Source organism: Brachyistius frenatus, unplaced genomic scaffold (assembly GCF_029030835.1).
Source record: "Brachyistius frenatus isolate BFR_SWC_R1_liver_20210118 unplaced genomic scaffold, ASM2903083v1 Contig_146, whole genome shotgun sequence".
Lineage (NCBI taxonomy): Eukaryota > Metazoa > Chordata > Actinopteri > Embiotocidae > Brachyistius > Brachyistius frenatus.
In genome coordinates, this window is record NW_027210745.1 from 345,553 (window position 1) to 579,984 (window position 234,432).

Genomic DNA, 234,432 nt, shown 5'->3' on the forward strand with positions numbered 1-234,432 from the left:
ACTTACTTTTATGGACCCCATTAAAGGATGGCTGTTTCTCAAGAGATTTGTCCATAAAATTCAAATTGAAAAATGCAGTTATCTTTACACAGTGAGCTTTGAACACTCTCAGAGCAGCATTAACAGATTTTTTTTTTTGACAGCTTGGTGGCAGCGGATGAAGCTGTAAACACAAAACTGACACATTCACATCACTTTTTCGGGTTCTCAGGAACCCCTCGAGGGAATTTCTTCTTCAAATTTGACACAAACGTTCACTTGCCCCCTCCAAAAAAAAGAAGGAACAACTGATTTAATGTTTGGGGTTAAAGGTTAAGGTCACGGTAACCTCACATCTGTCCCAATCTTGTGAACACAATATCTCAAGAATGCCTTGAGGGAATATAATCAAATTTGGCAAAAACTTATACTTAAGAATGAATTCATTTGAATTCGGTGGTCAAAGGTTAAAGGTTCAGGGACCTTGCAAAACATATTTGTGGCATGAACTCAAAGAATTTTACATCCAAAACGTCAAAGGTCAAATTTACTCTGACATCAAACTGTTCTGCAAAAACACTTTTCTGGCCGTTATTCAACCCCATAACTCAGGAACAGATGGTAGAATTGTGAAATATCGGGCTCTTTACTTGCAAAATGCTCCTCCATTTTAGCCTTAACTTTATTTGTCTGCCATTTGGTGCTGGGCAGGTCGTGTAAAATGGGTTTGTCAGAGATTTTTTTTTATCTGAAAACAGTTTCCTGTTACAGCTGGAAATTCAGTTGATTAAAGTGGTGAGAGTGAACCAAAACAATAAAGTTTGTGCTATGAAACCAAAAGAGTTAAACAAAGTTATAAGACTATGAAAAGCTTAATTCAAGTGGGAATAATTTACCGGTCCTGACCTCTACTGTATTGAATATTTCGAGTACCTTTCATGCTACAGAGTGCAAGGCAGACAACCATGATTTCAAGTGAAAATTAAAAAATAAAGCAGAAAACACTTTAATGTGAAAATAATGAGGCTCTTCCTTTGGTAAGATGTTTAGTTTTGGGGTCTCCTGTGAGGAATCGACCCATTCTTTAATCCTGCTTTTCGAATTAAAAATAAATCTTATGTCAACATGTCGTTAATGAGGGACATGCATAGACACAAGCAGATAAATTCTATATTAAAAGTGACATTAACATGGTTGAGCTGGAGATCAAATGAAGAGGTGATTTCACTTGCAGGAATCAATGACTGCCGGTGACACTTTGACCTCACAGCTACAAGGTCCCAGGTTTGATCTTCAGCCACTGGTGCCTTCTGTGTTTGATATCCCCCCCTTCATACGGACTTCTTCTAGATACCCTGGCTTCTTCCCACAGCCCACAGACATACAATCAGGTGGATTAGAGATTCTAAATTTCCCTCAGGAACGAATGGGAGAGCCTGCGTGTTTATCTGTCAATCTGTGTTAGCTCTGCGATACACTGGCAACATGTCCAGGACTTTCCCTGCCTTCTGCAGAGTATGTGCAGGTTTAGGATCTTCCTCATTATTAGCCTGGAGAGAAATATGTCGGGGAAGAAGAAAGTTGTTTTTCCCACAAGAGACAAAATTTACATCTAAGTAACTTAAAATGTTAAGATTGTCGGCGAGTGTTTTGCACGTGTGTGTGTGTGTGTGTGTGTGTGTGTGTGTGTGTGTGTGTGTGTGTGTGTGTGTGTGTGTGTGTGTGTGTGTGTGTGTGTGTGTGTGTGTGTGTTTGCGTTGTGTTTCTAAGTAGGACAGTTCTACATTAATAATGGCTTGTCACAATGTATTTTTTAGCAGAGAAGGCAATTAGGCCTGACTTTAACCGTGTCCCATTTTTACACAATATACTACTTCACTGTTTTGTACTAACGAAAAATACAAGACTTGCGCCAACAACATCAATCAAACACTGCTGCCAATTTCAGTTTTAGAAAGTAAACAAACTTAAAGCAAAAACATGTAATTCTTATTTATTACTGGTCTAAGCCTCATTCAGATGTTATGTTTCTCCACCTGTGACCTCCACCAACACAACACTCAATAATCCAGCGAGTACAATGTGTAAATTGATATATTTGAGGATAATTTTGCAACTTTTCCAATATAAACAGAGTACATACATGGAATTAGGACCACAGACTGGATATAAAAATGGACCCACAAACCAGTGGGTGACGTCACGGTTGGTTGTCATTTTATTGGAACACAGCTTTACTCTCAGTATATGACAGGCTGAGTTAGACATAAAAAAATGCTAATAAAAAGTTATATTGTAGCATCTCATGTATTTATAGATTAGCTCACCCACTAGGCAATCACATGTATACTGTACATATAAACTTAAACTGCTCGTCTATGATTTTCCATCCAAGACTTTATAAATGCTTTTTTAAAAAGTTTTCACTTTTCAGTGTATTTAATTAAAATATATAATCAATAGTTATAGATTTAATCATCTATGACCCTAACCACAAACTTCCTCATCTTACTGCGATCAAGTATCTCTTAGGCAGCTTTAGCCTCAGGCCGCACAATCCTAATTCAATTACTCACGGCCTTAATCACTGATCCTGTTAAATGGCCCTTGTGTGGATTGTAAGTTGGATGCTGCTGAGCCATGTTGCAGGACTTCTCAGTCCAGCATTACAGTAACCCCCTCACTCAGGAGCTGGCATGGACCGAAGTGTGACACCCACGGACCAGACTGTCTCCCTCCGCACCTAGTTCATAATAACTGCTCCTGTCAAAGCTGGGCTGAGCGAGTGTGAATAGACAGTGACGCATCCTGGCTGACTGCAATATCCACCGATAACACCTGCCGGTGCAACTGACCAGTATTATACATTGAAATAGTGCGATGACATGTGTGAAGAGGCAGTCATACGGAGGGCAGAATCATCTCAGTAGGTTTTAAAACACAAGGAATGGGTGCGTGATCAAATCTAAATGTTAGAAAAACAGCAAACCATAAACATGAGGTACGTCGAGGTCGATACTTAAAGAAGGATAAATACGAGTGATACCAGTCGAGATGTGTGCAGGAGAAAGGAAAGGTTGAAGCGATAGCCTCGAACACCCATTAAATGCCTCTGACCTGCTGAGAGAAATAATGGAAAGAATGAACATTGACATTTAGCCCTCGTAAGTGGGAAGTGGGAGGTGGAAAGGAAGCCAAGGCTGACTGCTAAAATGATAATCTAAAGAACTGTAATTGTTCTCTGTGTCACCACATCACAGAGCAGGTCTACACACTCCGGGGCTCCTCGTGCTTTTATACCCAGAGTCGCGAGCTTGACTCTGAGGCTGAGGGCGCCTGCAGACCCCGGGGACTCCGGCGGCTAATGGAGGTGCGAGATAGGGAGTGGTCAGGTCTCACTGTGCACCCCCGCGGCCAGGCTCATTTCATGCTCTTTGGCCCCCTTTACCCAAGCCTCCGAGTTAAATGTCAATCAGGAGCACTGGAAGGACTGGCGCGGGGGAGGTGTGGGGGGAGGGGGTGGACGGAGGGTCCCACCTCTAAGATAAGTCGACCCCACCATCTGAGAGTGCCATGAAAAATAGAGAAGAGAGGAAGGAGAGTTTACGGAGTGAGACCTTCACTGTCATGGTGATAGGACAGAGTGATCTTGAAAGGCAAGCAGCTGTGCTTTCCAAAAGCCGGGGCCACCGCCCTGTAGTGCTCCAAAGAGCAGCGCAACAATGCCTGTCTCAGCACATAAATAATTCCTATGTGTTAGAGTGTGTATGCATCCACGAACATGTGCACACAGTCACAATAGGTGTGTGCCCTTTCATATATAAGCTTACTGTATCTCTACCTCTGACACTGTGCGAGAAGATTTGTCTTAAAACACGCTTTTAATTATATGCGTAAACAGGAAAGAGCGTGCAGCGCTGTTGGTTTTTCCATCATTCCTGTCAGCGACCACCCCCATCCGATTTTCCCCAACCTTGTCAACGTGTGTCTCAGTGTGTTTGTTTGTGGCAGTGACAGAGTGGTCTATTCTCATGCAGTATTGACTAGGTTATGACCTAGACACCGTGTCCTCTTCATCCAACGCCTCTCCATCGTCAGTCTCCACCTACTCGCGTCCGGCCCCCGCACTCATACCTCCAGCCGTCCATCTTAATTCCACCATGAAAAGAAATCACTCTACTGTATGTTAACAAAGGGGGCTAAAGACAGAGGACCCCCAATTGTTGTGAAGGTATTTCTTCCCTCCTTCTCAGTTAAATATATTCAGTCGTTTAAGCCTCACTGATCCCCTCCCTCTTTCTTCAACTCTCAGATGTGAGACAGACAGAGGGGCCTGACCGCTGGCCAAGGTTAACAGAGCCTTAAACTGTGTTTGAGCTCTGCATCACACGCCCACCACCGCAGAGATCAAACGACGTTCTTCTCCTGGCTCCCACTGACAACTCTCGCCTAACAAAACTGCCTTGCTTCTCCTTTCTTTGCTGCTGTCTACCGTGAACCGTATCCAACCCACAGCAGACCCGATCAGACTCTAAGCCCACTGTGGAGCTTCCCAGTGTGAACCAGTTCCAACCTTCCCACAGTCATTATGCATTTCGATTCTGAATATCTGAGCGAGGTGATTGATTGATGCCTCTGTGCTATTTCTATTTAAATTCAGGAGAGTAGCTGTTGCTCGAGCAGCAGTAGGAAGATGGTAAAAAGTACATGACAACTAACCAGATACTCGTAACAACTTAGTTAACATGTTTGTATTGACTTTTTCTTATAGGTCTTGTCATAATCTAATCTTAACTCCTGCTACCAGTTTAACTTTAAATGCAAATCTCATTTAAAAAACAAACAAACAGCAGTTTTATCATCAAAAAATACCAGATTTTCTTACATTAGCCTGATCTCTCTCCAATTACATTTCACTGGCACTCCCTCCACCTGCCTGTACATTGCTACAAATATAACCCTACAGAGTGCAGAGCGTCAGCATCCAAAAGCGATCAGTAGTTCACGAGCACCACCCTGTGGCACAAAGTGGAACGACAGCGTTTGTTTTGTACTGTGCTCTGCAGCCAATAGATAGCAGCAAAGGGCCACGCTGCACGGCCATGACACCTCCTGCATGTCACTTCAGATGGGAAAATTTAAACTGACATGAAGAAATGATGGGCTTTGCTTGTGCAAATCTTCTAATCATCATTACTGCGAATATTTTCCATCCCACCTCGTTAGTTGAGCTCGCAATCAGTTTGTCAGTGACGACAGAAAGGTTCACGCCGCCTTGTGAAGCCAAACGTCCGATTGAATAAATGGCTTGTTAGTTTAGACTGTTAGCTCGACCGATTTAAGCAGTGAATGTAGCCTGTCAAGAGATACCAAGACGCTCCACAACAGGTCGACTTTCATTGTGCTGTGAGGCCTATCCTGCCCTGACAAGTCTACCGTTGCTTGGCAGCTCATAGTCTTCCTCCTGTGACTTTATCATAGCCTCAGGGATGGTTTTCCACTCCTTCCGCTCCTTCCTACCCTCCACCACACGCCCACACACCTCTCACGAGCACACGCACACACACACACACACACACACACACACACACACACACACAGACGCAACCCAGCCAGCACTTCGCACTTGTTATATGGGTGTGGTTTCTGCTGTGCAAGCAAGAGCACAAGGGAGCAGGCATAATGACAGCCAGTGTAAATATGAATGCTTGACTCTCAAGGCCTCGGCTTGATAACTGATTAAATACAGTTGCTGATGAGGTAAGCTGCACAATTGCTTAAAAGAACAATCCGGCGATATAAAATGAACTCCTTATCTCAGTGTTTTAATACTTTCATGAGTGCATTGCAAGCACACGAGCTGACCCAGATCACTCATGGAATGTAGATCACCCTGTCAGTCAGATCAATTATTCATAAAAAGTTGACATGGCTTTTCTAGCTCCAACTTGATATTCCAGAGAGATGATCTAGATGGTTGCTCTTTAATGGCCCGAGATAATGTGCAGCAGTAAGTTGGCAAAAGCCGTAGTCAGCAGTCTGCTGAAATCAGGGTTAAATGGGAAGTCATCCCTCCCTTTTTCTTCTTCTACACTCTTTTTTGTTCTTGTCACACAAGCAAGCAGTGGAAGGGCAATGTTATATAGGGGGTACGTGGGGGTTGGGGGTTGGGGAGGGCTTGGGACTAGTGCTATAATATGTGCATTGAATCAAGGCTTCAGTGTGCCCAACAGGGGGCTCTGTGCTTCCATTCAAGATGGAATCTTCAACTACTTTGCATTACATGTCAAAGTCAAACTAAACTTAACAATGAACAGCTATGTTCCCAGATAAGGTCATTTTTCTCATTAGAATATCAAAGTTTACAGCAAACTTTTCGATCACAATTTTTGCTTTTCGTCAATGAAATTATATATTGTCAGTGGATTTGAGATCAACTGAGAAAGAAGAATATGCTCTTACTTGTGCTTTTAAATAGAGCATATAGAGCGGATGCCACTAATATATCCAGTGATGATGCAGAACACCCACGTCAGGGTTTTCTCACTGTTATACAATAGAGGAAGACCACTTTTCTCAAATACAGAGACTACTTCTGTTCAAATCATTAAAATAAAAACCGGGATAAAATATGTATGAAAAAAGAGCAGACTGACTCATTTCACTGAGCAAATGGCTATAATTAATGACCGTAGCTGTGCCCCGACACTCATCGGTCTGTTTGAATGAATCCTTTATTTTGCTGGATATTCTCATTTAGATCTATTTGTGCTTTTCAACATAGAAAACGACAGGTTTACTTCAGTTACATGACCATCTAACCAATCATCTAATTACAAAAACAACACCGATATCAGTGAGCACATGAGCTCATGAGTGACTAAAGCGATATATAACCAGACTCAAAAAGATTTCTACAACAAGTGTAGAAATCTGACATGAGGTGAATCACTTGTATTGTTCAGACATGCTTTTTCTGTGGCTGCTGCTAAATTGTGGAGCACCGCTTTTAGCTCTGTTTTTGTGCTACACTTGTTTTCTTCAACAGCGTAGCAGGACACTTGTATTGTCTATTTGACCAGGGATGTTAGTGACAGTTAGGTTTTTGATCTACTGATCTGCTGTTTCAAGTGAGCAGTCTCCTTCATTTAATTAGCATTGTGCTGCTAAGATTGTTGAGGAGGTAAAAAAAAAAAAAAAAAAAAACCTATAACTACACAATTCAGGCTGTCCAACAACCTTTCATCTTAATATTTACCACAGACAGACATATAGAAAGACAGGTAGATGTAGACAGATGCATTTCTGCTGGTGACTTCTCCAACTCCATTGTAATGGACTGGTGAATTTCCACGGTGTCGTTGTGTGCATGCAAAAAGAAGCAGGATTTGATTTAGGACTTCGCGTGCAACAACGCAAAAAACACGTGTGAAATTTCCAGTGGATGTGTAAATACGCCGCACTTAATATATACGACCACGAAAAACAAACCTTTTATATGCAGTCTTATGGACCAGCAACTCTTTGAATCGGAATCGAAACACGCCCCATCCTCTTGTTGACAGATTTGATATGGCTAATTCCTGACGCCAGGGGGCGCTGTTTACACTTGGATGAGGGCGCTCTGACCGAGTGTCGGTTCAAGGCATGAGTGTGTGTGTGTTTATATATGTGTGTGTGTGTGTGTGTATCCAGTGAAAATCACCCAGAGACGGACCGAGACAGTTTTTTTGACCGTCCCAATGTGTGCGGCGGCGGCCTATGAATATACCACACTCACCCCCGGGCGGAATCATCTCGTGGACGCCGGGACGGTATTATCGAAAATGAGGGAATAATCGGGAAGGAGGGGAAGACGCGCGCGGCGAGGCTCGTCTGTAGCTACGGTGGTTGGTGGTGGTTGGTGGTGGTGGTGTGTTTTTTTTTTTTTTTTTTTTTCTTCGTGTGTGTTGGAAAACTGCGAGTGGGATCACAGCTGCTGGCTACGAAAATGTCGAGAAAAATAGAGAGCAAGCAAGGTAAGTCCCGGCCCGGCTCCCCGACACGCCGCTCCGCCTCGGGAGAGACTTTTGTATAACGGTATTCCTCATGGCGGGGCGCAGATGGATCAAATGTTGGGGTGGTGGTGGTGGTGGTGGAGGTGGAGGAGGAGGTGGAGGACGGAGGGGGGGGGGAGACGGGACACGAACCGGAGCTTCCACATAACGCTGGATGAGTGTTGTTGTTGGGTGTAAATGGAGGGTTTTTTTATTTATTTATTTTTTAAATCGGGCCTCGTGGATTGTTTTTTTGTTGTTTTTTCCCCCCCCCCCTCGGATATCCAGTTTAAAATAAACCGTCAAGACAACCAGCTGATCGGCGTTTTGAACGTCTTCGCCCGACTAGCTTCGTTAGCTTGACCGAATTATTAACGTTGCTGCTATTCAAACAGTTTAGCTCCCTTTTTTGGGGGGGGGGGGCGGAGCTGGTCTGGGTGGTGGTGGTGGGGGGGGGGGAACACAATTTAAGGACGCTATCACTACACCGGCATTTTTTTTATTTATTTTTTTTTTTCCCCAACGGTCGTAAATACACATTTAAAGCTTTTGATTGTTTGCAGTCGTCGCTGATGTTTTTTTTGTTGTTGTTTTTTTTAACAAACAAACAAAAAAAAAACCTCGGCTTTTCACTCGTGAGGAATTTTTTTTTTAATTTTTTTAAACACGATTAAATTAAGGTCTATATGCTTGTTGGAAAAAAAAAATCGTTCGTGGCCGTTTGCTGACATTTACAAAAAAATTAAAAAAAAATAAAAAATAAAAAAAAATGTTGTTTGCGTGGGTAGCATAGCAGCGGCTAAAGGTTAGCTTTTCGGTGGCTAACGCTCCTAGCTGCGTTGTTACCCCGCACACTGGAGCTGTAACGCGTTCACGCCCAAAGACTGCTGCTGTGTGTGTATTTGTGTTGATTTCACAGTTGTGCACGTGGCATTTTTTTTTTTTTTTGGTGTGTGTGTGTGTGTGTGTGTGTGTGTCGTCGCTTTGCCCCCCACCACCACCACCTCCATCCCCACCCCACCCCCCCTCCCTCCTCTTGTTGTGTCTCAATTTTTGTATGCAGCTTAAAGACAAAACAAAAAACGGGAGAGAGCATGAGAGGAAACGGTGGTCTCCTTTTGCGAGGAAACTTTATACCCGCCAGCTACACTTTGCATCCCTTTCCACCAGCTGTCTCCCCCTGCTTTTCGCTCCACATTCAAGTCCTGTCCGGTGTTGCCTGCAGTAAATGGACACACACACACACACACACACACACACATAACACATCTCATAACACACACACACTTCTCTCCCAGTAACAGGCGGGGAGGGAGGGAGTGTCATCCACCACTAGCTCAGTCATTCTTCACAGGCGTAAAAGTTTCCGATTCCTTTGGCGTCTTGCAGACAGATGACTACATATGGTCACAGCTAAATGAAAACTCCGGAGGCGCTTTGTAGATTCTGCTTCACTGATCGGTTTAAAAAAAAAAAACCCCGGTAGAGGCCACAGTGTCTTTGGACGGGAGCCCGATCCATCACTTGTCGCTTGCATCCATTCCCCCCCCCCCCCTCTCCTCCCCCATTCCTAGTAGTGTTTACTGGGTCACTTGTTGGCCGGTTGTCATGTACCCATCGATCCCAAATATGTGCCCGAAGGACACGCTATGTTGGCTGTCACTGTAATGGAAATAGGACGGGGACAAGGCTGGGGGATTCCTGGTAGTACTGAAGGACTGTCTGCTGTCTCCCCCCACCCCCACCCCCTCGCCCCCCTCTCTCCCGAAAGAGAGAAAGGACAGGAAGAGATAAATTATTTTAAAAGTTGTCAATGTGGGCAAAAGCTGCGGAGACTGTAATGTAGAAGATTGACACACTGGGTGCCATGAGGAGCAAATTAATGGCGGGCAGATTTGGAAAAAGTGAAATATAGCTCGAGTAGGAATTCCTGCACATGGGTTAAAGTTTAAATGACGCCGTCGAGACGTACCGTACGGACGGTTACCATGACACGCTGTCTAAGTAGGTCCACCAATGCGCACACGGACACCAAGATCCAGCAGGAGAGACTTACGGCCAGTGTTTCTACCAGATTCACTATAGCTGCATCAGCATACTGCCTAATCACCATGGATACGGTGTCCTGCTGCCACTGACTTATCCTCTCCTGGGAGGTAAACAGCGACATTGTCACCTGTTGAGAGTTGCCTCTGCAACCTGTTGTGTGGCGCTTAGCAGGGATGTCACCTCCGAGGGAATCAAGTGGGTGGTTCTCATGTCTGTTTCAACATTGAACCCCGTTCGCACCCGTATGACCTCATCACTCAGGCAGCCCAAACTGGAATCCATAAACACATTCAGTGTCTGGTAGCATTGCCCAAAAACTTTTAACAGCAGCAGATGGCCAAACTCGTATCAATGCTTTGCTTTAGAGAAAAAGGAACTGGGTGGAGAAGACTGAAAATATGAGAGTGTGTTTTATTTATTTGTCACTTCACACTTGGTATACTGTGTTGTCCTCGTTTCAATGGACTCAGAAAAGGAGGCTGTCCCGGTGGTTGGATTGTGTCATGGAAAGAATATAAGAGCTCAGATCAGAGGATGTTTTAAAACAGAGCCGCCTTTACATGTATTCATGATGCGTGTAAAATGACTATCGACTTTGCTATGTCTTATGACAACATTTGGGCGTTTCTTCCTCCGTTCATTAAACTGTTATTACATTTTGGGTGTGCTTATATTGCATAAATTATTAATACTTTGCGCTTATTATTGCTGATATACCTTATTTTTATGTTATTTTGGCCACTTTGTGCTGCTCTGGTGTTTTGAGACTCCTGAATAAAAACAGACGCGTCATCTGAGATTACTTTCTCTTTTTGCCGAGACACGTGTACGATTCACACAAACAGTTCTTTAAGTGTGTTGCTTGACTACAATCAATAATAGCTGCTCCTTGTTGGCAAAATATGTGGACTGTGTACATTTTACAGATAACAAAATTTGTGTTATTCTGCAGATAAGGAAAAGTTTTAAACCTCAAAGTTCCTTTGACCTTTTTATAGTGTGTTGACAAAGTATTTTTCTCTAACCTTACCACGCATTGCCGTACAGTTGTGAAAGTGGAAACATATGTCAGATAATTAAATAAAAAGATAGAACCCAATTAAAGATGATATTTGTTATAAAACCTCATGTATGCATTCAGAGTAGGAATCTTTGGCAACCTCACAATTCGATTGTGTTTCTTTGTGTCTTGATTTAATTCAGAATCGATTCCTGATTGAAAAACTATTCTCGACTGAGTAAAAGAAAAGGCCAAATGGCTGGAAAAGGATGGACCTTTATTTTGGCTCTCTCGCAGGTGCGCTGTGTACCAAACTATTGACTGTCCTTCGCCCGCTGAGCTGCACATCAAACATAACGGAGTATTCAGCTAACTGGATTTGAACAGGCTCAGTCTTACTATCAATGCAGGAAAAGCTTTGAGAGGTGTGAGTGTATGCTGGTTTTTATTTCTGTTATAATTATTTATATATTAATTTATATTTATATTATGAATACATGTTTTTTTCATCTACCCGTGTTATGCATGGATGTTGCGCACATGTTTACCACTGAACAAGATGTGTGTACTTTCATATTTCCATCTAAGAAACGTGTCTTGAGTTTTTTTTTTTTTTTTTTTGTTTTTTTTGTATCTCTGCCTGACAAACCTTACTGCATGAAACACACAAGAAAACTTAAATAGAAAAAAAGCCTAAATTGAGACATTGTAAGTGTATTATTTCGATTTCTGTCAAGTTTGCAGTTGCACAACTTGCGTGTGTTTATTTTCCCCATGGAGACAGTGGTTGTGACACAAGAGGTTTAGGCATGGGAGTATCACAGTGTTTTATAATTAGCTTGTGGACTCTTCTCTTACTGGACAGTCAATGGTAGTAACCAGCCACAGCGGAACTGATCTATCAGTCCCCCCCCCCAAACAGACACACCCACCCATGCATAGTGTGGGCGTGTGCACGTGTGTGTTTGCCTTTGAAAGGGTTTAGCTGTAATGCAGAGTTTGCTCTGGAGCATTCCTACAGTTAACACTGAAGTGTAAGTCATTTGGATGGCTTTGTGTTTGCTAAGTGGTTACTGCATTGCTTCAGACTGAGATATCTTTGTGTCTGAAGTGCAGAAATAGCAATCCCCGCATGCCTTAGTCACCAAAACTCTGAGCAAGAGCTAAAGTAGTCCCGATTACAAAAAAGGGTTCCCTGGACAATTAGGTCTACCCACACTGCTGATGAGTGATCCCACTCTAGCGCAGGGCAAGCTACGGGTCTTGGTTTGACATGCTGCAATTTTGAGGTTTGATGGCAGCAAGCATTTCACCCTCCCTCTACCACAGAATGAGAGGCTCGCTGTTCCCATATATGTTTAGCTGTGTTGTAATTAGATTTTTTTTTTTTTTTTTTTTTTTTTTTGCATGTGTGCCGTGCATGGGAAAGCAAAAAGAAGGAGGGAGTAGAGTTCAAGAAGAAAAAAGAACAGGGTGGAGATAGGTGGAGCACTGAGAGGAACCGAGTCTCTGCACAGAAAGAGAATCAGGTGGAGAAATGGATGGATTACATGGTGGATAATGACCGGACCGAAGCAATCGATGAGAAGTGGAAGATGTCTGTGAAAGCAATCGAGTCTTTTTGACATGAATATTTTCAAGGCTGATCCGCCTTCAGCATCTTCAACAACATCTTCCAAAGGAGCGAGAGACGGCAGTTAAGATTGTTTGCAGAGATCTCGTTTGTAATTCAATACGACTTCCATTTGCGGGTCATTTCTCTGCTTCCATCTGCGCTCTCGAGGCTTTTTTCTCAGAGGAGCTCTAAGATGATGCTTCACTGGAGCTCGCTGCTGTGTGCTGGCCTACATGCCAGAGAGCAGGTCATTTATTCCCGCAGGTGGCCGGCTCATACTCTTATGACTGTTGAATACATTCCCACTCCAGATAACTGTGGGTTGGACCCTCTCCAGGACCACTGATGACTGCTTAGCCTGCTTCACTCAGACGTCCCGTCCAGGATTATGTGATTCTTGTCCTTTTTCTTTTTTTTACAAGAATACCTATTGAATAAACAATTTATTTTGAAAGGGCACACTGCTTTTCAGTTCCTCTTGTCTTCTCTCTGTGCTATTTGTGGATCTTTGCTCTAATGTGGCTGAGTCAAGTGAGGATGGTCATGAGCACCAGTTAGTTTATGACTAACTCTCAGCAGTGCTGTTGAGTGATAGCTGTAAAAATGCAAGCCTGACCGACGAGCCTCGGCATACAAAAAGAGTAATCATCCGCATCACCCGGACTAGTCGCTGTCTGGACTCAGGCCTCTTGGATGGGCAATATAAGCTGGAGGAGCCAGGCCTCCTCAGAGGACACAGACTCCTCTCTGCAGGGGGATCTAGATGAGGACGCAGGTAAAGACACTTCAATATACTCAGTAAGATCAGTGCTTCTACTGCTGTTGAATAAACAGGGTCTGGACACTAAAGAAGTAGGATTGTTGATGGAATGACGATGACAATAAAGAAGCTGGATATAGATTTTTTTTGATATTTTGCATTTATTTATTTTTTAAAAACACCAAAAAACAGGCATAAATTAAAATGTAAATGACCTGAATGCAGTCTCTGAGCCCCCCCAAAATATTCTGAAAAGCATTGTTCTGTTTGACTTGCAGTACCTGGTTACAGAAGTTTCATCATATGCATTTATTCAACGGTTTCTTTTTCGTAAGTAAATGCCGAGTTGAATTGTTTGTTTTTTTGAGGGGGGACGGGGAAGGGGGGCGTGTTCTTCTTTGTTTAAAGCTGCTGTTTCCAGTTTCGGAGCTTTCATGTAAAATAGGCTCGCTGGCAGAACAAAATGTAGGGGGACATTCCTCACTGAGCTTTTTGTGTCGTGTGGCTTTATGGAAGGTGCTCATTTGCTCCCACTGAAGCTTTGGGTGGACCCAGCCCAGGGAGGCAGCGCCACAGGGCCGCAGCCTTCCATCGCTGGCTGCTTCTTCTTTGCCTCATCACCTCTAAAAATTTAGCACACAGAAGCCACAGCTGCTCTAAGCCTGGCGCATCAGGTGAGGATGTGCCACAGATGATGTGGCCTTAATCCTGTTTCACAACACAAAAGAAATCACAGTGGCACTCGCATCTTGAATCCAAGCCGCCTGCCTTGCTTCGCCTTGCTAGCTAGTTTGTTGACCCACGTGTTGGAGGAGGGGGGAGGGGGTGGTAACTGCTTGATTTATTAATGGTCATCGTGAGCTCAGGCTAAACTGCATGAGCAGATCCACCCTGTTGAGCTTGGTAGCACATGGAGGCTCCATAATTAAGGTAGTTGAGTTCATCATTGTGTAATTACACAGTGCCGAGTGCCATAATACCTTGTTTTGAAAACACAGTCTTTGGTGTGCTCGGACTAATAAATCTGTGCATTTCAGCCCAGCAGGCAGTGAGAGTCCGTGTTTCTATGGGTGTGTGTGTCTTGTCTGTGTGCCCTGACCTGTGTAGCGGTGGTGACCCTCAGCAGGGATGGACCGAGTGAGCAATGGGTTTCAAACAGATGTACCGAATGGTTGCAGAAAGGAGGAGGTCTCGGTTTGGCCACTGATGAGTTGGTTATAGTGCAAGGACGCTGTCGATACTTTGCACTAATTAGTCTATTTAAACGTTTGGTTTGCCTGCTGAGGCTGTACTGGATCATCTGGAAAATAAATGACACGCATACCTTGATGTCTGAGATTCCACTTTCCAATTGCAAGGAAGCAGCTGACGCCAATCTCTGCAGATTAATATTGTTTTAAATTGCAACAAATTTAAGACGCAGCTGTGTTTGCTGTCTACTTCCTCATGCATAATGCCTATGAGCCCAATTTGCTGCTTTAAATCACCTTCCTGGCCATGTGGTCGTTTTGATACTATATAAAGCGACCTCAGGCTAAAGCAAGAACCGCTACTGAAACTCCGAATGTGTCCTGTGACGTGTTTTCAGTTTTGAATGCAGTCATGTTTCAGATGAGATTTTTGTTTTTCTGATATTTCCATGAACTACTAGTTATTGTATATGGATATATGTAGTCATTTAAGACAATCTTGGCATTCCCCACTACACTTTAATACGGGTAGATTTGAATAAGGGAAATACGGCAGATTACATTTTATTTACGGCACTCCCTGACTTTATCGCAAATGTTAAAGATACACTATTGGCTACTGCTCAAAATGATGAAAAGAAAAACCTGTCTTCATGCAATTTTGTAAACAGCAGAAGTAAAGAGAGCCTCGGTTAGAGAGACAGAAATAGAGAGCTTTATCAGTGTGACTGAAACCAACAATCTCAACGGCGAAAAATGTGGAGATCCAGTAAAAATCGTTTTATGTCAAGTTGTGTGTGTGTGTGTGTGTGTGTGTGTGTGTGTGTGTGTGTGTGTGTGTGTGTGTGTGTGTGTGTGTGTGTGTGTGTGTGTGTGTGTCAAATCATTGAGACCCCAGGGTGGCATGGCTGGGTCATGGAGCTGGCACACAATGAAGGGGATGTCCCGCAGTTGCTGCCAGTTTCCGACGCCAGTCTAAATCAGGAATGGACAGACAGAGAAGTTGACATTGCTCGCAAGCAAGTCGCCCTTGTTGTCGTGGCAGATGTGGGTGTGTTGTCTGTGTGTGTGGTATATTGTGAATTCTTTGGTTTGATATATCTTTTTTTTTTTTTAATTTAATTTCCAGCATACCCAAACAGTAGAAGACACACTTCTACGCAGACACACACCATGTTTACTTTGTCGGTGACTGACCGAGCCTGTAGGCCCGTGGGCAGAGTGCACTCTGTGTGTGGTTGTGTCAGCCTTCACTGACCCACTTCCTCTTTGGATGTTTCTCCTCATACAACCTGAATGAGTGAATATGCTTTGAAAATAGCAATAAAACACGCAACACTGCGGCTTTATGAGGTTCCAAGGAAGCTGTAAACTACTTTGCCAGAGTGAATTAACTTGGTTCCTGTAATCAGTGAACTTTGGTATGAGCAGGCTTCATTTAGTACACATGTTGGCCTTTTCCTGTTTATGTAGTTTATATGCCAGAATAAATAAATGAATTAAATCCTTTTGTTTTTAATCCTGAACTGACAGTACCAAATGTGACTAAAATCAGATTGAACAAGCACATGCTCAGACCCCTTCACATTGAGGATTCACATAGTTTTGAGCCAAAGCACAAACCTTTCATTGTTCAGTCGGTTAACTCAAGCAGATTCCTGCGTGCTTCAGTTGTTTGAGGAGCTCTCTTTAGCTTTACCTTATGTTGTTTCACTTAGAGCCGGCAGCGGAGCAGAAGACGTGCAAAGCATATCGCAAAAACCTCATCATCCCAAATGCTTCTTTTTAATAGACTTTTCTGTCGTGATGCGTTTTTAGTTACATCATGCACAGTCTGACATTTTCTTTATTAAAGCACAGAAGCAAGGCAACGATTGGATCTCTTTATAGTGCCAGATGTGCTTTGAAGGTCCCAACATATTGTTTTTGGGATTGCTTTGAGTATAAATGTAAATGCATGTTGAAGTCTTTTAAAATAGACTTTGTACGGCAATTATATTATCAGCATCCATCTCTTTTGTTCTGTATGACTGCTGCATTGTTTCTGCATTCAGAGGAAACCCAGAAGACAAAACATCAGGTGATCAATAAATCTCTGGAAGATGATACGCATCGATGTAGACACAACACTCATTTTGGCTACTGCACAATGGAATATCGTCACCATGCGTATATTTGAAAGACTCTTTTTTTTCTTTTTGGAGTCCGTATCCTGAAAGATGCCCTAACACACAGTTTCATGTGGTAAGGTGTCGTATCACAAAAGAAAATTACAATCTCATAGCTGTTTTACGTGATACTTTTCAAAAAATGAATATATGACACCACAATATACTCGGTGATAGATCACTGTTTTGGACGACTACTATAAATATAGAGATTTTAAGTATACCTGTATTTGATTAAAAAAAAAAAAAAAAAAAATCTTTTAACACAAAGTTTTAACTACCAAAATGTTAATAATCAAACACTTTTGGGGACATTTTATATGAAATCAATTCAATTCATTGTTTTGTTTCTGCATGAAAATTGGTTAAGTAAATGTTATTGATCACATTTAAACTGACACAGTTTAAACAGCCACTGCCTGATTATAAACGGCTGTGTGGGGGTGAGTCTTTTCTTCGTGAGTGACTCTGGTCAGACGTGCCTGTAAACATTTTTTTTTTTAAATGACAGAATGCAAAGAGTTTGATTTGCGACAGTGCGTTTAAACTGGAGGATGAGATGTATTTATTGTGAAGCATCTGTCTGTCAGTCTTGTGCGACGCAGCGTTTGTGCACAGTGTCAAGAGGATGACAAGCAGCCCACAGAACAGACAAGATGAGCTTTGTACGGCACTCTAATACGGGGAGAGTGGTACCACTCCTCACTGCTTGAGGCCATTTACTGTTGCCTGCGCTGCTCTGTCTCTCTGTATCGGTCTCTGTCTCCCACTCGGCTGTGAAGCGATTGGTTCTCTTGTGGCTGTTTGTGTGTAGGATCAGTCTCCTATCTCAAGTGCTTTATAGTGCCTGTTTGCTTCGTGCTCTCTTTGCCAAACAGCTGCCGTTCTCCGAGAACTCTGCATTCATCTCAGCAGATCACAGGTTTTTTTTTTTAGCTGTCGCAGTGTCTCTGTTCTGCTGCTGGTTGATGTTAGAGATACTGACAAGCCGGGTATTTATAGCACTTTTGTGATTCTTTAGTCTATCGGTTTCACCCAAGGTGAACCTGCTGCCTGCCAGTCAGCCGGCTCTCGCTCTGCTCCAAGATTCGGTTCAGAAAGCGAGCTTTAAATGAAATGCTAAAAAATGCAGTAAACCGCCGTAGCCAGAAGGTCACCTGAAGGATCAGACTGCTTCGAGCGCGTTTATATTGGGTGCTTGTGTGGCGCAGTGAGCTTCTCTGTCTAGTGTGAGTGTGTCTGGCCTGTTTAAGTGAGGTAAGTTGTTATAAAGCGGAGCTGCAGAGGTACCTAGTCCAGCCCGCTCTTGACTGCGAAGTGGGAGCGGCTCTCCATGAGGGCGACCAGGGACAGGAAATCGTACCAGTGGCCTTGGCGTCAGTGGGGAAGGAACGGGAGTGGTGCCCAGGATGGTGTGTACGTGTGTGTTGTGTGATTTCCCGCATTCAACACTTGACATCATGTGAGCTTGGCCTGCCCTCCACTGAAACTCTGGAAATGTGTGCCATTCTCCGTAGTCTCATCCTTTCCCCAGGTCTCACATCATGAGCCGTCCCTGCTTCGGATTCTGATACCTTGATTTCGATACCGGTTTCTTGACCAAAAATTTTTTTTTTTAAAACCCTATTTTATAAAAGAGAAAAAGAAAACGACATTACACGTTTGAGTACAAATCTTTAGTGTACATGCAGTAATAGAAAGGAAGAGAATAACCCAGCTTGAATAAACGTCTCGCGTGTAAGCTATCGCGAAACATTATAATTTACCGATGTTCCCTAAACTGCTCGCATGCTGTTGGTCAACAGTTTGTCCGTGACTCAGCGATACGCAGTTTGATGTTGCGTAAGACACAGAAAAGCATCAGATCATCACTATTGAGAAGCTGGAATTTTCAGATGTTCGTCATTGTTGTCTGGAAAAAAATAACTCGTATACAGTACTTTAGCCTATTTTAACATGTAGGAGATGTGAGTATTATTTGATGAAATCAGGTGAAATCTGTTTTGTTTTTTCTTTCCTCCCTGCACAGATACACTGAGGGGCTCTCAAGTTCATATAATTTGTATTTCTGGCGGCGACTGGATTTTTTTGCATGTAACTATTGTGATACGGTCTCACCTTTGGCCCTTCCCTCCTTCACTTTGTTGTTTACTCAACCCCTTCTGTCACCGTGTCACTCTGTGGCTTTCTCGTTTCTCTTTTCATTTTACAATTGTGGCATCAAAAGCTTCCAGCTCACGTGCCGGAGACTATGTTCTGTTTGTCGTCGATGCCATTGTAAACCTGGCCCCGAGGCGTCCCCGCTGCAACCTTTAGCTTGTGGTTGAACAGCTTAGAGAGACTCTTTGTTTCTGTCTGTGGATGTGAATGCTGGTACATTGTGTGTTTGTGTGTCTGTTGTACTTTGGACAATTGAGTGAACTTGACCTCGGGGCTCGCTCCATAGCTTTCAATACAACCCCAGTGACCTGCTTCTCCGACTGCTCCCGTTAACTAGTCTCATTAGCTCGCACAGCGTCCACTATTAAACCTCGACTCATCCAACTACTATTACTCTTACTATTACTATTACTATTACTACTGCTGCTGCCAGAGAGTGAGGATTATTTGAATACTCATACTAACTTAGCTGTCAGTCACAGCCTACAGCCAGAACAGTGATGTGATCCAGTAGCATATATAATTGAATGATAAACACATCACTGTTAACTTGTTTGCAATTACATAGACATCCTCATGTGAAAGAGGAGAGGGAGTGGGGGGGGGGGGCATCAAAAGCAGGGGAGTGGATGAATTGATGTGTAATAAAACTAGCCTGGAGGTGGGGGGTTAACACGGTAGCTGAGCCACCACAGGTACTTTGAATAAACACTTTTTTCCCCCCTCTCAAATCTGCATAGTGATGTGAAAATGTGGAGAAACGCTGTGGTCTTCACCGTCAGCACACACTTAACAAGAAAAGAGGAAGCGTGTGGGTTAATAACTATACCAGCAGGAATGAACCACTATCCGCAGCAGCCTTGGTACAAAGACACAGAGGGGCATACGGGAGGATAGATGGTGTTAACTGTGGACAGAGAGAGCTTTGGAAGATGGAGTTTTGTTGGCTTCATAGTCAAACACAGGACGCATTGAGGCTAGAGACTTGTAAATGTTTATGCCACCATACAATACACAGGCCTAATGGTCCCCACCCTCCTCTGACACCACTTTCAGGGCCACTGGCCTACGGGAGCGCCGTGTCAGTCGTACAGCATATGGATTTAAAATGCAGCCTGTTTCTTAATAAGATGAGTTTTATTCCAGTGAAAAATTGCTTAACGCGGTGAGTTCCTGGAATAAGTCACTTTTGATTCATACGGTGAAAGTAAAGTCGCCCACTGAAAGGATAAACTTATTTGTAAGCTGTGAATGTGACTACAGGATGTCATATCGACTTCCTGTTTATAAATGTCAAAGTCTTGAAGAAAGTCCCGATCAGGAATTATTGTTTATTTCCGTAGCCCCACGCATCACTAGTTAACCACGTGTTTCTCAGTGTGATACATTTTTTTTTTTAAAACACGTGTTACAGTAAGAATTACAGCCTGACCGATTTAACAGCTAGTCGATTGTATTGGTCGATATTGACCTATAATGGATATGTCAGCGTCACTGTACATGTTGTCTCATACGCACTTATATAAACTATTTTTTAGAGAACACAATGCAGAAAAGAAATGCTTGAGAAATAGTCTTTATGAAAATTATTTTTTAATCTGTAGCTATTTAGAAATATTACATTGTCAGTGAAGTTTACTGTTGAAATGCACTAATTTAATTTTGGACGATAAAGTTCACCGTTAAGCTGCAAAATATCCTACCTCCATTACATGCCTTTGTCATAAGTGTTTAATAACCACATTTATGCAGATGTATTGATCACATTTTTTCAGTCCCCAATGTCAGTATCAGCACCAGAAATCCAGTATTGGTCGGGCTCTAATGCAAAAGCTATTTACGTATTGAAATGGATTATTCTGGAATTAAAGATCTCCTATCTGTAATATGAAAGTTATGTAAGCAGGTAAATATAGCCTCATATTACCTGGAACTGCTGTAATACTGAAGGAATTTGAGTTGTAATCTGAATTACTGTAATACTTAATATATTTTAAAGGCCTACTATTAACATCCATCCATTATCTATACCCGCTTTATCCTGAACAGGGTCACGGGGGGCTGGAGCCTATCCCGGCTCACATTGGGCGAAGGCAGGGTACACCCTGGACAGGTCGCCAGTCTATCTACTGTTAATATACGCTGCAATATATTTTATGAGAATCGTAAAATGCGAAAAATACCGAACGCCTCAGCAGAATTCCTTCTTATCATCCTGCGTCTGGTGATATTGCCTAACCACCCTTGTGTGGTACGAGGCCCGTGCAGACTATAAGTGACTGCCTTTAAACAAAAAGCACTGCGCTCGTGAACTCAATGACTCGTAGCATAGCAGCATTTTTCAGAGCTCCGTCCTGACCCACTACCCTGAATATCTGCACATCATCTGCCACATCTCATCTGTAAGCTGTGTAATTATGGAACCATGCATAGTCTGTTCTAACCTCAGCAGCCTTGAGTCGAGGCGGAGCAGTGTATTTTAAACTGTGTTATGACTGTAACACTTAATGTGTGTTTCCCTTCACTGTTCTGCCTCAAACCCTGTTTTCCTGCTGTGGAGCTGCAGCGGCGTAACGTTGTGACTTTGTGTGCGTGTAAAAATACTCTTGCAAAACATCACCTTAAGCTACCGACTTATGTGGTACACGATACAGATCGTCGTCAGATCGCTGTGCAATGTTTCAAAGTCAGTCAATTTTCCTAAGTCGTGTCAACACAACACACAAACAAACAGACGCAGGAATGTACGGTGTGTTGCCAGATGATTAGGCTGGATTTAGTTTTTATTTGCCTCTACATGCTGCCTGTTGCTTATTATGTATTAATGCTACGTATTTTCATCCCCCGCTGATATTTCTAGTTTCAGTACACTTTGTACACCCCCGTTGTACACCAAAGTTTCAAATGTTGAAACTGATAAATTGTATTGTTTTATGAAAATATGTGCTTGTTTTAAATTTGATGACAGCAACATGTTATAAAGAAGTTGGGACAGGGGCATGTTTACCACTTTGTTGCATCTCTTCTTTTAACAACGCTCGGTAAACGCTTGGGAACTGAGGAGACCAGTTGTTGGAGTTTTGAAAGGGAAATGTCCCATTTTTTTGCCCGGCAACTATTTTGGAAACAGAGTTGTAGATTCTTCACACATTATTGAACGACGGTGCTTTTGTGCGATTGTTTAATAAAGTGGAAATCGGATCACATTTACATTTTGAAACATTATTCTTCCCCTCTTTTTCTAAAATCACAACTCCAATGTGACAAAATGGCGAGAAAGTGTTGGGGCGGTACTTTGGAAAATGTTTTTTTCTTCTTTTTTTTTTTTTATCTCCAAGAGCGATCTAATGATTCATAAGGTTAATGACGTCTCTGTCACAGAGCAGTGGTTTCCGATTATAGATGTATTCTCAATCATCAGTCTGCTGTGTCTTCTTTGGTTAGAGCTGAGAAGCAGATGCTACACAAGCAGGGTGTTTTTTTTTGTGTTTTTTTTTTTTTTTACTGCCCTACTGTCATGTGTCACAGGCTGAACGCAGATTGCCAAACACAATCTCCCTACGCAGTTATGGATCTGGTTTTCTGTTTCGTCACATGGATCCGTGTGATAGATCGCCTGTATTGTGTGGCCACGCTTTGTTACCCATGGTTGACCGGGCCGTCTGTTTCCATGCAACCCAGCACACGGAGCACCTCCATCACCACATTGATATTTGCTCCTGGGCAGTGACCCGTGGCTGGTGGGGCTGGTGTACCAGCCATTGACGTACTGAAGGGCATGTGTGTGTAACTTGTTAATAGTATGAAATGTTGGCTGCGGGGCATTTTGCAGAAGCAAAACCAAAGACTCGGATCAGCTCAAACAAGAAGTGAAAAGATCATAAAATGCTTTGAAACAAATGATGCGATAAAAGCATGAATATATAAAACGTGTGCTTGACAAACCCATCGGGGCTTTTGTATCTCCAATTTTGAGAAGTAATTATTTAAATGAGCTGCACGTGTGTCACTTGAAGTTTTCATTTAAATATAAATTAACTTTGAAAGTGTCTTGTCTGTCTTTCAGTTAGAAATTGGTTATAGTTGGTGATAATCCTTTTTGTGATTGTTGACATGCCAAAGTAATATTATTTACCCATTGTGTTTATTTTGGACTTCAGACGTCAGTGGGATTTGAGTGACTGGAGAAATCCAGTATTTAGATGTGTCAGTTTGCTTTGATAATTGTATTGTCCATGTGGAGACCATCTCCCGTGTCTCATTTGCTCATTTGTTAAATGAAATACAATAGATCGTAAGTGGATTGAGCACTTAGCGTCTACCTTATCTCATTCACTCGCTCAGTAAGTGGACTGCATGTCCTCGGTCTCCATGTGGCTCGTTGTTGAACGGCAAGTTCAAACAGCTGGGAAAAAAACCCTATAAAACCCACCGTTGGACTTCTTCCCCCATTACTTCTCAAATCAGCTGTTAGCCAGGGCCAAGTTACCATACCGGACCTACCCCCCTCCCTCGCCTGCCACCCTTGGACAGCAGCTCAGCCTGCAACACACACACACACTCACACACAGCCCGGTGTATCCTATGTTGATAACCGAGGACTTAAAGAGGATTCCTATTGAACACAACCCACAGGAAGAAACCCACTACAATGGAGAGAATAAATAATTCCCTAAGCGCTTCAAAATTTTTCTGTTGAATTTTTCTCTTTCCTCTCCATGTTTTTTCTTGTCTGCTGATCATCTTGTGCGCCTCAGGCTGACGTTCGCTGCTCTTGCTCCACAGCAGGTCTTGCCGGTAGAGATGTGATACTTGTCGCATCTCCTCCTTGTTGTTTTGATCCACAGTGTAGCAGACAGTAACTCACTCGCAATGCTGTCATCTTTACTGGCAAGTGAGGCCGCACTGCATGTGGAGTCGCATTCAAACAATGCACGAGGTGCTTACATGTATCCCCCCGGCAGGGTTTCTCTCATTTAAGTGTGCCAAAAATAAAGGTACTTTTTTTTTTTTTTTTTTTTTTTAAAGTAGAGTAACTATAGCTTAAAAGAGAAGTAGAATGAAAGTAAGTCTGTATCAGGCATACTTATGTTAATACAATCGTTTTCACCGCATGTCTTTTCTTGTTTCTGTTCATGAATATATTTATGTTTTTCTATTAGTGTGAGAGAGAGGGAGAGACTTGTATTAGGTCTGCAGCCACATCTACTGTATCTGTGGGAAGAGGGTCAGTTTATTGTTTTAGTCCGCAGCATGGCTCCAGAAATGTCAATGTTAGTTCACTGACAATGGGATGCAGTGCCATGAAATTTGGTACAGAATAGATATCCATGAGGACCAATCCTCTTAACTTTGAGCCCTGACCCTCACCAGCGGGTCAAAGATTTCATTATTCAGTGAAATATCTCGGTATCTACTAAATGGGGCAAAATGTTGCATAAACATTCATGGCCCTCTCAGGATGCATTGAAATAACTCTGGTGATATTTGTTTTACCTGTCTTTGAGCACTATAAGTAGGTAAACTATTTGAATTGTCCAATTGTTTGTGCCCAAATGTGAACATGCTGACACTGAAATGCGTAGGTGAATCAACATTGTACTTTTAAAAGCCTGTTAGCATGATCTTAGTGAGCATATTAGCATGCCGACCTCAGCATCTAAGTCAAATACTATTCTATTTTTAAACCCAGTTTTTGTAATGTTTACATAAAACAATAACACAGAAACCCTCATTCCTTTCTTATCGCTCACGTCGTGTCCGTCCCTGATTCGTCAAGGCCCTATCTTGTGACCCACTTTCCAGAAGAAAACCAACTACATCAATTTTGACTGCCACGTGTTTATTTAGCATGGATTACAAATTCCAGGTGTTGATGAGCTTGTTGTCCATGCTGGCAGCTGTTCTGCAGTTATAACGCTGCTGCTGGCTACAAGCGCAGGAGGCAAGCTGGAGTGAGTTACAACAATATCATCACCCAGTGGCGTTAGCCTCACATGGAGCGTCGACGTGGCACCGATCAGTTCTGCAACGGTGCTGAAACCATCGCGTGAGATTGGTTTTGATCTAGAATAGTGTTTTAAAATGAAAACATATTCGTGAGGACAAAGCGCATAAGTACAGCCTCCAAGACCAAAACCATATGCTCCCATTTACCTTTACTTTTATTGCAATTTAGAGCAGAGAATGCTTCACTGAGATATCATAATGCACATTGAAAATGATGGTTTACAATGCAATTATGATAAATCCAATATGCAGAATCTTGTGTGCGCACACTTGCAGATTTTGTTTCCTGAGCAGTCGTCCATCAACACATTGTTCCTATATTTACTGTGGTGTCCTGCTTCGAGAGATGGACATAATTTTACCCATCTCTAGTTCTTCCCTCTTCAGCAGCTGGCACAATGACCCGTGTGACTCTTGTTGCAGGCTAAACAAGTCTGTAAACGCAACGCCAGCACACGCTTTCACTGAGAAGGCCTGACGGCAGGAGTTCAGCCGCAGGTTGACAGCTGTGAGTGTAACCTTAAGCACAGCCTCCTCCTCCGTATCCATCCACCCTGTTTCCATCTTGTTCGGAGGGTGGAGGCCCGGCGAGGGGCCGACCAGCTGTCCCGTATAGATCACACCTGCACTGAACAAGAGCCACATCAATCTGCCAGCCTGTCAGCTCTTCAGTCAGACCTGGACAAACACATATGTCACCAGCCATCAGCTGTATTTACTGCCAACAACTGAGACCCTGTTTGTTCGTTCAGTCGTTTAAGTGCATTCCAGCGCAAATCATTTAAAGCAACTCGCATCGAATGGAAGGATCAAACCTTTGTTTCATAACTCGCGTGTTTTCACATTAACTGGATATATGCTGCCTTTCATCCATTTAACTATACTAGCTATATTTACATCAGAGAAATCAACTGTGTACTGCTCACAGAAACAGTCCTATAAATAGAAAAAGCACACATCCTGTTTAATAAGATGGAGTTTATTAGGAGGCAGCGTTTCAAAGACTTTGTTTTGTCATTTTGTCTGACAGCATCTCAAGAGTGTAATAGCTTTACTTTAGTTTGAACATAATCATAATTGTCTTGTGATTTATGTTGCATTTTGCATTTTTAAGGTAGGATTTTGGCAGTAGCACGAAAAACTTTGACGCCCCACTTAAGTGAGCTGTTAAGGAAAATCCCTGTTCGTGTTTACGCGAGTTAAGAGTTGTTGTTTTTTCAGCGATGTTAAACATGCTGACATGCTGGATTGTGAGCCGGTGGGTAGACTGCTGTACGGTGAGTCTGTGCTGTGGTTTGGGAACCCTCCTTCCCCCCCGGTTGTATTTCCAGGGAGAATACCAGATGTACCTGGACAGAAGCATCGCAACAGGGCAACCTGATTAAATGCAATGGTGCTCGGGCTCACAGTTGACTTGTCAAAATGAGAGCTGAAATATACACAAAATCAATTTAAAGTGCATTGCATCCTCTTAACACTTGTGTCTTTGCCAGAAGCACCCATACATTTTCACCCTCTTGAGAGTTTGCGTGTGTTTTTGTTTTCTTATTGTGTAGCGAAGTCTTCAGACGATTCAGCAGCTGGAAAGCTCCTGGGGATTCTGCTGTACCTCAGAGTTGTGTGAGAACTCTCCCAGGCTTTGTTGGAAAGTCATTCCGACTGGAGTGTTTGTTTTAAACGTCCCTGAGGCCTGTCAGAGCAGCAAAGTGTCCGAGCGTTTTTTAAATGCCTCCTGAAGATGTTTACTTGCTGAATCCTTCACTGTCTACTCTCAACAATCTGATTTCAGTGATTTCCTGCATTTTGTTTTCATTTTCTTCCACGTATCTGCAGACTTGGAATTTTGCTATCAACACCAAATTTAGAAAGATTAACAAACATGAACCATTTATCATATCATGCTTTGCCATTGTTTTATTGACAGGAATTGAAATATCAGAACTGAAACATCATCACACTGCTTTACAAGGGATGGTGAGTTTGCAGTGTAGCGGGAGACTCTGGGGGGTTGTTTGGATTCAGTTCTCCATGGGACTTGGAAGAAAAACCGAACCCTTCATGGAAGTGGAAACACCCTTGGTTTGTTTTTTTGTCTGCCAGACTCTACTGCTGTATTTTACGGCACAGAAGTTAGTATTAGGAAACAAGACAAAAATGTCATGATTTGTCAATCCTTGTTTTCCATCCTCTCTGTTTTCCTCCAAAAGAAGTTTTAGATAGTACAAATCCAAAATATGAGCCATAAAGTATGAGTTAAAACGGTGTATAAAAACGATAAATGTCGTCACAGATATATTGAAGGGCAGGTTTTAGGACGTACACCAGTATAACTGCGTGTTGTGGCCGAGACAGCCGAAAAGAAAAATATTTTCAGTGTGAGGTTTCTTTCGCTCGCTCGCTCAGTCCATGACTAGTCAGATTCAAGTGTGAGAGACATTACAACCAATGACATCACCACCTCATAACTCTGGCCAGCAGCAGGCAGGAAGCAAGGGAGAGCAGGAGGGATGGCTGGAGGAGGAGAGGAGGGCGGACAGTGAGAGGCCTACATGACTATAACAGAGCACTTCACTGTATTCTCTCTCCCTCTCTGTTTCTCGTTGACTTTTTTTTCTTTCTTTCTTTCACGCTGTTCATTTATTTCTGTTGATGATGTCATTTTCATGCTGAGCCAAACTTCCAATTCTCTAGAAAGAGGGGTGTAGGGGGGGAGGGCGGGGGCTACTGTTCTCGGAACTGATGAGGAAGAGAGATGTTAGTGAAGGGAATAAGGGAGCAGAAGAGGATGCAGGGAATCAGCTCTGTGCATGCATGATAAACAGCTGAGCCGCAGGGACTCCGCTGGTGTCTGAGGGAACCAGCTGTATCGATCGTGGCGGTGACTTCATCGCGCTCATGTCACCGCTTCCCAACTCCGGGGCGCTGGCGCGCCGAGTTGCAGCTGTAAACTCGCACACACACTTAGTCCTTCTGGGCCTTGTTCAAGCTCGGGGATTGAGTGCGAGGGGGCCGGCGTGCTGTGATGTCAGCCACAGTCCTCGCGCTGGTGCCAAGAATAAGAGGGCAACAAGGTCAAACAGACATCTGAGATCATCTGAGGCCAAATTCATGCGGAGGCTGTCATGCATTGAGAAGCATATGGACCGCTCGACACATGAAAGTTAAATCTTGCCAGCATAGCATCCTGGCTCGAGGCAAAACTGTCAAACACAGGTGTGTATAGCCTCAGGGTACAAAAATAAAAATAAATAAATCCTTTCACACTGTTAGCCCGGGTGATGCTTTTTCACACTGCAGCGTAGCCACAGGGGATGCTGTGCTTCTTCAGTGCACCTGAATACAGAGTATTGATCGAGACAGCTGTTGAGATGAGACGGTTGTCCTTTTCCTCAGGGTCTCCACTGTGCCGAGTCACTCGTCTGTCTCTCTGATAAACTCGAGCTCTTCAATCCGGCCCGGCTGACTAGATGCTGTTTTATTTCTTCACTCCTCTGACACTGTGAAAAGAAAAGCCACAAAAACACCACGAAGGCTGCTACTCAGTGCAGTTTTCCTTCTGTGTTGACATTATTTGACTATTTTTATGACGACAGAGGGAAGATATCTGTCGGAGCATAACATTGCCTGTCGTGCATTGATGATTGATTTGACCGATTTGGATTTGAAGAAGTAGGTCGAACGCAGATTAAAGGTGATGAACGGTCATGAGATTCGATTCCAGGAACTGTAGTTTTCCAAATCTGCTATGCAACATGGATAATTTACACTCATGCGTACAGAACAGTCAGTGTTGGTTCATATGTTGCACAACATTGAGATAAGATGAAGTGTAAAACAAGAGCCTGAGGAGTCATGCATGCCTCGTCTCATGCTCTCGCATCGGGAGGAAACACCTCCGGAAGCGCTCTCATCAACATTTTTAATGAGACACACGGCCGTCCTTGGCTGCCTCAGCGATCTTTGGCTTTTGCTCAGGGTAAGGGATGATGAGGATTAGGGGTGGAGGGAGAGAACAGTAGGGTGGATATGTGTGCGGTACGTTGATCGATGGTGCAGATGAAAGCGCCGCCCGGCTGGGCGCCTGCTTTTTGTGGCGTTTTCCCCGCTGTTGATCGCTATTCAGCATCCAGTGTTTTTCTTTAACGCTGATGGCAGTGGAATGCCAGATCTGAGGGGAGATTACAGCAGATAGAGGTGTAATTTTGTCGCTGATAAAACCCCACGCTTCCTGCCGGCTCCGACTGCTGTTATTGGTATTTATCTCCTGATTCAGTTTGTGCAGATGTTGGGGGGGGGACAAAGAGGTGAGGGGACACCGTGAGCGAGCAGTCAATTATCCCGGGATTAACAGAGTGGGGAACTCTTCTCTCCAGAGACACAACCAGCTCTCTGCACAGTGAACAAGTTGAATTCTGCTAAATTACTGAGCTATTATGAAGCCGCTCTCCATAATGTACCATAAAGCAATTTTTATCTCGGCACTAACTAGAGTATTTTGTTATAACCGCACTCATCTGCTCGGTCCTTGTCTCTCACGCGCACTCACGCACACACACACACACACACACACACACACACACACACACACACACACACACACACACACACACACACACACACACACACACACACACACACACACACACACACATCTGTTCCAATAAAGGGCTGCTGGAAGAGCCTGTCCAGCAGATTTATGGTGAAAACAAACAGTTTTCCGGTCTTTTAAGATTCCAGTTTTCCGGTATTGCGAGTTTGTGCCATCTGTTTACATCTCATTTCTATTCCCCTCTGAGAATCTGTCCTCCTCGACTGACGACTCGGCTTCCTCCGTGTCCCTTCTGTCCACAGAATCGCAACGGTCCCACTTGTCCACTTTCACCATGATACTAAAGGACAAGTTCCATTCTCCCAAGATCAAGAGGACTCCATCCAAGAAGGGCAAGCAGCTGCAGCCCGAGCCGGCAGCGAAGAGTACCGAGAAACCCGCTAACAAGGTGTGTGTGTGTGTGTGTGTGTGTGTGTGTGTGTGTGTGTGTGTGTGTGTGTGTGTGTGTGTGTGTGTGTGTGTGTGTGTGCGTGTGTGTGTATTGTGGGAAATCCACCTCTTTCCCACCTATTCCGTGTATTTGTTTGCCTATTTGTGAGACCATTGTTTTCCTGTCTGATGTTTCGTGCTGCCATATTTCCATTGTGTCTGTGTGTGTGTGCACGAGTTTCCCCGCTGGTTCCCACAGCCTCCCAGTCGCTGCGGTGGCTGGCTGAGCTACAGCAGGTGTCTCAACCTATAAAGATATGAATGGAACTGGGCCGTTTCCTGAATGAGCTCCTGCGCTCCCTCTTAAGGCTTTTGGTGTAATGAGTATATTCCCCCAGCAACCCTGCTGTGAAAGACAAGGGAAGCTGAAAGAACTCTTTAAGCACCAAGATCGCTCCAAGCTACATCACTTGATAGATGGTGCTTTTAAAGTGGAATAGTAGGTCCATAGTAGAGAGCCCAGACTGGTTTGACTGTCCAAATACTAAATGTTGTCCCAATTCTTTTTAAGTCATAAGTAGTCCAATGCTAACGTACTGTTTTGTGTGGTTGTTTTTCTTTTTCTAGAAGGTTAGTCGGCTGGAGGAGCATGAGAAGGAGGTGGTCAGTGCTCTGCGCTACTTCAAGACAATCGTGGACAAAATGGTGGTGGAGAAGAAGGTGCTGGAGATGCTTCCAGGCTCGGCCAGCAAGGTGCTCGAAGCCATCCTGCCTCTGGTTCAGGGGGAGGCGCGGATACAACACAGGTGAGACACGTGTTGATGTTTTTTTTATAAAACTGCCATGCGTCACCTCGAGGTTTCCTGGACTTGATGGTTGAAGCCTTACAAATCACTTTAAACAATGTGTTACATTATCAGGATTGTTGCCTCTGAAAAACAGAAATTGATTTTACCTTTCAGATATATGATAGGAGGCGGTCTGTTTTACTTCCTCTCTGGTTTTAATGAACCTTTTCCTTGAAAGGAACTTTAGCTGTTGTTTTGCTGTCAGGACATGTTGGAACTTCTCTATTTGTGTCTTTGTGCCTTTCCCCATCCATCAGTACAGATGAAGGTAGGGAGGTCAGAGGTGACAGATTTTGTATCTTGCAATAGTGTGTTTAGAAGCAGTTGATGGATTGTTGCCGAAGCACTGAGAAGCAGCCTCGTCTGAGGACTTGCCCGCCGTCTCATGTAGTCAAATCCCACTAGATCGCAGTGGAGGTTTACTGTTTTGCTTTAACCTCCGGCTACATGCAGCAACTCTGTCCTCATTGCTACGAGCTACTTGTTTCACAACCTCAGCCCAGATGTTTTTTGGCAAATATGCAAAAGTAGATCAAGTAACTATTGTGTAAAAAAAAAAAAAAAACCCGTGTTACTTTTTTTTAGAGAACAAAATGCTCCGTCCGTTGGCTAAACAAACACGGTGTACAAAGTTGTTGGATTGTTTGCTGTGATTTAAATCAACATTGGTCAGATATGTAGATCGGCAGTGGGAGTAACTCCTATACTTTGCACTGTGTGCTAATTAAAGTGCTTATTTGCCAAAAGGTTAGTGTATCAGACTCTTAAAAAAAAACCTACAAACTAGTCATACTGACCGGGTACACAAAGCTGCCAGCTTTATTATAATCACGCTGCTTCTACCCAGCTCCAGTGTAACCCACAGCCCGTAGCTCTCCATCCCTCAGAGCCTTCTGCTAACCCCAATAGCTTCAGTTGTTACTTTGGGGCTAAGCCGTGCAGAGACAGTGGAAGGATATTCCAGCCCCGTGAATCGGCCGCGGCATGTTGGTACAGGCCTCTGCCACACCTTAGTGTTAGGTCTGAACGCTCCGTTCGCTACAGCGAGAAACAACACCCCGCTTCCCTGTGTGGTTATCTATTCTCCTGTCAGCACTAGCCAGCTTATTACAGTTTGTAGCCAGGCGTTCCTGCAGTTCCCTAACAAATGACTTTCAAATGTGTCATTTAATCGGAGGTAGATAGATAGGTGGAAATGTGTCATGTGTTCTTGTGATTTTTCTCACTTCCTGTCTAACATGTGCTTGTCCAATTTTTTTTTTTTTTTTTTTTCCTTCACACCCCTCTGTTTTGTTGTCTTGAATCATCCTCCTGTCTGCACTTCTGGTTTCCACACCTCCTGGATATCATGTCCTTTTTAAAAAAAAAAAAAAAAAATCTATACCATACAAAACATTTCTTTCTTTCCTTCCTGAATTCCTCTTTCCTTTTTATTCCATGGCTTTTGCCTCTGCTCTTCCCCTCACCCCAACCTCCATCTCACACCTTTTCAACAGTTCGGCCCTGTCTTCCTGCCATAGCCGCGTGTATCAGAGTCTGGCCAACCTGATCCGCTGGGCAGACCAGGTGATGCTGGATGGCATCGACTTGGAGGACAAAGAAAACGTGGCATCTGTCACCACCGTCATCAAAGCAGTGCTGGATGGAGTAAAGGTAGGCCCTTTGCTGATAGAGGAAATGTTGCGGTGTTGGCAGTGTCTTCCTGTGGTCTATTTATAGAAACTGGCTGTGTTGTCCGAACAGGAATTGGTGAAGCTGACCATAGAGAAACAGGAGCAGCCGTCACCCACCACCCCGAACAAACCAGCACCGCCTGCGACCACGGTAGACAGGTGAGTTCAGAGCGTTCCCGCAGGAATACAAACATTCGGACGCTCAAATTTCGCCAGTCGCTCAAACGGCTTTTTTTGTTTGGTGTGTGCGTAGCAGCGTGCCGTCGGAGGTGCCCTCGATAGATCGGGAGCAGGAGGTCTCCAATAAGACGGCTCCGGCAGCGACTCCTGCAGAATCTGCCCCTGAAGTACCCGATGAGGACGTAGCTCCTCCCAAACCTCCACTTCCTGAAGCCAAAATGGCAGAGCTCAGGTGAGAACGAAACACTGCAACTGCAGTTTTATACAGAGAGACTGCAGAATCTTTTCAAAGTTAATAATGAAATATTTATTATGTTCATCAGCCAGCAATTCAGGCTGAAGCCTCTGCTTCAGCAAAGAAGTGACTCAGAAGTAGTTTTACGACCTCCTCCTTGATGGTGACAGAAATGATTTTGTGACACTGCAGCTGTTTCACTTTGAGTTCATTTATCTTTAAAACATTTTCTGAAAAATGCAGATTAAAGAAGGAGCTTTTTAAGATATGGATATAGAAGGGGACATTTCCACCAATTTTTTTTTTTTACATTTTCACCGATATAGAAATTGTCGGTTTTCTGATAGATAGATAGATATTTCTCAGCCCGCGCACAGCTTTCACTCTTTGAGGTTTGTTTGTTGCTCTGCCTTTTCCTTCCTTCCTTCCTTCCTCTCTCTGCTGTCTCTCTCAATTTTTTATTTTTTTTTCCCATCTTTGGTTTCGCTTTGGATTCTGGAAACAGAGCACAGTTGAGTGCTGACGCTGGCCAAAGGAGACCCTCTCAGAAGGAGAAGTATGTCAGCCCCATAGGATCAGCCGTCTGCATAATAACATCCCACCCTTCCCCTCCACCTCTCCCCCCATAAAGCTTCTGGATTGGATGAAAGTGTTTTTTTTTTTGTTTTTTTTTATTTGCATGGTTGCATCGTCCTAAAGTTTGTGTCATTCCTTGGGTATTTCCCCCGAAGATCCTCATCATCCAATCAGAAGACGGCCCAGTGCATGAGAGTGTATGACTGACCTATGAAGTGTTTTTTTTCCCGCTGGCCTCCATGTTCATGGTCGCTTCTGTTCGCTCGTCGTCCCCCCCTATTTTTTGACCCGATATTAACTCACCGAGAGAATTTAGGTTTGACAAGCAGGACGCCTTCACGTCATAGCTGAGAGAGGCTAACATGAAACACCCCCACTTTCATCCCACTACTCCACAGGAGGGATGATAATGTGCGTGTTCATGTATCTGTACATGGATTTTTGTGTACATACATGTGTGTTCTGCGTGCTTGCCTGATTGTCCTTGTTGACCTCTGGGACTGTAGCATCCAACATTACTGTTTTTGAATTGTGCTGCTTCCGTTTATCCGTCAATAGTCCTCCACCAGCTCTCCCCCCGAAGAAGCGCCAGTCGGCTCCCTCGCCGACACCGGTGGCGGTCGTCGCCCCGATGAGCCGCGGCTCCAGCCTGCCGTGCAGCGACCACAGACAGGTGAAGGATTCTCTTCATTATGGTGTCCTGCAACTTTCGTTTGAGACCATATCAACATAATGTGCAGCATAATAACATACACGTTAAGAAAACAAAAAGGAGATGAACTGAGGATCTGTCTGTGTTTGCGACTGCAGGACTACGAGCAGGAGTTCCTTCAGAGGCGTTTCTCCGGGGGGAGCCAGTCCTACGGGGGCGACTCTCCTCGGCTCTCTCCGTGCAGCAGCATGGGGAAACTCAGCAAGTCGGATGAGCAGCTTTCCTCCATGGAGCAGGACAGTGGTCAGTGTTCCCGTAACACCAGCTGTGAGACGCTCGGTAAGAAGACGAAGACGAGTTCAGGGACCGGGTTGTAAACATCTGAATTCAGTGCCGTATGCACTAATCAGTCCCGATCCGTCTGAATTTATTTAAGTATTGCAAAACATTATTTGCACTAAACAACTTCAATTCAATGAAGGCTGAGAAGCAAAAAAAAAAAAAAAAAAAAATGGAGGTTTTTACTGGGAGTGTAGTTAATGTTTACAACTTGTAGCTTCAAACAGTGAGATGAGCAGCATACCTTGAGAAATGTTGATATTAAATGTGTCTGCAACATTGATTGCCTACTCAGTTTATGCCTTCTTTTTGCCACGCTACCCGTTTCAAATACTAAAGTTTTCCGTGTATTCTGTATCTCTCAAATTGAGAAGTATAAAATATTGATATGATATTCACAGAATCATAACTGGGAGACTTTCCTAGTTTTGACATCAGCTAATTATTTCTCTGAAGAAGAGTCGACACTCCGCTGGGCTCGCTGAACTACAAAAATCTTCACAGTCCATTTGTGATCACAGAGACTTCACAGTGTGATATTTCTGTTCTCTCAGACACCAGCTTTTAAAGAGCACATCGACGGGACAAAAAAATTGCTAAAAGTTAACATAAAACTGTGAAGGAATTATCGTTGCTCCACCTGACGTAATCTACTCCTGGTGACGGATAATGGTTTAACCCACACACAGTCCCATTCTGTGCTGGTTTAATTGGAAAGCAACCAAAATATTTTTCTATACTACTTGTTGATGGAAAGTAGAGAAGAGATCAAATTATAATTAATATATTTTTCCTATATCATGTCGGTGCTGAAGTTAAAATATATACTGCAGTAAAGTTTTGAGTATGAGTGTATGGTCATGAAATTTAAACAAATGTTACCTTTTTTTTTTTCTGCCCTTTTCAGACAACACAGAGAACTACGACCCAGATTACGACTTCCTCCACCAGGACTTGTCAGTTGGGGATAACCTGCCTCCAATACCGGTCGGAGGCTGCCTGAGCCCGCTGCCCGAGTCCCACAGCGAGTCCTCCTCCCCTGTTCCCGGACAGCATCCCACACAGCCCCGCTTCAGCGCCCCTCCTTCCCAGCCTCCAGAATACTGGACCCCTCAACCCAATCAGACTAACCCCTTACAGTCCTCCCGCATCAGCGCGCCCCCGGCCCTGCCTATGAAGAAGCGACGCAGCACCCAGACGTCGCCCTTCCCCGACGGAGGGTCCAGGGTGCTGTACGAGCGCTACCCCTCCCAGTACGACAACCTGTCGGAGGAGGAGCTTCACCCTACGCCGCCATTCCCCCTTTTCACGCCCATCTCGCCCATGCCCCAGACAAACGGGGGCGTGTTCGTCACCCAGTACATCGCCGGTGAGAACGCGGACGTCCCCGCCAGCCCACCGCCGCTGCCAGAGAAGAAGAGCAGACACAGTAAGTGAAGGGGAACAAAAGGGAGCAATGAAGAGAAGAGAGAAGAAAGACCTTTGAATGAGATGACTGAGTGGAGGGCACAGAGGCAGTAGGAGGGACAGTGAAGGGAGGAATAAATGAGCGGATAAGTTGATTTTAGGAAAAGGACAGCGGGACGCTGGCCGCACTTCATCATCAGCTCATTGCAGCATAGCTTATGTCAAGGAAATATTCCTGTGTGAATAGAGGCAGGAAGTGAATACCAGGATGTGCTACAATGGGTTTGGCTCCAGGGGCATGTAGGGCAACATTTGGTCATTTCCTCACCCACCTGCTACATCACTTCCTGTCCAGCTACTGTGTTATGTCATTCTATACCGTTAGCCCTTCCTGTTTCTTCAAACAGTTTTCACAGTATACGACTGCACGCGTGTATAATTTCAAACTATAGGCAAAAAGGTACATTTTAAACGGACTTTACCCATCAATTTTACCCATCAAGTTATTTTTACTGGTCATGTTACTACTCACCCAGTAGAAATAGCTTTGTCACCTCTTGGAAAATAACTGATGATGTGATGGTGATGTCTTTAGGGTTGTCCAATCAGCACTTTTGAACAGAATGCCTGCTTTTTGTGACTTTTGAATCACATGGGTGTTAAAACCACACAGACGCAGGTCTATTGAAATATTGCAGTGAGTTTCATTTTGGGAAATATTGGAACCGGGATTTCTGGGGCTTAACCCGTACCCGGAATAAAAGGTCAGGAGATCTGAGCCTTTGCTGCTCCAGTTCTACTGTTCAAAGTAAAAAAAATAATTCCCTGGAAAAGGAAAACTGAATTACTGAAGTATTTTTAGGGCAAAATGTACTTGTGAAAATAAGTCCCTTCTTGACTTGGTTTCATCTCCCTCCTCCAGTCCTTCAGTACATGCAGTTTGTGGAAGACTACTCGGAGCCGCAGCCCTCCGTTTTCTACCAGATGCCGCAGAGTGAAAGCATCTACGAGCAGCGCAACAAACGCTTCCAGGAGGTCTACGGCTTCAACGACTCCTTCAGCAGCACCGACTCGGTCCACGAGCCGCTGCTGCCTCCAGCACTACCGCCAAAACAAAGACAACTGGTGAGGAATCCCTCCTATGTGTGCGTGTGTGTTGACAGTCAGCCCCTAAAGGACCGCAAGCCGGTTAGTTTGATATGGCGCCACGTCTCATAAACTAGCGGTGGGTGAAGTAGATAAATAGCTGGGTTCACTCATTTGGACTGAAAGCTGTAATTTAAATTCCTTCAGTTAAGACCAGAACTTTGAGGCCGTGAAGGCTTCATTGATGAAACTATTAATTTATGAGATTACGTGTGTAGTGACAAAGAGTGGTGCGAACACATGTGAACAATACAAAACAAGCGTCTGCGGTAGAGCTCGGTGCTGATCCCGGTGTCTTCGTGCTTCGTGCTGGCTGGGAAGAAAACAGTGGGAAAAGAAGGCCTAGTGCATTCTGGGTCTGAAGTACATTCCAGCGGTAATCCTCATCACTTCTCTCTCTAGCCTCCTCCTATCTTGTTATCTGCCTCACCTCTTCAGCTCCCCCTCCCTGCTCTCTCTATCTCTCCTCTTTGTTTTTTTTGTTGTTTTTTTTGGTCTTTGTAGTCGCAGCAGACAGCCGTGCCCACGCGGAGGTGTTTGGTCGTTAGTGGGAGATAAAACCCGCCGTTATCAGATGCAGTCTACTTATCTTAATCTGAGGGTGGCGTCTGGGTTAATTGAGACAACCACGCGACAGTGAGTCAGTGGGGAAGGGAGTGGAAGAGACGCGATCGGATAGGTCAGAGCCGGGGAGGGCGCGCTGTGATTTTCAGATGAAACGTTTAGAGAACTTGTTTTCAAAAGCAGCTTCTTACTGTTTTACATTAGAACATTTCTGGTTACTTCCCATCAGATATTTTCTCTATGCTCTCACTGGCTTTCATGTGAGACAGAAGTACACACACACTTCTGTGCCCCAATTACAGTTTAGCTGCATTTGAATTATAATCTAATGGCAGTTATGGGTTGATGGGTTGTCTGGTGACTGTAAATCCCATCCGCTTAAACTGAACCCACAACAGTCCTGACGCAGCAGATAATCTCACTTTTTATGTGTTAAATATTACCTAAATATTTATGTAGTTGTGAATTTGCTAGCGGGCTTTAATATAACCTTTATGAAATGTTTAATGATGATGAAATAAAACAAGACATGTTCACCTTTTTCAAAGTTATAAGCAATCGCAACAAATTTGACTCACAAGTTAACATGATTATTTGATAAACTGAACACACACACACACACACACACACACACACACACACACACACACACACACACACACACACACACACACACACACACACCAACACCAACCACAGAATCAGATTAAACCTAACCAGGCAAGCCGATAAACCCCGAGTCATTTTCTCTGTTTTCCCATTTTTATCATTATAATGTAGACACTGACAACATTAAACTGACTTTTAAAGTTGCTGTGAAAATGTTTCTGACCTCTAAATTATCTGCAATTTCTGATGGCAGACGCATGTTTAACATGTCCTTGAAATTTTTTTTAATAAAATAAAAAAATGTACACTATAGCGTACAACATTGTTGAAACAACTTCAATTTACAGGGATGCCAGATTTCAAATGTGCCGTGTTCAATATAACTCGTGCAGACAGAAAACCTGCATGTTTCCTGGGAGAAAATTCTTTACATGCTCATTTCAATAAATATAATATATTTATATGCTATATTATATTATATATAAATATTTGTGGACAGTAAACAGATTCTTCTCCAGGGTTTAGATAGAAGCACAGTTTCATAGCCCAGGGAAGAAAATAGACTTTGTGGCTGAGTGGCAGTCTATCCCGGCCACCTTAACTCTCCTCGTCCATTGTCCTCTTTCTGCCACCACAACTGTTTATTTTGAGCCGTGTTGCCCAGCTTTTTATTTTTATCATTCTTTTGTCTGAGCGTGCAGTCGAACCGAAGTCATCTCTGCTCCTGCTGCGAGGCCTAATCTGGCCTCATGTTTTGGACTTGATGAGCTCGTGGCCCAGTGGAATAAGCCTGTTTGCCTCCCCCCCATAAACCCATGTTCCAGGCTTACACGCTTTGGCGACTTTACACGGCTTTGCAAAAAAAAAAAAAAAAAAGTCATTTCAGCTGCTTGGTGGATAAGGAAATGGGTGGAAAAAAAAAATCCAGAGCGGATCATATCGGCTCTGTTTAGACCGTGTTGTAGTTGGCCTGGTTTCTGTAAAGCCCTTAAAGCTAAGGACATTAAAAGGTTTATTGGACTGTCACTGTAGATATAAATGTGGGTAACCTGTAAACGTCACATGACCCTCCAGTAATTATGGTTTTCTAGGAAGAACTCTGACTTGAACTTTTGATTCATATTCAGTCGCACTCTTCTGCTCACTCCCTTCTCTGTTGTATTTAAATCTGCAGCCAGTGAGTTGATACTTCTCAACTGAACTACACGAATCCTCCTCAGCTTTCTCCACTTTAACTTCACTCCTCTGCTGCTGAACTTTGATTAATTCTGCTCTAATTCAGTCTTTGCTTACTAGTGTAATCAACTGTCCCCTCTTTTCTTCTTTCTCTCCCTTAACACTCCGTTTTCTCTCTTTGCCTCTTTCTTTAACCCCTCAATACTCTCACTCCCTCTCTGTTTAAAAAAACAACAACAACTTTTTCGTTCTATCTTTTTTTTTCTTTCTTTATTTGTCTTTGTTTCCTTCTCAGGCCTCCCACTCTTCTTCCCCTTCTTCCTCCTCCTCCTCTTCTCTCTCCTGCCACCTCCAGCCGTCTGTAGCGGCCATGGAGGAGGCGGGCTCGGGGCTGGGCCTCAGCATGTCCGTCTCTAACTCCTACCTGATTGGCCAGGCGTCCTTGACCACGCCCACGGTGAGTCGGCCCAACCTCCCTCTCCGCCGAACCCCTCCCATCCCTCCCATTCTCCACTGTTGGCGTGGGTGCTGTGTGGGTGCTGTGTGGTCCTGGACTGGTCCAGGGGTGACCTGACCTGTGTTGTGCTCCATATGTGATGCAGTCTGTTCCTCTGCCCCTGCACCCTTTGAGCTTTCTGACAGCGCCACACCTCAGGAGGCTGCTGGTTTTGGGTTGCCGTGTGGTCCTTGACTTTTGTTCATCCGCCCATCCTTGTGTGCATTTGTTCTGACTGTGTGACTTTGTTGTGGTTTTTTTTTTTTTGTGGTTTTTTTTATCTGAGGCATTAGTTACTGTGTGATTAATGTTTGCTTTGCATGGTCATGATTGTGTGCAGTTATTTGTTGTGGTTTGTGCTGCCTCTGGTTAGCCAAAGTGTGTTTGTGTGCTGCACTGAAGCATTCCTCCACGTGACAGGTAATATCAGACCCTTTCCCTCTTTTTAGAGACACAGTCATTGAGTTTTATGTCATTCTAATATCCCAAGAGACACTCAGGCCTTTGGTTGTGGACTATAAATTTTAAATGTAACTTTCTGCTGCTCAGACTGAAACGTTTCAACCATCAAAAGGTTCTTGTTAATGCATTAGCTTGTGCTATATTCCAGTTAGTTCAGGCCTGACCCCGGCCCCACAGCCCACATGCCGCTGTGTTAGTGTTCTGGTCAGTATTTTGACCCACGATGACCCCATCGTGTGTGAGTCACGCTAAGACATGATGCGGATCTCCCTCGGGATATCTGCACAGGAATGCATCACCATATGGACCTGATGGAAAACACATTCCCTCCGTTTCGACCGCTCGTCCTTTCGCTAGCTCCTCCTCCTCCTCCTCCTCGTCTTCATCATCCTCCATCGTCGGTCACTCTTCTGCTGTCTCGTATCCGTCCAGTCTGCCCCCCCCCCTCCCTCCCATCACCGCCCGTGCTGTTAGCTCCTTCCACACCTCCCGGTTGTCTGTTTCGTGGAATGTTTGCATTCCTCAACTCCTCGGGGCATGATGTTTTTTGTTGTTGTTGTGTGTGTGTGTGTGGGTGGGTGGGTGGGTGGGTGGGGGGGTCATGCCACGAAAGGAAAGCTGTTGAGAGGAAAGAGAAAAATATTCAGTAGTCCACAGGATTTCCAGATTTTCATCAGAGTTGTCAAGACTTGTGCTGCAAAAAAAAAAAAAAAAGGCTTTAATTTCTCATCGTGTCCGTCTGTGCATAAACTCCAGTGTGTGTGTGTGTGTGTGTGTGTGTGTGTGTGTGTGTGTGTGTGTGTGTGTGTGTGTGTGTGTGTGTGTGTGTGTGTGTGTGTGTGTGTGTGTGTGTGTGTGTGTGTGTGTGTGTGTGTGTGTGTGGGGTGTTCATCAATGATCTTTGTGTGCACTGCTGTGCTGGTATGCCGAAACAGGGCTGGTATGTGCAACGTGTTAAAACAGGTCACCGCTACCTCCCTGCTGCCAGGCATCTCTTCAGCTGGCCACGCGTATACACACACATATACACACACACACACACACACACACACACACACACACACACACACACACACACACACACACACACACACACACACACACACACACACACACACATTGTTACGACATCTCTTGTCGAAACACATACACATACCCCGAGTTAATGCTAACTGATCTATGTCCTCATTAAATATGTCTTATTATACGTTATCTCACTGGAGATGTTTATGTTTCACTTTGGCAGTGTGTGTGTGTGTGTGTGTGTGTGTGTGTGTGTGTGTGTGTGTGTGTGTGTGTGTGTGTGTGTGTGTGTGTGTGTGTGTGTGTGTGTGTGTGTGTGTGTGTGTGTGTGTGTGTGTGTGTGTGTGTGTGTGTGTGTGTCGTGCGTATTTCATGTCCTGGCACATCACTCCCGTAGTCCAGGTTTTAATGGAGGTGTTGGAGAATGAGGTGAACACCCCCCCTCTCCCACACACACACACACACACACACACACACACACACACACACACACACACACACACACACACACACACACACACACACACACACACACACACACACACACGCTGCCTCCTATTGTTCAGTTTCTTTTTCTATCTGCTCTGTCTTCTCCTCTCTGATCTCTTAGTCCTGGCCTTTATTTCTTTTATTTTTTATTTTTTTTTATCTTTCCTGCTTTCGTTCTTTCCACCAATCACAGAGCTTGGACCAGGTTGCCTTGACCAATGCCACCATTCTGGATGGCAGCGGGGGCGGGCCCAACGGTTCCCTGGCTGGCTCAATGGGCTCTGTGGCTGTCTGTCTTCCTTCCGAGTCTTCTCTCACTGACTCTCTCCACACCTCAGCGGTGAGCCGACAAAGGATAGACGCCGGAAGCACAAGCAGGGCACTGCTATGAGCCAGCTCCCTTAAGATGGATAATAAAATGTTCCCTCGGCCAATTGGCGTTAGATTACAGCTGTTTGGTGTTCAGTATTGTTGCTCAAATGATAATATAGTGACTCATTCACTCGGTGGCGTCTTGTTGTCATTATCACAAACTGTCTGCTGTCTGATTATTGGTCTCAAAAGAATCCCAGTGGAGCATGTTGCACTGCATGTTCTTCTTGCCAGTAAATACTATTATATATATATATATATATATATATATATATATATGATGCACTCCAGTGCCACCTGGTGGTCATGAGGATGCAGAGCTGAACAAACCCACCGCTCTCTGTAGAATACCAGACCATCGGCTAGCTGCTACCTCTCCTCCTTAGCCACACATTCACAGTCCACGTCTGCCACACCCTGCGCGCCCCTCTCCTCCTCCGCCGCCTCACGCCTCGGTTTGTGTCCCTCCTCTTTTCCCATAGAGCGAGAGCGCGAATGACGAGGGCGGGGAGGGGGAGTATGTCAACTTGTACTCATCCAGCCAGGCCAATGGGGAGCTGCCTCTCTCCCTCAGAGTAAGTAGCTGACCGCCACGGGTGAAAGGTCAATTCCATTTGCACGTCCCATCACTTCAGGGTATGAATCGGTTTCGAACCCGATTGTGGGGATTTGACGTGAGCAGGCAGATGTCACGCTCGCATCTGTTGCACCGAGCAGCTCGTATTGATTCATCCCCTGGACGGATGGCGCTGACATGGAATGTGACCGCGGCCAAACCTGACTGAGCGTTACTTAAGGTTCACAGGTTTGCCTGCAGAAGGGCCTTGCGTGCTCTGTTTGGTGTCTGTGGAAAAGATGTGCGTCTGTATGTTGTTTCAACTGCCTGGCTGGTGATTTCTGTCTCTTCTGGCTGCGCTTCATTTGTAACAAGCATTTAACCTCGTTCCGATCCCACACCTGACGTGTCGCTGCTCCAAAAAAAAAAAAAAAAAAAAAAAAAAGGGATTCTTGATGGTTCACTGGTTTTAAATTTTCCAATAACATTCCCCATAACAATTTGTGTGCACCTGTGCATGTGTGACAGCTTCTGTGTGTGTGGGGTTGTGTTTGTGTTCCCTTGGGCCAGCTTGTGCATTTGGGGTGTATATTAGGCATGTTGGGATGAGGTTTGTGTAAATGTGAGAGAGGGAGCGGAGGACGATGTGTGGTTGTATTCGTAGTTGTGCTTTTGGTGCGGTTTCAGTGACTTCTATGACCTGTGGTGTCGTTCTGTTTCGGGTCTCATCTGTCGGGTTTTCCTTGCTCATGCTGAAGGAAAAGCTGCATTTTACCCATCAGCCCATTAATCTGCGTCAACACTAATAGGGATAACATCCTTTAGTCAACATAGTGATAATCATCTGCATAAAGCATCCATCTTCCCCTCCACCGAACGTGTTGCATGAGATCCCGCTGGTTCATACGATCTCATCGACAGCCGGCTTCCTGTCACCGCATGGAACCATTCACCAACGATGTTCCACGTAAGCCACAGGGCAGAGGCTCATTGGTGGGTTTTTTTCATTTTGTTTTTTTCATTCATTGATTAGGAAACGATTGCAGCTGATGATGGACTTCAAGACCCCGCCCCTCAGATACCATCCACCAATAGCAAAGAGGCTTTGGATAAGGAAAGGTAAGAGTCACGGTGTATACATCCTATAAGTGATACACACAGCGTCTCAAATAAATGGGTTAAAATGTGTATTATAGACTTAGATTTAAAGTGAACTGTATTTGTAGTTAGTCTAAGAGAAATAGCCACACTTATAATGATGCATAAATGAGCTGTCAGTCATCTTTTTTTTTTCTGAGGTGCTCTTGAAGCCGTTTCACACACTTCCATAAAAAGAAAAACATCAAATCTTAGAAGCCGTCATCAATAAATGTTTATCCTTTTTTGCTTGTAAAATAACTGAAATGATGACTCGGTTATCGATGTAATAAATAACCAACAATCGTTGCAATTCTAGCATGCAGTATGGATTTGGAACATGTCTGTTGTCACCGCTGCCTCTGAAAGATGTGTTTCTGTGTTGGCGTCGTCTGGTTGTGTGTCCGCAGGAGGCAGAAGTCCACAGAATCGGCTGGCAGCGACGAGGAAGACGTGGACGAGCTCTCCCTCATAGACCACAAGGAGATTATGAGCAGGATAACACTAAAACAAGAAGTAAGACAACAACCGCTGCCGTGTCCTGTTTTTAGAAATGTGCTGTGACAGAACTGTGCAGCAGCACCAGCATACAAAGCACATTTTATCCTGATAGTCCACCTCAGGCTAAAGGTCACGGGGAGTCACTCGGATGTGAAATCAGATCCCGAGTTGTATCACTGATGGCCATTGCTGCCCTCTGGAGTTAAATCCCTGAAACTGCAAAGCTGAAACTGCCAAACCGCCTCCCTCCTCCTCCTCCTTCTCGTCCTCTTCCTCCTCCTCCTCCTCCTCCTCCTCCTCCTCCTCCTCCTCCCTCTCCAACGCATCCTCCTCCTTCTTTGTCCTGTGTGGTGCAGTCTGATATACAGATGTGTGAAAATGCTGGTCGCCACTCTGCAAGGTTAGGGACAATGTGACAGCAATGATTCACAGAAGGAGATCAGACATGCAAGCAGGGAAGATTTATATCTTGTGATGACATTTGGAGGGGTTACAGAGGAAGTAGTGCAGTGGTGGAGATTTTATCACACACAAGTCTTGACTTTTTCTCCGTCATCAGAGGAGCTGGTGCAGGACAGGGAGGGTTGAAGGGGGAGGAGGGAATGTGCATGCTACAGTTTGGGCTAGACTGCATCACCACACATCAACTCTGACCACTCTTTTCCTCTCCTGCTTTCAGTCATCGTCCACCTCTCCATATTTCTGTCCCGTTTATCATTTTGCGCCTCGCTCACTCTTCTTCATTTTTCCCAGAATGACGATGGCCCTGACGTTCGTGCTGGATCAGGAGACATCCTGTTAGTCCACGCTACAGAAACAGACCGCAAAGGTACAGTAAGACTCATGTTGAATACGTGCAGTATGTTACTGGGTCACTGGCACAGCTTTGTTTTGCCAGCTCAACAGATCTGCATTCATCTGACATTCAGAGACAGATTTATTTATATTTGTAAAGTGTGATTCTTTAATTTGACTGATGTCTTTTCTGAGCAGCATTTTAAATAGCCTCAGTCTGTCTGCGCTTCCGTTATTTGCAGTGTTGTCAGTCTGAGTATGTAGCCTTCACATTTGATGCCGTGTTGTCAGCTCTAATTAGTTAACTTAAAGCTCTGGCTGCACATCAACTGAAATATGCTGATTTTGCTTCTGTTTTTTCCTCGACAGATCTTGTTTTGTACTGTGAAGCCTTTCTGACTACATATAGGACTTTTATAACCCCAGAGGACCTCATTAAGAAGCTACACTACAGATATCCTTTTCAAATCACTCAACATGTCACTCTGAGCTTTAATCGCATTTTTTATTTTTTTCATTTTGTTGGCAGAAGGCTGTTTTTCTGGCTTTAATCCTTATTTACCAAGGAAAGACTTGTTTATCTTGTTTGCTCGTATTTGGATCTTTCAGTTGAAAGCGTTCATAGACGGAGACCTCCAGTTCAACTGTAATCCTCATCTGATGGATGCTGAAGGCTAAATTGCTACTGAGAATATCGGGGCTGTTTTCGATTGTGTGTCTTTCTCATTGGCACCTCAAAAGAGTGTGTCATGACCTTTGACCTTGAAGATTTACCCACCTATGATCTGAATGACAGACTCTCCTACTACAGGATTCGTCTCTGATATTTTGTCATTGCTCTGGAGAGCTGAATTAATTGTTCAATAAACAGAAAGTGAATCAGCAATTATTTTAACTTTCAATTTAATTGTAATGTTTCTAAATTTATGTGACTGTAAACTAACTGTTGGTTTGACCCATGAAGAAATCTGAAGATGCCAACTGCGCTTTTTTGCCTTTTTCTGCCATTTTAAAGATACAAAAAAATTAATCATTTGACTGAGAGTATAATCAGCAGAAGAACTGATCATAAGATAACGGTTAGTGGCAGGTCTGTTGTTTTTACTGCATGAATTAAGGAGCGGCACATTAGTGACAATGGTTGGTGTGTAATGATGGATAATATTTATACAAATCAATGAGCTTGAGAGAGAAACCTTCAGACTAGATGGAAGTAAGTAAATTTGTAGCACTACAACATATTTTAAGAGCAAAACTTCATCCATCTCATCCTTTAATTTAATATCATATGTGAATAAAAAGCTGCGGTCTTTCAACAAAGAATGATGTTGAATTTTGTATTCCACACACAGAATTGTTTTCATTGTCCTTGACCACAAAGCACATATACCACGTTCTGCCACAGTCCGGACACCTTCAAGAAACGAGTCAGCAAGAACACCTTCTTTGTGCTGGTTCGTGTGGTGGATGAGTTGTGGTGAGTAGGACTGTGTTGTTTTTCTATGAATCACTTGCACATGCCGACATCTTGGAAGGAAGATAACACGCTTTGTACGCACTGTTTAAATTAGATCTTAGATCAGTGGCACTCACCTGCTGGGTAAGTTTGAGTGAAAACAACAACAACAACAACAACAACAAAAATCAAACAGAATTTCTGATTCTGTGCTTTTATTTTGAAAGACTACACTTCTCTTGGCTGCTGCAGGCAAATCCCTAATTTGACCAATTTTTCTCTTCCTGTCCTCCTTCCTCTGACCTGCAGCCTGGTGGAGCTGACGGAGGACATCTTGAAACAGCTCATGGACCTGGTGTTCACGCTGGTGTGTAACGGCGAGCTCAGCCTCGCCCGCGTGCTCCGCAAGAACATCCTGGATAAGGTGGAGCAAAAGAAGCTGCTGCGCTACACTAACTCCCTCAAGCCCCTCGCTGCCCGAGGGGTCTCTGCAAGGTACTGTGGTGTTACTGTGGTGATACTCAAAGCCTCTCTTGAAGCCATTCTTATGCAGGTACCCTTGAAGATAGTATGCCGTGTTTAGTGTATTGTCAGAAATCACAGAATATGAATCGGTAAAATCCTTCCCAGATGATGCTCTTAAAATCTTAAACGTTTGATGTTTCCAAGGAATTCAATATCAACACATGCTGCAGTAAACCAGATTACATTCGGAAAACATTTTTGGCTTGCTCGCTTTCATCAGTGTCCGAGATGGGTTTCCTGTCAATTGATCAATCATCACGTGACTGAACTGTTTTTGTGGGCGGATATTCAAGGAAATATAATACACGGGTAGCCATCTTTTGATTTCTACCCAAAAGGTAGAACAAGTAAAACAATCAGTGCATCACATCCTCCATATCACGATCATCTGAAACATTCGTCTTGAAATATGATTGAAAATGTGGCATGTTCAAATTCTTATTTTTAATATGAATTTGCATACAGAGCACAGGCTGGAGACTCGAGTCACAGATAAGAACAGTTTGGTGACTTGAATGACACGAAGCTGATCAGGATTACAGCGTCCAGGCTAACTATTTCAAATGGGCAGAGCTGGTAGAACCTAACAACCAATCACAGGCAGAGCCTCCCTGCTGCTGATCCAATGTAGCACCAGCAGTGTGTGAAGGTGAGAGGGAACAGAGGGAAGTCTGAGGACATCTTGTGGACAGACGGAGAACAGGAACGACTTGAAGGCTTAATAGAAAATGCACAGGAAGAGGGAATTTGGCTGAAGAGATGGACATGGGGTGTATTTGGGGTTCATATTAGGCATGTTGGGATGAGATTTATGTAAATGTGAAAGAGAGGGAGAGCAGAGGAGATGATATACGGAAGTGTGGTTGTATTTTTAGTTCTGCTTTTGGTGCAGGTTTAGTGCGAGTGAGTTCTACCTGCTGTTCATCTGAGCAGAAACAGGACTGCAGCAGTAACCGTGATACTTTAGACCAAATCTCATATTCACCCTAGAAGTATACAAAAATGTACAAAGTACACGGGTACAAAATATAAAATATCACAACCAACTTTTCAAACATTTCTATTTCAAATCTTCCAACTTGAACCATCAGTGAGTAAAAAGGTTGAATCCTCAGCCTTGGTATTAATATTTAAAGATAAACCTCATTAAAATAAATGGCCTCGGCTGTGCATAAAAAATAAGACTCTCACAAATCACACCACGCAGAAGTATCGAGCTCTGTGGCTGCAGTAAATCTGCCGTGTTTTAACTGCAGTTGAAGACATCGGTTAACAATCAGTGTGTTTCAACAGGCCTGGAACTCTTCACGACTTCCGCAGCCACGAGATTGCTGATCAGCTCACTCTTCTTGATGCTGAACTTTTCTATAAAATTGAGGTACGGTGGTTTCTTCGTGTTCATCCTCCATCTGTCTGTTGACTGTGATTGTGGGTTGTTGTTTTTTTTACACTGAGTTGGCCCCTAACTTTTCCTCCGCTCTACTGTTTTTCCGTCAGATTCCCGAAGTTCTCCTTTGGGCCAAAGAGCAGAATGAGGAGAAGAGTCCGAACCTGACTCAGTTCACAGAGCACTTTAACAACATGAGCTATTGGTGAGAGAAAATCAACATCTTCCTCTCCTGGCTTTCCTCTCATCCCATCCCTCCTTCATGAATGCTGACAGTCTGTTTCTCTTCCTCCCACAGGGTCCGCTCTTTGATAATTCAGCAGGAGAAAGCCCAAGACAGAGAGAAACTGCTGCTCAAGTTCATTAAGATAATGAAGGTTAGTTACCTTTCTTTTAAAAACTCGTGCAGGTTTGTCGTTGTTACAGCATTTAACATTTGTGCTTTTTTTTATTTTTTTTATTATTATTACAGCACTTAAGAAAGTTGAATAATTTCAATTCCTACTTGGCAATACTGTCCGCCCTGGACTCGGCTCCTATCAGGAGATTAGAGTGGCAGAAACAGACCTCAGAGGTGAGAGCACCGTGATCAAAATCTACACTTCGCCTCTTTATTTATTTATGGCAAGTGTCATGGATATTCATATATTCGTGTTCTGTTATGTTATGTCTCACTTCACCCCCCCCCCCCCCGATTCCCTTCGTCAGGGATTGGAGGAGTATTGCACGCTGATCGATAGCTCCTCCTCCTTCAGAGCGTACCGAGCTGCTCTGGCTGAAGTGGAGCCCCCGTGCATCCCGTACCTGTGAGTAGATGTGCAGGTTTGAACGCACACAGGTCTGCTGTTTGACCGTTCGTTTATTTTGGCTCTCTTCCTCTTCCTCCTCCTCCTCTTCCTCACAGGGGTCTCATCCTCCAGGACCTGACCTTTGTCCACCTGGGTAACCCTGACCTCATCGACGGTAAGGTGAACTTCTCCAAACGCTGGCAGCAGTTCAACATTCTGGACAGCATGCGGCGCTTCCAGCAAGTGTAAGTCCACCGGGATACGTTTTTATAAATATGAATAGAAACCATCAATCGCAGCCATGAATGTCATCATTTATTTGCCACTGGTAGGATCGTCGATGTGTGCCCGCCCGCATTGTTTTTCATTAAGTTTTAATATCATAAAGCATCGCTGTCGTCTCCACACGGGCTGCTTGTTTTCTCAGTAATGAATTACTGCACTTCTCAAACCTTCCTCTGATCTCAGGCATTATGAGCTGAAGCGCAACGAAGACATCGTCTCGTTCTTCAACGACTTCAGCGACCACCTGGCCGAGGAGGCGCTGTGGGAGCTGTCGCTGAAGATAAAGCCCAGGAACATTGCCAGGCGCAAGACGGACCGCGAGGAGAAGACCTAGGGCCGGCCCGCGGGCCTCTGACACTGACCTCCAACTGTGCTTCATGACACTAACTCCACTTTACTACAGACTGAGAGAGAGAGAGAGAGACGAATGGAAGCTTTCCGCTGAAGCTGACGGGAGACTCATTGCGGGGAATCCAGAACAAACTACAGACAACCGAAGCGACGGCGAGGTTTACAAAGAGCTCTGCTGCTCTGGGAGATTATAATTGGGATTACTGCGGCGCCGGCATTTAGACGGGGGAGCGATTCAGTGACTACGGTGGAGCGAGAGGAAGCCCGGTGCCAAGGAGGAGAGAGAGGAATCACACAGAGCGGACAGGGAGACACTACAGAAACCACCAAAACTCTGCTCCCTGGGCTCTTATTTTAGCGTGGGGCTGTTGGCGTGTGCGTGAGATTGAGCTGAATGGTCCATTATACTCTCCAAGCCGCTCCTTCCTCTTCCTTATGTATGTGCCATTTGTCGGTCATCTTCTGCAGCCCTCTACCTGACTCGAGAGTTCCCCTCAAACCAGCAGAAGCTCGAGAAAGCAGCCTGCCGCGAACTGTGACGTCGGCACGCAGGCCGCCGAGAGCCTGCTGTGACTGTGAGGGGACGGGAACTTGAAGAGAGGATGGCCATTATAGACTGGAAACCTACGAGTTTGTTTTGAAACATTTTGTGTAAGAATCATGTATGGTTATGAAATGTATTATATACAGTGCTCCTTTTGTTCTTAAAAAGGATGTTTATGCTTATGAGAAGAGCTTAGCTTCTCCCAAGTGCCATACGTATGTGCACTAAAAAAAGCAAAGCAAAAAAAAACACGAAGATAAATTACTAAAGATGCTGTGATATATGTATGTCATACTGAATCATTCGAGTGCCGTATTCAAGTGTAGAGAACCATCAGGCAATCACAATCATGTCCCGGTCATGTCGGTGTGTGAACGCGTGTTTGTGTGTGACTGAAGTCCTCGGTGACTCGTGTGTTTGTCATTCCAAACATGTGCTGTAGTAAACTCATTTTTGATTCCTTTTTGGGATAATGGTCAAAAAGCAACACATCACACTGTGCTCTCAAACTCCAATAAAACAAACAGCTCTGTTTCTATACGCTTTGTGTTGGTTAGACGCTTCATTTTCTCTTCCTTCAAAATTCAACCGAAACAAAACAAAAATACATAAAAACTTCATAAAAGATTTTCCTTTTATTGTCGTACAGAAATGGTGAGTGGAAAATGAACCTTAAAAAAAATGAAGGCATACATTCAGCGTTAAATAATGAAAAGGAAGCACTCGATGTCAAACTGAAACACACATCTGACCCTAATTTGATTTTAAAAACCGTTAATAAAAACAGGGAAAGATAACTTTATATTAATATAATTTATATATATATATATATATGTATATATATATATATATATACATATATATATATATTAATCTCAACGCAACAACTAAGCATGACTCAGCTTAATTGTAAGGTCAAACTCTACGTGTAAAAGCGTGTCTGTGATAGAGCATGTAAATAACTATAAGACCTGCCAGTAACAGATGTTAACACCAAAAAAAAAACAACTAAAAACGGTTCCATGGAAGACTGTTACGGTCGAAATAGAGACTGATAACATTGATTATGCTCCAATAACTAGTGAAATGATTTAAGATGCTTGCAATGTGGGATTGTGGGTAATATTTTTCTTTTCTTTTTTTAAATGCTGCCGGGGGGGTGAGACAGTTTCTGACCCGATCTGCACAAATCAGTAGCAGCAAATCCAACTCAGAAGCTCCCATTCAGGACTCGTCCGCGCGTCCACACAGTCTCAGTGAGGCCGACTGCTGGGCTCCAGCAGCACCCTCTTTCCCGCAGGGTTGGCGGCTCCGTGCTGCAGCTCGCTCTGCTCGGAGATAGCCCGTTTGAAGCCGCGGCTGTTAATTGAGCCACGCTGCCATTTGCAAAGGTCGCCGTTCAGAATGTCTTGGATGTGCTGCACGATGAGGTTGATGGCAACTGGTGACGGACAGAGATGTTTTACAGGGATTCCTGATGCTGGAGGATTTAGCAGAAGAGCTTCGTATTAAGAAACAGCACTTACCCATATTGTCAACTCCCCTCGGAATGATGACGTCGGCATACTTCTTAGTCTGGAGAGAGGAAAAACAGCCTTAGGAATAAAGCGAGGTTCGACTCATCGACGGAATACGCACCATAATCGGTGCTGACCGTCGTACTTACAGGCAAACAAAACTCCTCAAAGGCAGGCTTGACAAACGTCGTGTACTGACTGAGGATCTGCTCCAGGTCCCTGCCTCGGTTCATGTCCCGCAGAACTACAGGAAGAAGCAGGTTAAACCGTCGATGCGCCGCGACAACATCTGGACTCAATGCGTGTGAGGGAGACATCGATACCTCTGCGAGACAGCCTGACGTCGGAATCCGTGTCCACGAAGAGCTTCATGTGAAACATGTCGCGCACTTTCTGGGGGTAGAAAACGAGGATCCCCTCGAAGAGGACCACGTCTGCTGGGTAAACGGTGATCCTGCCCTCCAACCTGTGAACACACGCGGGAGGTCTCAGACGGGAGAGAAAAAGGGAGGACGGAGGATTTGTAACTTAAATTGGGGCTTAAATCGGTGTCAAACGTCCCACCTGGAATGGGTGACGAAGTCGTACGTCGGCACTTCGACCACTCTCCCCTCCACAATGTCCTTCAGGGTTTTGTACATTAACTCGTTGTCGAATGCCTCTGCAAGACAAAACAGAAACATTCAAGAGTTTAATGAATAATTAACTGCATTTTGTTCGCTTAAAAATATTGACTCCGAAGGGATCAATAAGGAAAAGATCATTTCAATGTGTTGATTGCAAATTACTTGGATGACAACCATCAACTAAAACTAAAAGCCCCGGTTGTTTGTAGTGCGTTTACGTGTCCAGGAGTATTTGTTGCAGTTAATTTCACGGTCTCTTTCCAGGAAGGTGGTATTTAATCCAGATGTTAGAGGAGACAGAAACTTAACAAAGTGAACTTGTTTTTTTTTTTAATGGTTAGTAACAACCCGTGGACTCACCTGGGTGATCAAAGTTGTACTGGCCTTTCAGCGCTTTGGCCTTCTGATCCGGAGTCAGGACTCTGTAGAAACTGTCCTGGCTTATAATAGCCACCTTCCTCTGGCGGTGGTCCACCTTGTTCTGGCCCAGGAGCTCCATGATCTTGGCACAAACTGTCGACTGAGGCAGAAACCACCATCACCCACCACCCACCTCCACCTGTCACTCAAAACTGTTGTTGTTGTTGTTGTTGTTTATTTACGACCCGACAACAACGCTTCAAGTTCACGATAGCGAAATGCGACGCGAGTTAACAACACAAGGTAACGTTCATTGACTTCATTGTTTAGTGAAGTGATACACAAGCGGCAGGCGGAGCAGGCGGAGCAGGCGGAGGCGCCAACTGCTCCGACAGTTTGATGGGAGCTTAAAAGCGCTGCTCGCGAGCTATGCTAAGCTAGCCAGCATTTCCATCACAAGGCTTCAAAAATTAAATAAATAAATACATAAAATAAATGACTGACCTTTCCGCTGGCCGTTCCCCCACTGACCCCGATTAAGAAAGGACGGTGTCGCGCCCTTTCCGCCTCGTCCAGGGCCCCGTGAGAATCCATAGCGGTAAACCGGATGAGGAAGACCAGCTAGCTTCGGCTTAGCTGTTGCCCGAACTGTGTTAGCAGCAGCAGCAGCAACAACAACACGGCTGTTCTCGCGAGAACTCACGCGATTTCAACACAACGTTGGGTTACGTAAAAAAAAAAATAACATTGTCGTGATTTACAAATTCACCTGACAGGTTTCTGGGTTGGCAGAAAATATATATAATAAATATAAAAAAAATATATATGTAAGCATATATCGCTTTTTAAGCGAACAAAATGCAGTTAATTATTCATATATATATATATATATATTTTAGGAATAGTCTGAAATATGCACATTAATTTGTATTAATTTGCATTGAAAAATCTATTTTAATCGCTCAGAATGACAACAAAAGCAAGTACAACATTTTTCTTTTATTATTTAATTAAATATATAAAACATCTTAAACTGTACATACGTAGTATAAACACGGCATTATTGTTTTTCTGGGTCTTCACCACGCTGCGACTCCTGTTTGCTGGATTCGTCCACCACCATCTCGAAAGCAGCAGCTCCTTCAACCCTCCTCACGGTCTCTCCTCTGGCAGCGAGGATCTCCTCAATGTTTCTGAAACGTGACGCAACACGATTCAATTTTAATTACATTTTATTTTAATTACATTTCATTTTAAATATGTAATTAAACTTCAATTACGTATATTTTGATTACGTAAATGTAATCACATACATGTAATATATGTAATTACGAGAAACACACCGGAGCTGTAATTAAATTTTAATTACATTTAATTTTAAATATGTAATTAAACTTTAATTACATATTACCTATATTTTTATTACATATATGTAATGTATGTACTATATGTAATTACGAGAAACACACCGGAGCTGTAATTAAAGTTTAATTACATTACATTTTAATTACATTTAATTTTAAATATGTAATTAAACTTTAATTACATATTACATATATTTTATTACATATATGTAATTACGAGAAACACACCGGAGCTGTAATTAAATTTTAATTACATTTAATTTTAAATATGTAATTAAACTTTAATTACATATTACCTATATTTTTATTACATACATGTAATATATGTACTATATGTAATTACGAGAAACACACCGGAGCTGTAATTAAAGTTTAATTACATTAAATTGTAATTACATTTAATTTTAAATATGTAATTCAACTTCAATTACATATTACGTATATTTTATTACATATATGTAATTAAATTTTAATTACATTTCATTTTAATTACATTTCATTTTAAATATGTAATTAAACTTTAATTACATATTACGTATATTTTATTACATATATGTAATTACGAGAAACACACCGGAGCTGTAATTAAATTTTAATTACATTTAATTTTAATTACATTTAATTTTAAATATGTAATTCAACTTTAATTACATATTACGTATGTTTTATTACATTTATTTTAAATATGTAATTAATCTTTAATTACATATTACGTGTAATATGTGATTGTTTTTTCCTCTACTGTTATCAAAAGTTGTTGTTGTTGTTGTTTTTTAGGGGCATTCTGGAATTTCTTGGGGGTATTTTTTTTTTTTTTTTTTTTTTGGGGGGGGGGGACCTTTGACCCCCTTTGATTCGTTTTTTTTGTTTTTGTTTTTGTTTTGGACCACCGACCTCTTCCCCTCCAGGTCAGAGAACCAGCCGAGGTTGTCTGCGATGATGTGGTGACTCTCGCATCCCGGACACGTCACGATCACGACACCTTTGTGGTAAGCAGGTTTGGAGATCTTCTGCCTTGACCTGGTGGAGCAAACCTGGAAAAACAAATACATAATAAAAAAATATTTAAAAAAACAAGGTAAAGACAACAAACATTGTTTATTTATTTAGATTAAATAACTTGTGTAAAGCGAGGGGAGTAAATAGTGGTTCTTCTACCTTGCACGTGTAAACCAGCTGATAGTGTGTTGACTTGATCTGCCCGACGGCGTCGCTCCCGCCGGGTGGAGATGTGGAGAATCCTCTGGGACCACCGACGGGATGTTCAGCGGGCAACCGGCGATGAGAAGCCCGCAGCGGCTCCGACCTGCCGGTGACGGTCGGAGAGCACCGGAGCAACCGGACGCACGAGCGCACCGTCCTCGAGCAGCGTGTCATCGTAAAATACTTGTGTAAAGCTAACATGATAACAGATGTCTTTACGAATACATAATAATAATAATAATAATAATAATAATAATAATAATAATAATAAAAAGGACGGTTCTAAGGAAGTCACGAACGAATTCGTCAACGAGTGCTTTGGCGCGCTTTGATGACATCACCCGCACTTTGTACTTTCAAAATAAACTTTATTAACTCGTTTATTCACAACAAACTAAACGCGATTTTCCGTAAAGATGTTGTTATTCTTATTCTTACGTAAACTGATTTGCCTTTTTATTTATTTTTTTTTTTTTTTGGAGGCTTTTATCATATTCAAAAACTCATGAAAGTGGATACGCGTATGTCTCCCGGCGAAAAATGTCGTATTCTAGTGGAGTCGCGAGTGGGCGTGGCCAGCGCCCCCTGCTGGAGACAGGAAACGAGACACATCACTGCTCGCGGTTTTTATTTATATTACATTTAATTTCATAATGCTTAACTGAAAATTGTTTGCTGGAACATTAAATTAATAGATAGAAATAGATTAAATAAAGGGGGAAAAAATGGTATTACATGAATTATAAAATAGAAAATACATTTAATGACCTTTAGGTGAATAATGTTCATTTGATGTTCATTTTATTGGACTTTTTAATCAAGTTTATTTGATCTTTTGGACGTCTGTTTATGTTAACTTTTGAGTAATTACCTTCGTGTAATTTGAGTAACTACCTCAAATATTTTTATTTAACAATCGATTTAACATATTTAAATACATTTACTCAAGTAGGCTAATTTTGTTTGACTTTAACACTAATACTTACTTTTATGTTGGCAATTCTTGTATTATGCTCCACTACATTTCAGAGGGATATATTACATGTTTTATTCCATTGCAGTGATCTGATTGCTGCTTATTACTTTGCAGATTCTAATTTTAAATACAAATATATGATCAACAAAACAAAAAAAACATGATGCATTGCAATATAATAAACCACAATATTTTATTTTTCTTTTAATATTTGATGTATATTTTCCCTTGCAAGGCTGCTGCAGGCCTGTAGAGGTGACTTCAATGGAAATCAGCACAAATGGCAGATTAATTGAGCTGGGGGTGACAGAAAAGAGTGTCACTTGATCTGTCTCAGAAAGGTGGGGGGAGCTTTGGGGAAACTGCAGTTGATCTGAAACTGGGAAGACCTCTGACACACTGCGTCTGTGGTGAGTCCACGTGCATCTTTTTTGTGCACTGCATTAGGGCTTATATCTATCACTTGTGACCAAATCAATTTAATTTCCTTAATGTAAAAACTAAATAGGAGGAAATAAGAGATGGGGTTGTTTATCTTAAAACACAGGGTTTTAAAATGTGGCACGTTTAATATCACTAAATGCGCCATACTATATTCTGCGCAGTCAGTTTTTACAGGAAACCGTCGGTCTTTATTCATAAGACTTGAATTTAGGACATTTATTATTCAGTAGGGACAAGTTCTATCTCCAAGTTTGATAGGCTTTTTTTTACAAGGCATCTGTTCAGGAACAGATAAATGATGTATGTTCCAATACTTTGTCATGAGGAGCCATGATTTAAACACCATTAATGTCAATCTGGGATTACACAAAGAGACAAAAAGGTTATGTTAGGTTAGTTACTTTACTAACCCCCAAGAGGAATTTTTTTCCGCTACAGCAGCATACAGGAAGCAATAAGATAATAATAGAACAATAAAAAGCAATAAAATAGCAGTAAAAAAAATATAAACTATAAAATGCACAGTATATACAGTACAGTATGGTAGGTAGGTAGGTAGGTATTTACTTTATTAATCCCAGAGGGGAAATTTTTTTCGCTACAGCAGCGTACAGAAGCAATAAGATAATAATAGAAATAATAGAATAAAATAATAGAATAGAATAGAATAATAGAAAAGCAATAAAATAGCAGTAAAAAAATATAAAATATAAAATGCACAGTATATACAGTACATTATATATCTACTTGTGTTATATACAAACAAACCAAGAAACACAGTCAACATATATATATACAGTACAGTATATATCTATATATATTATATACAAACAACCAAGAAACACAAAGAAAAACAAGTGAAACAGCCTAATCCCAAGAAGAACTGTGACATATATCCCGCATATGTTGGGAGATTTTTCTGCGCTCCACTTTGCCATATAGCCGCCGTGCTTTTATTTTGACATCCGCAAATAATTCAAGTACTTCCGCCTGTCATGCGCACAGTCGTTGTTTTTTTTTTTTTGCGTACCGCCGACGGAACACATTCGGCTCGCGCCTTCGCCTCCTCCTCGTCAGTGGTCGCGCGAGGCTCCGGCCTGCTTGTCCCGACCAGAGCCTCACCTGCCGCGGATAAACCCCCGTTTGAGAAATGTGTCACCCGGGCGTGGAGGACGCGACAGACACGAACTTTGATAAAACAGGTGGGTCGTTTTTCCTTCAACGTTTCCGGCGGTGCGTAGTAACAAGCGAGCACGGGAGTGATTTCCCCGCCGCGGCGCGCTAACTGATTTTCGGGTTGCGAGACGCCCGTTTCCCGTCCACCTCCGCGGAAGGAAGGTCGCTCCCCGGGTTGGTTTACGTGTAATTTAATATGACCGCATTACAGTCACGCTCTTTAATCCCTCGTAAATATAAGACGCTGAAATGTTCTCGATCACATCAACAACGTTTTATTTATCTCCAGTTTGAAGGCCGAGCTGTTCTGGTATGTTGGCACAAATAATATTACTGATAAAAAAATAAAAAAATATTAAAAGAAAACCACTCAGACTGTAAATAACAGATTAAAAATGCAGTTTTATCTCCTGCTGTAGACCCTAAAAATAAAAATAAAAAACACTAGTATTTCTTTCCTTTTTTTTTATTTAATTTTTTTTTTTTAGCTGTGGTATTTTGGAGTTCATTGTGTTTTCACATTATTATTTTTTTTTATTATTACCCAAATATTGCAGTGATTATAGGGTATTGTGTCACTCTAATATACATGTACATAAAAGTACAAATATGACTTTTTGAGTGGCCCTTGACTTGGAATATGTACTGTGTGTGTTTGTGTTTGTGTGTAAACAGGAAAAGTTAATTTTTTTGAGTCAGCACCAGTCAGACCTGGTTAAACTATGCTGCCTGGTCTACTCCATCCGTCATTGTTGAGGCGGATGGGCTGCTGCCAGAAGCTGTGGCAACTGTTTTCTGCAGGCGGCCAGTCTGAAGAGGGATCTCTTGCATGTTTTCGAAAGATTTATCTGCAGAAGAGACCAAAATCTTATCATTAACAGTTTCCAGGAAATCTGCCTGTGTTAATTTTGGTGTTTTTTTAAAAAAAAAATAAGTCTTAAACCACTGGCTTCAGTTTCCTCAAAAAGGGATTGAGAAAGTAGTTAAAAGAAAAAGAAGAGCCAATTCTTTTACGGTCTTGAATATTTTCTCTTGCCAGCTGTAGGACATAATGTTAGTTATGAAATGCTTTTGTGTCCGGTTGCAGGCAGGTGAAAGACGTCATACATCTATAGGGGACAGTGGATTGTGCTGCCAGAGACCTTTAGCAGGCTTTATCACCGGAGCTAGTTACAGTAGGCTCATAAAACTTCTAATGGGAATGTGTTGATTTTGAAATTAAATTAAATGAAATAATCATAATCACAATTTTCTGTTGCTGAGCTGGTTCCAGCTCACATTAAATACATATATATATATATATTTAGGAATTATGTCTCAGATTTTATATGTTGAATTCCTTCGTCCCCTTTTCTTGTCTAAAGTGGGACTTAAATTAACAGTAACTTTCATTGTTGATCAATCTGCTTCTCTGTTAAACATTTAAGCTTTTGTACTATGAATAGGTGAAAAATGCTGATCTCATATTTCCTAAAACGCAGTATGATATCTTGAAATCAAAAATAACCCAGAACTAAAATATATTCAATCCGTACATTTGAGAAGCTGGAAGTCGAAAATGATTTAAGCGATGAAAAGATTTACAAACATAGTTGCTGATTAATCCTCCGTCAGTCGACTAATCAGCTAATCGACTAATAGTTCATGCAAGTCAACAAGTAAAAGTCAATAAGTCAAAGTCAAATGTTCTTAAACTGTTGTTATTCAGTGTTGAACTAATCCGGGTTGAAATTTCCTCTGAAGGTCCTTTGGGTGTTTTCTATCACTCGTGTGGAAATTCATTAAGTTGTTACAGGGAGAACATTGACAGATGTACAGAACCCAAAGAAGTATAAATCAATCTAATGATATATAATAAAAGCACACGCCTAGTATGAGTGTTTGCTGTGCTTGGCGTTCATCCGTCTTTCCATCTGTACATTTGATCTATATTCTGAACCACTTAACGCTGTTCGGGCTGAGTGGACCGGCGCGTGATGCCAGTCTAACACGCATTCATACCTAAAGAGAAACTGCTGTTCTTGAAATTAGAATTTTGTTTTTATTTGTTTTATTTTGGCTGTCATATTTCAGTAATTCAGTTAAAAAGGTCAGTGTAACTTTAAGTTATTTTCAGAGGGCGATACAGAATCGTATCGGTCTGTTTTTTTTTTTTTCCCGTCTGGCTTCGGTCGAGGGACGACGGTGCCCTTGAGGGACATTACAGTTGGCGCTGGAACATATTGGCTCTTTGCAGCCAGGTTCACCTGCGCCTCTCTCAGCCCGGCGTGTCCGAGTCCCGTCGACAAAGATCGCCTTGAACAAAGGCAGCTCTGTTTTAATTCAGGAGAAAATGGACCGAGGCGAGGCGGCCAACGGGAACCCGAGAGGAGAGTCTCTATATGATCCAGGCCTGGATTTCTTCTTCTTAAATACCAGTTTTAGGACACCGTTATTTCTCTGATCCTGTTCGGGATGGTGGGAGGGAGGGTTTCAATCAGAGAAGGAAATGAAGTGCAGGGGTGGTCCGGGAAGACAGAGGAAAGGGGGGGGGGGTGATTCTCAGACAAGATAAGCTGCTTCCAGGCATTTCCTGTGCCGAATAATGTGAAACAAACCAAAGAAGATATCAGAGACTACGATTACATCATGTTGTGAGTTTAGTGGATTATTTTCCTACATGCCTTGACGCACCTGTTTCTTCGTGTGTCTCTGCCATCTGTGTTTGGCAAAAGGAAACTGACCGTGAAGCGGTGTTTGGTAAAACGTGGTTCGGTTCGGGGTGCGTTTGCCCGACAGTGGGAGGGAAATTGCTGTGGTGTCAAGAGATTTGCTGTTGTTCTTTTGACACCATGTGAATTATCACACTTACGGGGTATTTTCGCAGCTGTCGGTGTCTCTTGTGTGCCGAAATGTCTGAGTTGCAGTAAAGCGGAGGCCTGACGGAGGAGCCCGACAGCGACTGCACTGCCTTTCTGGTTTGAACTGGATAAAACAATGCTTTTTTTGTGACCACTTGACAAGCTATCCTCTTTCGTCCTTTTCCTTTAGGTAAGCGCCGGGTTGAGCAAACAGGGAGATAGTTCTTTTTTTAAAATTATTATTAAATCCTCCCTCTCGAAATGATAAGACCGTGATCCACATGAAACCTTATTCCATGTAACAGCGGAGGCTTTGGTTAACACTAACCTTTGAAACTACTTGAACAGAATAAACTCTTGCCTTAGTTTAATGTTTATTCTGTGGGGAAGTAGCCCGGTTGTGGTTTCACAGAGAGGCACGCAAGCATAAATGGACGCCTGGGATAGTTTAATACTTTGGTTTTAGTTTATAAACTGTTCAGCAGCAGCCTCATCTCGCGGATCTGGTTTCACTTCACCATTTTTCTAAGGGAGTCACAGTTAAAGATTTTCTTTCGCTGCCCGGTCTGACTGTTTATGATCGGCGAGAACAATCACTTTCAACAAAGCTCACCAGTCGATTTTAATTCACGTCTCGTTTTTGAGGTGTCGAAGTGGGATTTTTACGGTGTTGAGGATTAAGTGTGTTAACGTTATCTTGGAAGAAGACACTATTTAAACATGCACGCTGAGAAATTGCTACACATAACAAGGGCTTATGTGTGAACACGCCTGCTGAGTCAACGTCTGTGGTCCTTTTGGTTCTGGCTCGCTCTGCAGTCTCTGAACCGCAGTCAGCTGTCGGCACACGCACCATGTCCTGGATGTCTCTGAGGCACAGAAGACTCGACAGGAAAATATTCGATTATGATTAGAGCTTCTAGCTGTGGTAAAATACAATCCGCATTTGGCCTACATGTGCGGATTGAGCTGCATGGATGACGAAGATAACCAAATTGAAGTTCAGTGCCTCCTTGTGTTTAGCCTTTATTGATATGCTTTTATTTATTTATTTACATATTCATACAGGATGTTCCGCAAACTGCTGTTTATGTTATTAACGATTAGTAACTTGGAATACTTACAAAGATTATAGCTTCCCCCTGCTCCGTCCGTGTGCGACAGGAACAATTTTTTTTAAATTATCCCTTAAATTTAACACATAAAATGCTAAATAGTTTGCTGGCAAGTGCAATGCAGCTTTCCTCTATTTTACCCTGGGGACAGTTGTGATGAGGATTTTTCACTTTTCTCTGACATCTTATGGAAAACACGACGAAGCAATAAAATAATTAGCGCAGCAATTGCATATGCAAATAAGCATAGTTTTTTTTTTTTATCTGAACTTGTGTGGTTATTTACATACATTTTAAAAACATCATGTTAGTGTAATTTTACAGAAGATCATATTTAACAACAAATATCCCAAACTATTTGGTTTACAAACATTTACTCTGTTTTAAAACTAGTTTCAATCGCATATTCAGTTAATTGACATTGTTTTAAGGTCTAGTTCAGCTGTGTTGAATAATATTTTGATGAGCTAAGATTTACTCTCAAACAGAGAGAGCTTTTAAACAAGACATTATATTACGTTGAATACTCGTCATGGTCCACACTAACTCCCTGTTGTCTTTGCCCTTCCAGATAAACCATCATGATTCCCATCACAGAGCTCCGGTACTTTGCTGACACGCAGCCAGCGTACCGCATCCTGAAGCCATGGTGGGACGTTTTCACCGACTACATCTCAGTCGTCATGCTGATGATCGCAGTGTTCGGCGGGACGCTGCAGGTCACGCAGGACAAGATGATCTGCCTGCCGTGCAAGTGGGTCGTCAACATGTCATGCGAGACCATGCCCGTCCCGAACGTGACCGCCCCCTTCCCACCGGAACCCAAAGGCATTCAGTACGACCTCGACCGCCATCAGTACAACTACGTGGACGCCGTGTGCTACGAGAACAAGCTACACTGGTTCGCCAAGTATTTCCCCTATCTGGTGCTACTCCACACTCTCATCTTCCTGGCCTGCAGCAACTTCTGGTTCAAGTTCCCCCGCACGAGCTCCAAACTGGAACACTTTGTCTCCATCCTCCTCAAGTGCTTTGACTCCCCGTGGACAACCAGGGCTTTGTCTGAGACCGTGGTGGAGGAGAGCGACCCCAAGCCTCTGGGAAAAATGAACGGCTCCATGGATAAGAAGGCCTCCAGCGTGAGCGAGGATGTCGAGGCCAGCGTGCCGATGCTCCAGCGCACCAAGTCCAGGATCGAACAAGGGATTGTGGATCGCTCTGAAACTGGGGTTTTAGACAAAAAGGAAGGGGAGCAGGCCAAGGCCCTTTTTGAGAAGGTGAAGAAGTTTAGGATCCACGTAGAGGAGGGAGACATAGTTTACCGACTTTACATACGTCAGACCATCATTAAGGTAATCAAGTTTATACTCATAATTAGCTACACGGCCTACTATGTAGGCAACATCCGGTTCAGTGTGGTGTGCCCGGTGAACATCCAGAAGCTAACAGGGTACAGCATGTTCCACTGCGCTCACCCGCTGGCAACGCTGTTCAAGATTCTGGCCTGTTTCTACATCAGCCTGGTGGTGGTGTACGGTCTCATCTGCATGTACACTCTCTGTTGGATGCTCAGCCGCTCCCTCAAACGATACTCCTTCGAATCCATCCGCGAGGAGAGCAGCTACAGTGACATCCCCGACTTAAAGAACGACTTTGCCTTCATGCTGCACATGATCGATCAGTACGACCCGCTCTACTCCAAGCGCTTCGCTGTGTTCCTGTCAGAGGTGAGCGAGAACAAGCTGAGGCAGCTGAACCTGAACAACGAGTGGACACTGGACAAGCTGAGGCAGCGGATCACCAAGAACTCGCAGGACAAGCTGGAGCTGCACCTCTTCATGCTCAGCGGGATCCCGGACACGGTGTTCGATCTGGTCGAGCTGGAGGTGCTCAAGCTGGAGCTCATCCCCGACGTGACCATCCCCCCGATCATCGCCCAGCTGTCCAACCTGAGGGAGATGTGGCTCTACCACACGCCAGCTAAAATCGAAGCTCCGGCTCTGGCGTTCCTGAGAGAGAACCTGAGGTCTCTCCACATCAAGTTCACCGACATCAAGGAGATCCCACTGTGGATCTACAGCCTGAAGAACCTCAGCGAGCTGCACCTCACGGGGAACCTGAGCGCCGAGAACAATCGGTACATTGTCATCGACGGGCTCAGGGAGCTCAAAAGTCTCAAAGTGCTGCGGCTGAAAAGCAACCTGACCAAGCTGCCGCAGGTGGTGACGGACGTGGGCGTGCACCTGCAGAAGCTCTCCATCAACAACGAGGGCACCAAGCTGATGGTGCTCAACAGCCTGAAGAAAATGGTCAACCTGACGGAGCTCGAGCTCGTTCGCTGCGATCTCGAACGCATCCCGCACTCCATCTTCAGCTTGCACAACCTGCAGGAGATCGACCTGAAGGACAACAATCTGAAGACGATCGAGGAGATCATCAGCTTCCAGCACCTGCACCGCCTCGTGTGCCTCAAGCTGTGGTACAACCAGATCGCCTACATCCCCATCCAGATCGGGACGCTCACCAACATGGAGAGGCTCTACCTGAACCGCAACAAGATCGAGAACATCCCCAGCCAGCTGTTCTTCTGCCGCAAGCTGCGCTTCTTAGACCTGAGCCACAACAACCTGACCAGCATCCCCGCCGACGTGGGCTTCCTCCAGAACCTGCAGTACTTCGCCGTGACGGCAAACAGGGTGAGAAGCAGAAGTTACATGTATCCGGTGCATGCTTTCATAGTTGTTTTTCTCCTTCTGTGTTCCCGTCTCCACCCGGCTGTCTTTTTTTCTCACGCGTGACTAAGATCATCCCGATGGCCCGATTAGGTATTTACAAAGGTCAGCACTTGTAAATGCTGAGGTGATCAAGGAAAGATTAAGAGTTATGGCTTTGAAAATAACTGCGTGACTGAGTTTTGGACTTGGACGGTTGAAAAACGTATTTGTTTATCTTGGAAATGTCCAATCACTGAAATAAAAGAAGATACTATCGAGTGGGGGGGTTATAAATTCAGTCCTGTTGTATAGACTGCAAGTGAAGTCTCGCATGTTAGATATACAGCCGGTCCTCCTGAATGAAGCACACATTTTACTGCAGGTCTTAGAATAGATCAATTGCAGATTTCAAAGCTTTATGGTATATTTTTGGTTACAGTTGTGGTATAATAATTTTTTTTTTTTTTTTTTTTTAATCTCTAGACCACATTGTGACTCTTTTAATATCATATATCATTTTCCCTTTTCACAGTGCAGCTTCACAAATCCTGGCTTTTCCCCTGTTTTTTTTAGAAGAGAAGGTTGCAGATAAAAATGTCCGGACTCCTGCAGATTTTTCTGAAAAGTAAATTATGACTTTTCAAAAAGAAAATGTTTGCCTTACTTGAATGGATCATAAACTTGAATATATTCATGTACATTCATGCCATTACAGTCCCAGTTGAATGAGTCCATGTGGTGTTTTGGTGAAAGAGATGATTTAACAACATGTTTTCGATGTTGGAAATTCATTCAGGAAGATGCAGTTTGTTCGCTGTGAGAAATTAAAACAACATTCAGAGTATTCTCCAGAAAAACACAGGTTTAAACTCCAAATAATGCTTACAGCATCATGTGTTTTTAGTAAAGACTACTATTTGTTTTACTGTGTTTGCTTGTGTGGTTGCACACTGAAAATAGCTTCCAGCAGGTTTGTGTGCAGCCACAAATAGCTCCATTAAATCGGATCCCTCTGGTGTCTCGTGCGTTTTTAGGGCCTCTCTTGCTTCAGTCCTCTTTTACACTGTCAACGCAGGATCAATTCTGAAACGTAGTTGTTAATATTGCGTCCGTGTAGGAGTTTTTAGTTGGATGGGGGACGGAAATGTTGTTTTTAGGCAAACAAGTTCATGGATTGTACAGAAAACACACAAGTGTTGATACGTTTTGGCGCCATTTTGATGCTTTCTCTCATTTACCTGTGTCCTAAATTTGTTTTGAGACTTCAAACCTGACGCTAAAGAGCAAATTTTGAGCAACTTTGATCTTGATCTGATTTGATTCCTGTGCTGTTATCCACTTCCTGTTCTGTGTTTTTGATTGGATAGCTTCTGAAACGATGATTTCGAACTGAGCCGCTCTTCACTCATTACCGAGGAAACGGCGGCCTCTTTTTCTTCCTCGTTGCCTCATCTGGTCAAGGCATATAGATTAATAATTGAAACAAATCCGCCTTCCTGCTCACTGGTAACTTCCACCCCTCATTATTCTGCCTCTCATCCTCTCCACTTCAGATCGAGACTTTGCCCCCGGAGCTGTTCCAGTGTAAGAAACTGCGCACTCTGAATCTGGGGAACAACTGCCTGCAGACGCTGCCGTCTCGCTTCGGAGAGCTCACCGGTTTGACCCAGCTGGAGCTGAGAGGGAACCGTCTGGAGTGTCTCCCGGTGGAGCTCGGCGAGTGCCGGCTGCTGAAGAGGAGCAGCCTGGTGGTGGAGGAGGACCTGTTCAACACGCTGCCGCCAGAAGTCAAAGAGCAGCTCTGGAGGGCCGATAAGGAACAAGCTTGAGCTGTGGGGAGCTGCAGAGGAGAGAGGTTTGATTAGAGATAACAAACAGGCAGACATTTTGTTAAAGCCAGGCTGACAGAGACAGAGAAGGGGGGAGAGAGAAATGGGGGGGGAGAGGCGAGAGAGGAGAGAGAGAGGAAGCGGTGTCGGCCATGCAGACATAGAAAAGTGACAGCTTCTTGTTTGTTTTGGTGCGCGAGGATGTCAAACTCTGAGACCTCAGAGGAAGTCTTTATGGAAATGACAGATCTGGTTCAGTCATGTGTTTCATCCTGACTGTAAAGCTGCAGGGATGCAGGTGGGTGATCTCGAGTGTGCATCCCACAGTAGGACCTTTTCTAAAGCAAACCTGTTTATTTGAGAGCCAAAAAAATATGAGAAAACTTTGCACAACTCGGTCTCGCCAATGAGCAGAATGTGCTCACGACGACTCCTTCGCCGACCGCAGGATACTTGCACAAATACGCTCGGAGCAGTGTTCGCCTGCCCGACCTTCCTCTGGCCAGAAACATATTACTTTAGAAATTTTTACAAAGACATTTGCGGTTGCGGTGCAGTGTGGCTCACAACACTGGCAGAGGTATATTAATAACATCACGGCCGGTTTGTGGAGGCGTAAAGGTTTCGCTCGCTTTTACGCTCGACCTGCTCGGAAGCATCTTTTTACGAGAACAAAACGACTGTAGATCAACAACTGGTCCCACAGGTGATCTCACAGCTTTGGCCTTAACTCAGACGACCGGTGGAAACGACTTCAAAAGACAAGCTGTCAAATGTTCAGCGGGAACAAACTCTACAGTGCAATGTCTAAACACCCTGCAGTCGTTAATTTATAACGCCGCCCTGTGTGGCCGGCCGGCTGTTAGCGGCACGGGGAGCGATGGTGGACAAATCCGCCGTCCCTCTTTGTTTATACTTCACCAGGCATCTTTATTTAAGCATGTGACACAGGCTCCAATTATTTTACATCACACACTACAAGACGTGTGTGAGATGGCCTTTATATCTGCGGGCCTGTTGGAAGAAGAAGAAGATTTCATTTGAAATACTATCATATATTGGTATCATGTTTGAGACAGGCGGGGATTCAACACTCGAATAACCCGTGATCAAAGTTCATATTGTACACAACCATGGATTTGTTAAAGCTTTTCATTTGCGCTTCTTCTGGAGCATTTATTTGTAGTCGGATTGAGTAAGTGACCTTTGTTCAGTTCAATATTAATATATTTTGCTTCGCTGACTGAAATGTAATTACGCAGCGAGTCCCCTGCTCACATGAAGCGAGCTGTCAGACACAAACAGTCAGAAAACACCCACGTTGATTTTTTTAAAATTTTTATTTAAAACTCATGCCAGCTTGCACAGTGCTAATCATGCAGCCAGGAGATGATACACACTAATAACATGAATGACAATGATGGTATTTTTTTGTTTTTATTGTCATTCTACTATATGATTTGGAATCATGACATCTGGATGAAACAGGTGAAAGAGGGAGAAACAGGAGAGTCTGAAAAAGTATTGACTCCGGTGGTCAGCTGTTCAAACGCTCGCCCTGACAGGATATTTATCATGCCGAGTTTTCTCCCGGGACAAAAAAGTGGACCGTGATGCCAGCGATGTTTTTATCCACACGAGATGCAGGAAATTGCAGCGTGAAAGAAACTGGTTTTGACCGACCTACATCATTTTATTTGCGGAGAGAGAGAAAGAATGCACAATATGTGATTTCAACCGTTCAAAATTAGTGCAACATGCTCTGTCTGCTTGAAACACTTTCCTTGTTAAGCCCTGAGATTTAATAGCATCGTTTGGAGTAAATCTGCTCCGTTTACTTCAGCCAGGCATCTCATACGGCCTCGGCTTTTACAGGCTGTATACCCCGTTAATGATCGCACACATCAGTCATGTTTCAGTTTTTTTCTCCCGCTGTAAAATGTATATCTGAAATGTTTAATGTCTTTGTTTCATGTGCTCTTATTCTTACCAGCTGTTTCTTTTTTTTCCTGCTTTTTAAGAGATTTAAAGGAGGTTTCAGTGTAATGATACAGCCGCACCTTTGTTCACAGTGGAGTTTGTTTCACTGAGGCCTTTGCTGAATCCAAATGCCCTTCGACGGGTCGCTATCAAAGTGCTCCCGCACAGTCTTAACGTACAGAGAAAGGAGGCTCAGTCTCCGATGTGCTGACTAGAAAGTAGTTTTAAAGTTGGAAGAGAGGCAGTAGATTAAAGGAAAGCTTCTCCAGCGTGAATAGAATTTGTAAACATAAAAGTTGTTTACATCCGTCACGATAAGTCGGCTCTGGTTTAATTTTTGTGGCGCCAAGTAGGATTACAAACATATTCTTGAGGACACACTGTCAACAGTGAGTGTTGATCTGTCGGATGTCAAATAATGAAGGCGAATAGGGAAGGAAGTTAGATTTCAGCACGTTAAACTGCAGAGATGCTGTAATGCCGGAGGTGGTTATAAATACAGGAATAAGGTGTAAGGCAAGTTTTAATTCACTCCAAAGTAAAAAATGGCTCAGCTGGTTTTTGTGCTTTAAACATGCGTGACGAAGCTACGTTGTCAAAGTGTTTCTTCTTTGTGTTAAATGTGCTTCTTCTAGTTATTTTCCTACTTTGTTGTGCCGTCGCCTTCAGACAAAGTTAGTTGTGTTTTATTTGTTTAAAAAAAACAACAACATTCATCCTCATGATTTTCTTTTTAGAGCCATATATTTCACGTACAGTCCTTGCGGATTTTAGTCGCGCGCGGGGTGTTTTATTTTGAAAATGACAGGATGCTCTCCGCCCCGGCTGACCAGCTCAGTGCAGCGTGATTGCAGCTTCTGTCAAAATCGGACCGGCGATGCTTCCGAGGCGAGCTGCGATGCGTCCGGTGGAAACGCAGGCGTCGTATCGAGCGGCCGTGACGAGCTCGGGTGGAGTCGGAGCCGGTTCCGGTGAAAGTGTCAAATTAGGACGTTCATACATTTTACACCAGTTATTGTGGTATTATGTGTGTTTTGGCCTTAACATGCTGGTCATGTCATCAGAGGTTGGATCGTCAAAACAAAATGTTTTAAAAAAAAAATTTCATCCTTATATTTTAAGGAGATGTTCTGGCCTTTATTGAATCCTAAATTCATTCTTGTTCGGGCTTTTATAGTCGACGATACTCTTGAAGATGGAGAGTGCCATAGAAATGTTTCTCAGGGTGTCCCTGGGAGCTCAAACCTTATCAGAACAGTTGCCAAAATTGCGATTATCCATATTACCATGTGAATTCATCTGGCGTGACACATCTGCAGTCGGGACTCATTTCGTCCCGCTGACGTGCATTTCACGTCATCCTGGGATGAAATGCACAAATATTTTAGCCTGGATGTTTGTCATTTTTCCTCCGAGCTGTGACTCAGCTGTTCAGCCCGTCGCTTCTCTCTGAGTCAGGCGTTAAACTTGCAGCCCACTTTCTTTCCTGCGTGTCAGCGTTGGTGAATCTGTGGAAGGTCCGAGACGAGGTCAGTCAGACATCTGCGGAAAACCAAAAGGAGGAAGTTGAAGTGACTAATAACTCCGTGTTTATCAGAAAACTCGAGCACTTTTATCCCTATCAGAAGTGGCCCAATTATTATTAAACGCTTTAAATAATGTCAGTCACTGACTTTGAAAGCAGATTTTTCACTCAAATATTGCTTTGCTTTTAATGTTTGCCTTCTTTTTAAGTGCAAAACATCAGAAACGGTGTTCTGCTTGTGCGCTGTTTATGCCTTAAGTCCTGTTGTTTGTGATTGATCAATTCACTCTTGCACAGATTTAACTCGTGTGGATCCACAGTGGAGGTTTTTTTTTCAGCAGACGCTGAGCTGCTGGTTTTTTTTTTTTTTTTGGACACGACTTCTGTTCCTGGAAACAAAAAAACAGGATTTCACAACTGAACAAAAACAAAACTCTCGACAATCTGATTTACTGTAAACGGAGGTGAGCTCGGCCTCCAGTGTGGGCATCGTGTACACGTCATCTGGTATACTGTAATATTCCTGAGGAGTGTACATCTTGGTGAGGTTTCATGTTAATCCCCAGACTTCGTAATATTCCTAAACTGCCATGATTGCATTGCATTGGCATCTACCGATGTATAATAGGTTTTTTTTTTTGTGTTTTTGTGTTTTTTTTAATACATGATTGTATTTACGATGTACAATGAACTCACCTCTGTATTGATGCCTGTAGATCAGGGATGTGCGAAAAACAGTCTCCCTTTGTTTCGGGTGTCACCTCCATTTAATTTTGAAGCATGAGTTTGTTGATGCTGAACTTTTGTGCATTATAGCCATACTGAGAAGCCACCTGCTTAAATAAGCCCGGGAGACAACCACGCTGAATACAAACTGTAAGCGGGGTGGCAAGACTCGTCTTAATCAGCACTGTCTGTATCACACGTGACAAAAGGCCTTTATGAATTCATCGTTGCCGAGTGGACTGAACACTGGCTTTTTAAGCGGGACGTCTGTAACGAAGGACAGCTGAACTTCCCGACGTTCAGACCCTACTTTTGTACCATTCCGACACATGATAATAAAATTAACACTTAACACTAAAATCCTCTTGCTGAGAGTTTTACTTCCTCATCTGGTGAACGGTTTCCTCTTTTCAGGGGGAAGTCCTCCCGAAGCTCTGCTGACAAATGTGTTTTAATAGACCTTTGTTCCTGCTGAACTGTTTGACTTGTACCAGCAGGGACAGCACAAGTCAAGTTAGCAGCATTAACAACAGCTCAGGTCTTTTTAAGTGTCCCAGTAAGTCAGAGCTGTCTCACCCACACTGAATCCACTTGTTTTTATTGTTATTGTTTACTCCTGTGATTTTCCCACTGCGACCTCAAATTAGCCGCTGTGAGAGTGTGAAGAATTATTTCTGTCTTACGGGGAGTGTTGGTTACACTGATGTGTGACGGTGAAAGTCTTCGGCAGCCCGGTGCGTCTCCTCCCCGACCGAAGCGATGACGGGTTGCGGCATGTTTTCCACAACCTACTTGAGTCTTCATGTTTAAAAAAACAACAACAAGCGAGATCCTCAGTGACCAGTTCAGACGCTGTTCAGTTGTCAAAGAGGAGCTACAATATTTTTCATATTTTGCAGAGTACCGGCATCATATTTGCTAAACTCATAGTAAATTTAGTTTGTTAAATCTTGATTTGTAAAGTAACTAAAGCTGAAAATATATTGACAGACAAAAGGTTTATTTCTCGTCTTCCTCCTGCATGTGGTCAGAGTGGCCACAAAGAGGGTGCTGTTGTTCTCTTCTTTATCTCCATGTTACATCCGTGACATGAGCGGCACGTAGTGGCCGCTCTGCGTTACTACAGCAGCACCGTGAGCAGACGACCAGCTGCTATATGTTGCAGCGAAAGAGTTAAAGTCCAAAATCCAATTACGGGCGACACTTCTAATTGATTTCGACGCATCACATGGTCGGAAATCGGCATCAGGCTGCAGGTTACCCGGATGAGACGCATAACGGATCGTATCTGTCACATGAACTGGATCTCTCCCTGCAGGCCAACATGGACTTTATGACGGATCAAGATGTACAAAAGGTGAGAATTACTCTCAATTTTTCACATAAGAGACACCGAGCTGCAGCTGTGGACATTCAGCAGCTTATGTTTTACTTAAAATGCAAATACTCATTTGCATTCTAGCCCATTACATAACATGCTGCAGCCACAAGTGGACAATTGACCGGAACAAACGCCCCCATTTCTGCTGCGTGAAGTAGCACATGTGCCTTTAAGAGTGAATTTTCTCTTTGGCATTCAGACTCTGAAGAGCTCTTATTTATTATTTGGGTGTTATATTTAGACAGGAACATAACCAGGACAAACATACTCTTCTCCTTTAAAAATGAGTTTTTTGTTGGGTTTTTTTTGCAAGAAAAAACGTCCCAAAGTACTTAACATGACTAAAAAAAAAAGTATATTCACTGCAGTTAATTGAACTGTGAATGCTTGTAGTGTGTACATTTCAAAGCTACAACAATACGATTCTCATTATTGATTATTCTGACAACTATGTCCAGCAAAAACAGAAAAGCTTTAAATCCTGAGTGTACAAACCAGAAGCAGAGATTTCTATTTAGTTCTTGTTAAAAAAAAAAAAAAGTGTAAAAAACAAGTAAATGATTCATCAATTTTCTCAATAGTTGCCCATTATTTTCTGTTGATTGAATAATCATTGCAGCGCTCCCAGTTTGTAGTCTGAATAGGACTTGAATAGAAGAAACCAAAGATCCATATACAACATGAATTACATCTTTGTGTGAAGTATTGTTAAAACAATTCATCAATAAAAAATTTTAGTCAGTCAACAGCATATATCAAAGACTGTCAGTCAATAACATCAAGACATTTATTATTATTACATAATTCAAATTATAATTTTTACTGTGTAAATGTTGTGGATTTGATCTTTGAATTTCCCCTCTTATGTGACTGGCATCTTTAAAATAGACATGAAAGAGAGCTACTAAAGACACCATGTCTTTGTGTCTCACGTATTTGCTTCCTCGACCTTGTGAGTTGTTTAAATTGACTCGGCGCCGCTTTTCCTCGCTCGATAGTACACGGAGGACGGGTACTTGGTTCTGGACGGGCTGCTGACCTCCCAGGAGTGCGACGAGCTGAGGCAGAGGATGACGGAGATCGTGGACCGCATGGACGTCCCCGAGCACTGCCGCACCACCTTCTCCACCTACCACGACGAGCAGCTCAAAACACAGGTGACTCAGCGAACAGGGAAGCACAGGACACGTCTTTAACTCTGGCAGCAGGTCATTTAACATCATTTCTCTCACATGCTTTCCGTCACATCACGACTTAAAGATGCAGGTAAGGCTGCAGGAAGTCGCCGTGTCTCCTCGTCGTGATCCTGTCCAGTAGTCTGTAGATTCAGCACCTCTGATCTGACTAGCAGTTATTTACCTCGACCCCGAATGTCCCTTCTCTCAGGCTAATAGAAAACTCTTCTGTCAACAGAGTCTTCGGTGTCAGTGGAGTTTGTCTCCCTGCAGGATGAGCTGACTGATGTTTATCTCTTTGGCCTGCAGGGAAACGCTGACTACTTCATCACAAGCGGAGATAAGATCCGCTTCTTCTTTGAGAAGGGAGTTTTTGACGACAAAGGTGAGCTCTCCTGAAACTATCTCCGGACTATTTCTTGTACATTAAAATGCCAGATGAGATTAAAGCACGTCCTGACCTGCAGGGGAGTTCATCGTACCCAAACAGCGGTCACTGAATAAAGTTGGACACGGTGAGATTTCTTGAACAACACTTGTGATAATCTCTCCCAAAGTCTCTTTAAACTGACACCTGCTTTCTTCTCGTAGCTCTGCACGCGTACGAGCCGCTGTACAAAAAGGTTACACATTCACCCAAAGTTCAGGTGAGTTCGCTGTTGAACAGTGTCGGAGGATGAAGAGCTGAGTCACTGAATAACCAACACTTACTTCACATGTTGTTCCTGCAGGACATCGCTAAGAAGATGAGTCTAGTCAGTCCTGTGATCATGCAAAGCATGTATATTTTCAAGGTAAAACATCTTATCTATTCAGTGCAATAATACCAATGTAACACTCTGGTGCATTTATTCATACTGAGTATCTCAACTAACATTTCTAATTCATAATCATGCATTTAAACACATTTATAAATTCCATTTCTCTGGAATATTATTCTTACACTGTTGTTTTTGTTGTAGTATAAGTCACACATTTTTACATATTTATTATTTCCTTTTTTTGTAATATTTTCTCTGTGCTTGTATATCTTTCTATCTTACAATATAAGCAACTGTAACATGACCCAGTTTCCCCTCAGGGATCAAAACACCATTTCTGATTTAGTTGTCTGTAAAATATATTGTAGTGTTAGATGATGCAACATGAGCAGATAAAAAAAAAAAAAAAAAATTCATGTTTCATTCTGCATCTTTTCCAGCAACCAGGAATTGGAGGTGAAGGTAAGAAATCATGATTTTGTTTTTATTTGTAGTTTTGTTTTATTTTTCAACAAATACATCCTTTTTAAAAAAAAATTTTTTTTTTTAACAGCTTTTGAAAAACAAAATGTGACAAAAGAGATCCCTCCTGCTTCTCTTACTTTTACTCTTGTCACATACAGTACACCCACATTTGGCATAACAATAAGTTATAGATAAATAGAAAATTATATTTTATTGGGTGTATCAATATATTTACATTCAAACAGGAGCCAACACTTAATTCATGAACAGATTCCAAAAACTGTATTTTAAACACAGTTGTGAATGGTTTCCAGATTTCATCATAAAAACTGCTTGTATCAGAGCAACAAGTATCTTTGCTCTTAAGAAAAATGTTTGCACAAAATATATGCTTAATTACTTTAAGAATAAAACAAACAAAAAAATCATAAATTCTCAGGAAATATTTATTGATATGATTTTTTTTTTTGATTGATGAGGGCAAACACCTTTCCAACGATACATTTTGTCAGCCTAACCTGATGTGGGGGAGGGGGGGTCTCATTGATATGAGGAGTTCGTACGATAATCTTTCTTTCTTTAAATGTATTCTGGATCTGTTGCTGATTCTTGCGTGTTTCTTAGTGACGCCGCACCAAGATGCCACATTCCTGCACACGGAGCCTCTGGGCCGAGTCATGGGGCTGTGGATTGCCCTGGAAGATGCTACTGTGAACAATGGCTGCCTGTGGTTTATCCCGGGGTCACACAATAGTAAGTACCAAACACTGTATGCATGTAATTTATTACATCGAGACACTTTATCCCTCCATTATACTCTTATCATTTGTTAGGACATAATGTATGTGACGGAGCGCTGATGAGAAGAAGCATCAGGAGTCTGTTTGATGATGCTGAAGAATTTAATGACACTCGATTTAGAAGAGCAGAATCGAGTAAATACAGTCAACACACGCGAACGGCACATTCAGCAGTCCAACTCCGACAGGCTTCTTCCGGGCACCCAGATAAAAATCTGTGCATGTCTCTCCACAAGGACGGCTGCTTCTCATGAGACTGCCGCCTCACCGCTATAACACAGAGTCTTTGTTTTACGGCTGTTTGTTCCACCTCCAGGAGACTTCTGTACATGTTATATAAAAATCCCGGGTTCCCATGGCAACGGCCAGCGGGTAGAGGTCAGCCAGTTGTGCCCACGCCGCCGTCTCTCCCCTCTCTAGTAATGACCGAGCTAGGGAAGCCTAAAGGAGGAAAAATTCCTACGCAGTATGATCTACATTATCCCCTCCTTCTTTTCCCAGGTGGTATTTCCCGGCGCATGGTTCGCACCCCGAAGGGCACCTTTCCCCTGACGGACTTCATCGGCAGAGAGCAGACGTATGATGAGGAGAAGTTTGTCGCTGCGCCGGTTAAAAAAGGTAAATCTGGCGTGTCTTTGAATATAAATAGTCTGGTGAATAAAGAATTTGTATTTTGAGGCACTTTGTGATGGAGGATGTATTTTAAAAATGTCCAGTGACAGAAGAACAGGTGTCTGTCATTCACCGTCTCATCTTTCTGCAAAAAATAAATATTAAGCGTATTTTCTTCAAATGGTTTCAGCTCCTGAAATGTGACAAAATCTGGCATAAATAAAGCTGTGAGGGTTTGTTATTTGTTATTTGTTCCTCGCCCGGGTCCTTCATGCGTCTCTCTTGTGTTCAGGTGGTGTCGTCCTGATCCACGGGCAGGTGGTGCATCGAAGTGCTGAAAACACCTCAGAGGACTCTCGCCATGTCTACACCTTCCACATCATGGAGACCCAGGACACCTGCTGGAGCCCCGACAACTGGTGAGAGCTTATTGGAGCTCGTAGGGGGACGAACGAAGTGTCCGTGGAGACGTTAAAGTGAGACTACTCTTGAAACAGGAGGCACGTGATCTCTGCGGCAAAAGAAAATCACTTCTACCTCATTAAGGTGCAAAATGACGCTCTCGTGCTTCAAAACACATCAAATCTAATCTTACAAGTCACTAGCACAGATTTGTTGATACCAACAAATGCGTGTTTGCATACGACATATCTGGTGTCGGTTTGAATTTGTCAGCTTCAAGTGTTTTCTGGGAAATAAGGGTTCCCTCATTCGTGCGCAACTTTAAGCAGCAAGGACATTTTGACCTGTAACAGCAGGAAAAGAACAGGTGTTCTGATATTAACGATGTGTCACAGTCATTCATTTTTTTATTTCTTACCGTGACATGTCAAAATGCCATCCCTGAATAAGTCCTGTGTAATCAGATCACCGACTCCACACTGAGTATAAGCATGCAGTGTGAGAAGCAAGTTTTTGCTTTGTACCGTTCCTGATTATTTTGTTCACAAGGAGAAAGCAGGACGACGGGGACATAAATAAGACAGTCTCAGTCTCACGGATCAAAATCTGAACAAACCATCTCGCCTGGTTTGCTATGAGCAGCTTCTTGAAGGCGAATGTTGGCTGATATTAGGAAACTAAATATTATTCCGCTCTATGCTTGGGTTCATTTTTCTGGTATATTACAGATTAATATCTCAGTGAATGAATGAGACGTGTTGGTTGATTTCTGCATTTGTATCTGCTCTCAGGGAGGTCACCTGATGACATAATCGCTCTAAATCATCTGACCCAGTGAAACTCTGGAAATGAGGGGAAATGTATTGTGCCTTTAATTTGTAACTACAACTACAGTGATGCAAAACTGCATTCCTCTTGCAGTTAACATAGCTTTAGCTCTAATAACAGTCATTAAACTGACTCAGTGATGTATTTTATAAAGCAATGCATGTCTATACGGTGAGCTAATGTCAGCTAAGATTAGCCACCATGAGCTACTGGTTACATCGGACCGAGTTTAACTGTCACAGCAGCTGTTTAGGATTTCATTTTATAACATAACATGTTATCTGTAGGAGTGGGATTATGTGACTCATTTTCTAACACATTCATCATATTTCCGTCTCTCCGGTCCTTAAAGGTTGCAGCCCACTGAAGAGCTCCCTTTCCCGCCTCTCTACCCTAAATGAAGGATGTCTTTGGCATCTGATGCTGCACAACATCCTTTGTTCCCCAAAGAGCCGACGGCACACGTCAACCGTTTAAACTGTCGGAAAATGTGCTTATATTTCTTCTGGCTTTTTAAAAAAAAAAAATAAAAAAAAAATCTTGTAATGACTCCATTTCTCTGAGCAACATGTAAATTAGTAAACAGCCTGATTAATGGTGGCAAACTTTATTTAAAAAAAAAATGTGTCAGTATTTTTAAACGAGACTAAAAACTTCATTTAAATAAACATTTGTAAACTCTTTGATCAACTTCCCATCAACTCTACAATGTTATTGATATTTAGATTCCTTTTATTCAGCATCTCCTTTTCAACATGATCACGTACCAGCATTTATTCTTGTTCTTGTCTTAACTGAGATGGCAGACTGATATTTTTTTTTATTTTTTACAAACAATAAGCATTTTTGTTTTCAAGTATGTTCATTTTAAGACACAACTTAAACAAACAAAAAATACAACAAGTGATTTCCAAGTATGAATGATCGTAAACCACTAAATCCAAACTTCTTCTGTTAGTGTCTAAATCAAAGGGTCAGTCAGTCACATGGGTCCCTCGCCTCCATCCTCAAATGAGTATTAAACAAACTGACTATAATAAGGAGGCATCTCAGTTTTATCTTTCTTATCCGATCTACTCGACATGCAGTGTTACATTATTTAAAAAAAAAATATCAAGATGATGGCAAAAACAACGTACCAGCGGGATCATGCTAACAAACTGTCATCACAACATATAAAAAAAACACCAAAAACCTTTTACAGATAAACATAAATCAATTAATTTATGCTGAATACAAGGTTCAGGTTAACTGTAGGAATCTCACATTGATGAGCTCAAACCTGACATTTGAGGATATTTTTATAAAGCATATTAAATAATCATTTTGGATTAAAGATCATTGAAAAAGTTGCCAAAAAATGGAGGGCCTATGTTCATCGGTTCGGCCCAAAGCTTGGACAAAGAGTCCAAAAATACGCATCGGTTTGAAGGCTCAGTATCACAAGGAAATGTTTATATTAAGTTTACCTCTAAGGGGTCCCAGCAAACCACGGAAATACTAAGTCGATTTTATCAAACAAAAATATACTGTAGGATACCTGCATACATGTTACAGTACTGGATTTCATATTAGTAGTCATGCGGGAGCATAGTGAGTGTCTTGCCATACTGAAGTACAAACCAGCCCTTGAAAAGAAGAGTCGAGAGGGCCTGCCATGCTTCCATCTACGGCGTCTACAATAGTACATGTTAGAAAATATACTTCTTAAGGCAAATATTTTCAGCAGTAAGTCCTTCGTATTGCCATCAGCGAGGCAAAGTAATAGAATGAGAGGGTCGATTAAGAAAGAGACGATTAAGTTAATAAGTTAACTTTAAATAATGTTCTTCAAAGGCAATGCAAAGGCAAGTCTCCTTTTGAAAACAAAGAAAAGGGCAGAATAAGAAGACAAAAAAAATAAATAAATAAATAAAAAAAAATCCTCACTGATGATTCAAATGTGGCGCCAACAGGTGCAGAAGTCCGGACGCGTTTACAGGAAATTTCTCCACTTTGCGAAACTGAATCTCCTGCTGCATAATTTAGGAGTTGTTGGTGTCAGGAGGGAAAACATATACCACCGCTGTCACCAAGCTCAAAGAATATTTAGCAACTCTTCCTCACGTTTTCTTGGCAACTTAAATGTCTCATTCCTCAGAGCAACCAAATAACTCATGATGTGAAGACAACAGACTCTCATGTCATGCTAACATCATGTCTGCTGCCAAGTTAAAGTAAGTAGCAGATTTAATGTTTTTTGTATCACATTGGTTTGTTGACATAATTACCTGGCTTGATTACATTATCGGCTTTGAACTAGTCCTTTCTTGTGCAAGTAAAAATGATCAAGTACACTGATTCCTAAAGGGACAATCATATTTATTTTTAGACATTTTCTTCCAGTATAATAATTATTGCTTCCCCACCAATAAGGACTGAGAACAGGGGGAAGGGGTGTGTGTGTGTGTGTGTGTTTGTGCCATCTGTCCGTTTAAAGCAGCAGCAGGATGAAGAGGTAGAGCGGGAGCAGGAGGTTGTCTATCTGGGAGGTGTAGGCCTCCAGCATGGCCACCAGGGTGATGGAGCCGACAATCCACGAGTAGGTGGAGTTCAGATTGATGCTCGCATCAAAGATGAGAAACATTGCCACGGCGATGATCTGAGCGAACACGGACGTCGCCGTCCCCTCCATGGTTTTCTTCGTGCCGGGCCAGCGGATCTCCCCCATGGTGCTGCCAAACACCGACGCCACAGTGTCTCCGACTCCCACAGCGAGCACGCCCGCGTAGGGCACCAGGCCTCCCGCCCCGGGAAGTATCCCCTTTGGTGCACAGGGCCCAGGAAACAGCCAAATGGGCAGTGACATGCCCACCAGCAGGTAAATGTGGGTGAGGATGAGAGGCCCGGAGTCCCGCTCATCCAGGAACAAGGTGAGCAGCTGCCGGAGCAGCTGACCCAGAGGCCTGATCCGAAAGTAACGCACGTACTCCAGAAACAAGAAAATCGCCAAGCAACCCACCGACGCCACGTGGAGCAGATGCCTGTCGTAGATCAGCCCCGGAACGTACGTGGCCACAACGATCAGATGGAAGTACTTCCTGACTATCGTCGACGCCTGGTGCTTCTTGGACCCCGCCTGGCGCTGATAGTTCTGATGCAACACGACGCAAGTGGCCACGACAGCCAGAAACACCCAGTACCCCAGCAGGCAGAGCCTCCTGTCGTTTAGCGTGACAAAGTCCAGCAGCCACATGATGGGGTGCCGGCCGATGAACAAGGAGAGCCACGGCATCAGGATCCCCAGACCCAGCACGGCCGTCATCATGTGAAAGAAGAGCGACGACACCCAAGTCTCAGACTCCATGAAGCAGAAGAGCAGGGCGAAGAAAACGCCCAGCAACAAGGAGCCCACCACGGCAACCGGCAGGAAGTAGTTCACCGGGTCCCCTTTGACCTCCGCCAGGTTCAGAGAGCGCTTGATGAGCTGGTTCACGATGAAACTGATTCCGCCGACGATGACGAGCGCCTCTCCGGGCGTGAAGCAGCGCGGCAGCAAGTATAGCACAATCAGGCAGAGATAGACGAAGATCAGCAGCACCTCCAAGACCTCGATGACCTCCGACACCGTCAGAGTCTGCTTGGTCGTGTAGAGAATCGCGCTGCCGGCCATTCCTGCGATCACGCAAGTGTTGGTGGGAACGGGCCTGGTGATGCCCAGCGCGATCAGGGAGAGGAACAGAGCCAGCATCATGCCCGTGATGGTGACCACCATGGAGAAGCGCTCAAAGTAGACGTTCCCCGAGGCGGAGCACTTTTCTTTCAGCGCCAGGCCCAGCAGAGGCATCACCATGGAGGCTGGAACGATGCCGCTGTTCGCCGAGGGACGAAACTGGAACACGGCGCCCCCCGACCTGAGCAGACGGTCCCATTTGTGCTGGACGTAGAAAGCCTGAATGACGAGAGCGATGCTGCACCAGGAGTGCTGGTTCCAGACCGCCATGTGGACACACAGCACCACCGCCAGAACGACAGCGGACTCCACGTACACCGGGTTGATATGCATGGCTGCTGGACGGGACCGACGCACCGGGGAGGGGGGGGAGCGGGGGAAAGGGGCGGGGGGGGGGGTGGTTGGGGAGGAGGGTCGACCTGAACAGATGGTCTGCAACAATGAAAGGCCTTCGTCTGTCACTTCCTCTCTCTGGCACACGTCGTCATTTTCACTCGCTTTGGATGTCTAGAAAAAAGGGAGAAATGGCAGGTTACCATAAAAACCGAAATAATTACAGGCGTTACTGAAATCAAGGATTTCTAACCTACAAACCTCTTACTCATCAATAACAATAATAATAATGAGACTGGTTCTGTCTGAGGTTTTCTTCCTGTTAAACGAGAGATTTTCCTTCCAGCTGTTGGAAGTTTTCTTCCTGTGAAAAAGGGAGTTTTTCCCTCATGTGGGAGTTGTTGAATTGTTTGCTCTCTCTCTGTATTAAATGCCCAGAGAGGATTTATAAATAAAACTGACCACAGTAGTTTCCAAGTCTCCGAGTCATCGTTTATCCAGACTTTGAACCTCTGGTCTCGTTTTATCTGCTGCCAGCCATGAACTATGGCCACACTGAACATTTCTCTCTCTCCCCCCCCTCCAGTCGGTGTGAAACTCACACAACTGTCTGAGCACATGTATTTTGAACCCCAGGAGAAAACGCATGATCTTTGGTGGTGGTGGTGGTGGTGGTGTAATAGAGTGACTTATGTAGTCCCCCTCCTCCCCTGAATCATCTGTGAAGGTTGTGGTTTTTTTTTTTGTTTGTTTGTTTTTTTAAACACATGACCATCACAATCCAACGGGTACAGTCAAAGAGTAAATACACAATAAATCCTCCAGTCGTTTCTCTTACGTACATCTGAAAAACACGCACAGCGGGGTCAGATCAGACAAACCGAGGATGCTGCAGCATCGAGCTAACGGCAAAATACAGCTGACTCCGCCGAGTTAGCATTAGCGACCCGGAGCGCAAAACAGCTGGCACGAAACGAGAAGCGGACGAAGACCGAAGCGGTACGTACCACATGTAAGACGAAGAAAAGCAAGCGGAGCGGTAATGAGGATCGCTGCGGTCCCTTTTTTTTAATTTTTTTATTTTTAAACAGATTTCTGTCCTTTGTCAGCTGTCGCTCCTCTCTCACGCCCAGTAGGAGGGGGCCATATTTGACAGCCGGGGTCACGTGGTACAAACGTAAAAAAAAAAAAAAAAAATAATTATTATTTTATTATTATTGTTTTTCGGTTATATAAAAAGAGCACATACTAAAGATTTAACGTGCTTTTAATTTAGCTGATATTACACCGTTATTATTTGCAATACAGCTAACGTTATGCGAGTTCATAAAATGCAAATCCCGTGTTTTACAAGAAAAAAAAATATACAGATTTTCAGGGGTAGAGGAAAAAAAAAGGCAGATTATTATTATTATTTTTTTTTTTTGTATTTTGCTTAAAAAAAACAAAAAAAAAAACATGCTGGCTGAATTTAAGGAAGGACATCGACTGAAATCATTAATGGCAGTCGAGGGCACCGGCTAACTAACATTTGAACCCACGAAGAAGAAGGTGATGACGACAGCAATGACGAAAATGTACAACAACCAATCACACGGCAGGAGCGAAGATGGCGGACTCGGAGATGAGCGTCAGGTAGACACATAGCAACAAACTTTTATCTAACATTTACCGTTGCTAAAAGAGATTTAAAAGTTTGTTACCGACGAGTAGGCATTTTCACGCAACGTCTCCGTTTATTAAGGCAGGTTAGCGGCGACATTACACTATTGCCAGTCGGTTTTTCTGAGCTGTTAGCGCCACGCTAGCGTAGCTTAGCAAGTGCTAGCAGCTAAACATTTGAATGGCTGTTGATTAGCGCGGTGTGTCCGCCGCATGTCAACAACAGCAGGACCGCCGCCGCCGGTGGTTTCTTTCGGGAGGGTCAAAGCCAAAGTGAAATAACTCTGCGGATTTGATTCAAGTCACTTACGTGTGCGGATAAAAGTGCTTCTCGATTTACCTGCAATAAGCGTTGAGACTCGTCTCCGGTTGGTTGGTTGGTTTGAACAAAGTCAGCTCAAATTATTTGAATGAAAAATATCACCAATGAGTGTTTGTGACCGTCATTTAATATTTATGTGCAAGAAAAATACATATATGTGGTTGTATAGTGCTTAGCAACACAATAGACAGTCATATTCAGGGATTTTTTAACACGTGTTAAGTGCAGTGACGTAATTATACCTGTGTTAACCCATTTCAGAGGAAAAACCCTGAGCTGTGACCATGGGAAAAAAAAAAAATGTTATATGTAATTTCATGTCACACTATTAAAATATAGTGGGATACAGCTGAGAAACTGTTTGTAGTTGTTTATCGGATTATAAAAGAATAGTTAACGCGGATTATATCGCGTAGACACCTCATATCTGCTTATTAGAACAAATTGTGATTCCACAATAGATGAATTGCTACCGTCTGATGTGTACTGCTGCGTATTAACGCAGTTATCGCTTTGCTAAGCTGTACCTCTTCTTCTTTTAGGAGTTGTCGAGAATTATGGACCATACTGCTGGGGAGGTCGGCATTGAGAGAGCCGGTATGTCTTCTTGCATGTCGTTGTGTGCTGTCGACGGAGGTGTATGATGGATTTAAATCACAGAACTCTAGTAGTTATTTTCTAAAACCTCAGATCCACCGTAATTACAAATGAGAAAGTGGTTGGAGCCCCAGTGACAGTGTGTTTTTTATCTTTTCTTTTTTTTTTATTTTTTTTTTATTAATGTCTGATGGCCACAGGCTCAGATAGAGGCAGAACTTGACAAACACTGGGACAGACTGCATCAAGGACTCCGTTACTACAAACCACCCAGGTAAAGTTCCACTTATTTTCACATTGAATACACTGTTGTTTACAAACAAACAGGTAATTGTCAGCATCACCTTTTATAGCTCATCGTCTGCTGGGAAAGTGAAGGAAAACAAAGATGTTGCACAACCACTGAAGGACTTTGGTCTGAGGATCAGTAAAATATTGGTAAGTGTCAAAAATGTATTACCTGTTTTCATTTGGTGGTGAATGTCAGGATGATTTTATAATGATTTCATGTTTTGATAATGTTACAGAGTCTTGATGAGCAGCAGAGTGTGCAGCTTTTACAGTGCTACCTACAGGAGGACTACAGAGGAACCCGTGAATCATTAAAGGTCACTGTTCCCACTTATATGTTTGCAGTTGTGGTGGAGTTTGTCTGAAATCTTCGACCGCATTTTAAACATCATGTGTACGGGTTTTAGTGTTATGATGCGATTTATTAAGTTTCCTGTTTCTTATGAGGAACAAATTGCAAAGATATTATTATGAAAGATTGACTAAAGGCATCCTCGATACAGGTCGTTCTCAAGGATGAGCGGCAAAGCCAGGCATTACTGCTGAAGGTCAGTACAGACATCTGCCTCCATTTATTTTTATCGATTCAGCATGATCGCTATAACTCTCATATGGAATTGAGTAAATACGTCTGCCTATATATCTGCTTTCACAGATAGCTGACTATTACTATGAGGAGCGCATGTGCCTGCTCAGATGTGTTCTCCTCCTGCTGACGTACTTTCAGGACGAGCGACATCCCTACAGGGTGAGAGGCATCGGCTTTTCTTTTACATCAGATATCTGAAGAACACAGCTTCGATATCAATTTTGCTGAAAATGATTTGATTTGTCGTTGTTTCTGTAAAGTAACCCCGAGGGTGTGTGTTTTTACTTTTTTTTTGTCCAGGCTGAGTACAGTCACTGTGTCAATAAGCTGGAGAAGGACCTGGTGAGCAACTACCAGTCACAGTTTGAGAATCTCTTCAAGGCAGAAGCACCGACATGGGAAACTCATGGAAACCTCATGGTTGGTTCTTTTTTGGTTAAAATACTGTATGTTGTGACCAAGCTCAAATATTACATTATTTCTGTTTGACTTAAAGGTTATAACTGCCAGTTAATTTTGCCCATCAAAGGATGTAAATAGTTTTTGTCTTTTTTGTCTCCCAGACGGAGAGGCAGGTGTCTCGATGGTTCCTGCAGTGTCTGAGAGAACAGTCGCTGCTGCTGGAGATCATCTTTCTCTACTACGCGTACTTTGAAATGAGCCCATCTGATCTGCTGAGCTTCACTAAAATGTTTAAAGAACAAGGCTTTGGTTTGCGGCAGACCAACAGACACCTCGTAGACAAGAGCATGGATGCTCTAGTCGACCGGATCGGGTCAGTGCTTCTCGGAGACTTTGTGTTCATGACATTTTAATTTCCTTGTTTGGTCTTTTAATGTCTTGTCTGGTTTTCTGGCCTGCAGGTACTTGAGCTCTCTCATCCTGGTTGAAGGAATGGACATAGACTTCCTGCACAAGTGTGCTCTGGAGGATTGTACAGAACAGCACCAGTTCTCTGGTGCTCCTGACGTCATAAAGGTTTGCAGCAGACTTAAACAATATTCATATTCATTCATACAATCTGTGCAGTGAGAAAAGAAAACAGTTAAATAAATTACGCAAAAATCTGTGCATCGCTGCTGAATTGAGTAAAACAACAACAGGAACTCCACAATTACCTCGTCTGGCATTTACTCACACAAATTGGACAACATTAAGAAAATTTGTTAAAGCTCTCATGATAAATCTTGAGACATCTGAGCCTGTGTATTTTTACTGTCTCTTCCAGGAGATGGATCAGCTGCTGCTGACTTTAGGTGACATCCCTCATCACGGGCCGGTGCTGTTGGCCTGGGTCCTGCTGAGACACACACTGAGACCAGACGAGTCCAACCCGGTTATCAGGAGGATAGGCAACACCGCCCTGCAGCTGGGGGTGTTCAAGTACTTCTCCACCATGCTGAAAGGCCTCGGAGTCTCAGGCAACAACGTAAGATGACATTAATTGCACACTTGGGTCAGATAAAGTAAAAAAAAAAAAAAAAAAAAGCAATAGGAAGCAAAGGTGCCAAAACATCACTTTCAGTCTAAGGAAAACAAGACAGTTTTACAGGTTACTTAAAACTATTTCATAGTTTTGGACTACCATTCGTTTGCTGCCTCCATTACCTAAAATATGCTGAAACTACATCCATCTGCTGCTGCACACCTCTGAATAGACCATCAAGTGAAGGAAGTCACATGTTCCTTTCATCTCATCTCAAACCTTCTGGCATGAGGAGAACATATCTAAAAAAAGTTGTCAGCTTTGCTTATTATTATGTTGAGTTTTAAGCATTTCCTGGTCAGAACACTGAAGCTGCTGAAATTATTTGGGTTTGAAAAGACCACTTTTCACCACCTATATTCACATATTCAACCAACATCTGCTCTTAGATTAATGTTGTTGTTTTACTGCATTACATTTTATGTCTTTTTTTTTTTTTTTCCCCAGTGTACAGCAAGCACAGCAAAAATGTGCATCTACGGCCTCCTCTCATTTGTGATCACGTCTTTTGAAGAAGAAAGCCTCCAGGTAAGCATCTTGATTTTTTTTTTTTTTTTTTTTTTTACATGTTTATATCCTCTCATTCATATTTTTGTTACCCGTGTTGGGAACTTGCCTTCTTGTGACGTACGTCACAGACTGACGGTGTGGCGACGCAGTGCTCCCACCTGATCGATGCTGCCTGCGAGGTCCTCTCTGCTCCCAGCCTGGCTGAAGTCTTCTGGGAAATGGTACAAAAAAAAAGAGAGAATCTGAATTTAAATAAAACAACAAATTAGAACTGTCTGTAATATTTGTTTTGTCACATGTTTTATCCAGAAGCCGAACATGGGGCTGGGAATGATCCTGGACAGTGCAGCCGGCATGTTCCCTCATAAGATCGGACCTCTGCTGCAGCTTCTGACTGCACTGCTGTCAAACAAGTCCACCGTTAAGAAGGTAGCACACACACACACACACACACACACACACACACACACACACACACACACACACACACACACACACACACACACACACACACACACACACACACTTTATGTAAATGGTGTAACAACATATTTTCCCTTCTGTGTGACAGGTGTACAACTTTTTGGATAAGATGTCTTTCTACACACAAGTTTACAAACACAAACCCAATGACATCGTCTCCAAGGATGACGAGACACTGTGGAGGAGGCAAACACCCAAACTCCTCTACCCTCTCGGTTAGATTTGTGTTGTTACTGTGAGATCTGAATACAAAAAGAAACTTTTAACAACATATTTTCTTTATGTATGAATATAGAAGATTGAAAGTTTTTTTTTTTTTTTCAACACGTTTCTTTTGTGTGATCTCTCTTCCTTCTCAACCGTCAGGCACCGGGCAGACGAACCTGTGGATGCCGCAGGGAGTTCTGGGCCAGGTGATGATCGGAGGTGAACAGGGCTACGTGGTGCGCTGGGATTACTCCTTCAGCTCCTGGACTCTCTTCACCTGTGAGGTGGAGATGCTGCTCCACGTCGTCTCAACCGCAGGTAAACCTGTGTTTTTTATTTTTATTTTTATTTTGTTGGCTCAACAGTTCATGTGAATAAAAAAAACAAAGCCAACAATCTGCATTTTAGCAATTTCACAAATAGAGTCAGGTCAAAGTTAAAGGGTTGAACATTTGTCTCGAACAGCTGGGCGCTGTAGGTTTTAGTTAAACATTAGTCGAGCTGTGGCACATTGTGCATTTGTTGAGGACTATTTTCAGCTGTGGGTTTTGTGTGCCTGTGAGTATTTATGGCAGCTGGAAGGTGTCGATGTGTCACCAACTCAAAATACAAACAGTTACTGTACTGTACTTGGCTGACAAGAAAGAAAAATATATAATATAACCAGACTGATCCTTTAATTCTCACACTTAAAGTACGGTGCTTTAGTATCTGATAAAAATCCTGCCCAGTGATCATCACAAGTTCTTTTGAGGAATGTCACCTTTTTCTCAGTCTGACAAACAGCCAAAGACACGAAGAAATATAAATTTTACTTTGGTAAAAAACTAGTGAATATTGTCCGAGCAAAAATTAGAAAGTCTTGGTAGATATGTTGTCTGACTTTTTTTTTTTTTTTCTTCATTGACTATATTTCAGATAAAGAATTATTGTGTAATTTAAAAATTGTTCTATTTGTTTTTTATTTTTTTTTATTAATAGTTTTTATAAGTATATTATAATTATTACACCCCCAGGGGAAGTTCACTGTTTCAGTGCGCTGGTGTCATTTTGGAAAGTAAAGTTGATCATTTAACTGTAAAATATCCAGCCTGCATTAAATATCTCCACTCAAGTGTTTGATGACTAGATTTCAGCTAATTTTACTTCCTGATATCTGTGTCGGCCTCAAAATCCAGTATCGGTCGGGCTCTTGTCATCGTAATTTTGTCAGCTGATTGTTGACGAATGTCTCTGCTCATGTGTCTTGTCTTGTTCAGATGTAATAGCTCACTGTGCACGCGTGAAGCCCCTCCTGGATCTGGTCCATAAGATCATAAGCACCGACTGGACCGTGTCAGATTGTCTGCTGCCGCTCACTTCACGCATTTACATGCTACTGCAGAGGTAAGTTAACGTTACTCGTCAAGCTGCAGTAGTTATTTTGCACTTCCTATTTAAAACAGTCTGGATTTGTCGCGTCCGTCAGGTTGACGTCGGTCATCAACCCCCCGGTGGACGTGATCGCCTCCTGCGTGAACTGCCTCTCTGTCCTGGCTGCCAGGATGCCAGCGAAGGTGGGTGGCTGCTTCCACTGGGAACAGGAAGTCGAGTTAGATGTTCTTGAATCTTCCTCACACACTTCTCACCCTATTTTGTTCTTCTTCTTTTCCCCCCTTCAGGTGTGGGCCAGTCTGCACCACACTGGTTTCCTCCCCTTCGCCTCCAACCCTTTGACCAGCATGTCTCAGTGTGTCAGGTGAACCAAAAAGTCCAAACTGTGCCGCCTCATATTTAATTTGCCTGGCAAACGAAATACTATTTTTTAGGGGAATTAAAAAGCTCTGAACAAATTTTGCTTTCTTTTTTATCTAGTGCTGAGGGGATGAAAGCAGGTAACTATGGCAACCTGCTGGTCCAGATTGAGCAGCCCAGGGGGGAGTATGCCGTGACCATCGCTTTCCTTCGTCTTGTTACAACTCTGGTCAAGGTAACAGCCGTTAATAGAAGAGATGTGATGTTTTGTTTTCATGTCCTGCTGCTGTAATGTGCATCATGTGTATCTATAATGATTTCAGGGTCAGCTGGGCAGCACTCAGAACAAAGGTCTGATCCCCTGTGTGCTGCTCGTTCTAAAGGAGATGCTACCCACGTACCACAAGTGGCGTTACAACACCTATGGAGTCAGAGAGAGGATCGGTCAGGCCACCCTTCTTCTTTTTTTTTTTTTTTTGTCTTTGCTGGTAAAAAAAATGAAAGTTAAAACTGAGTTAAAATGTGATTCTCTGTTTTGCTGCAGGTTGTCTTATTTTGGAGCTGATCCATGCTATTCTCAATCTGAGCCCAGAGGGAGAGGACCAGGGCAGGTGAGAAGTCCTAAGAGTTCAAACTCTCCTTTTTGATAAAGCTTAAAGTTAGAGCATGTTCAGGTGACCCTTAACAATCTCTTAGTTATGCTGTTGTAGGCCCGTGTTGCTGGGTGACCTCCCATGATGCATTGAGCACTTCTCCATTCTCTCTTTTGCTCTCCAATCATTTGTACTGTATGCCACTACTGCATGCTCTTTAATGTGGGGGTTTATTATTTAATTTGCTTGTATTCTTTGTAATTGTTAATAATATTGGGACAATGTTGCATGGATATTTTAAACTTTTCATAAAAATTCAATTGAATTAAATATCCAGGTTCCAAAAACTGGCTGGTATGTACAATGATTAAGACTATAACTTCAAAGTCCGCTCATTGTCCAGTTAATCAAAATTTTGAAATATTGTGTGAAATATAGTGTTAAAAATACATTGTTGAGATTAAATAATAAGTCCATTAATCAATTAGTTGATCGAAAATGAATGTGCATCAAACCTGACAATTTTTCCCCCAACATTTAAAAAAAATATTTACCCAAGGGAATTATTTACTAGTTCCAGTTTCTCAAATGTGAGGAATTGCTTTTTCGCTGTTGTTCATGCTAAAGAAGACGCGTCAACTTTCTCCACAATTATTGATCTTTTATTGACCACACAATCAAGAAAAGGAGCGTTAATTAATTAATAAAAGTTGCAGCTGACAGACATTTGGTTGTTTTACTTAAAAAGTTGTTTATTTACTCCTTTTTTTTTTTTTTTTCTCGCAGCACTCCCACCCTGCAGTCTCTGTGCATCTACAGCCTGGCAAACACTGAGGCTGGACAGGCTGTCGTCAATATCATGGGAGTTGGAGTGGACACCATAGACATGGTGCTGGCTGCGCAGCCCAGCAGGTGAACAGTCGCACGTGTTCATGATAGTTTTCCTCGTAATTAGTTGTGAAACCTTCCACGTTTTGGACTTAATTCTGTCACCATGTCCGGCATATAATTGTATTTTCTCGTATTTTCCTCCTGATGCGGTCCAGCTGTGGCGCCGAGGGTCCCGGTCAGATCCTGATCCAGACGGTCAAACTGGCCTTTTCCGTCACGAACAACGTGATCCGTCTGAAGCCGCCGTCCGACGCCGTGTCCCCTCTGGAGCAGGCGCTGACGCAGCACAGTGGCCACGGCAACAATCTCATCGTTGTCCTGGCCAAATATATTTACCACAAACACGATCCGGCGCTGCCTCGCCTCGCCATCCAGCTGCTCAAAAGGCTCGCCACGGTGAGACTTCCATCATCCATCTGCAGCGTACGACTTTGAACTTTCTGTGTCTGATACGGCGCTAAACGCGTCGAACTCTCTCCGTCTCCAGGTGGCTCCCATGTCGGTCTACGCTTGCCTCGGCAGCGACGCGGCAGCCATCCGGGACGCGTTCCTCACGCGGCTGCAGAGCAAGACCGAAGACATGAGGATCAAGGTCATGATCCTGGAGTTCCTCACCGTTGCTGTGGAAACGCAGCCCGGCCTCATCGAGCTCTTCCTCAACCTGGAAGTCAAAGATGGGAGCGAGGGGTCAAAGGTACAAAACACAAGGGCTGTGTTTGTTTTCTCTTTGAGCGGCGCTGCGTCCATATTCATGACATCTGTGTTGTTATTTGAACTCGCAGGAGTTTCTGCTGGGTGAGTGGAGCTGTCTTCACGTGGTGTTGGACCTGATAGACTCTAAACAGCAGGGGAAATACTGGTGTCCCCCGCTGCTGCACCGAGCCGCCCTGGCCTTCCTCCTCGCCCTCTGGCAGGATCGCAGGGATAGTGCCATCTCCGTGTTACGCACCAAGTAAGCACAACTGTCACTCTGACCCGGGAGAACATGGGCAGATAAATGCTTTGAAAAACGATATGAAGTATAATGTGTCTGCTAAAATTTTTTTTTTTTTAAATGCTGTTTTATTTACACAGAGCAAAATTTTGGGAGAATTTGACAACACCTCTTTTCGGGACCCTCACCCCCCCTTCAGACACCACGGAGGTAGTTTTGTTTTGCTATATTTAATACGAGTCACTGGATGTCAATGGATGTGTCAACTGAACAACTTCAATCCGTCCTCAGCCGTGTGTTCTGGAGACCTGCGCGTTTGTCATGAAGATCATCGGCCTGGAGATCTACTACGCCGTCAGGTAATTCCAGAATCCTCTTCAAAATAAAAGTCTTCCTTGAGTTATTGCTTTCATTGACAGGTGACAGCTGACATCTCGGCGAAGTCACGTGTGGAGTTTTGTTTGCGTTGCTGCAGCGGTTCCTTGGAGCAGTCTCTGAAGGACGGCCTTCAGAAGTTCTCCAACGCACGGCGCTACGAGTACTGGTCCCAGTATGTGAAGTCACTGGTGTGCCATGTGGCCGAGATGGAGGAGGAGGGCATCTGCTACTTCCCCGAGACCCAGATGTTGATCTCTGCCTGGCGGATGCTGCTGATTCTGTCCACGAGCCACGTATGTTACAATAAACATGTTGTCGATGTTGCCTGCTTTAAAGGCGGAGGGAAATATGCTTCTTTGCTTCCTTGCTGGACACCAGATGAGTGAAAAGCACCCTCATATCTGGACAATTAATATGCAGCCAGAAGCTGATTGGCTTATTAGCTCAGCATAAAGACCTGAAACAGGAAAAAAACAACCTGCCTAGCTCTGCTCAAAAACACAAAATCCACCTGTCAGCACCTCTAAAGTTCACTTAACTATTACAATATATAGAAAGAAAAGTATAAAGAAAGAACTCGTGGTTTTGTGGAGGTTGTGTGCGGCCTGATCTATCGGCCGGGATCAGTCACTTCCTGTTCATGTTTTTGTACAAATTAAAACAAAACGTGATGTGATTTATTGAGGTTAAGAGGTTCGAGTAGGAAGATTTCGCTGTTTTCCGAGTGGGCCAAGTTTTCAGTCTTTATGCTGAGCTGAGCTGAGCTAAGCTAACAGGCCTCATATCCAACTGCCAGATGTGAGAGTGGTATAAATCTTTAAAAAAAAAAAAAACTCTTGGCAAGAAACAAATAAGTGCATTTTCCTAAATATCAAACATTTCCTTTATTTGGCTCCTCGAAATTCATTAATAATTGTTTGATGAAACTCATCTGCAGATGAACCACAGAAATGATTTATTATTTTTGAATGTTTCCAGTCGGATGTGATGCAGCTAACAGAAGACTCGACCAAGCTGAAGCTTTTCATGGACGTCCTGGACGGGACGAAAGCTGCTGTAAGTCATCGTGGTGTAAAATAAAGTTCTGGGCTTTTAGGACTTTCGTCCCCTTTTATCGCTCGTTTCACCTCCCGTCTGTCTCTTCCAGCTGACCACGCCCATGTCTGTGCCTTGTCTTCGTCTCGGATCCATGATGGCCACTCTACTCCTCATCCTCCTCAAACAGTGGAAAAGGTGCGAGCTCACGGATTTGACCGAAGGGAAACGAACCGTCCCGAAATCGTGTAAATCTCTTCTCTGAACTGTTCCCGCTCTCCGTCTGTCCCCAGCGTGGTGGCAGCTGCTCCCGACATCCTGTCTCCCCTCTCGCTCATCCTGGAGAGCGTCCTGCAAGCCGACCAGCAGATGATGGAGAGGACCAAAGCCAAAATCTTCTCTGCGCTCATCTCCGTGCTGCAGATTCAGGGACTCAACGGTAAGAAGCGAGAAGGCGTTCCTTCTTTTGTCTTTGTTCGAATCAAACGTCGCGGCGGTCAGTTTTCATTTAAATTTTGTTTTGTATTTATTGCTTTTTCAAACTAGGCGGAGATATTTCCCAGCTGCCCCAGCTGTTGCTGTCTGTGTGCGAGACGGTGAAGGACGAGGTCCTGGCGCTAATCGATAACACTCGTCACATGAGTCAGACGGCAGACACGGTGGAGGACGAGGACAGCATGGAGACGGACTCTCCTCGCGGCCTGCAGAAGGACCAGAGAGACGGGGTGAGCGGGACCAAGATGACGGCCGGAGGATTCGGCTCTTTAAGATGAAGTGTTACGCTTTTAAAGCCGGTTTTGGTTTCAACCGTCTTCATCCAGATATGTCAAACAGTCAGCGTCAACAACCTCAGTTTATTTCCAGCTTTCCACACGTCAAAACGTTTTCGGGTCGTTTGATCTTGAATGAGGCACGGCGAGTTTATTTGTGCAGCACGTTTCAACAGGGCAGCTCAGAGCAACACAACACGAAGACAAAAAGGCATTTGGATAGAAATTAGGAGTTAAATAGGAAAACAAGGACATTCAAGAGTTAAAGTTATGGAAATAATTCAATAAAAGGCAGCTTTTGTTTTTCATTACTTTATCTTTTATTAAGATGTTTAGTTTGAAGTCAGATAAGTTAAACATGGATGTGTGTGTGTGTGTGTGTGTGTGTGTGTGTGTGTGTGTGTGTGTGTGTGTGTGTGTGTGTGTGTGTGTGTGTGTGTGTGTGTGTGTGTGTGTTTTTTTTTTAACATCCACTGCAAAAACTCTGGAAATGAGTGTTCAGTAAATCCAATGTGAATTTAATTCTGGACTCTGGTCCGTCCCTCTGTGTCCTGTATCAGGTGTGTGTTTTAGCCCTCCACTTAGCGAAGGAGCTGTGTCGCACCGATGAGGGCGGGGAGCACTGGGTGTCGGTGATGAGGAAGGTCCCCGTCCTGCCGTCGGTGCTCAGCGCCGTGGAGCTCAGCCTGCGCTCCAAACACAACCTGTACTTCACCGAGGCGTCTCTCCACCTGCTGCTCACACTCGCCCGCACTCCTCAGGTAAACGCGCCTCCCGGTCTAAACCCCATTTTACGTCACATAAGCCGAAGGTGTTGAGGGCGTCTTCGTCGTTCCCCGCAGGGCGCCGCGGCTGTCGCCGGAGCCGGAGTCATCCAGACCATCTGCCTCCCTCTTCTCAGCGTGTACGAGGTGTCGTCGAACGGAGCGTCGCAGGTACAAAGATTCTCTCGATTGATAATCAGATGAAGCTGAAGGTGCTTTAAATAAACCGATAATAACTCGGCGCATATTCACGTCCCGGAGCAGAGTTTCTCCCGCAAGTCCCAGGACTCTGCCTGCTGGCCGGGCGTGTACCGCCTCTGCATGTCTTTAATGGAGAGTCTGCTGAAGACTCTGCGCTACAACTTCATCAACGAAGCCCTGGACTTTGTCGGAGTGCATCAAGAACGCATCCTGCAGGTACGACTGCAGTAGCAGGAAGGCCGTTTTATTGCATTCACAGAAAAATGCTGGTTGTTTTTTTTTTTTTTTTTTTTTCAAAAAATATTTTTTAATTAAACTGAAAGTCACCAGTTTGATTAATTCATTGAAAAAAAAAAAAAAAACGCTCCTCAGAATTTCCTCAATCCAAAACTGACATGTTCAAACAACTTGTTTTGTCTCACCAACAATCCAATCTTATTCAGTTCAAAATCACTGTTACTCAAAACTACAGTTTAATATCGCAAAGAAAACCAGCCATTATTCATAATTAAAAAAAGTGGTTTCATTTTGAATTATTAAACCAGCTGATTGAGGTTCTGTAAATGGTGGAATTGCCTTCCCACTCTATATCCATCACCTGTTAATGTTTTGCTCCCACGTGTCTTTATATCAGTCCAGATTTTTTTTTTTAAATAAATGACCTTGCTTGTGTTTGTGGTGCATTTCATTTAGAAATATTTGAGCTAAAAAGGTGCTCACGAGAATGAAACCTCTGTAAAAAAAAACAACAACTGATCTACAACAATGCAAACACAGTTCCATCAGCTTTGTATTCGTGGTCTGTTGTATCCAGGTCATGCGGGCGCTGCTTTTTTTTTTTTGTGAACACGATTCAAACCTTGCCTGTCTCTCCCGCTCAGTGTCTGAACGCCGTGCGAACGGTCCAGAGCCTGGCCTGTCTGGACGAGGCGGATCACACCGTCGGCTTCCTGCTGCAGCTCTCCAGCTTCTGTAAGGAGTGGCAGTTTCACCTTCCCAAACTGCTCCGGGACGTTCAGGCAAGTCTGAAGGAAATCGCCACGTCCGCAAGAAACCGACACGGGATGCATTTCGTTGTTCAAACATTCAGGTGACTCAGTGTTTTTCTTGGCGGTTCCTCCGTGCAGGTAAATCTGTGCTATCTGTGCCAGACCTGCACGTACCTGCTGCACAGCAAGAAGATGCTGCACCACTACCTGCAGGTCAGAAACCGGGAACGAGAAGCCGAGGAAACAAAGTTTGCAAATGTTTGTGTCGCCAAACGGCTCAGTGTTTGTTCTGGGGATCTCCTCAGGCTAAAAACGGCGAGGCGTTGCCCCCCGGGCCCCTCCCCAGGACCCAGCGGCCCCCCCAGACCCCGACTAAAGAGGCAGCGGGCGGAGGCGGAGGGGAGAGAGAGGAGGCTGAGCAGAAGGCCCTGCTGGCCGTGCAGTGCAGCCTCCTGAAGATCCTCAGCAAGACGCTGGCGACGCTGCAGCACTTCACACCCGACTGCTGCCAGATCCTCCTGGACCAGGTCAGACCGCCCACCTCACAATGTCTCCGCCACACGCCACGTTGACATTCATGCGACGCTGCGGAGGCAGAATGCCATGCTGAGTGTTGCGTCTGCCCGTCTGCCAGTGCATGGACCTGGCCGAGTACCGGACCCTGTTCGCGCTCAGCTTCACGACTCCGGCGTTTGACCCCGACGTGGCTCCTTCGTTCGGGACGCTGCTGGCCACCATCAACGTGGCCCTGAGCATGCTGAGCGAGGTACACGTCGTGACTTTGGATCATTTCAGCTGCAGATGAGGCTGCGGTCCGTGTTCTGATCACTTCGAGCCGTTTCTTTTATAGATGGAGAAGAAGAAGGAGCCGGTTTCCCTGAGCATCGCTTCACTCGCTTCGTCGGAGGAGATCCAAGCACTGAAGTGAGTCGATCGCCCTCCTGATGCTGCTGCTCGAAGTATTATTCAAACAGGACTCGGATCACTTTAAGAAATCAAAATATCTTTCAACAATCTACCTTTCACCATCTTACATCTCCCATGTTTAATCCATACAACGTTTTTTTTTTACCAACAAACAGAGACACAAGCTGTTCTTAGTTTGCTTCCTGCTGCTGGCTGTGGCTTCATTTTCAGTGGACAGATATATATATATATATATATATGTTGAACATTTGCATTAAAGAGACGCCCTTGCTTGTGTCTTCTCTTCTCTGCAGGTCTCTGCTGATGTTCACCATGGAGAACTGTTTCTACGTGCTGATCTCTCAGGCCGTTCGCTGTCTCAAAGATCCCTCCATCCTCCCTCGAGACAAACAGAGGCTCAAACAAGAGCTCAGCTCCGAACTGGTGAGACTCCTCATCACGTCTTTCTCCTCCTGTCTGTGTTGGAAGCGTCGAAGCTTTTAAAGGATGAATGGCATCCATTTTTTGGGGGGGCGTCAAGAGGTCAAAGGTCAAAGTAACTGTGACTTCCAAGTCCACAGCTTTCGCTCAACGGAAAACCCCCAAAAAAAGCAAATAGAGCCGAGCCGGTGCTGGCAGTAGATAAGTGTTTATTTCTGTAAACTTTTGTCTATTTAATATCTATTTAATAGCTGTCTGTCTGTCTGGGTCCAAAACATCTTCATTTAATTAATTCATGACAAACTATTGTTCCATACTGCTGGGATTTATTGAAAAATGTGTCTTCGTTCCTTCTCTGGTTCGTAGAATCATGATACTCGTATTAAATTACATTTTGTGTGGTTACGTTTTAAAAGTCATCTTGGAGAAAGCTTCTTTTTTTTTTTCTTCTTCTTCTTTTCTGCTCATCAATGTAAATCCAAAATGAATCCTGACTCAGTATGACGTCATTAAAACTATTTTGCTTTTGTCCGGTTTCCCCCTGCAGAGCACTCTCCTCTCGAGCCTGTCCCGCCACTTCCGGAGAGGGTCTCCGTCGTCTCCGGCCGGCGGCATCCTCCCCTCCGCTCAGTCCAAACCGCCCACGCCGGGCTCCAAGGCGAGCCACGAAGGACAGGAGCCGTTCATCCAGCTCGTTCAGGCGTTCGTCAGGCTCGTGCAGAGATAGGCAAGGATTTGAAGTAAAAACACACAAATCTCAAACGGGGGCAGTTTTTTTTTTGTTGGTTTTTTTTTTTTCTTCAAACAAAAACTACAAAAACTGTTGTTCCACAAAGCCAACATGTTCATACCGGAGTGTTTGCCTTGTTTTTAAGCACACAGTCATTGTAGTGGTTCAAGTCGGCGTTTATTCTATAAACATTAGGTTATTTTTTAAGTGTTAAATATATCATTTGCCAAAACTATTACAACCGAACTTGACCACAACCAAAGTGTTTACTTCAGAAGGTCGACGAGAAGCTGCCTGATATTTAAAAACAACATGTGAACTATTGAGAGGAGATCTGAGACTGTAGATCTTGGTGCTACTAAACATCAGTCAGTGACTGTGGTCCATGTTTCCGAGGCCTAGTTTTATAGGTCACTTTGACGACACGTAACGACCAGACGCGTTTCAAGTGCTACTTAATAACATCTGACCTTTTAACATATAATCTTTTTTCTGTGAGACTAAATGTAGAAGCTTATCCTGTAAAGCTGTTGGATCTTTTTCTAATTCTCTTCATTTTCACTCAACTTGGAACTTTGCTATTTTCTTATTTGTGCTTCGTCGTGTACACGTTTGAAATTGGCTGCCAAGGTTTGTACTTTAAAAATAAGAAAACATGTATATGCTAATAAAGGGACTTTTGTACCACAGTTTCCAATCCGGTGTGTCGTAGTTCAATCAAGACCGCTGCACGCCAAAATCTTTCGACCATTATTCGTTTATCTTTACCGTATTTGCACATAATTCCTCCGATGCGCAGTAGCTCTAAACCATCCTTTACATCAACTGACAACAAAAATTAAAAACAATTTATCAGTAATAAAATACAACTTGTTCTTAAGAACATCATATAAAAAGAATAAAAGGAAAAATATTTCAATTGCAGGGATTACTATTAACAAAGGCATTCTCTTTTAAAACAAAAACATTTTTGTTTTACAGCTTCAGTACCTAAAATAAATCAAAGTACAGGCAGGGCATGTGCAATTAAAGTACGAAAGGCTTCCATTTTGGGATAAGGTGACAGTTTTACCAGCAGGACAGAAAGGCAGGGCGAAGATCAGGAAGCTGAATCGGCAGATTCAGTAGCTGCAGTTTAAAGAGGCGTCGCTGTTACGATCCTCTGAGGACTCCGAGTTTCTGGCTGCAGTCCGTCTAGAAACGGGGACGTTTATCTGCTGAGGGTCTGTAGTGTCGGCTACTGGCCATTCACTGGAACCTCCTGCAAAAAAAACAAACACAAGAAGACCGTTTACTGTAACAGCAGGCGGCCGCTAACCGTCACTTTACAGCCTCAGACATGCAGGACAAAACCAGGGGACAACAAAAAACGAATCAAATACTGACATTTTACAAACACGTGCATCTGACATCTTGTTTATTAAGGCGAGACACTGCAGGTGAAAAGAGTCAAATAAAATGTTTTAACACATTTACATAACTATGAAACTTGCGTTATGAATAATGTGTTAATTCCCCCCAAAATATGCAGTGATTTCAATGCATTTCCAGAACAGAAATCTGAACGTGGGTTAAAGCCCCGCTCCAAATTCTTGTTTAATTTTGTTGCCATATTGAAGTCATAAGTTTTTACAAAGGGGATTTTTGTTTGTCTGTTTTAATCAATCCATAATTCAGAAAATTATATAAGCCATAATTTTTTATTAAAACCTTTCCCCCATGTTTTTTGCATAAACATGTATTTTGGACTTTTTCTATCCACAAGTCTGACAGAAGACGTGTTATGGAAACGAAAACAAACCACGTTTTTAACCTGCGGTGTCTCGCCCTGAAAGAGTCATTTGACATTTTGATCAATACGCTCACGAAACGTCCTGCTGAGAGTCAGACGTGTTCGATATGAAAACAGCCAGGAGATGTTAGCCTCCTGGAAAAACTGAAAACAGGTCCGCAGCTCAAAACACCACGAAAACCCATTTATATGGTCTCTGTTTTATAACCTAAGCATCAAGCACATTAAATGGACTCCTGATATCGTCCCGAGGTTGCCAGGCAACCCAGCTGAGACTCCCCGTAAAACAACACTGTCATTTTTACAGTGAATTTTAAAGGTGTTTTTTTTTTTGTTGTTGTTTTTTTAACCCTTTAGGCGAGCTGTTGGGAGTCGTTATGCCGAGCTAACCAGCTCCTTGGCTGTTGCTTCATATTTAACAAACACCTGAGAGTGTGGCTCTTGGCAAGAAAACACATTTCCCAAAATGTCATAATGTACCTTTAAAGATGCCTCGGTCAACCCGAAAACGCTCTTCATGCATCACAAATCCACAAACACCGCATGATGAATCACCAGTTCATTCGGCACTGCTCGGAAAATCTCTATTCAGCTCATACCGTGTTCGAAACGGACAAAATCGTTTTCAAAGCCAATTCAAAACACTCATCCGGGAGAATCTCACGTTTAGGTATCGTCTTCATGCAGGAGATTAAAGCAGATCAACAGGCTCTCATGAAACTCACGCATCACTCTGAAATCCTGCAACCCAACCACACTGACCTTCGTCTGGTCCTCCAGACGGGCCTTTCGGGCCAAACAGGGTGCAGTAATTTGTCTACCGTCATTTCATAGAGAGGGAGAAGAAGAGCGATTCACTTGAAGGAGAATTCACCGCGGTAGTTTCAGTTTCACATCCCAGAACTGGGTCATTTGGTTTTTAGGTCAAACTCACCTCTAAATTCCCCCGAGCTTTCTTCAGCACTCCGTGAGTCACGAACACTACAGAGGGGAAAAAAAACAAAACATAACGCTTCAATTAAGTTACATACTTATACTCATAGCAAATCAATTATTATTTAGTCGATAAAATACACGCAAATATTTCATTTACAACTTTATGAAGAAAAACAAAAAGCAGTAAAATCTTCACATTTGAGAAACGAGAACCAAAGACCGTTTTTTCAGGGTTCCCACCGGTCGTGGAATTTCTGGAAAATAGTGGAAGTGTAAAAAGTCTATTCCAGAAATATAAAGTCAGACGACCTAAAACCTTTTTGGGCCCCAAGTCATGGAATGTTATGGAGTTTTGTTTGTTTACGTTTTAGTTGCAATTTATCAAACTCAAAAAGATCAGATAGTATGACTTTTTTTTTTTTTTAATCATATTTCGGAGGACATACGCATGTCGTCCCAAATATCCAGACCTCCGTGGGATGATTTTGATTTCCATTGATCATTCTTAGTGTTATTTTGTTCTCAACACATTTCACTATGTAATGAATAAAGATTTTCAACTGGAATATTTCATTCATTGAGATCTAGGATGTGTTGTTTAAGTGTTCCCTTTATTTTTTTTTAACAGTGTATATGAAGTCTGTGGAGGAGGCACTGGTGCAAATTCAGCTCCAAATGTACACAAACAGTTGCACTGGTGTTTTATTTTGAAAGGGATAAAAGCAGGAATTTTATTGTGATAGGGACTTTGCCCTTGCATAACAACAGTTACCAGGGCGCCCCCTGGTATCCAATCCATCTGTCTGTCAACAGTTACCAAGGGGCGGGGCTTATCTGGGCGTTTCTATCATTGCCTGGCAACAGTTCCAAAGGGGTGGAGCTTATCAAGGTGTTTCTGTCATTCCATAGCAGCAGTTACCAAGGGGCGGGGCTTATCAGTCACTTGTCCATTGTGACATCACATTGCAGAATTACTTCAATGCCACAATCTGCCTACTGATTTACACCAGACACATTCTTTTAGCTCATTCTCCTGTTTCTAGACGCGTTGAACTGATACAGCAGTACGAGAAAACAAAACCAGCTGGTTTACAAAACAAACTCAACATGAAGAAGATTGATTTTCATAAAGAAGCAGCCACAATGCAGACAAAGGGAAACTTAAAATCAGGGGAGACACCACAGGCTGCAATGGATGCTGTTCGCCCAGTGATCGATTCCTTTTTTAACAGGATGACATCTGATCAGTGGCGTCTGATGGAGAACGGTAGACCGGACTTCTTTACAGTAACGTTGTTGGCAGAGCTGCTTTTGGAATTAGTTGTAATTTTATCCAAACAACTCTTAACAGCGCTTAAAAATGAACTGTTTTCACAGGCTGACCGCGAACATATCTTATCTTCTCTGGGCAACACAGTTCCTCAGGCCTTCGCTGAGGCCCTGAACGTCTCAGAGAGGGTCAAGAGTGACAGCTCAAAACAGCTGACTGAGTTTATAGTGAAAGAGATTTCTGCGAGCGTCAACGCTGCCAATGTTTCTGTCGAGGGGCGTACCACTCCCCCTATTAGACTTAAAAAGATGATTAAAAATGCCTGTGACATGGTGAGAAACTTAATGAGACGGAGAAAACATGTGGAGGAAGAGCAGCCAATCAGACCGGAAATTAAGGAGAGCATTTCCAAAGAATCTACGGACAACATGTCATCGGTACACAAATCCATCAAGACCACAGTTGATGAAATTACAGAACCGTTTTGGGATGACCTGTCAGACCCGATCTATGACGAGGTGAGCTCTTACATTTTTTCTAAGAGCCGATCGTTTTCCGATGAGATTGTTCAGATTTGTGAATCAAGTCAGAATTTGGAGGACAAAAATACTGATGCTGGTACTTCGTATGAAAAAGTGGGCAAAAAGATTAATGCGTTTTTTACAAAGCAGTTTGCGAAGGTTTCAATATTTCGGATCGTGGCAAAACTTAAAGCCAAATATCACAGTGACACCAAAGTTGAGAGGAAACAGTCAGTGAAGTCGCTCATAAAAAAAGTTGACTCTCTGCTTAAAACCAAAGGACCAAATGAACTTACAAAAATTTATAACGGCAAAGATTCAGATTTTACAAAACAATGTAGTGAGATCATTTATGACAACGTTTCACTCGGGCTGGTTCCTGAAGCAGGAGCAGCACCTGCAGATCAGATAGAAGAAAACATAAATGCTGACATCGAGGACAAAGTGAAAGTTTTAATGGGAATGTTGAGATGGTTTTTCAACACTCAAACCAAACACAGCTGCAGGGTGGTCGTGGTTTTAAGAGACGCTGACTTCCAGACAAACCTACAGAAGAAAAACAAAAAAAAAAGCCGCCCGCCAAACAAGAAAATGTCCAAGAAAGCTGCGCTGATAGAAGAGTCGATGTGTTACGCCAGAGTAACGGTCGATAAGCTGGTTTCCAGAGTCTACAGGAAAGCAAAGATGTCCACGTGTAATGGACAACCGAAACGCATTAGGGAGTGGCTGTTGTCAATAATATTAGCCGTCGAGAAAGAACGCTTTATTATTCCAACAAAAGTGTTCAAAAACTTAGACAAACGGATTTTCAAAGACCTGTGTAAGAATTGGGGCTGTGTAGAAAACCTTCTGGTTTCACTAGAATTGCAGGAGCAGAGATTAGGAGACCAGATCGTTATCGGTTTTACAAACGTCTTAGCTCCGCCTCCAAAAAAGCTTAACGCCATGCAACGGTTCCTCCGCGCTTCGTTCAAACTCATCTCCAAGCCGTTCTGCCCGGGATTTGACGAAGACTCCGATTAGTTTATTTAAATTTAGTCATGTTTCAGTTTAGTTTAGGAATACAAACATTTACATTTAGATTTGTATTTGTTGTGAAAAAAAATAGATATAGATAAAATATAGATGTTAGGGCCTCCTCAGTAGTCAGCAGCTCAGTCAGAAGATGATGATGGATCCTTCCCGGTCCTGAACCTTTGTGAGTTTGCGTGTGATCTACTCAGGTTGTCGAGGTTTACTCCGGGTGCTTCGGTTTTTCCTCTTAAAAAACAAACTTTTTTCCGATTATATGTAACTTTTAATTTAAATTTCTGTTTATTTCTCTTATTGCTGAAGCCAATTCAGTTTCAGTCAGATCAAACTTCTTGTGCAGAAAATACAAACAGGAGCCTGACCTCTTTGGAAAGCAGGGAAAAGGTTTGTACATTTAGTTGATTATTTCACCACTTCAAATAATAAGTATAAAATGGTAAATGTTAAATGTTCAGAGGGAGAAGACATCAATCCTCAAGTTGTTTAAAATGTTAATATTATTGTGTAGTGTCCCAATTTTTGTATAAACTGTTGTTTTTATCCTTAAAGGTGTGTTTGATCTGAAGATAGAAGATGGCCACCAAACACGAAGACCAGAAACTGAGGAGAGCATTGACAAAGAAAAACACTGTTTTCTGATTATATGTAACAACTATTTCAATAAAATTGTAAGATTTAAATTTCTGTTTATTTCTCTTTTCTGAACCTCATCTGAAGTTTCTCATGTTGCGTCCATTTCTTGCAGTAATAAGAAAAGTACACCACAGAAGTTGGTGTCTGATTCTCACCATCCTAAAATAATGTTGCACTGTTCATTTCATTTCATAGTACCTGACACTTTCCATTCATCCCAAACTGTATTTATTTCTTGTTATTTTATTTGTTTTTTTGTGTATGTAGTGTTTGTGTGTATTTATTCAATGCTCTTATTTTTTTCTAAAATAATTATTTTTATCTATCTTATTTTATGTATACGTATTTGTAAATTCGTTCATATTGTGTGCACCTTTTATGTGTTTCTATGCTGCTGTGACGACTAAATTTCCCCACTGGGATTAATAAAGTCTAAAGTCTAGTGTAAGAAAACTTTACTGGTGCTAAAAAGCACTGCAGTTCATTTCAGTTGTAATTTTAGACTGTGAGTAAAGATGTGGATAACAGCATCAGTTTATATTTCCAGAATAAAATTACATTTCAATATTAAAATCCAATTGATGAGAATAAACCAAACGACATATGACACAAGATGTTAACTCGTGCAATTTTAGGCAACTTCAGGAACGGTTTTGGTAACAAGAAAACTCTCATTCAGAATATAAACACATAAATATAAAGTCTGTGGAGGAGGCACTGGTGCAAATTCAGTTCCAAATGTACACAAACAGTTGCACTAGTGTTTTATTTTGAAAGGGATAAAAGCAGGAATTTTATTGTGATAGGGACTCTGGCCTTGCATAACAACAGTTACCAAGGGGCGGGGCTTATCGGTGCGTTTCTATCATTGCCTGGCAACAGTTCCATAGCATAGCATGTGGTCCGAAATATGATAAAAAATGTCATACTATAGGAACTTGCAAATTCCACAGAAAGTACCAGGTGGGTATCGAACGCAGGACCTTTAGACTGCGACGACAACGCTGACAACTGCACCGTTCTGTTGCCTGCCACAACCCGAACGGAAGTCATACTTATAACATGTCGTCAGAAATAGCACAAAAAAGTCATGTCGTGCGAAACATGATAAAAAAAAAAAAAGTCATACTATAGCGTTTCTTCCGAAATGTGAAAAACAGTCCCTAACCCTGCAGATTTTGGTGGTAGTAGCAAATATTCAAACGAGAACTTTGAACGCCGAAGTGGAGAAGGGTTCCATGTGAACAGCAGTTGAACTTATCGTCCAAAATATGATAAAAAAAATTTTTTTAAAAAGTCATACTATACAACCCTGTGCAGTACCAATTTATCTTCTGTACATCCAACAACTGAGCAGCGTTTCCTCAACATTTCGTGCTTGTTGCCGCTTGCTGCTCGGCCATGGGTGGGAGGCAGAGTGGCCGGTGAGGAGGGTTAGGAGAGTTATACAGCCATAGTTTTGAACTTCCGCGACGATATGATCTCATAACGTTACGGAAGTACAAACAGCTTGCTGAGAGTTGCAGAGCTACTGGATTAGGGCTGTGTGCATTATCGAGTTTGTGGTGGAAAATTAAATTGTAAAAATATTGAAATAATTGTAACCATGTAATAACGTCAAACTAAGATCCATGTAATCCATTTTCAGCGTGTATTTCCAAGTGTCTGCAGTTTAACTATTTGTTGCAGTAATAAGAGAGCAGGCTGACCCCGACTCTTCCCATGACATGTTATGATCATTCTATGTAACCAGAACTAAAGCAAACAGAGACAATGAGCTATCAATTAATGTCTGGATGACTGCTGCAAGAAGCCACAATCCAAATTAGGTATGTTCATGATGAGCGGATGAAATTGGACGGATCGGGCGTGTTCTTTACTAAACTTTATAGAAAATGATGTATGATCAACAATTCTTCAGTTGCTCTGCATACTAACTCAGGTCTTTGTTGCAATAATACAGATCTTAGTTCCTCTGAAGTCTTCGCCTCCGTGAGTTTGTTGTTCTACCTCAAGTTTACTTATCGTTTTGACTCAGTGTATATTTTAAACCCACACCCCCTTTACTATGTAAAAAGCAAAGGAAAGTTGAATTTATACAACGTGGGGCCTTTTAATAAAACCAGATAATCTTACGCTGATCGATGATGACTCTCTCCATTCCCTCTTTGAGCTGGTTGGTGGTGCGGAGACGTTTCACAGCTCCACTCAGCATCCTCTCCTGCTGCGATAGCCTGCTCTTCAGCCGAGCTATCTCATTTTTCAGCAGCTCATCCTGATTTGGTGGGAAACACAAAAGAGGATTTAGTCCATGGATACTTAGTTACATGGGGGAGATACAGAGAGAGAACGTGTGTGTGTGTGTGTGTGTGTGTGTGTGTGTGTGTGTGTGTGTGTGTGTGTGTGTGTGTGTGTGTGTGTGTGTGTGTGTGTGTGTGTGTGTGTGTGTGTGTGTGTGTGTGTGTGTGTGTGTCTACCTGCTGGTTGATGCTGTCTCCTGCTGCGTTACCAGCTGGCAAATAGACTCTCCACAGCAGTTTGAGCAGTCGACCAGCCTCCTCTTGCACCTGCTGCATGGTGTTCATGCTGCTGGATAAACTCTTCAGATGCTGCTGCTCCACCACCTAACGAGATGTACACACAACAACTCTGATGACAACAGGACTTGTTACATATAAATGTGCAAATTCTGGAAAGGTAAGTCCATGTTTCGAATATCTAATAAACACAGTTTAAAGCCCATGATGACCTCACCTTGTTGTCAGAGCCCTGTTGTCCGAGTGTGTGCAGACACGCCTGCAGCTGTGAGTCCATGCTGCGCGACAGCTTGCGGCCGTCTGAGATCTGCTTGCGGAGGGCGTTGTAGTCTTCGATCAAGCCCAAAACGTGGCGGCCGCTGCGATTGGCCCACATCCGGTGGCCCGGCACGAGCCGAGAAGGAGCGCTGGAGGCGTTGTCCCCAGAGCTGCTGCTGACCGACCCACCGTCCACCTCTGTATGAACACGACGTTTCACATCTGGAAAGATTTAAATGGATGTTTTCAGTCACCTTCTGAAATGCACGGCGCTGAAAATCTGTATTTGTCGCTACTTATCGCTACAGTTCGGCATCATGTTAACTCTGAGAAGGTTTTTTTTACCATACAGAACACTGGTGTGTTCATTGTGAGTCTGAAATGAGCGATGGTGAGGATCGCAGCCTTCTCGACCCGGCGACCTGCCTCCTTCTTCTAAGAAAAATATTTAAAAAAAACAGCATTGACATGAGCTGGTAGACCCCTCCGTGTGCTTACGTGGCTTTCTGTATGTGTCAAAGGTCATCAGTGTGTGGGACTGAGCCTCGTCTTTACCTGGAGAGGACAGCAGATAGTTGATGTTGATGGTTTCAGAGCGACTGGGCCGTCGGAGCAGCTGCTCCTCCAGTTTCTGCCGCAGAGCCGTGTTGGTCTGGATGCTCCTCTCCAGCTGCAGCCTCAGGTGTCTGATCTCCGACAGCAGCTCCGCCAGGTCCACGGAGCCGGAGGAGGGGACGGGGACGGGCTCCTGGGTCGTCTCCCTGGATTCTGCACAATAAAAGAAAGAAAATATTATATTATATGTATTAATAAAGACAAATTAAACAACAAAAAACAACTAAAGCAGAGGTATTTAAGATGCTGCAACACCAGAGGAGCATTTTTACAAACTGTAACACTGCTTTGAGTAAAAGACGGTGGTGGTTGTGGTGGGGGTGGTCAAAGGTGAACAGTTATGTATAATTCTCTTGTTTCTTCTTATTTCCACCTCAGAATCACTGATGTGTCAGCCAATATTAGCTTATTGCACATCAGAGAATATGTTGAACGACACACGACAAGAAACTGTACAGAAAAGCCGAACTGTGTTTGACGTTATGTTAAAACAGACAGTGTCAGCATTGCAAAGTCTGTCCACCAGAGAGCACAAGTTCATTTTTCTCCTATAAAATGTTCTGCTCATTATGTGGCTCAAACACATACACCAAACAGTTAAATGCATCTGTATTAAGATTGTTAAGTTCACAAAAAAAATTGCTGTTGGTTTTAAAATCAACAATATCGATATCGACCTTAAATAAAAATCCAGCATCAGTTAGGATACAGAGTGCAGTGTTTCTTATTTAAAACCATAAGAGGATGCAAAATAAAGACCAAAAGTTTGTCCTCAGACTGATGTAGGATGTAGATGTGTCGTTGTTGCAGAGTCACACTTTAAAAAGCCCCTTTTTGACAAAAGTGAAAAAGGAGCAGTACTGTTGGGTTGGTTGGAGTTGGTCTTCATCTTTTCGTAAACCTGCAGCTCCACCCGCAGCGACTGGAGGAGATGCTGGGAGTCGGACAGATGCTGCCTCTGGAGCTTCACCTCACACTGCAACCTGGACAAACACAAATATTAAAGTCAGTGATTAGAAGACACTCACAGGGACATAACTTGTGTCTAAACATGTGTCTGCGCTGCTTTAAGAAATTATTTAAAAAAAAAAAAAAAATACATTGATGAATATAGTACAAAAATGCCACACACACACTCAGCTGTGACAGGTGAGCGAAAGGGAGAGGAGACGTGATCTGACAGTAAACTAGACTCCTGGTTTTGAGTTTCAGCCTCAGTCAACTGTGTCAGTAGGACCCGGGGCAGGAGGTCACGTACCATCTTCATGGCATGTGCGTTTCCTCGGACGAGCCTTCACATGATACACGCTCAAGTTTCAGAGTTGTACAAATAGCATGGAATAATGGAAATAGTAATGACTCTGTAGAATGGTAATTAGCAGCTGCAAGTAGTTTCAGGTTGCAGGGAGGAGAGCAGTAATGACATTAAGTGTGTGGTTCACAACAGCTTGTTGTGGTCCTGATGCACTGATGTTACCTGTGTGTGTGTGTGTGTGTGTGTGTGTTTACCTGTGTAGCTCCTCCTTGCTGTAGTGCAGTGAGTCCTGCAGCTGGGAGTTTTCCTGGCTGCTGTGCTCCAGTCTCTCCTGCAGTCGGTTGTTTTCCTGCCTCAGAGCTTCACACTCCTTCCTGCTCTGCTCCAGTTTGGCCGTCCGCCTGGCCAGAGTCTCCCGCAGCTTCTCGTTCTCCTTCTGCTTGTCTGAAGGAAATTAAGATGTTTGTGAGTTAGCGTTGAGCACCACATCAGTGAGGGATTTGCGCACGTGTTTGACCTGGGAAAACCTTTAGGACCCCAAGGACCAGCACCAGCACCAAAAATACCGTATCTCCAGTTCTACTGGCTCATTAACATATCATTTGAAACGTATACAGACCTTACGAGTCAAAGAGCTTGTAATAAAAGTGTGTTTTACCTCTAGATGCCATGTTGAGCTGCTCCTTCAGGGTTTGGTTTTGTCCCCAGAGGAATCGCACTTCATTGGACAGCTGACCCTGCTCATCATTGCCGTGGATGAAGATGTTGGTGGCTGCTGAACACAGGCATACACACATATACTGATGAGTCAACATACGAGGGCTTAACCAGTATTTTACGAGGTCAAATAATGTCCTAGCTGTAAGACTGACACACAGAGGACAGACAGAGTTAGATTGTAGGTGTGTACCTGGGTCTTTCTCCACCTCAGCTAGTCTCTTCTCCAGCTGCTCCCTGAGGCGGTCGTTGGTGCGAATGCTTTCCTCCAAACGTTGTCGCAAAGCTCTGATCTCCTGCAGATGTTCTGCCAGCAGGTCTAACAGACACATGCACAAAGATAAATTACAGGGGTCCATCAAGGCAACACTTTGCAGCATTTGTGAAAAAACATGGATGCGGCTACCACAGGATTTAGTATTGCACTTAGATTACATTACATTAAAGAAGGAATTATCTAAATTGAAGCTGCAGAGGCCAAGATATTATGACTTTTAGTCGCTAGTATGGATCAAACTACAACAATACAGTCTTCATTTCCCATAATGAAACCTGATACCATCTTTTGTTTAACTCTCTTTGCATAACAAATGACAACTTCTTTTAAACCACACTCTATTTATAACACAGGTTTTACATTAAAAAATTATATTCAAGCCAATATAACCCTGATTACATCATAATGACATCATCAGGGTTATTTTTTGTCTTTTAAAAGTTCCTCCAACACCACAGATGAAATAATTCCAAAATTTTTACAATATTATTGCAGCAAAACTTTATGTAAAATTGGAAAGTCTTATTGCGCCAACATGTTCATCAACCCTGTATTTACCTGAAGTCATCGTGCGAGGCTGTTCACCAGCATTCTTTGGTGAGCTGATGTCTCCGTCTTGTCTGTGCGCCTCTGTTTGAGGTCCCGAGCCCTCCTGATTGTGGCCTTGATCCTGTTCCTGATGGTGGGAGCTGGTCTGGGCCATGATTGAGCGATGCAGGTCCAGTTCGCTGCGCAGGGTGATGTTGAGCTCCTCGCTGCTCATCAGCTGCTCCTGCAGCCGCCCGTTCTCCCTCTGCAGGCCCTGCAGTCTGCTGCCAGAGTCCCTGTGACCGGACACACCTTCCTCCTGAGCTCCTCCTACATGAGGGACGGCTGCTCCTGTCCAATCCGCGGGGAGTCGCTGGTCTAAACATGTAGAGGGAGACATCAACAGATAAATCATTTATTGATAAAAATGTCCAAAAAAGAGATTCCTCATTACCTTATGTGGTCTAAAGGGCATTTTTACAAGATGATTATGTGAAAGACCTTTTTGTTTCCAATCACTATTAAATCCTCAAATTAATACTTGGTTATAATCCATCTTCTTTGGTTGGAATTTGTAAACCAGAATGTCATTCAGAGGTAAAGGCTCCACACTAACACATGTAGTAACAGAAGATGAACCACAGCAGCTCCACAGTATTGTAGCAGTGAGGGTCTCCGGGACCCTCTGCAGGACCTCTCATGTATCCACATGCTTCACTTGTCTCTGTAAAAGTCTTCACTGCGTCTTATCCCCAAGGGAAACACAATTTAAGGATTGAACCGGATAGGTGCCACTGAATAATGCAACTTTAAGTGGAGGTGGATTGAAACTGGACACCTGCTCTGTCCTTGGCCGGCATGCTTTGTCCTGAGGGACACCTCGCTGCAACATAATGGATGTGAGGGGAAAATAAGTGCCATTACAGGCACTGACTAGGCCAGCTGTACCCATGGACAAGGACTCACGTAATCCCAATGACATTCCACTGGGCAAAGAAATGGAGAAAATATGCATTTTTAATGCAGCAAACAGAGTTAATCCTGGTTTAGCACACACTATACCTGTCTGGGCCAATCATATGTGACACTTAGGACTGTAACTGGACTTGGTTTTCACACCCATTCACAAATTAACTCTATTATTAAGACTATGTTTAAGAATTGCCTCTGGGACTGCTTACTGTGTGCTCGACTGCCACTTCGTGTGGTTGGGCTGCTGTGGCAGGAGGAGGAGGTCCTGTCTGTGTAGTACAGATCAGAGTGAGAGCTGTGGTGGCTGCTGGGGCTCTGGCCTCTGATCTGGCTCTGCAGGCTCTGGATGAGTCGGTTCTTCTCCTGCAGCTCTTTGGCCAACCTGGGAGGAAGTGGAATGAATCACGTTAACGCCAGCTGGGAGAGATGAGTATTTAAGAACACCCAACAGCTGGATTTCATCTATTGCGTCATCCTGATGGGTGTAGGAGAGCGAAAGAACAGCACCCAAAAACAGAGACACACAGCAGAAGACCAAAGAAGTCAAAGAAAAATATGTTCCTAACCAGAGGGCTTTCAGACAACGATCATCGGAAACACACAGCTGGAAAGTTTAAAGGAGGAGTTCACAGCAACCGTCATGCTGTCCGTGTGGATCAAACCCACTCACAGGTCCAGCTGCTCCCTGGTGCACTCAGCCAGGGTGAGGTTTTGCTGAACGAGGAGGCTGACGTGCTGCTGCAGCAGCTCTCTCTCGCCCTCTAGCTCCAGACGCAGATAATCTATGTCCTCCTGGATTCTACACAGGCTGTTAGCAGGATCTCTCAGGCTCTGCTCATAGGACAGCGCTGACTGTGATGCCTGCTGAAGCTCCTCAAGACTGCCCACATCAGTGGTAACATGGATTAATGCGCATCACCATTGGCAACTTTAATATCTGGTCTAACAATGCACAAGTGTGGTTAAGAAAAAATCTTTAATTATTCAGATCATCGTGTGGGGGAGAAACTTAAGAGTAAAAAAAAAAAATCTAAAATAAATTTGATTTTTTTTTTTAACCTCTGATGCTTTGATTGTACAGTTAAAAAAAACAAACAAACAAACAAACAAAAAAACTGCTCTTTGGAGGCCATTGGTCTATTCTTGAAAATAAAAAGTGTGACAAAGGTGTTCCACATTATGTCCAGTGGGCTGAACTGTACGTTTATTTAACACTGATCTTGGTATCTTGTCAAACATGACTGACATGGGCTGTGTGTATTCTCCTCTGAGAGGAGACTCCGGTGACCCAGTTAGGAGTAGTATAACCTTAATGTTTTGGCTGAACCAGACAAAATCAGGTCAACAGCAGGACACTATTCAAAACTAACAACACACACACACACACACACACACACACACACACACACACACACACACACACACACACACACACAGCCCAGGGTCATAAGGCAAGTGGCTGGGTGGAGGAGGAGGTGGGGGGTTTAAAAGGGTCATGGGACAAACATCGAAATGGCTCAAATCACAAACAGTAACACATTGACCTAAAAAAAATACTGAATGAGAAAGATACAAAAATAGCAAAATAAATAAAAACAAATATACTGCTCATTCAGAACAGAAAGGTGAAAGCCCCGCCCCCTCCCCCAAAAAAAACCCACAAAAAAACAACAATTCTCCACTCAAAACACTATCAAATATATCTTCCTGGTTGCACAAATCATGACTGATTAAATAAATTCAATTTAATGGCGAGACATGAGACTGGTATACAGTTTTTCATCTAATCTCTTCCAGAAAGGGAATAGGAAACTTCCTAAAATGCCAAACTACTGTTTTTAAGCACAATATTTAAGTATCAAGACAATTCAATTCACCTGATCTTTTGGATTAACTGATTCTAAATATCACATACTTGTGGTCCCCTCACAAATAAACATACAACATAATAAATGCAGGGAAATGACTTAGAATAAGGGATAGAATAAGCCCAACCTGCGAGACAGTTCGAGAGCTGCCATGTCCTCATTATCCAGATGAGACTCTCCTATGAGACAAGAGGAAAAGATGCTGTCATAGACCCGTCGGTACAAATCAGTTACAAATGACTGCTCTTTTGTGTTCATCTCTCTCAGCTGGTGGCTTTCTCTTTATTATATCATGTTATTTCTGCACAATAGACTATCACTATTTTTATATAGACTAAAACACATGCTTTTTTACAACTCGGAACCTTCAATATCTTAGACTTCAAAAAATATTAAGATAAAGTCTAAAGTTAAAGAGCCCGATCTCACTATTTATTTCCATGTGTGTTTAGTTTTTTTGTGTTTTGGCACAATACTGTATCCTGAATCAAATAATATAAAATAATTTCCATTACTGGAAGGCAGCAGCTACCTTTGTCCAGCCGGCCCTCCAGCCTGTCCAGAATGCTGAGGCTCTTATCCAGCTGCTCTTTGACCACCTCCCCCATGTAGTAGTCGACCTCGCCGGCGTGCAGCAGCTCCTTGAAGGCCTTGCCCAGCTCCTCCAGCTGTCGACGCTGCAGGGCTCCCAGCCGGCGGCTCTCCTTGATCTGCTGCCTCAGTTGTGACAGCTCCCTGGCCTGCGACTGCACCAGGGAGTCCAGTCTGTGGAGAAGACACAATGAGGGCATGAGTGGATAAAGAATATGAAAGTCGATGGCATCAGTCAAGATTTGAGTTTGCAGGATCTACTCAGAGAGGAACGAAAATAATATATATATACACACACACACACACATATATATATAATTTAAAAATGAACAGTTTATTGACCTTGCAGGTGATGTAGAGCGGCTGCGGGCCTTCTGCATTTGTTCACTTGTGTCTCTGTTCAGTGTCCTCTCTCTTTCCAGCTCCACATTGAGATGGCGGGTTTTATCCTTCATCGCCTGGTTCTCCCCCTCCCGCTTCTCCATCAGCTGCCCACTTCTGTAGTTCCTTTTTTGGCTATGGTCATCTCTGTGTGTGGCCTCTGGGTCCCTGACGATAGACGGGTCAAAGGTGTTGGCAGCTAAGTCACTGGAGAGCGAGCTCCTCCGTAGAAGACTTTGCATTTGGAGAATGAGTTTGGTCTGGATCTCCAGCTGGATCTTCAGCTCTCTGACTTGTGACTGAAGCTGGAGCGGATCCTCGGAAACACCGTACTCATCATAGACCTGCAAACCTTTCAGACTGACCTAAAAAAATTGACAAAATAAGGTTAAAAAACACATTTTGGCTGCAAATGATGAAAATCTCTGTCAGCATCTTTGGATTCCACATCTAATATAAAAAAAGCGTCTTGAAGTAAGCGACACGTTCAAGTGTAGCTAGCATTAGCTTCAAACCTAACATTTTAGCTGCCTTGCTAAAAGGAAGCCAGTGTACACCAGCAAAAATTTCAAACTGATTCATGTTTGTTCAAACTCAACAAATGCACTTTTTGTATTCTTTGCATGAGTTTCCCTCGATGGAAACCTCTGTACAAGTGTTCAGAGAACAATAAACGTTTGTTAATGCACCTGGTTTACAGAAAAGCTTGGTAACGCCTATCAAAAGTAAATAAACAAATTATGATACCACACAGCTGTGTTACATGTTCATTTCAAAAAGTATTCTAAAATATCGTATCTTTTTATGCACTGTAACGGAATACATTACTTTTCAACATGTTTTCAGCCATCACTCATTTTGCCCAATCCTGCAAAAGATCGCAGTGTGCGTTCAAGCAGAAGACCACATCGTACCTTGGCTGAGCTGAGAGCTGGGGAACTCGGGTACGGGGTGCTGGAGGTGGAGTCCAGGTTTTCAGTAGAGGAGAAGGTGGCCTGTTCATGTTTCAACAGGGAAGGCAGGCTGGAGGCACTGCAACTAGGGTTCACACCCACCTCCAGATCTGGCAACACAAGGGATAAAGAAATATTAAACTAGGGAAGTAATCCATCACGAGAAGTGGAAAATTAATAGTGATAGTGCCATGTGAGGAAAAAAAATCATTTGAGATACAGCCAGACTGAAATAAGACAAGAAATATAAGTGAAAGGTTAATAAGTGTGCGATAAGACATTCCCAAACTTTAACATGCAAAAAAATCAGACAACCCATTCAAATTTGGAAATAGTGCAGAGAAATCCCACGTTAAAACCAGAAAAGAGACTTGTGTGGTTATGAGACCCAAACAAAAAACATTCCTCGAGGTCAGAGACAGTGTGCTACAAGTGGTCTGTGTTCCCTCCTCATGCAGACACACAGAGAGAGAATCTATCCACATTTAAGATTAGTGTCCACTCAGCAGACAGACATGCAGAGTCTGCCTAGAGGCTGTCTACCTGTGCTACTGCTCTCTTCCCTATCGTTCTCACTCTTGCCACTGGTTTCGTAACCCAGGTCCTGCAAATCCACCTGCACGCCTTTGTCATCCTGCTCAGGAGCTGGCATTGGAAGCAATATGTGATGGGTTAGGAAGAAATCATTTGAGGCATACAGAACCTTGTTTCTCTTCTTTATGGTGTTCCTGGTCAATGTGGATTAACAAAAGGGGTTTTCACTTTAACATGTGCTTTATTTTAGCATCACAAAATCATTATAAATATGAATTGTTGCACACAAGGTAGGAAGCACCTCAGCATGTGTTTTCTCACCTTTCCTTGCAGTTTCAGGGGACGGCGTCTGTGTCAGAGCAGTGGCCAGTTTCTCCTCCAGGCTTTTACATGCTTTCTTCTTCTCCCTCAGCGCCTTATGCAGAGTCTCCAGTTGGACCTGAACATTTGGTGGTAATCCGTTTGCATCCTGCACCCTCTCCCCTCTGTGGCCTTTCTCTTCTTGCAGAGAAACTTGAATTTTAGATACCCTCTGAGAGTAATCACTGAGGACCCTGTAGAGGAGACAGAGATGCTGGTGGAGCTCTTGTCCCTTTGTTCCAGTTGAAGTGGTGGACTGATAGCTGCTGGATTTGGTGCTTGGCTGGGTGGGTTCTTCCAGTTGCTCCCTCTCTTTCAGGGCTTTCTGAAGTTTGTCTAAATTCAGTTGCAGGTCAGGGTTCATCTGTGGTGATCTACTAAAAGTTAAGGAGCCACTATTTGTACAGTGGGCTGCGATGGAGGCGATGGCAGACTCTGCTGCACTAAAGCAGTTCATTAGAACTTTAATCATGTCTTGATTTAAACCAGCATTATCAGAATCTCTATTTGCACCAGGGTCTTCCTTTGACTCATTTTCTTTCAGTGACTCTGCTGCGGTTGCTATTTGCCTTGTGGAGGCGCCCTTTAGGCCAACACCGTCACTGCTGTGGCCATGTTTTGCAGCAGTGTCTGCCAGCTCCTGGTGGAGAAGTTCCAGCTGAGTGAGAAGAGCAGCGTTTGCCTCGGTGTGATCCAGTGATGCTCTGGCTTCCAGGTCCTGATGGGACCCGGCTGGACTGTAGCTACGATGAGCATATTTGAGGGTGGAGGGAGGGGAAGTGCTGTACTCGAGTGACGTGGGAGAGTCGGGGTCTGTATGCAGCGGCTGGTCAGACCCACAGACATCATCCACATTAAGGTGCTGAAGTGCATCTGTGTTCAGCTGGTCAGAGCTGTCAGACTGCCTGCAGCTGCTTCCCGCCTCCACTCTCAGCCTCACAGGCACAGGGAGGCGAGATGTGACTCCAGCCTACATTATAAACAAATACAACATTTATTAAAAACACAAACAGACAGGGAGCAACGTGGCGTATTTTTCTTTTTTTACTGCATTGCAAAACTTACCCTATGTCTTGTGAAATGCTGCTTTGCACTCTTGCCGTGTGACGTGCATTTAGTTATTGGACTCTCCAGCTCATCTACAGTGCTGACAGCGGTAACAGGCATCTCCTCATCTGACAACTCATTCGGTTTCTTCTCTCCTCTTTCCTTTGACAGTTTGATGACCACAGAAGCACCTTTTGCCCCGGTGTTTAGTGTTTCCAAACTCGTTCTCAATTCAGCCTGTCCTTCACTGCTGTTCCCCGAGGCATCTGTGCTCTCTTTCTCTTTACACTCAGTGGATTTTTGTTCCTTCAGGAGACCCCGCAGCTCCACATTTTCTGATCTAAGTCTGAGGAGTTCCTCTCTGCAATAAGGGATATTTTATTAGTTTACTGTTCAGACAACTGACTTTTAAGCAAAAGTTAAAAGTAAAAGTTGGTTCTGAACCGTGCTGAAGAAAAGACCCACCTAAGGTGCATGAGTGAAATGGACCCACAATCAGTCAGCAGGGATTTAAGTGCCATTACATCTCGTTTTTTGTCCCTTGAATCTTTCTCTACAGTGTCCAAGATGTTGCTGCCAGAGTGAGCATGCTCTCTACTCTGGCTAAGGCCACTGTCCATACTGTCATCATACAACAGCTTTCCAGACACCATCTAAAATGGAGAGTTTAGAAATTTAGTTGCTTGAAATGGGGGAAAAACATTGCTTTATTAAGCTCATTTGAGTATTAACTTAATAAAAAAATTTTTTATTTCATACCTGTCCTACTTTGATGCCTATCTGGCTCTCTTTATCCTCAACAGAAGGATGTGTACTGCTACTGTGAGCCAGTCGCTGGATCTCCTGCGTCTTCTCAAGCTGCTAGAGTAATGGGATGGGAGGCGAGTGTGACACACATGGCTCGGTAAAAGAAAACTTAAAAAGGGAACAGAATCCATAAAACACTGCACAGCAACAGCAGAATGGCATGACGTGTCTAATGTGGAATGGGGGAAGAGAGACCGTTTCATGGAACACAGAGATAAAAAAAAAAAAAAAAAAAAAAAAAAGAGGGACTGATTAGGAAAGGTGAAGGAGAGAGGAAAGTGGGTAGTTTGTACTACAGATAAGAAACACACCTGTTAGAGAAATAAGACATTTAGCACTACAGAGCCAAGAGACATTAGTAACAGGCTAGACAGAGCAGAGGTTAAGATGTAGGTTCAAAGGTTAGAAAGGAGCTAATACAGGTGGATGTTAGACAATGACTCATGATTCATCAAGTATTTTCTAAATGTGGACATACTGTAGAAAAATATTCCTAATAAATGACAAAATATGTCCTCTATTTTAAGATCTCGGGAATAAAACCTGACAGTACAACTTCTAGCAAAACCTCATCCATTTGCCTTTTGTGGCCTCTAACCTGTTTCCACGGGCTACTGCTGGCCAGGTCTTTGTCTTCTTTGTTGGGCTCCGACTTCTCTATTAGTGACAGTCGGCTCTGCAGTTCGTTATTTAAAGTCTGCAGTCTGCTGACACAGTCTTGCAGCTCCAGCACCTACGGAAACATTTTTTACCCATTAGCATGACTATCTAATCTTTCAGCTTTAAGTGTTTTGGAGATTTACCTTACACGCCGAAATAAGCAGAGGAACAATACCTCTTTCAAACAGATACACTAGTTTGAAAAAGAATTCACCTTCTGTTTGAGCTCCTGAGCAGAGAGTTGAGTTAAGCCGTCGTCCTGCTCATCAGTCACACAGATACTCATGTAGGAAGTCTGATCTCCAATGAAACTCAAAGTTTCACCTGGAAAACATCAAAGTCACTTGAAACAAAGAGGTTCCCCTTCAACAAAACTCTAAGTAGTGGTTGTAGACACGTTGTTGGATTATGACATCTGGTGTATCTTTTCAAGTCTTACCACCATCGTTGGCTCCACCAACCCCTCCTCCACGGTTCTGAATTGCGCCTAAGCGAGCCTGCAGAGATGCATTCCAGCGCTGGGCATCTTCAAGCTGGTGCCTCATGCTCTCCAGTTCTTTGGGATCAATCAGGTCCATACCTGGATGGATACACACAGGGACACGGGCAGGTCACACGCTATGTGTCTGGCACATTTCTATGTTTCACAGCTGTTTACATACTGCATCATTTTAAGTTAAGAATTTATGTGACTTTGTGAAAGAGGTCATTAAGATCCTGTATACCACAGCTGTTTTTCACAACTATGAAAACACTAGTATCATACTGTTTATACACAGACTAGCCAGTAGGGGAAATATTTCACACAGATGACATGAACATTTGCACACAAAAAAAATAAGAGCTCAAATATAAATTCAAATTGAATTTTCAGGTTTTGATCATGTACGTGTAAAATCTAATGTTTGATAATTGAAATGGTGAACAACTATAACCTACTCTCAAACAGAAAAAAAGCCATTCATACACAATAAATGTAAACTAAACAAGTGAGTATGCTTTTTGGACTATGTATTTCGTGCATCTAGGCATGCTTGTTTAAAACTTAATACATTGGAAACATAAGCTTGTGGTTGAATTTATTTAGTCAAAAGGCTGCAGTGTGCGAAAAGAGTGATACGCCAATAAAATAATAGCTTTTTTTGTGCATTTCTTAATTTATAGCATGTAATGCTTATAGCATGAAGTATGTGCACACATTATATCTAAATCCTGATGATTGCATAACCAAAACGGGGCAATTTAATTAGTGGTAATTTCCTTGCTAAATCTCTCTCGCAGTGAGTGAGAATGCGAGCCATGGCCCTGTTACTTACAGCTGACCTATTTATACACCTGGCTCACAGTAGATAGGGGTGAGGGAGGAGCATGATCTTGATGTGCACACTGATGCAAGCACACACATGCATGTTGACAGACAATCGAGTTATTTAGCTTAGATGACAAACTCAGTGACACTTTTAATCTGCGTCAGGGCTGCGCACTGATGTCACAATACATCTGAAGGACTAATGGTGATAAATTACATTAATTTATGTGATGTCAGAGATTACAAAACCTCAGACATTTTGGATTAGGATCTATTTCAGTAGAACTACTCTTTAAATGGGGTACTTAATTAATTAATTCTGTCAGAAAACAGTATAAAAACCTTTAATAGCTTTATTGAAGTTGTTATATAATGACACACTTTGGTATCTTAATCTATTTCATGAGACAGATGGTTGGATGAGTTGGATTAATAACCAGAGGGATGTTAAGCGAGGTGATGCAATCAGCAAACAAGCAAATGTTTTAAAGGGACAGTGAAAACAAACAGACAGGATGCTAAAAGTGAGAGAGAGAGAGAAGACAGACCAACAGCAGCCTTTATTTATTTAAGGAGCAACAAACAGAAGTGGAATCAATACATTTACTGAGTGACAGTGAAATGGGTAGCAACAGTATGGACAGAGACATGCAGATGAGGAGGTGATGATGTAAAGAGTAGTAGACAGAAAGTGCACAATAAAATGAAAAGTGGAGGGACCAGGTGTGCATGCTGAATGAAAAGACAAAGCGGGGGCGTGAGCTTGTCAGCAGGAGACACCGTTTGAGTAAACACCGGACAAAGATGACAGGTGTGTGTTAGCGTGTTCCCTGCGAGCTACGGGTATATATTCTGAGGGATGGTTTCTAAGTCCTCGACCAGCCTAAGTAATAAACAAAGTCTTTCCTTTTCTGTTTTTCTTGTTTCTTTTCTGTTTTAGTCACCATCCTCATCTACAACCCAGTGTGTTTGCACTGCACCTTCTCTGAGTTTGGCTCTTTGTATCTCTCTCTCCAAGTCATTCCTTAGCTCCTCATTAGTTTTGATGCTCTCTTCCAGCTGCTGCCGGAGAAGCTGCACAGCCGTCAGCTCCAGCTGCAGAGCATGGAGACGCCGGGCACTGCAAAACCACAGAACGTATCCACAGAATTAAGTTTAGTTTGCACGACATCATAAATGTCATCAAAAAAGTAAGTTCGTAAGTAAGTTCATCTTAATATTTTTGTTGATTTATAACACTTCCCTACCTGTCCTGCTCCTTCACGGTCCTAACCAGGCTGGAGTAGAGCTGTTGTTCAGCTCTCAGAGCTTCATTCAGAGCATCGTGCTCCTGTTGCAGGACAATAAGGTTGGGCAATGCCTGAGGGCAGAACACAAACTGTCTTTTAGGCCGAGCATTAAGAGGGAAATTCAATCATTAGAAAAATAGGCTTTACTACTTGTTGGCTGTCTCCACCGATCATGGTTCTCTCTCTCTGAGGGAGCACAGGTAGTGACCTCTCCAAGCCAGAGCCAATCACATGATCCTGAGTATGATCAGCCCGACTGTCGCCTCTCTGATCGAGGCGCTGGTGGAGAACCTGCTCAAAGTTATAAACAAACCATGAGAACCTTAAATGCAACCAGAGGTAAAGCTCCTTAACCAAAGCTACTCTGTGCCTTGTTGAGTGATAGAGTTTGACTTCATGAATTGGGCGATCCTTACATTGATAATCTCCTCCTTGGTCTTCAAAGTGGCAGTCAGGGACTCAATATTAGCTGCCTGACCTTCAATGCGGCCCTCCAGTTCAGACAGCAGAGACTGAAGGTCAGCCAAGGAAATCTGTAAATTAAGAAAACAATGTGGGGGTTTAGTTTAAGAACACTTTTAGCAACAGTATCCCAATTATGGACCTCAGAAAACCTTTCAAACTCACTGACCTTTAGTTCATTTTCCCTCTTCAGTGATTTGTTCAGTGCTTCAGTTTTCTGTGCTAACTCCTTTTTCAGGACAACAACTGTTTTCTTGGAGAGTGGAATGTTCTCCTGATCACTGTTCCTCCTGGACAGGTCATCTTCAGTGCAGACAAACCAGAATCAAATGTAGAGCCAACAGACACTCAAACTTTAAATATCCAAGGATTTAAAAGGTCTGAAAGAGGATTTAAAAGGTCTAAAGGGCTCACCTTCCCTCTCCTCCAACTTCTCCTTCATGATCTGGATGGTTTGTCTGAGCTCAAGCACATGGTCCGGCTCCGCCTCCTGCCTCATCTGTGCCAGAAATTGGTCTCTCTCCTGACCACGCTGCAGAAGCTTCTGCAGATTTACAAAGACAACAAGTTAGCACACTCAAACATGTAGAGCTGATGTACCATTAACTTTTCCAAGAGAAGTCATTGAAATGGATGAAAGCAGAAGTTGTTCTCTTTGGGAGTTTTGATTTCCTCTTCTTGTTACGCTGCTTTGTCAAGCCCATTTTACAGCTGAATGACTGTATTGTACCCCAGACGATCTTACATTGATGAGGCTGTCTTTTTCAGCAAGCAGGGCTCGGAGTTCTGCGGTCTCTAAATAGCCCTCCTGGGCTGCTGTGGAGCCTTGCTTCTCAGCAGTGGCAAGCTGCTGCTGCCTGTCAGACAGCTGTCTCCTCAGTTCCTGAATCTCCTGTGTACGCTCTGACAGCATGCGGTTGTAGTGCTCAGCCGACTCCTGGGGAGGCAAAGCAGCAGATTATAGTAATGAGAGTCAGAGATGTTTAGCCTCGTGTTGAACATATGAAAGGCTTTTCGGATTTCTGTCATTGTAAATGCATCCGCACACTGTATTTCTGTAAAATGTGTATGTGTATTTTGCTGCATGAATGGAATTTGATTTCATGCTAGCAGGCACACCATATGTGCATGCTCAGTTTATTCTCATATTTACATATGACTTGTGTTGTGTTTTCTCTTCAAAATTGTATAATTATGTGCTGCCACAAGGAAGGAATCAGCGAGACCCCTCTAAATGTTGTTATAATTAAATACTGACCTTGAGAAGTTGGTCCTTGCTGCTAATTGTAGCCAGCAGCCCTTCCACAGCACTCTCATTGTCAGAAACTAGTCTTTCCCTGGCTTTCACAGCCTCAGCCAACATAGCTTCTGTGACCTTTAACCTCTGTCCCATCTGCTCAGCAAGATCACGTGCATGACTCTGTGACTGGCTTAGCAGCGATTCAGCCATTTCCTACAAAGAAAAAAAAAGGTTAACAAGTGTTGGAAATATCTAAATCTAAGCATAAACAAGTTTGGTGAGAGAAAAAAACCACAAGGATCATACAGCAGAGGGTGTGTGACAGTGAACAGTGTCAACTGACCTCCATGTCCTTTGTCTTGCCCTCCAGGGAGAGCTGCAGCTGGCTGATGATGGAGTCTTTCTCCCTCAGTGATCGGTTTAGGTTATCTTCAACATCTTGCTTGGCTCTTTGCAGGTTCTTTAGAGTGTTTGCAAGATGCTGCAGCTCCGCATCCTTTTCCTTAATCAGACTGTCAAAATTCTGATCGGAAAGAAATAGGCAGGCAGACGCATTAGACTGAAGTCCAACCACACAAACATAACTTAATCACTGATTACTAGAAAGAGACTCAGTTTCTGATATATTGCTACGTACATTGATGGTTTCCTCGTTATGAGAGAGCAAGTTGTTGAGACGATCCAGGTCTCTTTCCTTTTCTCTGAGGGACAGTTGGAGCTGGTGAATGTCATTGTCTTTCTCTTCAATGACAGCAAATTTCTCATCTAGAGCTTGCTGTGAGAGATCAAACAGAAAAATGTCAGAATCAAATTCCAGTCGGTGTGGTGAGAAGATTAGACGGAAGGAATACCAACCTCCAGGGCCTTCTCCTTCTCTTTCAACCTTTGCCGCAGTTTGGAAAGCACATTGTCGTTACCTACTGGACTTTTGCTTTGCTCAAAGTCTCTGACCATGTTTATGTACTCCTGATAAACACAGAAAAACAATGTTAGAAAGCTATCTAAAAAGTGTTCACTGGTAGATCGTCCAATGGAGAAAAAATGTGTTATCTTTTGGTATAGAGTCTGTTTGTACATGTCCAGTGTTGATGTGTCACCTGCAGCTGCTGCTCTTTATCAGCCAGAGTGGATGTGAGCCGCTGGATGGTGACCTCATGGGTCTGCAGTTTTCTTTTGGTTTGGTCCAGCAGTTCTTGGTACTGCTGCTCCAGAGCATTCTCCCTGTCCCCGATCTCCCCAGTCAGCTTTTTAAGCTGATTGTTCAGATCCTGGAGGGAAAAATGACATAGATAAAGAGGATTTAAAATGCCCTCTGGCTTTGTTCTGAAGATAATAATTTTACTGGAAATATTCACTACACAGTTTCTGTCCTCTGTGGTCTTACATTCAGGGCTTTGTCTCCCTTCTTCTTCTGTTGTTGCATGTCCTCCAGCTCCACCTCGAGCTGGTCCTTGGCCTGCTGCAGGTCAGCCAGCTCCTGCTCCTTCCTGTCCAGGCCACGCTGAAGTTTTTGGGCTTCAAGCACCTTGGTATGATGTTCCCCCTGGAGTTGAGCCAACTCTGTTTGCTTTGCCATTAATAGGTTTTGGTGCTCCTCTACTCCCTGTTGGAAATATGCAATAATTGTTTATCATTGAACATTCTGCAGTGACACTGACTTCTTAGCACTATAATGTATGAATATACAGACACACATGGAGCAATTAACCATTCAATTTCTATATCAAAAGTGCGTGCCTGGTATTTCTGCAGCTGGGCTTTATGTGCTGCCTCTCTAGCCTTGGTCAAAGCATCATCCCTGTCCTCAATCTCATGACACAGCTCTGCAATCTGTGACAAACAGGCAGGTGGATGTTAGAGCGTTACATAATACAGAACAGTGATTGTACAGTCATAACCATTGCTGTGATGCCTACGATAGATTATGTTTATTTATTCGTCTTACCTCTTTTTCCTTTTCCCTGAGAACCTGCGTGAGCCCCTGGATTGTTTTGTCTCGCTTCAGAGCATTTTTCTTCTCAGAGTTTAGTTCATTTTCCTTTTCCTCCAGGTTCCCTGATAGGGTCTGTTTTCATAAAATAGTGAGTAATCTCATACAAAGAAACATGTCAATCTAATTAAAAAATATTCAATAGAGCAACATCTACCTTGTTCTGAGTCTGGGAATCATCCAGTGTTTTTGTCAGGTTCTCATACAAGCTTTTTGCCTGGTTGAGCTCTTCAGTCAGCAGTTTATTGACAGAATCCAGTCGACTAATGTCAATCTTCTTCTCCGCAAATCCAGAGAACACACAAACAACAGGAAAGAGAAAATTCATTAATATTACAGTACCAAGCATGTTCTACAACAAAGCTGCTGTCTCTAACAGCTCATTACCGGTGCTACAGTGGTTTTCCTAGCTGGTATTACAGAAATGAACTACCTGTACTCTGACAGGGGTGTATTCATCATCAAATTCCTCTGTAAGGTCATGTAGAGACTTCCTTTCTGCCTCTCTAGGTCTGCGCTTGGCTTGGGTGTTGAGAGGCCCAGCATTAAACCTCTTCAGGACAGGGATATGACTCCCTGCAGGGGCAGCCAGCTGCTGCCTGGAGATGCAGCGCAGGAGCTGGATCAGATCAGAGATCACAGAGGGCTGACTGGGGGAGCTGTGGAGCAGTGCTCTGGCCTGAGCCTTTCCTCCTGGATCATCAGTGGCACCATATCTGGCTGCCAACACCTTAGAGTCCCTTGGTTTTCGTTTGGCTGGAGGATCTGGAGGGGTGTCTGTGGAAACGTCTCGATTCAGGGACTGCAGGGATTTGGAGCGATCTTTGAATCCAGTTCTAGATAGTGTTCCTTTACGTTGGACCAGGTCGAGGTACATGCTCTGCGATGACTGCCGTGTGCCTCGGAGCCCAAAAATCTTTATGGAGCCATCCAGCCCTGCCCCTGATCCAATCCTGCTGCCCCGAAGGCTCAAACGCCCAGAGAGTGGCCCTTTACTGACAATTCTATCCAGACTCACACACCTTCTCATGCGATTCTCCACGTGACCACTTCCACTATCCCTGAAATTAAGTCCTTCATGGGCCCGCTGACATACAGCCTCATCCTCAGGACTGTCCACCGTAGAGGACCCGAGCAGAGTCCTGGAGCTGCTCCTCTCCCTGTCACTGCTCCCTGGGTTGTTTTTGGTGTAGATGTGGATGAGGCACTGGATCAGGTGTTCTTTCTCCGCAATCAGCTTCTGAATCTGACTGCTGTGTTCCTCCTGCAGTTGGCTGATGTTAATGTCACACTGCACCACCTTCTCCAGCTGGAACACACATTTCCCACAGAGGAACTCCCCACGACCATCCCGAGTCACCTCCCAGCCCAGAACGTGGGACAGGATGACTTGTAGCTTCCTCTTTGCCAATGAGCTGAAGATCCAGCGACACTGGCTTCCCACCAGACGGACACCACATATACGACACGGGTCCCTCATGGCACCTTCGATCTTCCAAACTCACCCACTTAAATTTTGCCCAAAAAAATCTTTAACTGACACACAAACTGTCCAGTGACTTAATGGCCATCAGCCTGCCAACCGTAGAATGGCCATCTATCATTTTCACTGCACCAGCAAGCGCAGCACAGAGGAGAATGACTGAGTGCAAAGCACTATAAACCCTAAGCCTTAATAATCCCTGCTCCCGCCTTTATACCACTCTCCCCCACGCATTCAATCAGATCAAATCCTCTGAGAGTGCTGCGGTGAATTGTGTTATGGCCAATGCCAGGCCATCTCTAAAAAAAAACTCCCTCCAAATGCCCCGGAAAAGGTACAAGGGTTGACCCGTGTTGGTGCCTCTTTAAGGGCTTGCTGTTGATGGCATCAGTCAATCACTCCAATGAAGTCCATCATGCATGGCAGCACATCTAAAAATCCGCTTTGAGATTACTGGAGGTGTTTTCTGGCAACTATTCCATCACACCTTCGTCCTGGAGAAACCATTGGAAGTCCTATCAAGGATTCCTGATAGACCTATTTTCCTGGATCTTTTATAATCCTTTGCAATACATGCAGTGCATTTAATTATTTACCCAGATCCCACAAATGGGTAACAGGCGACCCTTTTTTCACTTTAATAAAGAAAGATGGTCAAAAATAACTCCCGGAGGAACTGTCTCCAGACAGCACGGTAATCCAGTCTTAACACTGTGACCTGAGTGTAGAGGTTAAGGCCTGATGACGAATCGTGGACACTGCTTTCTCCTCCAAACGTCAATAACACAGAACCTTCATCAAGCAGCCTGCATAATGATAACCATAATGATTCATGATCACTTTCAAACTGAATCTAAAATCAATCTCTAATCAATAACCATTTCTAAATTAACAAACTACAAACTCCATAATATATGTAACTAACATCCACAAAACATAAAAAAAAAAAAAATACATTATCTGTAGTGTTCAATCAACAACCAACACATTTCATGTTAAAGATTATGAGTCATTATTTAGCCCCCACACCCACAGGACGTAAACAGAACATAGAGACAAATACAAATAGAAAATAATAGAAAAATATTTTCTAAACTGGTATTTAAGGGATTATGGGAAATTAAGGGATTATTCCATATGTTCCAAATATCCGTCTAATGTCAGACAAAACCAGAAGCATCAGAAGGAAAAGCAATCACAGTTAATTATTACAATGATGTAATCAGCAGAAAGCATCGTCTGTGTGCATCTATAGTTTGTGAGACTGAATGATCCACACATTAATGCACAATCAATTAGCTTTCAGTGTGCGGAGGCTTGATTCCAACAGGGCCGGCTGTGTTACGATCCTGCTCTATTTTTGGCAGAAGTCACATGAAGCTACACTGAGCAGATCAGCCGGGCAGGAAGTCAGACAGGAACAGCATAAACAATCTGGTAAATTTTCAAAATAAAACACACTGTGCAGACTTCCATCTCACATCACTATATTTGTGTATACCCCAATGATGTAGGGTAAGAAATGCATTCTCGTTCCGCTAACAGGCACTGTATGTGTAATACGGATAAAAAAAATAATTATGAGGATGAACGTTTTTAACAACTAAAACAGCCAACTGTATTATCTTGTATTAACTTTGTCTGTATTCCACAGTTCAGCACGACAAAGAGAGAAATAACAACAACGAACACAAAACAGCCCGAAAAATAACCTATTCGACAATTTAACCTTCTTTCTCAAAGTAAAAGCACAAAAATCAAGGAAAAATGACCAAAGTCATAAGTTAACAAAATCAGGCAGAAAAAGGCTTCGTTTCTGAAATGCTCCTGGTGGGGTATGAAGCCGTGCAAAGGGCGAACACAATAGCGTTGCCAACGCGAACCGTATACAGTGAAATCCTCGGACAAGTCCTTTAGAAACAAAGGCAGGAAAGAATGACATAAAAAGTCTCCTGGTTTAGCAAAAAAAAAATACAATAACTAAACTAAAGACCTCAAATAATTTGTACAAGTTAAAAAAAAAAAAAAAAAAAAGCCAAAATAAGCAGAGTCTACGCAGCCAGCAGGCAGTCACTGTCATTGTGCTGTCGTAATTCAATGACACATCAGAAATCTAGGAAACTCAACCAACCTGATGGTCTGGCTGCGTTTTGTCCTTCTCTCTGTGTAGCTCGTCCCTCAGTGCCTGGGAAACAGACAGTCAGAGGTCATTCAAATGTCCTTTCATGTTAGTAGAGCAGAAACTACATTTTATTATTAGAGGCTGGAAGTTAAGACAATAACTGCAAATTTCTTAAAATATATGTACAAAACATGGAAGCAAGTTAAAACATTTTTAACTTCAACAAGGTTCTAATATCAGTGGAGTGAAGGATCATAAATTCCACATCTGTATTTCAAATACACACCTCGAGGTCCTGGTCTTTCTGGGCTATGAGATCTGATAGCTGTTTAATACAGTCAGCTGATGGTGCATCTGTCTGTTGATCTGTGCCGTTTCTCTGATGGATCATGGCTTCCTGGTTCTTTAATGTGACCTTGAGCCGCTCGATGATACTGGTAGGAGTAAAAAACAAGGGAAATGCTTAGGTCTTCATACAGAAAACAAATATCAATGTGTCTGTATGTTGTCTGTGCTCATCTTCTTTGTCCCTACTTGTCTTTCTCCTGCAGGGCCTGCTGCAGATCTTGGACAGGGCTGGGGACAGGAACAGGGGTGAAGGTGCTCGATGGATCCAGAGCTTGGAGCTGCTTCTCCATGTTTATATTCCTAAGTTTCTCCTGTTCAGCAATGGCGGCCATCTTCTCAACCTCTTCCTCTGCTGTCCGCAGACACTAACACGAGACAAAAAACACCAAATAAAACAGCTACCAAAGCAATTATCAATGTCGTGCACGTTTTTATTGTACTGCATTACTTTGCCCTTTAACACAACAATTCAAATATTTCCTCTGCAGATCATGTTAACGAACAAAAGTGAAAAACCTAGAAATGCTGCTAATTTAGGAAATTTGAGACAAACAATAGAGATGCACAACTGCCATTGCCATTAAAACAATCTTAAAGACAGGAAACTGGGCTATCATGACTCCCAAGATTTTTTTTTTATCAGAATCAATCAGAAAATTACTGCTCTCAGGGCAAACAGTAAAGCAATACAAGGGGCAATCAGAAAGATCAGACTGCTCCTGTTGCCTGCAAACGGAGTGCAGTACTGTGATGTGTGTGTAGCAGGAGGAATCTATAACCTTGACTCACCTGTTCTAGGTCAGCTATCCTCTTGTTGAATGCGTCTCTGAGGGCCGCTATCTCTCTCTGAGCGTGCTCTCTCACACGCTGGGGTTCTCCTGCTTCTCGACCAGCCAGACTCTCCAACGCTTTACTGAAAAACATTTACATAAGAGAATGTGCAATACGTTTTCACCTCTGGGCTCCAAAATATTAAAATGAGATGCAACTCTAGGTGACACTGAAGATACAACACAGTATTATGGTACAGAGTGATACATACGATGCGGACACCAGTAGCTCCTGTTTCTCTGCCAACTCCCTCTTCATAGACTCCAACTCCACCTTCAGCTCAATGTTCTATATAGAGACAACATTATAGCATAAATTACACATCTGTACCACAAACGAAACCACCAAAAGAAAATTCTACAATCCCTACAGGTTCCTCTGAGAGCCAGATTGCTTATATGACCAAATTAATAACTCACAAGGTTTATCTTGGAGTGTGTACTTAAAAATAACATTCTTACATGACACTTCACTTCTCAAATTCATTTGAAAAAAAAAGATATACAAGAAGTCGTAATGATACGAGGAGATTCCAATGTACTGACATCTCACTCCAAAGGAAGAAAGCAGCAACAATGAAAAGGCAAGATTGCTTCTCTAAATTAAAAAAATGTGGGATTTTGGTTGAATAAAATCCAGCTGTTGTTGCTGCCTGGGATGTGATCTCATTTCGGAAACCCTGAGTCATATGAAAGTTGGCACTGAGGGGGTCACATTAACGTAAGGCATACAAGACAAATTAACATTATAAATGCTAAATTTACCGTTTTGAATATGTCTTCAGTGGAGTCGTCACATTTCTGCTGCATGCGCTCCTCCATGAAGTAAATGCGCAGCTTCAGGTTAAAGTTCTCTTTCTTCAGGGCTGTGATTTGCTGAGAATGAATGTAACAAAAAAATGTTAACATACAGGAAAATAAGTGAACAAAAAACACGTATGGTGGAGAGAGAAAATATTTAGTCTCTGTTTGCCGCCAAATTAATCAATGGATTTTATTTACTTGTATCAAATTATTTTAAAAAACAAGGTCAGGACAAATAATTAGGGTCAAAGAACAACAGCAGTTGTGAAACTTTATCTGTGAAGGGCGACTTGTTTACACGGCAGAAAGGGGCCATGTGTATGGTTATCTTCAAAATGAAGGGATGCCCTTGTGCTTGTCTCTGTGTGTTTGAGTGCTTATGTGTGTGTGAAGTAGACTGTGCATCATTGTGCTCCAGGCTCAGAACAGCATACATCTGGTAATGGGGGTTGGGTAGAGGTCAGAGGGAGGAGGTAGAAGTCTGGACCCCTCTGTAAACCTCTGATCAGGCAGACAGCAACACGAGCCCAAAATCTGAGCATGCATTCCACTCAAATCATGAAATGTAGTCTTCAGCCCACCTCAGTCCTCCTCCGCACAAGCTTCAGCACTGAATCTCCATAAATGGTCAGTGTAGTTTGGTTTTAGGCAAACAGTGGATCAGGTTAATACCCTGTTTGTTGTGGTGGGGTAAAGCTGGCTGCATTACCTCATACCAATAAGCTCAATGTTTCAATGCATTAATAATTAACTTCATAAATGAATAAATAACAATAAAAAGTCACTATCAACCAGTTAAACTATGTGTTACATGTAAAATATACACTTGATGCAAATCACTCACATTCTCATAGTCCTTCATGGTGAGAGCTTTGATAGGGGACATCTTGTCAGGGAAAGACAGAGCTGTAAGACAACAAGATAGTATTAATATTTACTAATTTGAGTCACAACTACAGTGACTACATAGAGAATTTTCCCTGCTTACATGAGTAGCTAATATTCTCTGCTGCGTTCAGAATGTTTATTTCATAGAGATAAAGAGAGAGACACTAGTCATGTCTTTTCAGAGGCCAAAGAGCTTCTGGAGAGGTGCCCCGCTCAGACCAGTCAGCAGCGGCCGGCCGATCACGTAACACATTGCAACAACACATTTCTCAACACTGACTCCTGATTCATGGTTTGCTGCTGCCTGACAGGAAGAGCCTCATCATCCATCACTCTCACACTATCTGCTACTTGTTTATACACATTTAAATTGTTAATTTTAGACATGTTTTTTTTTTATTTTTATCTTTGCTGCCTTCAGTGGGTGTTAATGTATTCAAAGTAAAAATAGCTCTAGATGTGTTCAGTGGTATTTATTACTCTGAAATCATTACTTCTGTAATTCCTGGATCTTCCTGATGCCTGGTGCCATGGATGGAAATTAAACCTGGGTTTGTTTTAATTCCTGTAATTAAAGGATTAGTCTGGCTGTTTAAGCATGGGCCTTATGTTTCTTGATTCTGCAAACCCAATTATCCTTCAAAATTAATCTGCTTAAGGACTACTTCAAGGAATTAAGCATTAAAAAAAAAAAAAAAACACTCTTTACAGTAATACCTCTTTCAAACCAGTGACCAGGATTGGATCTAGGTTGTTTGAAAATCTTTCTTTTGTTAATTCAAACCAAGTCAGTCAACAAAGATTAATCCACAGTCATGACAATTTAGATAAGACCTGGGAGAGATGCAATACAGGTTGGAAACAGGAGGTAGTGGACAACATCATATTCAGATCATAGCGCTGGCAGTCTTTACAACCATAACAACTCTGGTTTGTATTGTGGCCTCGGATCTTAGTGTGACGTGTGTTACGTTTTTGGAGTTTGTCTGTTTCTGTCATTGGCAGCTGCCTTTCAGACTCAGAAGCCTTGTTATGTTTGCGTATGCAGTAGTCAAGTCGGGCAACACAGGTTGACCCTTTCAAACACAAAATCAGCGTGAATACAACTCTAGTTAGATCTCGGTTTGAAAGGTGTATAATTGTAGTTAGCTAACTACACATTATGTTAATTTGGGAAAAAGAAACAAAGTAAATAAAACAAGTTTTAATAAAATCCCTGCAGCAAACACACATTAAAATTAGATTTTCTTCGGATGTTATCGAACTGTTATTTTGTATTTCTTATTATAATGTTCCTCAATGAAACACTAATTGTGGCATAGGCAAAATTTTAGGCCTCCTTCTACTTGTAAAACATCCAGAACTTTCATTCATATAGTTAGTAAGCCTTAATTGATTTGTTAGGACTTAAATGAGTTGTCTTTAGGAAAGCTGTGGGCAATTCCAGGACATCATAAATTCTCTGATTTTAAAACCTTGTGGTAACACTCAACAACCATGTCCTCTGAAAAACTGACTGGCGATCGGGAAATTAAGCTAATTGATGCCTGCAAAGGAGGGAAGGCTATAAAAAGATATCAAAGTGCTTCCAGCTTGCAATTTCTACTGTCTGAAATGTCACTTAGAAATTTAAGGAAAGAAGTACTGTGGATGTCAAGACAACTGCACAAAAGAGTCACCAGCAGGAAAACTAAACAAACCTAAACACAAAAGGCAACATCTAAAGTATGTAAAACATAATCTGGATAATCCACAGTTGTTTTGGAAACACTGTGAAAGGATTGACCAAAATTACATATTGATGAAAAGGACAGTTTGCTGTCTTGGGGGTAGAAATATTATTCTCTGGGATTGTTGGATCAGGAGACGTTGCACGGATAAAGAGAAGAAGGAAGGCCCCTAAGAGGCTGGCTTCTACAACAAGACAATAAACTAACCGTATCTCAAACTCCACCATGAAAACAACACAAGCTGAAGGTTTTTAGGATGACAATCACAGCTCCCCTGACTTGAACATCACATACATCCGAGCATGTTAAACATGCTGCATGTGCAAGATAGAATGAAAATATGTAAGAACTTGAAGTGATAAGAGGTGTGGGTGAAAATCCATTAATTAAAAGGAGAAAGCATTTTAGCTGGTTACAAAAAGCGTTTGCAAGCAGTGATATCTGCCAAAAGGGGGATACAAAGTACGGACAGAGGAGGGTGTTCACAATTTTACACATGCCACAATTACTGTTTATTTTTTTAGTTCATCAAATAAAACACAACATAGCATTAACATTTGAAGAATGGTTCATTCTTGTTTTAACAAAATACAGAATCTTTCAAGGTGTACCCAAACCTTTGCATACATCTATATACTGATTTCACACTCTGTTTTTCTTTATTTGCCTCTTGTAATATACAGCAACGTCTGATATCAAAACATTTGTAAAAGAGAATAATTTTACTTCTTCTTTGAAACATTCAATCATAATATTGCAACTGTCAGTGTGTGCCTGAGAACTGACTTGACAAAAAGCCACAGATGTTGACCTATATCTATAAATCAGTTGTTTACTGGCTTGCGTGTATTGGCCCAGCTCTGTGTATTTTGTTGACACACAACAAGCCCGTCACTATGAATTAGAAACGGAGTTAGCTTATTATCATCATCCACCTAGTCCCTCATCACATCTTTGGAGACAAAACTGTGGGAGGTCACAGCAACGATTCAACAGATGCATTAATTAATACACAAAGGAGACGCACACCTGAGCAAGAGGAAACACAGAGGGAGAAAAAATAAAAATCTTACTGTACCTGTCATGCTGTCCATGGTATAGTCTCCAGCACTGAGGGAGTCTGGCAGTCTGCAGCTGGGGACAGAATCATTTCTTAAGAGATGCAGATCAATTACTTGGAAAAATTTTAAAAGTGATAACTATAACTACAGCGATAGATATGAATAAGACGATTCATTTTTTTTTTTTTTTTTTTTTTTTTTAAAGCATCATAGCAACTAATGCAAGCTCTGCTCCCTATCCCAGCTCACTGTGCACATGATTATTATGGTTTTTGAAAAAACACAAACGTGTGCATGTATTAGTCACGCTGGCCAGTTCCACTGAGCCCTAAGGACGCTCCATAAATAGCTTAAGAATGACTCTCTGCTTCATTTACATCCACTCTGGCAGAGCCTCTTTTCTCTGTGTGTGTGTGTGTGTGTGTGTGTGTGTGTGTGTGTGTGTGTGTGTGTGTGTGTGTGTGTGTGTGTGTGTGTGTGTGTGTGTGTGTGTGTGTGTGAGAGAGAGAGAGAGAGAGAGAGACCATGTGCCAGTGGCAGCCTAACTCTCATGTTCAGACAGCCAGGAGGAGTGACAAACAGAGAAACCAGTGGACGGAGAAGGCTTTCATTGGTAGACAAGTAGAGTACTGTGGTTCACATCAGCTAAGCATCACACAGTGATGGGACTGTGGCGTCACTCACAGACACGGTACAATGCACCAAACATCAGCAACAAACATCTGCATCACAATGCCCTTTCAGGGGACAGGGATGCACTGCATCAACACAAGTGGGTAAATCAATAACTAATACTAGCATATACTACTACTACTACTATTAGTAGTGTCTACTGACAAATCTGAGAGGGAAACTTTCCTACACAAACACAAGAAGTATGTGGGTCCATGCTCTCATGTTCCCCGACCCTGACCTTTGTGTCTAATAACATTAAGTTCAGGACTGGATAACTTCCTCCCATACCTCCCCTGTGAGTAAGAAACGCAGCTATACTGCTTCTCGGCAAAGGTCTACATTACCAGCAAGAACACATGTAATTTGGGGACTGGAGAGTGCAACCATAATGACATTGCTCTTTCCCATCTTTGTTTTGCTTTGACAGTCAGCAAACACTCCAAGGTTAACCGACACAAAGCAACATAAAACAGTACATTACAGTGCCGAAAAATAATCTACAACTGAAAAGCCCAACTTTTAGATCAATAAATCAGAGCTGACTATTTGGCTTTCTCAGCCAAACAAAACCTCTTTAATTTCATAGTGTCCCAACATTACATGCTATAAGTCATACACGCGGAATAGGAGCAGCAGGAACACAATAATCCTCCACGAAACACTGAAAATCAGAAAAGCTGTGTTGACAATTATTGCATCACTGAGGTTTCATTTGCCAAGCAACCCCTTCCTGTGTTAATGGAGAGGAAGCACTCAACAACAGAAGCCACGATAAGAGCAAAAGCACCGAACATAAGCTTTCATCGAAACCATCTCAAATGAAACTCAAAAAAACTGCGGAAATTAACTGGCTCATGTCAGTGTGACTGACAGACTTTTGCAGAAACCCCTGCAGCTCCCCGTGGAAACAATGTCTGAACCTATAAACAGTGACTTCCTCTTTTTTTTTCTTTTTTTTTTCTCACTTTGTTCAGCTTCGACTGAAAAACATGAAAGCAGCTAAAGCTCACAACACTACTCGCAGTAATTAACGAGAAAAACAAAAACAATAACTGAAGGATGCAGCATGTAAGCCGTATTTATAAAACTAAAAGAGCAGAGTGAATCAGGTTTCAGAATTACCGAATAAGTCATTCACACCACGCATATCAGCTGACGTCTTGGATTACTGGAGCACGTTTACCACCTGGGTGACCGCTTTTCGACAGGACACAGCTGGGTCAGGTCATTTAAAAAAAAAAAAAAAAAAAAAAAAGGAAACCAGCAAGGGGACACAACAAACAACTACAAACTTAAAACCGCAGCATGGAGCTATAAACTAAGCTATATTCAACTAACAACATCCAGCAGCAGCACTGTGGAGACCAATGCACAGTTTACCTACCACAATCACACCCTTTTCTCATGTCACGGAGAAGGTGGAGAGGAGAGAGAGAGGGTGGGTGGGTGGGGGGGAAAGAAAAGAAAAGAAAAAGGATTTCACCTCCACATTTTGTACAAAGAGAGCAAAGCGACGTCGCTGCGACTGTCTGAAACCACTGGGTCGCATAATTTCCGCTTTCTTTCACTCTCTGATTGGCAAGTCAACAAAGCCAACAAGCCAATAATATCACAGCAACATCCAGATGATTAAATATATATGATTTATAACAGTAACGACTGTAGATCCACGGCACTTTTTCCCCCCTTGTATCAGCGGATGATGTTTTTTTTTTTTCGTATTTTCTTAATTAGATTTTCTGGGTCGGTTCCAATGAAACTTGCACCATTACTCCGGCATATGTTCATGTAGACATTGTTTTCTGTATTTTGATCCGATATCTAACAGACCATCATACAGTTATTACATGTATATATATATATATATATATATATATAATCCTCCAAACAGTCTGACGTCACTGCAGCCAGAAATAATAAACACGAGCCAAGTTTGTGCAACTTAACGTTATAATAGCTACGTAATAAGCTACGCATTGCTTCATTTAGAGATGTTATACATCTAAGACGAGACAACTCGTCTGTTTTTTTATTTTCCAGGTCCAATGCAGCGGTAACTAAGTAAAAAAAAATACTGCTTTCGGATTAAAGCGTTGGCCGACATAACATCAATGCTAGCGTTAGCTCGCTAGCTATTGTTGCTAGTTTTTTTTTTTTTTTTTTTTTTTTTACCTTCCGTTGATATCAACGGGGAGCGTCAGGTCGTCCCCCACGACGGAATCCATAATACCCGGCTCACTTATCGTGTGTTCTCGCCCGAATAATATGACATTTTACCGACTCGACGCGGTGGAAACTTCGAAAAGCGGGACGGAATTCAAAATAGTCCAGGCTACCGCCATCACGGTATGGTAAACGTCACCATTGTGCACGTTGGAAACCGGTGCTGCGTTTAAATGCCGTAGGAAATAATTTGAATTTTCAAATTCAACCCCGAAGTCGATGGGTTTAAACAGATGAATACGACCATGTAGAGTTACAACAACACACTGTGTTATAGGATTATTTTAAGAACCGTCTTAGTATTAGTTTACAATAACGCTTGAATGCAACGTTGTGGTTTTCGACCTCAAAATAAAGAATTTCCGAGCGTCTTTAAAGGCAACACGAAACTGGGTGGATACTTGGACAAAGCGATTGGCCAAAGCAAACACCTTGGGGAGGTTCATAAAGGCTCAAAAATACAAGAACTGTCAGCTTGAAGATATTTTTCCTATGACATCAAGACTTATAGTCATGTTACTGTCCCAGACAACACACTTGTTAGAAAAAGCAATGCGTTTTCATTTATATTAACTAAGAATCTGACAAAGCAAAGCAGACAAATGCAACAGGACTGATCCAAAACTGGCAGTTTACTGTCATGTTGGTAACAGAGACAAGACATAGACAAGACAAGAGACAAAGCATAGTTACTGCTTGAAAGGGTGCACAGATTTGGAAGTGTTTTTTTTTTTTTTTTTTAATGTACCGTTACTTTTCCTTTAGAAAGAACTGAAACTGAAACTGTTTCTCACAGTCAACAAGACTTTGAGCATATCTTTCAAAAATAATTTGTACGTATAACCCAGTTTACAGTAATGACGACAATCTGGGACTTTTATCACCCATTAAACTCAGTTCAGTTGAGACATCTTTAACTTCTTTGGCTCAGCTGCACATGAAATAATCCACACAACAACAGCGACATCGTGTGGTGTAATTCTTAATTGCATCTTGGATAGATTATTTTTTGTTGTGTGTGGAAAAAGTACAATTTGCATCGGCCACATGACACTATACCAGCAGGGCACTTCATGATGAGTTCTGTGAGACATCTACCACTCATGTATACACTCTGATTGTCTCAGGCAAAGATGGATTACCAAACAAGCAACGCATGCAGCTACCCTGTTTCCCAAATATCCTGATGACCCCAAAAGTGTCAGTTTACTGAATTCAATGTGTTAAAAATTTGTTTGCTCAAATGTGTTATTTTGCACAGAAACAGTGCAAAATGAACATAAGAAGGTCCAGGTAATTTTGTAGCCCTGCCGTGGTGCATCATCGTCTTAATTACGTGTGTTTATTGAATTATTATTCTAGCACAGAAGCCCTACTTGTGCTCAACTCCATGGAAACTTGGGGCAACAACATACACATACACAATGCTGACAGGGCAGTGGGTGCAGAGGTCAGTGGGTGCAGGGGTCAGTGGGTGCAGGGGTCAGCAGGCCCCCACCAGCAAAAGTTTGGCCTTGCGTCCCCTAACAATTTAATCTGGCCATGGACTCAACACATCCCTTACAAACCACAAGATAAACCCCGACCCCACCTGCTGCTTTTGAAGCGTACTGGGACATGATCCGTCTGTCTGTTGGATGTGGGAGGTCTGTGCTCTGGTGTGAATGACATGAATCAACAAGTGATGATGTTTACGCTGCACGTCACCTTGTGGAAAAGGTCTGGAGTCAAATAGCAATGTTGATATTATGTGTCTATCTAATTATAGCTGTGTTGTGCAACCAAAGGCTGTCACGATCCCTTGCATCTGTTACCTAAAGTATGCATGCAGATGGTTCATTCAGCGCGTCAGCTTTAGGATCTTTAGGTTACAAGAATATGAAGTTACGTCAAAGTTAAGATTGTTTGTTGCACCCAAAGAGACAAGTAAATACTGAGTTAAGAGGTAGAATCCTTAATCTTTCTTTGGGGTTTGGGGATATTAAAGCCACTCAAGTATGTAAAAAGTAACAATCCACACACAAATTGAAAGTATTTATTGAACAAATGGACATTGAACAATGACTAAAGAGTAGACAGATAAAGGATGAAGGCACCAGAAATGGTCTTGCTCAGAGTTTGATGACTTGTAATGTATTTGGCTGATATATCCAAATAGGTTTTTAATTATAAAGGCAATAGAAAATCTTTGCTCCAAGTCCTGTGTAAAAGTGTGAGGTATTCTTAGCTGGTTTTAATGTCTACAACAGATTTACAAAAAAGAAAAAAAAATGTTCACATATTTTCATAATTTTTTAAAACACAAATTATAGTATAGCACAGTCCTGGTACAGTACATGGTTGATTATCGTAGAGGAAAAAACAACAACAAAAATTAAAAAAATAAAAGAATTAACATGGCAATAAATTTGTTCTCTGGAGCCCCAAATTTACACATAAAAAAAAAATCTATAAATTCCAAGACCAGTTGGGATAACTGATATACAAAGTTGTCAGATAGAGTAGTATTGCTTCAACCAACAGAAATTTGCTCAGTCAGCAACCATGTTAACAACATTAAATAACATTAAATTAGCAAGAAGGGGATCCATTGTATACAGCAAGGTTTACACAATTATACACACTTGTGTCCAGCTACAACAAAAGAAAAGTTTTATTTAATTAAAACTATCTCCACTAGTTGTGTTCCTAAAACATATTACATACAGCTGTGGCGGGGGGAGGCTTTGTACAGAAAAAAAGAAAACTTTATTCTTGAAAATACATCAAAAGCAGAAATCCGTTTTTTAGTTTCTATTGTTATTTCTAAAACGTTTCCCCTCAGAATAAGCATCTCTTTGAATTGCAGCATTGAACAAAAAACTGTTTTGAATAAGCAACAGGTGGTTGACTATTAGGGAACTATGTAATCTTGGATGGGAAATTACCATTTATAGTGCATTATGAAGCTATGGCAATATTTTCTATGGATTTTTTATTTTTCTAAGCAAGCATGCACAATAAACATCAGAATATTTGAGCAAAGTGGTGTAATAACAGCACTATGGTTAGCACCTTAGATAATTTACTTAGCACCATGCATTAGCGGGAGGATGGGACAAAAGCTGGAGGTTTTATTTGGATTCCTGTTCCCACTCATCTCTCTCTTATGGCTCAGTTCTCCACTAAGGATTGCCTGTACCTGTAGTCTGCCTGCTGGAAGTGGGGTTGGAGAGATTCCCATGTGGTGCTGACTAAATAAAAACACCTCCCTCTTTATTTTTTTTTAATCATAAGTAAGGAAGCAAAGGAATTAATTTCACACTCCACAGTTACAGAGGATTTATTAGAACACTAGAGAACGAGAGCTCCATAGTTGTCTTCTTCTTCAATCTGACATCTAATCTCTATCTAATTTTCATCAGTGGCATCCGGTTCAATAACGTATGAGTAATAAGTTTAGCAGTAAATATTCATTAAACGGACTTTCTCCGTGTAGACGGCTTGCGTGCTTCAGTATGTGGCTTCAGATGTCATTTACCGAGAGCTCACTGGGTGCCACCGGTTTTCCCACATGAGGGATGGAACTCTTCCGTTTGGAGCACGAGTAAATACAAATGCGACTTCTGCTCATTTTAAGCAAATGAGTCTCCCTCTGGATTAAGATCACGAGGAGATGAGCACCAAAGGCAAATAAAATGGCTCCTCTGAAGAATCCTTCCATATAAGTTTAAAATATCAAATTATCCTCTCATTTTCTATTGCACTTAAAAGATTATTTCTTTACATAAGATATACATGTATAAAAGTTAATAATAATAAGCATATATATATATATACATACATATATATATATACATACATATATATATATATATATATACACATACATACACACATATATATATATATGTACATTTAAGTGATCCCAATTAGTTTAATTCTTCTCTTCTGACAAAATTGAATTCCTGGTATTTCCAAAAAAAAGAAGTACACACAGTATACTGACTGTATACAGTTACAAAAATAAGTTACTATAATGTCCGCTGATTAACTTGGCCTTGGTCTCTCACTTGGCATTGTTCTGGAGAGATTGTGTGGCACCGAGCCGTTTTTCCTCCAAGCAGGCGTACGTGTGGAGATCCTTCTGGAAGAGCTTGAAGAAGCTTTTGCCATATTGAGAAGCTATTAGTGCAAGAACTCCCCTGCTCCTCCTCAGCTCTTCTTTGCCCCCCTCCTCCCCCCATACCCCTAGCTCCCTGTGCTTCCTCCCTCTGTGTCTGCAGTCCAATGGGAGTTTGGCAGAGTGAAAGCAGGATCAATTTAGGGGGGGAGGGTGGTGGCTTTTTTTTTTTTTCCACTTGAACAGTGTTTGGCCTTTAGGAGGAGACTGCTCCGATCTCCACGCCTGGATGAATGTGTCTCGAAGGGGTGGTTATCCATCCCTTCACGCTCAGAGGACTTATACTCACAGGAAGCATACAGGACCTACTTCTAGGTGGTAATGCGAGCTGGGACTAGTTTTCGGGAGGTTGTAGATGTCGACCAGAGGGAGCAGGGTGGGGTCCAGCGAGTGGAAGACAAAATGGGTCTGGTGCCAGCGCCCATCTTTTATCTACAAGTCCAAAACATGCATATCCCAATTCATCATCAATGTATAGTTTTTGGTATGTTATGAAAACATTCAATTCAAAAGTAATATAATCTAAAATGCCATGAATCAGATGACAGCATCTTATTCCTACCCAGCAGGAATCCTCCAGGACTTCTGGCTCGAGCTCTCCTCCCACCTCGAACACCTCCCCGGTCCAGGCCTTGAATCTCACAGACGCCTGGGCAACTGGCTCAGCTGACCTCCAAACCGAGACGTTCAGGCAGTGGATGATGATGTGTTGCACGGTCTCCGAGCTCAGCAGGTGCAAGAAGTTCATCTGGACACGACCAACACTGATTGCAGGCTGTTCAAACACACAGAAAAGGAGACGGTTAACAAGTTTGTTTGACTCTCAATTTTTACCATTCTCCAAATTTTATAATCGTGTAGACTTTGGAGTTTTTATTGTGTCTTAAATACCTTGGCTACAGTTATTGGTCTCAGGCAAGTCTGTCCACCTCCAGTAAAGTTGCAGGAAACTTCAATTGTATCTGATGAGCAACCCATGTTGGGGTCAATCCAGTAAGTGCCTAAAAATGCAAACACATTTTGGATCATTATTCTTCTGAACATGAAATCAATCAGCCTATCTGTATCTAACACAACATTCAGACATCCTCACCATCATTCAACTTCTGTTCACAGCTGTGCATGTCCCTGCAGATGCGGGCGGGGTTGTCCCGAGTGCCCAGTGGGTTCTTCAGGCTCTGGATCAGGTTACTGAGGTAGTGGAGGGTCTTAAAGATCTCGGCGCCCTGGTCCAGCATCGGCAGGTCCATCACTGGCTTATTCTGGAGGATGGACAAAAAAATTTACCTTTCAAAGCATTAAAAAACATAACATTATGGGGAAATAGTGAAGTCATATTCTGCTGACCTCAGTCCTGAGTGACGTGGGTGAGTCCAAAAACAAAAGGCCATCTTCTTTCTGCAGCAAAATAAACAACAACAATTTACATAAAACAATTTTATAATATCTTACGTAATCAGTGCCATTGTATCTTTTCGGATTACAAATTTCAGCATATTTTAACTACTTTAAGCCTTGTTGGCTGTAATGAAATAAGCAAACATGTCTTACAAATGATGGAGGGACACCTGGGGTACCCTAAAGAGAGAAAACAACAGTTAGCAATTCATGCATCTCAATTATCAATTTATGATTCATGCATTTCGAAAAGTATATTTGGTTAAATTTATAAAGGTGGAAACTTACTGGAAGTCCAGGAGGCCCACGAGGTCCAGGAGATCCCTAATAAAGAACACAAACATACATGCTGTATGAACTTAGATGTTCTTAATCAGGTGTCCAGAGTAAAATACAAATCAGTGGTAACAACAGAAAAAGATAGTGCTTTGCAAACATACCCTTGGACCTTGGAATCCCTGTTCAGAGACAGAAAAGGCATGTTTTCAGGCTGGATATTCCACTTTTCACGCAGCAGATAATGTAAACGATGTGTAAAAAAAACAACAACTGAAAAGCACAGAAATAGAAAGATGAAGAGGACTCACATTCTCTCCACAGTTGCCTTTATCCCCTCGAGGACCCTGTGAAGAGATGCACAGTCAGTATGTAGAGCAATAGCAGCAGAAAGAAATGTTGAAGCTCATCTAAAGTATAATACATACATGACTTCCATTGGGGCCAATGATTCCCACAGGGCCAGAAACTCCTCCTCTTCCCTGATGGAGAGAAACAGTTAGGAGATAAAAAAAAAAAATTTTTTTAAATTAAAAAAATAGGTGCAGAGCATTTATGTAGCATCCTCCAGATGATTAGTCTACCCACCATTGTGCCCTGTGGCCCCTTCGGTCCCCGTATACCCTTTGGCCCAAAGTCTCCTGGAGGCCCCTGAAACATTCATACACTGTTATCACACATGTTTTAAACTCTTTAAAACTGTAACATTTGATGTCAGTTTTCCAAAATGTATTTTGAAAGTCCATATCTCCTGCTGTATGGCATCATCACGGAACATCTGAAATCCACTAACTGAAGACAGTGCTTCCAGCCATCCCAACAAATTCTGGCTTTGGCTTCTGTGTACTGTGATTTCAACAAAATACAATAGCTCTTTACTGACACACAACCAAGACACCAGATGGGATGTATTTTTGGTGAATGGTGGAAATTGTGATGCAGGAAGGATGCAGCGTTAGTCTTTAAAATCATAAAAGTGCTCTTAAAACTGGTGGTTTACCAACTGTTCCAGAAGGGATTATAAGAAACAGATCATGAACAGGAAGTGAAGAGAGATTTTGTTGTTTTTTCTTCAAAGTGTGTTATTTATAAATGGGATTTTCGGATTGGGGGAGAACAGCCTGTAATTTCGGAAGACTTTGGGGACAATGAGTTGAGGCTGCCTCACAATGTAAATGTTTCTTCTCCAACTCGACTCTAGCTAGTGCTAGTTTCTTTGATGTGTATGTAAAATGTGATATATAGAGTTATGCAATAATTAAACAGACATACTAGTCCAAGCAAACATGTAATTATTGTCAATGCGACAAGCTAATATGATTAAGGAACATGCATTGCAACATGTGTACTTGTTGAGTGTGCCTGATATACTGCAGGGATAAAAACTGTTTTTTCTGTCCACAATGAATGAGATGATTTCTACAATGTAATGGTCAACACCAGTTGGGCTATAACAGTTCAGTAATTCCTGCACATTACATTTTAACAGACCAATTTATGTTTTGTTTTTAATTTGTTATATTTTCATCTGTAGTCCTCTTATATGTTTCCGTGTGTTGTTTTGGCATATCTTGTTCATAATTTCTTTAATTGTGTTTTCTTGCTTATTTTGCTTTAATGGCTTAAATGTTTCAAGTTCATCTGATTGTTTTAATTATGTTTCATTTTGTGCAGCATGTTGTTCAACTTTTGTTGTACTGAAATGTGCTCTACAAATAAAACTGACTCAACTTGACTTTTATTTTCTGTACACATGTATGTGAAAGATTGTGTTGCTGTTTCATGATGAACATACCCTTGGTCCAAAAACTCCCAGAATTCCTGGAAAACCTGGTTCCCCTGTGTCACCCTGAATAATAATTAAGTGAAGAATTAAAAAAAAAACACAGCCTCTACAAAAAGAAACCTACACATTTGGTAGATCACTGTCTAAGTTACGTCTGTATGCACTATATCTGTGGCTGATACTCACAGGTTGTCCTTTAGGTCCTTGGTCTCCCCGCGACCCCGGCAGTCCCATTCCACCTCTGAAACCTCTTTTTCCCAGAGGTCCAGTCTGGCCTCGAAGACCCCGCTCACCCTGGATGGATGAATAAATGATTAAATGTCTGAGTGGTATCATCATTAAGACTGCCATATCTATATATTCCTTGCGAATTTGTGCAACTATCGCTCTCTTGCAAGAACATAACAACAGTTATTCTGTGTTTTTATTTATTGTTTAAAATGGATGCTCAAGCTAACTACCTTTTACTCTTACCTTTGGTCCAATGCCCCCCTGATCTCCTGGGAGTCCTGGAACGCCAGTTTTACCACGTGAGCCAGCTTTACCAGAAAGACCAGCCTCCCCATCATCCCCCTGCTCTCCCTAGATACATATTGAGAACGTAACATAAAGAAAAATATTCTCATAAATGAACAAGGATTTGTGCAGCGGTATATGGGCCAAATTATTCTGCCAAGGTTTTTGTTCATCACTTTGGACCAGAGCAGGATGTCTCCGCATCAACTGGCCAGATTGCTACGAAGTTCACTTAATATAATCATGCTCTCCAGGGGATTAAACTTTTATATTTTAACTTGTTGTTCTAGTACCACTCTCAGGTCAAAATGCCAACTTTTAACAAAAGAAACCTCGGTATCGAATCTCCATATAATGTTCTGATTATTCGTGGTTCCAAAGAAAGGATTTAGAGTTAAATGACTTCCTTCAGGACAAACAAAACATTCCTGCCCCATTACATTTAAGTGGTGCGGTACAGTTGATATGTCAACTTCTAGGGGGTGGTAGCAGCTCTAAAAACTTGTTTAAATTAGATAATGAACAAGACATTAATTATGATTCTTTTGATTGTCTCACCGGCATGCCTTTACTGCCATCTTTTCCTGGGACTCCATCGACCCCGGGTGCACCCTCCTGCCCCTCTGGACCCACCACACCTCTGGGACCAGGAGAACCACCCCCACCCTGAGGAGAAGAGAGGACTTATCAGACAACTAGAATGGGCGTTGCACTGTATGTATTACTGCCTTCTTCATAATCTACCTACTTCATCAATTTTTACTTGAGATAATTAACAGTTTTCAACTGTCTAGGTTAATCAGTCTATATTTTGTTTAAATGCCATATTTCCAAGTATACGTGTGATGAATGCAAATTTTTGAAGGCTGAGAGTAAACAAAACATGTATCCTTTATAACTCACTGAAGTAGCTGTCGGTGTATAAAGAATCAGTGACTTACCTCTGGTCCTTTGGTTCCTTTTTGTCCAGAATGACCCTTTTTGCCTTTCTGACCCTTAAGAGAGAGAAAGAGTTTTAAATGTTCAATAAGTACTTTTAAAAAAAATTATTATTGTTATCATTGCTGCTCAGTATGAAGATTTCTGGCTTTCTTTTATTCTGGTCAATGAAAGCTGGCAATATTACATGCAACAGGCTGCCATGGTATTTTGTTCTTAGCCCAAAAACAGCCCTCCATCCACACCAATTTGACCTTTCAACATAATGACAGAATATTAACCTCATAAATCAAAACAGCATAGTATTCTTGTATTATTCCAGCACTTTCAGGCTGATTAATGACCTCTTTAATATTAGACCAATAAAATCAGTCAAATAATGTTCCTATACATGAGTTGATTACTCATTACACAATCAACCTACATCCTTTGAAAGTTTGTAAAAGTGGAAGTAAAACACGTGTTATCACAGCACTGAAATGTTAAAAATAAATCTAAAGTCCAGTCATCAAATCTGGCATCTAAAATTTAGTAAAGGTACTAGCTTCAACATACTTTTAACTTGAAAGTTCTCATTTTGCAAATTTATGCAGTTGCTAATTTTAACTATGGATTTTAATTCATTTGAATACATACTGCTGAGTATTCCCCCACCCCAACCCCTCAAACACACACACACACACACACACACACACACACACACACACACACACACACACACACACACACACACACACACACACACACACACACACACACACACACACACACACACACACACACACACACACACACACACACACCACAAAACTGTATTTAAGTACAGTGCTTGAGTGAATATACTTCTCTACTTTCCACCAATCAAACCTTGAAAATATTGTACATCAAAGCCCTTGTGAGGTGGCTGAACCGTAGGAACACCTGACGTTGTGATATAAAGCTAATGCAATACAGACACTAAAAAGGACATATCAAACTATAACTCCTCAAACATGCACACAGAAACATTCTCTAGCACACACAGCAAACAAACTGTTTTTGTTTTCCTTACTTGATCTCCTTTGGCCCCTTTAGGTCCCTGTTGCCCTCGAGGTCCAGGCTGTCCCTGTAATTGACAGTTATGTAAATGAAAGCATATAAAGACAACCTGTGTGAACCTGCCTGTAGTTTGTTTGTGCAGACGTAATGACAGAACTTCATGTGGAAATCACACGTTTTGACACTCACTGGTTGTCCGGGAGCTCCAGATCTGCCTCGCCCTCCATCCACACCAATTTGACCCTTCAACATAATGACAGAATATTAACCTCATAAATCAAAACAGCCAAATAACTTGTATTAAAATCACCTGCACAGATGGTACTTACAATGTACCCTGGATCTCCGGATTCACCTCTCTCTCCTCTGTCACCTGAAGGTCCCTGATAAAACAAGAATTTTATATTCATTAACTGAGAATAATATGATTTCTGCAGTTTTACAGAAGACAAACAGTAGCGGGAGAAAGAAAAGTAAGTCAAGTGTGACTTACTATGTCACCTGGAGGACCAGTAGGACCCTCTACCTTCCCATCATCCCCCTGCTCGCCCTGCAGGTAAAAATCACAGCAGTGAAAATTTTGATATTTTATATAAGACACACATTCTCGATGCAATTAAGCTCCTGAGCTTTTAAAATGCCTACTAAATATGTTCTCAGGATCTGGCTCAAGATACAGTGGAAGAATAAAATGTTACACAAAGTGAACGAGGTGTACCTTTTCACCTTTTGGTCCTGATGACCCCATGGGGCCTTGTGGTCCCTGATGGCCCTGCGAGGATCGACACAAACATCATGTTAGGTAAAAAGATTACACCAAATAACCACAACAGGCTTGTTTAATGTTTAATGATGTTGTAATTTTACCTCATAACCTGCAATACCAGGTTCCCCCTGTTGACCCATTCGACCAGGAGCCCCCTAAAGAGAACAAATGTTGGGTCTTCAGTCACACTATCCATTAAATAATTATCATGCAAAGTGCTTGTGTTTTCATAAGTTATTGTTGCTGTAAATATTTATATCATTACTGTTCCACTTTACCACGTGTCCAATGGTTCCTCTGGACCCCTTTGGCCCGACAAACCCTGGTGGTCCAGTCTTTCCCACCGACCCAGTCTCCCCAAGATGACCTTGATGACCTTTGGCACCCTAACCATACACAAAGGAAACATTACAGAACAGCTGACCATAGCATTATACATGTCGTTGTGTGTGAATATTCACAGTTATTGAAGGATTAAATTGGTGTCGGGGATCATTTGATGTTAATACCTTTGGTCCGAGTTTGCCTCTTTCCCCAATTTTGCCAGGTTTCCCTTCTTGACCCTTCAGTGGGAAAAAGAAAAAGAAGAGATAGATTAAGGTGATGTTTAAGAGTCTGTGAAAGACTACAAAAAGTTTTCATCAGAAAACAGGTGACTTACCCTGACGCCAGTGAGTCCAGGACTTCCAGGTGGGCCCTCTTTTCCCTTTAGTCCAAGTTCACCTTTTTCTCCTTTGTCGCCCTCCTGACCCATGTCACCTTTTTCCCCCTGAAGATATGACAATAAGTTTAATATTCTATAGCTCTGCCTCCATATCTTTGTAATAGAATATCAAGGATATTTTGGGGAAAATATTTCACCTTGTCTCCATCAGGACCAGATGGACCAGCTTCTCCCTCCAGGCCTGGCTCTCCCTAAACAAACACACACATTAATACAAATCCATGAAATTAACTGTAGCTCCACCTTTTAAGAATGACAAATATTTGTTAAACGTACCCGCTGTCCTATTAGCCCCTGCTCGCCGATGTTCCCAGCAGCTCCAATAGCTCCCTGATACACACAGACAGATGTTTCAACATTAAAAAGCAATCTGATAAATATAAACATCCATCCAGGTAAAACTGCATCAGTATTATCGTCTCACCTTCTCCCCTGGCTCGCCTGGCAGTCCTAGTTCGCCCATTTGGCCTGGAGGACCCTTAAAAAGAGAGAAGATAGAAGGAAAGGGAAATTGTGAATGTATTTGGACAAAAATGAAGGGCTCATCACTCTTTGGCATTACATATGAACATTATGTCACGGGTGTGCTCCATTAAGTATTGTCATGGGAGAGGGGAGAGAAAGAGAAAGAAAACACCTTTGTAATGCGGAATAATCAATCTAATTGGACAGATCATTTCAATCAGAAAGCGTTATAGATCAACCGGGATCAGGATGAGCAACAGATGTTGCATATTTAATCATTTAGTCTTAACAATACCCTTTTTGTGTGTGCAAATGAACACCATGATCTTTATGCATGTGGAATATGTGCACATGCATGTGTTTAAGTGTGTATGTGTATTTGTAAAGTCTCTTACCTGTTGACCGATTTCTCCCAATACTCCAACAGTCCCCGATGGCCCGGGTGAGCCCTGTGGATGATAACACAGGTGCTTGAATGACAAAAAAAAAATCAACTTGAGATATTTTACACTAATGGAAATCAGTTTGAGTTTAATATCTACACATAATCGTGAATCTCTGGTGAATGTTTATTGCTACTGAGCCAATAGCAGATAAATCAGTAAGCCATCTGTACACAATTTGGTTCTTATATGCAATGAGTAACTGTGCCACTAATTGTACTTCTAAAACACTGATGCTTTGCCATATCAACCTCAGTGTAAATGAATAATGTTTCGCTCTATGGCTGACTTGCATCCAGTCCAAACAATATTAATGATATAACTGAAGTCACCTGTGGAGTCTCTTATTCATATTCCTGGCTACAGGCCCAAAGTAAGTTAACAACAGGACTCAGAACTGTATTGTCTGTCAGCAAAAGCAGCTGTGCAGCACAGATGAAACTACAGCGAACGACAAGGAAGGATTTTAACAGGATATACTATATATATATAATTCAGAATTAATTAATGCCTCTGCTTAATCTCATTTTACAATGCACAAAAGTGTGTAGAAGAAAATATATTTCATAGCATGCTGTCAACATGATCATGCAAATGTATATGAACCATTAAAATGCTAATTTGTCCTTAGGTACAAACAGTCTACTGTATAAAGTATGCAGAATGAGAGATTAGAATAGAGATGTAGGTTTCATTTTATAGGAAGCTGGAGAATATAAAGTGTGATTCTTTGATACCAACAACAAAGAGACGCTAGGTGTCTGTCTCTAATAATGCCGAGCTAATTTCAGCATAGCTACAAACTGACATATTTTCTGTGCCTCTATTTCTGCTCAGCTCATAAAATAAAACCACATAAAGGACAGCAAATCGTTTAAAGATTGTACCCATTATGGCAATAATCAAATCTGTTGTGCTTGCAAGTTCAACCATTTAACAGTTCTATAAATTTTTCCCAGTGAGCTTGCAGTTCAGTTTCCTGCCACTACAGAGCAGATGTGTAAAGGATGAGACAACTCCCTGGCTGCTCTGCAGGAAACATTTAATGCAGGCAAATATATTTTTAATAAGCACTAAAATATGTCACATAAACTACCTCCTGGCTGTTATATGTTAGAGCAAACATGACTTGGTAGATTGAACCAGGCTGTCGTTTGGTACCAGAGAGAAGCTAACAAGACTTTCTGAAGAGGGGAGAGGAAAAGTTTGATGAGCTGGAAGTGAGGATACTTCAAAAAATTGGGCCAACAAAATTGAAGGGAAGTGAGAGCAAAACAAACACTGAGGCAATTGAAGACATCAAGACATGATAGGGGAGATGCAACAATGCAAGGGGATGAGGAAGCAGGAGAGAAAGATGTGAAAGGACGGAGAGAGGGCTCATACCGGCTCGCCCGCTATTCCCTTGTCCCCTGGAGGTCCCGAAGGCCCTTGTATCCCCTGGAGACAGAGAGGTCAGTGAGTTCAGAGTACAGGTAGACACACCAGCACCAACACGTATTTGTACATATGAGCATAATGAACTCACAGGAAAACCTTTTGGCCCAGTTTCCCCTGGCTCGCCGATCTTTCCCTGGAGGGATAGTGTAAGACAGGATTAATTAGGACAAAGTTTATCAGTGCAGGATCCCTGACCTTCACAAAATAAGAATACAAACCTGTTCTTAACTAGGAAACTACATAAACTCATATGGAGAGATTTACAGGAACTTTTATGCCTCATTTCAGACAGTTTCTATCTTTTTATATACAATCTTTTCTCTCCTTTCAAGTCTTTCTCCATCTCTTTCTGTTTGCCCCAAAATTTTTGAAGTTTAATTTCAGGCAGAGTAAATAATCTAAAATCCCATCAAAAAAAAAAAGAATCCCAGTCACAGATATCTCCTCCAGAGTAATATGCTGTTTCTGACTGAGGCCCTCCACACTGCTGGTATCATGTAGGTCTTCTAAATCATGCTGATGTCTCACCCCTCCAGAGGAACATAAGCACCAACAAATATATGAGAGGGAGGAGTGGAAAAGTATAAAAAGTACCCCAGTGTTTTACCTGTGGTCCAGGGAAACCTATTTTTCCTGGAGGACCATCAAGACCCTGTGGAGAGAGAGAAGGATGTCAAGACATGCCAGCTTTGCATTTATTTTCTGCCTTCTGAGTGGAAGGAGAAGATGTGCAGCTTGCTACAGGATCCATTTCCCCTCTTAAGAATCTATTATGTATGTTGAATTAAATATTTTTGTGCTGTTTTATGGCCATTACTCTTGCATCTGCACAATTTGATTTCGTGAAAGTGGCATTCTTACCTTCTTTCCTTCTAATCCCATCTCTCCTGTTGGACCGTCGGGCCCTATCGCTCCCTGAAACACAAGACAGCTGTCACTTCACCAACAGAGGTCACTGTAACACTGCCAGACGGCCACGACACACCGTAAACAAACAGCTCTGAATAGTTTGACACCAAGAGTGCCCACATGCAGGAGGCCGTGGAAGGGTTACGGTAAACTGCACTCATCGGGATAAATAAGAAAGCAAGTATAAATGTGTGTGTTTACGTGAATGTGTGCATAAAATCAGCTTCATGACCTCTCTGTAGGGTGTCACACATTGCACTGAAAGTCATTGATCTGTTACTTAAATGATTTTAATAGTATGTTTGGGGCACACACACATACAGTTCACACTGAAACACACACACACACACACACACACACACTGTTTAGATTACATGGGTGCGACTGTCAAACACATTCAATCTAAAGTGCTTAAATGCCCGCTAGCCTAGTGAGCAGTGATAATAAATGGGAGCCAGGCAGTGGACCAATACGGTCCATCTGCTTTGCACCTGCACAAAGTTTCTCTTCTATGCTCTGGAAGATGCTGCCTCTGTGACACTGCCCAGATGCTCTATGACTGATGATGAATGTGACACTTTATGGGTAAATCCCAGCTAACAGTGGTTATAAATAACAAGTGGTTAACTGTGATTTTCTAGGGATTACTAATAATTCCAAAGGAGAAAACAAATATAACATGACATATTCACAAAGGAGGCCTTGTTGTGATTGATGGCTGCACAGTGGGAGTTTGGCCCACGGAGAACACCGCTAGCTGAAGTGCTATAAGCCTATTATACATAGAGCTGGATGAGCACTGCTCATTAACATTCCTGTCTGGGGTACCTGCTACCCGCTGGTTGCGTTTACATAGCCTGATTAGCCGATGTGTAGGGAAAAATATTTTATCCTATCCAGCCATGGAAAAAGACTCAAATATTATGCTTAAAAGTTAACCAATTACATTAAGTTACATAAACAGGAGCGGCAGACCTGAGGAAGAAGAGGAACACCGGGAACAATGAATTCAAAACAATCAGCATCATCCACATGAATTTAAACCAGCTCAATAATAACCACAGACTGCTGAGAGGGAGGCATGATGGGATTAATATGCTACTCAATATGGAAAACATTAGCGGAGGAGCTGGTTAGACGTCACAAGGAGTTATTAGAGACAAAGCATGGTTCGTCTGACAGCCACAAGTTTGAGTCAACAAGTTTGAATATTCCTAACACGTGAAAATAAAAAGCAGACGCCGAGACGGCAGTTGTACCAACGTCCTGCAATGTGATGCCAACATGCAGTTGTATCTGTTGTTGCTGGTTCGGCAATATTTCCATGTTAGAAAACAGTCCGGTGCCATATGAGTGGAGCCAGATGTAACATTTCTGTCAACATTAAGGCCCTTTGCTTCAAGTAGCTTACATGTAAAAGACATATGGTGCTAAAATCTGTGTAAAAGTTTGGAGTTGTATACAGTCTCATTTTACCCTTAAAAGTTGTATTCAAGCATGACTCTGTTTTTTTATGTGCAGTGGGGATGCACGATGTTGGTTTTATTTTTGCCTGTGTCCAACATGGCAATATTTTCCGACTCTTCTGGCTGATTGCCAATGCCAATATATATGCACATATATTTTCCACTTTATTGCAGAGAACATCGAGCCTCTCCTGTAGTGGAATTAATAGATTATCATTCCAATTTTGGCAGATGCAGACATAAAATACAAAGCTTTTAAACATGTACTGCTTCACTGGGCAAAATAAGAAAACTACTTCAGTTTACAACAGAACTGTGAGATTCATCCCTTTTATCGCTCTTAAACAGCATGGGATGATGCTCTCTCAGAGACAAGTCTTGTCAACAGCAACTTTGAGATCTGTTTCGAAGCCTTTAAAAACCCTTCACACCGCAGACACACTCAGCACAAGAGACATGATGATGTCACTTTCAGCGCTCACCCTCACACCAGGGACATGATGTCAAGCATTTAGTCAAGCATCGAGCATGTAGGCATAATTAGAGCATCATTTAATTGGTTTGTCTCTAATGACAGAGCATCATTTAAACCGTCGTATTTAATTGTTTGTTTCAAATGGGGCATTAAATTATTTGTCTTAAACTTGACTTTATTGGGTTTTGTTTGTTAAATATAAATCCGGACCTCTCAAAGTAAATCCATATTATTTTGTGTTTATTTACGACATCGAACAAAGTAAATACAGAATCCCCTAAAAACTTTTATTCTAAAAGCTGTTGCATTTCTTGCAGACACAGAGTTTTTGTGTGTCGAGGCGGTGGGGGTGAGATGTGTGTGAGTCTGCGGTTGCACACATGTAAGATCCCAGCTGGTAACAGAGTCTGTAAGAGGAACGACCTCTATGTCTCCTGGCTTGCAACACACAGGGCTCTAATCTTGGACTAGCCAACATAAGTCATGAAGCAGCAGGCAGATTTACTGGCAGTGGAAGCTGCTGACATTAGTATTAACTGAAAACACAGCTTGAGACATTGCAGTGTGTCCAGGCCAACCATGGCGAGGCCCATCTCTCCTGGATGTTTCAGATGAAGAAGCTCGGTGCTATTTCATCCTGTTTTCTCGCTAGCATAGAGGACCACGGCAATAAAACTCATCTCTTAAAAACCTTTGAAAAAGGACGACGGGTGGATCTGCACTTCACATGAGTGAAAGGTGTGTTCAAAACTGTCAAACAGAACTGAGCACAAACATTAATACACCCACTGTCATCGTCTTCCACTGAAATCATTGTTATTGCCATTACAGTATATTTACTTTGAATGCACCTGAAAATGCTTATGTGAATTGAGAGTTCAAGAATTTATTTGCTTGATGTTGTTCCAGAGGTTTTATGAGCAACATGACTGATCTGGTTTGAAACTTCTGTTGATGGTATTTATCCAGGTACATCTCCAGAGTTGTATACAGTTTCCCTTTTTTATTGAGACTGCAAAGCTGGAATTCGACAAATCCCAGTGTTGTTACTGGCATCATCGACGTTTGGTAATCTTCTTCTGTTGAACTATGCTGAGTTTATGTTGCTAGATTTCCATTCTCCACACAACTGAGAAACTGTTTAACAGGTTTTAACAGAAAAAGCACAGGTGTAGAGTCGAACACTGGTCGCTCCGATCACTGTAGAAGTATCACTAAGCTGCCTAAATGATTCTAAAAAGGTTCAAAGGCAAAAATAGTGTTGTTGTTATTATTGAATGAGCCCTTTGTTAAAATAGAATGATTAAAAAAAAGCTGATGCATGCTTTTATTAATCCTCCCATAAATCCTGTTTCCCCAGTTCACCATTTTTCATCTGCAAGCAGCTTCCAGATCAGCCACAAAAGCCAGGTCACATTTTCCAACCACAAGAGAAGTGGTGGAGCTGGACTGACGACGGTGGCCTTCCTCTAACCAGCAGTCATTGTTCGGTTTGTATGGAATAAAAAAATTACTTGTTTGTTTTACATCGCTGGAGCTCGTCCAGCACTTATAATGAGCATTGACTTCTGAAAGGGATGAAACGGACTCATTTTTCTTCACTGAACCCTCGTATGTGCTATGCAAGCACCCAAGTCCATTAAACACACATGACATCAGTTCAGAGGGAACTCCATATCACTTCATTATGTTCACCCGCTGATGTTTTCCAACGGCTCAACAACAGCAGTAGCGCACAGCTCCTATAAAAAACACACATCACAGCGTACGCAAGACAGAAAGCAATGTGTATGCATATGCTTTTGCCAAGTTTATGATCTGTTTTTAAGGCTGGACACAATGACATGCATGACTCCAGAGCACCAGTCAACACCTAAGCTGCAAAAACAACCAGTGGGAACCTTCAAACTCACCCGCAAGCCTTTAGGTCCTCTGGTACCGGCTGGCCCAGACGCTCCAGGAGGTCCCTGATGAACAAAGGGGAAAAGGGGGGATAAAGACGAAAGAGAAGGGGGGAGGAAAATGGGAAGGAGAGATAAAACAAAGGTTTACACTGACAGACCATAGAGCCCCCCTGGCTGTTGACCCTGGGGGGCAGCCTGACCTCGGGAACACACTACAGGGTTTGTTGTTAGATCTGTCACTCACACCAATTAAAGGGTCTGCTCTGGAATCCTGTCCTGCTGCACCCCAAAGCCCCGTATTTATGTTTGTTTTGGTGGTTCACCGGCCCCCACCTTAAACCAGTGCTCGACCCGCTCTCCTGTCAAACCCAGCCACGGCAACGACACGGCAAGGGGAAACAGGGGGCAGCTTCTAATTGGTTATAGGTGTTGGGCTTTTGACTGACAGAAGGGTAATGCAGGTTCAGCAGGAGGCTGCCAGCTCTCATAATGCTCAGAGAAACCTCTGCAGCAGACTGTGGGTTATTAAGACTACATGCTACTATCATCAGCTGCTGAAAAGATACCTTTTGTGTAGAGACACAGAGACTGAAAGAAATCTGGTGCTCAACCACCATTCAGTTCGATTTTACTGCAGAGTACCACAAGGAACTATGACTGAGTAAAAAGAAAACACAAAGTGTGCAAAACAGTGGTGACTTACTGGTCTTCCTGGTGGTCCAGTAGGTCCGGTCTCACCTGGTGTCCCTGGGTGACCCTATGTTCACAGACAAACACATGCACAGTGCTTAGATTACAACTGACACAAAACAGCATTACACAAACCATTAACTCCAATAAGACTAAGGATTTGGGAACAATAATGACAGTAGGGAACATTTTTTGTTGATACACAACACAAGATATGATACTCTCACACTTTGGAGTGACATTTTTAAGGAGCAAGTTTTCAAATGTGACTAAATAATTCATGAAGACAAAAAATGACTCTGAATTCTCTAAATTGCATTGGATTTTTTGGAGTTCATAAGTTGCATTACTTTCTCACACATGTGCACTGTTCATACAAACATACATCTGCAGAGATCCTCTCTGCACTGGAAAGCACATTTACGTAACAATTAAAGTAACGGGCAAAGAGAATAACAGACTGCCTAAGGGGATGATTTTATATCAGAAAACCTCCTTTTTTTTATTGGGCCTCAGTTTTTGGCCAGGCCATTTGTAAAAGCATAACTGTATAATGGGGAGTTATTTCAGTCAGACGGCTCAGAACAACTGAGTGCAATAAAATCCATCCATTAGGCAAACCTATAGCACAGTAGGCAGCTCTGATGTCATCCATCCATGAGAATAAAACATAGATGTCTAAGAGTATGAGCTCTCTGTTCGCAACTATGGATGTCTGCTGGTCAGCTCCCTTCACTTGGTATGATGCAGTCTTTTCCACAGGGTCTGTTTCTGTTTTGCAGCTGGGGGAGCGGGCCAACACAGAACGTCCTTATAAGTGTGTGTGGGAATGTCTGTGTGTGTGTGTGTGTGTGTGTGTGTGTCCTCAGAGAAATCCAACTGGCTGTCAGCCAGCAGGAAACTTCTCTCTGTTTCAGCAAGAATGATGACTAAATTCTTATCCACTCCAGCCTGTCATATACATTAGACAGTTTATTATAAGATAAAGTACGACATGACAATGAGGCCACTTGCTGTTTGAAGGAGCATGTAAGTGTGTGAGAAGGGAAGACTTGAGCTCATGAAACTTTGGGGGATCATTCAGACCTTCTGCTGACCGAAGATTGAGGGACGTCTGGAGCACATCCCAGCAGCATTGATATTTAAGAAAAGTCAGTACTTCCTGTGCCCATTAAATACCACCAGGAAGGTAAATCATTGTAAGAATCTATTGGAGTTATTTCCTCCTTTGTTTAATCCAATGTGACAACTTTTTCCTGCTAAAGGCCTCGTGCCAAGTGCTAAACCACTGCTTAGAAAACATGCCACTAAGTCATCCACGAGGTGATGTGCTTCCTTTCCTCCTATTTGTATTGACCTAAGCCTCCACATGAGTATATTCCCATGGGAATAAAAGACACAGTTTAGTTTAAGATGACCATCCTGAGGATTTTCTTAAAGACAAATCACCATCTTTGAAAATTCAAGTCACAAATAATGCTTTTTAAAAAAAATTAAATTGAGATGCCGCCGCTCTGCACTGTTCATTATTTCTTACCGTTGATCCCTTTTCTCCAGGTGGTCCGGGAAGGCCCATCTCCCCTCGATCCCCCTAAAAATGCACAACATTCACTCATTTAGAGTAAACTTGTGAGGACAGCTCAAATAAATGTATGCACGGGAAGATTAGTTTTTACCTTCTCTCCTGCCAGTCCCGCCTCTCCCACAGGTCCGATGAAACCCACCAAGCCCTGAAACACAAACACTCTGTGTTGGATGGATGAACGGACAGACATTTGGATAAATGGATTGGACTGAAAAGAGCACAGGAAGTGTCAGTGTCAGGATGACCTACTCTTTCTCCCATGGTTCCAACATTTCCTGTGATACCGGCCTCCCCCTGCGAAATACAAATATACTATTAGTTTATAATGGTCAATTCAATGTTCTTCTACATCTTCAGGAAAAGGAGAAAACAAAATCATGATTGAATGTATTTTTATTCACCTTAAGTCCCTCCGGCCCAATCTTCCCAGGAAATCCTTTTCTGCCCATTCTGCCCTGAAAAAAAAAACGTAGCACAGAGCGATGAATAACAGACATTCACATGCCAGTTCATGCATCATTAACATTCATCACAAATTCTCAGCGAATGTAAAGGATCTGTTTCCTATGAGATGACAGTTTGGAGAGAGAACAGGGAAGTATCCTGCAGCTCAATGCACACATGGTGAAATACATAGTGGAGTGTACCGGTAATGCTGACAGTACATTTTGGCAAGCGGTGAAAAGTGTTCAATGACTGTAATGTTCCTCTTGCACAGACAGTCATTCCTAGAGTTAAAAAGGGGGTAAGTGCTTCTTTTACTAGCAATACCTCCTGAAGATTGCGTGACTCAACAATTCCAAATTTTAGTCCAAATAGAAGTACAGGCTGAAACTTTATTTCCCTCAGACACACTGTTAAAGCACATTTGTGTCATAGAATGAGAATTAATGTGAACTTTCTAGGATTTGTAAATTCTTATCACCTGATTTAGATTCAGATTTAGACCATATTAACAAAAGAAAGAAAGAAATGCTCAGAAAAAGAACATACACTGTACCAAGAATGAGCAGCAAATGTGTGGGAAAAGATTAAAAAAAAAAAAAAAAAAAAAAAAAAAAAAGGAAGCGAGGGTGTCATTCTGCTCGCAGCAGTGGAGCTAAAAGACAGACAACTGGCTAAGGAGGTGCAGGAGGAGGAGGACCCGTGGCTCCTGGCCAGAGATCAATCGCAGCTCCCAAAGGAGTCATACACCACTTCCCCTTGGACAACGGATAAGGAGGGGGTCAGAGAATGAGACAGGGCGGGTGGGTGGGAGGCGTGTGAGCGTGGTGGGAGTCAGAGTCAAAGAAAGTACAGAGGAAACAAGAAAACAGGTAGACTCTGGAATAATGATTTAGTTTTATGTCAGAGAAGTAAGTTTGAAAGCATATCTATAATTTAAATAATCTATTTTCTTTATCATTCAATAACGCATTTGGAAAATGAAGTCAACAAGTCTGTTTCTGCAGTGGCTGTTACCATCTTCCAGCACTTTATGGCAGCTATAAATCTTGACACCTATAAACATGGCGATGGCAGTTATCACCCCCAAGTGGCCAAAATTAAGGATTGCATGCAGTTCTTTGTCATGACCGGATACATATCTAAAACTTCTCACGAATGCAATCGAAGAAAAATCCCCAATGACGACCTACTTTATCACTTCTGATACATTTCAGAAGAACTCCCACCGTGGCATAACAGGGATGCATAATTAAACAATACAGGCTGCTGAGTATGAAGGCGAAAAAACACCATGTGAAGGTTTCACTGTTCTTCTAACTTAGATATTGATAGATATTGAGAGTTAGTTAAGTTAACAGCCAACTTGCAACAGATTTGGCTTCATACTTCTTTAATGATTACTACAGGTGTAAACAGACACATACTGAATAATTTTTTCTTTGGCCAAACATACATGTACAACATGTTATTCTTAGACATGTTATACTGGTGTGAAGTGACCGTGCATGAGTTAAAAGGCCTTAACAGTGATCCATGCTATCTTCTCTGTCTCTACTACCTTCCCGCCAGCCACGCAACAACAGGTGTTTGTCTAATAACTCACCTCGAGTCCTGTTGGGCCTGGTGGACCGATCGGGCCCTCGTCTCCCTGGAAACAGATGATATTGATCTTAGCATGACTTGCGTTTGGGGACATAAAGTGTCCCCTCAGCAAAGAAAAGCCTTGTGTCATAAAAATGTTAAAGCCTTTCTGGCGCTTTGTGGTTGTTCAAATGTGGGCAGAGTCTGACAGACTTACCTCCAAGCCAGGCACCCCTCGTGGCCCTGGTAAACCTCTGGCCCCCAGTTTTCCCTGGAATAGTAAAAGACAGTAATATTAAACCTAAATTGTAAAGATAAATGTAGTCCTTATATATATGTTGTTTTTCTAAACTAGCAGCAGTAGTGGCTGTAATGAAAGTAGGTCAGATTGAATGGACTGCTGTGAAAATTAAGGAAAGACATTTAAGGTCCACAGAGGATGAATTCTGATGACACTGGTGATTCCCTGAATTTTAAAAACAAAATGCAATAAGTTGCACAAACTTTTAATTTGTTGAATACTTTGGTTAATGACCAAATATCTGCAAAACTAATGACATATAACCAGCCTTGTCCGCTAATTATTAAATACAAGCCAAAGCGTAAATATTATACCCGCTAAACATCAGCATGTAAGCATTGTTATTGTGTAAATTTAACTTAAAGCACTGTTGTGCCTCTGATAGCACGGCTGTAGATTCTTAGCTGTGTTCTGTTTCGTGTCAGACATGTATATTCAACTACTCAGCCGAGATGATGGTTTTTCTCACCTTTGGTCCTTCAAGGCCGTTCTCTCCCGGTGGTCCCATGTCACCAGGGAAACCCTGTCGTGATTAATCAAAAGATTTGATTTTTATTATCTCTGTAAAATACAAACTGACACATTCAAGGCAGAACTGAAGGAGCAAATACAAACCTCAGGACCTGGCGGTCCGGGTGTACCATCAGGGCCTCTCTCTCCGATCTTGCCCTGTAAAAAAGACAAAGGAAAACATGGGAAATAGTTTGATATTTTATAAATTATACATCACTTTTTTTTTTTTTTTTGCTGAGAATTAGATGAGAGGGTCAATAGAACTTGCTTATCTGTCAATCTAAGGTTAAAGGCAGCAGCTGGTTAGCTTAGCTTAGCACAAAGACGGATAACAATGGGAAACAGATAGCTTGGCTCTGTCTGAAGGTAACATAATCTACTCTCAAGCATCTCTGAGACTCATTAATTAGCATGTACAAAAACCAGTCTAAAAATGAACAAATATACTCCCCAAAAATATACTAAAACAAAAATGAACAAAGTAACACATGAGAGAAACAGCAGTTCTTCAGAAGTTTAAAATGTTTTTAATTTGAGTATTATTCATACGAAATAATAAAAGGTTAAGTATTTTGAAAAGAGGTCGGGCTAGGCGTCCTGGGAGACTACTCTATGCAGGTGACAATTTCTTGGCTGGGAGCAGTGACTTCCTGGACTCTCTAATGGTTGCTTGGCAACTTCATGGTGTCAACATAATTTTTGGAAATTACAGCCAAGCACATAACCCCCTGTAAAAAGTTGTTTGCTCTTGAGTTGAAAACATTTGAAACAGTACAGACTGAACAAACCAGATGTTGGTCGGGCAGATTTTGATACCTTTGGACAAAGCCAGGCTAACTGTTCCCCCCCCCATTTCCAGTGTTTATGATAAACTACGCCAACTCGCTGCTGGCTATATTGATCTAACTCTTGGCAAGAAAGCGAATAAGCGGATCTCCCAAAACACTGAACCAATCCCCAATCCTTTAGATAAAAAGTGTTATGTCCACATTTTGGCATTTTAAAGTATTCCGGGTTATTAAAGCCACACCAGAACTAACCTGTGGTCCTGGTTTCCCATGGATGCCTGGTAACCCTGGCGCCCCCTGGATGCCCTATTCAATAAAAACAAAACACATAAAAACTAAGACAGACAGTCAGACAGGATTCAGAAGCAGAAAAGCACTGATTTCTTTTCTCGGGAAACAGACATTAGACATGCATGAGTCTGCTCAGGATTGTGTTATCTCTTGGGGCCACTCTCTTCTATGATGGGTTAGATTTTGCTGACACAGAGAGACAAATGAGGAGGGTTAACATAAGAATTTCCATAACCTGGACAGCAAACATCTGGCTAAGTCATTTTACAAAGACAGTTCTGCAGCTAAGTCTGTGTAACTCGGGATATGTTAGTATTGGAGGCTGCGTGCAGGACAGGGGCTGATGAGGTTGGAGAATGGGGAGGGAGATGATATGTGAGCATTTACAGCGTGTACAAATGTGTTGCAGAGGTGATCTACCTTGTCTCCTTTGTACCCAATCTCCCCTTGGTCGCCAGGAATCCCAAGTTCACCCTGACGGAGAGAGGAGGAGGAGGAGACGAACACACGCAGGAAGACGGACGAGGTATGGACAGAGAGAAAGAAAAAATAGAAGAACATTAGGGGGAGCTGTAACTTTCCACTATGTCAATCGCATTCAGCTTTCTTCAACAGACAATTCTCATTAGCAGGCTGTACATTATGAGCATTCATACACAATGAATGTAGTTCACTGCATTAGCCAAGTTTTTCATGTGGTGTCAATCTGTCTGATAGCGATTGCTCCATTCTGTTATCACACATGTTTTACAGACTGAGCCAGTATTCGACAAATTAGTGATAACAGAGTATTAATTATTTTAGCTCTGAGCTGCAGAGCTTCAGTTCAAATACAAAGCGTTAAGCGCCTAATGTTAATTTAATCTTGTACACAGAACACTCAGAAAAAAATGTTAAGTAAGTAAATGAGGCAGTTTGAATCAGGCACATTCTTAACATCGTTTCTGCCACTGGCAGATTTGGTACTTTGTGCTTTTATCTCCTTCAGGCTCAGTCATTCAACTGCGCATTGTTCTGGTTTTAGCAGGAGAAATGTCAGCCAACTGCAGTAAATACAGACTGATTGCTTAAGAATTTACTGCTGGCCTTCTGCTTCAATCCAAAAAAATTATATCTCTGTCAACATCTTCAGATACTGTTGCAGAGACCTTTAAAGCACCTCCCAAAAACTCACTTTGTCAAAGTGAGAACAGACATAGAGGATCTCAAAAACTCATCTATCTTCTGGCATTGTCGTGATAATTTGTTACTTTTTCCAATCATTATTGTCTGTTTTTATCTGTGTTTTCTATACAGAAGACACTTATAAAACTTATTTATAAAGTACTTTGTAAGTCTATTATTTAAAGGACTACTTCATTCAATGGCCTCCCAGCTGACTGCCTAAAATTAAAGGTGGGGTAGGAGTAGTTTCCTACAGTAGATTTAATCAAAATGGCAAAAGAAAGGACAAATATTCATGTTTTAAACAACTTGCAACACTCATCAAAAATTTGTATCAGTGTGGTTGAAGGTGGGACCTGATGAAAGCATGCTCTATCTCTAAAGGTTAGACAGAAGTTGCTACAGGAGGATGCAAAGGTGTACATTTTAATCACATGCTGCTCAAACACAGGCCAATAACAGGAATATTCAGATCACCTTATCACCTTTCAGTCCTGCTTCTCCTGGGTTTCCGGGCACCCCCTGGAACAAGCACAGGCAGAAGGGTTAGAAAGGCAACCCCCTAAGGACAAACTTCACCTAAAGTTCATCCTCATGGATACACACTGATGTCACAAAGATATTAACCAGCAGCTTATCCAAACTCCGATCTCCAGCCGAGCTTATTTTCCATTCGCTTGGTTAATATCACACATCAAATAAAGACAAGGCAGTCCAAACAAGACAATGCAAGAGAAGACAGTGAAGGCAAAAGGTTTCCATCTGCGTGTGTGTGAAATTACTTTCAGTCCATTAGGTCCTGGAGGGCCCATCTCTCCCACAGGCCCCATATCACCCTGATGCCAGAGGAGGGGATAAACAAGAAACATATCCATATTTAGTGATATTACATCATAAAGTACAGATAAACACAAGGCTCAGGCCCCTTGACATTCACACACACCATCTCACTTTGGGATTGAGCAAATGTGATTAAATTAATTGTCTTTGCTTCCAGATTATCAATGCAGCGATCACATTGCACATAACACAAAACAATGGATGATAATATATGACCCATTTTGGGATGGATGAATAGATCTGGCAGTCAGAAGCCAAGCTCGTGCTTCATCTGAAGCCTGAATCAAAGGGTGGCCTTGGCTCAGTGTATCAAATATTTGTCTCTCTGAATAGTGTACTATCTGCATGTGTGACAAGAGACGATATGTCGCAAAGATGCCCCTCACTTAATTTGGTAAAGATAGTTTGAAAGTAGAAAGTTTCTTCTTCCATAGTTAGGAAAATCAAATGCAATCTAACGCCTGAGAATGAAGTCGTATGCCATTAGAGTGATTTGCCTCTAAAAACAACAGTATTTGTATTATGGCTCCACTGCTGCAAGGCTCTAAAGGGTTCACTCATACTTAACTGTTTCTATCAACAGCATATTTCCTGCTCGCAAATCGCAAGAAATGCATGAAGAAACACAATCTCCTGTAGAATGTCTTCAATTGAATTCAGGTTTGTGGATTTGTTATCAGTGTCTGCTGCAGTGGCACCCAGGTTCAGTCACTGAGCAACTATAAGAACTTTTCCAACCTCCATCATGTCAAAGCACAATAATAATAAGATGATGGTTTGTGGATGCAGCCCAGGGTTTTTAGTTCATACTGATATTTCATCTGTTGAATGCAACAAGTGGGAGAAATTAAGACAGACAGAGAGAAACTAAAAAAAATAAAGGTGATATGGCTGCTTGTAAAAGGAATACTTTATCTCTTCTATTTTCTGAATTTTGACTTTCTCTTCTTCAACAGCGGCCAGCCTTCACCCAAAGCTGCGGGCCTGCAATCCCCAGAGGATGGTGTTTGTATTTTTATATCCTTGAAGTGCAGCTCAGTGCTGCGCTCGTGTACTGTACATTATAGCATCGGATCAGATGGACGCAGAGGACACAGAGCCAAGAGCAGAGCTGTAATCAGAGAGTTCTCCAATTACAGGCCTACTACCACCACCGGTGGCCCAGAATAGACCGGGAGGAGCGGCAGCGACGGGTGAAGACGGGACACGACAAGAGAAACCAGGGAGACATTATAATCAGATGCAATTATGTGGCTGTCGGGCTGGGCAGGCTTGGAGGGCAAGGTGATGGGTGGGGGTGTGGGTGAGGGCGGAGGCAGGGGGGGCAGTTCCTGTCCAAAAATAGTTAATAAGAGGGAGATTCAAGAGGAGAACAGGATGCATTGTTGGAGTCTGTTTGATTGATCGAACTGTTAATAAATAAAATGTTTGTCATGAGAGAAGTGATATGAATGAATTACATAATACAGGCTTTAACTTTGTCCTCCATCTCGGCGTCCTATAACCATAATTTCACTATTTTAAATATGTTTACAATGATAAAAAACCTGCACATAGTGGTTAGTTTCTCACCAAACTGGCTGGCAATGTAAATGATGAGCGCTAATTGAGGGTGTTTTTTCAATTAGGCAGGCATATTGGGTTTCATTTAAACACAGTCCTTCGAAGCTATGTATTTGTGGAGTACGTGTGGGAAAAGAGGATGTTTGAATTGACGGCAGCAAGCAGACTACACACAGAAACACACAAACTACTACTTACAATAAGTCCAAGAACTCCGTTTGGACCGGGGGCTCCCATGTCACCCTAGTCAGAGAGGAGGAGAGAGACTCAGTGAGATGAAGGGAGAGGGAGAAGGAGCAGGTTTTGTGGGTTATTGGTTTTTTTTAAACAAACATGCTCAGATGAGTGGCTCAGTGTTCATCGCAGCTTATGAGAGGGGGCCGTGTGCATGTGTGTGTGTGTGTGTGTGTGTGTGTGTGTGTGTGTGTGTGTGTGTGTGTGTGTGTGTGTGTGTGTGTGTGTGTGTGTGTGTGCGCGTGTGTCTGAGGTAAAGGTGGAGGGGGATGTGAGCCTATCGTCCCCCTGTGGCTCTTTCAAATATGCAGGTTCGTTCTACCTCAAAAAATGAAAGACAGAAAGAGACAGACTTTTATAGACATTCGGCGATCCCGAAGGATGTATCCTAATGATGGAGATCCTTTTGTTCTCTAGCGCCGCCAGCAGGTCACAGTTTTACATTTATCCAGTGACATATCCTCAACACTTATCACCAAGCATTTATCGTTTCAAGACAATTTGTTATAGTGATTCTTGACTTTTCCTCTAGCGCCACCATGAGGTTGACTTTTTTAGTTAAACGTCTCAAAAAATATGGGATGGTTTGGTAAATTCATGTTAGCCTGGTGTTACCAGACCAAATTCACTGCAAGAATTGTATGGGTCAGGCCACGCTCCATATGTAATCGTCTTTAGTCGTTGCATCAATGGGGGCAGACCTGGGGTTCATTTTGAAACTATTAGCGTTGACCACCATATGCGCTGAAAGTCTACCACTGCTGCAACTACATTTACAAAAACACGCTTGAATTAAGGGTCATCACACTTAATCACCGACACTGGTGACTGATTGATTCCTCAAATGATTCATTATTTAGTCATCCCCTGACTTTTCATCTACCACCATCATCACTGGTTTATGACAATATACCAGCAAAACTAATGACCTTCACATCAACCTCACCAGTATTTTATCTGCGTATAATTAGCAAATGTTAGCATGTTAAGATGCTAAGCTAAGATACTGCTAAACACAGCGTGTAAGCATTCTCTTTGCATATTTATATTAGGATGAAGTACAGCTTCATAAAGCAATAGTGTGGCTACAGACTCAAGGAGGTTACATTTTCAGTGTTGTTTGTTTATCTGCCAGCAAGACCACGGAAAATTACCAGCCCAACTTTCATAAAACTTGGTGTAAGGGGGGTGCATAGGACAAGGAAGAACACAACTTATTTTTCACAGTTATTAACATTGTGAGAAGGGAATTTGGCCTACAAAAAGACATAGGTCTTAAAATCTAGTATATAATATTAGATCAATAGAAAGTTCAAACAAGTTCAATAGAAACGAAACATCACAATTCATATTCACGGACGTAACTAGCCCTCTGGGATACACATGTACATGCTCAAACTGAACACAGCAAGCAGGCATTAAGGAGCAATCTGGAACAGTGGTTTCGTAGCTGAGAACCGGTACTACTGTAACATCTTTCACTTTTGTTTTGCAGGAGTAAAACACTCCAAACTTTCTTCTCTCACATGTAGACATACCAAAGTGTGGTGCAGAAATAAATAAAACTTATCATCTTGTAGTCAATAAGCCTGTTGTGCAGATTATTGAAAACATAGACCAGCATCTGACAAGTTTAATACGTCATTTACACTGTGGAAGAAAAGCCTCCGGGCTAAGAGGATTTATTAGCAGTTCAGTTGGCTGATCAACAAGACTGAACCTTTGGAAAAGTCAGAGATGTGTGAGTGAATGGGTTGTTCAAACATGAATGAGCTGTGTGTGTATTGTGTAATTCAGAGTGTCAAAGAACAACTTGCTGACTTGCTGTGTTTTTATTTTAGACTTTTCCACTGTGACTGATGAAGTGTCACATTTATAAGAATGACAGTGAATGTCCTGAAATAACCAAAATGCTGAGATCAAATCTTTTGACGTCTTCCATATGGAGAGAACCCCGCTCCAGACTCTGTTTACTGGCCTATCGTTATGGAATTGGGAACCAGCACTCAAAATGACATCCTATTACATCGTTCACTATTGTTGGATATCACCTCCTAATAATACTGTATGTGTGTGTTGGTGGCCAGTTTACAGCGGTGACTGGAAAAGGCAGCATTTCAAACTGGTCCCTCTTTAACACTGCAGGTTTTTAAGACCGAGGGCCAAGTAAAAGTATCTACAACGGAGGAGGGAATGGGATGAAATTAAATACAGTAGTAAAGCTCGTCCAGAGCAACTTCAAACATCACCGTATAACAGGAAAACTGCTGGACTGCCAGATGATTTAACCACCAACACTGCCAAAATATCACAGCACTAAAACACCAGGGGAGTGTGTTCGTGTGCGGGTAAGTGAAACCACTGCTCTGCGTTTGGATATATGAGCATGTAGATTTGTTATATATTTAGGAGTGTTTGAGTAACTGAGCGTGCGACATACTGGCTCTCCATCTGGTCCAGGTGGTCCTCTCTCCCCAAAGTCCCCCGGAAACCCCTAAAAACAGAGAGAGCAACTTTTATGTTTTGCTGCACACAAACAGTGACACAAACTCAGACATCCAGTAAAATTCATGTCCTCTTTCTTGACATGTCTGCTTTCTTAAATCTGTAAAATAATTTTTTTTGGGACATGTTGGCTCATCAGAAATTTGTGAAGGCAACATTTGTGCATTTATTTAGCAAAGCACTACTATTCATTAGAGTAGTGTTTCTGGCTATCCAGAAGTCTAATATTAACTTCTTTCTGCTCTGATTTTGGTTTTCACGAACTCCTGATAGAAAATCAGGTGCTGAGCAGGTAGTGCAGAGTTGCTTTTTAGAGCTTTGTCACTGACATTTGCCTGATGCAGCAGAACAGAACGAGAAAGAACTGTGGGAGAGAACCAAAACAGTGACTTTACGGACCAGAAAACCTAAACAACAAGCTGAAAGAGACTGTAAATCTCCTTCGAGGCGAGAGGAACTGCACCGTGGGAATAATTCTTGGGTTTCATGACCACAGGTTATGTGATGCATTGTAAATATCAGAATAATTTGGTAATAGTCGCTTTAATGTACAGTAGACGGTTAAAATGCAATGGTAAATACATTGTGCAAATACTACTGCAACAATAACACAGAAATGTCACATTTTCACTGGAGAAGGGTATGTCTACGTTTTGGTCCTTCAGTCCCGCCAAAGTAAACATAGAGTAAATCATTATGTCTTTAACCATAGAGTCAAGTTCGCAAAGGACATTTTCACAAATTCTGCTGACTGTTACACAACCAAGAGTGCTCTGCTGTAATAGCACAGCAACTACAATCACTTCCCCGAGTCAAATATAACATTAAACATAAACTCATTTGAAATATGCACAAAATAAAAGCATAATGACCCTTTTAAAAGCATTAAATCTATCAGCTGCAGTGTGAGTCGCCAACTGTTCTACTTCGGCTGAGTACACTTTCTAAATGCAACAAGAGAAGCCAAGCAATTACTCTGTCCATTTAGCAGTAAGTGGGAAGCTAATCTGAGCTATGCTAACAGTTGTGTGGTGCAGCAAAGAGAAACCACATCTGCAGAGAGCACGAGAGCCAACGCACTTTAAAATCGAGACCATTCAGAAACATTCATAATGGTTGGGTTCTGCTGTTCTGACCTCAATGCATTGTTTCAGAAAGCTAATTACCGTTAGCTCCAGAAAATGTCAGTTATTTCTGTAAGAGCAGAGATGATTTCGATATACAGCATGTATATTTATTTTAATCTCTGATTCAGTTTACGAATACGGTCTGCTGTCTCAATGTAACTCTTTGTATTTGAGTTTTTTGCTCATTTCCTGAAGAAAATCTGTGATTTTGCCATTTTGATGTCATAATAATAAAATAATAATAAATCCCTGAGATTGATTCTGTGTAAATATTCACCTGTCTTCAATCTAATCTAACATCCCATCAGGTCAATGAGGCGATTTTAGCTGCATAAGAAGCTCTTTTCTGTCCCTACCAGGCTTCTGGAGCAAGTTTAAACTCCCCAGAAAACATTTTAAAGTAGGGTCAGTGTTATGCATGAACCTGCTTTATAGTTTTAAGAAATTGAGCACGCTGGGACAAGCATGACAGTGAAATCTATGAAGTGTAACAGTGACCCAAAAGATGAATCGTACACAGCTGTCACTGCTGCTGTACAAACTGAGGACAAATGTGGGAATCGCGCCTTTGCCAAGTACTTTAAAAGCCTTTGAGGGCAGTCATATGAGCTTTTAGTGTATTTCTGCTTTTACATGATGTCAGACCACTGTGTTTGTTCGTCTGCTTCAAACTCAAGTAGGATCAAACAGCAGCAGCACTGAGTTTGATGTAAATGAATTGCAACATAAAGAGAACGGCCAACAGACAAACATTGCTGAACAGATATATGCAAAAAAAAACTTAGGGTGAAATGGAAAACTGTTGGCAAAACACACGGAAACTTTTTATGCTCTTCCCTGTTTTAGATATATCTATTCCCTCATCACTCTTAAGTAGATCACGCTGCGTGTGTATGTGTGTGTGTGTTTCCTCGAACGACTACAAGCGCTGCAGTTATGGCCATTAAAATGTCTGGCTCAGGTTCATGTGGTTCCTCTGTTCTTGCTCCTCCATCACGGAGGAGAGGGATGATCTCTCAGGGATCATCTTGTTAAGTGTCCTAGCTTTCCATTTTCCATGAAGGAGCGCTGAAATCAGAGGACAATGATGGTGATATGCCTGTTTTCCAGTTATATTTACAGGCCGGTTAGCCTACAGAGCAATGCTATACGTATAAATAATGTTTCATTGTTTTCCTTTCTGCCTTGAAAAGCAGAAATGCTTCAGTTACACAATCATTCACAATGTGCCTCAAGCAGGAAAAGACTAAGATGTGATGACAGCACTTCAATTTGAGTGCTTTTAGTTTTTTTAAAAATAAACTTAACAAGGTTTTCATGGCAGAAACGGTGTCTAAAAAAACTGCGAGTGAGTCTTATGATCCAGCCCTACTTGAGTGAAGAGAACACACACACACACACGACACAAAAATCAAACGCAAACAAAGCCTTACAAATGGTGAATTTGCATCCACAGCTACTTCATGAACATTTGCCTAATTACAGAATAAGCCTCACTTCTAAAAGCCTCACACTAAGCAGACACCAGCTCGCGTGTGTTCAGATGCTTTGGCCTATAAATGCCTTATTTACTGAAAAGCCAATAAGCAACAGCTGCAGAATGATCTCAGCAGTGTGTTTTCAGGGTTACACACTCTTTCTGAAACACTCCGTTAAACTGACTTTGAACACTATCTGACACACACAACAGAAATTGACTGCTTCCTCCAAATGGCTCGGCTCCATGCTGGGGGAGGGAGGGGAAAGGGGGGATGAGGACCAAAGGCCCTCTACTCCAACAAAAGCCTTTTTCTTGTTGCAACCAAGACCCCGACATGCGGCTGGTGGGACTCCACTGTACTCAGGCTGCCGTTAACCCTTCCAACAGCCATGGAAATACTGAGCTGACTCAAACAATGACGTAAATGCAGACCGTATAAATTTTCACATGTGTAGGTGTTGGAGTCTGTTCACCCAAAGATCTCCACATGATCCAAATAAAGGAATTGTTTATAAAACTACAATGCATTTTATATAAATTCCTCACTGGAGTGGGGGTGGTGAGCATGCAGCATTAAGAATCTGTAATCAAATCAAATTTTGTATCAAAATGGTAAAAATATTGATTTGATTTTCCAATTTTTGAAAAAAAAAAAAAAAAAAAATAGATGATACATTCAAAGTCAACACTTCCAGCACAATTCATCACACGTTGTAAAGATTATCTGTAAAGTATGTTGAGACAAAACTTTACCGGCCTACCCATCTTGCCCCTCTTCCCTGGTTCGCCGGGGATGCCCTAAAAATCCAAACAAGCGAGAGCGGAGGTAGAACAGAAAACAGAGCAGAAAGGTTAGGGAAGACAGAAAAACAGAGAAGAAAGAGCCAGTCAGACATTATGCAAAAACCCATATCAAAACCAAAATATATAATGCTCTTGGGAATAACTGATTCAAGCCCAAATCACAATTAAAAAGGCATCGCTGTAAGCCGCTCTCATCTCCTGCTTCAACAGATGTGAGGAGCAGCTGAGTGCAGCCTATCTGAAGTTATCACAGCCTATTATGAGGGATTTAAACCTCCATCTCCTACATTTAGATATAAAATGAGTTTCACACCGTCTATTATATGTGCAGCTAAAGGTATGAGGCATTTTGCTGGCTGGCAGTGGAAGGGGGTCCTGATTACAGCCAGCCCGGCCTGCGCTGACGCAACCCCCTGGATCATGTCATAAGTAGGCTAATCGCTCCATGTTTTAGAGGCCGTACAGAAGGAGGAGGCCTTGATGAGTTCAGGCAGTTCAAAGGCTCTAACAGGGGGCTTTTATCATATGAGTCATCAACACTCCCACACGGCTACATGCAGCATCTCAGACAGCTGGGGAGCATTTCTCGCATTTATAACAACAAGACAGCTGAATGAAATGGCAGGAGAGGCTCTGCTGTCATCTCATAGGGATATTAGCCAGGTTCATTTGGTCACTGTACACTTCTAAAAGTATTAAGTGAAAATACATGTGAAAAGGAAACTCACTCTTTCGCCATCAGGCCCAGGCAGGCCAAAAAGGCCCGGGATTCCAATAAAACCCTGCAGGAGAGGAGAGGAGGGAGGATGACATGACAAAGGGGAGAGAGGAGGAATATGGACGTGAGTGTCTGGATGCTATAAAAGCAGCAGCAGCAGCAGCAGCAGCAACTCCCATCGGCTCTACTGCTGGGTTTCAGGGGCAGACGGTCCACCATGGATAAAGGTGGGCTTCCATGAAGAACCAAGCCATGAGGCAAGTGTATATGCCCATGGACTGCATGGTGCTGGCTTCCACGATGTAGTCCAAGGGCACATACCCTCACGCCAGGGATCTCTGAAGATAGCCAGGACATCCCACTGGGCTGTCAGTGCAGTGGAGACGACACACAGGAGGAAAACAAGCACAAACACCATACAGTTGAACACCACCGGGGGGAACGGTCGAGATGCTTGCTGCAGGCGAGCGTGAGTCGAGCGAGTTTACACAATATGGAATATGCTGCAAAAGAGAGGGCAGAATATGTAGAAAGGTGACCCAGTGAGAGAGAGAGAGAGAGAGAGAGAGAGAGAGAGAGGGAGAGAGAGGGGACTCCAATGCCTCCTTAAGACAGCAGGGCCTCATACAGAGCTAAAACAGGAAATTCCAGCCAGTGGGGGCAGGGGAGGCTTTGGAGCAGCCAAGGGAAGCTGATAAAGAACCTTTATTGGAAAGCAACATAAAAATCTGTTTGTGTCGGTGAGGTTGTGTTTCTTTGTTTGTGTACCTAAAGGGTGTGTGTTTGTGTGTGAGGAGGCTTATCAACGGCCAGTCTTTCAGTAAGTGTCTGCGTACAGTAGCACAATATTTACATTACAAGTGAGTGTATAGCATACTATTAATCGTGCTACACTGCTTGTGTGTGTATGAATGTGTTTATGTGTGCGGAGGAGGATGCTGGTGCACCTAAGTATACACGCATGCTTCCATACATGCATGCATTCGGATGTTGTTGCATCAGAGTGTACATACATGCTGTCATGCAGCACTATAATTAGAGCAAAAAGTATCCCTAATTAAACAGCTTTCTATGTGTTTGAAATTAGATTCACAGCCTTCCTCTATAAATATTGTTAAGTAAAACAGTAAACAGCTTTGCCTTTAAGCATATTCCATGATCCTGTCAATGCATCAATGTTTCTCATTTAGATGGATAAAATCAAACATGAGCAGCACATTTGTAGGGAAGAAGTTGAGTGTCCTTACCCGAACGCCTTTAGGCCCTATTGGTCCTATAGGTCCTGGTAAACCCTGAAAAACAAAGAGGACAACTTTATTTTAACAGCCAAACACTTTTACTAAAATATAGCTAAAACAATTTGCCTGTATTATAATATTTAAATAAGGTGATGCAATAGAGACACATGTCCTGAAATGCTACTCCATGCTAAACACCAGTAACCCTCCGTAGAGGGAGAGGACACAATAACAGGTACTCCTGAAAATGATATTGCAGTACATGTCTATACAGCAGCTAAGCAATAGATGCTCATGGTAATTTCTGAGGCTGCAGCATGTGATGTTAAAGTTCTGGACTTTAAAAAAAAAAAAAAAAAAATTATATTCCAGCTCCTCTATTCAGTATTTACTCAAATATTTTTCTCCAAGTCCTCTGTTCAGCATGAACCTAATTCCACTTGGCCCCCTGCCCTTACTATGGCCCTGACTACAACTGTACCAGTCACAGCAGAGGATTTACTGCACCTGCCTGCCAGGATAACCTTTGGCACCTGGGCTTCCGACTGGACCTTGCTCTCCCTGCAGGGAAAAAAGAGAGAGAGAGAGACAGAGAGAGAAGTGAGAGGGTGAGGGAGCGAGGCAGGGTGGGTGATCAAAACTACAGCAACACCAACACACAGGCAGGCCATTCTGAACAGTAGTGAACGGCTTCAGAGAGCAGAGGGGATCAAATGCAGGGACATGAGCCAAGTATATTCAGAGCATGAATGCATTCACTTTGCATCAAAGTGGTCGTGAGGGTAAAAGTTATCTGGTGTCAATTCAGTCTCTAATATGCATATTTTTTAATGACCCTGAGCTTGTTTTGATTTGTTTTGCATGTTTTAAGGTTACACGATAAGGAGATCTACTGTTTACCATGAGACAAAATAAATGTACATTTTTTGTTTATAGGCATCTATCTCTTTAAAATATCCAATTGTATTTGATCAGTAAGGAAAATGTTGGTTTATTGTTCATCATTATGGTTCTGTGTATCTTTATATGCACATATACATGCAGTACATTTAATATAGTTTATACTACATATACCTTTTCAATCAGAATCAGCTTTATAGGCCAGGTATGATTGCACATAAAAGAAATTTGACTCTGGTTGTAACTTGTAAATACACAGAAACACATAAACAGAAATAATACATGTAAAAGACATATATACAGCTAGACAATAGTGCAACATACTAGTGAAAATAATAGTACTTATGTGTGATGGAGCCAAACTCATCTAAAATCTAATGCTGTGATTTATTAGTTAATTTGTTTGATCGTAACTACTAACAATGTATACTAGTACTGATATAAAAAGTGTGTGTATTGGAAATGTTACTTAAGTGCAAGTACATATGTATTATCATTAAGTAAATATTATTGGTACATATGTATAGCTGCATTTTACTATTATAGTTGGTCCATCTGATAATCTTAAGTGTATATGAAGTTGTTTATGTACTGTTGACTTATATTATTGCACCATATTCCCTAAACTGATCAAAGGATTGGGGTTAGAAGGAGTATAAATTAAAATAGAAATATTCAAGTAAAGTACATGTACATCAAACAGGTACTTAAGTACTTGAGTACTTTTTTCTGTACACACTTTTCAGTTGTGTTCTGTGTACAGACCATAGGCGCTAATTAGGTGTTAGGTTTGTATGTGTGTATATTTGACTCTCAGAAAGCATAACACACACACACACACGCACGCACGCACGCACGCACGCACGCACGCACGCACGCACACACACACACACACACACACACACACACACACACACACACACACGCACACGCACACGGACACATGCACAGAGGCAGGTTGTGTCCAAAACTCGCAGAGTACGAGTGTCCATGTATAACTTCCTTTGACACGCTCCGGACGTGCAGCCATGCTCACTTCGTGCCAGTCCCTCTCTTGGATAAATATAGTGCGTAGCACTGGCAGTTAAAACCAGACAAGAATTTGGCAGAGTGAGATTTGGACCTTTAACCGGCCAGCAGCGAGGAGGGGCTCTGGACACGGCCCGTGCTGTATTACAGTAACAAATAGTCATCAACACTTTATGCACACCATCTGGCCTTTGCTCCCATTAGCTGGAGACTTCACAATGCCAAACAGTTATGGTTATTACTGTTGCTATGGTAACTCAAGACTCAAGGCTAGGGCCGTGACCATCAGCAGCAGCAGCAACAGCGGCAGCAGCAACAGCGGTTCTGTGGGAAAAAGGGGGGCGTTTGAGGATGGACTGAGTGGGAGGACATGACGGTAAGAGAGAAAAAGTTCTCCATGATGATGAGTGGTTTGGGAACTCCCTATACTGATGACATCATCCTGAAGATGGGGACTCACTTAAAACATTGTGACAGTGAGGGGAATGTTCCACTCTGCTTTTCATGACTAAGGTCTTCTTTTTGTACAAACAGTAGTATGACCCAGCCCGACTGGAAATAGCTCTGGACACAATGCAAGATGCTCCGTGCTTAAAATAGTCAAAGGCTGGACGTAAGAGACGGAGTCATGTCTCCTCCCACTAAACAGTACATTAGAGAGTCCTTAGAAGTGATTTCCTCAGTTTAAAGAAAGAAACACAGATGAATAATAGCATAGCATCAGTTAACGTGCTGTAAAAAAAACTGAACGTTGAATGGTGAGTGGTATCGACAGATCCAGAGAAAGAAAGACAAAGGGAAACTTTGTCCAAAGCTGCAGCGTAACAGCCATGAGTGTGTCACTGTTGGCCTAGTTGGCTTGTTCCTGTTTCTCTTCTCTCTATTTTTTCTCTCTCTTTGGCATCACTTTCTGATATCCTGGAGAGCATCGCCGTAGCACAGGGCTTTGGCCAGATGTCTGTCCTCACCAGTGCTTCATAACAGGCTAATCTAATCTGGCTGCCCTGCAGGCGTGCTCGATGCGCGCACACATACACGCAAACTGAAGGTTAAACCACCTGGGAGTGGATGAGGATTGAGCTTCTTTTTTTTTTTTTTTTTTTTAAATGAGGTAAGAATGAGGTGATCAGACATCAGCAAGCTGGTCACCGTGAATGCAAAACATGATTACACAACGTAATGAAGGCAAATGCTTAAAGTACAGGTAATAGGATGTGAATCAGGTGAAGGGAAGCATCTAAAGGCAAGAGCTGATTGGAGGAATTTTCAAATGTGACTGAATAACATTACCTAATCTTAGGTTAATCTTAAATGTGAGATTAATGTATTGTGAAGAACAGTAGAAACTTGAGAAGACAGTTTACAGAGTATATATGTAATAGAGAAAGACACTTACAGGCTCTCCAGGGAGTCCAGATGGACCAGGGTAACCTTTCTGTCCCTGCAGAGACACAAATCAGATATGATAAGTGAGTATGAAACAATAACAGAAACAGGAAAAGATGAAAGAAAGCCCACAAAGACTGGAAGAGTTTAAATTTAAGTAAAAAACCTGACAAACATGAGGGAGGATCTCCTTCGGTGTGTGAGAATAAAAAGAGCAGTTTTCTGCAGAGTCAAAATGCGCATATTAATGCGAACAGACAAATTCAGTTCCATATGCAAGGAATCAATCTGCCCTTCTGTCAAGAGATCAGACTTTCCACTGGCCGTGTTCACAGAGTTATGGTGCTGGGGAGGCAGTGCCAGGATCGTGGCATGTTGAGTATATAAATGCCTTCCTGTTTGAATCAGATAGCAGGTTCCTCCCACTGCATGCAGGGCAGACTACAACACTAAAGACAGCCTGACACAGTGATTTTCTACACTTTTTGCTGACTACAGCATCACAGACCCCCAACAAAGAGCGGAGAAAAACTAAATCAAAGGTGGGAAGATATGCCTTCTCCAGACCACAGTTTGATAGAGTGAGAGAGCAAGACAGAGAGAAAAGAAAACAGGGAAAAAGTAAAGTAAAAACAGACGGGCAAAGAAAGGAAAGACTCCTGTTGTCCCGTTTTCCTAAACCACAGCACCAAAGCACCAAGCCAAGACTCCCAGAGTTCCTGTAAATCATCCTTCAACTCTGTCTTCTGACTGCAGCCGGAGAAGAGGACACAGCATCCCTCTTCCCATGATGTTACATGATCGCTCTCACTGGCTTACAGCTTCATGTCAGCTCTTTAAACAGTCATCCTCAGTATTAAACTCCTAATTCTGCTTTTTAATAGCTACAGCAACTGTGTCAACAAGACATTTTTGCAATAACACATTGTTGACTGAGTTAAAAATCAAATAAATATTTGTACATTTTCGTTAACTCCTTTATCACAGACCTAATCCGTAAACATCACATCATTCTCTGTGTATCTAAAACATATCAAAGCTTTGTTGTTGAGAACTTTTGTGCCCCACGATCGCCTCACATCATCTGGTGCACATCATCAAAGGACCACTAGGAGGAGATGCTCTGAGCTGGGATGAAAATAACAGAGTAATTCACATAAAACAAACAGAGATGTCAGCAGGTGCCGACAGACTGCTGCAACAACACAAGCAGGAATGTGTGTTTCCATATTTTTGTGAAAGCCTTATTGGTAAGCAGAACTGTGGCGAGAGCAGGGTTGGGTGCAATTGCAGACACATGGCGCCTGTGTCTCAAAACTTCCATTTGGAAATTTGGAATGGCCGGTTGTTATTTTTATTTTATAATAATTTGTTGATGTATTTGTGTTTGTTTGATGTTCACCTACACGTATCTAAACCTGAAAGTCACTCTGTTTATATGGACCGCAGCCTACTGGCTTGATTTTCTCCTTCAAATTTATTTCTGCTTTCCACCCACTTCTTGACACAACATGTGTTGTCAGGGCAGGTAGTGACCTCAGGCTATTCTCAGGCACGAAAACACATGCACGCATGTATGCACAGACAGGCAGAATAACACGCACACACACATTCACACATGAAGATACATGTACCTCATTATACCCCATCTTATTACATGGCTTACGTATAGTACAAACATGTGGAGCAGCTTATGTTCCCAAGCTGTGTTGTGAGGTCCCCTTACCACACACACACACACACACACGCACACGCACACGCACACACACACGCTGTGGTTCCCGGGTATTAACCATAGCCCTTTAACCTCAGCTCGACCATCTCAGATTCTTATCTCACTCATTAAGAGCTTGCTAATGAGAGCAGCCATTCCCACCCGTTTGCCTGTGTTTACAATGCCACTTGTTTAACGAGCATGTGTGTTCAATCAGATAAACCCACCAGAATGCTTTTCATTTACAACAGCTCCCCGGTAGCACCCTGTAAGCACCACCCCTCCCACCCCACTAAGCCGAGGAGCGCCCCGGGGAACGCTAAGCGCATTTTGGTTAAAACATAATAACAGACCACATTGTGTCTGCCGATGATATGTCACTTTTCTGACTTGTTACCAGCTACAGTTAACATTGTGGGTGTTCAAATAAGTAGAGACCACATGTCTGGTTACAACTGTACACTACAAATAAAAAGTATGTGTCCTCCACTGGACAGTGTCATGGTAGCAGAAGTCTCCCCCCTCACTTCATTAATCTCCGCTTTCATCTTTCCACCTTCTAGCTCTCCAGAATCCCTCTACAGCATGGAGCCAGATGATTGCTCGGAGTAATAGTCTGGCTCCATGCATGTGTTGCATGTACAGCAGAACATAAACCCTCCACGCGGATGTCTGGCAGGCACAGACAAAACAAACAGCGGCACGAACCTGACTGGACAATTTGGTTGAAATCTACCCAGCAAGGAAAAAAAAAAGGTTCCTCATCTCATCTCTGTCTGAACCGCAGTTTTAACAGCATGTTTACGTGCACACAGTATCTCTAATAAACTACTGCAACTGGAAGGCAGAGCAGTGATTTGTTGGACTACTTGTGAAACAGGCAAAGAAAATGATGGTTGATTTGGATTCTGCCGTAATTACAATGATGATGAGCATGTGGATTTGTTCGTTTAAACAGTGAACGGAGAGTTTGGTTTGGAACAAGTCTTCAGACAGATTAATGTCATACAATAAACTGTCATGCAGAAATGAAAGGAGCAAGTATGATTAATACACCGTCTTAGTATTCACATGATACTCTTGTTAGGAGAACTGTGATTTGGACTACACGAGAAAGGAAAATCATCTGCATAAAATCTAAAATCTAAACTAACAGCAAACAGCAACTGAAGTATCCATTATGAATGTATAGCACATTTACACAGACATTTACATTTTTCACATGCATAGTGACATGTGGAAACGTATCTGTAGTAAAGTACCTAACATCCATTACCCTGAGACCATCACACATGTTAGTATGGAACATATGTGAAAAGCACATGTACATGTAGACTTCTCATAACCAAGGACTTAACATAATGTGTCTCAAGATAGTCATATGTTACCACAATGTTACACACAAACCATTGAGTCTACATGAGTGTTTAGGGATTAGTTTCCAGCTGTCTGTCTACACAATGACTCCTCCCCTACCTAACTCCATTTTGGCTGACTAAAGACTTTATCTTTGGCCCAATCACATCTTTTTCAGATAGGTCACTGATGGCTGCACAGATGAACACGTCCTTGGCAGCTGTGTTCAAGTTGAAAAATGAATTACTTAGAGATAACAGTAATGACACCCAAAGGATCTGCACCACCACTTTGGGTCCAAAAACCAAAACTACGAGGGAACAAAATAAATCCAGTCTTTCAAAAGAAGACAAAAAAACAGTAGTTGAAAGCAAATAGCAAAACTATTGGATATAATGTTTCTTTGTAGTTGTTCAAAACAAAATATGATATTACAGTTCCAGGTCCAGAAGTATAATTCTGTGATGTTTTACAGAAATACTTTGACAGCTGGAGCAAAAAATTCATACTTGATTTATTGCCAAGAATCAGAAGAAAATATCGAAACCACTCTGATGGTGAACTATTAAGTATTAAGATCAGCACTTCTGACTGTGGGAATGTGTATTTAAAACCCTGCAAATGAAAGTTAGAACGCTACTAGACGGTGTATCTTGGCTTTCAGGTTGAAAAAGGACAGACAGTGTGAAAGACAGATGTAGAAAAGACAGACAGAGGGTGAGGAGAGACAGACCGACAGGCAGTGGGGAGAGATACAGAAGGATGGAGGCGGTAAGGTGAGACGTGTGGCTTGTAATGTGGCCTTGTAGTTGAGGTTTGGCCCAGTGCGCGTCCCCTCTCCCTGACCCTGCCTGCCATACTGAAAAACCATTCAGACTCTGCTTAGTAGAAAAAATGTTGTAAAGAGCGGAACATGCTTGGCTTCTCTGACGGTGTAAAATCAAACACTACTATCGCACTTTAAAAGGCAACCACTGCTTTCTCCATTAAAGTTTTCCATGGAAAACCAGCAGCCAAATTCCAGAATTCCCGGCTGAAACGTCAAACTGAGGCTGATTTAGAGCCAGTATGTTTGTGCGTGAGTTTGTGGGTGAGTGTGTGAGTCAAAAACGGTGGAGGGGAAGGGAGGAAAAGCTGCCGCTGTCCCGTTTTCCTAAACCGCAGAAATCCAAGCAAACGACACAGAGAGAAACATCAAGAGAGGTACGAAGAGGAAGAAACAGCACACCAGTGTTTCAGGGTGGCCGTAAGAGTGAAATGCAATGGCAATATAAGTCATCATTTCTTTTCAATAATGCATTGTGCTCGCACCAGGCCATGGTGTCTCAGTGAGGAGACCTGCATCAAGACTGGACACGCCTGGGACTTTCCACCTGAGTGGACTGAAAACGAACAGAACAAAGCCTGTTTGAGACGGTCTGTGCTGTTACAGTGCAACTCGGAGACTGACTCACACATCTGTCACACCACTGTATGTACGTAGGATTAATTAAAAGAAAGGAGCTGCTGAGGACTCCAGCAAGTTATCATGACATACTTTTTGCACAATGACAAAGGAGTTAATGAGCTTCTCTGTGTTTGTGTACGGAAAGGAAGTCGACTCCTTGTGGTTAATTGAACAAGTTTCCTTTACAGTCAACATGTCTGTGGTTCATTGACTAATACCTGAGGCCTACTCTGATGATGTCAGTCTGTGTGTATGTGTGTGTGTGTGTGTGTGTGTGTGTGTTGGGATGAAGTTCCTATGGCGACAAGTCCCCAGACAACGAGCTAGGATGCCATTCTGATAAGTAGCGGCTATAGGATGCCCTTGGGTTTTATTAAGACAATTTACTGAGCCTCTGCACGGCTCATCTCAGAGCACACAGGTAGAAAGTGCTGCTGATGGTAAAGAGTGTGTTTCTGTCCCTGTCAGGTGATTTTACCCTCATGCTAAAACAATCATTTTGCCTAATCTGAGTTGTATTAGAGGTCAATGGGCTGTCACTTGCGGCTGTGATTCAAACGTCACTGGCTGACCTTCTGATAGGCCCTCAAATCACTGCCGTTTAGTTTAAAGCCGTCTGTGAAATTTTTCCACCAGCTTTACATTTTGTTCCATCCAGGCTGAGTGTGTGTGAACAGAGAGAGACACAAATGGACATAGACACACACACTCAGCGAAGCAGACTCCTAACCGAAGCCATATGTTGCGCTTGAGGTAGACGTCCAGCTAGAGTCTGACACTGTTACAGAGCACTGTGGCTGTGAGAAGAAAGCGCATACATCCAGATGTACGTTACACCTCTGCTGAAATGCACACAGTCTACCTGCTTTATTCAATTACTTAAGTAATTCCTCCACTTCGCTCGAAGTTGATGCATCTCAATGTGTGTTTACAACTGTTTGTTTGGGAGAAGGGGAAATGGACCATTTTGGTGCAGACCTGACGAGCACACAAGAAGCATCGAAACACATGGTGATAATGGCTTACAGTCTTGGCTTATTGGCACTTGTATTCTTTTCAATTGACTAATTTCAGTTGGAGTTTATTTAACACTATTATATTGAATTTGTCCTAAAAGCACCTGAAGCAGCAGAAGCCTCAATTAAACCATTTAGACATGACTTTTAGTTGTTGTTTTTTTTTTTTGCAGTTTAATACTTAAAACTAACTAACAACAATTTTACCTTCAACATTTTGCTATTTCATCTGTTGCTTAGTGACCCATTTTGATGATTATTATATGAATTTTAGCAAACTATTTCAACTATTTTTACATTACTTGTAGCTTAAAGCTCATTCTTCTTCTCTGCTAGCAAACTAACAAGTGTTAGCGAGCTTGCATGCTTAATTGCCGCACGTAGTATTCAGGTAATTGCTGTTGCTTTTTTAAACGTGCTGAGCTCTAACTGCTGAAGTACCCTCAGGGGACGAGCACGCTCGTTTGGGAATCACAGCTATAATTTGATGTCTGTTTTACATGCACACAGGACTGCATGAACAAAGACACACAAATCAGACAGATTCCCTCTCAGACGGTGCTTGTTACACACCTGTTTGTCCTATTTTTTGACAAATGAATCGGGAATCACTTAACTTGTGACTTTAGGAACATCTAAGACACTGGTAATTTTGTGTTTGGGTGCACGAGTGCAAGATCCCCATCCTGTTTCCCCTGTTGACAAAAAACCCTCCCCCTTCATCTCCTATGACATCCTTCCTGCCAATACTAAGAGCCCTCTGTGCAGGATCCAGTGAAACATATGGAATAAGTGGTGAGCACAGCACAAAAGGAGAAAGAGAAATGGAGAGAATCAGGAAGGAGGAGAGATCAAACATGAGTGGATTACACACAAACAAGACCACACAGACACAATACACAAATGACACACAAAAAAAAGGGTGACAATGACTCATGCACTGTCTTTCCCAAACGATTCAAAGATGTCAAAGTTTGCAGATGTAAGCAGTATTCTCACACAAAACATCAGCAGGAATATGGGCATGTCAGGAGATCTTTAACTTTATTTTATTGAAAGTAACTTTATTGAAAGCTCTACAGGGAGCTGAGTTCTTCAGTCTTACCTTTCGACCCTCTTGGCCAGTCAGTCCAACCGGGCCCATAATCCCTGAGTCTCCCTGGAACACAAAGTGAGAATGTCAAATGGCAGGAATGTCGGGTTATGCAAATAGCAATTATAAATGTACTCAAAGCATGCCAAACGGGGTGTTGTTACCAACTAATGTAGCATGTAAGTAAAGTAGGGATATAATACCTTCTCTCCTTTAGGTGCTGGCCCAGGTGAGATGCCAGGGTCACCTTTTTTGCCCTGAGAGAAAGAAAAACACAAGGATAATTTTGTATAGGTGAAAATGACCCAACGTACGCATTTGATATTTTTTTTAAATAATTTCTCTGGCCAAAACTTTTCATTTGGACTTAAAGCTGCAAAAGCTTTTTTCCATAAATAACATAATATTGAATAAAAGGTCCAAAAGTGAAAATAGAAAAGGGATTGAGTTGTCATGTGACTGTGTGAAATTCAGTAATACAGATGCTTTTCTTTTTGGGCTCAGTGCTCCTTCAGTCTCTCACACACACACACACACACACACACACACACACACACACACACACACACACACACACACACACACACACACACACACACACACACACACACACACACACACACACACACACACACACACACACACACACACACACACACACACACACACACACACACACACACACACACACGCACACACACCAAGCTTCATTGTCAGCAGGTAACAATAACGGGGCTTCAGCACATCAAAGCGATGGATCGGAAATTACACTGCGTGCTGACTGCCTCTCTTTCCCTTTTGGGACCCCTGCCATTTACAACTTTGTTTCATTTATTAACGATGAAAGAGCAAAGATTGCAGCGCACCCCGAGACATCAAACGCGTCATAATCTTTCTTTCAACACACTTGCCAGCCCGCTCTGCACCAGTCTGCCTACAATTTACTGAAGTGTTCATTCACTGAGGCACAAGTTCAGATCACTCCTGAAGATCCTTGTGTTTACCTGACAACACATGTTTACTGGTGAGCTTAACTTGTAAGAAGACTTTGTTACATCTGGACTGTCAGACTGTTCACTTTTGTTTTCAGTTTTTTTGATAAGCTATGTTAACCAGACATTATTTATACATTACAATAAAATCGTCCTTGCAATTCTCAGCAAGAAAGTGAGCTTCCCAAAATGTTGAACTATTCCTTTAACCACAAGTCCACAGCAATTTCTATTTACCACAAGTGGAAACTGTTCATTGTGCCAACAACCTGTATCAACATGTGGCTTGTTGCCCAAAGGACATTGGCAGGAGCTACAGATAATCTCTGTCACCATGACTATTATTATCAAGGTAATGTCTCACTTTTAGATTATTAAAGTAAGATGTGTAATATAAAATGATCTTGTTGGTTAATTAGTTTAGTTGACCAGGAATTAATGAAATCTCAGTAAAAAAATAAATAATATAAATATTTTGTGAAATAAGAAAGATACCATCATGACCCTTGTTAATTGTGTATTTTGCACACTCAGACAAATTGTTCAACATTTGTTACATTTTTCTGTCTTGCCAACATGAGAAGCTCAATACCACCTTCATGTCAGTATGCTAAATACAATGCTACAACCAGCAGACAACTAGCTTAGCTTAAAGACAGGAGAAAGAGATGATGATCTATTGCCAGCTGTTCAAAGGTAACAAAATCCACTCCTGTTTCCAGTCTTTATGCTAAGCTAGGTTTAGAGCTGCTGGCAGGTATTTAACATATGGACATTAAAGTGGTCATTTAACTCTCACAGAGAAAGTGAGTGTATGCCCCAAGTACGTGAGAGCTAATAGCAGAAAATAGGGGCATAATAATAGGAAGAGATTTGGTTAAAGTGCAGAATGGGATTTAAAATAACAGAAAAAGAGAAGGACTGATGTAAAAATCACAGAGAGAACGACTAGCACAGTCTCTGAGGGACTTTGTGAAGGTCAGGGGTGATGAGTGTGGGAGGTGTGACCACAGTTGTCATTTGTGTAAAGGCATTTTTATAATGCACCTTAAATACAGGTATTGCACCTCACTCTGTACCCTAAGCACACATTGTCAGAGGTCAAGGGTGTTTGCTAAAGCTTACATCAGTCCAGATAATCACACAGGGGGAAGCAGAGAATTTGTCTTGGGCAGGGTCATCTCCTGTTCACGCGTTAAAATTGGACAGATTTATTTGGAGTTCTCACTTTCCGACTCTTAATGTCTTTCCCTGGAGCTCTGATAAATCACTTCGACCCCCTGGTGTCAACACACCTCTTTTTTCTCTCTCCATTCGGGTTTCAGTGGAAGCGCGGACTCACATTCATTTTGCACAGAAATGTAAAATAACAGTTTATGTCAACATATATTAGAGAATATTTTGTCAACACAGAAAGCTGACATCTCTAAGAATTCAAAAAATATTCAGAAAGTCTATGTGAAGCACACATGTTAAAGTGATCGTCAGCATTAAGCTCTGTGGTGTGTGCGGTGTCTAGAGCTGCCAGATATGAAGTCCTGCTGTGAACTTTGATGGACCTGACTCTTTAGCCATTAAGCTCCAATAACTGTCTACTCCTTTATGAGTTCCAGCTGATATTTAAAAAACTGAAAATGTAACATTTCCTCATAGGATTATCATTCACCTTAGAGGCAAGAGAATATCAAAAACTTTTTATTAAATTAACGAAAGAGGCAGGAACACAATCATGTTTCCGTTTCACGTGGAAAAATCACTTGTGATCGTGAGTTAGACTAAGAGTGTGTACCTTGAGCCCAGGTGGACCAGGTCGGCCGGGGTTACCATGGGGACCGGGGGCGCCCTGTGGAAAAGCCAGAAAGAGGGAAACATAATCAAAAGGTGATGGGGATCTCAATCAGTCTTCATATGGGGATGGAGCTGATGCAGACTGTGGCTTAGCTACAGTGAAAGAGACCAGAGAATGGGGGTGGGGGGGACAAAGACCGTCTGGAGAACCTCAGCCCTCGTGCTTTTTTAACCTATTTTCCTATACATCAGCTGTGTGTGGCTCTGTCTGTGTGTGTGTGTGTGTGTGTGTGTGTGTGTGTGTGTGTGTGTGTGTGTGTGTGTGTGTGTGTGTGTGTGTGTGTGTGTGTGTGTGTGTGTGTGTGTGTGTGTGCATGTGTGGTGGTGGTGAGGTATTTGGTGTTGGGGGTAGAAGGTTATGAAAAATGGGTCTCTCTGGAGCTGCTTCACCATATGGATGTGGTTTTCCTGCCCGCCTTTTGCCTCACACTCCACTAAGCCCCCGACCCACCCACTACCTGACACACACACACACACACACACACACACACACACACACACACACACACACACACACACACACACACACACACACACACACACACACACACACACACACACACACACACACACACACACACACACACACACACACACAAACAAACACACATTTGCCAGGCATCTTAATGAGTAATGCAGATCATCCCATATCATAACATGTTGAATTCCTCCGCTGGTGTGCGTTTCTGTCCGCGCTGCCAGTTGCCAAGGAAATGAACACAACACGGCGAGATCTACGGTGGCAGCATATTGGTAATGTGAACCATATCACTCTGTCCAGTGGCCCCCCATGGGAAGGTTTAGCAGAAAAACTCTGGAAGCCAGATCATGAATATTCACCCGTTTTTCTTTTGGTTTGAACAACAGCCTACAGACAGAAGCACCCGGGGGGTCTCTACATCTCCGTCATTCATCCGTCTGTCCGACTGTCTGCCTTCTCTTCCTCTGAGTGACTTTTTTTCCTGTGGATCGCTGACCTCACTACTGCCCTCCCCGTGGTGTAGCACCCTTGGGCCCCTGACCCAACCCCCATCCTGGGTCAAGGGGGATGAGCAAGTCAGAGAGGGCGGAAAAAGACCCACAACTGCTTTAAGAGCCGGGTCAATGAGTTTCATTGAGGTGAGTAAAAACAAATGAGGAAGCCATTATGTGAGCGTGATCTGGTGTGCAGCATCAAAAAGCCAACTGACATCAGACAGGCAGCTCTCTATCATCCCACAGAGGAAAAAAAAAAAAAAGTAGTCTGAGGTTTGGGCTGGGTTATACAGCTCCACAAAAAAGTCCTTCAAAAACAGACATACTGGTCGTGTGCAGACATGACAACATAAATCCATTTTGCTGCAACTACTCTTGCTGTCAAAGAGTGCTTTGATGACTGTTGTGTCTGATTCACGTGAGACGGAGCTTTTCATGAATGAACAGGACATTACGAAGGTGTTACCTGTTGTGATTCACAGACACTCAAGATTTCCGAACAGATTAATGGCAAAAACACCTGATCTGTTTTGAACTTGTTGTGGTTTACATTGAAGATATTTTCATTCCAAGGGTTCTCAAGTTTTAAAGCTCTTGCCTCTGGTCCTCCCACAGTCTTCCCCTTTCATTTTTTTGGTTTGTATGCAGCTGGCATTCCTCGAGAGTTGGTCTGTCCAGACAGTGTTACGGGATGCTGCTCTTTTGCCCTAAATACTGTAAACCTAAACAAACTAGACATGTTTGAATTACATGCTTCAGAATTAACCCTGTGGTTCACCGCAGGTTCGGCAGTGCACTGGTAGGCACCAACATTTGGTACAGTACTCTTGCCTCCATGTCGTGTCCCTTTCTCTCACAACAGGTGTCTAATTAGAGAAGACCAGGGTGGGGCGCACACAAGCTGAGGGCTATCAAATAAAAAAAACACCACGCTCTGAACAGCGATGCAGGGCGTTGCTGTGGTTCCTGTGGTAATAACGCTGCTAGCTTTGTGCAATTCTCGGTCGAGACAAAATAGAGAAAATCAAAACAAACGATAGCCCCTGATGTTTATGAATATCTGTGCTTGAATCTGCAAAAATGTCCAACACCATATGTGCAACCTACAGCCAAGATATACCATGCATGCACTTAAATCTGGACGCATGACTTCACTCCCAAGGTTACATTCCCACACAGAATATTTTAGACGAGCCCTTTAAGTGGGCTATGCTGTAAACATAGTCTGACTTTCAACTGCAGCTTGTAAAAGACACTTTAAATGTATATACAGTCAGCGTTTTAAAGATAAAAGAAACTATGTATGATGCTGTGCCAAATAAGAGCTGATGGGGCAAGATCTGATTAACTAATATCAGATCAAGAGAGCATGTGAAATGGCTGGACATCTTCATAATTATTAGATTCTCAGTCGGCACACGCATGCAACAGAAACTTTTCCTCTTGGGAAATAAGGAAACTATTTCACTCTTTGTTATAGTCTTAAGCATGTGTTTTGCCATTTTTGAATAAAAAAGAGTGGAATTTGCAGCCTAATGTCACACGAATTACAGTAAAACTTCATAATAATAGAAACAGACAGGGTGAATGAATTGCTTCAAAAGCCAACGCTTTAAGAGTTAAATACATCATGCAGTGGACGGAGTATATGAAAAAGGAAATAGTAAGTAATCCAAAGTATTATTAAGGCATTTACAACAATAACAGTAATAGCTCACAATGGCAATGACAAGTTTGAAAATTACGATGGAAACCAACAGCTAACATTGTGCCAGCACATTTAAAATCTGGTATTTAAAAATGCATTGAAGTGCCCAACGAGGATTGCCAAAATAGTGAATTAGAGAACGGTCTGTGATTTTTACAGTCATGGAGCTTATTACAGTAATGTTTCCAGAGGAGAGATCCATACACACAGTTTACTCTGGGGATTATAAAGACCCTTAAAAAGCTAATCTGTTGACTGTTGTTACCAAAAGAGCCCAACACACAGCCCTTGGTGGAGCTCAGCACATTTATTCATTTGAAAGCTCTGCAGGTTCCTGTATGTGCAGCAGGGATCTGAATTCGTACCGGTGGAGCTGGGTGGGGGAAATTTGTTTAGTGACAGAAGGAGCGGTTTAGAGGGGAAGCATGAGGAAAGATGGGTGACAGAGATTTTTTTTCACTCAGACAAAGACCCTTTTGACCCAGCAGGCTCCAGACGAACATGCAGCCGGTCCTCGGATAGATACGGGGCCTGTGCTCTCAGGATGCATCCACGTTTCCTCTCACACCCCTCTACCAACCGTCGTCCCTCCACACCCACAAACAGACTTGAAACAAAAGCTCCGCCTGACTATTCACGGACACCTAGCAGAAGCGTCTGTACTGACATCCGTTGCCATAGCAACGGCATCTCACACTCACATGTGTGGGATCAGAGGTCAAGGTTCATGGGTGGTTCTTCTTGGGCTCAATGGTGCTCTGTGTGTCATCATACAGACTTCCAGTAATCCAAGGCTACGGAAAGTCGTGCAAAAAAACATGTGGAGCTGATAACAGCTATTTTCAGCAAAACCCTGAGAGTAAACTAGTTTTTCACCTAGAGGATGATGCTCATGATCAAATCATGCTTCGCCACCTGTGAGCCTGCAGCATAAATTCAGATTTGGAGTTAATTATTTCAGTCATCAGCAACTGAATGTTTTGCCTAAATTGAAACCACACTCTCATCTGACCGTGAGGGGAAAGTGTGCGCAGCCTGTTTTTGCGTGGAGTGCGCGTTTGCGTGTGTTAATATGCCTACATGCATCTCCGAGTTTGCACACACACATGGCAGCGGCAATTAAACTTGTTAAATGCTGTTGTTTACAGGAAAACTCCATAATCTGTCTCACTCTTCATATCAGCAGGCCATAAACACAGCCACACATGTCTGAGCCACAGTGTGGGATTAGTGCTGCGGCATGTATGCGCTCCCGTGTGAGCCCCGATGTGTGCTGGTGTGTGTGTGTTAAACAAAATGACTGTGAGGTCACAGTCAGACACTGGCGGTGTGTTTGCAAGTGACCCCAGTTAAAGTGGCATCAAAACCGATGGCCTTCACAAGTGCTTTTTTATTGAAAAGACTTGTTTTCATTGTTTGCGCTTTGCAAACCAACCACTTCCACTGACAATGCCGCAGGCAGTTTAACAGCTGGTTTAGCTGTTTATCTGTGGCGGACAAAGACCATGTCCAAGTCACCAGGATGTAAATCAGTATGGGGTGATTGGTCGAGACATAGTGTTGATGTATGAGGTTGGACACAAGTCACTGGAGCTTCACCAACAGCAAGTCACAGTTGAACTGTCCAAACCAGTCCAACCTGTTTGTTGCAACTGATTTTTCAGATTATTTGTTGCGAAATTATCAATACTATTCATTATTTTGATTCATTGTCTCTAGTTTAAACTATAGAAGCTGTTCTTAAAAAACTTGAGTTTTCTGCAGCTTTCTCCAAGTGAGAAAAGCTGCAGCTGGGCTCTGCAAAAAATATTTCCACTAAGAATCATACTTGGCATGACCAAGTTCACAAAGCTCTCTGCTTAGATTTTTTTTTTTTTTAAGCCCAATTAAAGTTTTATTCCAGGTAGGTTTGATTTGGATCAGAAATACACCTAAGTGGGACTGATGTTGTGGAACTGCCATAACAGACGGGACGGGAGGTGCTGATGGGACTTAAATAGCTTTAATTAGAGCCAGACAAAGAGCTCCTTATACATCTATAGCCGTGTAGGATCACAAGGACTTTAGCTTAAGAGTCTCTCAGGCACAGAAAAACAAAGTAATAGTTAAAAAAAAACAGAAATATAAAGGCAAATACATCCAAATACAACATATATGCAGTGTAGTTATTCATTTTTGATGTATTTAGATGAATCTACTGTCTAGACCACTAGAGTTTCTTGTTTAAAATATATACACGTAATTAAAGTTGTAAAACAAGGAGACAGATTTTATCCACATCTGTAATATGGAAAAAAAAACCTGACTAAATCTGGAGCCATGCTAGCATCGAGGTTGTACTTGTGTGCGCTAAATGCTAACATCAGCATGCTAAAAAAACACACTGATGATTAGCAGGTACAATATTTCTGCCTGTTCGATATCTTAGATTAGCATAATTGCTATTTAGTGCTAAACAACTGAAATTGATGGTCACGCCATTTTATTTTTTGAGGGAAAAAGAAAAAGTTATTACAATCCGTCCTGAGGGAGGAATGAATGTCCGCACCAAGTTTTATAGCAATCCGTCCAACAGCTGTTGAGACATTTCTTTCAAAAACACAAATATAAACCTAAATGCTGGCAAGAGAGGACATTCAGTGCAACGGGAATAACGCTGCCAAATTCAATCGCAATCCATCCAAATGTTATTGAGAAGATTTCAGTTTGGATCGTGTGGACGCTGCAATAGAACCACACTACTTGTCACTTAAAAAAATTTCAGTCTGAATTCATACATTAGGGACTGAGAGAAACAGAGGAAGCAAAGGAGAATTTCTGAAAGAAGACCCTTGAATGAGACTATATCTATTTAACTGCCTTGGAAAAAGAGGCCTTTCATGAGTCTAGAATGGGATTCCTATGAAGTCTTGGTGCAGCAGCTCAGGCAGGAGAAGAAAGTCCAGAGGAGCCATGTGTTCTCTGTCTGTTTACAGTGCTTTTATTAGGCATCCTGTGGCACAGGCAGCCTTTTGAAAGGCCGTCTTTATAGGAGCTTTCCTGTTTATGCTTAGGGGTGGGAGGTCAGCACTCGCAGCCCCGTGCTGAATATGGTCAATCTGCTGACATAGGAAAACTCTGTGTGTGAGTATGAGAGAGTTTGTGTGTGTCAGCTGGTTGACGGGAGGGATTTAAAGTGATGTGGGAGCCCGGCTGTTGCAGGTTATTATTGTGACTGCAGAAAACAGACCAGGACTTTGCCTTTTGGGCCGAGACGTGCAGATACAGTCGTCTCGGCCGTCGCCTGTCTGTGCGTCTGTCTGTCTTTCTGAGTCACTTCTCTGCCGGAGGAGGTTATGAAGACTGTTTGTCTTTGAGCTTTCAGTCAACACCTACGTCAGCAGCAGTAGCACAAACACAAACACACAAACACAGCACACACACACACACATAGATTCCCACTATAAACCTAAATGAAGACATTTCTATTTATACCTTTCCATTAAAAAAAATCTTGAGGTAAAACACCAAATTATTTCTAGATGTTACAAATTGAAGTGTATTTGATTTTCCTGGAGCTGTTTAAAGCCGAGGAGACTTACCCGAGCACCCCTCTTGCCTGCCAGGCCTGGCTTCCCTGGAGGTCCTGGGAGTCCCTGGAAAGAGATGATTCAGTGAGTGTTGCATGCTGATGTACCACACACAAGATCTTCATCTAACATACTCTGTCAAAACCCATTAGGTCATGAAGACTCTTTACATTGAACTCCTCCACCTCACACAGGCTGCACTGTGTCTGCAGGGTAAAAAAAAAAAAAAGTGACACCTTTTCCCTCTGAAGTAATTCCATCTCAAGGTGATGAGAGTTCAGCCTTATCCATCAGGACGTTCGGAGCCTGTGTGGCAGGAAACCATAGAAACACTAGAAATAACAGGTCATTTCCTGCACCACTCAATGCCCCTGTGTGTCTTTATCGGGCTCGTGCTCGTTCGTTTTCTTTTAATCAAAAAGGAGGAAAAGGAGCAGTGAGGAAAAACAGAGCGCTTGTGGTTATTTCGGCTAACAAGACCAACCTGCAGGGCGCTGGACTCGGATATAGGCTTGTGTTAAAGCATCTGTACAACATTTTCAAAAAATTTCGTCCATCGTAAAATGCATAGCAGTATCTTTACTACAGCATTAAATCGGATGCCTGAGATAACACGGATATGTGAATGTAATAAAAAAGCAGCAGCATCGACCATAAAGTGCAGCTATTGATGTGTCGGAGTTGTGCCCTTTCTGTAGATTCCTCATCTCAATTTTCACAAGGCTGTGAACTTTAAGAGACAAGGGACTACTTCAAAAACAATTTCAACAGCACACACACAAACCTGAGTCTAAAGGTTATGATCATAAACACTGCCTGTGAAAACTGTGTCAGATCTGGCTTACATCTCTCTGACGATTATAATTGGCCCCCCACCGTCTCTTCCAGGATGACCTCCAGGGTTGAGACCACCCTTAGTGTTGCAGGTGATGTTCTCTATGGTGGCCCAAAGACCTGTCAACGCCAACACACACTCCTGTCTGTCCTCACACTTCCACCCACTGCTTCAGCTCCTCCTTCCTGACACTTGTTTGTTTGTTTATTTACTCCCACCATCTTTTCGTCTTTGCACCTGTCCATCTTTAACCTTTTTGTTTTTCTGAGAGAATTTGTTTGATTGCTGCTCTGTACCCAGCAAAGTCACAGTCTGATGAAGTTTCCATATCAGTAAGCATTTTCCAGTCACCACATTTTAAAACAAAGTGTGATTACGACGGCTGTTTTCAGTTATGATGTTTAGATTTGCTGGATGTGCCAATGAGGAAGTCCGAATTATGTATTGTGCACAAAGTTTGGCTTCTACGTAGAAAAAATATACTTAAATTGACTTGTTTGTCTTGAAATGAATTCAAAACTACTGGTGTATACACACTGCAAATTTGCACATTCCCTAAACTCTAATCTTTTATTGCCATAATTTGACAAATTGAACCCGTTTTAGGCTTCTTAGCTGTGGCAGCATTTAAGTACACAGCCTGCAGGTACAATTTAACTGAAGCTGAGATATGCACGGAGTTTAAAAACAGTCAGTCAGGTTTAAATTAAAGTTAATCTCTGGACTGGTACTTTTTTAATAAAAAAAAAAATATCAAATCAAAACTCCTTTCAACAAAATTCAGAACATATAAATGACATTCAGGTGTGAAGTGAACAACATCTCGAAGAAAATCATTTTTAAAGAAATGGCTGTGCCGTTTGTGTGGCTGTGCTGGATGTTTCTCCTGGCAGAACAGAGTCCAGCTTCTCTGCATGATGGAAAGTCCAAATCACACATCTACTGTGTTTCACTTGAAGAGTCTTTAATGTTTTAGGCAGCCAGAGAATGACAAAGCTGAACCTGAATTAATGAATTAAAAGTTTCTGATTTTCAAACGTGTCAAAATGTGTGTGTGAAAGAGTATGTAAAAGGCTGTGGGAAAAAGTGTGAGAGAAAGAGTATGTGCATGACGTGTGTTTATAAAATCCAAGGTATGTTGAAAAGGAAGCGTGACTGAGTTCATCTGGGATCTCCCTGCACAGAGACACACACAAATGCATGCACATTTACAATAAATTATCCATCCAGTCTGTTATGTCCTCCTATGACACTCATTTCCATGACCATTTTATCTAAAGTCTCTGCAGATTTTAGTGCAATTCTGGGCCATAATTCCACTACAGGCTACATTTTTTTATCTGATCCTTTTGAGTTTTGCAAGGTTGGATGTTCAGGCAAAGACTTGTATTAAAAGCACTCCTCTAAGATTGGTATAATTTAACTTATTTGGCATAACATAAGCACTCATAAATGTGCCAGACAGTTTTTTGGTGAATGACCTTCTAACTTCCCTTAATGATGCTTCCACAATTTATTTTCTATGGTAGATTACTGCATTTCATAGTAAGATTACAGGTACTGCTTTTTAATGGCAGTAATTTGGTTTGCTGTAATGACAGTAAAGTCTGCTGTGGACATCGGGACAGAGGTAAATTAGCCAATCCTAGACACACTCTACTTTGCAGTCTACAGCAGCAAATTACTGACTAGGAAGAAGCAAGGCACACGTATCAAACATGAAGGCCCTGCTCACACTTTAAACTAAGATACAAGTAAAAACATACCCAAGAAACACAGAGAGAGACGTGGAGTCTGATTACTCAGGCCACACTTGGATAGGGGGGGTGGTAAATTCACTGTATAGACAATTATGTGTAGCTTATAAAATGATGAAACTCCCATATGGAAAAACTTGAACAATTAAAAGTTATTTTCTCTGCTCTGTGGCCAAGTTAAATATGAGTGTATATTTTATGTTAAGTGGCTGTCACAGTTTACCCAAGAATGAAATGAAATATGAAGTTAAATGTGATCTCTAGCGGTCATTTGAGACATAACTGAGAAGCACTCTGATGCTCGGTGTGAACTGAACTCTGTGGAAAAAAAGGGTAAAAGTGGATCTGGCTGCTTCAGTGTTCCCACTTCCAGCAACACACCAAAAGGCCAAGCCTACCTTTGCATTGGGAAGCTGAATGTTTACTGACTGCTCTGACCCTTGACCTTGCTTTGAAAGGGGGCCATGTGACCTCCACTAGCAGTCTCTGACAGAGGAATCTGGTGCAGAGACGGCAAGGCGTCAGACCTGACACGTCACACCCAGCCTGGAGGCTCAGAGGAAGGAGGGAAGAAGGGAGAAAAATCAAGGACTTCTAACCTGTGTGGAGAAGGAGATGGTCCCATATTAACCTACACATCTCTGTGGTTTCATATTTCTAACCCCGCAGCAGTTTAATCCAACCTGGTCTGTCATTGGGTAACAAAGACCAGCACAAACTGGGATGACCTCAATGGAGTGATTCTTAGCTGACTTTTACTGCTTTATTAATGTAAACTAGTAAAACTCAGCACATGTGACTGCCAACACAAACAGATGAGACATTCACTGCATGTTTCTGGTTCATCTTGGAGAACATTTAGAGATGATTTGCCTTTTTTGTAGCACTTGCACACCAACACTCAAACTAACTGCCTCAGGCTGAACAGAGGTTCTTACCGTCAAACCTTCGTCTCCCTTCTCTCCCTTAGATCCGTCCAGCATCGAGAACTGTGTAGGTGGCACCTCCCAGCTCTGGAAGCCATCAGTCGCAGGTGGTGTTACTGCATTGAATGAAGGCTTGGTAGGTCGCGGGGTGACTGGAGCCCTGGTAGTTTTGGGTGGCTTTGTGGGCTTGGTAATCTGTTTTGAGACTGGCTTGGGAATCTGTTTTGAGACTGGCTTGGGGTTTTTAACGGTTGTAGTTTTGGAGGTTGTTGATTTTGAGGAGTTGACTTTGGATATTGTTGGTTTGGATGGGGCAACTTTGACAGAATTTGATTTGGGAGTGGCTTTGGGTGACGTAACTTTGGGCTTGGGAGGTGGTTTCTTGGCTGGGGTGGGTTGTGGTTTCCTTGTGACGGCACCTTGGTCTGATAAGGCGGAGTCGGGCTTTGTCTTGGAAGGTTTGGTGCTGGTAGTGGCTGGAGCAGTAGGTTTCTTCTTGTTGTCTGTTCCTGCGATCGTCTTTTTCAGGTTGATTTTAGGAGTGGGCTTTGGGGGAATGGGTTTGGAGGGTTTCTGATTTGAAGCTTTAGACGTGGAGGGTTTTGGGGTTGGTGATTTCGTGGGTAGTGCTCCTGTCCTGAGTGGTGCTGTGACGGTTTCGGTCCTGGTCTTGGGAGGTGGGGAGGCCAAACCAAGCTGGGTTGTGACTGGCATCACAGTCCCCAGAACGGGTGTAGGAAGGCTCCCATGGTTCGGCTTTATCGTTTGGGTGGGTGCCACGTATCTGACAGCCGAGGCAGCAGCAGCAACACTCCTGGCAAGGCTCAACCCCGTCGGCTTCCTGGCAGTTTCTGGGCCACCACGTTTAGGGGTAGCAACAGTAGCTGTGATGTTTGTTTCTCTCGGTAGGATAGGCAGCAAAGGAAGAAGGTTAGGCCTGTATGTGTCAGCTTCCCTGCACTGTTTCTTAATGTACCTGCAGTAGTTGTGAGCTGCCTGTGCAGAAGGGACCAGGTCAAACTGGCAGATGGCTCCTTCAAAGTGTGCTGAAGCATGCTGCTGGCTTGTCCTCCCCAGCAGGAAGGAGCCCTGCAGCTCTGGAGCCAGTCCTTCCTCACTGTCCCACCCAAAGTCTGCATGAACACTCTGCTCTCCGCAGGAGGCATATAGAGTCACTTTCTGTCCATTAATTCCCACCGCCAGCTGGTGCCACTGGCCATCGTGGGGCTCATAGGGCAGTGACACCGAGGTGTTGGGTCCTGTGTGGAGGACCAGATTTCCCGGTACAAGCTGCAGACCAAGAAGGAGCTTCTTGCGGCCTGAGAGCAGGGTGAAGAGGAAAGCACTGTTGACACGGTGTGAGCGTACACTCAGGACCAGTGCCAGGTTGGGCCAGATGGCCGCTGGAAGGATTGAGCGCAATGGAGCCTCGATGTGCGCCCGCTGGTTGAGGATGATTCCCGATCTGAATGGAATGACCCCAGCTGGCACCGAGCGTGACAGCTTCTCTCCCTTAAGCCCCAACTTTTGGAGGATGTCCACATCTGGAAAGAATGTAGAGCGGTGTTAGATACGTGAATAATTATGACAGCCTTGTTTATGAAGATTATGCCAATTATTATGAACTCTCCTTAGTACCTGGCAAGAATATTTCAAGTTTTACTCTTAAGATTGACGACTCTACATCATACCTCTGATCACATCTGTTTGGTTGATCCTTGATCAGTCATATACAATAAATAAAGATGACAATATTTCTCATCATAATCATTGGGAACAAGGCTTAACATAAACACCACCAGAAAGTTTAGAATTAATAAAAGAAAACAGGACTACAACAGGTCTATTGTAAGAAGAAATGACTTTCACAGAGCATCTGGCCTCATTAGAAACTTTTGCTATGTTGTTCATTTGTGTGTTCATCAGAGCACTCATCACACTCATCTGTGGAAATGATACATGTTAAATGGTAGTGAAAATGGAAACACTGACTCTTGAGCAACAATCACACACAAAATTAAAAACCCTTAATCAAATTTATAAAGAAATATTAGTAGAACATTCTGGGCTCATGTATAAGAGTCAGGTTCTGTGTTGGTTGGAAGGCCAGTCTGACCTGCAGGTGCTGCAGGGTGAAGAGATGGGGAAAAGAATAAAAAAAAATACAAAGAGCAATAAACTCGCTGGGTTTTGAGATCCCAGATTGCGTCTGTAGGCTATTTAGTGCAACTCTATGCCAAAACAAATTCATGGCCAGACATATATAAAATCTGAATGATGATAGGGAAATGGAGCAACCTAGTTTAGCTGTCTGGTAGATGCTGCACTGAAGCACTGTGGCAGCTGCTGTTTCAAATGTCAGTGGTTTGCAGAAACACGTTTCTCTCCAAAATGGCCGTATGATGCATTAAACAGCTTTAAGTATGCCAACAACAAGTGCTGCGTGTTTATTGCTTCACAGGCCTGCAAATTCTTCCATGCTCATAATTTTAAACTGTATTGAAGTTTGCAGCACTTCAACACAAATAGCTACTGCTTTACTCATAACAAACTCCACTGTAACATAATTCGTGTTTTTTCATCTAAACCAATGCACATCTCTATGATCCTATCCTAATTTTCTCATTTCTCTGAACCTCTTGGGTAGTCCCATAGACTTAAAATTAAATTTTGATTGATATGGGGCAAAAGATAATTGATTTGTGATCACCAATTTATCATTGCACTCCAGTTACATCACCAGATTCATGATGGACAGAAAGAAAGGAACATAATGATTGCAGCAGAACCAGACGTATTCTCTTTCTCAGTCCATGCTTTCTTTGTATGGACTCCCAGGCCATGTGATGCTCAGAGCAAGACAAGACTTTGTTGGTGTTCAGCCTGTGCTTTTGGAAACATGATGACTGGTGGAGATAATTGTGAGGAGAGTCATGGCCAAAGCAGCCAGTACCAGGAATGCACAATCAGGCTAAAGGACCGAATCCTTTCTCAGTAGCTACCTGAAAAGACCACTGGATTGTTTTTAATGCTGACAAATATTTGCTTGTGAATTTTGAAGCACAAAGAAGAGTTGAGGTTCAAAATATACATTACTTTCACACCAGTTTCCACAGCTGCGAACTGACTGTATCGTATGTAATGCGATGTGATGAATGTGTTCACTGATAAACCAAAGGACATCAGCATCATCATAACCTTTCCCCCTTCTCTTCTCTGTCCTCATCAATGGAGAGAGTTTGGTCTTTCAGAACATGGCCACAGTAACCACAAGTGAGCACAAAATCTCCCTGCCTGGAGGCGGAATACAGTTTCCAGCCTTTCAGCCAACTCTGACTCTCTGTTCAGTATTTCGGTCTCAGTAGTCCAGGCTCTCTTTGTCTCGATGACCTGTGATCTCAGACCTAGGCCCCTCACCATCTTCATTGTCCATGGGCTCACTCTGACCTGTGGTCATTGGGCCTTGTCTAATGGGGACATGTGTATGTATACAGAAGCCCTGCTTGTGAAAAGATAGAAAAATGGGGAAAGCAATGTTGATGAGATGACAGAAAGTGGGGAAGATGAGGAGAAAGACCGATGGGAAGTCCAAACAGTTGGTGTGCTGGGGAGCCATAGAGTGTAAGGACTTCAATGAAATGCTTGTCTGTCCATAATACAAGGCTTCCTTCATTAAACCGTGGGGCCTCAGACTTTGGAAATACATAATTGCACGGAAAGTTAAAAAAAAAACTTTAACGGAGGGAATGTGATTCCACGTAGCCCTGTTAGTTATCGAGGAATTAGACCTGGGGGAGGAAGCAGCTCTTTTGTAGAAAGAGTTTTCAAACTATATGATGTCAAACCAGCTCAAGTGATTGCTACCAATATACAGTATAACACATTTTAACAAACTTTCAATGTGATTTCATACAAACACTGCACTCAAACACAATGGTTTGCACAGTGAAAAGTGATCCACATGCAGGCTTGCTGTTCCTATATAGCCAGATCTTTATGGTGTTTCTGTTAGGTCCTGTAAGATTTCCCCTCGCCTTAAAACATTAGGACTTTATAAATTAGAAACAGGACCTACATTGGGTATAGTATGTACCCATCCACACAGTGAATTCCCCTCTCTGTGTGGTCTCCTCTGCAGTGAAGGACAACAGGACTTGGCACGGAGACACAGGGTGTATTACATGTATGCGTTCTGTACATAGATTCCTGTCTGCAATCTCTTTACTTAAATACAACTCGTACTATTACAGGGGCATATATTGACCGTGCGGTTTTTACAGCACGCTGTATGTATCTGAACAGACTTGTGTTCAACACATGGCTGGCGTTCGTGGCTTCGCTCCGTGCCAAGTCGCTCAAGTACAACGGAGAGAAAGTCCAAGGCTCTTCACTGTGTAATTTCATCCCTTGTAGAGGATGAAGTCATCGATTCACACTCCAATGATCTCTCTTTGGCTGGCCTGTGCTGGTCTACAGTGGGCCATCTATGATATTTCTTAATGATCCCCATGGCGATTCAGTGCATTTATTTCCCACGATGTCAGATTTGGAATCAACATTTGGGAAAATGAATTACCTGCTAGCAAATGTATAAAACAGAAAATCAAGGCTTTGTCTCGTGATTAGAACTCGTAATGACCAACATGGTAACATCTGCTTGCTCTACAGTTTCCATCTTTTACAATGTAGCGTGCTTGTGACATGGAAAAACGCCCCCAGCTAGAATCAGGATTAAAGAGAGAGTAGAAACAAGGTGAAAGCGAGGCAGGACATTCAGCAAGTGTGGATGTCGCAGTTTTGTGGTATCCACCTTAACCTCTAGGCTACATTGATGCCGCCTGTTTACCATTCACTTCTAAATTCATGCCATCTATTCCCAAAACTACACTTTAAATGCACTATTTTTCCAAATAAATCTTATCTCAAGATACAAGCACACCACTTATTAATTTGGTCCGTGCTCCCAAAGGGCGTCTCAGGCCACCATTTAATCAGCACTGAGCCAGCTGTCTGCCAAGCGGTCCTGAGTCACGTCACTTTTATTTATAGAGTACATTTAAATACAAGCCCTGACTGAAGCGCTGCACAACATCAAACAGAATTAAAACTATCACATGGACTTGAAACGTTTAAGCCAAACAGTGATCCTATAGCCTCCACTGCCTCTCGACAGGCTCAGCGGGAGCTTTTTTTTCATTTGGCACCAGCGTTACCTTTTGCTCTCTCACCGTGTGTGGTGGTGTGTGTTCGGAGCAGGAAGACTCTTTCAGAAACTTGACTACGACTATGTTTTTTTTTGTTGTAATCATAGGCAACAACCTTATCTCTCAAGAGGATAGACCACAATTGAGGATTAAAAGAATCACAGTCCGTACTCTGGACTGTTTGGATGGCTGTGAGAGCATCTTCATGATGAGTCAGTCCAAATGGGACTAAAAAGGTTCCTGGTAAATCCCATTCATGAGAGCCCTAAGCTCTGAGAAAAAAACAGAGACACTGATGATTGACATCCCGACTCTCACACAGAAGACTTTATTCATACAGAGACTCAACAGTGATTGAAGTCCACCCCTGCTAGTCGCCCAATGAGAGCATAAAACCAGCTCAACTATCCTTAAAGGAGTGTAACATGTCTGCCTGACACACTAGCTTTTTTTTTTAAGTCTGAAGTGGTGTATGCAATGATATTTTCTAATAATAACTGACACACACATTTACAACCTGCAACTAAACCAATTTAAATCTAAAAAAAATTCTTAAACATCTTTAAAAATATCTTTGAAATCTAAATTTATCTCCACCAAGTCTTTGGAATAGACAGTGTTATATTAAATGTAAAGAAGTCATCACTAAGAAAAAGACCAAGAAGATTTAGAAACTTAATACAAATTTGAATAAGGATTCAGGTTCAGGTTTTAGGTTTTATATAGTGAACTTAAATGACATTTAGTTTTGTCTGCCATCAGTTTTTAGTCACTGCTCTGTCGGGCCTACTGAACTTTGTCCGCTGTCGGTCTCAATCATAATAACTGGGGAAGAAGGGGGTCGATTCACTGGGCTGTATCTTTAACTTTTCATTAGAGGAAACCATCAAATGAAGCAAAAAGTAGCTCAAATGATCACAAGCCATGCCAAAACTTTTTGAACTACATAAAATAAGAAGCAGCCCAACTTAGTAGAAAACTTTTTAAATCTTGTAACATTGAGGCTGACAAATTGTCAGTGGACACTGAAACAAGAGGCCAAAAACAATCAAGACTGTATTTTATATTTTCATTTTTATCTAACCTGCTCATTCTCAATTAAACCTGCAATAACTGACTTGTTTGGCTACTTGGTGGCACTTTGTGAACACAACATTAACAGAGCTTATTTGATAATGCAATAGCAATGGAGCAGCATGATCATTCTTTTGGAGACCTGTGTCTGCCTCCTCATGAACGTCACTATCTTTTAGCTCTGTTTTGGTCTCCACCGACTCCTGAGGGAAATAGCTTTAGCTTGTAAATGCCTGACTATGTTCACCAGCTAGTCTCTAACTGTGCCTGGCTGCTGTTTGTTGCATAGTAGGAACAGTTTAGCTGTTAAACTCGCTATAATCCTCTGTAAAGCCAGTGGGAGCTGCAGATTTGGGGTATCGTTATGTGTACAGGAGCTTCATAACTACGAGTGACATTATTCACATTATCACATTGTTTTACCATTGTAATTTTATACAACTGATATTTTATGACAATGTAGTCTCTATAAATGCTTTGCTAAGAATTCATTTCAGTAGTAGTTGTGGATTTTAAGTTGTCTTACTTCTAAATTTGGTCAACCGCATGTTGTAAATCACTGAAGTGAAACAGAAGTGTTTCGAGAGTTAGCTTTGAATCTATGATCTGATCACTCCCTTTGCTCACTCAACTTAGCTTACTCAACACCTGCTGTCATGGCAACGGTTGGTCCAATTCTCATAGCAATGTGTTTACGTACTTGGGCTGTGACCAAACAGGCAAAGAATAACTCCAAGATCTCTCAAGAGCTCCAATAAGTTTGACCATTTTTTTCCGCTGGTAAATCTTTCACTACTGGACAAAAGAGGTGAGAAAGTGAAGTGAGTGGGAACGAGTGGAGAAGCTGTGCCTTACCTTCAGAGTGTACTTGTGTAAGTCCCAGGTAACAAGTACAATATAAAACTGTACAGAGCAATAGGGCTCTCCTGGGGGAAGAGAAGAGAAGGACGTTAGGATGAGGCAACAGTCACACTTTACAGAATCAGACAATTGTTTAACTCTTAAATCAATTTGGCATAATTTTCTCATAAAGCTGTTTATAAATTGTAAGTAATAGCTTTTATATATATATATATATATAAAGCATTACAATAACAATTACTGGTGCTTTATGGATCAGTCATAGCAATGCACATGGGTTGCCAGGTTGTTAAAAATCCTGTTGGATAGTGATTATCCTGTTTGGTAAGAATTTACTTATACATGTTAGTAATCCATTAAAGAAAAGTTCATACATTTTTCACTTAGTAATACCACATCAGTTCTCTTGATATAAATAAAGTCATTATATAAAGATTTCAATCATCATTTTGTAGTTGGAGGTTGGAAAAAAGTTCTGGTCCAACACGTCAAAGGGATTTTTCACAATGTAGGGATGTAGACGTTTTTATGAAGGCTTGTAACACTTCTATAAAGCACTAGTAAAGGATTTATTAACCACCAGTTTAACCCCTTAAGATGCCTTGAATAATTGGAATTACTTGCATTTGACCCCAAAGGAATTGTTGAACATTTCCATTAATAACGACAAAACCTCTGTCTTTAGGAAATCTATGTTCTGTATATTAATAGGCCACAAAATCATAAATTAGTCTGAGATTAGCTAACAATATTAACATCCCATCAAAACACAGATTAAAATAAAACCATGTGCTTTGCAGCTGAGCTACCATGTGAATAACAAATGGGATTCTGCTGAACCATTTACAACTCAGAGCAGCTCTCTCTCCCTAAAACACAAACACACCGCTTCAAGTTGTGGTTTGAGAGACAGAAATACTATAGTGGACTTATCCATTAACTTTTCAATCTAAACCAACATGCGTATGAACACACACACACACACACACACACACACACACACACACACACACACACACACACACACACACACACACACACACACACACACTGAAAACAAAAACGGTCTCTTTCAACAACCTCGCCGCATCCAGGTGCGCAACAAAAACTTGAGTCTGACTGGCAAGTGGAGCAAGAGCTCGGTGGGGGACCGAGATCTAGTGACAGGCAGGGGAGCCACTGTTTACTGCTGGAGGTCATCCAGACACACATGGTCACACACACATTGGAGGAGGAAATGTGTATAGCAGCTGTGGCTGGAGGGCCACAGAGGAGCAGGCGAACGGGGCTGCGCGCAGGCTGCGACTACATAGATGTGGGAAAGACAGTAACTGTTGCATAAGCAGGTTTTCCTGCACTAACCCAGACAAAGATGTGTCTGTGTCTCTTTAGAAATAATTCTACAAACAGCCTGAGTATTAACCAGCGGCTGCTTCCCCTTCCAACCCTGAATGATTATAATCAAAGTGTGTGTGTTGTGTATCTAAGTGCATGTGTGCTTACATGCATGTTTGTGGTGTCTATGTCTCCCGCTCTTCAGGCTCCGTAGTGGCTAATAAAGCTTCATCACAATCATCTCCACACACAGCTGGCTGTGGTTGCTCAGGATGTGTGTGTCTCCCAGATTCCACGCTGATTACAGTCTGACTCTGTGTCTTATCAGCTGAGGAGAGATCTGCTTTCTGAAAACGACTCGTGAATGCAGAGATTTTTTTTACAGCAGTAAAAAACTAACTCTCATTCTGCTCCTCGAGCTGTTTACATCTGTGGAAACTGAACCAGGTTTCCCAGGAAACAGCCCTGTTTTCTTTGGCTTTACACATTAAAAGTCCGCGGTAGCTTGTTTAGATTCATTAGCGTGCTTTTGAAGCGTACGTGACAGATCGGGATTTGTCTTCTGTGGGGGCAGCCGGAGGTGGGTTGCACTGTGGGGGATTTGTACGCAGAGAACTTTTAAAGCAGAAGGCCTGGCATCTGCACACTGACCCTGTCTGGTGTGGTTTTCTTACTGCAACAGTGAGCTATGACATGACTCCCTCAGGGAATTTGCAAGCAAGCTGAGTGGACAAAATACAGCCTAGATGAACAATCCCTCTTCCTATAAGTCATCCATTACACCAGACAGTCTAACTTAGATATTGGGCTGTGAAGCACTGAACTCACATATCAAAGACAGACGGGGTGGAGAACCTCTGATACCATCTTCCTCTACTTCAGCTGTGATCTGCACACAATTCTCCCACTGCTATTAAACAGCTGAGTCATTTAAAGGAGGAAAACAGGGGACACAGTGATCAACAATGCAGTGTGACTGAGCAATAAACAGAGGGGGAGAGAGTGAGTCAGAGCATCTGAATCTTTCTTACAATGATTACATAATGTAGACATGTAATGACTCTAAAGATATCTGGTGCCACATTATACAGTTTGCAGCAGGAATCTACAGATGAAAACAAAATTATTTCCTTAGAGATTATGTTTTATTTCCCTGCCGTGTTGCTTGTTTAGATATCATTTATCTGTGATCTGTTTTGGCCATTATTGCCTTTACATCTTTCCCTGAGCCTTAACTGCATTACCCATGTCTGAACTCTGACTCTAACCTCTAACCCCCAAAAAACACCACGACCTCCTAGACACACACACACACAACCACACACACACACACACACACACACACACACACACACACACACACACACACACACACACACACACACACACACACACACACACACACACACACACACACACACTGTAACCAGCAGGCTTGTCAGTAGTCAAAGGTTGAGGAAAAAAATATATAAAAAGGTCTGTGTGGTTTCCATTTTTATTCACCAGTTTAGACTACTCAATGATTCCCTGAAAGGCTTTCCCAAAGGTGATCCTGCCCCCCCAAGCATGCACACAGACACATACACACGCACACGCACGCACGCGCGCACACACACACACACACACTGTGGAAAATTCCTGTGGATGAGCTGACACTTACAGAGTCTGATGAGGAGGACAGTGTGAAGAGCCTGGTACAACTTGTATGTCCATCATCTGTTCTCTCTGCTGTCAAATATTCGCTCACTTAAGACTGTTTAGTTCATGATGATGAATTACTCAAATGATCTACATCAATCATGTTCCAATATTACTATGATTAGGAGTAAATGAAGCAAAACATTTTATGGATTTAGAGCTTAACTGAAATTACTTTAATAATACAAAAATTCTTAACTCAGAACGTGCCCTTTTTGCCATTTGTCACATTTTAAAATTTTACTCCTGCACCTATTTTCCAGTGTATAAAAATGTCACAACATACCAACACATCGTCCAAAGAATGATTGACTTTTAATAGTCAAGAGCGAGACATGAAGGGCGACACCATGTGGACATGTTGATGAATGATGCTCCCTGCAGCCTCGCAGATAGACCGTCTTTACTACATCACAATCCATGGACATGTGAAATTAACGCAGCCGCAGCACCGTTGAGCCGCTGCTAAAACTGTGAGGATGAACCTCTTAAAGCCACCTTCTGTTTTTCTTTACCCACGACTGGCTGCGCAACATCCAGGTAGGTGTGATTCATAGTTTGGCCAACTTGTTATAATAAAAAAAAAAGAGCGCACGGTGGTCAAATCTCCGGACTTTCCAACTCCCCAGATGAGTCTATCCCGACTATCTCGCCAGCGATCCATTAACTCCACCAGATGTTCACTGCGTGATAAAGCCAAAATATCAGACGACGGTGCGAATGACGCATGCGTGTATAAATGAATGGATACATAAATGAATGACTTTTCAACGTGAACTGAGCAACATCAGGCTGCTTCGTACGGACTTCACAAAAAGTCAAGACCTAATATTTCGGTCAACATAAGATTCCGGTTGGTTTTTCATTCTCTGTAAAGATCGATGCTATAAACACTTGAATAAAACATCTACATTTTATATCAGAGTGATAAATCTAATATCAGTTTGCAGGTGTTTGGTTGAATAAACCTGGGTCATCATTTGTGTTAGTTATAGTAACCTTTTCTTTAAAGAAGGGGCCTCTCACCTTCTTTAGAAGAAAAAAATCCTTTTAACTGCTCTGCGTAAATGCGCCTTCGGAGGATGCGTAAACGGAAAAACATGGAAAGCATCCCAACAAAAACGCTCCAGTGAATACTGATGAATTCCCTCATGAAACTTTATAGGTCTGAATTGTTGCCTGATTTGCTTGCTTTTTCAGATGAGTCACTTTAGTAAACACTTTATGGCAAAGTTCCGGCAGGCAACCCCACAAAAAAAAAACTTTCAGACACTAAAATGAAAGTATTTCTTTGAGCATCACAGTTTGTCTTGTGCAAAAGTTGCCGGATTTGTGGGAATATTAATTGCACTCCACCAATTGCTTTCAAATGAACCAGGTGGTTGTACACAGTCTTTTTAGTCCAGTTTACTGAAAAGAAAAAAAATAGAAATGAGGGAAACAAACTTGTAGACAATTGGATTCATTTTTGGAAAAGTTAATGTACGGCATACAAATGACACCCATGGTCCAAACAGACCCCATTCAGAGCCTCAGCAGTCCCCATGTGGACATCATTCCTGCACTGCGAGCTGGACCACAGCCAGCCAGCACAGCACAGCACAGCACAGGTACGCACATGGAGCCATCCAGGTCCCTAAATTGTAACTCCGTCCCAGCTAGTGATTATCCGCCCAACATTCTCTAATCAGAGCGTTGAAGCCAGTCAGAAAGTATAAAATAAATGTTACTTACTTTGTGTCTAGATGAGAGGTTCTGCAATCTCTCCTTCGGGTGCCTAAATTCATTTGTATTCATTTGTCCTGGCAGTCAAAAACCTGATCCGTTAATCACAGCGTGACTGCTTTACAAGGGGGGCAGAAGACACCGGTCGCCGTTTTACACATTTGACAAGCTTGAGATGAAGTTCCAGAGGAAAAAACTCATGTTGAATTGCCTGTCAAGCCCGACATAAATTCCTCCTGGCAGGCTGCTTTGACAGAGAGTTTTCCTGTGCGATTGTCTGTCGATATTCCCTTGTGTTTCATTCATTTATGCCGATCCAGATTGAGGGACGCGCAGCCGGAGAGAAAGCTGGGTTCTTTAGAAAGGGGTTACGGAGTCAGGAGCGCTGGACGCATCCCTTTCCTTTTTAAATAGGCTTTCTGTGGGTAAAGCGATGGCAAACGCACCGCACAGCCAGGTGTCAAGTTACAAGCCCAGCGGTTGCATCAAGCAACTACACGCCTTCTCCAGGGGGTGGCTACATGGATCTTACCCCGAGCCCCACTCACCGGTTAACCATATGAATGAACCACGGTGACACGGTGGGCAGCAGCATTTCACAGACAGAGAGGGGACGCCTGCAGTTTCTCCAGAGACTCTCCTTTATTATTCCACCATACTGCTCCTCAATATATGCAATAATTTGGGTGTTTGTAAGTTATCAAACCACTTTTTGCAAGAGAGATGGTGTGTGAGAACTTAAGGGAAAGCTTTATGACTTCACTGTGAACTTGGCAAGGGTGTCTCATCTCCCCCTGGAGTAAAAATGAAAGAGAAATATGAGGGAAGGTTTGAGAAAGCTGATGAATCACTCATTGCATGACATACAAATTTTCAAGCTTTTGAAATTAGTAAGTATATATAAAGATCTGTCTCTTATTTGGTCACACACGCAGACATCTGCATGGACATTAGTTTTGCCCATGGTGTTGGCGAAGTGTTAATGGAGACATACAGAAGTAGAAGCACCTAGATCAGCTGCCATTACCTTAATAGGGGTCATGGCCTGCTGCAGGATGAGGCCGACCAAAGACCCCCGTACACCCAGCAGAGCCGGTAATTACCACTGCTTGAGATGTTCATTCACAGTTTTCATAAGTTTCTTCAGTGGAAAGTGTTACCAGAGAAAATTGTTCACATTTCTATGGATTATCCAGAGCAATGAGGACACCAATTCTGCAGAGATGTTGCTAATGAGCTTTTACCTCCATTGTAAAGGCATTAAAGCAAAAACAAAAGGGAAATCTCAGAACCGGGATAAATGCAACCACAGTTATGTGCATAGCTAAGGGACATGAGAAATGTTCTTGTTTTATGTACTTTGGGTGGATTTCAAAGAAGCACACTCCTTGTTGGACCTCATCCCATCATAATGTTTTAATAAGGACGAATAACCTTTAATAAGTCTTGTTTTGGTTGTATTAAAAATCTATTTAAATGGAATATTTGGATAATAACTGAGATTGGAGGACTCTTATCACCGAAACACCAACTCAAACTCTAAATCTGAATGAATGTAGCCAAACAGTCCATGAAGTGGTCCGACAGCAAACTGCCTGTTCAGATGACACAGCAACATCAGTGCATAAACAGCTACAGGTGAGGAGGCTACAGAGTCAGGATGTTAGGGACCTGGGTCCATTAGAGCTCAGGCTTTGAGCTGACTGACCAGAGGCCTCTAGCACTGAAAGGTCAACCTGAATGACACTCTGTTCGGGTGGGGCAGACTGCATGTGTCAGCCGCAGTGATCTCCCCTTATTTCAGCCTCAGGCTGTTGGTCAGCTGGCCCCAGGGGTGGGTGCTAATGGACGTAAGTCATTAACATCCTCTTTACAGTCCCCTTCACACACTCCGTGCCTTGTGTTTCAGTGCTGGGTGCCACCCGACCCTCCCATGCACTTCCAATGAGCCACAGCGACTCTGCCCCCTTTCTTCCAAATTACAAACTCCGTGCTTGCTAGTGCGCTCGCTGCCACCCCTTAAAGCTGCTTAATTATGGTCATTGGCACCAAGTCTGAAAGCTCCCTTTATCCCCCCCACGCTCCAGAAATAGGTCCTGCTCAAGCACACAGGCAGCCCAGATCAAACGCTCCCCATAGGGAAGGGGTCATTACTGGTGCGCAGGGCGGACACAGCCCAATGGGTGCCGGGCCACGCCTTGAGCCCAAATTGCAGCTTGGGCCTAGTGAGGACACAAGACGCTTCTTTGATGCACGGCAAAAGCAACAGCAACACAGCCTGTTTGGATATCAGTGTTTACAGTGAGCTGTGTACTGTACATACCCATAAACAACCAATACAGTGTTTTGCAGACTAAAAGCTAAGAAAATTGAGCGCTGGGCTTGGCTGGGTGTTTCTTATGGTTTATATTTATCCGAATCCTGCTTTACATAAGTAGCAAAATTGTTTCCAGGCAACAAAGCTCTTTAGTAATACAAATGTGTCCAATTTATGATCGGGAACAGAGATTTTATTAAATTTATTATATATTTTGTGTAATTTTGACAGTTTAAAACACATACGGACTTGACGCAAACATAATCAGAGGTATTTTCAGAGCACGCCGGACATAAAATAACATCATGTCACCAAACAAATAAATAGGTTGTAAAGACAGTCACCTCTGTGTAGGTGTGTTTTCAAGGCGGGCAGTGGCAGAGGTTACGGAGGTGGTGGCGTTGAACCAGACAGTGCTGTCTCTCTCAGCTCACTGCACACAAGAAGACTGTTCATAAGGAATGTGTGTGTACGCGAGGGTGTGAATGCCCATGCGCGTGTGTGTCTATGAGGAGCGTCTCTGTGGTTTGTGTTTTTCCCTTCACAGGTGGTTATATCCACTTGTTTGTGTTCCTGGTCTCCTTCCTGCGTGGGGATGGTTTGGGGATGCAGTGGGAGGCGGAAAGTGGTCAAACAATCTCCAGTCTGCTGGGATTTCTGCCAATCTCAGTCCCATTTTAGTGCCTTTGTCTGTCTCTTTGTCTTTCCTGCCATCTACTCACACTAACACATCTATCTTCTTCACTTCTGTCAGCTAAATCCTCTCCCCCTCTCCATGTTTCCTTCGCTCTCCTCGATCTCTGTCTCTCCCTGTCATTCCTTCACCACAAGCATTTCCAGTGTTGGCACACCAGAGTTGACAGCCACCCTGAAAACAGTGCCACAACCATAATGACCATGTTGAGTTCTCATAATAACACCAGAATAACCTGCCGGGAGAGACGAGCTCTTTTTGGGGCCGGCTCTCAGACCGGAGTGTCAACACCACACAGATCTGCACTTGTTGAAGTGTGAAATATGAACTTAAGTTTCCCCACTATGTGCCATTTTTAGATTGATTTCTGCCGTGTTTGCAATTTTCTCACTCCACTTTTTGTGTTCAGCATTTATATATTGTTGTGAGGTGCGATAATGATGGGCATTTAACAGAACTCATTGTCTTTCACACTTTCTTCCTTATTTGGGGGAGGGTTCAGGAAAGTGTTATGTATTTTTTTCTTTTTGCTAAAGGCAGGGTAGTCTAAATTTATTTGGGAGAGTCGGGGAGTCACAGAAATTTATCTCCAGAGATAAAATTGATCCCTCGTAGGAGTCTTCCGCTTTTTAAAAGAATGCAGAACTACTGAAAAGTCAAATATGAAATGGAAATTTTTTTTTATGTGTCACACTTTTAAGTCAGTCTCTTGTTTAAAATAATAAAGAATGGCTGGAATATTTGATCAACAGGATGCATCTTTTTGTGTTGTTATAACTTTGGTCATTGCTAATTTCAATTTAATTATTGTTTATTTTGTATGTGAAAGTAATTTTTTCATCAAAATGATTATGTTTTAATTCATGTTTTAATTGGAGATCTCATGAAAATGAAGTTTTACGAATTGTTAACATGTTCATGATGTTCTTCATACACCAGAAGACATATCATGAGAAATAAATATAACTAAACATTTCCACTGTGGAAATACTGTGTTCCACTGACAGTCTCAAAAACACAGATTCAGACAGTCAGGGTTTCACATGTCACATATCTAAAGAACCAATCCCATAAACTTTCCATGCCAGCTCAAGCTGCAGGCGAGCGGTGGGTGGAGAGGTGGGGACTATTTGTATACTGTATTCATAAAAGTAAATAAAAAAATGTACTTAATAAAGCCAAAGGTTAAGAGTTACTGTACACTTCAGCCACTTTAAGTCATTACAAGGTTTTTTTTATTGGGAAAAAACGTCTAAATATGTAATTTTGACGAGTCTTAGATGAGTTTTCAGAGGATTTTAGGGGGGTGGTGCAGTGGTTAGCACTGTCACCTCACAGCAAAAAAGGTTCCGGGTTCAAATCCGGTCCTGGGCCTTTCTGTGGGGAGTTTGCATGTTCTCCCTGTGCTTGCGTGGGTTCTCTCCGGGTTCTCCGGCTTCCTCCCATCATCCAAAAACATGCACCTCAGGTCAGGTTACCTGGCGCCGCGCTAGTGGCAGCCTGCTGCAGCATCTCCCCCCTGAGAGCCCCCCTGCTGTAGTGAAGAAATTTCCCCTCGGGGATTAATAAAGTGTATAAAATTTAAAAAAAAAAATTAAAAAATCAAACCAATGCCAGGAGAGGGACTTTGAGCCTGCTGGTTCTTGTGGCCTCTAGGGGGCACTAGAAATGAATTGTGAAGACCTTTGATCACATACCATCACCTTTTAAGTTGAACTGACAAACTTGTTAGCAATCACTTGTCTAATTTGACTTCAGGCAGTAACAACAAAACATTATCATTACCTTAGAGTGTTACTGGTCACCCGAGAAGTCTAATAGTCAGTGTTTTATCTCCGGTTAATACCACCAACTTCTGAGAAAAACATCTGGCCCTTTAGCTGATTAATGCTCCACTATGTTCACCAACTAGCCGAACTATCTGTCTGTGCTTTTGTGCTGAATCGGTAGTGTGCATTGTTTTTAGAGCATGACAGAGATGTGATAGTGTGAAACAGTTAAATTGTGGACTGGACAGGTAAACAACAAGCTGAAAGCAAAGGGGAAGTTTTCACACTACAAAGTGACCCTTTCCACATTGTGACATTGTTTTCACTATTGTCATATTGTCATTTTATGGATTCTTGTCATAAAAATATGATTTGTGCACTTGAATATTGTTACATTCTGAGATAATGTGGTGTGAGTGTTGCAGTTTTTCTCTCAGTCAAAGATCAATCTGGGGAAGACGTTGTGGCCACAGTGAGACAGTAGGGTCCTGGGCAGTATAGCTTTTGCCTCTTTTCAATTCTGACACATTTTCTGCCTGCCAGGGAGAGTATTGACACAGGGCCAACTTGACACCATCAAAAAGGCGCAGCTCACTTAGAAGTTGGTCCACACCTGTGTGAGTAAAAGCAGAAGGTACTGTATATGCACACTGTAAGTGTGTGCACAGGTATGCAGGGTGTTAGATATGTATGCGAGAGAGAAATTGGCCGGATCGGCTGCTGTGAAATTCCACCATTCAGGCTCCTCCCTCCATAAACAGTCGACCCTGACAGCATGTACAGTAGGAGAAGCCCTTATTCTAAATTCCAGGCAAGTTCTCATTCAATTCATTTTATAATGAAATCCCACTTCTGTGTAATTCATCTCCTGATTAAATCCAGCTTCAATTTCCGATTCTGTACTCATCATCTGTCAAACAGAGCCATAATTCATTCTTATTCTGGACACAACGCTCTGTATTGAATTTGGATTGGGCCACCAGAGACCAGGGTAGCCTAAGTAGAAACAGCAGGGTCTAGTGAAACCTGCTCTCTCTGGCATAAAATCAGTGTCCAGATTCCAGTGATGCCTTCTGTAAAAGGACTTCATTATGCTCTCAGAATATGGACTAGACAAATATTTGGCTTGGTCATTATGGTGCTGTATCCACTCCCCCATGGATCCAGGTCGTACACCAGGCTCAGTGTTTCTGCATCCCAGAGATGGCTCACCCTAACCCCCCATCGGCCCGTCCCTTTTCTTCTCACTGACACAAGTCCAATGAAAAGTCTGCAAGAAATGCATTGTATTTTCACATTACTGTCATATTAAAAGAAAAGAAAAGAACAGAAAGATACTGCATATTATTAAAGACTTGGAGTAGAATATGTGTTTTATATATATGCTTATAGATAAGCAGAGTTTGACCAGTACTGAAGATAACAGCAGATTTTTGATTTAACCTGAAGCTCCTCTGTCGCCATGGTTCTGACATAATTCAGAAGTGGTCAGGTAGTGTCGCTCCCTCAGACCCCCAGATCCCTCCGAACAGATGGTCTTTCACTTGGATTTTTCAGCTACTGTGCACCACACCTCCTCCTTCTCTCTCTACCCTCACTCCCACCTTCCACACAAACACACTTCCATCACTTCAGAGGACATTACTTTCACCTCGATTCATTTGATGCAGACTTAGTCTTACCTTAAACCTCATCTTTACTCTGAAATTTAATGATTTATATTATGGGAACTTACAAACACTCTCCAAGATTCCTCTAGTGACCAGCTCAAGCCTTCTTTTTTCCTACATGAACTGTTTCCCCTGCACAAGGAGGGAAGCTGTGTATCTTGTCTCTATAGGTTCCTGTATATTTTAATGGAGTGGGTCAACATTTAGGGAAATACGCTTATTTGCTTTGTTTGCAAGAATTATTGGAGGACTGAGTTGTTAAACCACAACATTTCATTTATACACTTTGGTTTTTATAAGGGTTAACCAAACACAGCGTAACATGTCAATTAGTGAGGTCTACAGGTAGCCTGACTCTGCCCAACTATTGCCTACAGCTTCAGTCTTCGCTGTGCTTTCAGTCTGGAAACCCTGATCACATTAGGTTTGCTCAGCCTCTCTGGGGGGGCGGACTAAAGTGCGATGACCTTCAAGAAGTTCCAACAATAGCAGCGGTGGTAAAGTTTTGAGGCATAATAAATTGTATACAGTATGGTGGTCAATGCCAATTAGTTAAAGGCTGTTCCAGTAGTTTCAAAATAGCACTGTCACCTCACAGAAAGAAGGTTCTTGGTTCAAACCTGCTGGTCGGCTGTGGTCTTTCTGTGTGGAGTTTACATGTTCTTCCAGCATGTGGTTTCTCTGTGTTTCCACAGTCAGCTGTGGTAGACTCCAGCCCCCCCCCCCCCCCGCCTCTGTGACCCTGTACAGGATAAAGTGGGTATAATACCAAGCTCAGATAGTGGTGCTGATCAGCAGATTTATTTACCATTTGGCAGATCCAGGGTAGTTTACAGTCTTTTAATGATGCTGGCTGTAGCCTTAGAGCGCCAATAGATTCCAGCAGAAGTGTTTGTTGGGTGGTCAAATAATGTCTGAAACCCACTTCCATCACATACTTTCTAATGTGCAAATTTGGGAACCGGTTTTCACCATTTCTAAACATATACACCTACTTCATGGAGCAATGGGGAAGGTCTGTGGAAGTTAGATGGTAAGCAAAATTAACTTCTCGCTATACTGTCCTTATTCGGATAATTCTAACATTTTTTTGTGCATACAAGTAAATGCAATAGAGGAACTGACTATCTAAAAGTGAATGCTCTTTCCCTTCAAATGGTGGGTCATCCAAACTTTGATCATTTTTTTTCAGAACAAGTTGAAACACTTCGCCCTTCAACATTGTCAGACAATATATTTAGCATTTAGCCTTTATTAAAACAGGACAGGTATAAGAATGGTCTCAATCTTCTCATCATTAAGAAAACAAAAAAAAGTTTCTCAACATGTTCAACTATTAATTCAAATGTCAGTTATCAGCAGAGTTTTTGGTAAACATGAGTGAACGTTCACATTAAGATTTAGCACAAGGATTGAAGATTTGGCTAATGGTGCTTGTGTGTGCACCAGATTGGCATAGGCATTGCTTGTGTGTGTTTTTGTGCAACTGCGTTGTGCACAAAAGCTTTGTGTGTGTGTGTGTGTGTGTGTGTGTGTGTGTGTGTGTGTGTGTGTGTGTGTGTGTGTGTGTGTGTGTGTGTGTGTGTGTGTGTGTGTGTGTGTGTGTGTGTGTGTGTGTGTGTGTCTACTGTTAACTGTCCTGTAAAGCAAAACTGTTCCAGGCCAGTGGCTGTGCCTGGGAATCACTTTCAGATGGTTCTGATAGCGGGATATTATCCGACTCACCGTGGCTGCAGTGACTGCAGGAAATTGGAGAATTTTCCTATAGACACGAGTAATGGGGCCATATGACCCTGTGTCCTGTCCACACCAGTGAGATAACTTCCTCTTCCAGACCATGACACAAGCCATCACCATTAGCATGGCCAAACTGAATGCTCCTTCTTATTACAGAGACCCTAACTTGGAGCTCAGTGTCCTTACACAGCAAAATATGGCTTTTATTGTACTTCTCTTCGCCTGCAGCACTTGGCTTTCCATTAATGACATCTCTAGTATATCTCAAGATTTGCAGATAAGAAGATGATATTTTTCTTTCAAATCTACTACTGAGAGAAATAAATTGGGTTTCTTGCAGCAAAACAAGCCCTTAGGTAAATCTTCCTCATTGACTCCCATTAAATGCATTTACTTCTAAATCTATCAGCTTAGCTTCAATTTTTCAAAACTTCTTTAAGGAAAATGAGATATTGAATAGATTTAAGATCCTTCACTCCAAATTAAATGATTCCAGGTGTGTGAAAGCTCCTACTTTGGGCAGATGGACTTGTGCTCAGCATTGTCACGTCCATCAGAGTACGCAGATCAAGGCTCACGCAGGACCGTGCTGCCAATATTTACTCCTTTGCCCCTTCTTTCCTGTTCTTTCATTCCCTCTACTGGTTATCCTTTACTATTTCTGTGACCCTACCTCTACCTCCTGCCTCTCATATGCCACAGGAGGAAGCCAAGTTTTTTGGAGGGGAGAGGGGAAAAAGCTTATCCTTTCTTTAAGTCCACCAAAACTCTCTCTGCAAAAGCCCTCAGGGCTATACAATAAACATTTCATTTCCTCTGGCAAGCAATAGGAAGGCTTATATGATGTAAAAGAGCAGAAATAGCCACTGAAAAATGCTTGTCATTCTGTGTTTCTCTGGCTCGCTTCATTCCTGTAGTTTAAGGCCTGAATCTCTGTATGAGGGGTTTAGTTATCTTATTGCAGAAGGATATAACTGCCTTATGTTAAACAGAGCAAATAAAGATGGGCATGTTTTATTCAAATAATGTGCACAAAAGAATCACACAAGGAATATTATATTTAAGGTTAGTTCTTGATAAGTAAAATTTCTTCTCGACAAAGTCTTATGTTTGATGACTGCACAGTGTTGGTTTCATCAGATCTATTCAGCTGATTTGTCACTTTTCCAATACGGTCATAAAAGTTTAGCTAAATGATGACCCTCTTGACCAAATAGTTTGATATGATATTTCAAACCATTTTGACATCTTTAAAAAAAAAATGTTGCTGCTAAAAACTCTAAAACACATTTTACAAATCCTTAAACTATTATTAAATATTATTACAGAGTTTGGTTGATAGATGGGATTTTTCTTGGATACTGAACGTTTTTGAATGTGGGCTTCTGTACCGAGCCAAGCCAAGCCACACATCCCATAATGGTGGGATTAAAAGGCTGCATAGATTTTTCAATCTCTGCTTTTCAAAGAGGCATTTTGATGAAAAACCTTGCCCTCTGCTTTTTTTTTTTTTTTTTTTCCTCATTTGTCTTCCATCATCTTGACACCAGGATCCTCCCTCCTTGTAGTTAGAAAAATAGTAAGGAAGCCACCCCATCCCATAAACAAGCCTCTAGTTGACCTTAACCATCTTAAATTGTAACTGTGCGGCATATATTTAAAAACAACAAAATGATTAAAAAAAAATTAAAAAAAAGAGAGATGTTTTCCATCACAATCAAAGCTCCATGAACAGCTGGTATTTGGTCAAATGCCAGAAGAGTATGGGAAAAACTCAAATGAATCTTGTCGGCCACAAGTTGTGTTGGTGAGTTTTGCTCACTTGCAGTTTTACAATACGCTGTTACCGTTTATGTGCTTATTTGTTCATCTGTGCCTGCTTATTCGGAGCTCTGTGTAAATGTGGTAGTTTAAGGAATGACACATTTGAGGACCACATGTCTTCTCAGGTCAGCATCATTCAGTCAATAGGTTAATATCCCATTAGTAAAGCAGATATTTGCAGGAGGTCATCAACACTTTGCCTCATCTCCAGCTAGACTAGCCCAGGGACCCTTCACACCAGACGTCCTATTATTCTAACAGACTGTTACACCCAGCACACATTACCATTTCCTCCCCAGCCAAAATAAATACTAGTAATGATAATACTTTGGTTTCCTGTGTGTACCTGCTGTGTATTTAGGCATGAAAAAAAGGACATCTTCCATGCTGCTGCTAAACAATCACACAGTATGGCTGGAGGATGAAGAGAATAAAATGTTCCCATCAGACTGTATGCTTTTTTTTTCTGGACAAATAAGCACCCATTGCTGCTCTCACCCCTTAAATTTTTAGAGTTTTTAATCTGAGAGCATAACCTTGCCCTTCTTCATGGTCTGATTGTTGAATTATGTTGTCTCCATGTCACTAGTTTTTTTGAATTATGTAGTCTCTTGTTTACATCTTCCTTTTTAGCCACGTAAGCAGAAGGGATCTTGGGATGGTTTTTCCACCACTTTGGTACTAAATCACACTGAATATCTCAACAACTGTTGGATAGATAGAACTTTATACAAACACTCATGCTGATTTTGATGATCACCTGACTTTTCATGTAGCTCTAGTTGTGGATTGCTGTGAAATTTTAATAGAAGACCCTGAAGAATGAATCTTAATGGCATGTAGGTCATCTGTGCAAGCAGCTTAACGACCCATATTTACATTTTAGCATGAATGGGCATTTCAAGGAAAAGTACTATTCAATATTCACTGGGAAGTATTTGACTTTTACTCAAAGACCCCCAGATTTGCACTACACCTCATTTTTTATCTATTTTGTTGGTAGTAACAGTATTTTTGCCCTTTTGCTCCTCCATGTCGGTTTGCAAACAGCTTTTAGGAGCATTACTGCTATCTTCTGTTGATAGTAGCGCATTACAACTAAGCACAGGCAAAAAAGAAAGTTAAATTTTTTAAGACAAGCCGATAGTTGTGTAAACTCTTAAAATTGTTATGATTTCATTTTCTCCCCAGAGACCGCTGTTTGTGCTCTTCGTTATATTTTATTATCATAACTGTGGTTACTTTTCTTCCAGCTTTACCAACAGATTGGTACTTCTGGATCGGAGTAAAATTTATCGACAACAAAGAAATGGATTTCCAATGAAATTTGGCTCCGATAATAAAGCAGTCTGAATGTTTTCTTTTCTTGTTTTAAAACCCTCAATCTTCTGTCCTAAAACCCTTTTGTCTTTAGTGCTTCTGCTATAAAATAAGACACATATTTTCACATCGGCGCAAGAATGCATGTCACAGTGAGAGCATATAAACAATAATGACACAGGAGAATCAGACCCTCAGGATGTAGACACTCTGACAATTGAGGGAGAATTGCTGGGTGTGGAGCCTCAGCCCAGCATGATGTGCCCACAAGGACATCCATGAGAAGAACTTATGGATTGCAGGAACACAAACATGTTTAGTTGTTTAGTTTAAAAAAAAAAGCATCATGACTGCACTAACTAGTAGAGCATGTTTTTGCTACTTTTTTGTCATTCCCAAATCATCATTTCTAAATATGTGACCATCCTATGCCTAATGATAAAAAAGGAGTTATCTGAGGTTGAGAGACTCTTGTTCCAGCTGAAACCATTATGATGTGAACAACACAAAGACTATTTGTAATTTCTGCAGTCATAAAATAAGATCAGCATCATTTTTCTTCCTGTAAAACACTCTGGAAAGGTTTTATGACTCAGTAAGTGTTGCACTCTGGAAATGGTCATTTTTAAAATGTAGCATTAAAACAGATGCAAGCTGGAGGTGAGTAGGACATCATCAGAAAATTTTGGAAATAATTACAACACAGCATGAATAACAGCCTTTCTTGGACACAAAAAAATAATCTTGTTCCATAACATCACTGCAACTGTAAGGGCTTTCATTGCCTCATATTGTCTTTATTGTGACTTTCTGCTGGTTTCCACTCTCTCATCCAGTGATTAACACGAGAAGAATTATTCCGATCCCCATTACGGGTGAGGTTCATTTTTTTATGTATAGTGATGATGTGCCTTTCAGTATGTGCAATGGGATGCATTGCAACATGCTTCTGATCTCGCCATTTATTTATTAGTTGTTGTTGTTTTTTATTGTCTTGCTGTTGGTCCTTTAATGGGTACTGCAGGGTCTCACAAATCTTTCTGAGATGTGGCCCCATTTTTAGATCCCAGAAACCTCATAAACTCAGCAATTCAAAAGGTTTTCCCAGCACGTTTAGCATGACACACTTTTCGACTTCATTTTCAGGAGGACTTTAGGCACTCTTGACCTCAGGCATACTGCAGTAACACAAAACTCTGGGGAAAATGCCACATTTCAGATTGATAGAACTGTAACACATGCTTTTGTCAGACAGAGTTGCATAAATTGTGATCACATAAAGGTCAAGAGTAAGCGAGACTTAAATCAATTATGATAATGCCAGATATATTCCTCAAGTCACAGGATTTTTTTTCAAACTTTCAGTTGAACAGATAAGGCCAAGTACTCATCCTCTTCCCTAAAATAACTCCTCCGGGTTTTGTGTCTAATTCTTCCAAATGACTGATTTTAGCTTTCTTTTAAGAGAAAGATTATGGGAGGATTGCAGTTAAATTTGACAGACTTCCAAGGTATCCAGATGATGACTTCCACTAACTCTAGTGATGCTTTGATTTTTCTTTGAGCATGACAGGTCTAAGTTTTTTATACTTCTGTATAGGCATTTATGGTTATCAAATAAGGTGTTCTTTTGATTTTCACAACCACTGCCAGGTGCATATTTGTAGTTTAAACTCAACAACTATTGGCTGAATTGTCATAAAGTTTGGCATAGACATTTATGCCCTTTTGATCCTTTTAGCACTATTTTCAACTCAAAATTTCAGTTTGCCCATCAGCCTCAACTGTATTTTACAAAAATGCAAACAAAATGGTAAACATTGTAAACATTGCACCTGTTAAACATCAGATTAGCACCGGCATTGTGAGCATGCTGACTAGCATTTAGTTGAACGCACAACTGTGCTGATAGCATTGCTGTAGACCTGTTGCTAAACTCAGACCTCCTGTTGTTAGCCTGTTTTAAAACTGGCTATATGCATCATTTAAAAAAAAAAAAAGTGTCTTGTAACTTCTCCACACCATGTAGTATAATATAATTTATTTAGTGCCAGAGGACCTCCAAATCCTGCATTTACTGTACTTCTTTATTAGCTGCAAAGCCATAAATTCTGTTTATGTCTCTAACTTGTATTAACATTTTTAAATCTTTTAATCTCTCTCTTGGAAAAATATGAGCAAACAAACATTTTAAGCAGCATTCTGAGATCTGCAGCACTTTCCTTATCGACCTCTCTAAAGACAGTAACTGATGAAAGGAAAAATGTTTCCTGTTAGTTCTACAGTTTTTGATACAAATTTTCACTGTTTGTCTGGAAGAATGTTTAATATCCTAAACTCAGGAAATCTTGTCTGACCTCTGGGATATTTCAAGACATGACATCAGCGCCCGCTGTTATTCCCTATGTGGTGATAACGCACGATCTACAGTTAAAGAGCGAATTGGTCTTTATGAGAAAACAATGTCCTCAATAATGACAGACGTTGTGATTCTCCTCCAAACAAACAATCTCTCAGAACTTTGCTTTGTGCTGAACTGGACTCCCACTGTACACGGAGCCGTGTTAATCTGCGGCTCAGGCACACGTGACTAACTATAGCTGGACTGACTTATACTTACATTGAATACAGTCTCTATGTGCCTCTGTTATTTCTATGGGAGGGAGGGAGCCAAGGAAAGAGACAAGCCATTCCAGAGCCATTTCCAGTAGCAGTCAACGAATGCTGGTCCTCTCAGAGCATAGGAGGCTGTGAAACTCTTAGAGCTCCTTGCGTGTTGAAGTAAACACTCTCTTTTGGTCCGGGGCCCCTCCAAGGGTCAATACACTGTTACATCACAAAAGCTGGATTCATGGGTAGTTGCTTGAAGGTCTAAAGGAGCAGAAGAAGGGCACAGTGCAGGCTCTCTTGTGCTCGTCATCACTTTTATATCTTATCTAGCTATATTCTTGCATTGTTATTTTTGTCCCTCCAACGCTCATTCATTGAATCTCCTTTTCTTTCATTTTCTACTGCTCCCTTCTTTCATTCATACTGATTGAGTCTGTGATATTTCACTCCTCCTTTCCTGTCTTTGCATTTTTAGCACAGCACAACACACACCCTTTCAGTGTTTCTTTATGTCTTCCACTTTTCCCGGATCCAGGTAAATGAAGGCTCTCAGAGGGACTTTGGTGACTGTGGCCACGCCACAACGTAAAAATGCTCAAGCTCTTACGCAGAAGTGGAAGTGTAGGAGGAATAACATGTGTCTTTTGTTGACCAACAAACCAGCAGCATCACCGCTGCGGTTCTCTTTATTAACCTACTTTGGGACATGCTTGAATATTCTCTGAAGCGTTACTCAGGAAATTATTTTAAAAAAAACACACAAAAAAAAAAACTGGAATATCAGTGAGAAGTAAACACTTGTTTTCTCAAATAAATTTTGCAAATGTGCTCTTTTTTGATATGCCTATAAACAGATCAAAATCTTCAATCTGCAAATATGCTTGAGAGAGATGGGCCTTTAGAGGAACAATGCTACCTCTGGTGGTTGTATGTGCACAATGCATGCTGCAGAATGAGTCAGTCCATTCATTGAAGGCTTAGATGTTAGAAAAAGATCTGGATTTGGAACTTTGGGCAGAATATGCAAAGTTGAATATTATAAAGTAAATCTTGGACAGAAAATCCTCATCAGGTTGAACAGGATGCATTTGACCTTAAAATAAAAGAGGAAAAAAATGGGCAATATTTCCACAACAAGAACCAACTAAACAAGTACAATCCCATAATCCCCCGTTACATGGAGACAGCTTGTTACTGAAAGTCTAATAGTCAAGAGACAGAGAGAAAATTAGAAGCTAGCTACAGCCTACTATATTTTTCTTTGAGCATATACAATAATTAACTTTATATATACGTTCCCAAACCCAATCTTTAGCCATCCTCAGCTGTGTATTTTTAGTGCCAGGAACCAGGCTGAGGCCGCTGTCATTTCCCAACAAGGATTCAGTCTTACGCAGCCTTGTCTCATATGAAGCCTCCTGGCTTATACCGCCACACTTGTCCCAGTAAACCAAACCTTAATGACAGGCTTGTCTAAAGCTGGAGTCTGTAAAAATGCTTCTGGGCACTTCTATTTGTCTATGTCTATTTCCTATATCTTCTATGCTGCGTTTATGTGCGCTTTTCTTTTTTATTTCTGTTTTTTGCTTCCGGTTATGGGAGAAAATTTGATTTCAGCCATTAAAAAAAAAACCTGGCAGCAGGAAATTTGCACTGTTTCTAGTTTCAGCACCTGAAATAGAAGATAAGTGTGCAGTTTATACATTTTGATTTTACTCCTTCCTTCTCTCGGAGGCAGGCAGGATGCAAGCCCAAGTGAAATCCCAGTGGGTCCCTGGTTTTTTTTCCTCTTTTTTTTTCAGGACCTATTTTGAATGGGGCCTTTCTACAAAACTCATTAATATCATAGTACAGTCACACCTATATTCACTGGCTGAACTTCCTGCAGAAATCCAAACAGGTCAGAAAGAGACAGATGGACTTTTGAGAATTCCCCATGTTTGCCTCCTGCTAGAACAGCAGGTCTGTGTAGAACCAGGGTCCGGCTTTATGAAGGGCACTCACTAAGGCATCACTGTGACTCGTTTCACTGAAAACATCCATCAAAAGGCTTCATTTAACTGGAGATGAAAGGTGAGCCTTTTAACTCCTTCCTCGACCTTAAGCCCGGCCTGTTGACTCTCTCATCTGTTTACGTTCCGATGCACAAACATCGAAAGCACCTTCTGTATGTGAGGCTCCTTCCTTCGCATGATTCGTGATAGTCCTCGCAATTTCAACATGATGAAAAAAACATGGCCGCCTAACTGGATCCAATGCTGGCTCTGCTCGGCCCAGGGCTCTCCTCACTGAGAACATACATGTGCTCATATGTAGCGATCAGGAGCATCACTCCTGATCCATTGGACAGACAGATTTGTAGACAGTGAATATTTCTGTATGTGATTCTGCGTGTTCAGTTTTTATGTCAGACTCTCTTATATGGTGACACAAAATATGTATGAGTTAATATTTTGTAGTTTCACAACTGATTTTGAAATGTTTTTGTTTGTCATTAAAGAGCCTAACACAAAATCTACAAGTCGGAGTCAATAAATGTATATATGTACTGTCACGTCATTACACTCTCGTTGATGCTGATCTGAATTTTGCTTGTGTAGTGTTTTATACAGTAGTTACTTCATGCCACAAAATGACAAATCTATGACCTCTGACCCAAAAAGTAAGAGGCAACATCATGTTCAACCCCTCTCCCGTCCAACACACCCTGCACATACACCACCCTGACTTATAAATACAGCAATCATCTGTCAGAAGGGAAAATGATACAGATGGAGGATAAAATATTCAAGTGGAAACACTACAGAAAAAGTAAAACTACCACCTCTAAGTTCACAGAGTTTATTTCTGGGCCATTCATTTATATCTCCTGTCACTCTGCGCCGCCTCACTCTGCTGCGCCCTCACTAGGAGTGGCTCCGAACCACCGCTTTTGTCATCAGCGAAGGTGGAGGTTTGAGGGGGACTTAAGTCATCGCCGCTGCTTTTAATTTCAGCCGATAAAAGACATGCTGCGGGTTGAGCTAGTGAAACATGAGCCATTACCGGGCCGCCACGTACAAGTTATATAACTAATGTTTTATGAATTCTGGTTCAAAACGGTGCGTTTAATTGCATTTTTTTTTTAATTTGTGATGCGTTAAAGCTGACATTGGTTAAGTTGGTCTTTCTTGTGTTTAAATTAGCATCATAATACAGCTGCCAGAGTAACATGTTCCTTCAGACTCCAAAAATAAATATTTACGAAAAGATGGAGCTCTGCCACTATTCTATTAACACAATAAAGTGTCAGATTTATGACTGTATCACTGCCTTTTTAACATTTGCATTCTCATTTGTAATCCTTTGCCAAGTTGTATCTTTGTTTGTGACTGAAGTCATTGCAATAGCCACTGCTTTGCACGCTTGTCACAGGCACCATGTATTTCCAGATTATACGTTGAGGGCAGCTTTTTAACGCTTAGGTTGTGTACCACATAACAGCAACTGTTTCCTGTTCTTCTTTATTTGTACGTTTCGCCACCGTTGCTGGGAAATAACGGCATTAAATACCAAAGACGTTTTACAGTTGTTTGCTGTAAAATGTTGTCGTTTACAGTTTTGGAAAAACGAGATCACTGGCTAAGATGATGACACGTGAAATGAAATGAAACAAGTACATGCAAGATCCAACATATTCATGAAATATAGAGCTTCATACTTAAAAAGGGTGGCGCTTCTGCTGCCATTAATAGACTACATTCAGGATACCACAGGGCTGGAAGGAATGTGTGTGTGTGGGTGCATCTGGAGCGTTCACACTGTATGTACAACATAAACTGCAAACATGCATCAAAGAATGTGTATACAGAAAACACAACACTGCTCACAAACAGTCAGTCAGCACTGAACTGGGAGAACGTTATACACCTTTGTAATCAAATATTTCTAAAGCTGCAGAGATTTCTACTAAATATCCACCTGAGAAAAATACAGAGGGCAACCGGAAATGCATTCATAGTAACCAGTAATCATAACTCCGAGATAACTATTGAGAAGCATAATTATACTCGCATCACTTGTAGATGCAAGACTCTCAAAAACAACGGTCGAAAAAGATTCATACAATTGCACATAAACTCTAATTTATACATTTATATATACATTTATATGCTAAAATATCCCAGCTGTATCTTTAATGCAAAAATTGTCTGCTAATCACTATACTGTATCGTAAACTACACCACTTTAATGACTTTGTGCTTCCCTCCCTTCTTTCTGATTATCTGATCTTAGTTTAGTGTGTTAGCATGCATGTTTGCATTTTGTTTTGGCAATTTGCAAAAGACCACTGAACACAAACTAGCTGACGGTGATGGGCATGTTGGTAATTGTATGCAAGTATTTGATATTAACCCAAGATATTGAACAAATTAACATTTTAAAAAGTGAAGGAATCATGAAAGATATTAAAATCTTTATTTCCGATAAAGCAGCTCATGCCATGATGACCCTGATGACATCATCAGGGTCGGTGATTTCCTCACAGGTAAACTGATCTTCATGTGTAAAATCTTTGAAGTGTCCCTTTAAGAAATGAACTGTTCTGCCAGCAGTGGCCAGACTGTTGGACGACGAGTGCCAGATGAGATGAGTGAAGACCCTTTGACCAGACAACACAGACGCACACCCAGCATTCTTTACATAGCAGCTGACTGGCAAAGAGCGGACCGGGCTACATCAAATCCTGAAACAGAACTCCCAAACTTTTCAGACCCTGGCCTACATATATGTATGTACCACTTTCCACTGCAGATACCAACAATATTTTCCTAAAATAAAATTAATTGGTTTAACAATGCAATAGCCACAGAAAGGCACAAAAAAAAAAAAAAAAAAACTACATGAAGTTACTGTTTTGTTTTGGACCTTTGAGCCATTTCAAAAGTCATTTGTTCCCCTCGCCATTATCAACCTGAGAAATGCAAATGTTACGGCGTAAAGCTAACATGAAGAGAGACAAATTTGAATTCTACGTTTTAAATCATTAATAATGAATTGATGCATGTGTTTTAACATGTTTGTAATTAAATGACAATTTCGTGTACCGTCGATGATCCAACTATCACGGTTTGGTAATCGCTGCTCTAAAGCCGCAGGACTCTGTTCATCGTGCCAGTATCACACTAAAGGCTGCTAACTGGTAGTTTCGCTTGTGTCATCGCATGTCTGGGTGTGTGGATGCAGACAAAAGACTGTGAGACAAAAAACAGTGAAAGTGAGAAAGCATCTCTCCGAATCAAAAGAAGAAGAAAACAAAAGCAAAATAAGAGGGTTAGCAAGATGCAATAATTCCAAAACCATTTCACTGGCATCTGATCCAACAGACAGAATAATTTGGTGCCAGAATAGAACTTGCATAACTGAGCACACCAAGTCAGAGCTATCATTACAGAATAGTTGCTCTTCTTTCTAAGAGGCAACAGACTGTGTCCATTTTAGCACAGACATGCTTTTTTATTTCTCAAGCTTCTACCATCCACTGCAAGTTCCTTCAATAAAAAATGAATCTTAAAGGAATCTCAGTAAAAGAAAATGACAAACACAAGATGAACTTCAAGCTTCAAGCAAGGAGACCAATAAAAAGTATTATAGGATCTGTTATGATATAATGTACAGATAAAAGACGGCCGTGAAACCCGCTGAACGAGCAGTAGCTACAAATCTCAGTGCTGTAAAACCTCCGCCTGCGACCCTCGCAGCGGTAAAGCAGCTTAATGCAGAGCGTCTCACGTATGACTGGTTGAAAGTCCTCCGGGAAACAAAACCCTATTCAGGCCAGATTAAGATCACATTCTGAGGGAGGACAATGGGACCACTGATCTAGGGCCAGTAGAAATAGAGAAGATTGCTTTGCTGACTTAAGAATGAGATACGCATCTGACCTGACGACTTCAGAAAACAACTAAAGACAGTATTACACTCATTCAAGGTAAATCTTCAATCCACAGTGATTTAATAAGAATGAAGGGAGTCTCATGGTACCACCTGACTGTGAAACATTTTGTGATTATACAGTTGGAGAATATGTAAGATGAATATTCATGAGTTCATGACGACATCAGTCCCATGCAACCTTTGTGGTCAACTTTTATTGGGCATTCAAGAGAAAGGGATACAGCTCAAGTGACCCCTGTCACGATACTCTGCACTACTAACTCTTCATCTATTAAAAGGAATATTCTGATATTAAACTCATTTAACTCAGGTGAGTTAACATGTTTTGTCTTGTTGTTTGAGGAACAAAAAAATTAAGTGTAACAACATTAACTTGAGAATTTTCCAGACTATTTCCAGCGTATCCGTTTCAGACTTGAGACATCCGACTGAGACTTTCTGTGTGCATGTTTGATTCTCCACCAGAAAGTAAAAACATGTATTTCACAAAATGTCAAACTGTTGATTTTCCAGCCTCATTTCTTTTTACATCCCGCCACCGCTGCCTTCAGGATCTACACCCAAATCTAGATGCTGAAAGAAACAACATCGTGCTGACTGGCAAGCGATATAAGGTGGGGTGAGACTCTTTGGGCATCACTAACAATGACTTTTAACTTGTTGAGGCAGCAGCAACTGCAGAGACATAAAAACAATAAAGAAAAAACTAATAGAAAGACAGAATATGCATTTATCTACTTCAGTTAAAATGACCTCAACCATAACCACAAGTGTTAGGTTTGATATAGAAATCCTACATGTAGGCTTCAGGACAGCTTTCTTTGAGACGCTGACACCCCGTCAGTTTCTGCGAGCCTCTGAGGAGGAAGCTGTAATGAGATGTGTCGGTTTTATTGGGAAACCCAGCTTTTATAAAATGACTATTATTACAAGTCAAGCCTCCCAGTAAAACACTTGCACACGTTTTCTCTCTCCCTCTCTCTCTCACCCTCCTCCGTCCAGCTCCACTGTGGTGATCACAAAGAAGTGCCTTCACATATTTCAGCACATTAGAATGGGAAGGAGGAAGAAATATTACATTCACCATATCTGAATAAAATAGTCTTCCATACTCTAATATTTGAAGAACTGGAAACCCCTGAGATTAAATGTCTCTATTTTGCATTTATAAGCAGTATATAAATAATTGATACAAGTCTATAACAAACTACAGTGTAGTTGTTCTCCTCCTAATATATAAGTGATAAAAAAACAAACTGTAATTATTGTGTCTTTGATATTTATAAGTTTGAAAGCTGTCTATGAATGGTCAATACAGATATTAATAAATATTTTAAAACACTAAGTATCTGTTCATGTGTGCAGTCATATTTTGTCACTGAATATTAAAACAGCCATATTAAAATGTCTTATAAATTACTTATTAGTTATTTATACATTACTTACATATTGTTTACAATAGAATTTATATTTGTTGACAAGTACATTAAATAAACACATGTCCTTAAATCAGTTTGCAACCCTGAGAGGGTGTTTTATGGTGTGGTGTGAACTTAGTAAAGGCAAATATTTATCATTATTTTATGTTTGTGTTAGTGTAATTTATGCTAATGGTTTGGCTTTTTCAAAGGGTTGCAAGGGTATAAAGTTTTACTGTAAATACGCTACACACTTTAAAAATGACTGCAAGAAGAGCACCTGCTGCCATGGTAACTAATAATGGATATTTGAATAAACAATAAACTACAAATAAGATAAAAGGCATCTATGTGATTATACATAGAGTTACAGTGTTTGATGTTTGATGAAAGAAACTCTCTTGAATTTAAAGGACAGAAATATAGAACCAAAGTGTAACGGTAAAGGGTTGAAGGAGAACAGTGCAGCATTGGAGTGTTAGCAGATGTCTTCATCATCTGGCAGCGAGCGTCTGAGACCGAGTGGAGGGGAAGATATTGCGTTGCCAAGCCAGAGCCCATCAACGAAATACAGTACAAGCCTCTAATAACATGTGATCTGATATGCTCCATTACAGGCTGAGCCTCCACCCAGCACTGATCCTGACAACAGTGACTGAGGATCCCTTTGATAAATCAGTCAGTGCATCAGTACACTGACAGGCCCGGCCCATTACAGCCAGCGGTACCAATGGCAATTACCAGAAGATTTATTATTTTTCAATTGACAGCCCACAAATGCTCAAACCTTGGCATGACTATGGGGAAAGGAGCAATCACACGCGAATCTCCTCGAAGCGTAAGAGAAAAAGAAGGCGATGGCAGGACAGTAGCAAATGCTGAGAAACATGTTTTCTTTCTACAATTAAAAACAGGTTCCACTTTACAAGTTTTTTTAAATTACAATTTTAGTATATTTTAGCCATGTCAAAATATGGCTCTATTGATGGTAATGGTCTGTTGTTTGGTTGGTTGGTAAACCACTCTGATTTAGACACTCCAACGACTTAAAGAAACTCGGCCAGACGTCCTTCTCCCCAGCAATGTTTCCCAGCTCCACCTGCGGGATCCCATGATGTTCCCAGGCCAGATGAGATAGATAATCTCTCCAGCATGTTCTGGCTCTACCCAGGGGTCTCCGACCAGTTGGACATGCTGGGAGTTGGCCATATTTTTTCTTCAGCTGTATCTTGTCATGTCTTAATGTTGCATAAGAGTACAGATTGTACACCCAGAGATTGTAAATGATCTTGTAAAATGGACGCTTTACTTAATCAACGTTATTGAACTTTCTTTTCTATTCTTAATAAAGATGTTCAACACTGTGAGAAGGCTTCAAGCTTTACTCATGTTCATCTCTAGAGCTACTACAAGGAGAAATTAAGTGAAATCCTTCATGTTTAATGCACTTAATGTTGTCCAGATGGAGTAGTTTTGAGAGGAAAAAATAGTCGGGCGAAAGCTATAGAATGCATAATTAAAACACAAGAAGTCAAAAGCGGCTGCACAGAAAGGCCTAAACTCCTGGCTTGGCAAAGTTACCAAAACCTTAAAAGGAAAGATTATGGAGTTTACAAAAAGGGAAAGGAGAAGAAACCGCAGATGTCGTCAAAAAAAGAGGGTTTATCCTTGAGGTTACCGCTTCTACGTAAATGAACGTGGGCTGGAGGGCCACATGAATAGAGCCTCAGCTCTGAACCTAAAACGCACAAGAATCTAGAAGAATCTGACACCCGTGTATAAAAACGCACACTGGATGTCCTTATGAATGACACATGTGCGCATGCAAAATTAACAGACAATCGTGTCTTTCATCAGCTGTGAGATCAACTCTCACTGACCATCGCCTCAAATCAAATCAGCGGCCCCGGCTCCGTCAGTGTAAACACACCAAATAAAACAGTCTTCTCTCGTTTGATGTAGTTCCTCTCTGCAGAGACGCATCTCTCTGAGGGGAGGCATTCATTAGAGCACACCACCCACATGCAGTTTACCGACCCCTCAACCTCACATTAACAATCTCTGCAGGCTGTGTTACAAGTGTTACGAGTGTGTGTGTGTGTGTGTGTGTGTGTGTGTGTGTGTGTGTGTGTGTGTGTGTGTGTGTGTGTGTGTGTGTGTGTGTGTGTGTGTGTGTGTGTGTGTGTGTGTGTGTGGTTTGCGGGGGGGTTTCTAATGGCTTTCCTGCTCTGCTGACCCTGTTTCCTCGTTCTCTTGGAAAACCCTCCCAAACCTCAGAGTTTTGGAGCCAGTAGTTTATGTTGATGACTTAGTGTAAAGAATAACTGCACTCACGAATGCTTTTGGCAACTTCTTTAAATTCCACGGTGGCAAGAAAACACATGCTTTGATAATTTGGTCTTAAGTAAAACTATATTTTTTTGTGAGTGGACATAAGGCGATGAGTTAGATGCCGCTCTGAACCTCATCTCAAAGTGTAACGATGGGACTTTTTATAGAACATAAATTATATTTCTTAGATTTCCAAGCAATAAAAATTATGTACCAAAAACCAACAGTACATTTGTTTTGGCTACTGAATCCTACTTTTCCCTAAGATGGTTGAGTATGAGCAGCTGAGAGATGCCGTCATATACGTGTCCCCAAGCAACAAAGTGGGAACGAGGCTTTTGACGTAAAAGCAAAAGTGCCAGTGACTCCATTGCAATGGGTGACATGTAAAGAAGGAAACGACAACAAACATGTCAGGGATGAAAAAGGAAAAGCCACAGCAAGCTGGACTGTTGAGGTTCATAAGTAAGAAGAAAAGCGTGATCTCATTGGGGCAACAGGTCAAAAAATAAAATGACAAACGGCCAACCAAGACAAGAATAACTAGATGATTCCAACACTAATACAACGGCACGAAGCAGAGCAACAGCTGGGTTTTTGTATTAAAAAAAGCAGTAACGTATAACACAGCTTCTACTATTCATTGTTTAATATATTATTCCTTGTAATTGTGAATAAATATGTCCTTTAGTTATGCTATTTTTCCCCATGCATTTTTATACAACTGTTGCATGTTGTTTTAATATTTTCTTAATGTTGATATTTTAGTTGTCTATTATTCTTCTCACTGTAACTGCAGTGTGTATTGGGATCATGTTTTTTAGTGATTTGCACTGCAAATAAAATCGGATTGCTTGATTGGTTAAATACTGTGTTGAAGTGACAGCTTGGTATGAAATTATATATTTCTGTCATGATTGTTAATATAAAAATTAGTAATTGTGATTTTACAGGGGTCATGTCCTGGATTATTACTTTACTGTCGATTTTTTTTTCATTTGTCTCTTAGCAAGAAAATGACTCATTATATAACTTTTCTTTAAGTGCTGAGATGCTTCCTCAATCGTTTTAGTTTTCTACAAGAGCCTGAAAAACATAAGAATACAGACGTTCTGGTCTCCCTAACAGCATAAATTCAATTAGGACCTCTTTCTATTTTGATGCATCACAGGAAATAAAGGCACAAGTGGGAACCATAACATGTCAACAGTCTAAAACTAAAGCATCGTGAGGCCCGTAGTCAAAGAACAGACGACAGAAAAGCCCAGGATCATGTGGTGCTTTGGTCATGGAAGGAAAGTGATGATGCTAATTAATCCTGATTAATCCTGGAGAGCGATCTGGGTTCACAGTGATGGTATGCCAGATAAATTGTTGCTATGACTGGCCATCGGTCAGAGTGATTGTAGACATGCTGAGATGTTGTTCTTTGAATACCTCGGCTCGGTAAGGAGACAGACAGCCGGGGAAAGCCGTGCAGACACAATGGACCGCGGCCAAGCTGGATACTGGAGTGTTGCAGTGTGAACCACTGGCGGGAAAACAGAAGAGAGGAAAGTTGTAGAACACCCAAACATTTTGTTTGGTCAGCTCGTGGTGCTGGGACAGAGGCCAAACCTTCCCTTTGTGGAATTTAGAGAAGGACACAGCAGTTTGAACAACATTTAGAGGACATAAAATTACAGTGAAACCTAAAATGGATGAGAGGCATACTGTAGTAGTGGCTGTTGTGTTTGTGTTTACACCATTCAGTTAGACTAAACCACTTTTTTTTTCTGATCTAGAAAATCAGCTGGCACACAAGTAAAACTTAAAATAAAATACTTGATACTTAAAATACCTATGGTGATTGTAGAGGTATCCCACGAAGATCAAACATTTCAACATGAAGATCACGAGATCCTCAAAGGATAAACAAAAACTACATGCGTGACTCGGTTGCATTGTTGCTGTTATGCCTCATATTGGCCACTAGATGTCCTCCTTGGTGCATTCAGTGAGCTGCATCTTGCCATAGACTAAATGTGAATAATGGCATTTCTTGAAAATCCATCAATTTGATTTGAGCAACGCTGTAATTTATTCAGGGCATTATCTGCAACACTACTATTGAATAAAATTTTCTCTGAAATCAAGAAATACAGCTGATGAATTAATAAACGAAATGCAACAATATCTTCAAACAGATGTTATTGACAAATGTATCAGACCTCGGGTCAAATATCTTCTGTACCTCCTACTCCTTTTACAATAGACTTTAAAAAAAAAAAATCAATTATTGTTTAGTTATCAAGGGTGAAGTTTAACCAAAAAGGTCCATGATGTCAGAATTCACATTGTGCCACAGCTGTTTGTCCTTCACCATTTGTTCACCCACACAGGTTTCTCTCAATTATTTTTGCCTGATTAGACCTCCTCTCAGGAGTGTGTGGGCAAGCACAGACTGTGCTTCGTTTCCAGCTCCCTGACTCACCTACTTGTTATTTTGCATGTGAACCAAGGACGAGACAACATCTTTAGGGCTGATTTACCCACGCAGTTTGAACTGTGAAAGCAGGAGGAGCACAGGGATTGCTAATAACATGGATTCATTAGATTCAGCTGTAAATCGTGACCACATGAGGTTGGCATCAGAGCCAGACAATGAACCTCATGCAAACACCTTATGCACACGTCATATAATCATTTAAATCGTCTTAGCAGAGGTACAATGCTGAACATCAGACACACTGAGCAGAAGAAGCAGAGGGACGAAGGAAATTGCACAAAAAGTCTAAAAATTGTAAGAAATTCTACAAAACAAAGTGCTTGAGTTAAGTTTTAAGAGTATTACTAGAGGAAAATTGCCGCTGTTTGAATTAGTACATGTAAAAGACCTCGCGTGTTGTCT

The 234,432-nt window shown here is 42.2% G+C and overlaps 9 protein-coding genes and 1 long non-coding RNA gene across 21 annotated transcripts; 5 read left to right on the forward strand and 5 right to left on the reverse strand.

The window, feature by feature from the left end:
- The first annotated feature begins 7,918 nt into the window (after nucleotides 1–7,918).
- Nucleotides 7,919–51,056, forward strand: rapgef1b (Rap guanine nucleotide exchange factor (GEF) 1b). Of its 12 annotated transcripts, none has more exons than XM_069715642.1 (27): nucleotides 7,919–7,997; nucleotides 29,818–29,963; nucleotides 30,572–30,750; nucleotides 32,289–32,445; nucleotides 32,536–32,624; nucleotides 32,719–32,877; nucleotides 33,386–33,436; nucleotides 34,015–34,129; nucleotides 34,267–34,447; nucleotides 35,355–35,876; nucleotides 36,777–36,979; nucleotides 39,645–39,806; nucleotides 42,013–42,159; nucleotides 42,674–42,766; nucleotides 43,781–43,866; nucleotides 44,295–44,400; nucleotides 45,139–45,214; nucleotides 45,550–45,634; nucleotides 46,565–46,657; nucleotides 46,946–47,131; nucleotides 48,455–48,539; nucleotides 48,659–48,753; nucleotides 48,847–48,925; nucleotides 49,021–49,122; nucleotides 49,257–49,354; nucleotides 49,453–49,581; nucleotides 49,805–51,056. In XM_069715642.1, the coding sequence occupies exons 1-27, from the start codon at nucleotides 7,970–7,972 to the stop codon at nucleotides 49,953–49,955; spliced, it is 3,603 nt and encodes a 1,200-aa protein (XP_069571743.1). In that variant the 5' UTR covers nucleotides 7,919–7,969; the 3' UTR covers nucleotides 49,956–51,056. The 12 variants fall into 12 exon arrangements, with proteins under 12 accessions (XP_069571743.1, XP_069571739.1, XP_069571741.1 ...); XM_069715638.1 differs by lacking the exon at nucleotides 7,919–7,997 and adding an exon at nucleotides 13,358–13,454; XM_069715640.1 differs by lacking the exon at nucleotides 7,919–7,997 and adding an exon at nucleotides 13,358–13,454 and having other exon boundaries at nucleotides 32,722–32,877.
- A 76-nt stretch (nucleotides 51,057–51,132) lies between these two features.
- Nucleotides 51,133–53,693, reverse strand: uck1 (uridine-cytidine kinase 1). The gene is made up of 7 exons (XM_069715652.1): nucleotides 53,524–53,693; nucleotides 53,020–53,179; nucleotides 52,598–52,694; nucleotides 52,357–52,499; nucleotides 52,183–52,277; nucleotides 52,043–52,091; nucleotides 51,133–51,957 (listed from the first exon to the last, which is right to left on the reverse strand). The coding sequence occupies exons 1-7, from the start codon at nucleotides 53,611–53,613 to the stop codon at nucleotides 51,770–51,772; spliced, it is 822 nt and encodes a 273-aa protein (XP_069571753.1). The 5' UTR covers nucleotides 53,614–53,693; the 3' UTR covers nucleotides 51,133–51,769.
- A 310-nt stretch (nucleotides 53,694–54,003) lies between these two features.
- dnlz (DNL-type zinc finger) lies at nucleotides 54,004–55,901 on the reverse strand. The gene is made up of 3 exons (XM_069715656.1): nucleotides 55,542–55,901; nucleotides 55,278–55,417; nucleotides 54,004–54,212 (listed from the first exon to the last, which is right to left on the reverse strand). Exons 1-3 carry the CDS (start codon nucleotides 55,785–55,787, stop codon nucleotides 54,080–54,082), a joined length of 519 nt encoding a protein of 172 aa, XP_069571757.1. The 5' UTR covers nucleotides 55,788–55,901; the 3' UTR covers nucleotides 54,004–54,079.
- A 2,152-nt stretch (nucleotides 55,902–58,053) lies between these two features.
- On the forward strand, nucleotides 58,054–66,769 carry lrrc8aa (leucine rich repeat containing 8 VRAC subunit Aa). Its single transcript, XM_069715711.1, has 3 exons — nucleotides 58,054–58,208; nucleotides 62,709–64,833; nucleotides 66,405–66,769. The coding sequence occupies exons 2-3, from the start codon at nucleotides 62,719–62,721 to the stop codon at nucleotides 66,678–66,680; spliced, it is 2,391 nt and encodes a 796-aa protein (XP_069571812.1). The 5' UTR covers nucleotides 58,054–58,208; nucleotides 62,709–62,718; the 3' UTR covers nucleotides 66,681–66,769.
- Nucleotides 66,770–72,113: 5,344 nt separating this feature from the next.
- phyhd1 (phytanoyl-CoA dioxygenase domain containing 1) lies at nucleotides 72,114–78,027 on the forward strand. Its single transcript, XM_069715713.1, has 11 exons — nucleotides 72,114–72,268; nucleotides 73,291–73,449; nucleotides 73,777–73,852; nucleotides 73,935–73,982; nucleotides 74,059–74,114; nucleotides 74,199–74,261; nucleotides 74,669–74,690; nucleotides 75,318–75,446; nucleotides 75,995–76,111; nucleotides 76,398–76,524; nucleotides 77,688–78,027. Exons 1-11 carry the CDS (start codon nucleotides 72,140–72,142, stop codon nucleotides 77,734–77,736), a joined length of 975 nt encoding a protein of 324 aa, XP_069571814.1. The 5' UTR covers nucleotides 72,114–72,139; the 3' UTR covers nucleotides 77,737–78,027.
- dolk (dolichol kinase) lies at nucleotides 77,956–81,414 on the reverse strand. Its single transcript, XM_069715712.1, has one exon. It carries the CDS (start codon nucleotides 81,378–81,380, stop codon nucleotides 79,809–79,811), a length of 1,572 nt encoding a protein of 523 aa, XP_069571813.1. The 5' UTR covers nucleotides 81,381–81,414; the 3' UTR covers nucleotides 77,956–79,808.
- A 1,213-nt stretch (nucleotides 81,415–82,627) lies between these two features.
- Nucleotides 82,628–97,957, forward strand: nup188 (nucleoporin 188). The gene is made up of 43 exons (XM_069715637.1): nucleotides 82,628–83,015; nucleotides 83,907–83,961; nucleotides 84,162–84,235; nucleotides 84,315–84,399; nucleotides 84,489–84,569; nucleotides 84,756–84,800; nucleotides 84,908–85,000; nucleotides 85,142–85,261; nucleotides 85,405–85,616; nucleotides 85,705–85,819; nucleotides 86,070–86,270; nucleotides 86,775–86,855; nucleotides 86,966–87,058; nucleotides 87,147–87,266; nucleotides 87,409–87,535; nucleotides 87,687–87,845; nucleotides 88,787–88,913; nucleotides 88,996–89,083; nucleotides 89,189–89,265; nucleotides 89,382–89,496; nucleotides 89,585–89,705; nucleotides 89,806–89,872; nucleotides 90,641–90,766; nucleotides 90,901–91,141; nucleotides 91,233–91,439; nucleotides 91,528–91,697; nucleotides 91,820–91,889; nucleotides 91,971–92,038; nucleotides 92,155–92,350; nucleotides 93,036–93,113; nucleotides 93,205–93,290; nucleotides 93,386–93,531; nucleotides 93,639–93,817; nucleotides 94,423–94,623; nucleotides 94,705–94,797; nucleotides 94,891–95,043; nucleotides 95,709–95,846; nucleotides 95,955–96,029; nucleotides 96,122–96,343; nucleotides 96,451–96,582; nucleotides 96,667–96,740; nucleotides 97,037–97,166; nucleotides 97,711–97,957. Exons 1-43 carry the CDS (start codon nucleotides 82,990–82,992, stop codon nucleotides 97,888–97,890), a joined length of 5,247 nt encoding a protein of 1,748 aa, XP_069571738.1. The 5' UTR covers nucleotides 82,628–82,989; the 3' UTR covers nucleotides 97,891–97,957.
- A 14-nt stretch (nucleotides 97,958–97,971) lies between these two features.
- cdk5rap2 (CDK5 regulatory subunit associated protein 2) lies at nucleotides 97,972–137,026 on the reverse strand. The gene is made up of 52 exons (XM_069715653.1): nucleotides 136,841–137,026; nucleotides 134,011–134,066; nucleotides 131,159–131,220; nucleotides 130,276–130,386; nucleotides 129,723–129,799; nucleotides 129,470–129,593; nucleotides 128,867–129,045; nucleotides 128,619–128,766; nucleotides 128,342–128,395; nucleotides 124,885–125,004; nucleotides 124,683–124,802; nucleotides 124,475–124,567; nucleotides 124,122–124,340; nucleotides 123,835–124,005; nucleotides 123,593–123,703; nucleotides 123,375–123,512; nucleotides 123,081–123,260; nucleotides 122,756–122,950; nucleotides 122,243–122,434; nucleotides 121,912–122,041; nucleotides 121,667–121,800; nucleotides 121,452–121,568; nucleotides 121,186–121,326; nucleotides 120,994–121,106; nucleotides 120,727–120,866; nucleotides 118,877–119,017; nucleotides 118,652–118,761; nucleotides 118,376–118,510; nucleotides 117,730–117,831; nucleotides 117,436–117,623; nucleotides 116,989–117,331; nucleotides 115,885–116,893; nucleotides 115,573–115,674; nucleotides 114,991–115,139; nucleotides 114,038–114,441; nucleotides 113,637–113,869; nucleotides 113,232–113,283; nucleotides 111,907–112,116; nucleotides 111,446–111,618; nucleotides 110,295–110,642; nucleotides 109,653–109,778; nucleotides 109,401–109,514; nucleotides 108,997–109,186; nucleotides 108,349–108,470; nucleotides 107,428–107,640; nucleotides 107,218–107,307; nucleotides 106,832–107,094; nucleotides 106,555–106,701; nucleotides 106,214–106,352; nucleotides 100,620–100,666; nucleotides 100,448–100,502; nucleotides 97,972–99,154 (listed from the first exon to the last, which is right to left on the reverse strand). Exons 1-52 carry the CDS (start codon nucleotides 136,891–136,893, stop codon nucleotides 99,015–99,017), a joined length of 8,523 nt encoding a protein of 2,840 aa, XP_069571754.1. The 5' UTR covers nucleotides 136,894–137,026; the 3' UTR covers nucleotides 97,972–99,014.
- LOC138631009 (uncharacterized) lies at nucleotides 103,609–104,124 on the forward strand. The gene is made up of 2 exons (XR_011311680.1): nucleotides 103,609–103,828; nucleotides 103,994–104,124. It is a non-coding gene; the product is annotated as an uncharacterized lncRNA (long non-coding RNA).
- Nucleotides 137,027–140,805: 3,779 nt separating the features above from the next.
- On the reverse strand, nucleotides 140,806–208,307 carry col27a1a (collagen, type XXVII, alpha 1a). Its single transcript, XM_069715698.1, has 61 exons — nucleotides 207,925–208,307; nucleotides 203,152–203,222; nucleotides 196,031–197,562; nucleotides 192,513–192,566; nucleotides 186,190–186,243; nucleotides 183,612–183,665; nucleotides 183,421–183,474; nucleotides 176,793–176,837; nucleotides 173,975–174,028; nucleotides 173,477–173,521; nucleotides 172,240–172,293; nucleotides 171,461–171,505; nucleotides 168,036–168,089; nucleotides 165,560–165,604; nucleotides 163,741–163,794; nucleotides 163,436–163,480; nucleotides 162,215–162,268; nucleotides 161,756–161,809; nucleotides 160,818–160,871; nucleotides 160,672–160,725; nucleotides 160,119–160,172; nucleotides 159,924–159,968; nucleotides 158,275–158,328; nucleotides 158,123–158,167; nucleotides 157,965–158,018; nucleotides 157,826–157,879; nucleotides 156,302–156,355; nucleotides 155,608–155,661; nucleotides 151,706–151,759; nucleotides 151,452–151,496; nucleotides 150,933–150,977; nucleotides 150,791–150,844; nucleotides 149,357–149,410; nucleotides 148,921–148,974; nucleotides 148,773–148,826; nucleotides 148,634–148,687; nucleotides 148,434–148,541; nucleotides 148,282–148,335; nucleotides 148,051–148,158; nucleotides 147,874–147,927; nucleotides 147,725–147,778; nucleotides 147,500–147,556; nucleotides 147,336–147,389; nucleotides 147,196–147,249; nucleotides 147,020–147,073; nucleotides 145,971–146,024; nucleotides 145,588–145,695; nucleotides 144,988–145,095; nucleotides 144,700–144,807; nucleotides 144,523–144,576; nucleotides 143,316–143,378; nucleotides 143,156–143,209; nucleotides 143,039–143,074; nucleotides 142,892–142,909; nucleotides 142,740–142,775; nucleotides 142,605–142,631; nucleotides 142,401–142,451; nucleotides 142,147–142,315; nucleotides 141,945–142,054; nucleotides 141,616–141,828; nucleotides 140,806–141,485 (listed from the first exon to the last, which is right to left on the reverse strand). The coding sequence occupies exons 1-61, from the start codon at nucleotides 207,975–207,977 to the stop codon at nucleotides 141,339–141,341; spliced, it is 5,310 nt and encodes a 1,769-aa protein (XP_069571799.1). The 5' UTR covers nucleotides 207,978–208,307; the 3' UTR covers nucleotides 140,806–141,338.
- Between the last annotated feature and the right edge of the window lie 26,125 nt (nucleotides 208,308–234,432).

Coding starts and splice junctions, on each gene's coding strand:
- col27a1a (XM_069715698.1), bottom strand. CDS start 207,977: ATGAATTTAGGCACCCGAAGGAGAGATTGCAGAACCTCTCATCTAGAC. Junction 192,567..196,030: donor AGGGAGACGAAGGTTTGACG/GTAAGAACCTCT, acceptor ATCTCTTTCCAG/GGACTCCCAGGACCTCCAGG. Junction 161,810..162,214: donor TTGGGTACAAAGGAGACAAG/GTAGATCACCTC, acceptor TTTATTGAATAG/GGCATCCAGGGGGCGCCAGG.
- nup188 (XM_069715637.1), top strand. CDS start 82,990: ATGGCGGACTCGGAGATGAGCGTCAG. Junction 83,016..83,906: donor GACTCGGAGATGAGCGTCAG/GTAGACACATAG, acceptor TTCTTCTTTTAG/GAGTTGTCGAGAATTATGGA. Junction 89,084..89,188: donor CTGCCAGGATGCCAGCGAAG/GTGGGTGGCTGC, acceptor TCCCCCCTTCAG/GTGTGGGCCAGTCTGCACCA.
- dolk (XM_069715712.1), bottom strand. CDS start 81,380: ATGCATATCAACCCGGTGTACGTGGAGTCCGCTGTCGTTCTGGCGGTG.
- uck1 (XM_069715652.1), bottom strand. CDS start 53,613: ATGGATTCTCACGGGGCCCTGGACGAGGCGGAAAGGGCGCGACACCGT. Junction 52,695..53,019: donor GTACAACTTTGATCACCCAG/GTGAGTCCACGG, acceptor TTTGTCTTGCAG/AGGCATTCGACAACGAGTTA. Junction 51,958..52,042: donor GAGGGGAGTTGACAATATGG/GTAAGTGCTGTT, acceptor GTCCGTCACCAG/TTGCCATCAACCTCATCGTG.
- phyhd1 (XM_069715713.1), top strand. CDS start 72,140: ATGGTCGGAAATCGGCATCAGGCTGCAGGTTACCCGGATGAGACGCAT. Junction 72,269..73,290: donor CGGATCAAGATGTACAAAAG/GTGAGAATTACT, acceptor CTCGCTCGATAG/TACACGGAGGACGGGTACTT. Junction 73,450..73,776: donor ACGAGCAGCTCAAAACACAG/GTGACTCAGCGA, acceptor TTTGGCCTGCAG/GGAAACGCTGACTACTTCAT.
- rapgef1b (XM_069715638.1), top strand. CDS start 13,373: ATGGGCAATATAAGCTGGAGGAGCCAGGCCTCCTCAGAGGACACAGAC. Junction 34,130..34,266: donor CGTGCAGCGACCACAGACAG/GTGAAGGATTCT, acceptor TTGCGACTGCAG/GACTACGAGCAGGAGTTCCT. Junction 48,540..48,658: donor AACTTTTCTATAAAATTGAG/GTACGGTGGTTT, acceptor TTTTTCCGTCAG/ATTCCCGAAGTTCTCCTTTG.
- cdk5rap2 (XM_069715653.1), bottom strand. CDS start 136,893: ATGGATTCCGTCGTGGGGGACGACCTGACGCTCCCCGTTGATATCAAC. Junction 123,513..123,592: donor AGAAGGAGAAGGCCCTGGAG/GTTGGTATTCCT, acceptor GATCTCTCACAG/CAAGCTCTAGATGAGAAATT. Junction 107,095..107,217: donor ACACACCAGTGTTCTGTATG/GTAAAAAAAACC, acceptor AAATCTTTCCAG/ATGTGAAACGTCGTGTTCAT.
- lrrc8aa (XM_069715711.1), top strand. CDS start 62,719: ATGATTCCCATCACAGAGCTCCGGTACTTTGCTGACACGCAGCCAGCG. Junction 64,834..66,404: donor TCGCCGTGACGGCAAACAGG/GTGAGAAGCAGA, acceptor TCTCCACTTCAG/ATCGAGACTTTGCCCCCGGA.
- dnlz (XM_069715656.1), bottom strand. CDS start 55,787: ATGTTAGCTTTACACAAGTATTTTACGATGACACGCTGCTCGAGGACG. Junction 55,418..55,541: donor AGCTGGTTTACACGTGCAAG/GTAGAAGAACCA, acceptor TTGTTTTTCCAG/GTTTGCTCCACCAGGTCAAG. Junction 54,213..55,277: donor TCTGACCTGGAGGGGAAGAG/GTCGGTGGTCCA, acceptor GTCACGTTTCAG/AAACATTGAGGAGATCCTCG.